Source organism: Gymnogyps californianus, chromosome 2 (genome assembly GCF_018139145.2).
Source record: "Gymnogyps californianus isolate 813 chromosome 2, ASM1813914v2, whole genome shotgun sequence".
NCBI classification, from domain to species: domain Eukaryota; kingdom Metazoa; phylum Chordata; class Aves; order Accipitriformes; family Cathartidae; genus Gymnogyps; species Gymnogyps californianus.
The window spans coordinates 64,696,356-64,984,713 of NC_059472.1; the positions used below are offsets into that span (position 1 = coordinate 64,696,356).

Sequence of the window (288,358 nt, forward strand, 5' to 3'; positions counted from 1 at the left end):
AGTCCCATATTGCCCGGTCCTACAAAGCTTTCTGCCATATCCACTTTTACATGCTGTGTAAATGGGAATCTTGTCTAAGAAAGATGACTTGGGCTGTGCATGCGAGTGATGCAGGGAGCACACAGCCTACCCAACTGCAGCAGCGCACTTTAACTTTATACACCTATTGTTAGTCTGTTCTGCAGCCTGAGAGGGCCTTCTGAACAGCAGTGCCCACCTCGCTGCTCAGAAACACTTTGAGAGCCACAGCTTTGCTGACCAAAAGCTTTCTGTTCCAGATCCACTGTGCTGATCACAACCAGCACCTAACTCTCGGCGCAGTTCTGCACTGAGGATGGGTGCTGCTAGCGCATGCTACTACACATGCCTCTGTGATCATTCTGCCTCTTCGTTCAGCCACAGTCATGCCTCCTGCTTGCCTTTCTGTGCCACCTTCCAGTTAGTGGCACTGTTTTAAACTTTGACTTTGAGCTTTGAATCCCTAAATAATTTGGATCTGGACATCTTTAGCAACCACCTCTTCCTAGGGATCTGTTCAGTGGAATTGTCTTGACTGACAGACGCCTGAATTACCTGGGAGCAAGCTCGGTCACAGGACACTTCACGTAAGGGGTTCTTGGTTCCAGTTTTTTTATTTCCCTCCTTGATTTAGCAGAGCCAAGATTTATTGACCTTCAAGCCATGCTGCAGAACCTTGCTGTTGTACTTGGCTTTTCCCAAGGAGGCTACAGAGGCAGACCGAAGCACTATGGAACTTTCTGCTGGAGTACTTTTTCAGATACTGAGCTATTAAAGTCTCTCTACTTTATAATGATTGCTCTTGTGCCTGAAGTTTCAGTAGACTGCCTTTATATAAACCAAAAATAATCAATCAATATATTGTTCTTTGTGGACAATGATAAAATCCCATTATTTGTTGGTGGCTCATCTTTTTTACTTCAGCTTCCACTGTTTTACAGGAACATGAAGGAAATTAAGACAAATTTAAAAGAAAAAATTTACCTTTTGCTTCTTATTTGGCAGACTAGTCAGGGCCAAAACATTGCACGTAGGAGGTTCTAATCAACTTTCTCTTTTCCTATCCTCTACTTTGCAACAATGAAGACAAAGTAAAATTTTCCACTGTGTTAATTAGGAAGAAAGCAACTTTGTCGCAGAATGAAAACAAGGCCCTCCCCTCCCCACCAGCACTGTGGAGTCCTTTCAGCTGACTCACACAACAAACAGGCCTGGAAGAGCATGATCTCCCTTTGAAGAAGGTCCTAACAGCTGACATGTGGTGGATTGAAGTGTGTCAACACTAAGGCATTATTATTTAGGGTAGGAACAAAGTTACAGTCATGAGGCTGGGATGAGGATACAGAACTCTAGGTATGGTAATGCGTTATTTCACTTTAAGAAGAAACAAAAATGTAGACTGATTCCCTGAAAAGTTTTCCTAGGAGTAAAGTCTGTTAGACTGTGAAATTGTTTTAATACAGAGTCTGTAGTAGAGGGAAAAATAAAATGTAGTCCAAAAAACCATGAAGCCCATTGAAGACTTCTGTTGTATTTATTAATTCTAGGCAAAAAGCAAACTGGGCTGTATTCACAAAAGGGATTAGATTTGGCACTGTAAACTTTAGCTTTGTCATTTTTGCCATTAGCCTTGGCACCTAATGGAAATGCCAACTATGGGTCAGGTGCCAACAGTCAACTACAGATGGAATTCAAAGAAGACGGTGTGTTCCACAAAAAGCCTAAGACAGCTCAGGTGAATTTTGCTCATGAGCAAAAGAAGTGGCATAAGACCTGCTCTTGAAACAAATTTAAGGGCTTGACTCTAGGCTGAAGCTTGGCGTTTCTCTCCCCTTGGGATCTGGAGGCATGTAGCATTCCCTGGATGTCCAAGAAACGAGTAAGAAATCAAGCCTCAAATCCTTCCTTCACCAGAGTGGAGTTTGACTCTCCCACACCCTAGCTGGCTGCTCTAAACAGCCTATATTAATTAAGGTATAAGAAGAATAATTACCTCTATATTATGTTTTCTGAGCAGTATAATGTATTCAAAGCATGCCTACCATATTAAATCCTAGCTGCAGATACAGTATGTGAGTCCTACTAGGACTTAAGCACAGGATAAGCTCAAAGTGCCTTCACATTATAAAACCAGCTGATTTTGCATACAGTACAGAAATAATAGCCAAGAATCTACATAACAAATCTGAGGGTGTCTCTAGCATCAAAAAAGAGCCCTGAGATTTAACATGTTAGACATGAGCATCTAAAGAGACATTTAGTCACACAGCTTCTCCCTCTCCCCAAGTTATGATGGTAGCAAATGAAAGTGTAAAACCCTGAAACAGAATTACTTTCCTGGCTTGTACTTTCAACTTCAACATTTGACCTTGGATTATCTGTACTAGGAAATTTTCCTTTGCTAAAAAGCTCTCTACAACCATGAGTCACCCATGACCCTCTGTCCCTCTGAACACCAAACTCTCTGACCATGCCAAACATCATGACTGTGAGCATGGTTTGAACTTCAGTTTCTCCAGCTCAGTACTTTCAGCTCCAAAGGAGAAGCAAACTACCAGGAACAAAGAAACCAGTTTTCCCATATCTGATTCACTGATCAACACAGGACTTTTCTAAAATACATTGCTTCTTAGAATTGGTTTCAGACCTGGAGCAGAAGCACATTACAGGGCATTAAATATGAAGCGGACTAAGAGGACAACAAGCATACGACCAATGAAAACCTTGACGGTCTTAATATATGATACTACATCATTATGATTTCAGGTAGCCAGTTCAATTAAATACAGTTAAGTGCTTTAGTAACAAAACACCAGAAAAGTTAGTCAAAGTTGTCATCGACTTCGATGTCTATTTTTAACACACTCAGTCCCTCGGTGCCACTAAGTTGTTGGAGGTTAATTAATGACTGCATAAATGTAAAGAGCTTTGCATTTCCTTTCATTTAGGGAACACAGACTACGTTTCAAGGAAAAACACAAAGCTCATCAACCTGAGTTATCCAAAATGATTCAGAGCAAAATATAGACACTAAGACAAAGCGCATCATTAATATAGTAGGGCAAGGACATTGAGTATGACTTTGTTCGGAAAGGGAGGCATACCATTCCCAGTGAATAAAGTTAATCATTTCTCTAGGCCTTTTTTCTCTCCATGAGTTACCTGTTAAGTCCCAGTTGCTTCAAGTTTGCTTAATGTAGCCCTTGGATTCTTCATAAACATATGGCACAAATATTAATGAGTCACTGTTGCCCCAATGTAATTGGTCATCTAACCAAATGGCTCTGTTTGCATTCCTTGATTAGATTACCTCATTTTCTTTACAGAAGTGTCTAAAAATTGATTGTAGCTTGGTTTCTTTCATGAGGTTTTTTCATTACCATCCCCACCTTCGCCCAAAATACCTACCCCAACTCCTCATCCTTAAAATGATTTCTTAACCCTTAAGTTCCTGTGCAACAAGGTCATTCTCTGTCTCCAGTTTTAATTCTCAACCTATGATAATGAGCATGGCTATGGTAGCTTTAGCCTAAATGACTCTTGTGAATGTTATTCACACACTTGCAAATAACACTTTTTCCTTCCATAACTTCAGTTGCTCAGCTAAATATTCACAAATAAGAGACTGGAAGAGATTGTATATTCCAGTAAAACAAGTTTGTTGGGGGGGGGGTTTTGGTATATTCATCCTGCTGGAGGCAAAAGAAACCCCTAGCATCTATAAAGATCTGAACCACACATGACAACAACCATTCCTCCTAGAGTTAAATGCTAATACTTTTAGATAAACAGAACTTATTTATAATAACACCATCTGTGGGATTCTGATAATGTTGGGGGAGGAGATTAATTTATCTTGCATTTTAAATAGAGATGGCCGCTGGCATCAAAATCCAGATCTAGCTTTTAGCCACCCAGTTATCAGGGAATTTCACATTCAAGGTACTGCATCCCTCACCAGAATGTCTCCATAATACCAATGGACAAGTGCTATGAGGTGACATAATGGTAGCATGGATCAGTTCCTCCTTCTCCCCAAAGCAGGCAGCATGCCCAGATGGAGCACAATGCAGAATTCCCCCAGGAATGAAAAGATCTAAGAGTTAGGACTGGATTTGATTTCTAGGTTTTTAATTAGCACACCTTATGACATAAGGTTGTCACCATTTTTTATGATCAATTGAGATTATTACTGTACTTTGTTGTCCCAGGAAAACAGTATGCAGCTTCACTTCTGGACAGAGGCTTGCAGATCCAGCAGATCTCCAGTAAAAAGACTACATAATACATACATAATATATCCCACTCCAAACCTGTTGCCATGCCCTTTCCCTTTCCTCACTTCATTCAGGGTCACTTGTACAGGACTAGCAAAGGAGGTGCACCTAGGACAGGAGCCCACACGAGCCACTGTACTGCATTATCCCTTGCTCGATATTATACTTGATAAGCTGCAAACTTCTAATATCCAAAGTACTGGTTCTTGTAAACTCTATGGCTACCACAACTGTAGCCTCTGAAACAAAAGTGGATGGTATGGATGAGTACTAAAGGAAGCCCTCTATCTTCAAACAAGGCAAGGTGATCTGGGAATTAAGTGTCCCACATAACACTGTGGAGACACCGGTTCTGTGACACCCTACAGGCTTCACAGCAGCACCCTATGGGGAAAGGAAAGGACTTTAGATGCTAAGTCCTGCTCTCTTTTGTCTACCTACTCCTTTACCCACCTGAACAGTGACTGTAGATGGTATATCTGACTAAAGAAAAGAAACCTGAAATGCCACAAAAATACATGAAGCAGATAAAATCAATATTAGATTCCATCTACAACAGTTTTTAATTCAAAGTTACTTGATCGTTTCCTAATGGACATCAAGAAAATAAAAGAAAGAAAACACAGGGTGATCCCCCCTATGAAAACCAAAATCGGTCTTGCTAAGATAAGTCTAAACAAAAGTCAGTTATCATATACAGGCATTTCCTTCCCGTGACCTTTTAACTCATTCACTACATCCCTACCACAGCCCTTTTGATTAGAGAACTCAGATTCAACCTGTAAAAAGGCAAGCAAAAAATGGCACGCCTCAGTAATGAATGACTGCATACGCACAAAGCCATCAAATGAGCAAAGAGGCATCAACAACCCAAATTCTGGCATTTGCTAACTTTTGAGTATTTAAGTAAAGTTGTAAACCAATATTCTTTTAATGTTTTTTCACTTAGTGCCTAGGGTTTGCAGGTGCAAAAAAAATGGATCTATAAATAAGTTGCATACAACTCTTTACATTCATCTCTTAGTTGAACAAGAGGGTTGCAGAGGAAAAATGGCTGCTGTTCTTGCCAGACAGGACACTGTACACTTGTATATATAATGCACGCTTTGAAAACATAGCCAAGCTAATTTATGTACTGGAAACAACATAACAGTGTTAGTGCCGCCAGCACCATCAAGGTGAATTTGCTCCCAGGTGTCTGAACCTCGCTCAGGTATCTCCCCACAAACATACTGCACAAACAGACACACACATCTTCTGCGGCATGCTGCAAGGTGTCTGAGGAGCAAAGCTGGTAAATAGATGCGATGCTGCAAGAGGAGAGATTGAAAGACACTGGAGAAAGGCTCCGATACATGTGAGGCAATATCACGTACATGTGAGCATTATGTGTGAACCTGATACATGTCAGGCAGCATCATGTAAGAAGCAGTGGGTGTGTGCCTAAGGATTTTTCAATAAATAGCCAAATATATCCACGTCTCCTGGCCACCCCATGTCAGGCTCCCACTCCAGGCCTCAGAAACAGCAGCAGTCCAGGAAGGCAGGGGCCAGCACTGCCGATGCTGCTACAGAGTAAAGGAAAAAGATCTGAGAGAGCAGCAGCGCTCGCGAGGGCAACGAGGACCAGAGGCAAGGGAAGATGCCTGTATTTGTGCTTGGTTTTCTAAGAGCTACGAACTGTTGTGGCTTTACCTCCCTTGAAAGCGTGGATCGGAAAGGGGTGACCGCCCTCGGCTGATCCCCGCAGGAGAGGGGAGCAGGGCGCTGCGAAAGGCGGCCCCGCTGGAGCCGCTCGCTCCCTCAGCCCAGGCAGAAATCCACAGGAGGCTGCAGGGAGGTGAGAAATCACCCCGACAACACATTTCACCTGGCAGTCCGACATTGTTTATCAGCATAATAAAAAGTGCCAATACTTACTACCTGTCTAAAATATGCAGTAATAATAAACACAGTTACAGGGCATATTATGGTCAATGATGAGATATTAATTTATACCCCTGGAAAATGGGAAGGAAGGCAGAGGCTGCAGTGCCTTACAGGGGGCAAAGCTTGCTGTGGATGAGGCCAAGGCCTTTTCCTCTCCGATGAGAACGAATGGAAAACTGCATTGATTATTTTTTTGTGTGTGGTTTTTTTTGTTTAGTTTTAAAATAATATCCGTATTTATATGATCAAGTTACAGAAATGAACGGCCAGGATATTACCTTTCTGTTCCTATGTCAGCTGGTAATATCTGTGTGAGAGTGCGTGTTGATTTTGTACAGAATTAAAGATAAATTAATTCAGGCGTGTGTATGGGGGGGTCCACCAATGTCAGGGCTCCCTGGGGGCCAGGAGTGGTGGGGGGTCCCCATGGGGGTCTGTCAGGGCAGGGCCTGGCAGCCGGGGCCTGTCCCACCCCCCAGCCAGGAGCCAGGCAGCTGGGGGGCTCCAGGGCAGCCCCAGCCCCGGGCATCGGGCACGTCCCTGGGGACTGGGACAAGGTGGACGTGGGCCTCTGGGTGGACCTGGCTCGGAGGCCCACAGCCGGGCAGGGTCAGGCTGTGGGGAGCTGGAGACAGGCCCTGCTGTGGCATCACTGGGGCAGGGGCTGATGGCCCTGGGCGGCTGAGATGGGGTCCTGGGCCGTGGGCAGGGTGGGGGAGACGCCAGGCGGCTGGACAGAGACAGGCAGGGCTGTGGATGCCCTCAGAGCCGTGGCAGCCAAAACAAATGCCAACTTGCAGTGCTCTCTCACCAGCCCCTGCCTCATTGACTAAGCTTTTGCCTTCTCCCCCCCACTCCAGCTCCGAACTAGAGCTTTTATGGGGTGTTTTTTTCTTCTCGCTTTGGGCTGTTTTCTCTGAGGAGAGTGAGGAGCCATCCACGAGCTGCCATCGCCACCGGCACCGTCCTGCCAGCAAAGGAGGGGAGGTCGCAGGATGTGCAGGGCTCTCCCTGTGCCACCTAAAACCCAAGTAAAACTTGGTTACTTCTAGTGCAAATTTGGATGCGTGGGCTCGCTGCCAAGTAAAAATATATAAATTTTCTCTGCATAGAAGCATTTTTACCTACAAAGGCCAGAGAGTCACCTTCCACCCATGAATAAGAGCTTTGTGAGTACCTCTGTGTGATAGCAACTGCAGGTGGTTGTTATAAGTGATGTATTTTAATAGATTTATTCTATTTTTTAATTTGGAAAGGCAACAACTATCTTTCAGGGCAGGGTTTCACCTTTTTTTTTTCTGCAGTTTATACAGAAACTTGCAGTGGTCAATCAGGCCACCCATGTTGAACATAATCTCACAAATATCGGTGATGATCTGCATAATACAGAGAACTTATGCTGTGTTTTGCCTTTGGGTTAACATCAGCTGTAAAAACACTGTCATTTAAAAAGGCCAGACTATGCATAGAGTGGTAAGGGCTGGCACCGAGTCACTCAACAACTGCATGTTTTTCTATATTATGGTACTGGTTAAGAACATAGTTGGCTGGGAATTTTTCAACAAAAGACTTATTTTTGGCCATGAAATTTCAATTAGCTCAAACTTAATTTAATGTCATGGCCATCAATGTGGTTCACTATTTTCCAGAAAATATACGACTCAAGAGCACATCATAGGAAATAACTATAAGCTTAACTGTAGTGAAAGAGGTGGATGTCTTCCTACCATGTCTATAGCTTCCTACAGATAGCCTTCTGCCTATAACTTTAGACCTACGATGAAAGGGGGAGGTAGCCCTATAGTTAGAAACATGGTTATGTACAGCAGCAACCGAGGACTCGATGCTTATGTGTGGGCCATCTAGGATAAGACTGGGGTTTCACTTCACTGGGGTTTCACTTGCCTCATCTTGCAGCACAGCTGGGAGGGGAAGGCAGATGGAGGAGCACACCTTCCCCTGACTTGCTGCCCTCCTGCTGGACGGCAAAGACGGAGTCCAAGTGCTCATGCATGGGAAGGAGGAAGAAAACCAGCAAAAGGGAAAGGTCCTGCTGGGTGAAAAGCAGACCTCCTTGGGCCACCTGCAGGGTGAGCAGAGGGGGCAGCTACAGCATCTAAAGAAGTGGGGGTGCACTAAAGGCTGGCTCAAGCTCTTTGCCACATGCTCCCAGGGACACACAGATTAATGGCCAGGTTTCTAGCCATGTTTTGGCTAACTCTAACAACTCAGTCGTGTAGATTTTAGCAGAACAAACAACTCTAAGTGGTCATGTTAAATACGACTTATATTCAAATATCTGTGGCCAGATAAAAATCTTCCTGCAGTGTCTGGTTCAAGAATGTTAATTAGGACATTAAAGCACAACTGAAAGTCCCAGGAGATAAAAACCCTGGGATGTTGCTATTTAAAAGTAAACTCAAATTTTACTGATGACCTTGCAGAAAGATTGGGAGCTTTCTGTTTGCTTTCAGCTTTTGGGGCAGAAGTACTTTTACTACAAGGAACACTAGAGAGCAAAGATGCAGGAAAACAATTGTTTTCCTGTCTGAATATTTGGGGCAGGGATTAGACCCATTCATCACTTGCCTGTACATTTGTACCATCTTTCTGTGGCATAATATATGGAGTCACCCCTAGAAATGAAATGAAGTCTCACAGGTTGATGAATTTGAGGGCAAATGAGTTCTAGAAATCCCACTCAGAAATTTTCTTGGCATGCCACGTGAAGTCAAATGCAAGATTTCCACCTCACTCCCCCCTGCCCTTTAGTTGTCTCAAGAATTATTTAGAACCGGCCTCGTTGCCTACCAAACATCTATGCTCTTTCTCTCTCCCACACGTACACACACGCACCCCCACGCTGCCGCACTGGTGTGTGCATACATCTCTCCAGCTGTGTCCTGGAGGTTCCCAGGAGCCTGAGGGGAATGCTCATGAAACATGACTTTCACAGATTCTCCGTCCATCTGGAACACTAGGGCAGCATATGGCAGGGCAGCACAGTAACTGTTTGCGGACATGTCAGACTATTTTTGCCTTGTGTATTACCTGATTAAGGTAAGAGAAGACATGCCGATATAAGCCTCTTTCTCCCACATTAACCCTCTCTAATTTTATCTTTCAATTTAAAAAGAAAGGATGTTTTGGCCAGCCCTGCAGGGTTCGTATTCCCTGAAAGGTACAAGAATGCTCACATAAACACACCGTTGCTGATACAATTATACCAGCTTAGCATAGACAGAGATAAAAAAAGAAAGGTGTGCAAGGGAAGAATGTTTTTTAATATAAATTGTAGGGTTATCCCTGGGGCTGGAGAAAAAGGTACAGTTAAAAAAAAATAAAAAAAATATATTAGGAAATAATAACTAAAGCTGCATGCTTTATTACTTCAGGTAAAAATATCTTATGAATAATATAATCATTGTCTCTGGTTATTGGGTATGAAAAAGATAAGTGTAATCAGTGTACTGTGATACAGGAACATTAACACTTTCACATTGACTGGATACAGACTTAGAAATGAGTTAAGAATCACTGGGTCATCTAAGTGGAGGATTATTCTACACACAGGCCCCTAGGTCAATTTAAATTATTTAATTTATCTCAGTGACCGCGGGGGCCTAACCATCCCTGTGCCTGCGTTTTTATCTTGCAGTCCTGTTAGCATAGGTTTAATTCTGGGGGATCAGAAAGGCTAGACTAACAAGGCAGTGTACCAAAATGCAGGCACTGGCTCTTGTAGGGTTAACAATAGAACCACAAAGAGAAATGACTCAAATTATACCAAGGACGTTTTATTACCCAGCAGCCTTAATCAGTTTTTTTTTTTTTACACATTATTATACCAAGGGTCCTTTCAGTGCTCATTGGCTTGTTACAAGCATTAAAAGAGGGGACGATGCATTGCAATTAATTCCATGTCTTACCCCGAGTCTCACTACTTCCTTTGAGTAGAGTTGGGAGGAAGCAGACAGATGCAGTCTACCCCGCTGCTGAAAGCTGTCCAAAAGTTACCGGGAAAGAAGGTGAAATAAGTTTACTGGCATGCTACGTTTTCATTCATTTCTTTCATGGACAGTTGGGACCACTGTAGTCATTTACCCACAGACCATATTCAGTGCCAAGGCATGCAGGGTTTTTGTAACCCAGCCCGACTGCCTGTGAACACCAGGCTGGTTTCACTAAGGGGTCAGTATGTGTAATACTCCCACTGATGTGTTTTGGAGCTGTGAAAGTTTAGCACTTTGGCTCTTTCTCCTCAAGTGAAAGATTTTAAGATAACTGCTAGTTAGTAGCATTTCTCTAGGAGTTTCAGCTCTGGTGGCTTTCTAGCAAAGAGAAAGAAAGAAGAGAGTACAGTAGAGCCAAAAGAAAGACACCAAAGCACTGATGAGACAAATCAGGGAAGAGTTAGTGGCTAGAGTCTATATTGAATTATCGACAAATACAGTCATGCTTCAATTTGAATCTAAATTAAGAAATCAGCTACACAACCAACTGTAAGATCATCTTGACCCTGCAGACAGAAAAGAAGAAAAGGCTGCTCTCAAATAAGGTACAACCCTGTTGAAGAAAACAAATCAACAACATCCATGGGCTGATACAATATGCAGCCAGGCTGTGAAATTCCCAAAGGCCTTGTGCTCTTATTTTCTGGGAAGTTAGGACATTCATGTTATCCATTTAGTCATACTCTACAGTGGATCAATAGGTTTAAGCTTCTCATTGGTTTCACTTTTGACATGAAGCTGATATTCTCATAGATATTAAGGTATTTCCCATTGCGTGGTGCTCTTTGAGCAAGCAGATGGTAGGTTGTTACCACGTCTCTGTTATGTTTTCAGTTGTGAAAAGCTTCAGCTGAAGTAATCACAGTTTAGTGACCAAAAATAAATTTTTAAAAAAGGAGAAATCGCCTGCACTGAGCATCTTCCTAGGAGGATATTTAAGGATGAAACAAGTAATGGAGAGCTGATAGATACCAGGCCTCCTTATATGAAGCATTATACACCCAGTTTGGACCTCAGCAGCAGCTAAGCAAGCACCATCCAAGGCAATGTTAAACACGCCGTGGAAGGTTGCCTATCAGGTAGGATTCAAAACTTGGTACATCATTGTTTTGCAGCTCCAAAAAGGAAACTATGCCCGGTGAGGCAAGTTGCTTCTCTAATGTTTTGCTTTTCCTTTATCCAACTTTCATTATTTCAGTTCACTTTAAATTCTAAGCATAATAATACCCCAAACCTGAAAGAGGATTTACCTCAAACAATCAACTTTTGCCTATTTGCTGCCTGCAAATCTGCACTAGCTCAAAGTTGTGTGTTGAGTGAATCGCAGCCTTGGCTTGCTCGAAGCAAATTCACAGAAGGTTTCCTTTCAGGGAGTTTGTATTAAGTTTAAGCCAAAACCTGATGCAAAGAAGGAGTTAAATCTGGGGTTTTTTTCCCAAAAGTAGAACAGAAATCTCAGACACCTCTGCAGTGCCAAAGAAATTTGGATCTGGATAAAGCTTCTGCAACTTTAAGTCATGGCAGGGTTTCAGAATTGGTTACAAATATCTCACGCAAAAAAGCAATAAAATCACTGACTTGGTTCTGGAGTAAGAAAATAAAGGGTTTTTTTGTTTTATTGGGGTTTTTTTATAATTAACCACCGAGAAATCAGTCTTGACAGTATTCCCAAAGCTAGTACTTCCCCCTCTCACAGATTAGCCTAGGCTATTCTCAGTGGTTTCATACAGCATGTTCTTTTCAGTAAGCCAACCTTTTCCACCAATGTCAGAAGAAAGACCATTCTAGTCTCCCTGTAAAAACCCGTTTACATGCAGATTTATGCAGTCTATAGGTAATGTTTCAGGGGAAACTCAAGGTGGAAGTTGTTGACTCTATATATATTGTTCAATGTGAACCTGAAATAATGGTTGTTCAATGCTGTTCAATGCAAGTTAATGAGCTATTTATTTAGTGCTTATTTTTTCCTTTTAATTGGAGATTCACAGCATCAATGATATTTCAAAATAAAAACACCTTCATTTTAAAAGGTTACTTTTTCAGAATGTATTTAAATTTAGATGCTCTAAGAAGGGTCCTACAAGATACTATACTTCGGTCAACCAGATAGAAGAAAACAGATACTCCTGAAATGAAATCAGAGTTGCTAGACACCAGAAGAAAATCAGAGGAATCTGGAGGAAACAGTAGTTTCAGTAGAGAGTTGTGAAAGTCTTGAAACAAGAAGCCATAGGCCAGCTGCAGAGTATGTCAGCTGAAAAACTTTAGGGCACCTACTGAAAATTATTTTGAAAGCATCGGTAGGTCAAATATTCTTCTATTGCTTCTCCAAGATGCTCAAAAGAATCAATTTTTTTATTTGCTGTCTTCTTTGAATTGGCCAACAGGCCTAGCTGTCCACAAGTGTAAAACTGCCTCTTCTAAAACATTACAGAAGTGTTGGTTATTACCCCAATGCAGCAATGCTCCTTGCCTCAATCTGTATTTCCTTTTTATTGAGGAAATACTTTGTTTTCCTTCACTGAATAAGTAGCATACAACCAACATCTCCAGTGAAGCTTCAGCTTTACTCCCCTTATCCCTCAAATTAATGGAGGAAAGTGAAGTTTATAAACACACTGGAGCTTGTAACATTAGAAACACTTGCCTGTGTTTGCAGCTCCCCAAATGCACAGCCTCATTTGCTGCCCAATCAAACTCAGTAGCTGTAACAGTTACCTATGCAGGTCTTACTCTAGAGTTTAAAATTCCCCACCTACAATATATATAGTTAGTCTTAATAAATAAATGACTTGGACCATGCATTATATATCATTCAAATCCATGAGGACACAAATTATGTATAATACATTGGCTGTGTAATTTATTTATTAAGCAAAACGTGAATTTTCCATGGTTGTGTTTTGAGGCACAGTTTGTCACACACAGCTAAATGATGTATTCTTATTAGTCCCACTCAATTACCAAGTCATCCCTCTGTGCACTGTATATTTGTTAATGATAGTGCCACAACGCTGCATCTACAATACCTGTGATTTTAGTGATTCATAACCACTCACTAAAACTGTGAAAATGATAAATTGACTGCTGTTGATTAAATGCCGCCAACAGTATGTTTCGTATGTGTTTGTCGCAGTTAGGAGTTAAAGAAACAGCATTGCTCCAATCATTTAAATATCTAATTAAGCAGAACCCTGGCTACATAGAAAGAGCTTGTTGGAATGAAATATCATTAAAAGAAAAAAAAAATTATAGCACTGATTTTTGCATGTGTGTACATAAAGACTTTTCATCTCAACCCCACTGATCGTAAATATGTCATGAACAAAACAAGACCAAAAGATAAAAATTAAAAAGGCTGAAGAACTTGGAGTGGAGTCCTCCCAGACTCACTGCACAGCTGCACATGGTTGATTTGATGGCTTTAGCTGATATCCGAGATTAGCTTGAAACAACAGTGAACTCCAGTAACATATAAGGCAGTCCTTGATGACAGCCCTTAAGACTGGGGCAAATAGAGTGGAGAGGAGATGATGGGGGGAAGCTATATGCCAGTAAAGCAAATAGCACCTCTCAGCCTCCCATTGTAGGGAAAAATGTTTGCACATTTGTAGCAAAGGTATGGCAGAAGAAGAGGAAAATATCTCTTTCAAACTTAGATTAATTATTTTTATTGCTTTGCTTAATGCTTTTTTTCTCCCTTTAGATTAATCCTGTATAGAGTCCTCAAGCTAATACTGGAAGCAGAGTGGAAGAAGACCAAGAAAAGTGGATGTTTCTGTGCCAGCAATTTGACTCCTATCTGAGGATGCCGGAGTAGATAGAGTAATAAAAATAAGACTTGCCAACTTATGGTCATCTTATTAAGATGAATTGGAAGGGTTTTTTTCCCCTCCCTCATTTTGAATTTGGAGCTAAGTAGATAGACACCAGAGTACATTAGGGGTTTCTGCCTTTTTTTTTCCTAACCGTTCTTCACACAAGCAATGTTTCCATATTTCTGTACCTGAATAGTGACTTTCGCTTCAAATCACTTTGCACACTCTGTGGCCAGAAAACTGCCTGCTTAACAGGAGAAGCAGAGGGGGAAAATCTCTGGTGCAAAGTCTGTATCTTCTATAGTCCATTGTAGGTTTTTTCTTTTAAACACAAAAACCATGCCATGTCCAAAAACGCTTCACATTTTAAATCTGCAGTTTATTGCAACTCAGGAGCGGAGGTCTAAGCCAATTCTGCCTAAATTTTAACTTGTGTCCACAAGGACAGTAAATATTTTAGACATGATGCTTACACCACAAAATCGCCTCCTGCAGCAGAGTCTTGCTAATATGGCATGTATGGTCTTTTTCATTTTGTTTTCAATAGGTATTCTACAGAAAATATGTCCCCAGCATTGCACATGACTTCCTGCTCCTGTACCCCTGGACTCCCAGTCAGAGTTTTGCAGAAGCCAGTCAATTAGGAGAAAAGGAAAGATATTTGTCTTTCCTATGAACTGCTTTCTACAAGGCGAACAAATATTAATTGTGATAAAGAAAGCAGCTCCAGGCTATGCAGTGCTGCCACAGAGAAAATAATCTTTGAGGTGGCTAACACTATGGTTAAAGTGACATGCCTAAATTAACAAAGAAAATAAGGGCAAAAATTGTAACTTGCACTGAGTACCTCTGAAATTTAGACTAACGCCTTTTTTCCAGAGCAACAAACCATCCAATCCTCTTGTCAGTTAATGGGTCTGTTAAAGATACTTTGCCCTTAAAACATTTTTTTATCTGTAGAATTGAAAGTGCATATTCCTCTTTACCCTGTACACTTATACGCCACATTCCTAAGACCACAAACAGTAGAATATTAAATATTGTTCTGTTACAGAAATCGAGCTTTCCCCTCCAGTCCACTAAGCAGTGATATTGGATAAATCATTTACCTGAACCATAGAAGTCAGAAATGAGACTTCTTTATGCAGGGTCCACCTTTACACCTACATTGGTAGGAGTGGCTTTACCCAAAGACAGCAGAGTGGAATTTGTTGCTCCATGCTAAACTTCACATAGCAGCAAAGAAGTTACAACAGGATAAACTAGCTAGAAAGCGCAGCAAAACAGCAAGGCCTTCATTCACTGGGATCCAGGTAACTATGCAGTCACACCTGCCTAAAACAAGTAGTCCTCCAGCTGACTGCGGGTTAGAAGGACCAAAGGACCAGTCTGGCCTTTTAGTTTATCATTTGGCTACATGCAGTAATGCAGACAGAGCAGCACTGAGCTTAGCACTTATTAATTCACCCTCTCCAGGAAAAAGAACCCTCTGACAAAATCCCTTGCTTTTTTTAGAAAAGGCTCCGTTGGTGAGTAAATATTTTAAAGAAATAAAACCCCAGATTCAAAAAAGAGCTAAAAGACTTGAATGGGGTAGAAGGAAAGAAGGAGAACCCTTCTAGTCCATACTAGAGCGGTCAGACACTTTTCTCGGCACAGCATTTCCACTACAACCTCCACCTGAAGCTCTGAGCAGCTTGGAAAATCTTCATGAATAATTTCTTAGGCAGAACTCAATTCCTTCAGTACTCCAGAGGATAAGTCATCCCTGAGGACAGGTACAGTACCAGTAAGGAGCTGGCTACCCAGTAGAGACCTTCAGAAGCCCTTGAAAAAGGCCATCTCATGTCAAACGACCAAATAACAAAACCAAGTTCAACAGAACAACTCAAGGACATCAGCTCATAACCGCCAAAGAGCCCCACTGTTAACTTATTCAGTGACCTGCCACAAACACAAAGAGAAACTTGCTGGAAAGCACAGAGGTAGAAGGAAAAGGCAAATAAGTATCCAACAAAAAAAAAGACATTTCTGGGCTAGAACAAGCTGGGGAGAACATGCGTGTGGGGGTGGGTGGGCGGCTGTTCATGTACGCTTGTATGTACATATGCATCAGCCAACTGCCCATGGAGAGGGCGGGGAGAAGAGAAAGCCCGAGGGTGCCGGAAAAGCTGCTGCTAGAGTTAATTTGTTCTTCCAAGTGAGGTTTGTGCAAGGAAGTATCTGAAGCACATCCCCCAACTGTACTTCAGCAGTTACTATGAAGCACATATAGGAAGAAAAGGCAAAGTTTTCCCCCAGGCCAGAGACCAGAGAGATCAGGAATTAATGTCTTTTCATTGTTTTTTTTCCATGCTTACCCCAACCAGACCCTAAATGTGAACCCTGCATCTTGCCACAATACAGATAATAAACCTATTATGCACCAAGGGAGAGGAGATCTGGAAGCATGGTTGTATGTCTAAACTGGGAAGAAAACAGTGTCTGGAGCCAAAATAATAAAAGTGTCCTGATTTTTCATGACAGATTCACCATCCCAGCAATTAAATACTTTAAAAAGGCCAAATCTCATGTTATTTTGCATCTGAAAGCCCACAGGAAAAGAATAAATAAAAAGCTTTGCAAAGAAGTGCCACACGTTAATGCTTCAAACACAAAATTCTACACTATAACAGAATCCTATTGAAACTTACCTTTCAGACAAAGTGCCTAACGAGATCTTAACTATAAATAATTGGAGGAGAAGGGAGTAAAACAACAATTTTGTTAAAATAAAGGCCCAAAGTATTAGGTGTCATAGAAAATGCACATGTCATTCTTCCATAAATAAAGTTGCTAAGCAGATTTACTGTGAAACAATTTATGCTGTGTTATGTAAATGGCAAAATTCTTAAGCCTGCTTTGTTGTAAAGAACAAACCTGTGAAAAGAATCCATTTTTACCATCAGTCACACCATACATTTAGCAGGTGTCTATTTTACCCACAAGCCTTGCAGATACATAAATAAATACATAAAATGCCAAATGTATCAGCTATTCTAATAACGTTTTTCTCCTCATTTTTTTCCTAAAAGAAATGAACAATCACTTTATTAGACCTGGATGGATGTCCCTTTCCAATTTCTTTATAATCAAACAGAAACTTGGCAGTGAACCAAAGCATTTACTCTTCAGAGAACACCATGTTTTAGCTACTACTTAACTACTCCTACTGTAAAAGACTCCTATCAAAGACTCTATCAAGTATACAATGAAGTATACTCATTATAGAGAATAAGCATCTCAGCTGGCCTTTTGCTTACTCACTGCACAAGCAACACTGAAAGACAGGTTAGAAAACCACAGATATTGCTGGTTAGAATCAAAGAATCAAGATAAAATACCTAGAATTTAACCAGGACAAAACTGTGAGTGAACTAGAAGGTATAAAACAAAAATCTAAACTGAGGAGGTTGGAAGGAACATGGAATATAAAAAGAGGTGACAGGATGATGGAGAGGGAATAGGATGATGGGGAGGAGAATAGGATGTGAGAGAAAAAGATTCAAAAAAGCAAGAGCAAAAGAACTAAAAACTGATTTCAAGGAGCTGAAAGCGTAAAACTGAAGCATTAGAAACCAGAAGGTCCATTCACTTTCCACCGAGCATTAGGGAATGAATTGGGGAATGAAAGTTAACAAACTGGGTGAACTGAACCCTGCTTTTGTTAACGGGTATGAAAGCAGATGACAAGGGTTAATTGAGCAGGGTGACTACAAGTTACCCCTTGCATGGCATGTCGGTGAGTCACATTATAGCTTTCAATGTCTATGATTAGCCATTACTGCTAAATGGGTGCTTCCCTACATTTTCTGATACTAGCTCTGCTCCCTCAATTAAAAGGAAAAATCTCAATTAAAGCCTTCCATCCCCCCCAAATTTCCAAGAGTTGTAGCAGGAAAATCAATCCATCTTTCAGTTCATTCCTGCTACAGGCTCAGTATTTATTTTCTGTGCACATCCACAGGAACAAAAATGTCAAGTGTTCAAATGTCTCTGAAAAGGGTGACTGCAGTCATAACTGGACTGTTTTGAAGCCAATGAAAGGATAGGAAATAATTCTTCCATACTTGCTTGGTCTATACAAGGGTGTCAAGAAAAAGAACGGGTTGAAGGCAGGCAGAAGATGCATTGCTGACACAATGAGAAAAAAAATGCCTACAGTTTAATTGGTCACACTGTCATCACACATCTTTGGTACTAATATTTGAATTCAGAACTAGCACATGTTCTTCCACCTACCCAGACCATGCAAATAAAGAAACCAGGCAGCACGGAGGCACAGGCATAAGGTGCTCCTCTGACTGCCCATCGACATCTGACTGGGGCACACCTACAGAGCCACCCGGTTTGCAATGCATCTGGGAAATCAGCGCACCTGCTAAGCACAGACAAACAACATCCAAACGGTAAAAGCAATCCACGTTGGTTTTGCTTTGAAGTTTCATGACTAAAACAGCCAGAAGAGATTTCTTTCCACCAGGAGTGTTTTTCTTCCATTCTCGTAGCTGTCCTCTACCATTCACCATTATTGCTCAGCCTCTGTGATCTGATCTCTGAATGAATTTTCCCCTCGCAAAACTGAAGCAAATGATTATGCAAGGTACTGCCATAAAATTCAGTCTTTCAATCAAGACATTGCACAGTTGCTAATGCAAGATTGTTTATTTAAGAGTATTGGGTTTTTAAGTTAGGCAGTTCCTGAAACTGTTATGGATGTTAGCTTTCTAATCTTTTTAGTTATTTCCCACTGATCACTACGGATGATTGGCTGGCAGACGGTATCAATCAGCCTGACTGCAAGGATTTGCACAGCACTGTATTTCCAAAAAATGTGCAGTGAATATTCAAGGCTCTATTCTGACTAGGTACCCTAATTAGTCTGTCTGATTGGATCTTGTCTCCTGTTTTCAAGCTGTTCACTAGCAGCAAAGGTGTCACTCAGTTCCAGACTCACTTCAAGTAAAAAAAAAACTTCAACATGTATGAGAAAGAACAGTACCAATAGAAAGTGGAACATACAAATTAATAAAGATGAAAATTCTTAATAAATAAAAATAAGCTTCCTGATTTATTTCTATCTTGTTTGCCCCCGTTTACTCTCTGCATGCAAGTAAAGTTACTGTCTCCGTTTTTCCACCAATAATTCATTTATGTTTATGGAGCCAAGAGGCTCCATTTCAAATTCTAAAATACAACAGAAGTGAAAACTTATTGTAATTATTGCAGAAGAGGCATGAACAGATATTATAAAGGAAGAGGACTGTGAAGTGGAAACCATGAAAGAAGAATCAATACAAATTAGAAACTGATTTAGCCCTCAAAAGTTTGTTGGGCTGCTTGGGGAGGTGGATGGGGTGGTATTTTAATTTAAAATTTATTTAAGGGTATTTTCGGTTAACATGGCATGCCTACTTAAACAATGTGTTCACTTTTTGTATTGGAAAGTATTTGTTATAATTTCTCTAAATTTAAATAAAATACTGTACCCATTCAGTGCTTGAGCCTACATAAAGTCTTAACGGAAACAAAGTAGAACCTTTTATTGGCATTAATGCCTTTAAGGCATTCCTGATAACAGAGACACTAACTTTTCTATTTACTGATACCTTCAGGTCTCATCAGATTTTTCTCATCAGAAAAACCTTGAAATCATCAAATAGGTATTTGGCCTTCCAATTTGCTCAGTTTAAAGTACAGTTAATACCTCATTAAAAACAAAAACATAAAACTAAACAAACAAAACCCCCATACGTTTCTAGTTTGACTGCTTCCAATACATGCAAAGTTATAAAAGGAGTCTGTCATTTATAAAAGGGAGTAGGCTTCACTTTTAATGCAAGAAGTAAACTTCGATTTCAGGGGAAATTTACCCTGAGACAACTGTATTAGTCAATACATAAAATAATGACAGTTCCTAGGGAGTAAGGGAATTAGAGATTAGTGATGTATCACAGGCTGCCAGAATTAGAAACACAGGGGCTAGGAGAAATTTTATTCTGCGCAATAAGTTCAACTAACCTGGAAATTCTCTCTCTCCCCCTCTTAAAAAAAAAAAAAGAGAGAAAGAAAAAGAAAAAGAAAAAAAGCAGCAGGAATGAGTTTACTTGAGCAGCATGGAGCAGACTTAGCCAAATGAGGACACGGAAGAACTAGAGAAACCTCAGGAATGTTCATTGCAGGTCTCCATTAAATGAAAAAATGAAAAGAGTAACTAGTACTTTATTTTCTTTTCAAGGTAGTTTGGGAGAGATGATGTTTTCTTCCTGGTTTCTGAGCCTTTGCAATGCACTTTTTGACCATTTTCCCAATGCAAGAACTAAAAGTTTTTTCTTCAAAAGCTAAAAGCTGAGAGGATCACTCATAACCTGATTCCAGAAGCTGTAGATTTAAAGGTCACAGAAAGGCTCCTACTTTTCCCTCCAGAAGACTACAGGATGCATAAAAAACCAAATATTGAGAGCTCCATGAGTCCCATGACGTGGTCTTTCCCAACCCAAACAGGCGCAGGTGCTAAACAGTACAGCAGCTGCTGTATATTCAAATAACTTTCGATATCCCAAGTGAACAAAAGGTACTGGGACACAAAATCTCCAACCATCATCCGCCAATATATGTTGAACCCGAGCAAAACAAGGCTGTCTGAGAATCTCAAATCACAGTTACATTTCAGTGCTTTTGTCCTTATTTTTCCACAGTTCTGTATGTAAGTTCTTACCATGCTTCCAGAATAGACCTATGATATAATGCAATATAAAGTTATGCTTTGAATCTATTTTTGGCGCTGTTCCATGCAGTTCTTGCTCTGTTTCCTTAAATAAGAAGCATGTTAATTACTAGGATGCATTTTAAGTGAACACACTATTTTGAGTACTGCTGCCTTCTTGATAGCAGATTTCAGTCTACATTTCAGTTGCAATCTACAGAAACACACCACAAATCTGAAATTTCAGAAAATCCCGAGTAAGGTCTACCAAATCCAGTTTCAGCTACATGGGATATGAAACCGAAGTATTTCCACTGTTCAAGCTATTATAAATTTCTGTCCTTTGTAGCTAAAAACAGGATTTGGACCACTGAATTTATTTTCCCCGTTTGTCTCCTGTGAAAACCAGTTCTGTGTAGGTGTCCACAGCAGAGACTGATCTGTTCAGATTCAGTTGTTTGAGTACTTTGCATCAGTTTTAGTAAATAGCAGCATGCCTTTTCTTCCTCAGACATTTTCTTTCTTCTTAGAGAAAGCTTTAAAAAAAAAAAAAGTAAGTGCTTTCTTCGTGAGTCTTCGGCCTTACGTAGTGGCCTGTCCTCCCAGTGTCCTTCCCCAGGCCCCGAGTCATGCATCACTCATCTTGTCACATTGAACTCCAGATGCTCCTACCCTAGAGAATGCTCTGACTCTGGCAATTTTTCTTCATTCTCACTAACAATTTGGTAATGAAATATTGATTTTTAGTTAGATTCATATTGATGCTATTAGGTTTGCATTGATAAATCATGCTGGCCTCCTGTCTGAGAGGCTAGAAAGTGCTACACTGAACCCTGGAGATTACAATCAACTCATTGATGTGTTAATTTGATGGATTTTTTCGTTCTCTTAGAAGGAGTAGGAGGGGTAGGGGAAGATTTTTCAGTACGGCTGTTGTAAAGTTTTCACAGCAAAATCAGGGACAGTAATTGTGGGTTTTTCTATGCGCATTTGCTTTAAAAGTATCTTTCTGCCTATTTGTCCAGAACATAAAAAGAAAGGAGGGGGAGAAGGACTCTGGGGTTGAGAGGATATGACACACCTTGTAAACAGAGCTCCAGACTCCCACATGGAGTGGAAAAAATAGGAACGGTTAAATCCCAATTAAACCCTTCAGAGGTCGTAGTCAAAAAGCATTTCCTTCTGCTAAACAGGTCTTCATGTAGAGCTAAATCCCAGGTGAAGTGAAAATATTGTGGAAATGGGAACCCCCTCTGCTGGCCCTATTCTACCTGGAGCCGCCGCGGTGGGATAGCTCCCCCCTCCTCTCTCCAGCAAAGTGCCACTTAGAGAGCCAACGTCCACATGCATCTGCAGCCTATTTAAAACAGCCTCCAGCTTTGATTTATGGTACTGTGCAAATGTAATGCCTGTCATTAAGGGACAATACGTGCCGAACCAAAGGATTACATTGTGATTTCCTTCAAAGGCGCAGGGTTTCAAGGGGGTATAGCAGCCACTACAGCACAGGGGAAAAAGGCTTTTAGAGAACACTTAAGTCACTTTGCTGTATCATTATTTTGTAAAGAAAAACCATTTCACATTTAGGTGTTGCTTTACTTATTTTCCCTGAAAGATTGTCATCGTCCCCTTCATCTGCATCCCCCACCGTGCCCCGCAGCATCAAGGGACAGTAGCAAAGTCTGTTCGACAAGGGACCAGTCCTGTAAGCTTTATTAATAAAACCATCTCCCCCACTGAAATAATTTCTCAAGTCCTTAAGCCAGGTGCATTTTGGATTTGTTTTTTTTTAGTATTCTCATCCTTTATTTTCCTGCCCTTTTAAGAACACTGCCAGGTCCATGACATCTTAACCGAGTCTGAACCTCGTACAGCCTACCTTGGACCAAGGGAGTTACCAAAAGAGCCTCAGTGAAAGACATTCCAGCTACCTTTGATTAATAATTATTGTATGGAGTTGGGGGAGGGGGCAGGGTGTGTGTGGAAGAAGCTCCATTATCAACTCTTCCTGCCCTTCCAAGAGACTTCGTTACTCCATTCAAGGTTGAACCATTAAAAATAATAATGCCACTGCACATAGGACAGTTTATTATTACCTTAGCTGTTTTGTTTTGGTGCCAGTTGAAAGAAAGAAGGGGGACTTGGAGGAAAAGAAAAAATAAGGCTTTTTGTGCCATGTGCAAATGGGCACCTTTTTGCTGGAACTTGCTTAAATAAACCACTTACGTACCAGGACATTTTCTAATTAGCTTCACTTCAAGGCTCCCTCCCCACCTCCCTCTCCTTCTTCTCTCTCCTGGACGAAAGCGTACAAGAGTCCTGTCCTAGAGAAATATGTCCCAGTACATAAGGAGGCAATCATCTGTACCTTCAAAAGATGATGTCAATGATGAAACTGTTAGTTAAATTCTGTTGTACTATTGACATCTTAATGCCACAAACCCAGCTGGTACGAGATCAGTAACGTAAACAGCCGAGTTCAAATTAATCTCTTTGAACCTCACTGCTGAGCTGAAACCTCTGTTTGACAGTCTAAACTGCCAACTTCATCTTCTTCTCCCAGTTATACAGTAGGCTAAACGTGAAAAAAAGCACCCTGCTAATGCGAAAAGGTTTCGCATGTAGCAAGGAAATTTAAGCTCTAGCAACCATTTCGAGCACAGCTCTTCCTCTTTGCACACATGTAGTAGTTTGCATTACCACATATGCTGTTAACTAATTTACTCATTTATTTAGATTTTTACAGCACTTATCCCATGCTCCAAGTGCTTTTAGAATTATTTAAACATTTAGTGCAACACTTAACATTTAAATTTACAATTCAGTTAAGAATACTTAGGTTATGGTAGAACAACCAAATTTAAAACTAATTTACTCTACAAAAGCACCCTCACAGAAAACCCACAGGGAGTTAAAGCTATCAGCCCAGCTCTATCCCAAATGTCTGCCTGAAAAAACCTGAGGAAGAAAGGAAAGGCAAGCAAGCCTCTGTGCTGCTGGAGCTCAAAGCAATACAGGCTCTGAAGACCGGGGAAGGGAACTACGTTCCAGGATCAGAAACCCATTTAGAAAGTGCCCTGCCAGCTACTCTATTCCTTTAAAAGCCAATTCCAGCCATTCCGTCAATGGCTTACCACATCCCAAACTACTTCATCGGGAGTTATAAATCTGCGTCCGCTGAAGTTCACGTCAGCTCTCTCCTATGAGCGCAAGGTGGCTCAGGGTTTGTACCCACAGTCAAGCTACCATGGCTAAGCAAGTTACCAGAGATCAGTTGAACCCAGATAACTCTCTTTGAGTGCCCTTATAGCCCATCATAAATATGAGGTAATTCAATTTAGCCTGCAATGAAAATAGATTAAGCTAAGTCAAATCACCTTACATTTGTCAAAGGCGAGGAGGACACACGCGGACTGTTTCTGCAGCTTAGCTGATGCATGGTAACCCGTTAAACTGCAGTAACTCAATTGCAGGTCTGATCCCTAACCTGCAGTCACTCAGAGGGGCTGAACTTCTTGACATGAAGCATGTCACTTTTCAGTAGATTTTTTTTCACTAACCTTAACAATTACAAGTGACCATAGTAAGAGCGAAAGTCCTGCCCCATGGTTTCACTGAAGGCTGACTTACTTAACCAGGTGTGCAAATGCCCGCACCAGATTGCACGTTTGAATTAGACTTGAAGTTTTTAGGTCTTCTCCCCTTACTATTGAAATGCTCCCACTGCCAATTTAAGAAACTTTCATGGGCAACAGGGCTCCAAGAACTAAATGCAAAGCTCTTGAGAGAGTGCAGAATTTATTTAAAGCTGCACTGCAATCGCAGTATTACAAGGACAAGAATTACAGGAATGGTGGGAAGAAAGGAGGAAATAAGATTAAGGGCTAAGGTCTGGAAATTGGGTCTTTTCTGGCTGATTATATAATATTTGCTGATATTTTCGGGGACTGGATGACTAGGAATAACATAGGTATCTAGAGATCTGTATTTTCTACATGACAAAGCGCAGGAGGAAGAAGGTATGTACTGCATATAAACATTAAATAATTTTCTGATTATTATCCATTTTCCTAATTATTTCCACATCAGATTTCCTCAAAATTTCTTAAATACTTTTGATCCAATTGACTGAGGTTTTTATGTCACCCCTCATGCTGTAGTATGGGATTGCTTCCATACAGTTCAGAGATAAAATACATCATAAAACGGCCCTTAGAAATCTCGGGATATTTCACACTTGATCTTAGCAATTTCCACACTTTGGACCTTCTGCGCACATCTCCTCTTCTTTGAGCCTCTCCTGCTTTCACCTTGCAAAGCTCCAGCTAACATCACTTTCCATTTTGCTTTTAGGTTAAGTCATGTCATCCCCTGCCCGAGACCCTGGCCACCAGGAGAAGTACTCCAGCCTTCTTGTTGTACGGATGGCAGCCATGTCCGTGGTGGCTTTTCAGTGGCATGCAGATGCTCACTTTGCTCAGGAATGGAAATCTCACAAACTGTGGCAAATCATAGCAGCACTGTAGGATGTGTATTTAATTAACAAAGCCTGAAGGACCCTTTGGGGAGAGAAAGGAAACGAAACCATCTATACCAGGAAGTTTTTAGTGAGTTTAGCCTGGGCGGAGGATGAGATCCAAACCTCTCTCCAGAGTGCAGCAGGGAGCAATGTTTTTCCACCAGCTCAGCTCCCACCTCCTTCCCCGAGGCCACCTTGTCCCCGAGGTGAGACCCGGGGACCGAGGGTGCCAACGGGGTGACCAGGGTCGGCTCTTTCCGGGAGATGTCTTGCGGCTCGCCGTGGAGGCTTATGCGGCTGGCCTTCCCCTGACCCTTCCCCTCCCCGACCACACGCCACAATTAGATTTCACTAAAAGACAAAACCTCTCTTCCTGCCTCTCACCGTAGGGGTCCTGGGGAGGGGGAAGGGATAGAAACATCATCTACATGGAAAATAATTTCCTGCTTGCCAGCGTATCTTAAATTAATGCAGCCAACAACATTCCTTGTGAATGCTAAATTAATTTGGAAAGTCCTCATGTATTGTTCCTTACCATGAAAAGCACTCATCACTTCTCGCTGGCTATCTGCCCTGCCTAGGAACAGGGAGGGAACTTTAACAGGCCACGGCAAAAACGTTCATGAGGCTGCAGCCTGTGGCTTAGCATGAGAGCTGGGAAATTCCTACCGCCCAAAATATTGGGCAGCAATGACAGCTTTGTCTCGAATGCAGAGAATTCAGAATTTATTAATGCTGCTGCACCAACTGTGAAAGGAAGATTGAATTGTCCTTAAAGGAAAATAAAGGTAAATAATGATGTTCTTTTGGCTTCAGACTTACTTAAAGCCTGCTTAAAGGTTTGGAATCTAAGAGGTCTCTGGACTAACAATTGTATAGGTATGGAAAACAATGTTATCAAAATGTCAAAAGAACCTAGAAATATTTTAAAACCTAATAAATCATCTTCTGATTAGTTTGAACTGTGCATGCAAAATTATACGGAGTTTGCTTAAATGTTATAAGGAAGCAAGAATGATTCAAATTAAATTCTGTAGAGCAGGTTTCTGTCTTTGTTCTTTTAAAAACCACTGTATTGTCAAAATTTGATTCTATATTATATTTAATTTTCCATTGCTGTTTTACCTCACTGTAGATGCCTCCAAGTGTAGCCAGTCTCTCTTCCAGTGCCTCTCAACTATTAGCTCTATTTATTTTTTTTAAGTTATTGAACTCACTCACACTTTACCTCTGCCTTATATTTTAGAAGATGCTGTTACATACTAAGCCATTCTGTCTTTTACCTATCTAGTAATTTTGTTTTTTTTCTTTCCTCTTCAAATGGATTTTTTTGTTATTAAATCCACGTTCCGCATCAGCCTGCTAAGTTGAAGATTGACCTTTAATTTCATTTTGCTTTTAGGCTTCCATTTCCTTCCTTAAAAACTATTTTTGGTATTTCATTTCTAATTAGAAGTGGGTCTGAGTTTCAAAAAATCTCTAACCTTTTAACCTCCTGAGCATTTGGATCCAGAGGTTTGGGCAGCCGCAGCCAGGCTGGCCAGCTGTGGAGGCTGGATCTGGACCCAGGCTGTGATTCCTGTTGCCTGAAGGTCGCAACTTCAGGAACCAGCATTTCCATGAAAGTCATGATTTAGAGAGGGCCCAGCTACTTTATTCTAAAAAGCTTACAGTACACTAACAAGAGGAGCACGACCCTGTTTTTCCCAGTGATTACCCAATTCCCATATAAGAGAGAAAGGTCTCCTGGTTCACCCACTCAGGAACTAGAGTATTGCCTCATAAAACAGACCAAAACTCCCCTGTTATCGCTCAACTCATTTGCTGAAGTTTAATTATGAGACATTGTGAAAAGAAGCATTTTAAAAGCCCATTTTTAAAACTGACCTCAATAACACTTATAAGAGACCAGATTAGGAGACAAAACAAAATGGCCAAAACAGCGTTATCTCCTTTATTTTGTAGGATGGGGAAGTCTCCTTCCAGGTGAGGGCCTGTGTTAGAAAGCCACAGAATTGGAAGAGCTGCATTATTGTTTGTCTCATCACTCCAGACAACATTTGCTGTCTAACCAATTCTAAAATACTAATTAGAGTAGGAGGTGACTCCTCCTTCCTGACCTCAAAATTTTCACCACATCTGCTGAAAAGGTACAGCACATATTAAACATATGTTCAACATCCTAAACAATCTTTCCCACTCTTCCCTCCCCCACGTTGCACCGCCACATGCAGATGTCTCCTCCAGAGGTATTACTGGGCTTGTTGGCTTTTCTGACCTGTGTTTCAGGTCATAATGTGGCTAGCTGTCTTTTCCAAACAGGGATTTTTCAATTCCTGCCTTGCAAACAGAGCTTGTGCCCATCCCAGGCCAAGGAACAAAGATGGAAAGATCACTCTCCAGTCTTTCCATTTAAGACTTTTTAAGAATAGTCCAGTCTTAAAGACAAATTAGTAACGACAGCCACAAAGGAGGCATGCTCTCCTGCTTTCCTTTTCCAATGGCACAGCAAGGACTTCCAAATTGGGCTTACCTCATTTGAGGTGACCAGGAAAGCCAGGAAACATGGATTTTAATAGCACACACTATCAGGTATATAGATCAATCACATGGACAAAGAGAGACATATTCATGGCTTTGTAGATTAATTAACTGAAGGTTACTTGCCATTAGAGGTGGGGGAAAGGCTACTTAAGCAGCCTGCTTAAGCAAAGACACTTTAGCAACCATATTGATTTCCTGCATACACCTAAGCGGCAGTAACAATTCTGTTTCACTAGCAAGGGCCTGACCTTCAGCCCTATGTTTGCTTTCCCAGAGCGTCCTATATAACAGCAAATGATGATACATGATAACCAAAGAAACAAGGAAGATCTTAGGAGGCCCCACGTGCTTGATGGTTTTCAGGAAATGACTTCTCAAATGTAGGTTGCCAGCCTCTGCTTAAAACCAACAATTTAATATTCCGGATTGGCATCAGCATGCAAAGGCCCAGGTAAATCTCAGAGAAGCTAATCTATCTCAGGGCTCTCAAATATTACTCAAATCTCTGGAAAAATCAGTAGAGCAAGCAATGAACATCTCTATCCTTTCTTTCATAATTAAATTGCAGGAAAAAAGGGTTTTTTTCTGCAAAATCATTAGTTAAAGGGGAAAACATTCACCATTTTCTCTGTGTCCCAAGGTATATATATCACTAGAGAATTAACCCTGATTTTTTTTTTAATACAACATCAATTTCGAAGCTTGCCTGCTTCCCTTTTCTAGCCTGTCTATTCTCAAAACTTTATTCTTAACCAACTTCTGGCATAAACTTAAGCTAACGAGTTTTGTTGGGTGTATCACATGTTAGGTGAAAGACTAGACAGATGACTGTATTAAGTACATCTGATCAAGTTTAAGAGTACAGCAAGGTGGAGGTGGAAAAGACATGTACCTGTGACTATCAATCATGTGCAAAATCTACCCCCAGCCACTCCTTCCCACTGGTAGCCCTGGTCATGGAGAAGACCACGCTCACAAATAATCTGAGAGGACATTTGCCATGATAGCTGATTGCTGAATAAAAGGAAATGCAAACTAAACAGAAACACTGAAGATTCTGTCCAATTGACCTATTTCACAAAGGTGAAGTGGATATTTTTGAAGGTAATATTTTAAAGCATTTGGAAGGGGAAAAGTTGATCATTGCCATGTATATTTTCCATCCGTGTATTTCTTGTATCAGATCATCTCGCCTGGGTAGATTCATTAACCAGAGTGTTTACCGCAGAGCTAAGCTAGAGGTGGAAAGATTTCTTTGTACCCAAGTCACAGCCCTTTAAACAAGATTTGAGCATGGCCTCCTGAACATGCAATGACTGTGTGTCTCCTTTGTATGTGAATCAGGTAGAGGTTCACAGGCCACATTAACTGGATTGCAATCTTCTGGTAATTACCAATAGGCAGCCTGTCCCTTTGTGCATACCTGCAGGGAAAAATGGTATTTATCTGTATAACCTCTATCCCACATTTTAACATCTTGCTACTTATTCAGATTAAATCTTACTGTCATTGTTTCTAGAAGCTATCAGGCCTTGTTGGGAAAGTAGTTATCTTGCTTCTCCAGTCTATTCTTTGTGCTAGAGATACGGTTTTGTGGAGTTGCAAATCAGAATTTAAAAAAAATTAAATTCATCAATCCATCAGGATTTTACGAAACCAGCTAATAGGTGTCACAAATAAGATGCATTGCTTTAGTAAATGAATAGAAAACAAACAAAGGAAATGCTAATCTTCCTGTTTTAATACGTTACTTCACTTTTTTCTAATATTTAAAATCTGACCACCTGCAAAAGATTATCAAGAGCCTCTGTGGATTTGCAGGAATGCTTGCAGTACTTGGAGCAAATGAGATACTCTCACTAGCACACACTACTCCCTGTCATTCAGCGTGCTAACAGCGAGAGACAGGGCCATCAGCAATGCAATTGTTATTATTTGGTAAAGGCTGGTGGTGACTTATGAGTTTCAGAATGCAGCTTCCTCATTTGTTTAATGTCGAGAGATTACAGTTTCCATTTACTATGGTTTTATAACATGCAGGTGGGAAAAATCTCTTTTCCAAAAGCCTGTCAGTAACTGGTGCCAATGCTGAAATATTCCTGCTCAATTCTTGCAAATGAACCTATGCCGTATTTGGGTACAGCACAAGGTCCAGATCCTGTAACCGATGCCCGCTGCCAGCTGCTGCCAGGGGCTCGGACGCGGCGCCCATGGACAGGGCGCACTGGCCACGTGCCGCAGCCGGTCGGACAAGAGCCAGGCTGAGATGAGCCACCGGTGAGCTGCTGGGGCGCAGCCGGCATCGGGTGGAGGCGGCTGGGTGAGCGGTGGGACTGCCGCACTCTCGCAGCCCTCCAGCACGACTCCTGGCCCTGCTGTCTTCCTGTCTCGGCTTCCCCACTGCTGAGGGGGATAAATAGAGTATTTCCTGATATTAGAGGGGTCCTGCACCGAGGAACTCCGATGTCCTTGAGAAGAGATCCATCTGTACGCTAAAGTTTTAAAACGCTGGGGAGGATTTTATGGACTGCAGAACGCTAGGTCTGAAATGCAAGATATTTGAGGCATGGGCCCTTCCAGCCTCTTTCCCCTGGATAACCCCAGCCTGACAGTGCAGCAGCGGGGATGGCTTCACGTGGGTGCCCCCGCCAGTGCTACGCCTGTGTTCCACTCACCCATGTGGTGCCAGCCTCCTGGCAGCCAAAACCAAGGCTTTGGTTTGGGGCTTCAGGCTGAGCTGTGTCTTCAGTACCTCTGATCTATATTGCTTCAGATCAAAACCAGTCTGTTAATCGGGTTGACAACCCCAAAACAGTTTACCAGAGGCTAAGGGTGGGCAGGTGGCTATGGGGCTCTGCCGGGGAGGATGTCACCCCACACTGCTTGACTGTCTGCACTCCATTTACTCTCTCAAGAAGCAGAGTTGGCAGCATCTGTGATGCAGCATGGAGGTGGGAAATAGGATGGGGCACTAACAGCATTGCTGTTAGTGGAGCCTAAACAGAACAAGTTAGTAAGACAGGACAAGTTTTAGGCAGGAAAAAATCCACAGTTCTCCACCAAGGGAGGTTCTTTCCTTCTTTATGGGAGGAGAGAAATCAGACACTCCCACCAGCAGTAAAAGCTCAGCACAGGCAGGTAAGGAAAATTTCCACGTTGAATGGGTCCCCACAAACATTTGCCGAGTATGGGTACACGATGATAAAGACACATAACACATGTACTGGCACGTCACGTGGCAAGGACGACGAGGGAACTTGCAGTCTGACACTGCCCTGCGGACCCTGATGGGTAAAAATGGACTTTGTGCTGAACGGGCCCCAGCTAAGGGATGACTGGTTGTGTTTGAATTGTTACTGTGAACCAACAATAGGATATGGGGAGAGTGAGTTTGGAGTTAAATTCAAAAGGTTTCAAAATAATGCTCCAAGTTGAATTCAGGCTCAAGAAGAGGAAAACTGAGGTGGGCGGGTTAATAACAGGGTTGTGTGCTCGGTGCCCCTCCCTTTTTCCTCACTTATATTTGCTGTTAATAATAATGGTACCAATGTGAAATATATGTTCTTAGCACTGCTTTGAAAAATTGACTGCTGTGAGTTCCTGATATACCATGAATGTGAGTATGTAGGCATAAGCATGACTTAGTTAAGGGACTTTGAATCTTTCTTTTCAGATCTGCTTGTATTGTCCAGCTTTCCACTATCACAACATCAGCCGTGGCATGAAATCGGAGTGACAGAGGGGCCAGCCTGGAAGACCCTGGGTCAGCTTAGTGAAAAAGTCTCCATGCTAGAGTAGGGGGCCCAAGCCAAAGCAGTCCAATTCCCCTAAGCCCTGAACTCCAGTGAAACTATGATCCAGGTGTTGCAGCTGTAGCTGATCTCAACTAAAATCCTCAGACGAAATCTGAGGTTAATCTCAGTCACATTAGCATTAACATTCTAAATATGGGCTTTCATTTGTCCCTCCTCATCAGAGTCTAAAGGCGCAGTGTATTTAGTGTGGTTTTCCTCACCTCTATAGACGAGGGAGAGGCTATTCCATCCCTTTCTTCCAAGCGGGGAGCTAGTGCATGCTTCCATAGGGAATTTACCCAGCGTAACACAGGTAGTTTGTAAAAGAGCAAGGAGCTCTCCTGGGTCCCGTGCTTATTCACCAGGCCATTTCTCCTCTGTAGTTATGAGAAGGGTCAAAAACCATATTCAGATTTCGTAGCCTTGGCTCAGTCCCAGACAAGCCTGCAGAACACAGTAGTTTCACCCAACGAGAACTGGCATATTTGCCGTTACTTTTTAATACTAAAGCTTCTTCCCCATTGCTGTTTGTAAAGGCTGTGGGAAGCGTGGACACACACGCTGATCTAAGCTGCAGGTAAAAGATGAGAGCGAAGTTTGGAGGTTGGTGTGGGACTTAATGCTCTGCCTTGCAGACCTTGTTAGCAGGTCTCACTCTGGCACATGTGATGCCCTTCATTTAGTCATGAATTGCATGTTCAGGGAAACTGGAGCCTGTCACAGTTAGCCCTGAGATAGGGAGGACAGCAAAACAATTTTATTTGCATGCCAGGAGATGAAGAGATCTTCCTACTAATTTTAAGACCTGCTGAGGCAGGGGTAGTTTACTTGTGCCTTAGAAAAATAATCTTTTTCATTTGAAAAATAGTTACACATACAAAGGAAGAAAGAAAATATGGCTTAATATACTTCCTTTGTAAGTTAGTTTGAAACAGACTGGTTGTCTATCCCTTCCCCCGTATACAAAATTCTGCACTGTGTGTTTAATTATATCTTACATTTATTTTAGGCTTTGTGTCCAAAGATATCCTAAGTCAAAGCAGAAAAATCACTTCACCCATCACTGAAATTCAGTCACCTCTGGGATGAAGAATGGCAGTCAAGGGGACAGCTAGTATACAGTAACCTTGGCCAAAAACCCAGGTGCAGAAATCTGCTACCACCAAAAGTGCCATGGGACCTAGCTTTTAAAGACTTTCCCACAGTAAATTAAATGAAAGTGTATTTATCTGCTTCAGCAAAATGAAACGTTGAGTTGACTCAGCCAAGCCTCAATCTCTCGTTTTAGAGACTCTGGGCATTTCAAGCATAATGCAGAAAACACCATGCTCTTGCACTTCCAGCTTACAGCAATGACAGAAAAAAGATGTAACGAATCAGTGACCAGGTAAGACTTTGAATTTCCCCAGAACTTGGGCTCTCCAAAACCACAAGGTGATAGGAAATTCAGAGCTTATATTCCCCCTATTACATTTGCTCATCCACACCCTATTACCAGTTCAAAAAAAGGAAGATCACTTTTGTCAGCATGGGGACTGAGACTCACATTTATCTGGCGCAAGATACCAATACACATAACAAACATGTTAATTCATTGCTAGTTCAGTGCAATATCATTCACCACACCAAAGGATCCATTTACAAAGTTACTTAGACACTTATGCATATAAGAATCTTCTGAATAAAAGGTTTTCTTGTTTCAATAAGTTTGTGGTGGGGAAGAAATATGATACTGGCCTTTTGAGCATATTTAGCAGAAGTACAGATAATGGGCACTGCGACATTACTGTTTTTTCTTACAAACACCAGATTTTTTCCTTCCATTTTTTTAGGCCCTGGAAAGACAAAATTTCATTGGAAAAGCAGATTTAATAAGTGATTAGAGGGTAATCACTATTCTCTTGTAATATGCAAAGGGCAGTTTTGGGTTGTGAGGTAGTCTGTGGGTCATGTGAATTTAATTGTCATATCCAGAGACTTATACCACATTAAGTGTATCCCTAGTGAAACAGCAGAGTTGTAAATCTGTGAGAGAGAGAGAGAGAGAGAGATGCGTACTATTTTATAACAGAGCTATGGGAATAGTCCATTACCTATAAAATAAAGAAACAATGTTAAATATTCCAAATCAATTTCCTCATTAAACCAGCAACATATACTTAGCTAGTTACTACAAGAGACTCCAACATTCAGCTCAGGTTCCACGCACTGTCCCCCTTTCCACCATTTTAGCTAGTGCTTGCAATGCCTATATAGAAAGTGTCAGGTTAAACAAAGCATCTTGGAAGGCATGTGAGGAAAAAATCATCTGTTAAGTTTCTTTTCCATATTTCTTTGAAAAAAAACTTTACCGTAAGGGGAGCTAAAATAAGCAGAGAGGGACCACAAGGTTGCCTGTAGATGAAAGCCACGTTGACCATCTTGTTTGTGAACGTGGGGATCTGAAGCTGAAACCCTGACCCACTTGAAGTCAATGGGGATTCTGCCATAGATCTAAATGGGATCCAGGATTATTCTGAATCGTCTGCAGCCTACACCTCGGCTATTCTGCTGCTCACCCAGTACTGACTCTCTACTCCTTTACTCTATCCCACTACCGAGAGCAGACGAGTCTCCTATTTTCCACCACCTGCAACTCAGCTTTCTCTCTGAAAACTTTTTTTCTCTGCTGCCTTCTGGAACTCTTAGATGATCTCCTCCTTTCTGAGTTATGGTTTAAGTAGAAGGAGCTCAACTAGACAACGTGAAAAAGTAGTTTTCAGATACAACGGCACACCAGTTTTTCAATACAAGTCCTGAGATAGGAATCTTAAGGGTCTTTTAGTGGGCATTGCTGAAAAGACAACATTTGCCATTTCACGGTGATTACATTACTGTGATATCACCACTTCTACCTACGGAAAGGTATCAGTTACCTCAGCTATCTGAAGCAGAGTGTTTGAGAAGTGTTTGCTGTAATGAAAGAGAGTAAAAAAAGCGACTGAAGAGAAGGGTGCTGTAAAGAAAAAAGGCCATAGTGGAGTCTGAAATCTAGTATGCCACTGCAGCCTCAATGCTAAATTTTTTGCATTGTTACTATTTTGGCATAAGGCCTTGTGCCGAGACCAGAGCTGCAGCCAGGATTTTCAGCCTTAACCCTGAATTTCCTGGCTTTTATGTGTTTAAAGCCAACCTTTAATGTTATTCAAACATAGCCCTACGTAGCTGAATTGATTTAACAGTGTGCTTTAGCTAAATGGAGAATCTCCATAGCAGTTACTTCAAGGGGCTCAGAAGCAGCTCACCTCCACTCGCAGAACTCCAAGGCACCCTTTCAAATGTGCCTCCCAATAATGTGCTAATTCCTGGACTCCAGGGGCAGCCACTTTCACAGGAGGCCTACGCTAAATATTATTCTTATAATAGCAAAACAACCTCCTGGTTATTGTTTTACACAAAGTGAAAGTTGTTTGGGACCCATTGTTTTGCACAAGAGGACAGCAACGCCTGCCTCACATTTTGCATCCGTTCAGTCTTTAACGAGCAGATCTAATGTTTCCAAGCCAAACTTTTCCAAGCCGAAGCTACTTGAAAAATAACACCAGTTTACCAAGACTGCATGTGGGTACATGGGGTGGTCTCACAGCATTGAATGAAGCATCAGGTTATATACATTGCACAGGACGCAGTGAATACATTACAGACATGCAGCTTTAGGTAAAGGGGAACTGTTTTAATATTTCTATTTGGAAACTTCCATGCTCAAATAACCTTAATTATTAGAGACTGACCTACATCAAAGTTTTCTTCCTTGTTTTAAGAAACATTCTGCAGACAGAGATAACTGTTCAAAAATGACTCCACAGTAAATAAATGGCTTGAGCTATGGTGCTACAGATATTAAGGATTAAAAATGAGCAGCTGGCTACGTTTTTCTTTCGACAAACCTCTTGTTTCTTTTTCTACTGGGTTTTGTTTTGTTCTAGCATCTAGTTATGTATTTTGTGAGCATAAAGCAATCTCACATGCTGTAAGGCCGAGTGTGTTTAAAACACAAATCATGATTCAGAACTGTAGTGTGGAGATTTGAAGCTGATCTTGAAGCTGATAATTATTGGCTTTGGCTTCTCACCGTTTATATCTGAAAACATAAGCCTCACTTAAAAAGGGAAGGTTGTCCTCTGTAGAAACAAAACAACTAATTCAGAAGTGGCTTAATGCTTTAACTGAGCTAAAGGTACTCTACACGGTATGTACACATGAACAGAGTACACATGATCAAATGGGAGCACTTCTAGGTCTATACACCAGATTAGCTAAATCCCGTAAGAGTGTTCTGCTCTGTTGTGGAGCCCCAGGATAGAAAGGCTTGGTTGCTTTTGTAAGTAATGAGAAAGGAGGAGGGAGGGTACCTTGTCCTCCAGAAAGATGGAAGGAATAAAGGGTATTCTTGTAAAATGTTATAAATGTTGCATTTAAATAGAAAAGTCTTAAATTGCGGAGCTGGTCCATGTAATAGAAGGATCAGTAATTTTAAAAGAGTGCCAGAAATGAGCCAATTTCACAAGCTATTTGAGGGATATTTTCATGTAACTTTTGGCCAAAGCAATGTTCCAAAAAGTCTGAAAATTGAATCCTAATTAGTTACAAGGATCCCTCTGGCTCACAAGTTGACTATTATATTGTGCTCCATGCTCCCGAAGCAGATGAGAGCCATCACACCTTGCCAACATATGACAAGGAGAAAGGTAAACTCACCATGCCATTGCTTTCAGAAGAGTTTAAATCAAGAAAAGAGAGAAAATTACACAAATCTTGAAGGAGAATTGCCATTCTTTCCACATAATAACAGTCATCTGGGATAATATGCCTGTATTTCACTTGTCAAAGCATGCTGTTTACTATTTGTTCTTTTAATAGTGAATTTAGTGAACATTAAGAGACATTAAGGCAAAGCAAGCATTTTTATGTTATATCAGCTCATTCCCCTGCCCCTCAATACACAGGTCTTTACATTCCTTTGTGTCTTCTGAAGAGACCTTATGCATCTTTCCATATAGGTTAAGCTGACACTGCAGAAATGAACACGACCAATTTAAATCTTTATTAAAAATATAAATGTCTCAAATACTAAAACTGCCTATTCATAAAACAGGGACTTTTGCTCTTGCACACGCTGAATAGGTTTGGGGGTTGCTCTGGGGACAGGAGCATTCTTTGGGTTTTTGGTTAGTGTTCTCCCCCCTCCCTTGTGAATTTATTTCTTGTTGTTCTACAAGAAATGAAATGCTAATCTCAGCTCCACCTCTATTGGGTCATCTCCAGGTCAGCAGATTAGAGAAATCAGCAGAAGAATGAAGACAGTCTACTCCAACTGCAGGGCAGGATGACCCAGTTATTAATCAATCTGATGGCAGCATTTGAACAATGACAGTCATCTGTCAGAAAGCAGGAGGTGGCTCCTCATTAACACACCACTCACCTGCCCTGAGCTACAACTCTTTTATAATAATATCTATCATTCACCTCCAAGGTGTTGCTTCTTTCTCTGGCAACATGAAATAACAGACACTATTTTCTGCCCCCTCCCTGGTACTTCATTTTCTTGGCGCTTACTCAACCTGCATTGCCTTACAAAAAAAAGGAAAACTAAACAAGCAAAAATACCCAAGCAGAACCAAAGACCAAAATGACTTCTGAGTTTCTAAGACTTTCAAGCCTTCAGATTAAAATAAGTAAGCTAAGTGAGTTAAAAATACCATTTTAACACACTAACATAGCACAGTTATAAATTGGCCTCTTTCTTCCAACTAACAGGTCAACCCTTATTTCTGCCAATCTGATTTCACCACGACTGTCCCAGCAGGTTCCCTAACACCAGCTTTATACTGTCGTATACCTTTTAGAATTACTCTGTTTTGCTCTGCCAGTTTTCAATCCACATGCAGATGTTAAGCCAAAATAATATTTTAAGCAAATAATTCTTTCATAAAATACTGCTTATCAACACACATTTTTGTTATTAGATGCACACAGGCATGGAGGTCAGACACAGGGCTGATGACTAACCAGACGCAGCCCTGGTTCTGCCATTAGCTATGCCTAGGAACAGGCTCACAGCAATTTCCATCAGCCTCCTCGAAAATCTGACCACAAGAGATATCATTAAAGGGAAGGGAATATACAGGTAATGTAAACCAAAACCCACCCCACCAGTTATGTTCAGTGTTATACACTGGACCAACAAGCTGCAAGGCACCTACAGATTTCTTGCTCCTCTGCCTTTGATTCCAGTGCTTCAATTACTGTTCACCCTTTAAAATCTCCTCAAACAAAAAACTGTGGACCTATATAGCCTGAGGATTTTCATTAAAGAAAATCCCCATAGTGTTGGTTATAAGCACAGTGGGTACTATAATTTTAACCCAAAGGTCCTACCCGCCATATAGCTCCACATAACCTGCTGCTTCTTCTCAGCAGCTACCTGGACCCCTCAGCCCATAATCTTCAATTCCCTATTCCCGTAACCCCCCTGCTTCTGATTTTGTGCAGGTTGTTTGAGGACGAGTTTACACACAGTAGGGGTCCTAAAGGGCTGTGGATTATTTGCAGTGGAACTTGTAGCACCTCTCTCGAACCTAGAACTGGTGTGAAGCAGAAGTTCCTGAAGTGACACCAAACCCCATAGCAGTCAAGGGAGGGGTTCAAGTTTCTCAGCAATATTAGGCTATTACAAATCGTATAAAGTATGGCAATGCCTCAGCACCAAGCAAGATCAGAAGCCTTGGTACTGGGAACAAGCTGGCCAGGACCGACTATGCATCCTGAAAAGCCTGCAGTGAAAATGGACAAGAGAAACAAATGATGCAGCAAACTTCCAAGCACAGAAAGCAATGTGTTTGCTGCCAACGTTACACAAGAGCTACCATGTCCTTTCACTGGATGTGCTCGTAAAAGGGAGATCTGTCCCCAGCTGTTACGGGTCTCCTGTACTAAACCCAGATGTGGACAAAGCACCTTCCTCACACAAGCCAGCCCCCGGTGAACAGACTAAGAAATGAAAGGCAGCAGCTGCTTAGCAGTCATTAGTAACAGGTAGCGCCATGTCCACGTGTTTCTGGAGGAGGACTGCAATATGGCAGTTGGAGAGGAGGGAGAAATCACTGACTCCGAGTGCCCCGAAAACGCTGAGCCAAACCCCATCCAAATGACGTCTATCTGCTCAAATGGGCTGGAAATGTAGCAGAGTTACAGAAGCGTATTTCTGGCCTTTTTTCCACTCCTACCGCAAGGACAGCATCTCACAGGCAGTCTAAGCCGCTTCCAGTTCCAGTTGGGCATTACTAGCGCATACTAAAATGGGGAAAAAGCTAGCTCCACAAATGCTTTCAATACTCAGAAAAAAGACTCATTTCAAATTTGGGAGTCTAGATCATTTTTTCTTCTCACCTTGTTAGCAGGCGTGCATTATAATTTTACTAAAAGGTGCAAATTTATATTTTAATTTTGGCAACAAATCAAGGGAGCATTCTCTGTATTACACTGTTTCTTAGCATTAGAGACAAGCAAAACAACAACCAAAAAAAACCAAACCAAAACTTACCAAAAATATGCAACAAAACAGACAAAAAAAGCCAATCAAACAAAAAAAAAGTGGCAAACACAACCACATTTTAGATATGCTAGGATCACAGTCTTTCTATCTAAACTCTGTTTGTTTAGGCAATTACATTGCCTGTTACTTACCCATAATGTTCTTCTTTTAGTTAGAGTGCTCTGCCGATGATTTGATGCTGCTAATGTCTAGTTTTCTGGGAGGAGAGAGGAGAAAGGAAATGTTACTCCTGAACTCTGACCTCCGTGGATGGCTTTCGGGGGAATGCACTCGACTAATTGTCCTCTTTTTGAGCTGCAGTGGATGTAATTGCATATATAAAGCCTGTGTTTTGCTTGCGTTACTTTTTTACAGTACAGAACGGTGTGTCCACAATGGTGCATTAAAGTAATAATAATGAAAATAGTATCCATCAAGTAATTTCAGTGCTGTTACCATGCTGGGATGTAACCACGCTGCAAGTCCTGTGTGGTTACACCCGGGATCCGTCCACCTCTGTGCCATTAGCCCTCCGCCCTGGACGGCGGGGCAAGCGGCACCCACCTTGCAATTCCTAGGTTTGCAGCTTTCTTTCCATCTAAAAGAGTATTTGGCAGTGTAGTTAGTCCTCCCTCCTCTGCTATAAGCACATGTGCGTTTTGGTGTGTGTGCATCTTCAGTGCTAGAACAGGAGCTCGTCAGGGAGAAGCATGCAAGCCCTCAGCTTCACCCTCCTATGAAGGAGGAAAATATTATCATCGTGTTACAGGTGAACAATCTGATATATTTAAGTAATACACCAAGCACTAGCACGTGAATTAGTTTAAAACTAACGAAGGTAGCCACGCTCTTATTGAATCTTCCTCTCTGCAGATGCACCTGCAAATCCTTCGTGGCTGGCTGTTTGTGCAGAAAGGCCCTGAAGCACATGCTGGGGCTAGTTTCTCCCCTCATAGCTTTTTCCTCCAAGTAATTCTTTTTTCCCCAGGAAAGGAAAAAAGCTTAATTTTATTCTTCCTCTTACTCTCATTTCCTCCTTCTCTTGAACAGGGCTACTGTCAACATTAGTTCCAGACTAAAGTGATGTGTCTCATATTTTGGTTTTTTCCCCCAGTGGAAAACCCTATAAATAAAATATTCATAAGAGAATATCCACCTATCTTTCCCAGTATTATATTCCTGACTAAAGTTTTCTCTTTATTTGATCAGGAAATTTGTATTAAAATCCTACTTTCTCTTATTAATTTTGTACCAGCGTATATGTGAATTTTTGTACAAGTATGCATGGACTTTTGTACTGAGTATCCCTTTTATAGGGCATATATACACGTCTAGTCTCTCTCTATATACAAACAATATAATAATACATCTCCCTCTCATGTTCTTTGTGTTTGTATACATATATATATGTATGTATGTGTTTGTATGTGTATATATATTCCCCTGTATGTATATATGTAGGTATATATGTATGTATATATGAATAATATATACACAATTGCCCGGGCTTTACAAACGGTTGCCAGCAAGCGAATACCTGTCTATTGCTCTGTCAAATGTGACTCGCTGGGAAAGCTATTGGGTTTATAGAAGAGACAAACATTTCAGGCACGCCATTCTGGGGTAATGAAGCATGGCAACAAAATATACCTGTGCAACATTTGATAAAGATGAGCTGACACACCAGTCCAAATAGGTTCTTTTGTGTGTCTGCACGTGTCTACCATCATTGCTTTCATCTTAAAACAGGAAGGTAGCAATAGCAGCAGCAGCTGGCAGGAACCACAAGAGGAAGAGCAGCTCACACAATTAAACGTCGTTTACCTCTGGCCTTTATTTCACTCCTCTCTCCCCCTAATTTATTATGTGTTTTCTCCATCTCTATGCAAAAAACACAGGCTCAATTTTTCTTTCTTTCTCATGCTATCTAGCTCTTTTTACAGGGGGACTAAACAAGACAATAGGCAAAATCCCATGGCATTTAGCTTTGGATCTTAACTTGAAATGCTTCTTAGTGGGGTTTTTATGGCCTTTGTTGTTCTTTGATTAATGTAAAGTAAAATTAAACCCTACAGTTACACATTAGTACATCAACTAGAGAGAAGGCAAAACGGCGTTGCGTACCTCGCTTTACAGAAAACATCTTTTGTTGTGTTTAATCTTCAGAGCAAAGGAAGGGAAAAAGCCTCACCTGCTGCGAGGACCTTTGAAGGGAAGGGAAAAGTAGACTTCAGCTGCGGTGCTGAGCACTGCGAGCGACCCAAGTTACACCGCTCTGCTCATTAGGGGCTGGGTAATAGCCCTTATTTAGGCACAGCTTCCATTAAAGTCAACAGGAATTGTTCTGGTTCATGGGGCCCAGCAAAGAGGTCTCACAGGCTCTCCCTGAACCCCAAAGATTTTGCTTGCAAGGGGCGTGGTAACTAGAGATAACCAAATTTTATGGTAGTTGTTATGTGGATCTGCACCAGTTTTTACCAGAGAGCTGGCTGCATAAATCTTTCTTCCAGGTTAAATTTAAAACCATGTTTTCATTGTGTAGAGATGCTATACATATGTGTATGCTTGCAAATGTTTGTATTCAACTCAAATGAAAGCTTAATTACGTATAGTATTCTGGCTAACATCTTCTACTGAACAGGCTGAAGTCCTTCTTTTATATATATTATATATGGCACATATGCGGCATTTATTTTTTTTATTAGATATGCCCTGCTCTCATCTCTTCTCCTTGCACAAAATCTCCTTGGTATGTGTGATTTTTCACTCTGCCAGCTGGTAAATTCATTTTTACTCTGAGTTTCCAGTGGTTCTTTTCTTCTTCTTTTTCCACAGACGTTTCTAGGCAGAATGCATAACAGTTCAGCTGAAGTAAAACTTTCAGCATTATGGTTTTTGAGTGGGGTTTGAAACCAGACAGAATGAGCTTGGCCCCTTGTAATCTCTATGCTGAAGCAACACGTAACTGAAATGGATCTTTTCTTTTCCCCCTAGTAAAACTCCTGCTAAATCTGAAAGATGGGTCATAGATTTGGCGTTGTGTTTTCCTCAGAGCAGCAGTATTTTTGTTATTTACTACTAGTCACGGTGGCTGATAATAAATGCCTCTTAACATGCTTATTCTTTTCAATTTTCATCAGTAGTCAGAGCATGGGAACTTCAGTTTCAACCTCTGGTTGTCCCCCACATTGCACCCATTTCATGAAATCTATTGTATCTTTAGCCAAGTTCACAAGCTAAATGACACATATGTGGCCTTTCTGTTCATTTTATCTGACACTAAGACAATTCAATTGACGCTCAGCATAAAAAAAAAAACCAAAATTACAGAGCATCCCTGCCAAGGGTAAGAATAGGTCAAGAGCCGAAGGAATTTAAGCAAACTGTCTTTTATACACAGGAAGCAGTTAACATACAGAATAAAAGAACAGGGATAGCAATTGATGAAACATTTGGGAGAAACTTAGATAAACAATCATAAAAAAGATTTAGACAAGTCCTTGGAGTAGCCAAAAAAATAAGTAAAGCTAGCATAGAGTGTGCAAGTCACTTCATCGTCCTTCCATTCTGAAACAGCTGAAATAAAATGGCAATGAGCAGATAAACTGCAAAATATCATTATGATTTAGTAGCCATTTCTTTCCATCAGAGCCACTGTTTTAATTTTCATTCTTCCAAATTACAAAGTAACAATAAAATATCCTTTTTGATGTATGGCAATGAGACCCTTTTAATTGAATTTCAGAAATGAGTTGATTTGACTGATGGGTAGGTAATGGGGATATACTATTTACAGTGGGAAATGCATTTCCAGTGGAAGGTTTTGAAAAAGCACAGCTAAGTAGATATTTGTAAGCAGGATTTTGGATGGCTTACATATACACACACACACACACACACACACACACACACACACGTTCACCCTGAGGTACAACAAACAATATTTCTGTTTAATCCTAAAAGCCTCTACCAAAGAAAAAAAGTTCATGAGCACTTAGACCATTTATTCCAGTAACAGCCAAATGTACAATCACTATGACCTCATTATAACTCTTTCTTTTTCTCACTGTGTATAGAGACATGGGATTGAGGGTGTTTTTTTCCTGAATGTTAAGCCAAATCTGGAAATATTGGTGACTTATAGGCCATCTCACTCTGCCCAAGAGTTAATGTAGAGTAGCCTATATCAGCCATCACTTTTTGCATTGCAGTGGCAAAATTCCAGCTGACTTTCATGGAGCCAGAATTTCACCCCAGGTGCACTATTACAATTGACTAGGGCCTGATAGATTGATTCCTGAGATGCTCTGGATTCCAGATGTGGATCTCATAAAATTGTAGTGTAGTGTGTGCAAAGCTTTTTTTTTTCTTTGCCTATTAAATAAATAATAATAATAAAACACAGTCCTTATAAGTAGTGCAATGGAGAATATGTGCTGTTTTTTTTCCTCTGTCTTCCAAGAAACAGCTCCTTCTTCTTTCTCTGCTACTTATGATCTCACATTTATATAGCAAAGGGGGGGGCGAAAAAAACCAGCCAGTGAGCTGCATCTGGTTTAAAATATATGTAGAGCTGAGTCCATGTGCGCCTGCTGAAATTTTATCATCAGCAACACCTACAATAGAAAGTCTAATCAGAAGCCAACTGTGTTAAGTAACAGAGACTGAAAAATACCCTCAAAAGCCAGGCAGCCCATAGGACTGTAACAGAAATAGAGCAAAAGAAGCCTTCACCTGCGGGAGGACATGGTGTAATAAAAAAAAGGAGAGGAAAGGAGGAGAGATCTCCCACTCTAAAATAAGCCCTGAGAGACCTGGAAACCACACGGTGCCATCGGCAGGGCAGGAGTTTCCCATCCTGGCCCTGTCTTGCCTTGGGGAAGGGAGGGCTCCTGCTCTCTCGTAACCAGGTATCTGCTCTGGCTCCTCCAGTTGTCCTTCCTCTTCTCTTTTGCCCTTATAAATATTTGAGATAAGTCCATCTACATCCATCTCCATGTCTATCAGGAGTCTAGGGAGAGGAAAAAAATATCTCTACTTCCCAGGAGCCAAGTAACAGCGGGACAGTTTCTGCTCAGTAAGGATATAAGGACAAAATTTGAGGTTTTTTTCCCTACTACACTCAGTAGTACCAGGGAGGAATATGCCTCACACCCCACAAGACAGAGACGGAGAGACAGGGACAACAGAAAAGCATGAAAGAGGAAGATGCACATAGTTACCCTGCTGCTGCCTTTGGCTTCCCAGGGGTTGGGAAGCTGAGGCAGAGCAGAAGTGAAGGAGCACAGGTAGGGACATGATGCTCGGTGATGCAGCGAGGGCTGGTCTTGTCATGTTTTCCCACAACCTAGTGGAGCACATATGTGCTGCACCTAAGTTAAAAACAGAGTCGGGAGGAACATGGTCCATTTGTGTGAGCAATGGGAAAGATGCTATGTAGGATAAGCTTACAAATATTTCCTAGCAAGGATGTAGTGTCAAAAGCAGAGGACTGCAAAGGAAAACAAGCAAGGCAACCAAAAAGAAAAAACAGTCAAAAAGAGGGTGCCTGATTTGGGGGTAATGTTACCCAGGGCTGTAGAGCCTACCCCCACTCAAGTCACTGAGTGCCGTAGCAGCAAAAGCAGGCTGCACATCATCAAGTGAAATCCCAGAAATTGTTGCAGGTGTGTTAGATGTGGTTGAAAGACAGAATGACAAAGAGGGAAGAGGTTTCATGAAGTTACATGGAGCACAGATTAAAAACACCGTACTATATTAAAAAAACAACATACCTACTATATACGCTATAGAGGCATGCCAAAAATAACTGTAACTATCCCTCTGTTTGTGAGCAATATAGTGCTATTTTAAAACTCTCTGAAAAACACTCTGTAGCCACTGTATTAAAAGACATGTCTGGTCTTGTATTTCTCAACAAATGCCCCTGTTTACAATTCCTAGTGTGGACACAAAAATATTTTTTGTGAATCTGTGTTTGTGTGGAATTATCAGATGCATCTGCCCATGGAAGGACAAACATGGACAAGGTCAAAGGAAAATATTCTTTAGAATAGCCCTTAAGCAGGCAGAGGAATTAGGCCTGATTTATGAATGTATTTCCACAATTCACTTGAAAATTTGTAATGTCTGTGCAGCCTGGCAAGAAAAAAAGGTGAGGGTAATGTGAAGGAATGCTTCTATTCCACTTTATTGTAAAATTATCCCATGTTACCTGCTCTAATCCCCTGAAAACAAATTAAATCCTCACTAAGCTGACTTTAAATCAATAGTTTCATTTAAGAATAGTGTGACTTAATAAAAATAAAAAACTAACTGGTCCGGCCAATTTAAGAGGGAAATAAATCATTGCCCAAGGAAAAAAGCAGATTTGACTTGTATATGGGCCACGGTTTTGTTGAGGGGACTAACCTGCTGTCTAAATTAACTTGGGGTATATTACAAATCTCATCAGCTTCATTCAGAAATCTGCTCTACTGTACTAGGAAAGAAGATTGCCAAAAAAAAAACCCCTGGAGATGTTATGAAATGAAACAATATTTCTGAGAACACTTAGTAAATCATATAAGAAAACACGTCTTTGAATTGCCCTGAAAGATCACCTCACACTCCAGCATCTCCCTTGTCTAACTTGTTTGGAGAGGATGTTTGTGAAGTAAAAAGGATGCCATATTTGCAGCTAGGGCAAGAGCAAAAATAGCTGTGTTGGAAACGGGAGAGAAAGGAGCAGAGCAATGAACAGACAGGCAAGCTGCCAGCTGTTTAATTCATTCATACAGCAAAACTAGTTAAAATAATAACTGAATAAATTATTTGTAAATCTATAGATTGAATTATCCATGCAATCTTTGCAGCTTCGTGAAGATATTACTTCAACGTTATTAAGTGTGGATATATTTATCATTAATTTGCTTTTTAAATGTTATGAAACTTGCCTAATAAAAGTCTTAAAGGTTCGGAAGACCAGAATATAAACAGAGGCCACAACGAAGTGGCTCACTCAAATCAGTGCAAGTTATGCATTGCAAGTCACTGACAGGAGGAGAATTTAATAATCCTGACTCCAGTTGACTTATTCTAAGCGTTCCCGGATGAATACCTTTCTCTGTCACTTACCACATTTCCAGGCAAGCCTTTGAAAACTGTCTTTTAAATAACCTATATAAGGGCACCCCACAAGTTGACAATAAAGGACAGGACCGGCTTCTCCAGAAGCTCGGGAAATGCTTTAACTATGCACCCATCTTGTAGCCCACTGTGATAATCTGTAGGAGCTGACAAGGTTTCTGGATTTGCCTCAAATACCCTGGATTCAAGGAAGGGATTGCAGTCAATCTATGAGCTTACAGACCTGGCTTAGAAGAAAGGACTTCTCATGTGGCGTTCCTTTACACTTGTCTGATTCCCCCAACATCATCCCAAAAGATGTTAATATCTTCATCTCATTTTCCTCCCTTACAACATTCATGGACCATTAGGAATAAACACTAAAGATTTTGGTGATAAGAACCCTAAGAAGTCATGTGATGACTGGGGAAGAAAAATTAGAGGCATGTGAAGGAACAATGACAGGCTATAGACTTTAACCTTGGCATTCTCTGTGCTGTATCATCAGCGCAGGCTTGCCAACATTGGCAGGTCCAACATAAAACTACCTGACAGAAATGTTTCAGTGGAGGAGGAAAACAAACAGTAAAATGTCCAAGTTTATAAAACTGGGGAAGCCGTTCTTCTTCAGTTAGTTTTATTCCTAAGCACAGACGTTACCATAAAAAGTAAGGATATTTTAAAAAAAATAAAAATGCTCAAGAGTGCCCAAGTTTGCAAGGAACTTGAAAGAGATGGACTTGGAGGACTCCAGAGGAAATGGAGTATATTGCAGAGCGAAACGCTCCAAACTGCCCTGAACCTGCCTGACAGAATACTATATGACTGTGTGTTTAACAGGTAGTTTCAGTTGCAGTTATCCATATTTGTATTCCCCAGTAAGTGCTCCTAGGCTCTGCTATCCCACTGTGATTTTGAGATATGAGGTCTTAAGAAGAGTTGGATCAAGTAGTGTCTCACAAGATCATCTGCACTGGGCCTTTTTTTCTTTTTTTCTTTTGGTTATCATTTTTCTTATCCTTTCTTGATTCTGAGCCTGCCTATTTATTTGTTGTAGGGATAACCATCTGTGTTAGAGCTAGAATGAAGGATCGTCATACATGTTACAGTTGTATTTGATGGACTCCTTGCTAGATAAAAATATAGTATGCTGTTGTACACTGTATCAGACTAAAAATACAGAAGTTAGTTTTCTTTCTGGCTCTGAATTATTTAATGAGCTTCATATGCATAATGAGATGAGCTTCATATTCACAAAGAAGACTTATGGCTGCATTCTTCCAAGTGCAAAGGCCTTCACTATCCTCTGAACTTTTCATTTCTTTTTTCCAAATTCCTTAGAAATGAGTGGTTTCCTTCATGGTAGTCAGAATTCTCCAGGAATCTGTGAAGAGAACATCTCAAGTTGTCCAAATCATCAGGCCCACATCATAATAATATTTTCAAAGCATACTCTCCTTTTGGGCTCCTCAACATCTTTTTGAAATTCAGGATCTCCAAGCCACAATTAGGGCACCTGAAAACCTACAATATCAGAAATTAGTGGTGGTTTTTTCAAAACTTTTCCTGGAGCCATGGGTCATGACATTTCTGTTTGCAAACCCTTTCTGTCTTATCGGTCCTCCTCTTGTTTTAAAGCTGAACATTCAGCAAAAGATGTCTATTTTGCATCTGCAAGGTACCTTCAAATCAACTGTTGCTTGCAGTAACTTGTAACTTACACATGCAAACTCAAAGCTGTTAAAGAGAGAAATGTGAGGAATGCAAATCAGGTCAGAATCATACTGACAAAATGATAACACTCAGAAAGCACTTGTAAGGTTGTACAAAAGGTCCAAACCTTGAAGCTGAATTTTGAGTATTTGCCCTTTAAATTCTGTTATAAGTTTAAGGTAAACCTTAGGGCTTCTCAAAATTCAGTTTTGACAAGTGAATAAATTACTAAGAGAATATAATTCATTGGTTTAACATAAAGGGAGAATAAGATAGCATGCAAAGACAGTAGTAAATCATTGTGGTATTATGGACAATATTGTCCTGGGGTGTAAGATTATTTATTTATTTTTACCTAGTACAGAGCCAAGCACAGCTTCACTGGTTAAAAAGGACTAAATAAGTAATAATAATGAACTAATGTAGTGAATGTACCATATGCCCATATGGCATATACACTGCCTATGGAAAATAAGCAAATAATTGCATTTTAAAACCAAACCGTTGCCAGAACCCCTGCCTTGTCTAAGGGTCTCCTTGTTACTCGTGCTTAAAAATTTTTCTGTTTCAAAATTCCAGGGTCCCATTATTTGTAAAAAACATTTGCAACCCAATGGAAAATTGTGTGCTTTGTTATTTAACAAAGTTTACATGTCCTAAGGACCCTGGAATCACCCCATCTACCTGGATTCACCATAGTGGTCAGACTTTCAGGATACACTTGGGTGTAACCATGAGTACACTGATGAATCAGTTGATGACACTACTTATTAAGCTGGGACAGCTTCATAAATTAGATTTTGTAATCTGTTTGCTTTTGCATTTTAATGTCCTTGGCATCTAATGCACCATAATATTAGTATTTAATCTGGATAACATAAACTACTGTCATGGTTTAACCCCAGCTGGCAACTAAGCCCCACACAGCCGCTCGCTCACTCCCCCCCGCTGGGATGGGGGAGAGAATCGGCAGGGTAAAAGTAAGAAAACTCATGGGTTGAGATAAAGACAGTTTAATAAGTAAAGCAAAAGCCATGCACACAAAGCAAAACAAGGAATTCATTCACCACTTCCCATCGGCAGGCAGGTGTTCAGCCATCTCCAGGAAATCAGGGCTCCATCACATGTAACAGTTACTTGGGAAGACAAACGCCATCACTCCGAACATCCCCCCATTCCTTCTTCCCGCAGCTTTATATGCTGAGCATGACATCATATGGTATGGAATATCCCTTTGGTCACTTGGGGTCAGCTGTCCCAGCTGTGTCCCCTCCCAACTTCTTGTGCACCCCCAGCCTCCTCGCTGGAGGGGTGGTGTGAGAAGCAGAAAAGGCCTTGACTCTGTGTAAGCGCTGCTCAGGAATAGTGAAAACATCCCTGAATTATCAACACTGTTTCCAGCACAAATCCAAAACCTAGCCCCGTATAGCTACTATGAAGAAAATTAACTCTATCCCAGCCAAAACCAGCACATTCTCCACCCCTTATTCCGTACCATTGACATCATGCTTAGGTCCCACACTAGCCAATACATCCTCATTAACCGCCACCACCCTTCCCATCCTTTGATAAAATACACAGATATCATTCCCTTAGTCTATGGCCCACCCCTGTAAAATGTCTGTAATATGTCCATAAATGTCCACAAAGGTCCACAAAATGTCCATTGAGTTCATTTAGTCCATGACTTTGGGCTCCATCTGTTATGGTGGTCACTCAGGACAGGAGAGGTGGTGTATTGCGTGGAGGTTTTGGGCAGCAAAACCAGCTCAGGTTGAGTTGCTGCTGCACTTGCACTGCTTCTTGTAAGGCTTGTCCTCCATTGGTTAAGGTGGTTCCTGCTATAGTAATTCCTATAACATGCAACTCAAATCATGGGTTACAACAATTTAAAGGTATATTCATTACAATGTCCACCCTATTCCCTTTGGGCCAGGTTATAGCGTTTAACATTGCAATGAGTTCCTCTCCTTGCTCTTAGCCTGACTAGCAACAAAGGGTTCCTGCTGCAGTAATTCCCATAACAGGCAACTCAGATCCCGGGTTACAACAATTTAAAGGTATTTCCATTACAATCTCCACCCCTGGTCCCTTAGGACCAGACCATCGGGTTTAACATTGCAACGAACTCCTCCCCTTGCCCCTGTTCCGGCTTGGACTTATCCACAGACTGCAGTCCCTTAGGGTTGTACCTGCTCCAAGTGGAGCCTTACCTATGAGCCACAGTCTCTCCAGGGGTATACCTGCTGCGGCATAGACTTATCCACAGCCACAGTCGCTTTGAGGTGGACCTGTTTCAGCATGGCCTTATCCACCATCCACAATGCCTTCAGAGATATACCTGCTCCAGCATGGCCTTACCCATAGCCACAGTCCCTTCAGAAGTAAACCTACTCCAACATGGCCTTACCCCTGGCTGCAGTCCCTCCAGGGGTATACCTGCTCTGTCATGGGCTTATCCACACCACATGCTTTGAGGTGCTCCAGTATGACCTCGTGCACAGCCACTGATGCTTCAAGGTGTACCTGCTGCAGCATGGACTTATCCACAGCCACAAATGCTTCGAGGTGTACCTTCTCCAGCGTGGACTTATCCATGGCCACAGGCGCTTCAGGGTGTCCTGCTCCCACGTGGACTCATCCACAGGACACAGTCCCTTCGACTCGAGTTCACACTGGAGTTCCAGCCTGTCCAGTACAGCAGCACAGAAACAGCAGCGATGCCCTGGCCATCTGCCAGCCCAGGCGCATCGCCATTGCTGTTATCAAAATGTTCCCAGGCACAGCAGAGTAAGATGATCAGCAGTGCAGCAGTACAGCAAGCAGCGAAAGCAAAAAGCAGCCACTAACGAGCACAAGACTCTAATTTACAGTAAGGCAAGCAAGCCCCACGGCAAGCACAGGAGCCTGCCAATTAATAGCTAAACAGCAATAACAGCTATAAATTCTCGCATGTTCCTCATCACCTGGATGATGAGAGAATAGAAATACTCATTCAAAGTTTTGGAGATGAAACTGCAAGAGTTGTTACAAATTTCTGAAGGGCTCTGGTACAATCTGTGGATGTGTTCAGCCAGTGCAGTGCACGGAGGGATGTTCTCTCTGCAGGTGGTCAGCGCAGGGGAAGGTTGTGTAGTGATTATAGAAACCCAAACACCCATTCCCATGACAGAGAGTTTCTTGTGTTATGTTCACATGCCTAATTCAATTCGAGCTATATTTGCAGCGTGCAAATAGCTTCTCCTAAGAAAGCTAGATTTTGGGGGCTATGCTAAATTTTTTCTTAGTAAGGGTGTTTATTGTTAGATTGAAATAAACAGATGCTCTGAATCTTTAAATACCTCCTTCTTTTCATGTTTGTTTATGGAATCACAATAAATATTTGGGGTTCTGGATTTCTTTTGCCCACCATTTTCCCTTGTCGTTGCCCATCATATAACTGACTATATGTGGAAAGTTACCAAGAGACCAAACAAAGAACTATAAATCTCTCTAGTTCTTGGTAATCTCATGCATTCCTGGCTCCCAGCTGATCTATCAAGAGGTCATTTGGTTGAAAGCCAACTTGCCAGACCTCCCTCCCTTGTCACTGTTTTAATTTCCTCTTTTGCTTGCTTTATTCTCTGTACTGGTACATTTTAAAAGAAATAGCATTTGCATCTTTACAAGGAATGCCATTTTAAACAAGACATTCTTGGGCAACAACAAAAAAGAACCTCTGTCTCTGAGGATGTGTCTTGACAACTTGTTTTTAGTGTTTGGGAACACATACCACTTTGTTCAGTTCTGCACAAGCAGATAGTTTCAGACAACTATTTCATAGTACCCCAAGGAAAAAAAAAAAAAAAAAAAAAAAAGGCAACAAATCACTGGCTACTTATCCCAAGCCTTGATACTTATTGTAGACAGCAGTCTTCTCCCTGTCTGATGGCAGAAGTATTTTAAACATACACGCAATATCTTCTCTTGCAGATTTGTATATAGTCTGACTCACAGGCAGTCAGACACAGGATGGGGGGCAGCAGTCTTCCAGCACTGGAAAGGACAAACTTCTTGCCTGGCCAGTTTTCTTTTAGCTTTTGTAAGTGAGAAGCACGTCTTAGCCTTGATTGATCTAACAGTCTGGTTTTGGCTCTCTAGTCTTTGGTCTCTTTCCCAAGCTGGCTGTTGACAGGCTATGGAGTATTACACACGGATTTTAATCTTCAGGAAACATAAAGCATACGTAGCTGGCTCCAAATCACCAGCTCTTCCATACCACAGAAGAGGAAAGATGGGGTTTAGGGGAAGGGCTAGAGTACAGAGGGGTGGGAGTAGCAGGAGATTGCAGAGTATTGCATGTAACCCCAGCCACTGCCATGCTCCCACTGAGACTGAGACATCTAAAATTACTTGACAGCCTCAGCTATTTGAAGCTAGGCCAGGAGCTGTTTGGTCTCTACAAATACCTGAAAAGATATCAAAAAGGCAGCATAGCATTGTCTCTTCCTCTGCTCAACTGCAAGTATTTCCATTTACAAGCGGTTGGCGCATTCAATCCAATATCATGTTTCATGCTTACCTGAGATGCAGCTGGAAATCAAAACAGTCCTTCAGGCAGAAAAAGGTAAACTTTTCTGTAGATGATGTCACTTGTCTCTCTCCTCCCAGCTTTTGTTGCTGCTGTTGTTCTTTGTGGTGAAGGGAAAAAGCCCAGAGAACCCATTTGATTTGCTGCCAGTTAGAGGATGGCAACGCTTTAATTTACTCACATTCAATCCCAAATTCAGGTGATATGAGTTTTATCCTGTCCTAAATTCTGCAGCTCAGGCCTGTTTCTAGAGTACGTCCCTCTCCAGCCAACAGTGCCAGAGCCCAGGGTCGGTAGCACCACCAGCCCAGCAAAGACCACTGTCGCCTCCTTTGACAAGTTCACAAAACGGGAGCTCTTTAGTAAGTTACTTAGGAAATTCCCTGTATCTAGGCCAGCCTTTGACAGAAGAAATGCCTGTGGATATTTGCATCATCACAACACACTCCGCAGCATAACCCAGCAACTGGCCCAGCCTTTCTGCAATTAGACCAGAGTAATCCCGGCTCCCCCAGAACCCATGCCCTTTCTCCTTCAGCAACTCAACAGGTGAGTAGCAACCTCACGGATTGAGTTATGCCTCTGTCCTACTGTTATCTGATCGCTTTGGGGGGGAGAGGGGGTGTCAGTGGTTTATAAGAGCAGTCCTGGAAGAAGGAGCTGGGAAAGAAGAGGTTTGTGGGAGAGGCACAGAGCTGTCAGATCAGCTACACGAAGGACAGGATTTCCTACCTCCAGCCAGCAAACACACTTTCAGATTTTTTACCCTCGCGCCTTTATATTATAGTACTATTACTCTTTCTAGTTTAATGTTTCCCCATTGTTGTGACATGTGACAGCAGCACCTGTGTTGGTGGATGAAGCAAAGTGGGAACAATGCCTTGTTGTCTGTAACAAATACCTGTCAATTCCAGATTGACAATTTCTACTTAAGCTAATTTACAAAAGGAAAGGTAAAACACCCTCTCCTGGGGTATTATGAAAAGAAATAACAAAACATTTGATATATGCTTTTACAATTAGAACAAAACCTAAAGCTTTAGCTTAACAGCATAAAAGAAAATAATAGAATGAAAAAAAATTAACATATGACCTGATTGACAGTTGCTACAAAAAAAAAAAAAGTTATACATCTGTGTATATATTCTTATCTGTAAAACAAATGTATTCATCTGGAAACTGGGTGAAAATCTTCCTCCTTCTCTTCCTGACTGACCTAGATGTGCCACGAACCACTCCAAAGGCCGTGATCTGCAGGTGACGAGAGTGGCTTTGGCCTCCAGGACCAAGCCATCACTCGATTCACTCTCTCAGTGAACACAAGGCCATGTGGTTTTTATCAGTGCAGCCGGTATGTTTATAGCATTTAACGGAGCAGAGCGCGAGCTCTCCTAGAAAGGGCTGGGTGTGCTTCAGAAAGGGAGTTCTTTACCAGTTCCCTCCTCCTTTTCTCCTCTTTTAGGGATTTAATGATGGAGTTTGGCTTTCTCGCTATGCTGACCATCCTCGACTGAATCCAAACAGGGTGGAAATGTAGTGGAAAAAACATTACGTGTCTTCCTTCAAATTCTCTGTACCGGCATGGACAGTGGCATGCAGAAGGGTGCCCTGAAAGGGACCATGAGCCCCCTCCCCTGCTGCCATACACGCTCCACCAGCACGTGAACCACGGCAGCCCCAGACCCTGCAGGAGCGCGCTGCGTCTAATGGACACGTTAGCGAGAGGCCGTGTTTGCTGGGATACAGGCAGACAGACGGCATGTTTCAAGAACGCATTCTCTTAAACACATCACTTCCCTATTTTCTACCTTCAGCAACTAAGAAAATGGGACTTCATTAATGTTATTCTAGACAAAGAGCGGCAGAGAAATGTAACTTTAAAAAAAGCCTATATTTTTAAATTGAGAGAGACCAATTACAAAAGCTATAAACACTTTAATCATTTCTTTGAACATGTGGAAATACATACATTGTGAACCTTTTTCATAGAAAATGCTGAAATCCTTTCCTTAATGGCACATTTTCTTAATGGCTTTACAGTTTCTCAGTTCATTTCAAAGGGCTGTTATTTGTTATGTGGACATAAGTTTAGATTATGGTTTAGAATGCTGAGAGATGTTTGAAAGAATTATCTGGTGGATGGTGGCAGCTACTTTTGCGTTGCCTTCTGTTCTTGCTTTGAAATATATGGGAGTGGGGATACAAGGGGGTGGAATGCCTGTGGGCTAAATATTCCCCATAAAAATGTGGGGTGAAATCCTGTCCCCGGTCAAATCAGGAACATATCTCGCATTTCTTCAACTGCCAGATTTTATCCAGGTATTTGACTTTATTAAGTACTAAAGTAAAAATAACGTTTATAAAAAAGGATGTCTTTATTCTTTGCAATGAGATATTTTTACCTTATGCTATGATTCTTTGATCTTTGGGGGCATAACGACAGTATGTGCGAGACTGAAAGAAAAAAAAAGAACAAAAATGTGTTGTATAAAAAGAAGTCATGACAGGGGCGTTGCAGATGATGAAGTCAGAAAATTAGAAAACATTGATAATTTCTGGAAACAGAATATTCTTTGTAAAAGATGAAATGTGGGCTACATAAGTGTCTTAGAATGATGTGGAGGTCTTGGATGAAATCCCAGCCCTGTTGAACGCAATGGGAATTTTTCCTTTCACTGTAACAAAATCAAGTTTTCACTTGCCCCTTGCTTTAAAGGCATGTGGAGGCACAGTGGAATTTCTTCTTTAGAAACAAATCTTGTCTGGTTTAGACATTCACACTCTTTTCCTGCCCTGCACTCTTTTCCCGTGTCTTCCAGAGCTCTAAGCTTGAGCTGCTTCACTGCCCAAGTATCTCACAGAAGGGAATTCCCCCCCTAAGTCAGAGACTGCACTCATTCACCAAATGCCTAATTTATACCATTTGCATTGAATACCTATCGACACCCCTCTACCATTGGTAAGAAGCCTCTTCCGCTGACTCTGAGAGCATTTATACAGACTTGGGAAAGCCTGAATGAAATTTTTGGAGGTCCAGCAAACCACCCCCCATTACAATCCTCTTGTCCAAATTCAAGTCTTGCTGGAAACAGTAGAGTCTTTAGGGGTCTTCTGAAAGGAACAATGTGAAAAATAAAGTATTGATGGCACGTTTTATGGTTAAGCCAGCTTTAGTGGCTGGATTTGCCATTACTTCAAAGCAAGTAGAGATAGCTAACATATTGCCACACAGGTGAGAGCTGAAGCTTCCTCGGCAGCTCAGCCTCTGATCTAAAGTGGGTGCCAGCTTGCCTCGAGCCATTCCCTCTTCAGGGGGTACTTCACCATCCCCTATTCTGGTTTCCATTCCACTGTAAGGAGGAGGGATGCAATTGCCTGTGAATCCTAAATGTTTGGAGTCCTCAGCAGTTTAAACATAATCTCTAAGAGGTTACTCCACTGTTATATGCTCTGTTACAGATATTTTGCTTGTGTTTGTTGATGGAAGGGCATACTCTGGGTCATTGCTCTGTTCTCTTCTATTACAAATCCAGATATTACACTAACACGTCTTCTGAAATGACAAGGCAAATTTGACATGACCTGTGGGATTTCTCCTGTGAGGACTCACCGCTCAGTCCAAACCACAGAGAGTAGAGTTCAGCTGATGTGGACACAAATCAGTTAAAAGCTTCTTTTTTCCCTCCTGTGGCTGATTTCACAAGGAAGGAAGACTTTTTTTTGCTGAAACAGTTAAGCCTGTAGCTTTCATTTTTTCCCCCCACCACCACACACACACTGCATGTTCACCTGGTATTTGGGAGAGGGCTACAGACCCCTCCATATTAGGCAGTAATGTGGAAGACTATAGCGCACTGCTTTTTTTGTTTTGATGAAAGTCTCACATTACCTATTCTGCTTGCAGACTGCAGTCCTTGCAGTCCTTACTAAATAGAGGTAGATGCAGATCGCCTCTCCATCTGCATCATGGACTGTCGCTTGCCACATGCAGGCTTTCCACATGCCCAGTCAGCTCAATTACAGTGTTGACATGGCAAACATTACCCAAAAGTTTTAGAATAATTTATATAATTTGTGCAATTAATCTGTGGTTTACACATTGCATAAAATTGTTGGAATGTTCTCGTTTATTGGAGAAGAGCAGATAAATTCCCCAAATGTCAACCTCTAAAGAACATATTCAAACAATGATGTTGTTCTATGCCTGTGGGGGAGAAGACTGAGCCTGGCAACCAGATGTCCACCATGCTTTACGCCCAGAGAAAGAAAAGGCATGTGCTTGTGTGTGTGTGTACATGTATGTTTGTGTGCATGTGTGTGCGAGAGAGAGACAATCCTGGAAAGGAAGATTTCTTGCTGTCTTTTAACAATAAAATTTAGTTTTGAGAATCTTACTCACATTGAATAAAACACACTTAAAATACCTTGAATTTGCCTTCTTCATCTAGCATAAATGATTCCTATATTTTAATCCCTGGCTGTATAGCAGGGTATTCCATTAAAATTTCAATCCAATGACTTGTCTTAGCTGTTTGCAACAAGCTGGGAGGTCTGCAATATTTCACATTCTAGTTCTTCTCTGTACATTTGAAGTTGGATTGCACATTTCAGCTGTGGGTTGCACATCTTAACAACTATAACTATTGCAACATGAACTACTTCAAAACAACATGCAAATGGTGCCCGAAGAGCCAAAAGATTCCTCCTAGGCATTCAGATAGCCGGGGAATCTCTGTGAAGAGCTATGGCTGGAGCAGCATGCATGTGGCTCATGGAGAAGTTACAGAGATCTCTCAACAGTGATTTGATGGATATCACTTGGAGAGAGAAGGGGGTCCAAGAGATGTGTGGGGGGGGAAGATCCTTGTGCCTTCCTCTCCTGGGGCAGCAATACCAGTCATATACTTTGGTGCATGAAAGCCTGTGCAAGGCAATTGGGGGTTAAACGTTCACGTGAACACTAATGCCTATGCTCATTCTGCCTGCCAAAGCTGAGAAGAGCACCCAGCATCTTCCAGGAAATGGCCAGCATGACCACATCCACCCGATTCAACAAATGCACGCTTCCTACCTGAGGAAGGAAGAAAGGCGGAAGGAGCTTTATGCAAAAAAGAAATGTGCACCACTCACAAAGTAAGAGAGAAGCAGTAACGGGACTCTCAGGAGGACCTTTAGCTCTGGAACTTCAGTGGATATCTAGAAATGCTGTGCACAGCCCAGAGACATTTTTACCAATATACAACAGGATAACACAGCGCTCCTCATGTCCAAGAAATCTACGTAGCCATCAATAAGATTGGATAGCTTTATTGTTTTCATTAACCAGTGTCAGATTTTAATGCCAGCTGAGGCATATGTAAAGAAAGGATTGGCTTGCTTAAGATATACTGCTCATGTGATTAGCCTTTCCACCCACCCCAGTTCATGATGCCATATGTACTGACATGACCATCTTATAGTACTGCCCAGACACCACAAAACCTGTAATTTATTTCTTCCTCTAATGTCTATAAGAGGCAGAGAAGTGCCATTACATCCATTTCACAAATAAGGAAAAAAAAAAAGTGAGAAACTCAGCAGACAGAATCACCCCGGAAATTCACCCAGGATGAAAGAGGGTGCTACAGTCCCTCCTAACAGACTGGCGAAGCTTTTTTCTTCTTGACATCTGTATGCGATTTGCTAATATTCCAGAAGTGCAAATGTTACAACAGCCTTCCCTCCCACCAGTTTGCGAGCATGCTGGGAGGCCCTTCCACTTTGAAGGTTTCAGGTCACATTTAGCCTAAATCCGTCTCTTTGCAATCAAATACAGAAACACCTGTCAGTTTCAGGGAGCGCACTTCGGCTTTAGGAGGTGAGGGACACTGAATATGGAAAGAAGAACAAAAGAACATCTGCTGGTGCTCGCCCCAGGGCAGGAGATCAAAGATCACCCTTTTTCAAAGGTGGTCATACTGTCCGGGAACATAAAACAAAATAAAAGACAAACTGTGATTGATAAGTAGACTCTATCACTCCATAGACCCCTAACAACAGAGAAAATATTTATTTATATTTTTCTATATCCCGTTATATATTGCTTCTTCCTTCCCTCAGCGCTTGTCTTTTGATTTCAGCTTGCTTATTATTCTTTTTCATTCTTGTATTCCCTACACTTTGGATTCAGGTTTATGTTCAAGTTCTTGTTTTACTAGAAATGCTACATCCTGGTGGAATTAAAATCCAAATTGGATTTAGAGCACTGCTTAATTTGAGCTCCAGTGTCCCAGATGTTGGTTAGGTGCTGTGAACACTGCAAAATCTAATAATGTTTCTCACCTAAAAAAGACCCATTAATATAATGCTAGGAATGAGATGTGCTGAGAGCCAATGGAAGCCAAAAGAAATCTAAGTAAAGGTTGCCAAAGTGCTTTTTCTCCCCTCGATTTCCACCCTCTCCCTGGGCTTTAGGTGTTGCAGCACATGTGCAAGGCCCCTATAACACTAGGAAATGCTATACAGTTGTGATTTCGTAGAACAAAACAAATAGTCTTACCTCCTCTAATATTTAATCCAGATTTGTAGTTTCCCAGTGCGCCACTGTAAAATCACCCCGTGTGGCGGGGTCCTTCGATAGCGCAGCAGCGCCAAGTCTCAAGGTGGCTGAGCTGAGGGTTATGTTTCAATTTGGCAGTGTAACACCGTTTCCATAGACAAATTAACATTGTTTCATTTCATTTTGACACCATAATGTCTTTTCCATAGACCTGCACTGACATTGTCGTGAAATCATTGCATCCCAATCAAGTGAATGGGAAATTAGCACCATGACACAAAACATACTGAGAAAGTAACCACAGCTTAGTTTATTTGTCAAACTGAAATACCTCAGCCACCTTCAAACGCATTTTCTGAAGCACAAGAAGAGCCAAGTACAGGAATCAACACTAACAAAACATACGCTGTAAAATATGTTCCTTCTATTCAAGATTTAGGAAAGCTGCTAAAAATGAATGGTCCTCACTACAGGCTTTGCAGGTTAGGACTCATGCCCTCCCTCCCTTCCTCTCTCCCTCTCTCAGCATTTCTCTTTGGTGCTTGCATCTGAGCTGAGAGTTTGTAATTCCAGGGAATCGGTGCGACCTCTGCGTCCCCCGGCTGCTCAGCGCGCTCAGTGCAGCGGGTGCTGGGGAACGTTGCTGTTAGTGCTTTGATCGGACCGAAATGGAAACCATCTTGGGGTTTCCAGGGTTTGAGCTCAAGAGCCTCGGTAAAAGTGCTACCATGACAGCTAAATTTGAAACCACAAAAATCTCTGTTTATAGGAGAAATGTCCTGTTTACTTTAACATAGAGAACAAGCAGAAAAAAAACAGTAGCCCAAATCACGGATTCCTTAAACTTTTTGCTCTCAGACCCCATGCGAACAACAGAAAATGCATTCATCTCCCAGCCTAACTGTATTAAAGGGGCCACATACACAATATTCCCTTATGCCAGTGATATGTTAAATGCTAGAATACCAACCTACATAACAATTTTCATTTCTCTTCATCCCATCCATACACATATACAAATATTAAAAGAAGTCGAGGTTGCACAGCCACCACTCAAAAAAGTCCAAATTTGCCTCTCTCACATATATCACACACTATTACTCCACCCCTGGTATCTGTCACCTTTTTCTTTTGTGCCAGTCCACTAGCAGACCTCTCCCCACTCCCAGAATCTGCTGTCTCCTCATTGCACCCCCCAGCCCTCTCTGCCCTCCCCAGTGCCTCAGTCCTTCCCCTGCCTCTCTCTTCCTGCAGCTTCTTCTGCACGTCTTGTCCCTGCATCCCACATCCCTCCTGCCTCCTCTCACCTCACTCCTCAGCTTTTCAGGCAGCTGCACTGAGGCAACAAGGGACAACTCTTCTCATTCTCTATCCTCTGACTGAAGCATACCTATAGCAACCACAGGTTATAACCACAGGTATGTTACTACACCTATAGTAGCCACAAGCAACTTAAGGAAAGTCCTGCTCTGCCAGTGCTAGGCCAGATTCTGCTGCCAAACTTGACTGTACCTCTGCTAAATGTGGGTAAGTATAAGATTTTTATGGAGGATTACAGCCCAAAGAAACATGGGCAGATTTTCACATGGGTTTTAAACTCTAAGAGTCCACTTCATCTGTACCTGAACCATTTTTTCATGTTTCTTTCCTAAAAAATCCAGTCTGAGACGAAGACCTGTTTTAGAAATGTTCAGTCCCGAATGTTAAAGCTTAGCAACTGAAAACACATTAAAATAATGTGAACATATTCAGCAGCCTTAACCATAGCCTTATAACTGACCCACAACTGTAATAGCCTTACAGATCTTGTTTCTACAGGGTAACAGTATACATGTCCATGGACATGCCTCACCTAGAAATCAGATGATTACTCTAGTCAGTAATGGGACAGCAAACTACAAGTCCCACTAGAGGAAAAGTGTGTTCAGGGGCGCTACAAATATATGGACTAAAACCAAAAAGGGCTGATGACAACATAAGGTTTAGAGCCAGGAGAGTAAAACCAGTTTGAATACAGAGATGAAAGTAGCTGGGCTTAAACATAGAGAATATGTTTCACACGTACGTGTCACATATTAAGACTAAACCATAAAATGAAGCTAAGCAGTTCAAGTCAGCACAAGCACACCCAGATTCTCCTTGCAGATCTGGACCCTTTCCCCAGTTTCCCCAGCCTGCAGGTATTTCTGGAGAAAGAGACTTCAGATCTGTGATCTGGACCTTGCTGAGCTTCCACGTGAGCCTCAGAGATCTCCGTTTGGGACATGGACAACCCATCCATCCCATCCGACGGAGGAAGTATCCCTGCTGCCCTGGGCTCTACTTCTGTGACATTGTCAGGTGAGAGCACCAAGTGATAAAGAATGGGTTTTACTTTGCTACAATCACATATTTGGGGCTTTTTGAACCCAAAACCTCTGCACCACTTCCCAGACTTTGTGATTACAATGGGTGCCTGCAGGACTTCAGTTCAGTAAGGAGAAGCTCTCAGGTAAGGAGAAGGTAGTACTTCTAAAAGTGATGGTAATTTACATCTTGTGTATCAGCTCAAACCTTGTGCTCCCTTTTGAGCTGAAGGGACCACAGGGATCAGTTGAGCTATCAGCTTATTTAACACTCATTCACCCCATCCATGGACCCCTGCCAACAAGATACTCCTGAATAGGGTTCAGCAAAGCTGATGCCTAAGTGGGACTGTGCCATAATCCTCTCCCTGCAGCCAGGCCCCAGGCACTTTTGCTTGCTTGTACTCACGGAAAGGGAATGAAGAAGCACAGTGTGGGCAAAAGAGAAAAAAAAAGAATAATTCATTTCCACATTCAACAACAAAACAATTGTGTTTCACTTCTACCACCTCAATCTACTCTCCACTTCACATATGTAGGAAGTGAATTAGATTGAGCCAAATTCACTGTTTTAAAAATCATCTAGGCACTGCCTTTTAATTTTCAGTGTCTTTTCCTCTTTGATGTGTTCATATAGTTTCCACTTACACTATGCAAGAATCTCAGATATTCATGAAGAAGCAGCTGGGCCAACTCGCCTGTCACTTCACTTTCTTTCGCGCTGCCCTGACAGCACGAAGCAGATGAACTCTAGTGGGTATCACCCTCTGGAAGATTTCTCTTGCCTGATGGGAACCCTCTGTTGTCATCAGGCTGTTGGCCAAAGCACTGACTTGGGAGGTGTTTGCCTCTTCCCAGCTGGCATCAAATTACTGTAACAGCCTCTCGGGTCTTCTAGAATAAGTAGGAGTTCAGGATTAAACTCCCGTCCTGTTCGTAACAACTGTATCCAGAATCACATTTCTCTTATCCATCCCACCCCTAAGGTGAGTGCTCGGATGAAGCCAGGCCGTGTCACACTGCGGAGATTCATCTGTCCTGAATGCTGGCCCCAGGCTCACGGTGCTGCCTGGGGCCCTGGGAGCACCTCGTTGAGCAGCCCCATCCCCAAAAAATGTGCACGTGCTCCCTCTTCCCTCCGAGCAGGGAGTCCTCAAAAGGCAACCTCTGACCCTCTGGTAGCATACTTGCACCCTCAATTGCTTTTTCAGCCTGAACCATGGTCTATAATGGTCCGTGGACCATTTTACCTCTCCACAGTCTTTTTATACAGCTCTAAATGGCCAGAATAGGGGCACAAATCTTGCTCCCGGAACTTGCCCCGACTGCTGTACACCAGTTTGTTCAAAGTATTTGGTGGTGAGAGACTAATTAGGACCCTTAAACTATAATTCCCAATTCCTCCATTCCTTTACCTTAGCAGAATCACTTTTAGTTATATTATATTCTAACTCTTTTGCATGGACAATGCACCACAAAAATCTAATCTGGCTTTTGCGATTATTTTGAATTGCTTTTCCAGCATTTTTTAGTCTCAAGTTTATGCTTATTCAAATTCTAGTTAGTCTGTTTATCAAAATCCTATGCGGAAAATATGCTAATTGGCAGAGAAGCCCTTTTTTTCAGTGTCAGCCTGCACGCTCTGGATTCCTTACAAATGGAGCCGTAGTTTATTTTACAGGATACCTCCCAGCCCACAACTTCCTCAGGTATCCGATGCAAACCGAGAAGCGCGCCCAGCTGACATCCTCCCGGGCTCGAGCTGATTCGTGGCCTGAAACCACAACTGTGATAAGTGCACTGAAAAGATTACTAATGAGGAAGCTGCTTAGAACAAGGCTGTAAGCAGTCACCACGTTGCTTTCGTTTTAAAAAATAAGCTAACAATACAAGGTTGCCGCGTCGATAGAACTCTTCCGAAAACTGACACTTGTCTGTTATTCAGGACCTGCGTTGTTGTTGTTGTTGTTGTTGTTTGGCTGGTAGCCTGGCTGGGGAGGGAAAGGGAAAGGGAGACAGAGAAAAGCAAAAAACGAACTTGGGAATCATTTCAAGGCCGCAGATGCGGACAGGTTTGCGGAGAGATATCTTGGAACTGTACAAGGTAAACACGGTCTAAATCACCTGCTTTGGGAAGATAAGTACTGCGAGTTCTCTAAGCTAAAGGTACACCGCTGAAATTTGATTGAAAACTTTGCGATGTCAAGACTGAAAATCACAAGAAGGAGGCAGGCAGCGTTTAATCTCCTGTTGGATGACAATTCAAGATAGACTGATAGAGATACCTGCTGCCTGATAAACCAGTCAATATTGTAGATGGTAGATACTTGCAGGAAACAGACACTGTGAAGGGGGAAAAAATCCTCGGTATTTTTATATTTTCATCCTGTTCTCAGCTCCCTGCTAAGCAGGACGAGACTTGTATTTCCTCTGTTAAGTTATCACACTTCAGATGCTGCGAGCACCCAAATTTCTTTTAAAGGGCATGTTGTTTAAGGTAGTAGTAACATGTATGCAAAATGTATAAATGAAATCCAGGGAATTCTAAGTGCCTGGAAACCACAGCACGACAGAAACCAAAGGTGACAGATCCTGCCACAATTCCTTATTAATTTTTTTTTCTTGTCTATTATAGAAGAATTATTTGCCCACTAACCTACTGCAAACTGAATGGTGGTGTTTTGTATGAGCAGCGGGTCTTTTGAACAAGTGTACCTGGCTGCGAGACCGGGAAGAAAAAAGCATGAAGTTTGAAAAAGCATGAGGAAATCACAGACAAGCAGAAAGCGCTATTTACACTTCTCTTTGAAAGGACTTGGATAAGTCGGTGTATACATATTCTCACCGCAACACTTCACTTTTTGCGTGCACCTATCCTTCGTGTTGTGTTTATTACGAGAGCTAAGACAGCAGGCTTTCTAACAGCTCTCTGCTGCTGCTGTCTTACTATGATTTTCCTATCTTTTAATTAAAAGTATATTTCACAGCCAAGCCAAATGTTTTATAATAACAAGAAGGAAACGCAGAGAAACAGCGAGGAAAACTTTTGACCTGCCGTGGACCGAACATACTTCTTCTTGCCATGCAACGAGACTAAATCATCGCATGTGTTGCTGACGGACATTCATCATTATTTCTTCCCAAACTGAAGGCATATTTCATTTTCCTGAAGCCTGGATTTTCTCCAAGTTTTGCAGGAAAATGTTGCTGCCATTGGAGCTTGTTGCTGTATGTCACCACCTGCTGGCAAACATCGGTTGAGGGTTTCTGTCTTGATTGCGCAGCTGAAACAGTGTAGACAAGGACTTTTATCTTCCTTGATAGAGACAGATAGGTGGCCGCAAACAGAACATATGTTATTTAAACAGATTTTTGGTCTTGAATGCATATATTCAGACCAAGCCTGTTTGTATAACATGCAATCTGGATCCTGCAAACCATTACTCAGGCAACTAGTTCTTAATAAAGGAGAAAAGATGCAATTGCATAGAAAAGGTTACCAATGTGGGAAAATGTTCACGGACTCTCCTGATTCACAGTCTTGAGTTTGCTAGAAAGACAAAAAAAAGTTTAAAAATACATAGTATAGGCTGATGCAATATTTAATTAAAAATAATGTAGAGTGAAAACTCACAATAACCTCCTAGAGATAGTCTCAGATTTAAATTTCCTGACCTATGCTATTTATTTCATAGGTTTAATGATGGGAGTTTGGGCTTTTCTCTTCTGGGTTTTTTTTCCGAGATATTTTTAGAAATCAGCCTTTTGAATATGAAAGCGTATTTTGAAGCACCTAATATTTATTCTATCCACTCTAATAGGTAAGCGTGCATTGCAGTGTGGGCACTAATGCTGATAATTCATATCATTTATCTGATAGATCAGGAGCCATTACGGCCTGTTGTGTAAATTCATATTTTGGCACTCTTTAAAAAGTGGATTATTATTGACCCAATAGACCGTAACAGCTCCAAAGAAGCCATTACTGTCTATTGTGCAAGTTCTTCATGGCGCATGTTTTATTGACCCTTTGGAGCCATCATGGTCTGTCTTGTCAATCCGGATGCCATACAAGCATATTAAGGCTGCCTGCGTAATATCCATACGGAGTGGTGGTTGCATTATTGATGCATGCCCCTACGAAATTACATTTTGAGCCATGTCGGCCAGCTGGTTTTTCCTCAGCTTCCAAAACACCTATTGTTCTGGTTCGCAACCTGAACTAGAGACGAGGGGTACAAAAATCGCCTGAAGATAATGAAGCCATTACTCTTTTTTTCTTTAAAAAAAAAGAGTGAAAATCAGGCTCCCCTTCACCAGGAAGAAAAGAGAAATGGCTGTGGGTGGTCAGACCACCACAGCTCTTCTGCGTGACCCCATCTCCTCTCCAAGCTGCACACATATAGGACAGCGCTGTGTAAAGGAAATGTCCTCTCCTCCCTTCATGGTCCACAAAAGCCACCTTGCCGGACAGCAGGGTGGCCAGTTTGCCTGCGCAGGGGGAAGGCTGAGCAGAGTTTGCCCTCTGCAATAACATGGCCAACCTGCACAAGGAGCAAGCAGGCTTGCACACAACACTAGCCGAAAGGGCTCATATGTGCCGTGTGTGCTGAAGTGCCTGGATTTGAGGGCTTTAATGAGAAACAGAAGGGGAAAAAACAAGGCCCCAGTGGAAAGCCTGTCCTGAGGGAGTGCCTACCGCTGCTACCAGGCTGGAAATGTTCGCCTGGCCAACCCTGCAAACCAAACTCCTGCAAATCCTTCTTGTCTGGCTAACCCCTCCGCAGGGGAGCAGTGAAGTCCACCCTGAGCATCGCTCTGCCCGGCGCGCGTCCGTCAAGGCAAACACAGCTCGTTGTCAGGAGCCCGTTACCTGCAGACTGTCTCACTCCTTTTCTTCAATGAGTCCCAAACAAAAACCACACAGAAACCACATAACCTGAGCCGCCTCCAAAGCAAAGTCTTCCTGAGGCCAGATCGAATTCAGCTGAACAGCCAGTGGGGCTAAGTTCAACCTGCCGCTGCCTAAATGCTTGAATTATTCCTATGCCTGGCATAATAAAGATCTAGTGTTGGCAGTGGTTGCTTGTCTTATACATTCATAAATATTTATCCAAATATTAATGAGCAGAAAAACAATTTATTTCTTTTTTTCCTAATTGTAACATCAATTCTAATATGTTTTGTTACTTAGTCACCTCACAAGTAAATTGATTTTCTTATCCACCAATAAGTAGTTAAATGCTTTACAAGTCCATGCCAGGATCCTGAAATGAGAACCGTGTTTGGAACTTGTAGCAGGGCTGGTACTTTTAGATTTATTAAATTTTTTTTGCTAACACAATAGGAGTTATGTAATAAAAATTCAGCATAAAGGATGGGTAGTGGTTTCATGCAGTGTACATCTCTGAAGGCTTCTTCAGACAGTACACAAATACAAGTATGCTTGCAAAATGCATGGCGTGCTGCAGAAGAGCATTTGCTCCTACTGTTTGTCTACACACTTTTTTTTTCTCTTTTCACACACACAGACACACACCACTCTTGTGCATAATATTGGCATAATTTATGATTTCCAGTTGCAAGTGTGGGTATCTAATTTCCAAGACGGCATTCGAGAACTCTTCTTGAAATTTAGTTTCCAATTCAGCAGCCTGCTAAAGCACACGGCTGGTTTAATGCACACACAGAGTCCCAGCAAAGTCAGCTACCTGCTTAGCCACCTTGCTAAATTGAGGCCTCGCTTTTGATAGATCTCAACAACTTTTCATCACCCACCTAGATAATGAAAGATGCAGGTAATCTGACCTTGCATAGTAACTGAAAACTTTTTCAGCGATATTACTTGTGACAGCTGTATATTTCCTCGGAGCGGAAGATAAAGCCTTTGGTCTATGCAATTCACTAAAAGAACACTTTGTTAGTCCAGCATTTCCTTGTGTGTGGCTGGAAATTTTATCGGGTGCTCACCGACACCCTGCTGTGCAATAATGCCAGAGGATCACAGCAAATAACCTCTGGTGCTGATAAGAATTATGCATGAGACCCTCTTCTTCCTGCATAGGTACCCATAAGCTCACTAGGTGGTATGTATGGGAGATGGAGCTTCTCTGACATTACTGGAATTACGTCAGTGAACCAGGAGGCTCATCTATTTCGGGCAGTCCAGAAATGACTCTCAGTGCCCTCCCAAATGAGGAAAGTGGGAGTTTTTGCGTGTGTTTTGCATGGGTATACTTTGTCATTTGTGTTTTATCCTGATAGTGGTTTATTTGCCATTGTTCCAACAAAAAGAGAATAAAAAGGTCTCCTGATTTAGTAAAAGTATGCAAAAACCTTTTGCCTTTTCCCTAATAAGATTAAGAAGAATTTAGGTAGACCTGATATCGATGCAGTTCATACACAGGATACAATGTTTACCAAATAAACACATTTATTTTATAAATGGTAGCTTTACCTCTTCTCTAATTCACTTATTTTTAGAGCTAGGAATTGATTTGTTCAGAGGTAAGAATAGCAGCTTCACCACCAGCTTCAGGGGAGTTATACCCGATACACACTGGTGTAAACACAAGCAAAATTTCGACAGAGTATCCTGGCTTGAGGGCTGCTTTCCTTCCCCTCCCTGGTTTCTGACACAAGGGACAATTCGTTATGTTGCCAAACGAACCCCCTACAAGGAGAGAGCAAGGGGGTCCAGCAAAGCTCAAAGTCTGTGACAGCCAGGTCTCACTTTAACTCAGGAATAAGGGCTGCACCTTCTGGGCATATTATGTACGTCTTACGGGTCCCCATGTTAGCTACAGGAAAGGGAGACTAGACCAGGCGGCTTCATCTCAGCACTGTAAAAAATTGCACTCATATATGTCCCCACTGCTACAGTTCAGATCAGAAAAATCCCCGAAAAACCTGCACTAACCATTGTCGCAGTTTTTCAGGGTTATAGTAGAAACTCCCAGTGTCTGATACCTTTCTGGTTCAGTGAATAGCCTTGTATATGCAAAAAATAAATGCTCACGGTCTGGATTTTTCTATTTGTATCGCAAGTGTTCCACTTCTGTTCACAATACCATGGACAAGCGAGCCTTTGCCTGGCTCTCTCAGGGCACACAGCCAATGGGCTGCCTGAAACAGCAGGGCCGCTGAGAAAAAATACAATCAAAATTTTCAGCATCAGGATCACCTCACTCATAAACTCCTCACAGACTGAACACACCGGAGCTGGAATTACTGGAAAGATGATGATTTACCTTCAGACTTCCCAACTGCAGCCGACTCTGAATCCTGCCACAAAAAGCAAACAAAAAACAAGAAAATATTTGATGACTTCGTGTTTTTCTATGACAACCAACATCATTTATGACCCATTATGTAATGACACGAGCATTATACATTGAAAAGCTGTCTCGAAAGACATTGTAAATAAACATTTCTGGTTTGCAAACAGGAAGCCAGAGATATTACTGTGGAAGCTGAGAGGATGGGGTTAGATTCTTGAAACATGAGTGATTTGTTTTTTCCTTCCATCTCTCCCAAACTCGTGGTGCAGTCATATTGTTATTAGCTAATGCATGTCATTTTCTCTCCACCCTTATAGCTAAAATATAACTTAAAAAAAAAAGAACAGCAATAGAAAGACAGACTAGATAGATACAAGATGAGAAGGAAAAGTGGCAAAAAGATAAAATAGGAGGTATAAAGTATTTGAGGCTGCAGGGATTCAAACCAAGTGCTGGAAGAGTCTAACCTCCAACAGTGGCCCATTGCAGTGACTTCAGCAGAAGGCACAAAATCGCCACGCATAAATATTCCCATGGGGAAGCATCTTCAAATTCCACATATTGCATATGCAGGTATGTTCAGCACCGTGTAGGGGGAGAATTTTCAGATACGTGTAGTCATCCTGGCAAGCAGAAGTGTACAAAGAGAGGTAATAGTTTATATTAGCCTAAGTATTTCTGGAAAAAACAGGGTTTGGGGCTCAAAATTCTTCTTCAGGACTGAGATGAGCAACAAACTTCAAGCTAGGCTTTGCTGCTTCTTTTTCAGACCTGAAGAAGTGCCCGTATACTCAAAAACCTGTCTGTTTTTGAGCCATGTTTCTCAGTCCAGTAACTGTCTCCTTACAAACCCTGCTCGGCTCCTACCCTTAAGCCATTACAAGTACTACAGCGCTACTAACTACCTGCCCTTGGCTTGAGTGAAGCAAATTCCTGACAGCAATAGGTTTTAACGGGCCGAACTGCACTCTTTTCTCACCGCAGCCCGCGCAGGGGGTCACGCCGCTGACTCCGGCGCAGCCCCCCCCAGGTCTGGTGAAGCATGGCGTGCCAGCTGACACAGGAGTCGGAAGAGGGCTCACCACCAGCTTCCACCAGAGCAGGATCAGGCCCTTTCTCCTTTTGATAGATTTCAAAACATCCCCTTTTTTCTATGCTAACTGCTCATAACAGTTGCCCGGTCCAGGCATCAAATAAACACTGGCTTTTATATCCCCGCACTAGTGTTATTGTGAAGGAAGTGTTCAGTCAAACAATACCACGGAACAAAATCTTTTCTCCTACTGATGTCGTGTGACAAATTTTTTTTTTTTTTTGCTTTAACCTGAATTTCTAACCCATTTTAAACCTGCCATTTTTTCACACATTAATGGGAAGATTTTTTTTTTTCCCCTCCTTTCTCTGCCTTTTTCCCCCCCTTCAGTAGATGAACTTTAAATGCAATAGTGTGCTCATCCTGAGTGACCCTGCCTGCTGGGAGTAATTGTCTAGAGGAGAATAGAAGAATCTAAGAGCTTTTGTGCAAGGGAATAGAGAAGACAGACTTTATTATGATTCTGAATCGTAAGCGCTCTCTCTTTTTTTTTTTTTCTTTCTCTCTCTCCCTTTCTTTTTTTTTTTCGGGTTCTAACAGCTGTTTCCCATCACAACCGGTGTTTGAAAGACACAGCAAAATTGAGTGTATCAGTATCACAATTAGTTTCACAGGCGGCTAATAACTTACTTGCCAGCCATGCCTGATTTAATCAGGACAGTCCTGATTTATGGTTGTTTGTCCCAGTGTCCGATTTTCTCTGCCAGCTCCATCACAAGGAGATGCATGCAGCCTGCTTCTGTGCTCCGTCAGGGCCACCGGTTCACTACGGTGGGCTCACTGCACCGGAGGGGAAGAAGGAGGAGACAGCTTAAATGAGAAGTCTGGAGTCCTCTAACACGACTCAGGAAACATGTTCTTCTTACTGTGATAAACAGAGCAGCTCACGCTGGTGCAGGCGTGCCAGGCTGACTTGTAGGGGCTTGTACATTTATCAAGGTATCTCACAGTGGCCTGCTACCCCCCTCTTCCCTTGTGACCTGGAGGAACCTCCTGGGTTAGGGTCAAGAGGTGATTTTAGCAGCACATTATCTCAAGCCTGCAAGGCCCCGAGCTGCTGAGAGTGAGTCTTCTGTCAATGGTGCCAAATTACGCGTGGCTCATTTTTGCAAAGTGATCTACTGCTGCTGCTCATTGGGGACAGAGCTGAGACCATCCAACTCATTTTTCTTAAGAGTGCAAGCTGGTCTGGAGGAAGTCCCAGCAGCGAGAGCCCGGCTCATGCCTTTCTCACTCAGCAACTCTACTCCTTGGAGTTGAAAAAAACGTCCATGAGAAGCTATTTAATGGATTGGTTGTAGCACTTAAAAGATGAGATCTGAGATAGTCTTGCCTATGGATGCAAAAGGGCAGGAAAAAGAAAAGGAGAAAACAGGTTTGTAGGAGGCTTTTGGCTAGGCTGGTTATGCCACTGTTCCTCCCACTTAAAGGAAATAGGTAAATCTTTTCCTTGAAGAACACAGAAAAGTAAGCAAAGCTGTGTTATAAACAGGCATCTTAATTAACACTTGCACAGCCCTTCAGGGTGGGTTTCCCCACAGCCGCCTGCAGATCGCTCCAGCGCTCTCCTTCACATCTCTCTGCAAGGCTCTCTCTGCTGGGGTGGTTACAAGACCAGGGCAGTGACCAAGCCACTGCTGAGCTGAGCCCACTGCCTATTCCTGTCTCACTTTTACCTTGAGCTCCCCAAGGTAAGGCAAGGGAAAAGGTTTCTCTGTATTCACTGTTTCTCTCTCATCTTTTGGTTCGGTTTGGTTTTGCCTGTATTTCTGAAGTGGAAAGGAGGTCAAGGTCCAAATCCATGGCTGCGGTTTCTAGGTACCACTACGGTAACAATAACCCTCAGGGATGTCTTATTAGTAGAACTGCAGCACGTTCATGTCAGAGGGAGCTTGTGCATCGTGATTAAGAGTGTTTTCAACCTGGGAACAGAGGTTTTCTGCTTTAGTTTGAGAGGTTGTCATGGAAAACCCCTTGTGTCACCTTCTTTTAAAGATGTGCGTTACACTCCTATAGTTAGCTCTGAAACGTGAAAGACAAGATGGGCCTTGTCATCACCTTCTTAAGTCAGGGATCCAGAAATCTCAGGCCCCCCAGCTTGAAAGGGGAGATGCAAGCAGACACTTTGTACCTTCCTTACATGCGCTGGGGGATCACGCTGCAAGGGCATTGCTTAGGGCTGCCACACGGTCCTGGTCCTTACCCTGAGGAGCTTACAGTTTCGGTAGAAAGGCAACAAACTCACTGGGAGGCTTGAAAGAAGGAGGGTTTTTTTTTTCTTGTTTTCCTCTTTTCTTACCTTATATATAGCGTTTGGTAACGCATGACAGAGAACACACAGTTATTCGAAGCATAACAACTAACCAAGATACCAGAGAGGGTCCTGACTAGCTCCCTAGATGACAAAACACGAGCAGAGGCCACAGCACACATTTTTCTCCAGCTGGAAGAGTCAAATCTACATTTGCAAGCCCCTGCCTCCCTAAGGAGCAAGAATGGGAGCATCTCAGTTGCTGATTTCACTTAATTTTAAATAGATTCAAAAAGTAAATTTGTGTTTTCCAGCTGAACAAAAGACGGCTTGCACAATACCTTTTACAGGAGGTATTCACACTGCTTCAGCTGGAACATTTCCCTCCACCTCTCGGGTTTCCTATCAGCCGTTTCAAGTTGGCCCTCCCTTCAGTATGGAGACATGCTGACTTGCCCTACAGCAGGGACCAGTGTCTCTATATGGTCCCTAATGGGGGACTTAAGCTTTTCCCAGAGGCCTTTGGAGGGGCCTCATGCTCTTCTTTGTTTCAAGCTAAAGGGGACTGAGGCAGTCTGGAAACCTTAGCTGAGGCAGCAGCCTCATTTTTAGGTTTTACAGTACTCAGCTTAGGTCCTACAGCAGAACCTGGGTCTAACATGTCCATACAAGCAGGTATCCAAGCACATGGATTTGAGCGCTAACGTTTCCATCTTCTTTCAGAAGGACACGTCATCGTTTTCTCATCAAAGGGGGCAGAAAGTGGGACTGAAGCTGCAGTGACTCCAGTAAGAAATCTGCACTTGGGATTACTTCTTGCTGTTCTCTTTTCTTCCTCTGTTTACACAAAAGAGAGACCACGTTCAATGGTATCAGCGCAACCCAACCATGATACTCATTGAGCAGTTAACACACACACACATACAAAGAGAAAAAGAAAAAGAAAAAGTGACAGTCTATCCATCTCACTTGGCATGTTTATATGTCCTTCTTAACCATAAAAAAGAAGCCTGTTTACAAAGCGGAGTGTCGGTAACATTGTGTAAAGGAACACTTATCTGAGAAACTTTGATCTCCTTCTGAAGCACCATTACTCTGAGACCGAAGGGCTAATGGCTCTTTGGGTGGGAGAGAAAGTTTTTCAACAGGAAAAGAAGGAAGTTTATTGTGCTATCTAGTGGACACATTTAGAAAATCCTGCTCCTTGGAAATAAGTCGTGGCTGTGTCACCGGCAGCCTTATCCCACATCGCACAGGCTGCTGAATGGGGGGGAAATAACAAGAGGTTGAGGCCTCCTGTAATGGGATAGTGGGGAAGCTGTTACTCTAGGGCAGGCCTGCTATCTCACTCATTTAAGTAATGGACATATTAATGGAGCTGAGAGCTAAACCAGACACATAGCCTGCCTACTGGAGCTAACGTTTTCCATTTACAGACTCCGGGACGCATTTTACAATACTGATTCACGTATCTAGGTCCTACTTGAGTGAGTAATCGTATTGGCTTCGAGACCACAAGCAGAACATTGGCCTCAACAACAGGAGTAAAAGCCACTGCCAGGAGAGTGATGGGATCAGATCCTAAAACATCTAGTGATGAGTTATCATTAAAAATAAAAATATGAATGCTTTTTTCGAAAAGGATTGTGAATTTCTGGGATCCAAAAAGTGGGCTGAAAAACACACATAAGACTCAGGTAGATTCGGTTTCAGATAGGTCAGAAATTCCACAAGAACAACATCATTTACTCCACCGCCTTTGCAAAAACAGCACAAAATCTTGCCCAATCCTTTTTTTCTTCCTAATTTCAAGTTCGCCAGATCTCCCTAAGACGCTGAAGTTCACTTGATGCTTCACTGCAGTCAAAGGTTTGGGTATCTCTGATCCTTCCTGCGAACATATTTCTCTAAAATGTTTGTTAAAATGCACTGTCAAATTGAAACTTAATAGCACAGACCTTCCTCACAAACATAAACAGCACCTCCGGAGGCTCACACATCACTGCTCTTCGCTTGCATCTGTCCTGCCGCTCTCCATTTTATTTCTCTGTGCTGCTGCTTGCACTTTTCAACTTCTTATATCTTTCTCTGAGTCCTTCATTCAAAGGCCACTGAAATCCTTGGGAGCCCATCCAATACCTGCCGCCAGCTTCGGGCCCCGCCACAGCAATTCTGCCCTGCAAGCACTGAACGCTTCCTTTGAGGCACTGAACAACCCCATAAACTAATCTCGTTAAAAATATTCCTTCACTAGCCGGCCTTTGAACAGTCGCTTCTATTGTATAAATGTATATTTCTCTTATAAACATTCCTGGGGAGACAATATAGAGATAGGCTGGAGCTGTCTTTTGCAAGTTGCTTGGCCTGTTGAAACAATTAGCTTGAAAGCCAGACTTTAAAAGATGAGGGGTTTGTGCCCGCAAAAGAAAAGCAGCAGCTTCAAAAGAGTGTGATTTATACGAAAGGGAGAAAAAAATAAAAGGAAGCAGAATAGTTAGCCTCATTGAGTTTCCATCCTGTAGTTTCCTTATTTTGCTAGACTGTGAAAGACCGCGGCCAGGCTCTATAGAAAGTGCACATTTGAACCCAGATTTACTAATGACTGATACAGCAGTCATGAAAGTTCAATTTATGTCTGTCTTCTTCCAAAAAACCAAAGCTTTCGTAAGCCACTGTATTTTTTGGTGGGAGACAAATAAGGCAACTGTTATTGCAGGGTGTTTAAAATAGATAATGCCCCGTTTGGAAGCCAAGATGAAGTACCCTTCTATCTGGCATAGCCTTGAAACATCCACAGAAAGCCTTTTAATGGAGATTTAGTGCATGTATAATAATAACACAGAATTTGATACCCTCTAGGAAAAAACTGCCCGGTGCTCCCTTAACAACCACAATTACTGCACAACTTGTTATACCTAAAGTTAATAAACCAGAATTAAGGTTATGAATAAACTTTATTAACCAGCAGGAGCCCGTGTCTTCTCCCCCTTGTGACCATCGCACAAGCACCGATGCCCCTACGTTTATCCCTCGGTTTACCTTTCCTGGGGCACGCAGCCAGGCCTGAAAGCTCTGGCAGTGACTGAGATATACTGGGGCCGAGCTAAAAAAATATGAAGTCAAATAAAATTAAGAAAAAAACCCAAAATATAATAAAATAAAATAAAATAAAACAAAACAAAGGGATTTTTTTCTTGCCTTCCATGTTCATTAGCATTATTTCCGCGCCCCCTGAAGAAAAGAGGCCGGGGCGGCGGGGGGGGCGGAGGGCAGGCCGGCAGGGCGCGGGAGCGGCGCGCAGCCGAGCGGCGCGGGCGACACCGTGTGGCCGCAGGCGGCAGCACCGCCCCCCGCCGCCGCCGCCGCCGCCGCCGCCGCCGCCGGCCCGCTCCGCTCCGCCCCGCTCCGCCCCGCTCCGCTCCGCTCCTCTCCGCCCGTACTCGCGGGGCGGCCGCGGGGGTTTCGGTGGCGGCGTCCCGGGTGGGCGCCTGCGGCCGCCTCTCGGCCGCCCCCTCTTGGCGCAGCCTCTCGCGGGCTCTCCGAATGGCCGGGGACAGGAGGCCGCGTCTTTCCTTTGCAAGCCGGAGGTACCGGTTAAATGAGTGTTGAAGAAAGAACATGCCTTAAAATAACTTTCGGTGCAGCCGAGGGAGACATTTGCCTTTACGCTCCATTTTAGGCAGCTGCGGGCAGGGGAGCCGGGAGGGCGATCTGCGGGAATGCGGCTCTTCCCTTCTGTCAGCGGGCCGGCCGGCAAGGTGGGCAAGTCAGGGAGAGGGGAAGAAGTTCACCTTCCTCACCCCTAGTTCCTCACAGAAGCCTATTTTTGAACCAAACTGCTTAAGAAAGCGGGAGGAGAATAACGTAGCACGCTCCAGTCTGTGCCTGTGCAGTTTCTGGGTCAGATGTCCTCGTGGGGAGATGGCTTTATTTAGACAGAGTAGGTGATGATGAGATATCATTTGTTGGGCCAACAGAATTACAATGCATGTGGTTGGGGCCTCTACAAGTCTGTCCTCAATTATTTTTGTTTATTTTGGTGCTCCCCCAAGTCTTTCAGATAGAGTGTCTTCACTCATGTTTTTGTTCTTTCAGAACAGGCACGAGAATCCAAAATCCAGGCCTCGTCTGACAGCACATCCCTGTGCCAAAAAGGCCAAAGCAGTTGTAATTGCTGTCAGAAATGAGCTTTCAACAGGCCCCTGCGAGCAGAGACAGCGAAGAAAAACCCAATCCTTCCCTTCCTTGCCCCCCAAAATGCCCGTAAACTTTGATCTGCCGACAGAGAAAGGCCAGCGGTGGAAAGGGCGTGCTGTGGAGTCACGACCTCCGCTAATGGACCTCCTGCTTATGAAGCTGTTCAGTACTGCCACCTGCTCTCCCCAGAGATATTAAATAAGCAAAAACAAAATATTAAAAAGCTTTGTAACGTAGCTGCTCTCACAGGTAGAAAAGGGGGCTAGATGCTTCGTGCTCTTCAGGATATGTTAAATTTGAAGTATATAAACATCTCGTGCATATGGTGAGTCTCCCATTAGCCTTTCCCCCTGCTAAACACCATAGGAGAATTTCAGGTTCCTGAACATAGATTTCTAGCTCTATCTTAGATGCTGTGGGCTTTCCAAAATATCTGCATGACCTGAAAGAGATGACATACGAGCTGCAGAAGACCCACATCTTTCCAGAGAAGCGGCTGATTGCCAGGTGGGATAGTCAAGAGCATCTAAAATGGCACTGGAAACAGATATTTAGGCAACTTTATCCCACCCATGTATCCAACTTTTTTGCCTCGTGCCTCTGTTACGTACAGACACTCAAGAAGTCGGGAGCCTTTTAAACCTCCTCGGTACACAGCTGAAAAGAATACAGGTGGAAGATCACCAAGGATCAGGTAGTATTTGAATTAGGACAAGTGCAGGCTAGGAAGTCTCTAGAGTTACAGTAGTGGTTGCTGCACCTCTGTGCTCATGCTCCAAGACTTCAGCACAGATTTTGCCTGCAATGGGAAAGTCTTCACCCCAGGTTTACAACCTGTTGCCATTAACCCTGAACTGACCTTACTAGTTCGGTGGAAGGAGCGTACCCAGTTCCTGGCCGTTCAAACCTCATTTCAAGCGGCGGACACCAGAAGATCATCCACCTCCAGCTGTAACCAGGTCAAACAAAGCACCCGGTGTCCACCCAAACCCTCTTATTACCTCTCTGTTGTTAGATGAATTTTAAGGACAGAAAGGAAGTCACTTTCACTCCAGCAAAATGTATGTTGAGATGACTGATCACAAAATTGGAAACAAGGTCACAAAATAGAAAAATAATGAAGAATATTTATAGGTATGGCCTTTCAGAACAGAGTTCTGCTCTTAAGATGCAACATCTAGGTGTATAATGGGAAAGCCATCTCATCTTTGGATCAGTGTGTAGAAACTATTAAGGTATATCTTCTTAAGAAACATGGCTTTCTTCCTGGCTCATCCCTCAATCTAAGGAAATACCTTCAATGAGAACTTAAATCAACAGATATACAGAAAAGAGACCATTCTTAAGCCTACTAGGAGCCATTGCACCTTTCTTCTCCTCCTCCCTGTGGTGCTGTTTAAAGCGAGAAATGTCTGGTGCCAGGAATAATGCAACTACAGCTTTATTTCTGTCACCTGGAGGAAAGAGGCTTCTTTCTTACTGTGGTAGTTCAGCTTCACCTGAGATCTGGTTCACTCCTCCTGCAACATAAATGGAGCAAGAAGATTCTCAGACCTCCCTCACAGATTTGATTTAGGTAACACTTTTTCTGCTAGTTGCAATATTTCATAATCATGTATCTTAAAAATTAATGATTATATCAAACCTATACATATATAATTTAACAAAAAATGATAACACTGTAGTTAGCAGGTTGCCTCCAGCATAAAAAAGAAGCCAAGCATGACACAAAAATATTCTGAATGCCCAGTAGGGGAATAGATGCGTTTGTGTTAAACATAGCTTATTTTGGGGGACTCTTAAAATACCCTTGCTGTACATATGTTAAATGCACATTTATCATTAATCTCTGAAAACGGGTGCCTACTGTCCTGTGCTACAGCTCTAACTCTGCACTCTGGAAGCAGCCACTGGAGATGTATGATATGTTTTGTCTAAGGCTATACATAACGTGGCAGTTTTTGCCTTGCATTGTGTCCCTTGGACATAATATAATATGATGCAATATAATAAAATATTATAATAAGAAAGACTAATATAACAACTTATATTATTATAGCTGAATTTAAACTGCCTTCCCTGACTCGTGACTGTTCTATTGATTGGCACGCCAGCAAATTCCTCCAGTTTATGCCATGATATGAAAGGAGAAGCAAGTGTCAGCACCTAAAAATACCACAGAGCCATTGATTTTGCATCAGGGTGTGTGGATCCATCAGGAGCAAACCAGTCTATTCTGTGTGGTGTTTTGCAGCACTCTGGTAACTCAGGTGTTGGGATTCTTGCAGGAGGACTTCACTTCTGCTGGACAAGCACCTGGAGGTGGTGCTGGTGGCCTGGGGAAGTGGTGGTACCCCTGCCACGGGACTTCTTCCCTCCCTTTCTTGAGCCCGCTGGCGCTGACCCCATGCTAGACTGGGCTCCTGGGTAGAGAGAGGAGTGTTGCCAACTGGAAGACGATAACGTTGTCCATTCCTTTTTCTCACCTCTGCCAAAGCAGAAAGGTCATAGAGATATGATTGCCCCAGCTCTGTGGAAAGAGATTGGTGAAGGCCAGGGAAAAAGACTAGTACTACAAATGCCAATGTAGTATCAGCACTCAATAGCTTTGATATTGCAGACAGAATCACGATGTTACTGTGATATCAGTACCTCACCTCCTCCATGTTACTCTCCATTTCAACGGCTAGTGTCGGAAGAAGGGCCACTGAATGCTCTCCTCTATGCAGGGTTTGCAAAAGTGTTTTTTTCAGCTCACCTGGAAGGTCTCAGAGGAATTGGTTGAGGGCCTGGAGGTCAGTGCTCAGAGGGCTGGAGCAACCCTTTCATTTCAGTAACTGGTCTTCTCCTCACTCATAGCCAGCCTGAATTTATGTTCTGGGCTTGAAACAATGTCATTGTGCACGGGAGTTTTCAGGCAGTCTGAATGATGAAATCAGCTCCCTGTTGATAGATTTGTGGTGAAGGAACGCCTTGATATTTGCTCTTTACCTCTCTCTGTGTCTCAAAGCAGACAATAGTGTCCAAAGTTATCACAATGCAGCTACATCACTAAATGGCTTACACTGGTCTTTCAATCCCATTGCTAAGAAACATCTAGATACCCATCAAAGCAGAGGGCTGCCTATCTAAGTGTGGGAAGAGAGTTTCAGGAGGCTAGTAAAGTCAGAGTTAGTAAACCAAAGTGGAGAAAATGTTACAGAGCAAGGACCCTTCCAGGAGCCTGGCGAGCCTGGCAAATCTGGAGTTGTCTCCCATTCCTAAAGAAGGAATCTCAGCTGTGGCACTTCCACTGTCAACCCTGAACGTACACCATAGACATCTTCACATAAGGAAGACCTTACTCCTTATTAAGGACCTGACTCAGCTAAGTAAGTCCCTCAACTACTGAGAACTGCATCAGTGAAAGCCAGCATGCTGACTCTAACTGAAGACTTACTGGATCCCAGTTCAGACCACATGACTACCAACAGGCAGCTTAATACCCCTCGTACTCTGCACTGACTTGAGCTTCCTTTGCAAATTCAAATATCATGTATTCCAAAAGCGTCAAAACCATGAACAATCGTGCCATCTCAGGAAGGAAAAGTTATACACCGTGTCTTGCCAGGTACAAATGAAACCAGCATTCTTCACCACAGCCATTACCTTGTAAGTAGGTACAGCCTGGAATTTAGCAGGATATAAAGGCAGTCCTAGTTCTATGGTTGAGAAAAGTTTTACCAGTTCTTCTCACTCATCTGAGCATTTGGTTCCATGTAATTAAATGTGCCAACAGAAAGAAAAAAATAGTCCTTTGTCAGATTGACAGTTAAGCCCTCAGTTAAAACCATAACCTCAAGTGTGTTCAAAGCTGAAAATCCAATCGGGCTGACATTTTGTCTTTTAACATATGCCTTGGTAACCCCAAATTAAAGGCAGCACTTACATTGCACCAAGCTAAATCACACACACTTCAGAAACTTTGGCATGTAAAGGAAGAACAGGGCAACGTAAAGATGGTGTCAGACTGAATTTTCAGTCTTCTTTTCTTGGTGTTTTGAATTTTACTCAGACCTTCAAGGTTATATACATTTCATGGTTTAATTTCTGTTATTCCCTAAGGCACTGGTGCATATTTACCCACTAACTATAATAATTCCTTTGAAATAAAATAATTTATAATAGGCATATTATGATCCTTTCAGATTTATTGTGATCTAATCGCTAGGCACATATTTAGGAAATCTAAAATCCTTTCAAGACTTTTACCTTGAGACAGGCTAAGAATGCACAATGCATAAACACTCATTCATAACAGTTCACATTTTGGTAAGGTGATCCATTCTCCAAAGCCAGCAAATATATATAATAAAGTTAATTAAACGTTAGCCACCTTTCAAACCTTAATCGCACTGCTCGCTTGAAAAAGGAGAGTTTGCAGAAATGTTTTTGTAAATCAAACTGCAGACACAGAGAGAAAAGGGAAAAGTCAGGTTTGGCTGGATTGTCACTTAGGCATGATTTTGAGTTTACAGATTTAAGTCAGAATCTAAATGCGACTTAAATAAGGGGTGTTTTCTCCCTGTTGATGGCCAAACTTCAGGAGTTTGTCACGTCAAAATCAGAAGACTGCCTTATCACTGTATCATGTATCAAACCCTCTTTTTGATAGTTTGATCAATTTTCCTGTGAGTTGGGTGAACTCTCAAGCAGCTCCCACCCCTGTCCAGTGGACCTGTATCAGCATAACAAAGTCATGGCACGAGTCAACACACCGCACCATTTCTGCTCAGAAGTGACTTTCTATAGTAGTGCTATACCAGCCTGAATGTACCCTGTTCCTGCTAAGAGATTAATGATGATAAATAGGTAACTACAGTAGGGCAAGCAGGTGACAAGAATTGGAAAATTTGGTAAAGTGATGATATGGCAGTTTGATATGATGAGGCTGTATTCACTTCTTTCATGTCATGGGATACAGACTTCATACTTCAGTGGATGAACCTGAGCTGTGACTAGTGTGAGGCAGAGAAACTTTGTGACTGCAGCGAGAGTGCTTATTACTGCTAACAAAATATGTTCTCCCAATGTTTCCTAGTGAAAGAAGTCTTTTCCACCAACATCTCATAATTAAACAATACTCATCTTGTGTCGCTACCTTTTCTTAAACCTCCACTTGCAAATATCTGCTAGTCTGGCAGCCATGTTATTTTTTGAACATAAATTTCTAATTGTAATGACTGCAAGCTAAAGCTTGAAAACATGAACACTGAAGATTATGATGCCAGCAGATAAGTAAAATAAATCCAAGTCTTTGCAATTTTAAAACCATTTCTGTAATCTTTTGCATGTCTTCCTCCTTACCATCTTAATAGAAATCATTCTTTTAAAACTATTCTTCTCTAAACACAAACCTACACAGCACATGATTTTTTATTCTTCTTTAGAAGGACAAGAGTTCGATACTCACCAGAAAAAAAAAAAAAATTAAAAAAAGGCAGGCTAGAAAGTAGGCATTTCTGATGAAACTAGCCAAGTTCTTTGCTGATATTTCCCTTGTGTAGTGAAGCTTAAACCACAGGGGTGGGTAAAGGTGATTCTTTAAAATTAACTGAAAAACATATCCTATCCAGTGGTTTGATTTGCCAGACATTTGTATATTTTGCCTATTAAATCCATACTCCATAGCACAGAAGAAAAACCTGAAGCAAAATTCCTTTTTGAAAGCATCCCACCAGTCTCACCATCCCACACTTCCTTATGCACTGAGCTGCCCCTGGGTGGTTCATCCCTGACATGCCATGCTCAGCAAGGAGAAGAAAGCAGCTTAGAGAGGGACTTTATAGGTTTTGGTGCTATGGAAAGTTCTATGGTACTCTTTGGGGCCATACTAACACCTAAGTGTTGGGGGGTAGGAAGGCTGTGAAGAAAACAGGGGAAGAAGAAGAGGCAGAGGACAACAAGCCACTGGATTAGGGGGAAAAATTTGGAGAAAGAAGGACTGCTCCATGACCTTCACCCATGACTCCACTCCGGTTACCTAGATTTCAGATGTAGACATGGTTATGGGTGCCTCAGCTTGTGGATGTCCATCTTGAGGTATTTCCTAGTATCCTAAATAAATAAACTGTGTGTCAGGTAAAGGGTCTTTCTATAGTGGTATCAGATGGTCAGCCTAAAGCAAAGGACCTTACTCTTCTTGACACCAGTGAGAGTTTTTCCTGTTTTTTTCAGTAGACAGTAATAGGGACTTCATTAAACTCTAATCAAAGTCCCTTGAAATTTAGATGGACTTTGGGTAAACCCTTCAGAGACAAAATTAAATACAGATAGATAGATAGATAGACAGATATAGACAAAACAGCAAGTTTTTGGCTGGGATTTGAACTTTCATTACAGATAGGTACTTCCAGGTTAAACACATAAGCAAATGTCCTCCCCTCCTCCTCCTTCTGTGCAGCCCTGTGGGATAGGGCATAGCCTAACCTTACTCCAATTTCTCTGTTTTTGACTGCTGAGGGACAGTGAACAGATCAGGAAGCCTGTTATTCCAAATCTGAAATTCCAAGTGCATTACTTGTTCAAATTAAGCCATGTGATACTGTTTTGGTTCATTGATTTGACAACTGTGACATTTTAAACAATGTTTCTGATACAGAAACTGCTGGAAAAGCAAATGAAAAATGTCCCAAAAGCAAACCATTGTGGAAAGTAAGCACAGCTGGACCCTAGTTCTTTAATAAATTGGAATGAATATTCCCAGAACAGATTTTTAGTATTTAGCCGTGTTTTTAAATTGCAAGACTTCTGAACTTGCATGACACCTGGAAAACATACCATCCTCACTCTCTCCCCAAACTGAGTATTGCAAGAACTTTTCTTGTCTGTACAAAAGAAAAGCCTCTAAGTTCAAGCATGATTATCCCTATTTTTTAAGCATAAAGTTTAAAGCTACAATACACAGAACTTGGAAATAATTTAAGCATCTAATGGTACAAATATTTGTTTACTGAGATTTTCAAAACTACCAAAGCAGCTTAAGACACCCCAAAGGTGCCTTTTAAAATGTTATTATCTACTTGCATCTCTACTTTCTGCCTTCTCATCTCCTGCCTTCTCTTGTCCCATTGTCTCCACTGCCAGCCTTTCTTCCTTTACTTTCCTCCAAATGCCAGACTAAAAACCACTTCAATTCTGCTTTCCCCACCTATATCTCAGCACGTTGACCGTACCTTTGCCTGACTTTCCAAGACCATTAAAATACACGCAGTCAGTGAGGGATATTGTTGTACGGCTTGATCACGTAAGCAACAACGGTCTAGTGTACCTGTGAGATGCAAAGGCACCATAAAAATAGAGCAAAACAAAAAAAATTTGTGGTGTTTTCACTCCTCCTAGGTGAAGGAAGAGATTGGCATGGAAGCTCAGTTTTCACACTCTCTCCCTGCACAATTTGTTGGCCAGTCTGCTCTTCCTTCCCCACTCATCCGTAAGGAGTTGAAAAGGGCAGAGCCCAAGCAGCACGAAATGGGAGTGAGACTTGTAAAGACAATGAAACAAAATGAATAGACATAGGTAAAATAATCCTAAAACAATGACAGCTCTCTTTATTGTAAAAACCGAGATGATAAAACGGATAGTAAAACTTTTAATCGCCTCTTTACCGCGCTGTGCAAGACTGCTGCTGTCAGGGTCCTGCAGTCAAGCCGTGGCCAGGCTGAGCAGGTTTTTTAGAGTTTCATTCTTCATCTGCAGATTTCAAGAACGAAAGGATTTTTCCTAGGAGAGGAAGTTAAAATTTAAATTGCCCAATTTCTTCCTTAGGCTGGCATAAATCAAAAGTATCAATTGAGTTAGGCTGGTTGGAAAGAGCTGAAAATCTGGTCTGTAATCTTTAAAAGAAAATGCATTTCTATTGTACATTACTAGAAAATTAATTTTTGTTGCCTCCATAAGAAATGAAGAGAAAATAAAAAGTTCAAAGTACTGTACTGGGTCCCATGGTCTCTTTTTGGAGCACCAGTCAGTCATCAGTCCTAAAATAAGGGCCTCCAAGGCTGCAAAGGACTCCAGCTTTAAAGGAATACCAAAATTGTGGCCAGAAACCCAGGATCCCAACAGCCGACCAGGAAAAAAGGGCAGACTTCCACTACAAACCTGTCAAACTTGAATCATTTCCATGAAGCATTTCAAGTTAAACTAATCGTCCCTTTTTGAGTTTTTTCCCGGCTCTACTTAGCTGGCCTGTAGTTGTGCCAGAAGATTTCTGTAAGTGAAGAACAGGAAAGCCCGAATCAAAACCTTCCCATTTTAGATAGAGATGATCCGCGAAACCCTGTCAGAGTCTGGCCTGAGGGGGGTTTCAGCTCTTCATTTGCCATTTATAATTTTTTCCCTTACATTTATTTCAAAACCACAATCTTTCTCCTCTTTTAGTCTTGGATACATTTCATGAACTGAATGCCAGCTGCCACTCCTGCTGACTGACTGATGAAGCCTGCATCTATTTCTAAATTAAAGCTGAGAGGAGACTACAGCATGTCTGAGCCAGGCTGGGATGAGAGGGATGCTTGAATGAGGGAGAGGGATGGTTGCGGTAGAGAAGGGACAAGTCAGAGATTTAGGCTCTATGCTTGTTCCTGGGCTGGTGATTTGGGGCAGACCCCCCTGCCCTTTACCAATAGAAGAGGAACAAAATTACCCCTCTCCCTGCTGCTCTGCTGCTCCATGGCACAGGAACAGGGGAAGGAGAAGGTGGTATTTGTTTGGAGGCTCCATCTACCCTATAGATCCTGGAGCCCACACCCCAGTGTTATGCCCAGGCCATGCTGCTACATCCCAGTAGCAGCTCTCCTGGGAGCACAGGGGGCTCCAGGCTGCTGCTGTATGTCTGACAGAGCTGGTAGGCAAACTAAGATGGATTTGAAACTTCTCCTCCTAACATGGGAGGAAAAAAGATTAAAACAAATGGGCAACAGGATGGCTAACAGCGCTGGTACAATCACTGGCGATAGCAGCTGTAATAGAGTCAGCCTTGGAGCGAGCTGCAGAGTGGTGATGTTACTTTATTCTTAGTAATGATCAGTGTTAACTAATATTTGTCTGCTGAATGCCTACAGGTCCTTGTCAAGGATCAGGCCCCCACTATGGCTGGCCCTGAATACAACCTAATAAAAAGCCGTCATCCTCCAGAGCCTGAAATTGAAGCACAAGTCAAAAGACAATAACTGAATTCTGCAAAGAAACAGGTGGACCCCAGGGTAAGAATGAGACAAATGTGTGATGACATGGCCTGAAAGTGGCCAAACAGTTACATGCAAGAGCATGAGAAATGCAGCTATTTCTGTTAATTTGAAGAGTCCCTTGGACAGTCTATCCAAGTTAAAGTTGCCAGGTCTTTTGATGCTTTTTCAGAGTTGAAGTCCCCCTCCTGGTAAGCAGCTGTCAGGGAGGCAGGGAAGAGGTAGCCTCTCTCTCGAGGTGACATGAAGTGAATGTGGGAGCAGCAATGTTGATACCTAAGGCTAACTCTCTGCACATAGTCCATTTGAACTGCATCTTCCAGAAGCCAAACCAGACTTCCCAGGCAGCTAATAAAAGGGATTTGTCTTCTGTACAAACTGGCTGCTGCCAAATGGCCACTGCAGACTGAGCAACCCGTCCTTCTGCAGGCTCATGCTCTTCAGAAAATAATGATGGCTTTGCTGTCTCTGCTGACCAGCTCTGTACTGAAATGGGAAAGGCTCCATACCTGTAATAGGAGCTCAGAGACCATGGTAATGAGCATGGTATAAAAAATGATAGATAGGTGGATGGACAGATATCTCTTTATCATTACTCTGAGCCATCCAATTTCCCCAGGCACAGAATACACCCTGGAGATTTGGGTTTAAGGCAGAGAAAGCTTTACACGATGGATTGAGTGTTGTGTAAATATGTAAATAAAGAATAGCTCTTTAATTTTTTATGAGGAGTGCATTTTAAAGCCCTGCTTTGGCCTCCTTACTCAGGCAAAATTGCCACCTAACAAAATGGCAGTCATACCTGAACAAACATAACTATGATCTGCACATAAAACATCTGTATTAAAAATTAACTAATGAAAAAATATTTGGATAATATTAAGAAAAGCAAAAAACTTGTGCTGAACATCAGGCAAAAGATTCCCGGGGTATGAAGTACATTAGGCTACATAAGATTCTCTTCATAGGCCACATGCTGCATGCTCACATGCTTGAATCCCAAATAAACAGGCTTTGCACAGGGAAGCTAACAGGGTTCGGGGGCAAGCAGAATGTCAGAACCACCCTACTGCTGTGTGTGACGTGTCTCGAGGCAGTCTGTGCACAGTGGCATGTAGTGGTGGCACCGTACAGGGCAGAGCTTTTCAGCAGCAAGAATGGCACCTAAGCATCCTGAAGATGCTGGGCCCTCGATACGCCTGCTAGGCAGGACTGTCAAGAAAGCCTGAGATGGGGTTTAAGCACACAAGCTCCCAAGTGGAAGCTGCAGTGCCACCACACTGGCAGAGGGAAGCGGAGGGCTAATCCCCCCCATCCGGCACTGCCTGAGCTGGCCGTGTGGTGCTGGGTCCCAGGCAGGCACATCTGCACCCTGCGTCTCAAGCATACGGCCTGCGCCTCGGCACACTAGCTCAGGGATCTTTGACGTGACCCTAGTTTTTGTGGTCAAGTATACCCTGTACAACTGGTTTCCTCTGCAATGACAGTGTCCCCACACAATCCCTCTGCCGGCATCGTGGTAAGGGGACCTGCACGGCTCAGTTCCCAGCTGCGCAGAGGAGCCAGCATGCTCCTGCCAGCCTGTCTTCCCCCATTCTGGTCTGCCCTGACACACTGAAATCGGGAAGGGAAGGGAGCCCCCAAAGCAATAAAAGACACATTGCAAGTGATCTACATGGAGGGTGGCTAAGGCAAAGCAATGTACATGACTGGGAACAATCCTGAGCTGGTAGGAGTGCAGACAAGACAGTCTGCTCATAATCGCTCTATTCCCCCTCCAGGATCTCCAGCAAGATGTGAAAAGTTTCACTACTTGATCACCATCATTCAAAGCAAATCCTTTTCTTTTTTTCAGAGCTCTGGTTTTGCTTGCATTTAAGAAAAAAATCTTGGAGCTGTTTTCCTGCAAGAAGTCCAAGTGTAAATATCATCCACAAGGAGAGACTCTCTGCCATTAAAAACATCCTTGTTTTGTTCATACCACCAAAGACACAGTGTTCTGCCTAACTAAAGGTCACAAAACAGCAGCAATTGGAATGCTTCTATCAGCAATCCAAGAGATTTCACATAACGCCTGTAACCCATCCAGTAAACATATATACATACATACATTCATATATACAGATATTTATATACACACACACACACATAAAATGAAGGAGGAAATGTTTCCTTTAATAATGTGACCTTGTTGTTTGGTACCACTGTTTAAGAAAGGGGTTGTTAATGAAGTCAGCAGAAGTGCAGCAGTGTTTGTTAAGGCAGCGAAAACACCCTTTCCTCCTTTTTTCAGCCGAACTGAAACCCTCACAAACGATCCAGGCTCTTGCAGTGTTTAGGTGTAAATAACACCCAGTGTGTACAAAGCTCCCCCTTTCATATTCATTACTGTCATAGCTTTGAAAGGAAAAAAGCAGAGGTCATTTATTAGAGGTTACTTTTCATGCAAAACACCCTGTGGTTGCTGTCATTCAGAACTACTTAGTCTACGCCCTCAGTCATCTATTAGCAGGGCTTCAGGTCATAACCTTTAGTGGCATTTGGAATCCCAGAACCTCTGATTAGTGCAGGATTTACATATTCTTCAGTAAAAAATGCTCAGCTATAGAAATGCATGAAGTGTTGTAAATTTGTTTGGCCTTTTGTCTGGAATACATATGAACTCTGCATTCAAAGTAGGGTGCGTTAAACTATATTTGTTTGTTATATTATAGCTCCTCTATTAACGTGGCATCAGTTAACCCATTAAAGACGAACTGCCCTTTCAAAAAGGACTCATAATTGAGCACAAGAAGAAGGTGGATGCTGGTGCAATTAATAGGTTCAGATTACATGAGCCAACCGTTAGTGCTTCTTTAGGCCTGTTGTATTTTTCTCAGAGAAGTAGCCTTGCCTGTACCAAGTTTGATTTAATGGTCTCTGCTGGGATCCGTATCATGAAATTTTACTGGAAGGTGCGAGAACACTACTGAGTCGTTGCCTCGGCAGATGGTAGCAAGGTGTAACCAATCATGCACTTTTTGAGTTTCAGTAGCAGAGAAACATCATTCATTTGCAATACAGGATCAATACATGTTATTTTTTTGTTGCTGGAATTTGGAAATAAAGCCAAATTACACTGTTCTTCTAACAGAAATGTCATTAACAAGCATTAGCATGACTAATTGGTTGATTTAGCTCAGCAGGGTGGATTTGTCAAACAATACTAAGCTGGTTTCCCATATATTCGAGTACTCGGGGTGCTCTTCTACATTCTCATGTATTTCAAGGAAAACATTTTTAAAGGGTATAACATTCACGGTGCATGACTAGAATCAGTCATGTGTGTGTCTGAGAGGACCTCAACTGAACTGAAGTTCTCTAAGTCATACACAGTGAGAGACCATCTGTGTTTTATTCAGGTTGGTAATGACTCTCTTACCTGGACGTGAATTCTAATAGCGATAACACAAGTGGTAGCCTGGTGCAGTGGGGGCTTCTCTCTACCATCACAGAGCTTCACCAGGATGTCCCGACCTTTGAGTCGAATGAAATTCCAGCCGGAAGATCATTTAGCCTGTGGTCTTCCTGCTGAGGTAGTTAATTTGGATGTCAGTAAGTGCCAGTGAGTACACAGCAGCCGGAATACTTGACAGGGGTATTTTCCACACACACATTTTGACTTCGAGTGGTTATATGTCCCCTCTAGCTAAAGCTGGAGCCCTTTGCACCGTAAATTTTCCAGAATAAGTATTTAGGGTCTACCTCCTTACACTAAATGAATACATGGCCATGCATATAGGCTGGTGGACATCTTTGGCCCCCAGTTCAAGTTACAATTCAACTGAGAGGTGACACTTAGAAGTCAGTCTCAAAATCCTTTGTGCAAACAGCAACCTCAGCCACCTCCCTGCCAAATCCGGCATTATTTCTGGATGTCTCAGTGTTTCATAAACTCAGATGTGAGAGGAACTCCTTGATGTCCTGCAAATATCAATGAGAGACACAGTCTGGAGGGATGCTCCCTGCATGGACAGAGCTTTGGCAGACTGATCTGTGGTCAACAAAGAGGACATCACCTCTGCAGGTCTATGACATGTCTTCTTAACATCCAAACAATTGTCCAGTGCTGTAGGTACTCTTTAACCTGCCTGCAGCAAGTTGAGAATGTCTGAATGGCCTGGCCTCCTGAGTATAAAACTTGACTTTTGATGTCATGGCTGTGCATTGTTTCATCCGGAGGCTGCAGTTCTGGAGGAAGGAGGTCAAGCATTTAAATGTATCTCCTTGTTTAAATTAAACTCAGCCATAAAGGGCAGAGAGACTCAACATTTGGGTGATTTGCTGCAATGGCTTGGAACAAACCCACCCTCCAGGGGAGCAGAAGGACACAATCTCACCTTTAAATTGGCAGTGATGGGGAAAGACTGCCAACACATGAACTGTATCTCAGGTCATAGTAAACTTGACTTTGTCAATTCAAAAAAGTATTTCAAGGCATTAGGGGCTGAAATTAAGAGCACAGATCTAGTCATACCCCAAGAAGAAAACCTGACCCTTTAGCTCTATCTTTCTTACCACAGAGAAGCAATACCTTTTCAATCAGAAGAGACGTCAACAAGCGTATCTGTGACAGGCAGAAGGCTGAAATGCCTACCTAGGAAATGTCATTTTCCTGCACCATCAGGTTCTGGCATGGGTACCTTCATTGATCAGGCTTCATAAGCCCCTGGGGTTACCAAACTCAGCAGGGTGGAATCACATGTGCCCCTTCTTATTTTACCTTTCACATATCCCAGTGCACAGCAGAACCAGAGGAAAGGCAGATAGCAATCTTCCATTCTGCAGGATCAGAAAAGGGTATGACACAGAGCCAACAATCACGTGAACTCAGGAGCAAAGCTGAGGACGTTTCCTATGGGAATCTGAGGTGGAGAATGATCAACCACAGGACATACTGAAAATAGTATCAAGGGTCTAGCCATGTCTCCCATTCATGTTTTGAAAGCTTGAAATGCTACCGATTCTCCAACATTGTACTCAGAAGTTGTAGGAGGCAGGACACTGCCAGGTGAACATGGTATCTGGCACACGTGACCCACAGAGAGAGAGCCTCAAGCGCACAAGAAAGGATCTCTGCCACTCTCATCCAGATGTGGCACTGCCCCAGTGCACATTAATACCTAGAGTAAACAACACATAAAAAGTGCATCGGTAGGTGTCAAGGTTGCTCTACAGGGACACAGATGAGAGCTGGTTTTCTGAGCTTTCATGGGATTTCAGAAAAAACTCATCAGTCATCCCCTGATGACAAAAGAATCTTCATGCATGGGACAGTGCTCACCACCCGCAGAATAAGAGCCCTGGGGGACATATCAAGGGTAAGGAAGGATTAATAATGGGAAACAATGAAAAGTAATAGAGAATAGAAAGTAAGAAGCACTAAAAGACATGGAGGAATGGGATCAAAGCAGTAAAACCACTTTGAAAGCAAACTTTCTCACATGGTTGGTTGAAAAGAACAGATGGCATACGGACACCCCTTAACTTATATAGCTGTTTGTCAGCACAAGTGTTGTGGTTTAGGCCCAGCCGGCAACAAAGCACCACGCAGCCGCTCGCTCAACCCTCCCCCCCTCCCCGGTGGGATGGGGAGGAGAAAATACAACGAAAGGCTCGTGAGTCGAGACAAGGACAGGGAGGGATCACTCACCAATTATGGTCACAGGCAAAACAGACTCAACTTGGGGAAAAAGAAACCAACTTAATTTGTTACCAATCAAATCAGAGTAGGATGATGAGAAATAGAACCATATCTTAAAAACACACCTTCCCCCCACCCCTCCCTTCTTCCCAGGCTCAGCTTTGCTCCCGATTCCTCTACCTCCTCCCCTCCCAGCAGCGCAGGGGGACGGGGAATGGGAGTTGGGGTCAGTTCATCACACGCTGTCTCTGCCGCTCCCTCCTCAAGGGGAGGACTCCTCACACTCTTCCTGTGCTCCAGCGTGGGGTCCCTCTCACGGGGGTCAGCCCTCCACGAACTTCTCGAACGCGAGTCCTTTCCACAGGCTGCAGTCCTCCACGAACTGCTCCAGCGTGGGCTTTCCCACGGAGTCACGGCCTTCTCCGGGCCCAGCCACCTGCTCCGGCGTGGGGTCCTCCATGGGCTGCAGGGGAATCTCTGCTCCGCCATTAACCTCCATGGGCTGCAGGGGGACAGCCTGCCCTCTCACGACGGGCTGCAGGGGAATCTCTGCTCCGGCGCACCTCCTCCCTCTCCTTCCTCACTGACCTTGCTGTCTGCATGGTTGTTTCTCTCACATCCCACTCCTCTCTTCGCTGCAGCTCTTTTTTTTTCAGCAGTCTTTTTCCCCTTCTTAAATATGCTATCACAGAGGCGCTACCACTGTCGCTGATGGGCTCGGCCTTGGCCAGTGGCGGGTCCAGCTCGGAGCTGGGGAAGCTTCTAGCAGCTTCTCACAGGAGCCACCCCTGTAGCCCCTACCCCACGACACAAGCCCCCACCACACAAACCCAACACAGCAAATGAGAAGGCTAGCCTACAGATACCTCTGAGCCTGACGACTTCTGGCTGCCTGTGGCATGCACATTTATTCAAATTTCAAATGGACAAAGGGAGCAGCACTCCAAAACAGACATTTTTTTGGTAATATGAAGAAAGAGAACTGGACTGACACCACAAACTCTGTTCACTTCTACTAGTTAAGCAGTTAATCCTCATTCATCAAAGCTTTTACACCAACTTTAGACTGTTGGACACCAACAGGTCTCTAGACAACCTTTAGTTAAGCTGGAACACAAATGTTTTGCTGTAATGCGACCCAAGGAAACCATCTGTTTACATAGAAGTCAGGGAATGCTTTGTGACCAGCTTCAGCGAGAGAAGACTGAATCCCATATTGCATGGTTACAAATTGTATTAAAAAAATGAATTGAATTTAGAAATCATTTTATTAAGATAAATATCGTATTTGTTATCTTTTCCTCAAGTAAATCCTCTACCTTTTAACTACTTGCCTCAAAACCTAGTTATATAAAAGTACAATGTTCAGGAGATTATTTGATATATTGTTCATGTTTAAACTGAAGATGATAAATAAATTCAAGCACTGATCAGTCCCTGCTGCTGAACAGGAGGAGCCACTGCTGAGGTCAGAACTGAGAAGAGTTGCCACCAGATCCCTACCCTGTCCCATCAGTTACTCACGCAGTTTTGATGTACCAGACACCCACTGTGATTTAGTTAGGTGAGATGTTTTTAGCTTCTGTTGGAACTTGAATGTGAATTACATATTCTCAACTAAATAAGGAAATAAAATTAAATACAATTTTGGTCAACTTTCTACTGTAAGTGAAAGTTTTGTGTTTGTATATACAGACATATATATCTCCATATATGCATATGGTTTTTAGTGGATTATTCTGACTGTCTGCATTGCAGCTGCAGCACATTCCCTGTGTTTAAGAACGCTGCGACCTTCCCCTGTATAGGAGACTGTGACTGCAAGAGCAGAAGACACGTCCATATGTTCTCCCCTGTGCTTTTCCCTCCTCTGCTTCAGTACTCCCCCACATCCTGACACTTGCTCAGACAAGAAGGTCTGATATTTTTCCCACTTTACAGGTTAACTCAGTTTATTACACCACCATTCTTCAAAATTCGCCACCCCTGTCCATGTTTGCAGTGCCTGTGCACTATGGCGTCTTCTAATATAACTCTCTTCTGTCTTAGGTGCTTGTGCATTGACCTTATCAACTTCCCTTGGAACGATAACCATAAACAGCACTTTGAACACCAGATTTATTTAAAAATGAAGTGATCAAGTGAGCACAGCACGGCCAGGGCTCGGGGAACATGTTTTTTATCCCTGGCTCTCCCACTGACTGGCTATTAAGACTTCAGGCAAGTTACTGAGCTTCTCTCTGCTTACGTTCAGCGTTCTGTTTTTAAACTTCACAGTCTCAGAGACAAGGACTGTTTTTTACTCCAGATTTGTAAAATGAGTGGCACAGTAAGGCCTTGTTAGTAGCTGGGATCTGTAGCTATTATGGCAATACTGCAAATGCTGTTAACATTTTATAATCAAATACTGTACTGCAAATGTATTTAGCGCCCGACAGTCAAATAACCTAATAGGTCCCTGCCACATAATCAAGGTTAGATTTCACTTAAAACAGTAACACTAAAGAAGCCATTTGAGTGTGGAAACTGGAGCAGACTCGAGATACAGCCTCCATGATATTTGCCTGGCTTACACAGGCATTTCCTGCCTTCCATCTGAGCTGCCACGTCTTGACTTGCTTGCCCTCCCAACAGGCCAGCGTGCAAGTGGGTTTATCAGTGCCACGCCGAGCAGCGGCTAACCAGCCTGCAAGGATGATGAGCGCAGGCTCATGGTAGCCACAGGGCTTTTGGTCAGCCCAGCGCGTGGGCAGCGTGGGTGCTTCTGCCTGAAAAAGGCGTTGTGTAGAAATACCCTTACTCAGCAGACGGCTGAGACTGAAGCTGCTCAACAGAGCAGGCTGTAGCGTAGGTGAACAAATGGAGACGGGGGAGAGGAAATCACCGTCTCCTAAACTGCCTGCAGTAGTGTCCAGCTAGGACTCTGCTGTCCCCTCCTGCAAAGAGGAGGTTGCAGTAGCTACGCTAGCATCTACTGACCTCACTTCAAGACAGAAACCTGCAGCAGAGATAAAGTAGGTGACAAACACCAAAGGCATGATTTCTCAGATAGGTGCATTTATAATTTGTAGGCATACACACATATTGTAGAGCAGAACTGGGACCTAAACAATTTGTGTGCATTGATTTTTGCACTAGACTCAAGCTGTTCAGTTCACCTCTGACATCTCTCAGCAGAGTTTTTTTAAAACTATCATGTGACACGAAGTGAAAAATCCCTGTTAAGCTGTCTCTATCACAAGTGTCTCCACCTCTTTTAACTTTCCCAGTAAAGCATCCATGAAAAACACAATAATGCCACTTTTAGTCATTGTGTCATTTTCCAGCTGTTGGTAACGGACACACTGTGCCTCAGCCTGTAATGATAAAACTGAAACCACACTCTCTGTGTTTATAGGCCTCTGCTCTTTCGAAGTGGTGACATCTACATAGGTCTTTTTTGGCTACAGCTGGAAAAAATACATCAGTAAGACACTTAGCTGAAACATATTTATCTCAAAGAGGTGAGAAGGATTATTTTTAAAAAATCCCTTAAACAGAATGGTGTCTTTTTATGATTTTTAAATACTAAAGATTTATAAGGAAAAGCAAAAAACCAGTTCTATACTGGGTTTGGTCTTTCTATATCATAGAGTGAAAATCCCTTAAATCATTTTAGTTGTAGGTGCTGCTCAGTGAAGTATCTTCTGAAGTGATTGGGTTGAGGTGTTTTTTGGAGCGGAGAGGTGTGAACCCAGCAAATCCAGCCAGAACAGTGTATTTACATACTGTGTACGAGCAAACCAGTGCTGCTGGGACTGAGACTGCCTGGTGAAGACTTAAGGAAAAGGCTGTAGCCTGCAGGAGGGATGGTACCTCTCTTCTGTTCCTGCAGGTCTCACACATTGCCATAAATGACCATCTGAAGGCTTTTCCAGAAGGACAATCCTCAATTAACAGACAGCTGAGATACTGGGTGGCATTTCAAAACCAGGAGATGGCATGGTCCCAGCTTGATGGACTCCAGCAACACGTGGCTAATGGGAGGACCCCCCCGAGTTACTGGGTCGCACGTGTGACTGCCCTAAATTATACCAGTAATGAACCCTCTCTCTCAGTGAGCCAAGATTTGGGAGACCTCAAAAGATATAATGAAGTCGGTTTTGCTGTGTCCCCCACTGCCCCAGGCTGCATGTCAAATGGTCCTTGGCTAGAAGCCCCCTACCAACCAGAATAATTTTGAAGGTGTGTCACCCACCGGAGTTACCCCCCATAAACACTGTGCTATGTTTATGCCTCCTTGTTTCACTACCCACAACAGCAAGTGTAAAGCATGCAAAGAAAAACTTCCAACTGCTATTCAAAAGCAAACAATGATAATACCCAGGAATTACCCCTTTTGTTCTCCCATTATTATACTCGTCACAATCTGGGTGACTGGGAGGTGGGGATGGGAGAAGAGAGAGCAGCAGATGTTTCCAAACCTCCCGGCCAAGCTGTCTGGAAGATGTTTCACATCTGGGAGGGAAACCATTCATGTATGAACTGCAGTAGTTACTTAATCCCTACACCCACAGAAAATTGGAGAAGAGCGTAAAGGCTGAGGCAGTTCTGTTTGTCCCTATTGAAAGCCCCTGTTTTGGCAACCCAACACTGAGCCTAGGCTGAGATGTACCGTTTCCTTCTTACCTTGCCCCTCTCTCCACTCCCTCACCCCTAATTTAAACTGGAACCCAGGCAAATGTTTTTCTTAGGCCAGCAAGTCTAATTCTTTGTAGGTTTGGGTTGTTGGGTTTTTTTCAAATGAAAATGCCTAGTTAGTGTAACATATGGATTTTATAAAGGCGGTTATGTATTAAAGGCAAAACAGAAAAAGAAAGAATGAAGTTTATTATTTTACACAGTGGAGTGGACACCCTATATGGCTAATTCTTGAGTTAAATGAGTTTTCCAAGAAAATGTTTAGTCTTTCATTGAATAATTATTTTAAATACTTTGCCACCAAGAAAGTAAGGCGGTGTAAGTTTTATGAACATGTATTTTTTTCCTTTCACGGAAACATTTGCTTGACTGATCCCTTATAGTTCCAGAAACAAATACGAGTGCATTTGCTTAAAATAACAAAACCACACACAATACTTAACTCATTAGGATGATTTAGCGGTTGTTCAGTATTTCTTTTGGCTGAGTGCTCTGGATGAAATCCCATGTATACAGTCTTGTATTTTACACCAATACTTTTACTTCAGGTTATACAGTAATCTCTGTCAGACACTGTGCCCCAAGTACAGTATAAAAAGATATCTGCTTGTGGAATGTCTCTGTCAAAAGGGCATGTGCAAAATAGATTTTAAAAATTAAACTTGTTTAGTGCATTACACTTTATGGGTGTTAGAGCGGAGAATTAGCTGAGATAGTAAACCCATACTCCCCACCACTTAAAAGATAAACACAGTCACAGAGCAAAGGATATATTTGCAGCTATGAGGAAAAAATTTGCCTCAATTCTAGAAAAAGTATATCTCAGACTGTTGTCTTTCCTCTTCATGCCTAACACATGTAGAAATAAAATCTGTTAAACTGTAAATCTAATTAAAAGAATCCTCATAAAATATATTAGTACAATCTCTATGAGTACTCCTCTGTACCAAACTTTTATTGGCTTCCCTTTTTATATGCCAGAATAATCCTTTGTGAAATTTCTCCTTAAATATCTTTAATTTGTATCTCTCTGGCTGGTGACACTCACACTTAACATCCCTGCAGCACGGAGGCAGTTGACTGTAGCCTAAGCGCTGTGTATCGAGTGTTGCGGCACAAGCTTTGCCAGCTGAAACTCGCCAAATGCCATACTGCCTGCTGCTCGTGACCATTTAGGTACCAAAATGTTAATTTGCCTGAGGAAGGGTGACAGAATCCTGCCCTAAAGAGGAGCATGTATTTACAGGTCCCATTCTGCCATCCTTCCCCAGATATTTTTCCTTCTGGCTTAATTAGAGCTTCAGGGGAGCTTCTAATTTTTCTGGTCACACTTTATTATCCTCTGATTACTAGCCATTAGTCTTCATCTTTCTCTAGGTTTTTTTTTTTCTGCTATTTTAAAAAATAAAATTTAAAAAACAGCCAGGAATGAGATATATGTTGAAAATCAATTTATCCTTTTGTCAAAGTAATTGCTAGCTGGGGATGATAATTTCTTTGTTCGGAGCAGATACAGAACTATTGTCTTGGCCTTCTAAATTGGTACGCCATACCCCATGCTGTCTGCAAGTATCAGTATGGAGCCATGCACAGTAGATGCTGAATATACTATATAACGGAGGTGTCCCTGTCTAACAAAAACTAACTCTTTTTTTTTTTTTAATGGAAGAGAAATAATGAGACAACCGCACAGCATTTTAGTCCACATTTCTCTATTTCCTTCCCATAAAAGGTCTCAAAGAAATGCAAAGCACCATTGAAGAGTTCAAAGACATACCTCAGAATGTGACTGCACATTCAAGGCACACTGACATATTCAAGACTGGATAGCTCTATTGGAGCGGGGGCGGGGGGGGGGGGATAGAGAAAGAAAGAGAGAGAAAAGAAAGAAAAAGGCTCAGCATACAAAATACAATACACAATATCTAGTTCTACTATGTGAAACTCACTGCATTCATTTTGCTCACTGAGCAAACTAGGTCCCAGAGTATAACACATACAATAAATCTAGCCATTTTTTTCCATAGGAGCTGATTTCTAGAGAAGCTAAAAATTACTTGGTGTAAATGATGCAGAGGCTGATGCAGCTGAATTTATAAATTGGGTTGAAAAGTTTGACATGCTGAATTAGATTATACCCTATAATGCATCACTAAGTAATTGATATGTACATTACGTGCAAAGAAAGCCCCACTAACTCAAGTGTAACTTTTTTTTTTTTTTGCATTATTGTGCAACTTGGCCATCAGCTCATTGTCAGTTGAACAAATTTTCAAAAGGAGATTTAGTCCTTTATGAGCTGAATAAAAATACAGTTTTGTTACATTCTGGTATTCTAAAAATAAAATACAGGAAGAAGATATTAAAAAAAGTAGAAAATAAGTAGAAATGCATCAGAGCATTTAAAGCCCTTTTTGGGGGCTTTTTTCATTTTTAGGGAAGTTTTCCCTACATTTGTTCAAGAAATGTAAAAGTCCAGATGAAAGATGTGCAATACCAGCACCAACTGGGGAGGTGACGGGGAATGGAAGGGAATGGGGAATATACAGTTTCCTCAGTTAAAAGCAAACAATGTTAACACAGATTTCTGTGTTCTGGGAGCACAATAGAAATTTTAAAAAATCCCACCAGAAAGAAATCTCAGTTTTATACTAGCTGTTCAATATATTTCCAGTCTTCCACTGATGATCTGCATTTATTTCAAGGAGATGAGAGCATTTCCCTCTGCAATTACTAGCGTATCTGCCCTGGTCCAATGCTGATTACAGCACAGGGTCTTAAATCTCTGTAATCTGTCTGAAATGTTATTAAATATTAGATTTCAGTATGATTTGTTTTCTTATCACTTTACTTGTAACTTTACTGCCATTCACCGCCAAGAGACCTTGAACTGGAAGCTGCAGCTTTAATCTCAATTTGTTATACTAAAATGCAAAATTAAAGAAAAATGAAGAAAGTTGAATATTACCAAGGAATGTGATTGATAACGTTGTGCCATTTTTGAGTTTTAATATTATAAACTGAATTTTATGATACTCTACCCTAATAGTGACATATTTAACATTTTAAGACGGGATATAATAATTTTATGGGACAAAATGGGTATTGTTAGAAGATTATACAGTAGTACTTTGTCAAATCCTTGTATATTAAATACCAAAACACTATGATAAAATAATGGTAAGAGTCTCACTTCTTCTCAGAGAAGTAAATCCGTCCTTACGTCTCATCTCTGGTTCAAGACCTCCTGGAGGTCTCTGGTCAGTGAGAACTGCAATGTGCCGCACGTTCCACCACACCTCTGTGCGTGGGGGTAATGGACAGCTAGCATTTACAACGTACTGGCAGTTTTAGTTTGAAAATGCAAAATAGGGGCATTTTTATATCCCGACAACTTCTGCTTTGCTTCCAGGCAATTCCAGTTCAGTAGATGCCCAGAGGACGTATACCAAAGAGAACAGGCACGAGTGTGATTTCAAACAGCACAGGAGCAGCCAGGAGTGGATCACTTTGTTTTTCGTCCTGTGTTTGACCACTTCCCAAAGAAGAACCCTCTCTTCCATATCACTAGCCAGGCTCAGACTTCCTTACATCCAAGTCCCTCTAATGCTTTTCTGGCACGCTGCTGATAATGATGCTTCTTGATTTGCATTGCATCTTCCTTCCAGTGTTCTCTTTCCCTGACCTCCATCTACCTCCCTCTCAGCCCATCCTTAAACTGTGGAGAACTTGGGATACAAAGGAATAAAAAGCACGCAGAAATCCAAATCCATGTTCAGAGCAAGCTGCCTCGCTGGACTGTGGTAGGACGTCACCACCGATTGTAACGTTGGTACACGTGTGTCATGGTAAAGGATGGTGACCTTCTGGACTGAGAAGAGGGAATCATTCCCTGCTGTCAGAAGTCTGAAACTCAGACAATGTCCAAACCCAAAATACAACCAAAGGAAAATAATATCTTGATAGCAATATTAGACGTTATGACTGCAGTATGCAATATACAAATGGCAGTAACTCTGGAAACAAGATATAATTGTATGTGCAGGGTACAGATGTACAGAGAGGGAGGATAGCACAGGACTTGCAGCCATGGAAATCTGCAGATCAGGATACGAACCGAGCAATTCCATTGTGCTTTATCTGCCTGAATCGCTATTCACCATCATCCAAGCAATGTTCCTCCTTAACAGTCTATCCTTAAAGTGTGTATAATAAAATGAGGCCACTGAGACTTGTACATGGCTGGCGCCCTCCACTGATTTTAATTCACTAAGTAGAAATGCTGCACAAGGTCAGTTTATGTGGAAAAATCCGTATCAGCAGAGGCACATGTTGACCCTCCTTTCAGGAGGAAATTATAGGATTTCAGATTGGGTTTTCGGTATAGATGAGTAGGGTCCCACAATGAGAAAGGTGTCTACAGAAAATAATGGCGACTGAGATTTTTATACTTATATCTATAAAGGCTTTGAATAGCTATGCCATGTTTTTGTTAGTTATATAGGTCTCTCTGGGGATCTCTAAAGATTGTGGATTCACAAAAATTAAACATTTCAGAGCTGTCAAACGAAAAGTGTCAAATAAATGAGGTCTGGGGGAGTTTTCAAGTCCATTCTAACTGGGGGAAAAGAAAGAAAGAAAAAAAAGAAAAAAAAGGCTTATACTTTGGAAATCCCTAAATATGAAAAGACAATCTAGCTACATTTGACGTTCACAAAGGGGTTAATGTTAGAGTTGACTGCTCTAGAAAGTTCTGTCCAACAAGCTCTGGTGCCCCTGATGTAGAGCCCCAAGCATGATACTTTATTGCTTAGATTTGTCATCTCTTACTGGTGAGATTTAGGGGCAGAGTTCTTTCCCTAAATCCTCCCCACCAAATGCAGGTCAACAGAGGTCTTACTAGCTGGTGTATTTTCCTGGCTTGCTTTTGGATTCACATCCCAGATGAATATCCTAACACCTTGTCGTGGTTTAACCCCAGCCGGCAACTAAGCACCACGCAGCCGCTTGCTCACTCCCCCCACCCAGTGGGATGGGGGAAAGAATCGAAAAAAAAAAACCTCGTGGGTTGAGATAAAGACAGTTTAATAGGACAGAAAGGAAGGAAAAATAATGATAATAATAATAATAATAATATGACAATAATAATACTAAAAGAATTAGACTATACAAAACAAGTGATGCACAATGCAATTGCTCACCACTCGCCAACCAATGCCCAATTAGTTCCCGAGCAGCAATCCAGTTCTCCCAGCCAGCTCCCCTGTTTATATACTGGGCATGACGTCATATGGTATGGAATATCCCTTTGGCCAGTTTGGGTCAGCTGTCCTGGCTGCGTCCCCTCCCAGCTTCTTGTGCCCCTCCAGCCTTCTTGCTGGCTGGGCATGAGAAGCTGAAAAATCCTTGAGTTAGTATAAACACTACTTAGCAACAACTAAAAACCTCAGTGTCTTGCCAACATTATTTTCCTACTAAATCCAAAACGCAGCACTGTACCAGCTATTAGGAAGAAAATTAACTCTACCCCAGCTGAAACCAGGACACGCCTCCACTGTCTTTGTCCCACTCCCTCCCTGGTTTTTGTGCGCTTACTTACACACAAAGTGAAACACTCTTCATTTTAGTCTGTCAGAGATGTGGATTTTTTTAAATTGTATTTTTTAATTCTAGAGTATCCCAGGATAGGAAAACTTTGGAGTAAAATTTAAGGAAACTTAGGGATGCCTATCTATAGCAAGAGATTAGTTCCTCTGTTGTATTCAGTTTAAACCTGCTAGAAACCTTCACAAATATTAAGGACAAACTTCATCCAAAACAGAATCCAAATAGACTCTCCCTCCATCCATGGACAGTCCTGGAAAGAAAGGTCATGATCATCTTCCAAGGCGAAGACGATCACAAAATAATTTCTGAGACGTTAGTTTCAAATAAACATCAATTACCCTGCCTGCAACATTATCCCAGGGCTCAGTACAGAAGAGAAACATTTATTTAAACATGTCAGCTTTATTCAAAGTGAAAGAGAATTCCCTGCAAAATACTTTCAAAACAGAAATTAACATCAACTTAAAAAAAAAAATAAAAACCAGCCCACATTTATGGAACGAGAAGAGAAATAAAACCTGATCACACTGAAAAAGTACGTGCACATTTTGTAGTACACAGCAAGGAAGTGAAGCTGGCTAATTCCGAGTTTTGCTTTTTCTCTGAGTTTTGCTTTTTTTCTTCTCAGAAAACAAAGACCAAAAAAAAGAAACAAAAACCGGAGGCGGAAACGTGAAGGGAGAAGGAAACACTCGCCCGCAAGAAGACTCTCTCTAATTCCACCCTCGGAGATGTCAGCAAACATAAAAAGCTGCGCTGGCAGCGGGACAAATCGTTACAAGTATTAGGAGCCACATATTTTGCATCAGGCTGAAGTGCCAGGGGAGCCGTAACGCCTAACGAGGAGCAGCCGGCGGCACCGCCAAGGTTTTACTGCCCCGGCCCGGGAGGGCAGAGCGGGCGCTGGAAGGGGCCGGGGATGGCACCAGGCTGGATTACCCATCTCAGCGTAAGGGCGCTGCAGCGAAAGGAAGAGGACTCTGTGTACTTGCACGCTGTGGGGTGCTGTTCTAAAAATGACTCTTCCTGACACATGATTGCTGTGACTTGGCTCGCTGCTCAATCAGAAAAAAAAAAAACCAAACCAACGACCCAAAACCAGTCTTCTAGAAAAATTCTCGTTACATTCAACCTGGAGACATAAAAGCCCAAACACCTAAGAAGAGGTCCATCCCACAGCCGTAGCACCCCAGCAATAATTAAAGGGAACATTTTTATATTATGGCACAATACAGTCATGGTGTTTGGACTTGTCAAAACAAACAAACCATATTCAGTGAAATCTGTGGCACAGAAGAGCTAAACAAATTATGGGGTAGAGGCAGTGGCCACACCATCAGCATTCAAGACCTGAAGAAAAGAGTGGAAACTTTCAGGGTCTGAATGCAGGAGTGGAAAAGCTAATTGAGCACAAATGAAAGGATCTATTACGACTGAAAGAATAAGTGAGAGTACAGGCAGGACAATACTCTCATTTATGATTCAAATATCCATGGATAGAGCAGTACAGCTTTAAATACAATTTACAGCCTTGATTACAAATGACTATGTGCATCAACTTGGAAGGAATGCGAAGACTGTGAGCGAGAGAAAGAGCCTGCCTTGTCTGAAAGGAAGGAGAAGGGGATAAGTGAAGGCAGAGCTGGGCTGGCCGCTCAGATGCAATGGGAATGTGCAGAATTCTGAAATAGCGCTTTTAAAAACCTGAAGATGAACTGATTAGTGGGCAAGAAGGCTCACATTTAAAATAACCGAATTGCCTGGTGATAAGATTATAAAGGGAGATTTATGCTAGATAATCACAGCGAGATCAGGGGGAAGGGAGTATCATTCTGTCCCTGTGTCTTCCAAAAGCAAAATATAAAAATATGAATGTGGTAAAAATAATAAGTACTGGAAATGAAGAGCAAGGACAGGCTTCTGCTTTTATGGAAAGCAGCAGCAGCTTTTTTCCTCAGCCTACGGGAGACCCAACACTGGTCTGAAACCACCCAAATTATGAATTACTTTCTATCCAGAAACTGTCTGTACCCTCACTGTCCATTTTTTTTTAAGCTGTGTTATGTTTTTTGGACCAAACATTATTTCTGTTAAATTGACAATTAAGTTTTCCAAGAGTTTGAAAATTCTAAGAATCTTATGAAAATTGTAACATGATTCAGGCTGTGTAGCAAGAAAATTAGCACCAGCCTCTCATGGATGGGCACTGACACCAAAGACAGTGCACCCTGAGGTTGCACAGGCTGTATGTTCTCATGCTTTCTATTCTACATCCATTCCAAGCTCCAGAGGACACTGCATACCACAGCAGCTAGCAATAGTCAGGAAAAAGCCATCAACCCTCCACAGGTCACAATCTCCCAATTCTCCCAGAGCCTGCCTGAAACCAGAAACTCACTAAAAACCAACTGGTGGGAGCTATACCTCAGCAACAAGGAGATAGGCACAAGCAGAAGCAAACAGCTGGATGAAGTTGTGACCTTCACACCTGCAGGACATCAGTACCTGAGAACTCAGCCCTGCTATGCTCTTTACTGGTATTGGCTATACAATAAGGGTAAGGATGCATTTACCTCTTTCCCTAGGTGGCCCTGAGATGTTGTTTCTTCCAAGTGGAAATTGCTTACTCAAAGTGATCTGTGCATCCATGACTGTCAGGCTTAATTACTGGCAGTCCGCCATATGCTTAGGAGTGAAACCTGAATTTAAAAAGCCTCCATGCCTAGTGCAATATGCAGCAGTCCCTCGACTAAATAAAATTAAGGAACTGTATGTATATCCCTGCAACATCCCAACCAGCTCCCACCGCACACTCTTCAGAATCAGTTTCCAAAATTTGCAGGAAGTGAGAACGATCAAATGTCAGGAATTACCTCTCCTCTCGTAACCAAGAGCCGCAATCTTCATGATTATGGGCACGGGAGTCTATAACTGTGTAAAGAGGAAGCAAATGAGAGGCTTCTTGATGACTAATTCAAGACCATGGAGCCCTCATCTATGAGCCTGAAAAGTAACCTCACAAAGGACAAAACCGAAGTCTCCTCTGTTTTCCTCATCATAACCACCCATTGCAGAGCACAATAATGCTGGGGCAAGTGTGTGTATTTTTACTTCTTTTGTAAGGGTTCAGCTGGCACCTTTCTTAAGCAAGGCAGTTAGCGTGAGTAGCCAAACATAGTACCGTTTCCCCGCAATTATTCATTTTTTTAAGGACATTGTTTTTGAAACGAAAAGAGAATGAAACTATATGGTATGTGCTCTCAGTCTCAGATTGGGTGTGGAAGAAAATAATGGCCACACACTGCTATACAATTAGGTCTGTCTTGGAAAGGAATTATACTGATGTTTTTCTAAGCAATGCCAGGTGGTTTATTCACCAAATAATGAGACACTAAATGGATCTAAAGATTCTTGGCAACTGGTAAATGCTTACCTTGGACTCCCTAGTCCTCTCTTCAAGAAATGGTTTGCTTTTCCCAAGAGTTTTCTTAAGCAGCTCCTCAGCTGTGATTAAAAGCAAATAACAGTGGACTGAAGGTTGGTTAACTTATACTTGTTTAATGATACTGCTCAGGGAACTGCGAGTGCACATCAGGTGTCTCTCATTGATTTAGTAAACAGCTTCAGCCATCGGAAGACCTTGTTTTCAAAGTCTGTAATTCTCTTTAAAAAAAAAAACAAAAACCCCAACAACCAAAATCTGTTGTGGTTAACTTTTCTCTACCTGATCTCTGCCCAAAATCCTATTAAGAAAAAAAAAAAAATTTTAGCCACATTTTTAGCAAGAGCAACAAAAACCAGTCATGTTTCCCTACGCTGCAGGAGGAGGGCAGACAACCTCAGCAGCAGAGCACTTCTGGGAGCAGGAGGTGGCCCTGCCTGTACCTGCGGGCAGCGACGCAGCGAGGACTGGCAGTGGCTGTAGCCCAGCATGGAGGACTGAGGGAGCTGGGCTCCAAACTGCCTCCAAAGCTGAACAAGAAAGGGAAAGGCCATACCTCAACAGGCTTACGGCAGCCTCCCTGCTCCACATTGACTACAAAGCGAATCTGGTCCATGCGGGTAAGAAGAAGGACTTGAGTGGACCCAGCTCCAGCATCTGCCCAAGCCCAAGCGTCACTCATGGTGGGGTAGCCGATGGCCTCAAAGCCGACGCCGCAGAAACTCTCAGGGTCATCCCGTGCTCCTCAGCCCAGAGAAGCACCAGGACACGCGATGTTTCGATGGCAGCTCTCTGTCCTCCTGTACATCCCCTGCCCCGTGCCGCTCCATCTTCGGGAACTGGAAAGAAAGTGCTCTAGCTCCAAACAAAACTGACCTGGGAATGGTGCACCTCGTGTATATATGCAAAGCAACATAACGAATAAACCTGGGGCTGCTGAGGTCAGGCTGCTGAGGTCAGGCTTAAGTGTGGGCTTCTCTGTTTCCCCCGCTGCTGCAGACGAGTAGCCTGCAGAGGCTGGGGTGGACGAGGCCTCCTGGGCTGGGGTGGACGCCAAGGTCGGGAGAAGCACCAGCACCCGGCGGGTAACAGCGGCTGGACGTCACTCAGGGGAAAGGCTTTGCAGAAATGCGCCATTTCGTAACTACCAGCAGATAGCAAATTGATTAGCCGACAGATTTTGCTTCCCTTTCTCTTTGTCAATTTAGGGAGCGAAGCACATTATAAAAAAATTAATGATGTAAAAAAACCTGCTGTGAATAATTCTTCGCTTATGGTTTCTCCTCCAAATATTTGGTATTTAGAATTAGTATTGCTTTGGCCATCTCTGTCCAAAGATCGCTCCCATTTCAAGAGATGACTATTCACAGCCAGCAATTCAACATCTCATTTATGTGAATACAAATTGATATCTATGTAAAATCTTACATCTCAAGTACATCTACTTAAGAGTCATTTTCTAGAATATTCCACAAAACTGTAAACATACTGAACATTGCAAGGCTTCCCAAGAAGAACTAATTACAATGCCCAAATTAATAGTTGAAGAAAATCTTGAAGCAATGGCTCTGTTCTCATTTAAATCTGTGACTACTCTCTTTATAATGTGCAAAGCATTATAACCATTTATATATGTTCCAAGTGATATATTACTGAGTTGAACCTAGTTTCCCCTTCTTTTGTTCTGGGTTCATAACCTTGCTGTATTATCTTCCATAACTCTATAGCTTGCTAATGCATAATTCAAGCCTCTCTTATTGACAAAAGGCGGCAGAAAGAAAGAATATTTCAATGCCACTTTCCCACGTAGATAGTATTGCTTTCACTTCAACTGGTATCATTTCCATACTAAAGCTAAATCTTTTAAAGTATATTAAGTATCATTTTCTTTGCTTTTTCGCAATTGATTCACTGGGACAACTACACCTGTTTACCTCCATCTTCTGAGACTACTTTATTCCAAGTTTTTTGTTGGTTTTTGTTGGTTTGGTTTTTTTTAAAAAAGATGGGTTTCTTGCCAAAAGAAGAAACTTCAGTTAAAACATTATGAGCTAATGTATGACATCAGCTTCACACTAATCTCTTGATTTAACTAGAGCTTGGCTTTAGGACTGGTGTCACAGTTTCCCCAGATGTGTGTAGGGAGCAGGACCATTTTGTGATCATCCTGCAATCCCTGTTCTAACCCCTTCCCTTCACAAAATAGCTATGCAAATAGGCACGTATCGAGTTTCCGTGCATCATTGACTGGAGGTCAAATTTGTCCTCACATCAGCCATGCAACTATGCAAAAATCCCACTGATGTTAATGCAGTTGCTTCAAATACACGCAGGTGGGGAGGAGAAGATAGTTTGCCCTTTTTCCATGCTGGTGAAGGATAGAGAGAACTCCAAAGGCTTTCAGTCTCTTCTCAGAAACAGCTTGCATCCTTCCAACGGTACAAAAGTGACATGGACTCACGGATAGACAGAATAATTAAAAACGACAATTAAAGGCTCTATAGATAAACAGCAAAGTATCAAACTTTCCACATCGTTACCTGGGCAGGTTAAGACTGTCAAGTTCTTGTGCCTCCACAGACCCTGAGCTCAACGTCCTCCCATTAGAGCATCTTTTGGAAGCATAAAAAGGACACAACATCTTTCTTTACAGATGGCTGTTGGGCAGTGAGCAGCTACTCTTCCTCTGTACCGGCCCAGCGGAGAGACTGTCATCATGTCCTTTACGCACTCCCCGCTGTCTGTGGCTCAGCATACCACACTATGCAAGGAGCTGTGCGGGGTGAGGCTCCTCCATAGCTTTCCTACATGCCTATGCATTTACCCGAGCTGTGAAATCCTGGTCTCTCACATCTAACTTGCCCTGGTAGGCAGCCTGAGCTCAGTCTGAAGGCAGACTGACTACACATTCCACTTGCCCTTGTGGCAAGCAATGTCCACCACCCAGCCAGCATTATTTGTTTCATATCTTGGTTGCAATAAGAGCAGAAGTTCTGGGCAGATTGAGTGAAACCAAGAGTGCCAGGGCCCATTCCCATGGCAGGTAATGCCTTTAGAGCACTGCGTGTGTCCCCTATGCGTTGCACCTCGCTTCTCAAAGCAGCAACTAGTTTGCCTCACAGGCAGCTTAAAGGCATTCAAGCAGGTAAGTGAGGTGGGCAGAGGGTGAATTTGCCCTCAAGCCCAGCTCAGAGTCACTTCTGCATGGCAACCCACATGCAGCTTTCGCATCAGGAAACGTCTCTTACCATACTGTGCCCAGCACAGACAGACACCTACCTAAGAGGCCCTTTATATAATAAAGGAAACTGTAATCTTACAATTATTCTGCCAAAAGTAGTATGAAAAATGATCAGAGGAGGCCCTACAAGGCACCTGTACTTCCTGGAGTCACATTTACCAAACCAGCCTCAGTAATAATGTGGCCACATCAACATCTAGCTAGGTTTACAGCCTTGGTGCGTCTTCCCATGCCACCTCAGCGCTCACCTGTTTCTTGCAAGTTCAAATATCTGAAGCACTGTAATTCTGGCTACAGTCAAAATAATTTCTCTAAACTTAGGAGCTTGTTTTTCTTTTTCTAAAAACTCTCAAAGACTCATTTTCTGCAAAATACTCAGAAAACACAAGTTGAGAAGCAAAATTCAGGTGGGTTTAATGGTGCCTCCAGCTGTGCCTCATTTTAAAGTCACTGTTTATTTAACAAAACCAATGCAAAGGAGAAGGAACTCAGTTACCAAATAATTTAATGTCATGCTCTGAAAAAGTAGCAGTTTAGGACAGCAGCACTGCTGCCCCTTGGACTATTCCCCTTCTACTTGCCTCACCTTAAAAGCCACGTAATTTCTCACATTGCTTGCTGTTGGAGAGGACAAAATGAAAGTAAGTAACTTTGCAGGGAATTCCTTAGATGTTTCTAACCCTGAAAGCGCTAAAACTTCCAGGGGCGGTGTAGGAAATGGAGTAGCCCATCAACAGTGTGCTGTGAAGTAAATCATCAGCCTCTCCAGCAGCAAGTGAAAAGCCTATGTCATTTTTGACACTTGCTCACTACCTGTCCTTCCCCCTACCCTCAACACTGCAAGTGGCAAATTGCTTTGTCAAACACCATGTACAATGCTGAGCAAAGAACTAGATCTGTAAAATCACCCATCAGATTATCTTCAGCAATAACAAATGGTGAATTCACTGGAATTTCGCTTGGGTCTGCTTGGATTTAACCCTAGCACTGCACTCAACCTAGCTCAGAAAGTTCCCACAGTCTTCTTGCAGGTCACTTCTGCCCATAAATGACACCTGGCCAAATGCTAGGGAGCCCTTACTTACAAAGGGTGAACACAGAGTTGGAGCGAGCCTTTCCAGTAATCACTGCCCAGAGTCTCAGTCACTCACTACGCGCAGGGTCCTCCACGGAGGACTAGAACATCTCCCCAGCTAAAGCACCTCTGGGCTGCTGGCTCCTGGGCTGCTCCCATTGCGTGGTTGGTGCAAAACAAAAAAACCCAGAATACAGCAGTGCCAAAGCAGACACCCCCTCCCCGATGGCAGGGCTCAGACCAGTCCCGATTCCCTTCATGGCTCTGTCCTGGTGGATGCAGCTCATGGGATGTGAGCGAGCAGAGCTTCCCCTTGCTTGCTGGCTGTGAGCTGGGGAAGCGAGCAGGTCAGGGAAGGGAGCGCAAGGAAGAGCCATGCACATGTCACTGCCGGGGATGCAGCAAATGCATGTCCCCCCTCACCACCGCAGTGCCAGCCCAGGGCCAGTGGCAGCAGGCTGCCTTGCCCTCTCTAGGCAGGGATGGTGACCAACCAGAGACCGAGCACCTGGGCAAATTTCCACATAATTCCACCTTCTAGTTAGCAGATTTCCACAAACCCACCACTGCAAAGAGCTCCTAGAGCCTGCCAGTACACCTACCATTCCTACAGATATAAAATGCACTTCTTATTGCATCTGTACTAGGCTTCCTCCAGACTGCCTCTCTAACAATGCAGTCCAGGGATGCTCTCTACTCTGTCAATATTTGAAAAGAAAAAAAACTTGGGGGAAAAAACAGTAATTCCCATATCCACAGCAGGCGTTTGCACGTTATTGGGAGCACGGCGACACGACAACTGATTTGCCATTTGACAGGAGAGGCGGGGAGCAAAACCCCAGCAGAGGGGACGGGACTCTCGGCAAGCCCCTGATGTGGACTCCTCGCCGACAGAAACTCTTCCCAGCTGCCTGTTCCCACCACTGCTCTGGAGATGTTACCTCCTCCATGGTGCAAGCAACCACCTGCTCTCTGAGGGAGAAGGAGAGGAACACATGAAGAAAAGTCTGGGAAAGCAGTAGCCAGCAAACCGGTTACCATTTAAGTCCATGGTCCTCTGTGGGCAGGCTGACTGCAGCGACCTCCCACCGCTGGCTCCCATCTGGAAGAACAGACCCAGTGTCCCTGCAGCATCAGCATGACTCTTGTGAAAGCTTGTGGTAAAAGCAAGAAATGGTTCAGTTCACGACCCACCTTCACCAAGGGACATCCCTAGCAGAAGTGTGTTTATCAGAGCACCACTCCAGCGCTCTGTGGCAAGCCGTAGGTCTCAGAAACCACTAGTGGCTCATTAATTGTCCCAGGCAAGGCACAACAGTGCCCCGTCCCAGAAAAGTAAGTTGAATTCTGGGAGTAAGATGAACTGGAGGGCCAGTATCCCTTTTATTTTATATCATACCAGAACAACGAATATTTAGAAGATAAATAAATCATTCTTCTCTGTTTAGAAAAATATTCTAAGATTCCTGTGGTACTTGGGTTGATGACGATGAAATATAACATGCAGAGATTTTCACTTACAGAAAGGGAACATGGGTACCTCACATCTTCTAAACCCTTGACAAGTAACTCACCTTTGTAGATAACACTGACGACACAGGAACAAACAAATCAAGCCATCTGTACCCATCTTATATGAACCACAACTTAATTTGAGATACAAAGGATTTCACAAAGGAGAGCGCCAAGTGTCTGAAGCCATTTTAATATCGGACATTTTTTCTTAACAGCTTTGAGCATCCCCAGCTCTTTTATCCAACATACTACGAGGCATCTTAAAATATTCTGTATTAGAGAACGCTATCTGAATGTACCCTCTAGCATCCTCAAAGGATTGCTCCGGTTCAGCATCTGCTTAAAACACTATGCCTTCCTGCCTGCCTTGTGTTTTTTTTTTCCCTCCTGCTTGGGGCTAATCAGAGTCTGCGTGTTGCTCATAAAGAGCCGTATGCTTTTCAAAACCCCTTGGGTGTTGGAGAGACCCTTCAGTCCAGCCTCAACTACTCATAATTATAGTCCTAACTCTGGTTCACCCATCAATCAAGAGAGTAAAGATCCAAAAAAGCATTCCCTTATTTTCTGTCAGAACATCATTCAGGCTCATACCACAAAAGAACATTTTTGCAGAGTAAGACGATTCACTGAGCTTAAATTATGTGCTCATTTTCTCAAGTTTCCAACCCATCTCCCCAGAAGCTGCCTGCATATACCTCCTCCCTTTCATCCGAATGGAAGCCCTTTGCAATGGGCACAGACCTCTTCCGGTTAGGTTTCAGAGTTTCTGCTCCATCTCCATATCATTTTGATCTCTCTTACTGTTGACTTTGCCCTTTTTGGCAACTTTTCCACTCTTCGGTGACTCTCCTCTAAACCCCTCACTCCACTCCCGGCTTCTCCTTGGTCCTGTCCTCAGCTTTGGCCTCTCTCAAGACACTGCCTTCCATCTACTTACTTGAATTTCAAAGGGTCAAAACTTAGCCCCTTACTGATCTTTCACATGCTTTCTCCATCTCTTTCTCTTAGGCCCTACGGGCAACATCCACCTCAGTATTCAAACCCATAGAGCTGGGTCATGTTAATGCTCTTGATCCCTTTACCCAAGCCACAACAAAACAATCCCCTGTTCTGTGCCTGCTTCCTACTCCCAACACGACATCCTTTTCTCTCTCAATAGCAAAAGTGTCCCTCATTTTGACTAGTAACAGGTGATCAGTTTGGAAATACTTGTTTATACCCAACACATATGGATTTTTTTTTTTTCCATCTATGATTTGCCCTTTGTCCACCAGCCTCGAACGAAAGCCAATTTTTTCTGGGGTTTAGGGTTGGTTGGTTTTTTTTTTTCTTTCTCCCAAAAGCAGCACTAATGAACTGAAGAAAAAAAATAGAGGCATAAATAAATTTGTAACAGCTACTGTCTACCCTGAGACAGCTAAGGATGTCAACACATGGTTATAGTCCCCCTCAAGAACGCCAGCATACACGCAGCCCCACAGAAAGCAGTTAATATGGGAGTATGTCTATGCTTTCACTGATCTTCAACTCTTATACCCCTAACTGCTCCAGAAACAATTATTTCATAATTTATAATGAAAAACTAAAGTGGAAGGAATTTTTATGTATATTAACGTACTCTATTTCATTTGAGTTACTCTCTAAATATTGGGATCAAGCAGGCACTCCTTACCTACAAGCTCCCAGTGAATCCACATGAGCTTTGCCTCCAAACATTGGATTGCCCTAAAGTATGGGGCTGTCAGACACAGCAAAAGAGAAAGGTGAGAGCACAAGGGAAGAGGACTCTCTGCAATTCCGTGCTTTCCACAGAACTGCTGGCTTAAAAACACTGGCTTGCAGGGGGAGCGGGAAATTTGACTTGACATAAAATGCAACCTTTCCTACTTTTAACCTAACACATTTTATGTAGCAAGAACCTAATAAAGAAGTTACCTCTTGCTTTGTTCCAGGTCTTCTCATGACAGATTGGTTTTTCAAGAAGTCCCCAAATGTGTCAATGAATTCTAGCACTCCTGTTGGAGCTGCTGAGATACGCTTTAAGTAGCCCAGCACGGGAATACAGCAAGGAAGTAGAACAAAACCAAACACAGGCCTGGTCACGAACCCTTTGAGCATGAAAACGCACAAACAGGGGGATGCACTCCCACTAGAATGACACAATTTTGTAAAACGGCTCAAAACGTCATGCACGCTCGGACGCGTCGAGCACGACAAACGTACACGTGCGCTCCATGACACGTAGCACCCCAAAGTACTAGAAGGCAGCAACACGGTTACAGGGATTACCACAAAATGTGCATTGTGTCAATGCCTGGAAATCCCTCCAGTGACAGATTTTTATCTGACAGTCAGTTAATAGCAGAACACTTTTTTGCACCAACAAGATGATGCTATTTTCCAAAGGATAATTTTCTTAACTAGTTGTTTTCATATAAGCAGAGTCTTCCATAGGATGGGGGCAGCAATTTACGGTACGGCTTTCCACTAAGGACTTTAAGGGGTTTTCAAATACAAAACTAAAAACTGTTTTGGCTTTCTAATTTGCTTTCCATTTTGCAGTATGTACCAATTTATTCATAGCATTTCTGACAGAAGGAATTTCAAGAATGCAAACAGCATGATGGCAATGTAGTAGCAGATTAGCTCCGTGGAAAAAGTTTCTCCAAGTTCGACTTTCGGTCAGTGCACAACATTCAGGACACAAAAATACTCTGGCAAGGAAGGTCTTTCTTTCATTTTAGCTATAATAAAAAAGATCTTCTACACTTTAGCCATAATAAACCGCACAAAAACCAGAAAGAGGGAGGGAGGAAGAGAGAGAGATGGCAGATACACTGAGAATCTGCAGCGTAGATAATCAAACCCTTTATTGTCTAAGTTACATTAGACTTGCAACACCATAAAAACCTGTTAAGAAGAAGAAACAGTAGATTGGTAGAGGTAGTAGAAAGTCCCTGTAACAGTCATAAAAGGGCTTTACAGGAGCACGTCATGCCAAAAAAAGTTACCACGTTGCTTAAAAGAGCTGATCAAAGCCCATTGACTAAATAAATAAGGAACACAACTCATTTTAAATACTATGGCCTAACTAAAATAACAAATCAATACAATACAATGATAAAGAAGAAAATAGAAATCGTGGGATTCGCTTCTGAAAACAGATGGTCTTTAAGGTTGGCTTTCCCCCACCCACTCTTATTTCTTGTTTAATTAAGTGAAAATCTCATTTCTGTGCTATACACAGCATATAATTATTTAAACTGATTTCCCCTACTGTTGTTCTTCATGGAGCTAAATTATGATTGTAAACTTTGCTGATTAGTACCCTGGTAATGGCAGTGACAGCACTAGCTTCTCTGTCAGAGATTCTGGAAGAAAAGCTCCAGGAAGAAGCTTCTGGCTCTAAATATTAACTCAGATTTTCTAGATCAGCTTGCCAAAAAAATACAATTAAAAAAAAGAGAGAAATTACAAATGTACACTACACTTTTGTGCCATTTTGGGTACAGAAGAGTTTTTAATAACTAAAACACAAACAAATAGGCTAAGCAACTAGCTTTTGTGCATTCCTGAACTGTCACCATTACTTTCACTCATGGAAAATATGACTCAGAAAAGCAACAAAACAAAAGTGAAAAAAACAAAACAAAAAAACCAAACCAAAACAAAACAAACCGAGAAAGCTAGTGCAAACCCAAAATGATAATCATTAAGCAACACAGCAAAATATTTCGTTTTTTCTTTTTTTTTCTCTTTTTCTTCTTTTTTTGGTGTACAATGGAATGTGTCTATGCGACCTCCCTCAAAATAACTTCACAGAACAGTTAATTACAGTCACTTGTAAGTATTTGCACAGACATTCCTAACTACACCGAGACTTACAGAGAATTCTGGTATACATCTGGTGTAATAGCATAAGGAAAAACTAGTTTAAAAAAAATACATAAGAAAGTTAATTTGCATTGTTGCAAGTGTTGCGAAGTAACAAAAACTGTCAAGTAATTTAAAACAAGTAACAAGTAGTATCCAGAACCAATTACTGACTAGAATTTTTTAAAAAAGCAACCCCCCGCCCACCAAAACTGTTAGAACAGAAAGATCACGCTTTAAGGTTTTTTCTGCTTTTTGTTTTTTTTAAACAAATCTTTGTGTCAGAAGCCCATTTCTACAAAAACAGCACTATTTCATTACTGTATTAAGTAAACTGTTGCTCTCACCTGTATTAAAGGTTAGCATCATTTCTGTACATGTAAAATTATTGCTTTTTTGAAAAATATATTTAGCATGCTAGGGTTTTTTTTAATCCATTTCCTGCCTTTACAAAATGTTACAATTTAAAAAAAAACTAGTAAAGCTTTTGCAAAAATTTTCACAGAACTTTTTTTTTTCAAGGCAGCAGTAACTTTTGATAATGCATAAAATTATATGTGCAAAATCTGAAACTCTCAGAAATATTACCATCACACATAGTGTCACAGCAATAAGAAAAGAAAATATTTATATCTGTGGAATACATTTTTAATTGCTTACACTGCATGGTTTAACAACCTGTTATGTGCCACAACCCCACCTTGAAAACTTGCAGTTAAAGAGTTACTGTAGAAGAGGTATATAAAGCTTTTTTTTTTTTCTTTTTTTCCTAACACCACCAGTGATCACCAAGTACAAGACATGACACATTTATATGAACATTAACCTGCCACCACAAAAGAAGTTCCTCGTCTTTCCAAAACGTCACCGGGCCCAAGGAGGAGTGGTAGCTGGCCTGCTGAACCAAACGCAGGAGCAGAGAGTACCTTACAGGCCCAGGGCTGCCTGAACTTGTTCAGTGACACGTTTTCTCTTCTAAACATACCGATCAGCGGCGTTAGACAGCTGAGCGTTTTATTCTTTTTTTTTTAAACGTGAAGACTTCCTTTGTGATCAGGTCGAAGAAAGTAGCCCTGTTACAAAAGAAGGTCCTGAGAGTAAAACACAGAAGCCTGTTTTTTTTCTTAGTGTTCAACTAGCTTTTCTTTTCCAAAGCAGAATAGAAGCTTTTCTCTGGAAGTGTTTCAATTTCCATATTCACATACTATTAATGGTGCGCAGTCAAGAGCAAGAGCACTAGAAATGCAAGTGGTCCCCAAACTGTAATGAAACAAACCATTGCAGAATGACGGTCTTTCTCTTTAGTCCCTTTAATCCTTCATCAAGCATTGCTTTCTCAGCACCGAATGCCACCTTTTCCCCGCACCCCCCCCCTTCTTCTTCTGTTTTTTTTTTTTTTTTTTAATTTGCTTTTCAGCATGACAGGCAGTGGCAGTTTCATTAATTAATACTTCTCCAGCCCTCGAATCCACTGCTGTTTTTCAAATGTATCAGATAGTCATTGTGAGCATCAGGGAGGTTTTTGTTACAGTGCTTAACTTCTTCATGCTGTCCAAATCACATAAAGTTTAATTTTTCCAGTGTCTCAAACTTCTCTTGATTAATATAGATGCCTTGTGCTGCCACAGTGCTTGCCAACTCCACTGTTTATTATAAAGGAAATAAGGAACCATGGGACTGATTAGTACGTCAATTTATATATATCTTGTGTAGCATCTTCATTTATTTTAAAATGATTAACAGCGCAGAGGCACCCCCCTCCTCGCAGAGCGCTGGTTTCAGTCTCGCGCAGCGGCTCCGGGCGAGGCGATGGCTGGCAGGGAAGCTGCTCCGCAGCCGCCGGGGCGCAGGGCGGCCGTGCGGGGGGCTGCCGGCACTGCCCGCCGGGGTGGGGGCCGCTGGCACGGGGGCTCCTCCACCGGGGCTCTAGGTTCCCTTCCGGAGAGGCAGCGTGTGGGCGACCTCCGCACTGCCGTGGTCTCTCCCCTGCAAGAAGGACGACACAGGGAAAAAGCTCATTCTCGCCTCTGCTCCCACGCACAACCCTCCAGCCAGCCCCGCTGGCGTTCGTTACCCTTTAGTAGCATCACGTACATTCATTTTGGCCCACCACATCAGAAGCTTTCTGGGTTTTTTTTAAGCATCTCCAAGCAAGAGCAAAGTGTGTCGGGCCCATATAAAGTCCCTGACGGACTAGAAGAGCAAGTAATAGCATCTGATGGAGCAGTTCAGAAAAGGTTGAGAACAAGGAGGGGCAGAAGAGGCCTCCAAAAAGCAGAATTTTGTGTTAGCCAAAAGGGATCCATAACTAGATCGGTGTTTTAAAAAGGCTGAAGTTTGAGGTCACAGAGGCAGCTAAAAGAAGAAAAACTGAATTCTTGTGCAGGTCTGTCAAATGCTAAGGCAGCTTTTTTCCCCCCCCTTGTCATCTTCCTTTTATTTTTTGAGCCAATTTTCATGAATAATTACCATGATGAAAAAAATAGCAGGGATATTCTAAAATCAAGTGAAATTAAAGATAACATCATGAATAAGTGGGAGCCTGCAGCTCCCAAGAAAAGCTTTAAAATGACATTTAGAACATCACTGTCGGAACAATGCAGTTTACAATCCTGATCCTAAAACAACATGGCAAGATTAATCTTACATAAATGCATTATCCTTAAGCTAAAGTCTTGATGAAGTGAAACAGACCATTTAAAATTAATGCAACATAAAATACGGCACCCATGTAAAATCCAAGCAAGTTTCAAGCTGTGCCTATGGCAGCCCTCGAAATAGCTGAAGAAAGCCCAGCTCTGGTTGACATAACGTATTAAGTGCATCTCTTTTGTTAATAGATTTAGAAAATTCCTAATTAAACCTGGCCCGAGATTCATGACATTTACCAGTCAAAGTTTGGTTTAAGTCGGAAAGATTTGCAACAAAATTAAAGAAAAAAAAAGCTGCTGTACAGACTGCAGTATATTTGAAATGTAGGAAACAGTAACTGAATGAGAGATGTGATAAAACTTCCTTAGTTGGATGCTGAATTTCCTGCAGTAAACCAAGAAAGATGCTTTACATTTTTGCGCGGCTGCATCATGCCTGAGAGACAGACCACAATTCCAGGAGGAGGCATTCATCATTAAAACGTCTCGTATCGAACCGGCTCTACGTACACGGGGGAGCGCAGCAGGGTTTCGCCGAGCCAGGGGAGGAGGGAGGGAGGGAGGGGAGAGGACAGCAGGCACCTTGCCCCAGTTTCCCTGGGTAAGAACTGAAAAAAGGGGTGCAATTAGGGGTGCTTTTTGGGGATGGATAGCCTGCAGGGTGCTGGGTGGCGGAGGCATGCCCTGCAGCTCTGGGCACCACCCGCTCATGGACCACACAGCACCAGGCCCGTGAAAAGGATAGATTAGCATCCATCCTCCTCCCAGCTGGCAGGGAGGTGCAGAGGGGCTGGGGGCGGCGGGTGGGTGGGTGGCTGGACCCCTGTGATACACAGCTGTGCTCCCAGTTTCACTGGGAAACAGCACCTGAGCTTCACGCCTGCCAAAACCCACCCAGTGGCTCACCCCCTTGTAGTCGCACCGGCCCGAGGGGGCAGTCAGATTTTGAACCAGCTGATACATAGCTGGATTGAATTCTTCCTGAAGTGAAACGCTTACCATTTTAAAAGGTAGGCTTTCTTCACTTTCAGCATTTTAAAGGGGAAAAACAGTAGATCTTTTTTTAAGTGAAACCTATAGCTTCCATGCCAAAAGCTGCTTTCATACCAACTTCTAGGGCTTTTCACCAGTTAACAGGAAAAAATCAGTTTGTGTGCATGTTAATATATTGGAGGCAGATTATCGCTTGACATCGAAATAAATTGCAATGATCGGTTTGGAGCCCAGATACCACTCCAGTTTGCTGGCAAGGGGAAAGTGTTGGGACAAGAATCACAGCTGCTAATCCTGTCTATAATGCTCATAAACTAACGGACATACAGTACATGCACATTAGTCAGATGCCGGTACAGCAGCCTCCATGATTCCTTGATTGTTTGCATTATAATCTCCATATGTATGAACGAGACAAATTAGGTTGCCATTTATTTGTTCATTATCTATTATTTTGATTAATGGAATTCTTGTTCTCAGAATAACTATTTAAAAATAACATTTGCAATAATGAGGACTGAACTATTAATCATGATCTTTAGAAGAAACTCTGCAAGGAACTGGGGCAAGACATTTCATATGAACAAATGTCATAAATAGGACTTCTAACAGACAGTGCTAAAATTTCAAATGCAAAAAAAAACCCCAACCCAATCAAACTCAGAAACCAATGGTTTAAATAACTTTTTATCTTTTTTTTTTTTTTTGCTCCTCCCCTTCTCTCCAAAGTTGCTTTAGGACAAGCAGGGCGGTAGTGTCGCTGGACTGTAAAAGCATTAGAGGTAACAGCTGCCCCCAGCCTTTCCACCAAGCTCCTTTACAATATACCTGTGTGTGTATATATATTTATATATGTAGTGTTTTCTTGACGGTTCTTTCCAATCTGTCTATCCCCCAAATTCTGACTATTCACATTTATGCTAGCTATCTCAAGTATTGAACACTGCAAGAAGTATTTTAAAATACTTATAGTGGAGAAGATTAAGGCTTATGGACTCCCTAATGAAGGTGGCTTACCCCTGTCACACAGGACCTACTGCGCACCTCTCTTTTCAGTGAACGAGGCCCAAGAACTGTGGTGTCCACAGCTCTTTCACAGAGAAGGACCATCAGTGCCTTCTGGCATGGGGAAAGCTTCAGTCAGAGATATCCATGGCACCAACAGTTCATTTTTTTTCTGGGCTGTAGCTTTTAATTGATTTTCTGTAAGTAAAAGGGTGTTTTTCCAGAAAAGGCAAAGGTTGGCGTTTTGGGGGCTTTGCTTGTTTCACTTGCACAAAAGGCAGAGAACTTAGTGTCTCTGGCTCCAGCACTGCAAATATGCTTCACGTATATAAACTCTCAATTAGACAGAACTCTTCCTCATTGCTAACCAGTAAATCATGCCTTTTGAATACCCAATTACTTGTCCCTTAAAATTTTTAGAGCATATTGTTTGACACAGCACTGGTAGAGGATAAGCTATATTCCTAAAGCGGGCCAAGTTTTTATGTTTTTAAAAACGCAGCAGCAGAAGTTAAACGCAAGGCATATGTAGTAGAAATTGCTACCAGTGCTGTCACCATTTTGCAAAAGCAGGCTAGAGACTGACTCCTGTGCCACTGAATGCACTTGGCAGCTGGGCTTCTGGCTGCAATGCTACAGCATCAGGCAGAGTCTCTGAAATGACCCCATGCTTTAGTAGAGCTTTGCTTTGAGAGCTGCAGTGGCTTCAAGATACACGCGGTCGCAGGGACCCTTCCGAAGGGGAGCCAGCTTTTGTCTTGCCATGTATAAGCAATTGGAGTGCGCTCCCCGAATTCATGCCTACTAAATCAGGTCTTTGGATGCTGCTTAGTGTATTCCAAATGAAGATACATATTCATTGTGGATAAGCAAGCTTAATTATGGATATATTGGGATATTTAACATTTATAAAAATATTCAGAATATTCAGTATGTTTAATATGGCAGCATTTCAAGAGAATCTACACGACTTTGCACAGATTGTATTGACTCCGGGTATGTAATGAGCATTTTTTGTCCTTTAGACAAAGAAGAGTAGGAAATATTCCAGAGTTCACGGGAAATTCATTTGATGTTAAAATGTCCTTTTTTTTTTTTTTTTAAAGCATCCAGGTAAAAATAAGAAACCACAGTAAATAATGTTATGAAGGGAATGAACATCTTACTTCCTACATTTTGTTTATATTTCATTGGTGCTGATAACAAAGCACGAAACACAGCCCAGTGCTTATATTATCAAAACTGGGTGTGTATGATCTTCTTTACACGCCCCTATAGGTGGCCTGCTTTTCAGTGATGCTGAACACCTGCATCTCCTGTTGGTGGTTCACTAGCCTAAAGTAGGTTTCCTGTTTAGACACCTAAATATAGATTTAGCTGGCTCGTTTTTGAAAAAGCCTGTCTGTAGACCCTATTTTTAACATGCGGAATTAGAATTATTCTGTGAGAAAACTCCTATATAATGTAGCGCTGCTGTAAGCTACTATGCTGCGGGATTTTAAAAGCCCTACCTAACATTCTTTCATAAAGGAAACCTTTGGAGATGATCTTCTGGTTGACTACTGAAGGGAATGGGGGAACTGTGAAATACTAACGTTAATATTTTTACTCTTTAGCAGACTACTCAGGGGAAGACATTTTACCTGTGAGGAGGAAACATTATGTAAAGTGAATCATTTCCACTTAACATTAAAAAAAGCCCCTTTCATTCTCAAGCTATCGTACGTGGTAACTACTGTTTCTTGCTCGGAGCATGTGCATGGCACTTCTGTAACTTGAACTGACTTTACACTGTAAACTCTCATGAACAGATCTGTCCCCAATTAAGAAATGAAATGAAGACACGGAGTGACAATATTTAAAGTGGGAAATCGTAATGTTACCAGAATGCTGCAGGCATCGTTCTCAGTGCGAGCTCGTTTCTGCGCTTCTAAAGGCCGCTACAGCTGCAGGTAGAAATGAGCATATTCCCTCCCTAACGCCCAGGGACTGTGCAGGTGGAGTCTTCTCGGGGAGCGCAAAGCCTGCTCGCGATGAGAACAAGCAAAACGGCAGACAACTGAATAATCCTCACTGACACAGATGCTGACAAACTGAGACAAAGGCTGATACTGAGGAGCAAAAAAGACACAAGAAAGGGAACTATCTCCTGGAGAAGTGATCATACTGCAGCTTCTGTGGAAGAACTACTGACTGGCAAGAGACGAAGCGATTCATGAAGCTAACCCCTACCCAGTATTCTGCTGTCTTGAGAGATGCTGTAATTTAATCAAATACTTTGAAGACAGATGACATGGACTGAGACTGCAAGAGCAAGCTACATTTGACGTGGAAGAAGTTAGTCAATAAATTCTGGGATGGCCGTAGTTTACAAAGACAAGATTACGAGTAAATTTATTGTGCAGTAATATAACCCGAATTACAAAAAGAGTCCAGATGTGGACTGAGCTGCCACATCTCTTTTTTGATAGATACGGTGTGTTGGGTTTGTGTAGCGGGGGTTTGTGTCACGGGGTAGGGGCTACAGGGGTGGCTCCTGTGAGAAGCTGCTAGAAGCTTCCCCAGCTCCGAGCTGGACCCGCCACTGGCCAAGGCCGAGCCCATCAGCGACAGTGGTAGAGCCTCTGTGATAGCATATTTAAGAAGGGGAAAGACTGCTGAAAAAAAAAGAGCTGCAGCGAAGAGAGGAGTGGGATGTGAGAGAAACAACCATGCAGACACCGAGGTCAGTGAAGAAGGAGAGGGAGGAGGTGCGCCGGAGCAGAGATTCCCCTGCAGCCCGTCGTGAGAGGGCAGGCTGTCCCCCTGCAGCCCATGGAGGTTAATGGCGGAGCAGAGATTCCCCTGCAGCCCATGGAGGACCCCACGCCGGAGCAGGTGGCCGGGCCCAGAGAAGGCCGTGACTCCGTGGGAAAGCCCACGCTGGAGCAGTTCGTGGAGGACTGCAGCCTGTGGAAAGGACTCGCGTTCGAGAAGTTCGTGGAGGGCTGACCCCCGTGAGAGGGACCCCACGCTGGAGCAGGGGAAGAGTGTGAGGAGTTCTCCCCTCGAGGAGGAGGGAGCGGCAGAGACAACGTGTGATGAACTGACCCCAACTCCCATTCCCCGTCCCCCTGCGCTGCTGGGAGGGGAGGAGGTAGAGGAATCGGGAGCAAAGCTGAGCCTGGGAAGAAGGGAGGGGTGGGGGGAAGGTGTGTTTTTAAGATATGGTTCTATTTCTCATCATCCTACTCTGATTTGATTGGTAACAAATTAAGTTGGTTTCTTTTTCCCCAAGTTGAGTGTTTTGCCTGTGACCATAATTGGTGAGTGATCCCTCCCTGTCCTTGTCTTGACTCACGAGCCTTTCATATTTTCTCCTCCCCATCCCACCAAGGAGGAGGGGGAAGGAGTGAGCGAGTGGTTGCGTGGTGCTTTGTTGCCAGCTGGGCCTAAACCACAACATACAGCCATTTCAGAATTTTTTGGAAATGTATTGTATTGGGTCTGGCTGAGATGGAGTTAATCTTCCCCATAGCAGCCCTTATAGTGCTGTGCTCTGTACTGGCAGCTAGAAAGGCGTTGATAACACACCAGTGTTTTGGCTGCTGCTGAGCAGTGCTTGCTCAGCATCAAGGCTGCCTCTCCAACATTCCCCCCTCACCAGCAGGCTGGAGGTGGGCAAGATCTTGGGAGGGGACACAGCCAGGACAGCTGACCCAAACTGACCAAAGGGATATCCCATACCATATGATGTCTGCTCAGCAATAAAAGCTAAGAGAAAGGAGGAGGGGAGGGGGCATTCGCTATTATGACATTTGTCTTCCGGAGCAACTGCCACGCGTACTGAAGCCCTATTTCCCAGGAAGTGGCTGGACATTGCCTGCTGATGGGAAGTAGAGAATAAATCTTTTGTTTTCCTTTGCTTCTGTGTGCGGCCTTTGCTTTTGCTTTATTAAACTGCCTTTATCTTGACCCATGAGATTTTTTTCCATCTTATTTTTTCCCCCTCCTGTCCCGCTGAGAAGGGGAGTGATAGAGTGGCTTGGTGGGCACCTGGCATCCAGCCAGGGTCAACCCACCACATGTATTTCCAACTTTGACCTTACATTGTCTTTTAGAGGAAAAAAGCCCAGATGCCTTCAGAATCCGATCTCAACTACACATGAGATAAAACCATGAGCATGAAAAGATAAAAGAGCATTTTAAAGATGCTTAGGTTTACTAAATCTACATTACTAAACCAATGAGAACCAAAGACTAGTTGAGCTAGTTTGGAGAGCTGCAGTGTTTCACTCTGTCACATACTTCTACTGAGAGGTATGTCCTTGCAGTTTTATTAGATAAGCATCACAAGGAGAGCACTTTCATCTAGTTCTAAAACTATAGCATAACTTTGCTGCTGCTGTCCCACAAAAGCAAAGCAAACATTGCCTACAACAACAACTACTGAAGTGCTATGCCATCTTGAAAACTTTATGAGAAGAGTTGTTGGCCACTCCTACAGCCTGATGGCAACTCAGATACTCCTGTGGCAGTGGCTGGGTTCCCCATGTAGCCTTTGGTCCAGAAAGATGCAAGTGCAACAGAGAAGGTGCTAAGAGTCTCCATGAAGGGTGCAGCATATGGACTATGCGATGTGGTGATGCCCGGTGAGGACGTTTACTGAGCAAGTAGAAACCAACTCCTAAACTTCAGGAAGGTGGGACCAGCATGGAGATGCATTCTCTAAGCATGGCCGAAACCATCTGCAATCATTTAGTAAGAGACAGGAGGACAGGAAAAGTGCTGTAGTCAAAATTAAACTAAAAACATGGATGAAAGGAAAAGCGAGCGATGCTGGAGGCAGTTTCACAATGAAAGAAAACTGCCCATTGAGAAGGTGTACCCTGAAACCCACCTGCCAAGCTGGAAGATGGAGTGGGAAGGTCCAGGTTATGACACTGGTCTCCAAAGATGTAAGATACACAAAACAAATTCAGTTTAATGGTTTTCTATGTAACAGCTCCATTATGTGTAATTCAGAGCGCTGAGAAGTGTTTGTTCAGACAGGAAACTATACTAGAAACAGGAAAGCACACTGCCACACAGAGTCCACAGGCACTGGAAGATGAGAGCCTTTTGAAGGCCAGATACTGTATATCAGGGTACAAATACTCTTCAGAAAGATACGGACTAAGCATTAATTCTATTGTTGCAGCAGAAAACTTATTAGTTGTAAAAACAAATTATTTCTAGGAATTCTTTATGTACTATCTCACTATTACAGATCACTGCGCATTACAGTTACCTATCCCACCCAGTCCCCAGTAAGCCAGTAACATTTTTATTTAAACACTAACTACCTGCTTTACAATTAACTCTCTATATAACAGACTTTGATAAAAAGCTTAAAAAATTTAAGAGCTAAAAATCAAGCAACATCATTATTATTTATACATGTTATAAAACAGTCAGTGTTTTAGTGGTGAGTATCACCGTGCAACTTTTTCCCAGCTACCACATTAAAAACCAAACGTCCACTTAATTGTAAAACATACTTGTTTTGGGGCATCTGCGGAGGTGGTGTGAACTTCAGTACCTCGGAGTCCATTAGACTCAAATACCACTGTGGGAACAAGGGGGCTTGTTAACAGATGAACGTTCAAGCTTCGTTAGTGTGTGTACATTATTTGAGACCATTACAGATTAACCACGTTCAAAAAAAGACACCAGCTACTAGCCTGTGGCCGGAAAATACCAATTTACCGTAACACTTACTGTAAGAGAGTGTGCTAATGGCAGCCTAGGGCCACTGCCCTTTTTAATTCAGGCTTCGGCGCTGAAGAAAGCAATCACTGACAACATTAATTATCAGTGTATGTGTAAAGGGACCCTCTTCTTGCATTACTTACCATTTGGCCTCTGTCATTTTGCATCAGATTGGCTTACGTATGCATCATTCACACTTTTCAGGAGGAACCCGCTAGTCTCACTGTCTCGTGCAATGGTCAGGGGGTCTCTCGACACCGGTGGCTTTAGCCTCCTACAGCCTCAACCACAGACCGCACCAGGTTAAAAACGGCTGGTAGGGATTTCCCATTTTAGAGCTGGCCCGTCTGCGGAAAAATCTCGTTTCCCGCAAAAATGTTCCTGTCAACAGCAATGATGAGGCAAAACAAAGCCTTATGTTGTGCTGAAAGGGGTACTTTGATTTCAATTTGTGCTGGTGGCAACAGAATTCATTAGCATATTCATTTCTGGGTACCCTACTCTCTAATTAAAATAAAACATTTGCAAACAGACTTATCTTAAATGCATTGCAATTTTATGGAGTTCGGGTGGGGATCAGGTCAGCAATATCGGGAGAACAAGAGCAATAGTTGTAAAAATAAAAAACCTGTCTATTAGATCTAGGTACTGGAATTACTTAGGTTAACATGGTACGTGAAATGTAATTCTTGGCATTTTGTTAGCTGGATCCGAAAGCAGGCAAGTGGGAAAGGGAGAAAGCAAGAGCGAGTGTGAAAAGGTACCTGCATGGGACCTCTGATGAGTCCTGAGGTGACTGGGTTGCGTAAAGCATTTTCCACATTCTCTGCAGACGCAGTCTCCTTGGCGTGTTTGTGTCCTGAGCATCCCTGTAGTCGGGAGGGGGGGGGGGGGGGGGGGGGGGGGGGGGGGGGGGGGGGGGGAGAGGAGAGAGGAAAGTTGAGAAGAAAACATTATGCCAGAAGAAAACATCATTAGTATGTCTAATGTGTCATTATGTGAGGCTACCTTCAGGCCCTGGATGACAACTGTCAGCCTTCATCTAGGCACTGGCTGACAGGCCAGGCACACACAGGACTGCAAGAATGCATAAATTACATTGAATTAAAAAATGCTCCCCATGATGTGCCCGCACCAGGACTGGCATGTCAGGTGTGCGCTTTTCAGAGCAGCTGGATCCACTTCTCAGCCATCACCCAGCTTTGTCAAGCAGTACATCAGGCAAATCAAAGTGACTCCAGCGTGGCGGAGACAAGTCACATGGATAATAGGAAGTGAGTAGGACCAGAGCCCGACTGTCCCCCCCGGGCGGCAATACCTCAGAGACAAATGCAGAGCGAGCGGAGCCATCACAGACTGATCAAACCTTTCGCCCCTGCCTACCTGCCTGCCGGTGCTGCTTTGACCCCGGACCTCTGAGGCACAGACGAAAGACATCTGTGAATGAAAGTGTCATTCCGGACATTTTGAGCTGGTAGCAGCACAGCAGCCTTCCCCCAGCCCTGGGTAAACATGTTTTCTAGGCCATTAGCATTTGTGGAAAACCACTCAAACCTCTCCTTTTTCTCCAAAGGTCAGTTTACAGCATCTGACTTAAAGGGCTGGTCTTTGTCTTTTTGCTGCTGATCAAAAAAGACACATTTGACTTTTATTAGGCTTTTTTATTATTTAAAAAAAAAAAAAGTTTGAACATCATCTTTTCTATTTTGGTAAAATGCTCTCCTTGGAAGGAAAGAGTTGATGTTTCCATTTGCCACTGGAATACTTTGGCTTTTAAAGAAATTCTCAGGGGTTGTCAGTGGAAGTGAAGTTTCAGCTTTTCTTCCCCCCCCCCCCCCCCCCCGTTACAGCATTTAAAAAGAATAAAGTTGTGAACAAAAAAGTGCAATAAAAAACCTCCCACAATTGAAAAATCAACGGCAGAATGCCAGAGGGCTCATCCAAAATCCAGATGCTGTACCTGAAAATGAATGGAAAAGAAGACAGGCTGCCATTTACTCTGCTGGTATGGCACCAAGTGTCCTGCGATGGTTTTCACCACAGCATGTATTGAAAAGAAATGTCTGGCTGCAAAAAAAAACCAAAAAAAAAACAACAAAAAAACCCCACTCACAAATTGTTTTCTCTTTTTATAATAGCACCTCCTGCAGATGGCAGCACAGTCTGTAAAATGTAGCTGAACACACTTGCTCCCAACAATTAAGTTCCTGGCAGTCAAATACAAGATCATGATTTAGGGGCAAATCCAGATCACGTATACCTCCCCCCCCCAAAAAAACCAAACCCAACAAAAAACACCCAAAAATCACATAAATTTCAATGAGAGCTTCACCGTGCTATAATGAGATGGATTTGCCTTCTAAGGCAGTCAAGATTAAAGCACATTTTCCGGTCTGTTACTAGCATTTTCCCCACACTGGCCAGAACTACAGCTGCAGGCTTGAAAGCAAAGCTGAGCGAGGTGTGTTGAGGGACCAGACGTGGCCTTTGCCAGACTGCCATGTCAACTGCCGGACAGGCAGGGACAGGCAGAGCAGGGCTCTGCTACCGGCAGAGCAGCTCCCGTGGAGCCCAGGAGACCTGGGTTCCAGAGGTGGTTTTTCTGCCACCTCTGGAAAGACATTTAATCTCTCTATACCCCAGGTCTCCCTCTGTGGAAGGTGAATACACTTGTCTCAGCAGTCATCACGGGCCCGATTCGACAGCCTTCATGGAAGCACTGCTTGATGGAAGCACTTGAGTCATGCATGAGGGAAGGCTGAGGATGCTGTTGTAAGCCAACGTACCCTGTACAAACGCTGAAGGTGAGTGGGTTAAGACTTTCATCTAATCCCTCCCTAGCACTCACTTTATGGTAGTTATTTAAAAAGCAGGTGGAAAAAATGGATTGCTTCCAGGTATATTTGCCATTGTTGCATTTCCTAAGGAGCACGATAAGGCTTTTGATAGTTCAGAGCTTGGAGCGATGGGCATCATTGCCGCAAGGCAATACCCCTATGAGTCATCACTCAGGTTATCCTATATGTGAACAAAAGAGGGTGGATGACTACAGGTGTTAGCAAATGAAGGTAAATGAACGTGACTGTCTGAATGGGAGCTCCTGCAAAATCAATGCTCAAAGCCGGTCTCAAAGGAGCCCCAGGGAAAAAGTGCATCTGCTGCCATAACCCATCCTTTCCTAATATGGCGATTCATGTAAATATCGTTCATAAAATAAATAACCACTATTAAATATAACAATAAGATTCTCTCTACAAGCATTTGGCAAGATTGGGCAGTGTGAAACAAACCTAGCCTAAGTGCAGCAAGCTTTGTGTTTGCAGCTGTATCACAACAGTATGTACAACAACTCTCTTTTCCAAGGACACACTGGAATAAACACAAATGTAAAAGACAGTATCCCAGAAATAAATCCAGTCACTCTAAAGGAAGTTGAACGCTGCACTACCACACACTAAAATATTCTAGTGTGATCCAAGATGAGGTCGTATACCAAACACTCAAGTGAAGTCTATTGGGAACATTCAATTGGGAAAAAAACTGTGACAAATAGCATACCTAAGTGGGATTTTTGGTTGTCCTTTATGTCATGATTGCCATATTCACATTGCCATATTAAGACTAAATTGTATGATGCATACTGACTCAGAGGGCTCAGTCTAGGGCTGTGTGTTATTTCAGATGAAGTTCATTTACCCTCCTTTATTCACCATTGGTAGGATCTTGTTCCTTTTGCCTGCAGCAGCTTTTTATTTTAGTGCTATGAAAAACAGCCATCATGCCAATTGGTTTGGAGAACCATCAACAACCTGGAAGTTGTATATAAAATGAAGACAAGCTACATAAAAAAAGAGGTTTCAAATTCTGAAAACTTGATTGCTATAAAACACTTGCAATGAAAGAAGAGATTTCAAAGCAGAGATGGGCACTAAATAACTTCCAGTTAGTGTCTCTGGAAATCACTACCCAGCAAAAACGTTTTGGCAATAAAATCCCTCTTTTAAAAAGCAGGTAAATAGAGACCTCCTTGGAAACCCTGCCCCAACGGTCCTCATGGTTTTTCTGGTGCCTGCATTCACCAAGCCAGCTTCCAGTTCCTGGCTTTAACTGTTTCTCTCCATCCCTCTTAACACAGCTGGGAGCTCACTGGATCAATATGATTTCTCTGAGCAGTTTAACACAACGTAGTATTAAATAACATCAAGGAGGACACCCATGTGAAGGTACCCCAAGTTGACAGTGGAACAATTAACTGGTATTTAGAGCAAGAAGTGGGCAGGGAGAAACTTTAGTCAACATTCCTAGGCACTGGGATAGCAAAAGCAAAGTCGGTTGAACAAAAACAAGAATGCTGACCCTGCAGTTTTACAAACTGAGCATGTCCTCCTCTGCCTCCTTAACAAAAACCAGGAGCCTGATGTTAGTTACAATCATCACACAGCCTCTAGCCACCTGCGAAATGATCGACTCAATAAATAAGTCGGCTCCTACGCAGCATTACTTTTTAAATGACTGAGCAAAACTGACAATGGAGTGGCTGAAAGGTGCACCTCATAGACTATTTCAGACAGATTCTGCCTTCCTGTCTTCTCCAAAAGGCCCTCCACCAAGACCTGACCAGACACTATGGCTCCTTCCTTGCCTCACAGCTGCCAGAGCAGTCATCTTGCACACACCACCTGGGCACTAGACCACAGCTGTCCTTAGACTACCAGCTTCCAAATGTCCTGGGTTTCGTCCCACTTGCAAAATGGGGTCACAAGCTCCATTTCACAGATGCTTTTGACAAAACAGAGAGCATTATGTCAGGTGAGGACACTGGAACAGCAGTCTGGAACACGTGCTCTTTCCATGTGGAGTTCAGTTCTTGCACAACTTCTACAAAGAAAAGAAGCGTATAAAAAAAATGGGATGGTTTATAAATGGTGAGAGCTGGGACTACGGCTCCCATTCTCCTCCCCTACACACACAGGCCCACCTCGAGTAATAAATCAGTGTGATTTTCAGTTTCCACTGAGACAAACTAATTCTGGCAGATCATCAGAAGAGTATGGTTTCAAATGCAAATACATTGGTTTCTTTTTCTTTTGTTTTCTTCTTTTTACATGGCAGTTGACTGGCAAGCGACAGAAGGAGAGCTCTGATACTTTTTTAGTCCCTGAACTTTTAAACTGGCTATTTGCACAACTGCCTTTCCTGCTTATGTGAATTAGCAGGCACATATTTGGCCCTACCTCTTTTTAATTATAAGCAGGCTGTCCTGGTTTAACCCCAGCCAGCAACTAAGCACCACCACATACAAACAGATCAAAATAATCATTTGAAAAATACGATAGCAGTCTTTGATACGGACAAGGAAGATCTTAAGACTTTTGTCAAGAAAGACAAAGGACACTGACAAGTGATTATCTCTCTCTGTTGTTGGAAGACTTGTTTGCAGACAAAATTGAACAAAACCTCCAAAATAACATCACAGATAAGCCCCAGAGGATGTTTATTTTGCCCGAAGCAAAAAGATGATGAAGTGTGCCAGCACCAGCATATCAGGGGGATCTTCGTGTGACAGCACATCTGTGTAACTTTAGCCTGCTTGAAATGAGGGGACAAAGGAACAGTAATACTCCAGGTGGAACCAGATACATTTAACCTGTGACAGAAATGTCATACAGTGCACGAGGGGGGATGCCGCAATGTTAGAGATCGGTAAACAAACCTATTCAAGCCTATCCAGAAATGATAAAAACAATGAACTTGTGATCCCATCCGTTAAAGGGAGAGAAGGAAGAAACTGTGAAACAGCGTGTCATGGCTCCGAACAAAGCACGAACAAGCAAGCCGCGTCCTCAGCTATGGAAGGGCTTGTGAAAATCTTACCTGCGTGATCCAGGACAGGGCTGTTGGCACCGCAGGTTTGGTACAACGAAGCAAGGTCCTTTGGAATGTATGTTTTAAAGATATTTAAAACGTCCAAACGTTTCTCATGCCCTTCTGATCCCAGATCCTGTTTGCTGGAGTGTAAAGCTGGAGAAACTCCCGCGGCGCTAGGCTGGGGCTGCAGCAACGGACTCGCTCGTGCTACCGCTGTGCAGTTTGCCAATGTCCTCATCTCATTCCCAGCCTTCACATGAGACTCCCTCTGAGGCACCGATGGCTCTTCGTGTTTAGTGTACTGCTCGCTTTTACACAGAGGGTGATACTGTGGCGGTGGGCTGAATTTGGCCTTCATGGAGTCGGATGCACAGTGCTTACCTGGAGGGGCAAAACTAGTACTTCCTTGGGGAACCATGTACTTTTCCACTTGCTTACTGTTGGTGGGCTGTGTGCTAGGCCTGGATATGACTGTTTGAGTGGGTGTTACGCTTCTGCTATAGGCTCCCATTTGCATAAGTTTGGAATTTGCTTCGTATTTATTTTTTTGTTGTGCTGCTATGCTGTATTGCTCCTGGGAATGGTTTAACTTGGACTGTTTGTACCCATCCAGACCTGATAAGCGTGGACCACAGTGGCCGAAGGCATGACCGTCCTTTGACTGATGCATACTCCCGGACTTCGCAGTCATCCCGACAGAAAGAGAGCTGCTTTTGGACCCTGGCAATGCACTTGGCACTTGAGTGCGCGTAAATCTGGCAATGGGCAAAGGCTGGCATTCCTTACCACCAAGAACAGGAGGGGGGCCGGTACGCCCACTCCTTGCCAGAAAGACCAGGTTGTTTTTAATACTCTTGAATCCATTCTGTTGAACCCAAGGGGGGACCATCGAGTTACAGCTGATTTTGTGCAAAATTCTTTTGTGCATCCACAGGACTTCAGGGTAGTAGGTCTTGTGACTGCAGAAAGGACATGGATAGACAATTAAAGCAGCCTGCAAGGATGTATTCAGATTTTTATTGCATGAATTATCCCTTGTTGATTTTTCACTCAAATCGAGTGGAGCTACCTCTTGAGCTTCAGCACCTTTTTCTATCAGAGGATGCTCCCTGTGCAAGTCTAGCAAATTTTCTCTAGCGCGACTAGCCTGCACTTCAAGTGACGTTTTCAAGTCCATGACCATGTTTGAAGACGTCTGGCCCACACTCGAAGCGAAACTAGCAATGCGACTGGAGCAAGGAAGCCCTTGGCTGTGGTGAAATGCTGGCATCTTTATGTCTGCAGAACCTTTTAGATCTTGGTATTTCGAAAAGGGCTCCTTGATGACACTCTCCAGTGTTGACACCAGGGCAGGAATCTCTGGTTTAGACTCCCTGGCCTCGTTTTCTCTGGCGTTGCGGCTTCCCAGCTTCGGGAGTTCATCCAACTGAGATGTTACCATTGGGGTTTCCTCTTCAGAAAAGTTGCAGTGGTATGGCTTTTCATCTAAATGGGACAAACAAAAAACCATCATTGCTATTTTATGCAGAAAGGTGCCCAAAAGACAGAGCAGAATTCAAGATTAGAATAAGAGAGCAGGAGAAAAAGCAAACTTTGGCATTAGTATCATAATGACATGCTACAGACTAAATGTACTGTATAAGCAAGAAAATCTTGAAATAAGACACAACAGTTCAATTTACTTTTAAAGATGACTGCGAAGTCTGGATAAACTCTCTAATGCTGCATGTTCATGACATTTTGAAGAAAGAACAATTCAATAATATACCCATGTTAAAATTCTGGGACTGCGAGAAAAATAAACAAATATGCAACCATTTAATGCTTTAACAAAAGCAAAGATAATGGAGCCAGATAAGACTGACCTAGTTAAAGGTCTGTCAGCGCTTCCATTACAAGCCCCTATTTTCAAAGGGTTTATAACTCAGCAATAAAAATTGGCTCCACATGGAAACCAAGCATATAAGCAGGTACAGCATACAGAATAAATTGCTCACTTAAGTGGGACTTTTGCAGTGGCCAAGTATAAAAGATGAGTTATGGAGGATGTAAATTTTGAATTTTCCATCCATTAGTTTAAAGCAGATACTTTTTTTTTTTAACATACGTTTACATTTTAGTCAAACTTTAGGAAAATTTTATGACCACTCAATCCGCTGAGAGATAAGGAATTCAACATTTTCAGTCATTCAGATTACAGAATTCAAACCAGACTTCCGATTCTTCTCATTTTCTTCTTCGCTTCTCAGCTCTCCAGAGTAAATTTATCTACCTAACACATGTCCTAGAAAGGGAACACACTGGGCAGTAATTAAAGCTGTTTAGGGTGAAAGAGAAGAGTAAGATTTGTTTTGCTGGGAGCATGGCTACCTCTGCCCGCTCTCCCAATGCCGATCTCTCAGAACCACTGATGAAGCCGTTGAATCCCTCCAAATCAGTTCACAAATCAATTCCACAGAGATTTTCATCACAGCAGTAATGCTTACTGCACTGAATCCATTTAACATGTAACTGAATTGAATCATGTGAAAAACTTTCAGTTTCAATTAACATGCAGTTAATGAGCCACTGCCAGGCAAGTGTAAGGAGACCATGCTCCATCTAATGTCACCAGTCCAAAGTGATCACCGCATCCCTAGGAGGGGTGAGAATGGGAAAGGAGTGAACTGCTCTAGAGCTGCATATCCTCTCGTATCAACTCATAAAAGCCAGCGCTTCAGAAAATCAAGCACTGTTCGTTAGCACAGCGCAGTGCCACAGGCATTATTCTGCACAGTGCAATGGAAGAAGCATGTCTTCGGCTGGAGTTTCACTGCAAATAAAGTCTACTTAGCCTCGCCTTCAATTCAAGCAAAAAATTCTTAAGCTTTTGTTTAATTTGAGGTAAATAGGTTAAAAATAACCCATAGATTTGCAGCCTTGCAGGGCTGAGTGCTCACTCTGCTAAGATCATTTTCCTTTCAAACTCTCTGAGGGGGTAAATTCAGGTGGGGGAAAAAACCCACAACCCAGCAACTTGTTTTTCCTGTGTTGCAGGGGGCAAAGTTTTGGGAAAGCACATGCCCAGCACTACTAGCCAAATTTACAGTTTGAAACAAAGACACTGCATGCAGTGATGAAATCTGACACTACACATCTGTGTTATTTTCAAAGCACATCTGTCAAAGCCCAAAATATTTGTGCTCTTAAATAAGATTTTAAGGCTTCTCTTTATGATCACAAGGAGTGGCTCCTTTGATCATCGTAGTAAGTAATAAAGCAAAGCAAAACCAAATCATTCGGTCGTAGCAGTACTCGGCAGAGACTGTACTGACCTACTGGCTACGCTGAGCAGAGCGGGCAGAGGAGGGAGGTGGGGGACCACTGCCAGCCCTGCTCTCGGGGCCTGCGGAGCTGGGAGGCTCCAGCCACTCCTTGGTCCCCCTGTGCAGCCATGATGAAAGGGGTGCATCGGCAGACGCCCGCGACTCCCAGGTTGCTCTGCGTACCTCAGACACTCCTGGATACTTTCTGACTTGGTCAAAATCTACGTACCACACTGTTTCAGTAAAGAGGACAAAGTTGAACAGACTGAGGTGGCACAGGTTAGGTCTGGGCTTGGTCTTTAGGTCTAGACTGTTCAGTTTAGGTCTGTGCTCAGGGAGCGGGGGAGGAGGAAAAAGCAGAGAGACAGTCCACAGTCCTGTGTGCCCCAATAACTACGGGTATAAAGCCTGGGACTGCAAACCTTGAGGTGGCTACAGTCCTTTTAGCCCTATTGCTTTAGTGCAGCCATCAAGGAGAAAGGGATTTTCCAGGTGGAAAATGTAGCACAGAGTAGGACAACGACGAAGGCATTTCTGAGGTGTATCTAGGCCTGCAGTTGCCACAATGGTGAAGGCATATGCTGTCAGTACAATATATGAAAATGTGTAAGGTTATTACAAAACATAGCTTCTAACATCTCTTCGTAGCGTCTCGCTAGATTCAATTCCTCTGATGTCTCACACGAACAGTACTGAACATACTAGGAATAATTTTAAAAGCTTAGATCAGGAGCCTCAATAGCAATATTTGTGTTAATTGCTGAAGCTGCACTTATAGCAAAAAAAACCCAAACCAAACCAAACCAAACCACACCCGTACCCCCCTTCCCCAAGATTTGGACAGACAGGCGTTTCACCTGCAGGCCAACTCATATTTCTTCACTAGCACAAAGCACAGCCTAAGCTTTTCCCTAGCCCCTTCCTGCTCTCCACCAGGGAATCAACACTCCAGATATCAACACCCAGGCCGCAATGCTGCCATGTGCCATCCTCCCCGTCACAGGTGGTGGTCCAGGCTGGGCTGCGAGCAGGCAGCAAAAGCCAGGGGGGAAGAGGGGATGCAGGCAAGAGCAAGAGGAGATGGTTTGCAACCCAATAATATAGGCAGAGCCTTTTTAGAAAAATAGATTAAATTTATTTCTGCCTGCTCCCAGCCGCTTGCCCCAGCTGAAAAGGGGTACTAACAATCCTTTTAAATCACTGGTATAAAATATTGCTCTAACCAGCGCAGTGCAGGCATTACTGTCACCAGAAACTTTCAAGATTTTATTATGGCCAGGTCAAAGCAAAAAGCCATGAATGGGATGCCTTTTGCATAATCTCCAGGGACTATAACTCACATTCCCCATTGAAAGAGTTCTTGGCTAAGCACGCTCTCACTTTTTATCCCACAGCCCCTGTCATCTCCTCACGTTTGTCTCAATTCCTTTGTTTCTTACCCAAAACAGCCGTTTACCTGTTGTACTTAAGAGTGAGAAAGGTCCTTTTACTGCGTCCCTGAAGAGTTACAGTTTCTCTGTGCCACAGATACCCAGCCAACAGCTGAAGCAGACGAATTTTACAAGGTGCCCACCTAAGAGGTGGCTGCTGATGCCATCTCGTGCCTTCAGTTTGGCCATAGCTTCAAATATCGATGGCATTGCAGGCCACAGGAGAGCAAAGCAAGACAGCACGAAACACTTAACTATATGGTCTAGAAACACAGGTACATTCAGGGATTCGACTAGTTCTGCAGAAATATATCTAATTGCCATCACTTAGTTACTTGTCTTACACAGGCAGATAAAAGTGACTCCCCTTCTCCCCACACACACATATCCCTCTTTTCTCTTTCTCCCCCTCACATGCATGAACTCCACTTGTTTCCTCCCCAGCTCTGTTTCTCCACAAAACCAAACTTCAGAACAGGCTGCACAGCTGTTTTAATTCATGAGGCTTCCTATAAAGTAAACCAGGCTACAAGCCTGAGGACAATGAAACCGTGATTTCTATTCAGAAGAGCAGAACTGGCTAGAAATTGGCCCCTTTTCTGGCTAGCATTACAGCACTAGGAGTCGAAGGGAAAGAAGCAGATGTGATGTGTTTGATTTTTAGTAAACATTTGATAGTGATTTGCACTTTGAGATGAATGCTATGGCTTGATTTGAAAACTGGCTGCAAATAAATCATGATAAAAGCAAAGGATAACATTGGAAGAAGGTGCAATATTGCAAAGACCCGTATTAGGTCCTATTTCACTTGGTATTTTCTTTGAAGATCCAGAAGAGACTCTAGACAGCATGCTAACTTAAATCTCCAGGAAATATCGCATTTGGAGAAGCTGCAAAAGTAACGAGGACAAGGAAATAATGCACAGGGAGTTAGAGAGAATAGAAATGCAGTCTGAAAATAATCAAATGAGATTCATTCTGGAAAAAAAGCAGGCTAAGACAAGTGAAGGGAAACAATCCAGAAAAACCCATGCAGTGGGAGGGTGAAATCTGGGAAGCAGCAATGGTGAAAATAACAGATGTTACAATAGACGGCAAGTTAAATATGAGTGTACTAGGTGAGGTTCTTCAGCTTAGCTTTCACAAATAAAAGTATGCATTATAAAAATAAAAATAAAACTATCCCTCTGAAGAAGACACTTACAGGATGGCCACGCTGATTGCATTATTTTTATATATATATATATATATATATGTAAACCAAAATATAGATACCATAGTAATGGGCACTACGTAAAAGCCCACAGTAAGCACAATACAATGGGACACAGCGGGGGAAAAAAGGCAAAAAGTAAGTTTGCAGCAGAAAATCAAGGTCTTTTATCCCGTGAAAGGAAGGTCCAACAAAAATACTCCATGCCCCCAGAACACCTGTGCAGATCTGCAAATACAGACAAGTCAGAACGAGTTCAGAGAACTGCAAAAGAAAAAAAAAAAACGACCAGAAAATAAAGATGAAGAGTGAAGTGTCCCTCACATGGCTGAGGGAAGATGAGAGGGTGACAGACCAATGCCTGCAGCCTCCCCAGGAGCGCCAAGCTCCAAAAGAGAGAATTATGTCATCCTGAGCACTGCAGTCTATCACAACAATCACATGTAATTGCACGCAGGAAAACACACGATCAGAAAAAAAAAAAACAACCACGTGTATTTGCAGCTTGTGGAATAAATGTCAAGGGAAGAGGTGGAACACCGCTTGGACTGTAAAACCTGTATGGACAAAACACATCAACGCATGATAAAAATCCGTCCTTTTCACAGGAGGCAGAAAACATGACTTACTCCTTCCCTTCGCTCTACCAGCACAGCAAACCAAAACCCCTTGTAAGCTAATATCCACACACTACAACTGCATTGTAGACATATGCCAAAACCAGCCCTTCTTTCATACTAATTCCTTACGTGGTTAGCTAAGGAAAGGACTCCTGGAGCATTCAATGGTGAGCCCGTGACCCTCTTTAGCAGCAGGTTTATCATCTGAGCATAGGTCAGGCTGTTCAAAGAGACCCACTATCTGTTTTGCAGAGGATGATTTGTCTTACACCAGCCATGCCCCCTGTTCTAGCTGCCTGCATGTCTAGCTTTTATACTCCACACGCTATCCGCCATCTCCGCTGCTTTCTGCTCCGGCTGCATCAGTCGGCAGATCCCCAACGTGGTGGCAAAGCAGGCGCGAGGTGAGAGACAACTCCTACAAACCCTCTTAGGTTTTCTTACAGCACGAGGCCACGTGCCGCAACGAGAACTGGGAAGAAAAAGTTACGCTGTTTTGATACGAGATCCAGCTTCTCATCTGCAAAGCTCACCTTGCTTTACACATTGTTACATGTTTTCAGATGCAGCTACACCAGCTCCCCAATAATTCAGAAAAAGAGATGACCAAGGATTAGACTGGAGTACTCAGTACTGCAGGATAGGGCAGGCTAGCAGGTAAGAGGGTGATACTGAAGGGTAGAGAGCACACAATCAACTAATACCCCTGCTTCCTCTCCGACTAATTTTAGAATTGACAGTGAGTGTTTTTGGCTGAGGTTTGAGGTTTTTAACAGGGCAGAAACCCAACACAGCTCTTGAGATGCTGGCTCATACAGACAGTTTATCAGTCAGCCAGCTCACCCTGCCCGCAGAGGTTTCACTTCAGCTATGCAAGGAGGAAAGGGGAGTAACGCCGTCCTGTGCTGCAGCCCGGGAGCACAGAGAAAACAAGTCCCAGGCGCCCCAAGAAGTCCTGCCTTCGTCTGGTCACGAGTGAGGTGTTTCTGGTTTATACCAGACTGCTTTTCCTTACTGCTCTTCAGCACTTCCCCCCCCCCCCCCCCCCCCCCCATTTTTGTTGTGGCTAGATGTTGGGGAGTTACCTTTTCACTTCCACACGATCAGCTATACATTTCTAACAACACTATACTTCCATCCTTAGCAAATAAACCCAGATCATGGGTTTACCAATCAGAACTAGCAGCCCTTTGGTATAGTTTGCATTCACGGTCTCCATTCTCCTTTTCTACATCTAAACCTTATAGTTCCTAAAATGACTTCTCATTGACTTTTTAATCTCACGGCCGATAATTTCAGGACAAGGATGCACGATGGCAACTGTCAGCTTTCCAACCAAGTATTTCTTGGGAAGGGATGCTGACACGAAAAAGCATTATCTCACAAGTAGAGAGAGAAGAACTGCAGTTTTGTATCCCTGTTTTTTGGGAGTGGGCCCAGGGAGGGGAAATTATTATCTGACCAAAGCAATTTTAATTCTTTTAGGCACCTTAGAGTAATGAAATTTAGCTTTTTTTCCTTCCATTCTTTTCTTCCCAAACGGTACTACCATTGCCATGATGATTAAATGACTAATGCTTGGAGCCCTAAATTCAACTTTTTTTATGACCGTGCTATTTTTCAGCTGTTTTTCTTGCATTTGTTTTCAGGCTTCCCTCTATTCCTGGAACAACAACATACGGATTTATTCCAAAGTCCTGTTTGCTTCATTTCACTAACTTTACCCTCCGCAATTTCTAACTTTACCTGGAAGTTACTTTTAACCCTCGCTGTCGAATGCTTAAAACACTGTACCACCATGCCCCAAGTATGCAAACAGCTGAAGGACCCCATTATATTGTTCGTCTCCTTCCCTCTGCAGAACTGGGGGACAAAGCAGGACAGGTCAGCCGAGCCCCCCACTCCTATCCCTCCCCAGTCTCCATTTGACTAATCTCTCTGACACTGTCCAGGAGGACACCTGCTGCTTGTGAAAACAAAACCCACTGAGCTCTTACAATCCAGGCAGCAAAACACATGAATAGGCAACCATCAAACTAATTCAATAAAGTTTGTTCAGTTCTGGACTGCGCATGTTGAGGTTTTTGAATTATGTTAGATTATTATTGTTATTATCATCAGAGATACTGATTGCATTAGTTTTGCATTTTGGAAAGAATCTGAAAGGTCACTGAAGTGATTGGAAAAAAAGCACAAAAATTTTAGTTGATTAAATTTGAAACTTAACCTTTTAAGATGAGTGAAATCTGAATCTGAGAACAGTTACGGTATAGCACACAAAAGACCTCTTTCTACAAGGTATTCCCTAACTCAGTAAAATTACAAATTCCTTTGCACAGCAGAAATGCTTTAGTTATGTCACACTTCAAGGATCACTTTTTAAAAAAAAAAAGGGGGGGGGGGGGGGAGGCCTGAAACCATCCCCCATCCGCACAGCCACAGATGCAAACGCCAGCAAGGTTATTGGAATTTCAAGCACAATCAGAGAACGGGCACCTAAAAAGTAACTGGGGAACTAGTTGGGAAAGGGCATCAGGTCCAAGATCTGTCAGGCTGAAGTGCACGTTGTTAGGTACTGGAGGCACGATGAAAAGCAAGCCTGAAAGTTCACAGTGAACTTTTTCTCTCCAGCTACTTGCATACAATTTTTCCTTGAAGAATATTTGGCTCTGTTATCTAGGGTACTGATGCTACAAGCCTCCCAAAGGCCAAGTGGCTGCAAGAGCAGCTCCATGTGCAAATTACTCCACTCTCCCCTCGCGTAGTATCTTTTCATCACCCTCAGCTTTGCACAGGTGCACATCAAGTGCAAAAAGCTTTGTGCTGAAGCCCGAACACAAACTCTCTTCTAGCACGGGGTACTTTGGGATCTGTCATCTCCCAGGTATCAGCCCTTCCAGAGTCAACACAGACTTTATTTGAAGGTGAGGGAAGGAAAGCATCCACGACAGAGCACGTAATGAAGTGAAAGTGCATGTGTGGGTAAAATGGCTGCTGCTGGCAGCATGCCACAGACATTGTATTTCCAGTGTTCATCACATCTCACTGCATCTCCTCAGTGGGATTTTTTTGTAAGTCTTTATATACATGGTGTATAGGAATTCCGGGCAGCGGCAGAGCTAGCAATGACTTACCAATCCTTTCACTTCTGTATTTCTCAGAGGTCCGTGAGGGTAATCTCTGCCCTGCAGCAGGGGAAAAGCCTCACAAAATAATGTGTACTTATCTGCAGGCTAAGCTGTAGCTCCTGTTATCAGAGTATTTCCAAGTGACTTTTTCACCCTTCATCCACACTAGGTTGACCCAAGGGTAGTTAAGACTTCAGTGGAGCTTTTGCTGGTTGAGAAGAAAACTTGTCCTTTAAATAAAGAGCTGAGGGGAGGTGACACCGGCCTGTCCAGCCTCATACAGCAAGGCTGCAACTAACGCATCCAATCCCCATGCTGTTGCCACATCCTGCTCGCATCCCTAGCATGGCCCCTTCTGGGACTGGGGATCGGACTTCCCCATCATGTCCCACAGTCCCTCTTTGCCCTGTGAGCTTCAAGAGCATCCCCGATGTCTTCCCATCTCACACAGGGTTGCTCCAGCTACAGCTGGGCAAAGCAGGGCGCTGACAAACCGAAGTGAGTTGTCCACGTTACACATGGCTTTTGCAAGTCTGTCCCCAGCTCACAAAACTTCAAACCTGCTGTTCTTCCTTTAGGAAACGTAACGCCAAAGTGCATAAGTGGATGCAAAAGAAAGGGTCCATCACTCCACTCACGGACTGAACCAGAGCAAAGGCACTACATTGGCTTAAAACATACAGCCACCTTCACAGTTCCACATCAGTGCCTGGATCCTGGAAAGTAGTCATCTATAAATTATGGGTAAAATAGAGGGAGAGATGAATACGTACACAGGACCAGTACAAAAACACTTGCAGGGATTGCTTGCCAAAATGAAAACTGTACAATTTGGCATTGCCTTAAATGTTGCTGCTCATAATATACTTAAAGAAAATTATGGGATATAAAACCCCTGGAATGCTCTGCAAAATTAGGAAGTGATTAGGCCAGATGATACCAATTTGACTAACACAGCTCTGTCGTAATTCCAGAGTTAATAGCAATACAGTATGAACTGGTCCAAAACCTAAGCAGAGTACTTCCAGTACGCTCTGTAGCTGCTAGGCATTTCTCTGTGTGTGGCCCTGCCTGTGAAGTTTGGTGCAGGTAGAAGGAGGAAAAAGAAGGGGCATAAGACCATTAACACAGCAGGATACATAATTAAATTTGAGAGGGTTGGATTTGGGTAGGGGCTGTTGTGTTTTTTGGTTTTTTGGTTCTTTTGTTTTTAGTTTAAGGCACAGAAAGAGAAGTGCAATTGGTTTTGATGCATCAAAACTACTTGCAGAGGATGGAAAATTATGACTCAGATTTTTTAATTTTTTTTTTAAGCAAGTGGCAGCCTGCCTGTACAGCCACTCCAAACATAGACCCAAACAATTGTAAATCTTCCTGGAGATTTTCCCTTTCGTTCCAACAGTCAGACTTGCCACAACGTCTGCTCCAGAGCGTCTTCTTGACTACCACCTGTTCCTCTTCCTTCAAGTGCATTAAGGAGAAAGGCTTTCCAGGCCAGGACTGTGCACTGGCAGCCACCCCATAAAGCTTAACATTCCTCGTCCAATATTTCATTTCTCCTATCATTTGTTAAGCATGGGTAGTGTATTGCCATACATCATAAAGCCCTTTACTAGAGCTGCTCAGTCTAAACACAGAGGGTACAGCTGTGCTGTAGGCTAGCATTCTGCAGAAATACCTAAGCTACAGTCAGCAAGCTCAGCGTGGTAACAGAGGTAGCACAGTTACGGAAATAAGGAGCTCTGCATGACCTAATTTACCTTTTTTCTCCTGCCGAAGGCCACGCTACCATGGCTGGTGGCTCTGTTCACAGACTTAAAGCACTCAAGGATCTCTACTGTGCATGTCAGTCACATCAAATACAGTGGCACATCACAGAAAGGTGAACTTAGATTATGAGTATTACAAGTATTTAAAGATTCACTAGCTATACAGTACTTGGACAGAAAATCTGTTTCCTTGTGTTAATTTTTTTCAGGCTTTCAGAGGAAAGAGGACTTTGGAAAGAGAATGGAAGAAAATAGGGCTGGAACGGGAAAAGAAGCAAGTCAGATCAAATCCAAGACACAGGCTGGACAGACTGAACTATCATCACTGGAAACTGGATGCCCCTGGTGAGGGGTGACATTGCTGGATCATAATTATCATTGTTACATGGTGCCGCAAAGATGTGGCAGGACAGACGAGGGACTGAGCCCAGCACAGTGTGGGATGTGCAGAGTTTCCTTAAGGTACAGGAAGGCTGTGAACTACTGATACATCAAAAGTTGATTTGAACAGCTCTGCGCCAGATGGACCAAAGGGAACCGGAGCTCCCAGGGAGGATGTGGCTGCAGGTACGAGGGCAGCCTCTGGCCAGTTGGCCAAGGCCACCAACTCAGTACCAACTGCAGCTGAACTGCACCAAAGGCGCTGTGCATGTGCCACACAACCTGCAGCCCTGAGCCAAAGGCCTCAAGAGAAGAGGCTCAAGGTCCTGCCTGCCAGACTGAGCTCCCCTCCACCCAGCCGCTGGCTCGCCACTGGCAGCGTTTGCTCCTATTGACCATGCAGGGCAGGTGTATTTGCAGGTTGGCTAATTGCTAGGTAAGTAGCCTTTCCTTTCCCCTTCCCTTTCTTTCCAGTGTCCTCCCTTGCTCCTTTGTGTAGGAACAGAGGAAACGGTAACAATAACTATGGGAGGCACTTCCAGCAAAGTAAATGGCCTTTCAGACCTCGCTTGAAACAACTCTGTGACAGCCTTACGCAGATCACTAAAGACATCAGCCGTTTACTGGCAACTTCCATAATCGCCTTGAAGAGCTAATAGACAAAGCAGGCTGGAACCTACCGCCACCAGCACAGCAGCAGAAAGGGCAGCTGCCTGCAGGCGAAATGCACTCTAAAAGGGATCTGGAGTTTTAGCATTTTTCCTGACATTTTTCCTTTTATACTGAGAGGTAAATTTGAGAGCTCACAAGAGCACCAAAGTTCTGGGCTCGCTTAAATTCTTACTTTTTGAAGTCTTACTAATCTGCAAAATGAGTAAGGGAAAAAAGTAACTTTTAAGATGTAATTTAAAAGATAAAATAAATAAATTCCAGCATCTATTCATCTCTGGTGTATAGGCTTCCCATTTCAAAAAAGAGGAAGCGTTCTGTTTGGGAAGGAAGTCAGATGAGAATCATCCCATGGTGCATGATGTAGCTCAGAAAGGTCAGGAAACAAGGGGATGTCTCAAAGATGTATTGAAAAAAGAAGAACCAGCTGTAAACGTGTTTTAACGAATCTTTCAAATAATAGAAACACTGTTATGCTAAAGGAGGATGGGGGAGAAATCAAATCCATTTGAAAAATGGCAATAGCTACACATCACTTTTAAAATAAGCTTCATAGATAACAAAATAGTAATTCTGCACCTGTGAGTCATGATTATTTATATCACACACTCATTTTAATAAGTAAAGAGCTGTGTTAAAATGCTAAAATGTTACTGAATACGGAAACTAACTATTGCATGTAGCGCATAGGAAGCTTCCCAGCTTTTCCAATTAGCACCAAGGCTTAAGCTTTAAATGCAGCAGAAGCAAAAGAAATGCTGAAAAACACTGCCACAGGCTGGCTTAATTTGGAATTTCTCCTTTTCAAAAGGATTAAAAAAAAAAAACAAAACAAAAAAACAAACCAAATACACACATCCAGAAGGACTGGAAAGTACTTCAGATTTTTTTCCTTTCCCCAGTCCTCATTCTGTTTACGTACCTTACAAGCAAGCAGGAAAGTATGTTTAAGGGCAACTTACAAACTTGGTTTGATAGAAAAGAGCTTCTACACATGTACCTGCAGCAGCCTGCAAAGACCATATTGAGTAAGAAGCTCAGTTAACCTCACTGACACCTCTTGCCTCCATATTGAGAGCAAGCCCCTAGAAAGTAGCATGAAAAATCCCTGCGCCTGCTGTGAGATTAAGAAAGGAAGTTTTTAAAACGTCAATGATCAGCTATCTATATGAGGTGTCCTTAAACAGAAAGATGCCTGCCACTTCAGTGCAAAGCTTTTCTCCTCCTGGTGGGATGGAGGAGCACCCCACTGGGAACAACGAACAAGCTGCATCCTGATTCTTGGGCGAGGGCTGTGGCCTGGTGTATTTTTGCGAGAAGCGGTACTGACACCTCTTCTCCTGAGGAGCTTAAGTGTTAATTATTCCCCAGCGTTCAGGTCTTACGGGGACCTGATTTTTTGGAAACTCAGGAAGGCCATCTGCTTTCCCAGCAGTGCACGACGGGTCTGGTCAGAGCAACTCCAGCAGGGTTAAACAATGCACTAGGGAGGGACGAGTGGAACTGAGGTAACCACCTCCCCACCCCACCGCCCCAACCGTGTTGTATCAGTTGCAGGGTCTGTTGTTATGCACATAAAACGCCGCAGGGAAAAAAAAAAAAATAATGAAGGATTAAGTTACCAATAAAGACAGAACTCCTCAGATCACCTACATCACTTACTTGCCATTTATCCACACCCTCCTTTTACAAAAGGCAGGACTCCCCCCATCCCAACCGCAGCTGACTCCTTAAGACTGCTTCCAGACAGAAATAAAACTTGCCTAAAGAAGAACGGGCTTAAGAAATTAATCTGATTAATCCAAATTCTTAAATAGCAGAAAATAATACAGAAAAACAGATGTTTGCCCAGATATTTACAAAGAGAGAGAAGTAAACAATTGCACGGCATGTATGTGTGTGTCCCCAGTAGCATCACACAAAGAAGTACTTACTACCACAGCTACTCTGGCAAAGATATCAATTAGGCTAACGTCAGGAAAAGAAAGCGTTTTGAAAATCCTCCTCAAAGTCAGAGTCATTTTAAAACTATTCACTAAGATGCATTTAATCCGTGACTTAATCCACCCGCACACGTCACTACACACAAGGTCCAGGTGGTAACTAGTCTTTACAGCACAGACATTGCATCAAGCCGATTTCAGTTTTAGTTCTTTAATCAAAAGAAACACATAGCTTTCAAAGTGACTCAAAGCAGTTATGAGAGAAGCTATGTAGCTAACGGAGTTACCTGTCCCCATGAATTAAGTAATACACTCAGCAGTACTAAGGTGTACTTCACTTTGGCACCTTCATCTGCATACAGGTAATGCTCTCAGTTGAAATCCCACCCTATGAATTTCTCGTGATGTGCAGCACACTTGACCCTTCAGTGCCACGAACACACCATCATAGCTCTGTGTCCCAAAGACCACAGTAAAATCAGATTTTTACAGTACACTGCCTACAATAAAACTGTGGTATTTTCATGGTCACTAAAGGCGCTGTTATTTTCCCTGCATGCCGATGTCAGTCCCTGGCTCAGCAGCAAGCAGGCACCGGGCAGCTGCGGACTGCAGAGCTGGCGAGCAGGCCGGCAGAGGAGGGTGGAGAGGGGGGAGGAGGAGGAGGAGGAGGAGGAGGAAGGGGAAGGGGGAGGACTCGGCGTCGGCCGCTCCGCCCGCCGCCGCCAGGTGGCGCCGCCGCCCAGCGGATGAGCCCCCCGCCGCCGCCGCCGCCGCCGCCGCCCGCTCCGCCCGGAACTGCTGCTGCAAGGGCCGGGCCGCCGCGGCCTGGAGCCGGTTTCCAAGCTCATCCCTCCCCCAGCCACCCGTTGCAAAAGCGCCTTGTCTTTGCGTTGGGCTAGTCCGGGTACTGCCCGGGCCTCCTGCTCCAAAACCCTACCCGCAGCGCAAAAACACCCCCGAACAAACAAAAACCAAACCAAACAACAAAAAATCCCCGCCAAAAAAACCCCACAGGTGACAGTGCTCCCACAGCTGCTGCTCAGGACCACCACCCCTAAAGCATGGCTAACTCAGCAGGGTCGGAAACCTCCCCTCCATGCGCATCCACCCCTCCAGTTGCCATCAGCACCCATCACCTCAGTTGGGTCCTCTGCACCAGGGAATGCCACCAAGTTGGGGCGGGGGGGGGAGATAAAAATTAAAAAACAAAACAAAACTCCACCAAACAAATAAAACAAACAAAACAAGAAAAAGGGCTTACCCGCAGAAGCATCCCCAGGCGACAGCAGAGCCACGTGTGACACTGCTCCCAGGAGAGGCAGTCCTCACTGTGATTCCTCCCTGCTTCACCACCCGCTCTGGGCAGCCCCATTCCTGCACTGAATGTGAGCCCATTAGATGGACCATGCCGATCAAGTCACTGGCATATGTCTGAGCGCCTACCACCACGCTTACGAAGGACAGAGCCGGAACCACCTCGCAGCGCCGAAAGAGAACTAGCCACGGAACCGGGAAGGGGCAGCCAGCATCCCACAGGTCTTCCCATTACACCTTTCACCAGCTGTGAATTTGGGAAACCTGGTCCCCACTCCGGGGAAGTCGCTGAACTGAGCTCCCCTGCCATCCATAACCAAAACCATACATGCGATTATGCCTCTGTGTGATGGGGACGCAAGTCATTCAGTGACCAAGTGCAGGGTGCTTGCCAGCGCTGTGGGGCAGAGCGGGGCTCCAGCCTCTCGAACAACGAACGCTTGCCCACAGGACTGAGGGGTGCTGACATGTTTGACGACGACGAGCAACTCACCCTAGGTCAAAGTGTTTGCGACCACCAAGAAAATAAAGAGAATAAGAACCTTCTCACCGCTGAAGCTGCGTCTGGTCCAGTGATTTGGGGTGTAATTACAGAAACACCAGGAACAGAAACAAAGTACAGTATTTTGATGGGGTTTTCTACATAATGTGCTGTATTATACCTTTTTTCTTTTTTTTTTTCCCAAACCAAAACTCCCTTGAAATAAATAGCCCCCAGTAGGCTAGTACAGGTTACTTTACAGGAAGCCCCATGTTTGCAGATGGTAGAAAAGCATCCATTTTAGGGGAAACAAAACCTCCAACACAGAGGTTTTGACTTTTGTTCACTGCTCCTGCTGTGTAGAAAGATCTCCGTCAAAACAGGCCAGAGTTTGGGCAGTCAGCAGTAGGATGAGGTAATGCCAATCTCTATCTTTCTTTTCAGAGAGTCCTTCTTGATGCATGGTAATCAGTTAGCCCACATGCATCTCTGCAGGAAAGGATCGCTTGAACTTTCCTAGCGCAGCCACTGGGGAAAATACTGAAACGTGGGAGAAGAAAATACAAAGACCTCACAAATGCAAAAACCTTTGCCTGCTGAGTGCTAATTGAGAGAACATTCTTGCAGATTAAAAAAGTGCTGTAGGAGTGGGAGAAGCTTCACTTACATACAACTAACAGGAAAGTAAACCAATAAGCAGTAACGTGCACAAGAAAACAGGCATCTATGGAGATGGTATCCAACATCTGCAATCAGGTCAATTTTAAACTACCCCGGACTGCCGGTTTATGGTCAGAGGAGGACAAGCCAAGATGCTGCAGCAACACATTATTAAATTTAAAATATTCGGAGAGGGCATGTGAACAAAAAACTTCAGACTTTGCCAAATGTAGTGAGGAAAAGAAAAAAGTACGGTTTTATATTCTGAATTCAACTTCAAGCCTAAGACAAAGACCAGGAGTAGGATAAATGGAGCCAACTCTTTATTCTCAGCAAAAAAATCAAGGATTTAGGGGGAGGAGTCTCTGATACAAAGGCCTAGGTTTGTTAAAGCCATAAAGGATTTTGGGTGCTCCTATTTTTTAGCATTAAAACATGCTTCATATGCTTTCATTCACAGGGCATAGCTTTCAGAAGACAAGTATGTTTCATCATGTTCTGCAAAACACAGAAACGCTACCTGTCACTAGGCACCCAAGTGCACTTGGTACTCTGACTGGCATCTATTTTCCATTTCAGCCTGTCGAGGAATGAGAGCAAACCAACAACTCTTCCCTGATGCTGCACTATTCCATTTGATTACTTGGGAATGGAAAGGAACAGTAGCAAAGTCAGAACATGCACCTTAAGAATGTTTTATGAAAGTTTAACAAAAAGCGGCACTTTCGAAGTAAATTCTCAGAAAATTGCCTGGTTTAAAGATTTAGGTTTAATTCACATAATTCTTCCATTATTTCAGAATGAAAGTTCCCTGCAAAATATCAGAGCATAAACGAGCACAGAGCTTACCAGGGACTTTCCAAGGCTCTGTCTTGTATTTTGTATATTTGTTGATGAAATACTGGCTTTCCCAAGCTCACTGTTGACAATTTCCCTTCCCCCCCCCCTTTTTTTTATTTAAAAAGAGCCTTTAAAGTTTTCCTTTGTCTATAATTAAGAAATTCTACGCTATGAGGTACCTCTTTTCATCTTGTTTGGGGTCTGCAAGCAGGCTTCCCATAAGAAGGGAATCCTTAGCACAGTTTCTAGCTTGCAGTGGTCTGTGTTTAAGGTCACAGGTGTGAAGGCCACCCTCCACGGCAGCATGCAGAATTCAGCAGCAAGCACCTTCCACCAACTACGAAGCTGAGTCAACCTTTCAATCTCCACGGAGTTCCCACAAAAGGACTTTACCCTAATGCTCTTCTCCTTTGCAATTCCTGTTTGAATCTTCCTGTCTATCTTTCTGTATCATCTAGCCTGTGGAAAAGCTCGTTACACCTAGTTTTGCCTTAGTCACAACAATAAAGATGCTTTCTGGAGCCCTTTCCCCCACACCCTTCCAGTATCTCGAGAACACATCCTTCTTGCTACTCACCAGTAGTCTTTCTCTGTCCTTTTGTCTTGCTCCATTCTCTGCTTCACAAGAAAAAAAAAAAAAAAAAAAAAAAATGTATCTCAGAGGGTGGATGGTTTTGTAGTTAAAGGCATCCAAAGACATTCCAAGTTACAGTTTTAGGTTTTACCACATAGTTTAGTCCCATAAATGACCATGAGAAAGTTGTTCAGTCCCTCTGAGATTAAAGTTGTCTATCCTCTGGAAGAGGAGCACTGTTACTCAGAAGTGAGAGTCTCTTAGCTCCAACTAACTGAGAAGATTTGCCCTCTACCCGACTCAACTCTCCACGTAAAAGTCTCTGCCTTAAGTTCAGTTGTTCCTTTACGACCTGCCCTGGCCAGGATAGGGAACTTAGTAAGTTGGTGCACCGCCAGTTTTTGAAGATACAACACGTTGAGAACAGCCATACTGATCGTAACTCCTCGTCATATCCAGTCTTCATCATTTACTAAAACTGTGTATTTAGATCAGAGTTTGTAGCCTGGTTATTCCTTCTTTCCACTCAAGTTAACTAGTTGCAGTGAAGCTCTAAGTAATTATGTAAGGCAAAAAAAGTCCCAGTCATTATGAAAAAAAAAAGGTAAATTTAAAATAAATAAATAGCACTTTACATTCTCTTTACCCTTCTCCTTCCCCCAACATCTCTGAACCCCACTCCAGTTTTTCTCAACTTTCTTTATACTTGCAGTGCATTGTATTTGTGCTTATGGAAAGTCAAAAAACCTCTTTTAGGCAGTAACTCTTGCCCAAGAAATTCATGCTCCCTCAACCTAAACATAAAATTCAGACTTCAATTAAACTACCAGGAATTTCATATGGCTGAGTATTACTGCCACTTGCATTTTGCTAGATGTCTTCTTGCTGCTTAGTGTTGGACTTCAAAGTGAAGTAGAGTTTTACCCTGGAAAACTTCTCAACAGAAACAACTTAAAACATTTAAGACTACGGAGTACTTTTAATATTGTGATAAAATACAATCCTTGTTTTCAAACAAATCAAAAGTGCAAGTACCATAGCAGCTCTTCTAAAAACCTCTTCATTCTGTTTACCTCAAAAATGCATTGTTACTGCAGTGTTGTACTCCTGTAAATACAAGAAGAAGTGCCTTTAAAATGGAGCTGAATTTTTTATGCATACCTTATTTTGGTTCAAAATTGATCCACTACTATTGGTAGCAAATTTAAGCTGCAATGTTAAGAACATAAAACTAAATTTTTAATAGCAATTGTTTCTATGTAACCTAATTATCCAGGTTACCATCTGAGTCATCTTGTTACTAGGCTGAAAAAAAAACTGCAAAAAACAAAGCAATACTTTGTCTAACAACATTACTGAATCACAAGAAATGAATTATTTTCTGTGGAAAGCAGTGATTTAAACATTATAATATCAACTGCTACAAACAGTACTTTCAAAATACGCACATTTGGATCTTAAGACTCATTTTAAGTAGCTTTCATGAAATTTTTCTAGCCTTCATTTTAAAATTAAGTATGAGAAATTTAATATGTCAGCATAAGCTCAGTTAAAATTGCTTTCAAATTCTAGGCTAACAGATTCTATAATGCAAGTTGAAAGGTGCCAGGAGGGGTTGTGAAGAGTTTCTCTATCCCTCTGCCAGTCTTCTCAAACCCAAATCCTTGCAGATTTAGTTTTCTCCACCCTGCAGACTCTCTCTGCAAGAGATGGCTACACCCTCAAAATGGAGATCCACCGCTGAACAAGTCTCTCCTCTCTTTGAAACACCCTCTGAGGAGGTTTTCCATTCCCCCAAGCCAGAAATGCACTATCAACAGCTGCTTTTACTGTGATTGTCTTGTTGAGGGTGGGTGCCAACCTACCTTTTCTACCAGGCTCCTTCCTGCATCTAAGAGGATCTAAGAAATCCCTTATTTGGTGTGGCCTGTCCTCTAAGACATGAAGACTCAGGGTGATAACGGGTCAATACAGTCTAAAGATAGATCAGCCTGCCCTAACAGCTTAATAGCTTGTTACAGGGAGCTGTAGGGCTTAATAAGGCAAAGAACAACAACTCAGCCCCTGCGAGGTGCTGCTCCCAGCTGCTGGGAGTGGCACTTCCCAGCTTGGCCAAAAAATAAATTTAAAAAAACAAGCAAAAAACTAGAAAGAGAGAGACACACACAACTTGTGTTCATCATTTTACTACTCATCACTAAGTCAATCTCAGAGCTGATGACAGTATCTGTGTATCTCAGATGCAAAGCCCATGCTTACCAGGTGATGCTGGGCAGAGATAGAAAGGATAACTCACCTCTGCCTACTCACTCACTGAACTGATACCAGGACAGGCTCTCCAGCAAATTGCTGGAAATGGATGCCATCTCCACCACATCTCCTGATCATCAGTTTACAGGGAAAACAGGAAAGCTGTTGGACTGGCAGCTCTTCCCCTTTCCCTTGCTGAACTCCAGCACCGGATCACCAGCTCGGCAGACGGTTACAGGTCTTCACCCAGTGTTAACCTACGTGTCTATCAAGCACTGCCAAGGAAGAGCCCTGACACCACACTGCAGCCTCAGGATACACGGTTTGGAAGAACGCAGAAGCTCGACCTTCTTAATTAGTTAATTCCCCAGAAGGAGTTCATTCCACGAACATCTGCTCTTCCAGGGAATGTCAAGTTTCGTTGGAAGCAGCAAAAACAGTAACCAATCCACAGTATCCATAGGACTGACATTTTTAAATAAAACTTGCATGACAGTTACAATAAGGGACTTTTTCTTTAAGGAACCTTGTCACAGCCCATCACTTTAAGACCCCAGAGGAGGCCCACCTCTCCTATTCAAGGTTGCTAAATCCTTGATGCATGCCATTTTCAGGTTCAAAAAATCTGCGGGTTTATATTTTGCAGGGAAAAAGTAATAAAGGACAGGCTATTGCAGGCATAGCTTAAAAAAAAATTGAGAAGAAAAATGCTAATACTGCTAGATCACTGCAGAGGTTGAGTTCCAACTTCTTTCCATATTAAAAAATATTATGATATTTTGGACCTGATAGGAAATAACCAAAATTGCTACAGTGCTTCCCCTGTGAGCAAAACAAGTCAGGAATAGAAATGTATGAGCCACTACCCCAGTTGGTCCAATGGTACTTTGAGGCGCATCAGACTGTGCTGAGCAGCGAAGCATCCCTGAAGCGCTATAACTTCGGTTAGAAATTGTAATTCAGAAATCTCCCAGTGACCCCATTATCAGCATAGCATAGAGAAAACAGAGCTGGTCTCGGTATATGAAGGCAATGACTATTCAGGGAGCTTTAATCAGAAGGAATTTAACTGCACAAACAGCCGTGGCTCCCAGAGAAGGGCTGAGTACTTTTAAAAATTGGAAGTAGCTGACCGTATGCTTTAGAACAATAAGATAAAATTATTACACTAAAACCCTTTAATTAATGCATGCGACAGAAGCTGTGATTTTTAAACCCTAATCTCCCTGTCATTTCAGTTTTTAAGAAATAGTAAGAAGCACCCATCTGCTCAAGCTGCCACACGAGGCCCAAAGTTCTGTTCTCACACCAGTTTTGCGCCGGATGTCTCAATAAATTTACTGCTTATTTACATCAGCCAAAATGGAGAATAAAGCTGCTGATCTCCTAAGTTTGCCCTCCTGCAAAAACGGCCAAAATACATTTTGCTGTTAGACACACCATTTTTCCCCCTAAAAGCAGGGGCTTGTTCCCGCCCTCCCCCCAAAAGAAAACCCATAGGGCATTTTGAAAAGCCTGACAGATGTTTAATTACAGAGGCACTAGCAGGCATTATTTTGAGAAGGTCAAACACAGAACGACTGTAGCTGACAACCAAATGGCTAAAGTGTCTGCTGTACCACTAGTGAAGCAAAAACTTTGCTAATCCACATTTTGCTAATTCAAACACCTAATAATTCACATGCAAGCAAGAAGCTGCTGCTAGCGCAACATGTCTGAATAACCATTTAATAGCAGGAATCTGTGGTGCGATCTCATGTTACTAGGGCTGTATTACAAAATACAGCAAACAGCAGTCAGCGCTATGTTATGAAATATCAAACCAAACTCTGACTCTCAACATCTAAGAACAAAGTACCTTTTGTAATGCAGGTTTCTTCCCCCCCCGCACTTATTAATTCATGAAGTTCATTCATTTAAATGGGTCCTTTAGTCACTGATGTAAATGAACAGGGATCTACAGTACGTCTGTGGGCTGTGTGGCAGGAAGAGAATAGAGATGGCACTGCCTTCTCCGCTGTTATTTCCAGCTGTTTCTTACAGATTTGTCACTGATTCCCTGGAAGTTCTCACACTAGGTTCCAATTAAAAAACTTTCTTCTATTCAGAAAGTTAGAAAATCCTATTTTGACCTATTAAAAACCAAAACAAACAAAACAAGCAAAACCTAAAAATACAGACACCCGGACCTGTGACTAAAATTTCTTGGATGTGCCTCTGAATGGAGCAGGATCTGCCCCTTCTTTGCTGAGTCAAATTCAGTAGCGATGAGTCTTCATTGCTTATCCACCCTCACAGCTGAGAGCAAGGCGGACGCGCTTTGCCGTGTTGTTGAACTGCATACTGAGCATGCACCAACACGAAATATTGTCCTAACAGATTTAAGCATGCCTCAAAGCGCATTGTTCTGACAGCGCCTGGGTCTCCGTCATCACTCTCGTAACTATCAATGATTCTGGTTAATTTTACAATCACAAGAGGTACAACCCTCCATCTGGTTAGTCTACATATTATTGCAGAGTTGGAATCACACTGATCAACAAAATATGTTGGCCACTAACGCTCTGTTAAGGTGGACTGGTGAGTGGAGAACAGCCCTACTTTCAGCTACACCAAAGACCCACCGCTAATACAAGGGAGCAGAGCACAAGGACCGGTGTTCCCTGGAGAGAGGTGCCTGGCGCTCCAGGGCTGCCGGGGGAGGCACGGCAGCCAGATCAGGATTCAGGTGTGCCAGCAGGACTGCTTGGTAACCTAACACATCGGGTTCAGTCTCCTGAACGCCTGCAGCACATACAGCAAAAGCCTGCCACAGCTCTTTAACTGGAATGAAGCTGAAGGGAAGAGATGTCCCGGTTTAATGCCTGCGATCGAAGCGACCTTGTGAGCACAGGTGGTAGAGTTTCCACTTTTTGTTCCCTGCTTGTGCAACCACCAATTGCAACAGCACCCTCACCCACAACGGAGTCGTGGCATAGCTGTTACTACAATGCAAGCCACTGCCATCCCTGTCATCCCTCACCAAGAAGCCCTGCCTCACAGGTCTGATGGGGAGAGCAACTGTGGTGTCACTGCGAGGATCCTCACGCCAAGAGTCCCAAGGCTACATCCGTGCCAGGACCCAAAACCGGACACCCACAGGACTGTCAGCATGGATGTAGATATCCCAGCAAGGCTGCTTTTGTGTTGTTACAGCCAAAATCCCCTTCCTCTACACAAAACCCAGTTAAAAGTGCCACTTGGCTGACCTCGTTGGATCTGCATTAGGGGTCCCTTCCACCAGACCTATACTGATCAGCGGGTGACATCGCTATAAAGCCTAACACAGACAATTCTGCTGGCAGAGCCTGCAACAGAGTGCATCTAGGTCTCCTGCAAAAGACATGTTTCTTGCTTGTCTTCCAATTGTGGGTTACTTTTGGCTATTGTCATGGACTAGGACTCCCTCCCATCCCCTTCTGTCTTCCAGTATAGGGGCCAATCTTGATTTCTCCTGTCTGGCTGAATTTTATTCTTATCTTCTAAATATGCCCTTCGTGTAAACTCCTGGTAAGCAGCATGTTCAAATGCAGAACTACGTTTCTGTAGATCTGTACCTACAGCAGATTCTCAAACAAATTAGCAAAAACCCAAATTACTGTGCTTATAAGCAGTGTACTCCATAAGCAAAACAAATGCAAAATTAAAGAGCCTTTTCTCATTTTAGACTTCAGAGAACACTTCTCCAGTAGGACACTGAGCAAAACGATTTAAATGCTCTTAAAACTTCAGCTTATTCTGTAACGCTAAATTTGCATCTGAGGCTCTTCACAGCACAGTATATGTAATGTATGATTATACAATGGAACTCCCTTATGCATACAGTTAGGAAGCAAAACACCTCAACCCTTGTATTGTTTCAATCTGTTTTTTTGTATTAACCTACCAAGCAAACAGAAACAGGCCATAAGCAAAGGGCAGACATCCCTTCTTTTCTCTGCTTTTGTTGAGGAGAACTCCCCATAGCTCTGCTACTCACGTCTACTCACCATCAGCCACAGTACAGAATCCCCCAACCACACTTTATTTCATTCACCTAATATTATTCTAAATATGTACAAGAAGCCTGTTATGATCCTGCTGAAGTCACTGATGATACAACTATTAACCTCAAAGGAAGGAGAACTGGTCCAAAGAACATAAATAGATAATAACCAGTAAATTCAGAGCCTCTCCCTGCTCTGGACAGCTGAGTTTTTAAAAACCCAGTGGCTCCATGGCATAAGCAATGAAAAACAGGTTACAGAACTCAGCAGCAGGAATTAATAAAAATGACCAAAGGTCGTCTGTAGTCTATCAATCACTGTATCGTTTACAGTTCATATTACAGTAGAAAGGTATGAATGTTGTCAGTGTTGTACACTGGCTACTCTGAGACCTATCATGAACAATTGATAGAGGTTATCCATTTGAGTCCCAGCCTATTATTCAAAACTCTAAACCTGCCGTTCACCAACAGCAAAGAGCACTGCAGATGAAGGATGGAAGGGCACTAAAGGGAACTATTTTCAATGATGCCAGCAGTGATGAGGGAATGCAGATTATCGGAAAACAAAAGCTGAATTTTTTTGAAATCCAAGGCTCAGAAAAGACCCAAGACTACCCTTTGCAAAGCAGCAAAAGAGCATTGCACGTCTACCTATTTTGCACAATTTACTGTCAAGAATAAAATACACTAGCTAAATCTGAACTTGAGGTTTCAGTTTAAAATCTCTTAAAAACTTGGTTGTTTGAGTTGAAGGCTGAAAAGTGCATTTGCTCACATTCCCTTACATACTTTGCATTGAGCATCCAGTATGCGTCTTGCTGATAAACTGACTTTGACCTACAATCAAAGAATAAAGAGCCTTACCATTATGGACCAAGGTTTTGATGTTACTTTTAAAATAAGTAAATAATAAACCAGGAATAGCTATATTTACAAACTACACTGGATGCCTGAGGAACTAAGACTTGCAATAGGACCTACACTGTATTAATCCTGACACAGCCGTTACCCAAATAACTTACTCCACCAATGGCATTAATTCCAACGGTAGTAAAGGGCAGCACACCTTTGAAATTCAGAGCAAAGTAAGAATCTGTTAACTACTAACAGTCCTATTAACTACCACCTTGTAAGATCGGGCAATTTATTTACAGTTCACCATGACTGAACTGAAGAATCACCATCTTGGGCTCTGTAAGTCCATACTGCAGGGTGCAAAACAGATCGTAATTTCATGTTAGATTTAAGAAGGTCAGGCTCACTGAGCTGCCTTTGTATGGTTTATAATGTCAGAATAATCCTTTACTACAATGACAGCCCAAGACATTGAAAGGGATTGTCTAAGAACAGCAGCCCCACTGTTTACTCCTTACAGCAGCAGCTCAGCAGCAGCATCTGAACAAGCCATGATACAGTACATCCTTTGACAAGCAACACCTGAAACACCTTCCTTATTCTTCACACATCCCAGGACGAAACAGAGATGTAACATTTTTTACATTACCTGTGAGAGGCAGGCAGTTGAAAGAAAGATATCTCTGCAAATTTAGGGACATCATAGCCTGCCTTTAATTTCCTTTGCTGAAACGCAAGGCCTTGTCTAGACACCAGCCTTAAGGCACTCTCTTTGCATATAAGGCAGGCCAGGGTATACTGGAAGTGTAAGGATTGTCAAAAAACCTGTTTGGGCTTTGGCAAATTAGTATTATATATTCTGCAGACAGCCCAGTTCTTAGGCTTATGTCTGACAGAAGCAAAAAAACGCTACAGTCTTTTTGACAAACTCAAACTTTCCTTGCCAAAAGCTGTCCTCTCTCCGACTCAGCCTGTTAGGAAACTGGCCTGAAGAAGGCTTTGTTCAAATCTCCACTTTTTCCTACCAGGAGATAAATGTTGTCTATTTTGACTGAGTTTTGCAGCCTGCATACTTCGGTCTTGTGGACTCCAAGGTCAGTAATACTGGTTTTGTACTCGACTTCTTACAACCTCCCACTCATCATTTCCACCAACTCCATGGTGCCACTTTTTGACCAGAAACTAATTAACATTCTACCTGAAGAAAACGGCAGCACCCCTTCTCTCACGCTTCATGTAAATAGCAAAACCCAATCCCACTCCCATCTTCACTTTAAAATATTTTTCTCACACCAAGCTCTTTTACAACAGCTTGCGTGTAGCCGTCAGGCTGTAGACACCTTGCACACGTACAGTCGGTGGTTGCTTTTGATGGGTCAGATTCTCAGCTATTCCACTCCTGAGGCTTACAGATACAGACTTCCAGGCAAGTGGATGAACCGGGTTTGAAAGACCATTCTGGTGACAGGACAGTTGAATAGACTGAACAGTTTTTACTAAGAAATTTACAGCTGAATTGGCTGAGCCCTTGGTATGGTGGCAGGGTGGGGAGAAGGGAAGACAGAGAGGGAAACAGATTTGATTGCACACAAATAATTTATCACTAACCTAACTCTGTCGTTTCCACATAATTCCTCAGCTAGTTACAAAGTCAAAAGGCCCGTACAATATTTGACATGGACAGGCAAATACAAACAGCAACATTTAGTAAATCAATTATGAAGATTAGCTTTGCCTTATAACATCTGAGCGAAATACAAGATCTAAAGCTCAAATGAACTTCATAATGTAGGAAAAAACTAATTGCACTTTAAAGAAAGCCTAGTAAAATTACTGCACAATGAGAAAGGCAGTCATTTAGTAATATGTGATGATCATATATTTCTGTTCTTTTTAGTTAGGCTTAGATCTGAAATATGAGCCTTATATGCAAAGAAGCTTTGATGACAGTCATTTATTTGGGAAAGCTTTTCCAGCCTTTTTGTTTCACACAAATAATTTGAATGTTTAAAGCATTTAAACAATTTCATATCTAGGTATTAATAAAGAGATGTTGTCTTTTCCATCTTTTATATTTTTATTAAGCTTTTAGTGAAAATGCAGCTGCTGACTTATAAGCGATTCAAAAATAATATATATACAAGCAGGCAGCCTTTTTCACAGTCTGGCAAGTAACACATTTCCATAAATAACAAAGAATACAGGGTCATGGTATCAGCTGTTCAGAAATTTTAAAAAGTCACAATGCCTCTAATTTTGCAGTAACTATTTGCCGGATTGTTTTTATTTATGGCTTGAAACTGAATTTAGAAATGCTTTCCCGGAACTTTAAACACTACGCTCCCAACTGACTGGCTTTCTCTCTGCTCTCTTCTCACTCGACTTCCACGTATCTGTGTCCACACTGAGTGCAGTGGATGATATTGGCCCACAAGCTGGGCTTGCAAAGATTTGTGAATATCTCAATCTGCTCCTCATGCATTTGTATGCACACATTGCACACACATTGGGTTATTTGTTCACATACATGGTCAGCTGCCCTGTTACCTGGCTCTTCAGATGTGTAACGTTAATTGCATTGTACATCAGCTTTAGATAATTAGACACAGATGTATGTTTGAAAATAGTAACACACAGTGGGAAACCCTGCTGGAAGATTTTGGTCATAAACACTTTCGTAGTTCTCAGATATACCATTATCTACTCCTTAACTCTCTGTTTTGATCCCAGTTTAAAGTTTTCTTTTACTTTTCCCTTGGGGGACTTTGCCAAGCATTCCACTTGGAAATGATTCTGTGACATTGTCACTAAGCTTCTTTCTAATAGAAAAAATCATATATATAATTCTGTGAAAATGGAAGCAGTTTCCTTAAAAGAACCAAGGAAAAAGAAAAAAAAAATAGTATTTTTAACCAACAGAGCTGACAGACAAGAAGGGGTGGTGAATTCTTTCTTTTAAATGGCATGAGAAATAACGTATTTCACATATTTCTCCCTCCCCAAAAAAGCTGACAATTTTTTCAGAAAGAAACCGGAAGCTCCACTTCCGGGAAGTAAAAAAAAAAAAACAAACCAAAACACCAAACACCAAAATTGTCTCAGATCTGCTCAATTAATCTTCTTCCACAAACATAAGCTGCAAGCCATGTTAGCTTAGAAGCTGATTTTGACCGTCTCATTACCTCAAGATTCAGGTGACTAAAAAAAAATTCCATGTTACATTTGTTCATAAAAATTGTGAGACTATTCTTGCTATTTCTCATCTGAAAATATAAACAAGTCAGGTCTCAGACATCTTGAAAGAATGGCTTGTTTCACTTTTTTGTATTGGAGGGGGTGTTTAAAAATAAAGGGGGAAAAAGATCATACTGGCAATTGTGAAAGCATGAAAAGTCAATGGGCACAAAGGCATACATAGAAATAAATACAGCAAAATAAAAATAAACATGCTTATCCAATATGACTGCATCTCTGGCATCCCAGAACCAGAGTACAGTATTAGTTTAAGAGCGTAATCAAGCAATTTCTTCATTGGTTTCAGGAGTCCAGATACAGAAGACAGAAGACTGTAGAAGAGCTGTGATAACACGTTTTCCCCAGAAATTAGAGCAGAGAATATCCCTTTAATTTTGATTCATGAGCTAAGAATTTTTTTCTTCCTTTTTTCTAACTGCTGCTAACTGTATTTCTGGTCTTCCGCTTCAAGCGAGCACCAAGCTACTAGGGGATTTCCTAAGTGGGATTACCCGCGTTTCTTCAGTTCCTGCTAGCTGCTTACAGTTGCACCTGTGACAATTTAACCGAGCTGGCTGTCAACGACCTGCAACCAAACGTGAGGAAATAGCAGAGAGATTTAAGCTCTCTCAGAAGCAGAGCGCGTGGATGAAATGTAACCTCAGGGTGGGATTTCTTCTTTTGGCTGAAATTGGTAAGGACTTCTAATTCCTAAAAAAGAACAGAAAATCTAAGCTAGCCTAAAAACTTCCGCCTTTTTGTCAAAAGAGTCTTGTTTTTCCATTCAGCTTTTGCTGAGGTACAGTCACAGTGCAGAATATAATTAACCCCTGAGTAAGGGAAGAATGGGAACATGGTTTCCCTTCTCTTCTCAAGAAAAGGCTTTTGGGGTGGGGGTGGGGGTCAAAACAGAACAGCACCACAGCTTCAAGTAAAGAGAGGCGTAATTAGGCTTTCATACAACATCTGTATCACATTTGCACATGCACTCACTTCCAGGGAAGAGACAGACATCAAAACTAATGGAGAACATCCCGACTCTCCGAATGCAGGAAGAATGCTGTAGCCTTCCCAGCTGTGCTCTCGGGACTGTAAAACAAGAGATCGGCAAAGGAGCCTATTTTCTCCCATATTGCTTTTACTGTTGTTTTTGGCCAGGTAGTGTTACAAAGTTCTTAAACAGATTTATCCTACTGCTCCATGTACTACGAAAGACTTACATACACCAAGACTACTGGAAAACAACGGCTACAGAATAAGCCTCATCATCTTCTAGTTGTTATGCACAATAATTGGTTCCAGGGTCAACACTGTGATGCTGCAACAAAGAGCTATAGCTTAAGGGTAAAGAATAAACAGCACGAGTTAATGGAAGTTCTGTTACTATATAAATGCCCCCAAAATGAAAGAAAGGCAGAAAATAAAATATTCTGCATATGCAAAACTGATTATGAATCCAATGTGCAACCTTAGCTCTCAACAAGCTGTTAATTTCATTAAAGGAAAGAAACATACCAACTACCTTCAAGTACCTGTAACAAGAAAACAACACAAAGATTTTGAAGCTGGTTTGACACACACAGTGCTTGCCATGGGTGCCAATTTATTTGTGTGAAAATACAGGTAAAGAAAGGTGTCTGGTATTACAGTATTATTCATAAAATATCCATTACCAGGGTGTAGGCAACTTTGTTCAAGACACCATGTGTGATTGCTCCACTGAATTTAAACATCTGGGGCAAGTTATGAATCTGGCTTTAGTGCCTTTGAAATGACATGCTACATTTAAGCCAAGAGGGTCCAGCCACACAAGTTAATAACACTCATGTTTTCAAAGTCCAGCGCTTTATCATTTTGAATCTTCCCATTCAATGATGCTTTTGATAAAAACATTTATTCCTTTTTCCCCGCACACCAGGAAAGTGAAACAGATGCAGAAGAATTGCAAATGTCTTCTTTCAAAGTATTTCTCCAAACGTAACAATTATCTCCTGACACTCAAGCACTCCGATGAAAAGGTACAAAGGAATATAATCATCCTTGTGATTTAACAGGTGAAACGCTAAGACACACAATGTATCAAAACGGAATCCCTCATTTGTACGCTTCGCTGTTATCACTTCTCCTTCCCCTTTCAGTCTCCTCTGTTCTCGGGACCTGAAAGAAACGTCTACCTATTTTTTCTTTCACCTGCTCTGCCGCCGTGCACGGCTTCGAGCGCTGGGACGGCTCACGCAGGGTTGTGGCAGGGGCACTGTGTAACCTCCTGCCCCAATGCACTCCCACACCCTAACGTGAACAGGATGACGCTCAGCTACGGCGCCTCCTTCCTTGGTGCTCCACTTTCTCTCCACGTGCACTCCGCGGTCACTCATTTCCTTCCTTTGAGCAACACTCGTTTTTCAAGCGCCAACTGTGCCTGCACAGGCTGATTCCCTGCAGCGTGCCAACCTCCCTGGCATGTGCTGCTCCAGGCCTCAGCCGTCCTCATGGCCCTTCTCCCGCTAGCAAGCTAACGCCATGACACCACTTATGCAAACATAGCACGCTTACCTCCAGCTTACTTCCTTATGCCATTGATGCAGCTTTTTTCCAAGACTGATCCTAAGGCTCCCATTTGCTACCATTCCTACATAAACCACCTATGGTTTGCAGCTGACAAGAGCCTGAATCCAGACAAACCCCTTCAAGACAAACTCTTCTACCACTTCCCTTGGTTCACAACTGTGTGATCATCACAACGAGCTGGATGAAAGGGAAATGCCCCCAGCCAAGTCCCATCCACCGCCCCATGGCACCCAGCTCTCGGCAGCACCAGCCCGAGTGCCACAGCACCACTGAGATACGTCGGGAAATGGCACTTTGTCTCACTCTAAATTCAGACCCTCAACAAAAGAAATGTAGATTGGTTATCTTACAAGGTATATGCTATACGATACTTTAGATACTGTGCATCAGACCAAACATATTCACACTAGAAAGCAAATTCACAGATAGAGCAGTTATTGCAGAAGACCACATTTCTGGCTTGCGCTTTTGCATGCCCTCCACTCCCTGCTACAACAGGGATCTCTGGAGGGCTGTCAGCATCAGAGGTCTGCTTGGAAGTATCAATGAGCTTCCAGAAGAAGTTGTTTACATCATTTGGATGCAGCTCTAATAGTAACACGTTGGCCCTTTCCCATTTATATATATTAATCTCTACTTGTTACATACACTCACACACTTTCTGAATTTTTGCCTTGCCTTTCTCAAACCTTTTTCAGCTTGATGGAGTTTTTAATTACATTACATTTTTGGCCCATTCCAACCTTCACCTCCCTAGGTATCATGTTTCTTTCCTTTTGGCTTCTGAAGGCCTCAAAGAAAGTTGCAAAACTGGAATTTGAGTAAATATTGTATGAAGAGTGCTTTCCATGATGCCTTGGTTGAGTGAACTCAGTATTTCAACTTACTGAATATATCCTAAGAGATTTTTTAAAAAAATATTCTTGCTCTAATATAACTGACCAAGAAAGGTCAGTCTAGCAGAAAATTTTACTAGCACATAAAAATTTCATTATGCATTAATAACACTTCATTTCCATTACAAGCCTCAATATTTGGCACTTGCATGCTGATAACACCAGAGATAAAAAACCCTAACAACTTCACTTGCAAAATAAAGTGATTATGTTTGAGTTATAACTAATATATCATGTCTGTGTGTATAAACTAATGAAAAAAACAACACTCCATATTTCCACACAAATAACAGCATTGAGGCTTCCTTGTGAAACATATTTAGCACTACAGTAGCAAATAAGTGATCCTCACTTACATGCACCCATTTTGTTGTCCCAGAAAAATCCAAGTAAAGATTAATTTTTTCCTGTTACAACTTTACTTGCCATTCTGTGTTTGACTGCGTTTTTTTAAGGCTTCGCCAGGCTTCAACAGTACTTAAGGTTAAGACGTTTCTGGGAAATTGCTGTGCATGTGGATACAGGCATATGCAAGGACAAGAAACTTCTGCAAAGTATTATAAGGGGTTTAGGATTAATGTGTTCCATGTGCAGTGTAAGCTGTACTTCCTGAATTCTCTTTTAAGGGAAGAGAAGGATCTATTTGCTCCATTATCTACTAAAAAAGGCTTTACTACCTACTGAATAAAGGCTAAATCACAGAAAACTGAACACACCTTTGGTTCAGTGGTGCTACACACCTAGAAAAACATGCAAAAGGCCAAGCCCAAATGCAGCATCTGCTCCACCACCTTGGGGTACAGTGGGGATGGGAAGAGATGAAGTCTTTTACATCCCATTATCATCCTGATTCATTGCACTCAGTCTTTCACCATGACACTGGCGTGCAACCTCTATTGTTAAAACATACAGAAAATGTTTCACGGGGTGGGGGGGGAAGCCGTTTAGACCTGAGATTCACATTTCTGAAAGAACCCATATATTTCCCTTGTGGTTGTGCTTCTCCGCTCCCCCCCCCCCCAAATATTTAGTTTTTGCTGACAGCAGCTTGCCTCAAATGCTATTTAAGCAGTAAGACATCATAAGACACATGCTATCCTGAGATAACACACACCTCTGAAGTGCTGTTAGGTGTAGCTGATGCCTTCAACTGCCTGATGAATTTGTTATCTCAAAGAAACACAAGGTTTGGGAGTGTCTTATATTACAAACTAAACCCAAATTTAGTCTTAAAAAAAATAAATAAAATAAATCAGTGATTTTGTATCCTTTCAGAGAAGGGGGGGGGGGGGGGGGGGGGGGGGGGGGGGAGAGATCTGACTTGGAGTAACTACTCCTAACTTATGGCTCCCAAACAAGACTAAAATTACAGCTGTGATGAGACAAAAAAAATCATTTTAATGGCTATTTATTTTTCTGTTATTTGAAATAACAGAGATAATGAAGTAATATCTGAGGTTTGAGATTACCAACCTGGAAAATAAAGTTCTAAAAAGTAGGAGGGCAAATCTTCCCCCATGGGTCCTGTACGACCAGGAGTATCTCATGCTCTAAATCCACGTTAAGTAAGCACCCATATCCAAGTTACAGTAAGCATCGAGAGAGTACTTTTGTCTTTCACATTTCTTATTTCTCAATAAGAAATTCTGCACTTTAAAAGGACGAAGTGTTGGATTTTTGCCCTTAGCATCACTAAAGCGTAACCGAATCCATTAACAGACTATCCACAAAAGACAATTCTGAGACTTGCTCCTCCCCTAGTCTTATCCTGGGTAAAGTTTCTATGCTACAGCACATTTCAGGATATGCAATTTACACTGGCATCGATTACAGAAAAGAAAGATTTCTCTATTCTTCTCTAACCTCAAGCCACTAGGTGCCAAGTGGTTCAACAAACCAGTTAACAATGATTCCAACCTGACTGCTCATATGCTTAAAATCAAGCCAGCAGTTATGAGTTTTGCTGGATCAGGGCCAAAGCATTCAGCAATTTGCCAGTTCAAACCCATGCTGTCTATAAACAAGGAAAACAAATTCACCATGAAAGTAAGTTCCCTGCACATTTACAAATCCATTCCAGGCACTGAAAATAATGTCCAGAAATCGGTCACAAAATATGGCACAGTAGCAGCCACACACCAAGTGCAACAAGGATCCAAAAGTCTCATTCAAGGACTAGGGCACTGACAATTACAATGAAAAACTCAAAGTTTTCCTCCACAGTTTCCATAAAATTCACTATATGCTTTTTATCTCCCTAAAAATCCACGTTTGCTGCTGATAAATCTTGTAGGCAATCAAAAGAAAAATGAGAATAAAAAAAGTTATTGATGCTCCCACTGTAAGGGGTTCCCTTGACTGCAGCTAAGTTGCTCTTGACTTTTACTGGTATGACTGGTACCACAGTCAGGCCCATTCAAGTTAAAGCAATCCAGTGCTTGAATGAGACTACCGGGTTAAAAAGTAATAAAGTGAAGTCAAGTGAGACCTAGTAAAACTTGTATTTGTAAAATGCACCTGCACAAAACAAATTATCTACCAACACTAGGCCAAACCACGCATTACTTTTATACCCTGTGGAGCCCTGGGACTCCCTCAGGTTTCAGCTCCCGCAGAATTTAGCCCACCATATCCACTGAGAGCATCTACTGCCAAACCTAACGCGTTAACAAAGAAAACCTGACTCTCGGTTTAAGATGGATGAAGGGCAAACCGTGAACCATAATGTTAAGAGCAGCAAAAAGATTTAACATCAAAGACATTTACACAAGTCCCTCATTAGCAGTCACTTACAGATCAGTAGAATCCCACTAAACACAGCTGAAGTGCTACCGAAATATTTGGAAATCAGATTAAAAACACTACCATTGCAATTCTCATTGCCTGAATCTTGTTTTACTAGCTGGGGGGAAGGGAGTCCTCGCTCACTAATCAGAAACTGCTACAAAATAAAAGCACTACACAATGTGATCTTATGACTATAAATGTCACAAAGCAGTATTTCACATGCTATAGCTTGATGTAATAGAAACAGCCAGTACTAAGAAATACCAGAATTGCTAAACTGGCTTTTACAAGGCAGCAAGGCCTGGGTAGGTGTCAAGAAGTGAGGGTTTTGAGAAAGCTGAGTTACTGTGCAGCTTGATTCCCAAATGCACATCCCTATATGCAGATGTTTATAATACTTGCTGAAGAAGAGCTAAAAGCCTACTATGAAAACTGGAACCCCTGTGCAACTGACTTAAACATAAAGGGGTATTTTTGAATGCACAAACTGAAACCAAGGTGGCTAATAGTTTTCCACATCCTTGGAAATATTTTTTTTTTAAATGCTAGTGTTTGGTAAGCATGGAATGGAGACTGGCAATTCAGGAAGGACTAAACAAGCAATCCGTAGAAGCAGCTCTTGTGACATTTCCAAAAGCTGTGAAAGAAGTATGAAGAACTAATCTTGCTTTGGGCATCTTACATAAGCTTCAGGGCAAAGCTTATCCTACTATCACCTACCTTTAAGAAACCACACTCACTTCCTTGCTTTCCAACAGATAAAAAAAAAGGCTGGGTAAACCTACTTCTCCCTTAGCATCTTGCTATAAATTTTCTTCCAAGATGAGCTATGCTTTGGTCACTCATATCACAGACCTACAGCTACAATAAACCGTCTAAACAATACTCCTGTCTAATTGCATCTCTTTTTATTGCATATGGTAACCTGCAAAAAACGAACACTAACAATTAAAGCTAAATACAGTAGAAGTATCTTTGACATGCTGCATCAAAATACCCTGCATAAAATTCTTCAGTACTTAAACAAGACCCCCACTGAAACGTTTCCAAGGAATAAAAGCAGTGCAACAGTTGGATTAATAACTTCAAAATGCTGCAGAAGAAGTTCTCTCTGAACAACAACAAAGGCAATCTCTGTCATGAGGAGTCATTCATCTACTAAACTATCTCAAGCTCAGCCAGCAAGCCTTAGTTATGACTTGAGCTGACTGTGATGAAGTTCCTCATCACCCTGCCCCATTGTGAGAGGAACTTGAATTACTGTTTAACACTCTTGCTGGCCACCCACATTACATGAGACTGAGTAAAACAGGACCTAGTAACGCAGAGCATGGTAATCAGGAACACAGTGGAAATTACTCAACATGCCTACAGGGCAATCGTTAAACGTTCCTTAGTTGGTATGATGTCAGGGTAATGTATAGCATTAAAGGGTACAGATTGCATTATCCCAAAGCACTGCTGCCCTGTTCCAGTCAAACACTTTTTGCATGAGGTTATTGAAGCACAGCTCCCACCATCAGCCTAAAATAAAGAAGGGCCAAGCAACTTCACGTGTGTGAGGTACACATGCCAAGGAAGGTTTTAACCCCACCTCTAGATGTCCTATGACTCTTCTCTCTTCCTCTTCCCTCGATACACACTTCAGTGATTCTGGCTGCCAGAATTTTTCTTGTTATCCATTTCCTTGGGAGGATCAGCATAATTTCTATTTTGTTCTGTTCCCTCAGTTGTTCTTCCCATTCATGTCAACCCACAGTTAAAAATAAACGAAAGCAAAAAGCTATTGCTGATGGCAGCACCCCAGGAATATATATACTCACACATAGGAGATATCCTCTGCAGTCCTGAGGAGTGTACAAGAGTCCAAAGGGGAGAAAAGAACTAACAAAGTGCTGCTGTGGAGATACACACAGGCCTGTACTGGTCAGAAATGATGCTTCAATCTGCAGTGCTTTGCAGAGAAACTTCAGATCATGAGAAAATACCACACCATGTGCGGCTTTGCTACATGCATCAGGATTGGGCTATGTGCATTACAGCAAGGCAGATATAAAAGAGAAATTTCTCAATGGTATTATTAGACATGTTCACACTAGGTAACTGATCTAGTCCTGATCCACCGAATTTGCTTTAAGGAACAGCCTGAACTTTGCAAAGTCCCAAACAACGCCAAATGGATGTTACTTCTGCAAGCATAGGGTCCTTGCCTCTGCCCAGCTTCCCCTATGATTTGAATCAACTTGCTGTATTCGAAAGTCCTGGCATTAATCCCACTGGCGCTAACAACCAAAACAATTACTTTGGGTTGTAAAGTTGAGGGGGTTTTATATTCCAACAACCACTCCTCAGCAATGCCAAAATTAACTGGTGAAGCGCATAATCACAGTGTAACATTTTTATCTTCATGGTAGGGATCTAACAGAAGCCACCAAGACACTGTTCTTCCTTGAAACTACCTCATTTCTTGGAAGCCTGGGGCAGTAGTTACCAATTGTCCAGCACTGAGACATTCTCCAATTTGTTGTATGCTTATTCTGCAAAATAAATATGCTAAATAACTTCAACATACTTAAGATTGTACATACAGAACAAGATCCTCATTTGGTGTAAAATGCCCCAACAGCACTGCCTTCAGTGGCATGATACTGTGGGATTTACAGTAAGTGAGTCTGGCATGAGAAGTATCTACAGTGTAATTATTTGATTAAGATATATAGCAAAAATGTTTGATTTTTAAATAATGGAGAGGACTTCCCTTGCACACAGAGGAACATTTTTTCATATAAGCAGAACAATGAAGTCCTGGTACTGGATACTGGTAGCTGTTTCATACACTCACTTTGGCAACAGAAAACATTTACTAGGACTATGTATCTCTATTCTTTGGAGTTACTACACATTTTTATTTTTCTATTTTCACTTGCTTAGCTCTTTTATTCTTACTGTTCCTCTCCTCCCCCAAATTACAGCCTCGCCATTTTACTGGAAAATTAAAGCAACTCTGGACAATTTTTACTTTTGATTTATTTTAAATCAAAAGCCTTATGAAATTAGGCAGTTTTCGTTGAAGTTCCAGCTCTTGGATTTACTATAATTTATGTCTGAGCAAAACAAAGTCCAAATTTATGCTTCATAAATCTCTCCTACTCTTCTTCTTTCACAAAACTCACTAATGTCGTTATGTTTCTATTCAAGCATTCCAATTTACATATACGATTTTCTTGTAACATGCATGAGATAAATGGTATGTGTTACATCTGCCAGTTTGTATAACCTGTAAGCAATTCACAGGCAGCTGTCTCTTCTCCTTCAATTTACTAATAAAGATACTAAATCAATGTCTGGCCATGGATTTCTAAAAGTTTTTAAAATGTAACAAACACAAACAAAGAAACTCCAAAACCAGGCACTGCTGCCTTTTTTTGTTTTTTGTTTTTTGTTTTTTTTTTGCTTAATCTAAAACCAAGGAAGGAGCTGAGAGTTCACACTTTTTAGCAGATTGATAACAACAAGCCGGTGGGTCCACTGGCAGGTGTGGAAAAGGTGAGCTCCTGCTGCCGTCTCCCATTCGTGTGACTGCTCCAGACCTTCTGGTTTTCACATGGAAATCCTGCTGGAGTTATCCACCTCTGAGTGCGGGGTGTCACGAGCCCTCACGGCTTCAGTGCAAGACACCCAGCACCCTGGCACTGCCTCGGAGGGTCTGAACCCCAACGCCATCCCACACCTCTTTTCAGCCACCCCTCCTCTTCGAAACCTCATCGCACAGCACAGCCCCCTTCACCAAGGTCCTGCTCCTCTCTGCCTTCCCCCATTCCCCTTTCTCTCCTCCCTGCACCCTACTCCCATCTATTGTCTTGCCCCTTCACGGAGCTCATTTTCTCCTGAGCAAGTCCCACCATACCACCGGTAATTCCCAACACAAACCAAATGCAGCCACGCACCACTGTTTTGTATTCATTGTTTGGGTTGGATTTTTTTTTATATTCTGTGCAGTTTAGCAACTTGTGTCTACCTCATCTAGTCAGACTATGAGCTCCTTGGGCCTAAAGCTGTGTTCATACAGGGCCTAGGGCAACAGTTCTCACTCGCAATCAGCCCCTTCCTGCATCAGCCAGCATAACAAAACCAGCATGTGTTGAATAAGAGTGAATCAGTCTCTCCTTAAAGCATTTCAAAAATCTGGAGGAGTCTGACAGAAGGAAAAAAAGAAAAGGGAGAGAAGAGACAGGAGATAAAGGAAACAAAATGGACAAGATGGTTTTCACTCTGTGCTGGTTTTGGCTGGGATAGAGTTAATTTTCTTCACAGTAGCTAGTATGGGGCTATGTTTTGGATTTGTGCTGGAAACAGTGTTGATAATTCAGGGATGTTTTCACTATGGCTGAGCAGTGCTTACACAGAGTCAAGGCCTTTTCTGCTTCTCACACCACCCCACCACTGAGTAGGCTGGGGGTGCACAAGAAGTTGGGAGGGGACACAGCCAGGACAGCTGACCCCAACTGACCAGAGGGATATTCCATACCATATGACATCATGCTCAGCATATAAAGCTGGGGGAAGAAGGAAGGTGGGGAAGTTCAGAGTGATGGCGTTTGTCTTCCCAAGTAACTGTTACGCGTGATGGAGCCCTGCTTTCCCGGAGATGGCTGAACACCTTCCTGCCGATGGGAAGTGGTGAATGAATTCCTTGTTTTGCTTTGCTTGCATGCACGGCTTTTGCTTTCCCTATTAAACTGTCTTTATCTCAACCCACGAGTCTTCTCACTTTTACTCTTCTGATTCTCTCCCCCATCCCGCCAGGGGGGGGCTGAGTGAGCGGCCGTGTGGGGCTTAGCTGCCGGCTGGGGTTAAACCATGACACACTGGAAGCAGCATTCTGAGGTGCAACACCCTCTCCTTTCCCTACCGTCCTTCCCTGACAAGGCCAGGCTAGAAGCAGCATTCCTCTCCTTTATTCCTATATAACACTCCTTTTCTTTTTATCCCCCCCCCCCCCCTCACTTTTAACATTTTCTTCCTGCCCAGTCTGGCGCTTACATGCAATAAGAAGTACCTTTATGGCACTCCCTTACTGACTGGGGTGTCACAGGCCTTGTGCTTTTACTACATGTTTGCCAAACACCAAGTGGTATTTAAATCGTTTTCACTTCTTTTCTTTGTCTTCCCACCTGCCAGCAGCAGTCACAGCCTCAAAAATTATACTTCCTTCTTCCTTTCAGGACTGAAATAGTTCATAGTGCCTAATGTAACAAACTGTAACACTTTCACTGCTAAACATACCATGACAATGAGGGGGCCCATGTTGAGCCTTAAAAATACTAACCACCGAATGCACACAGACTGAATTATTTCTTTGGCATACCTAAAACTACATTTTAGCTGAGAAGCTGAAAGATTTAAAAAGTATTTTCCCTTCCACTTTTATCAACACATGCATAATCCTCCTCTACTCTCTCAGTCACAGCTCTGGGTTCTTTCTAGTTAAAAATGAAAATCACAAAGAACAAAAAAGCCTCAAGTTGGGGAAGTGCTGAGCAACAACTCAGAGGTGGTTCAAACAGCTCTGGATGCAACTCAGTGGAAATTCAGGTACAGTTTGCTAGTGGCTTGAATGACAAATAAAAACGAAGACTCATCTGGGGCAGGAAGACCTCAAAAATATTCGAAGTCTGCTCTTACCACAGCGAATGTGCTCTAGGCTACCTCTTCCCACATGGCTGTCACACAAAGCACATATGCTTCATGCATATATCTTTGTATGCCAGGTATCACACAGTACACAGTGTGTCACTCTAGAAAACTAATTTTTACCCTCCTTTCAACAAGATGGAAAGCACTTTGTAACCAGCTAGCTTACCCCCTGGCAGCTGATAAGCGGGGTCTGCAAACACTACCCCCGTGCCTGAGAAATCATTATGTTACTCTGCATAGACAGCAGAGACAAATTACTGATGTGTTAAGAGCAAAGAACTGCCTACCCTGGAGGCTCTCAACCCCATTTCACATGCAAGGTGCAATTCTTGCTCTTCTCCCAATAAGCTCTATCAGTACTTCCCAGCCCCTGTCACCCTCAGCCCCAACATCTGTTGGTTCTAAGTGACCACAGAGGGGCATTGCCAGCTTCCCTGCTGCAAGACACTGTGTATCAACAGGACTACTCAGATTATTAAGAATTAAACACACAAAGAAGTACTTTCAGCTGAGTCAAGGCCACAACATTCAATACTTGGCAGTCTCAAGGCCCTTTTCTGACCCTGGATAACATAGTAATGTGCCAAAGGGGAAAAAAAAAGTAAAGATATGATAGTAATAAAAAATACAGATACTATATAAAATAACGTTATGAGTAGCAGAAGATTTTCCTGACTACAGCCTGAGTGAAAATAACACTGTAGAAGGCATGTCAGGAACAGGAACCGAGAGCACTGCTTGCCCGCCTCCACTGGGGAAGGATGCTGTCCACGGGGCTGGAGCGTGGCTCTTGACGGAAAAGCTTCACCTGCAAGAATAACTACAAAAAGCCGCAGCAGAGGACAGCAAACCGCAGCACTTCTAGGACAAAAGGTGCTTCAAGGCCACACCAGAACATCTGATTTCAGCAGGAGCGTACATGAGGGCGGAATCTGGCCTATATTCTGTACACCTTAAGTTTCTGTTCATAGAGGAGGGAAAGAAAGCCTCTTGAGTTAGAGCAGCAATCTGCAGAAGAGTAAAACTAATCCTACAGCCTGCTGGACAGAAGGACCCCAGTCCCTAAGAAAACAATGTAAGGGCAGTGTCAGTAAATCTGCATACCAAAAAGAGAAAACTGAGAAACTTAAGTCTTGAACATTGACCTATGAAAACTCCTTAAAAAACAAACAAACAAACAAACACCCAAAACCAAGAAACAACTTCCTTTTGAATCCAAAAAATCTTTGTCACTTGTAAAAAAGGTTCACTTCATTGACACAGTGATTTTATTTAAATAAACTCTATTAAGAAGGGTAACATTTCTCTTGGTCATAAGATTAAAATGTTTCTTATTAGCCAATTAAATACCTGATTAGCTCTTCAGCTGTGACGTTAGCAAATATAAGATGCAGCAGCTACCCTCCTGGTCCATCAATACAAACACATCCCTTTTCCAAGATGCGCCTTTATTTAGGCTCATCAGTTTGCTGCTTCTTTACAGTTAAAGAAGGACCAATTTGGCACCCAAAGAATCGAGTTTCCAGGTGTTGACTAGCGACATCGGTTAAGCCAGTCACCTTAATTCCTGTGAGAGAAACTGCTGTGTGACTTTAACTCTCACCTTTCACTCCTGCAAAAAGGGCTCAAAGCTTGAGTTGAGGCAAGAAGTGAGCAGGCAAAGAGATGAGGAGGCTCCTCTTGTTAGAAATAAAGTGCTTAATACGGAGAGCACATAAGAACAGCTTTCCTATTTGAACAGCATGTGAAAAAGTGCTCCGGTGTTTTCAGCCCATCTCCAGAGAGATGGTTTTCCATCACAGCAGTTTCGATAAGGGCACTGTACATTACACTGGTAAAACACAGCAGCCCCATTTAACTCCAGACAAAGCTGCAGTTTTATCACTGCACCTTGTGTCAGCTGTACCGAGGTGTTTCAGGCAGCAGCTGATGGATTTTCACACAAAGTAAGTATGTATGCTCCCATAAGGAACTTAAGTTCCAAAATCCAACAGCAGATGGGAAAGCCAATTTTGAGTCTTTTCAATGGGCAAGTAATCATACTGAAAATGCTTAAGTCAGCTCGTCGCTAGGACTTTTTGGAGTTGTAGTTTATGGAAAGGGCAAGAAAGCACAAAAAGAAAGTGGAGTTCTTGGTTTAATTTACATTTCTGTTCTAGTGTGCACCCAATTTTTCCATCGGGGACTTGATCCAAGTTGCAGCAAAATCAAGTTTAGGACCATTCTTGTAAGTTTAAGGACACGCAGATGGGTTTAATTTTTTACAATTTCAGCCCTTTGGAGCTCTCTTCCCTCTACGCCTTACATTTTGAAAGTTACGTTGCCAAGCAGCGTCAGCCCCAACTTTAGCTGTCCTAATACCATAGGACTTTCATGGAAGAAGCTTAATGACAAAAAAAAAAAAAAACACCATCCAATATTGCTTCAAAACTTTATGAAAAACAGGTAACTATTAATACACAATTCCGGAAAGAATTTGTTGCTTTGCTGCTGCGAGGTCTGTAGTCAGCAGAAAGCACAACATTATATAAAATCCTGAAAGAACAAGCTAATTGAATAAACCCACCCTCTTCCACAATGGTGCAGATTACTTCATCCATGATGCTCTTGAAAATTACTTTAACTCTACAGATAACTATGTTCTTCACAACAAAAGGAATGAAAATGAGAGGAAAACGTTATTGTTCGCCAAACAGCAAACAAACAAAAAAACAGCGCAAGGCTAGTAAGGAAAGAAAGGTTAATCTCACATTTCTAAAAGGGTATTATAAACAAAGAATGGTGAACAACAAAAATAAAATATAAAAAAAAAAAAGATATGAAAGTGCTTAATGGTGTTCTCTTAAATATTTACTTTGCTGCTATGTGGAGAATAATTTGTTCCATTTAGTAGTGTTGGGCTCAAAGGACCGCTTTAATCCAGAGAGATTAATTATAGCCTTTGGAGTTATAAACACAATTTGGGAAGCGAAGCAGAGAAGAGGAGAGAGACGCCTCTCATGCTGGCGATTAACAAGTTTACGCGCTTCAGGGCTACACCACACAGGCTGTGCCCCTGCTACGCCTGCACACTACAGGCAGAACAGTGCAGAGGACGCCCATAAATCAGGGAAAAACAGCCCCCGAGATGCCCAGGGAAGACACTACCCTACCCTACAGCGTTGCTCTAGGCAACTAAGATACTTCTCAGGTGTCCTTCACCGAAATACAAGTTCACCTGCACCTTATGAAGATGTCCTCTGATCTCGCTGTTATTTACCTGCGCCAGAAACAACGAGTCGCCAAGACAAGCAGCAGCGCTCAGTGGGCATGGGACCCCATCCACACTGCCTTTAAATCTCTCACGGGCTTTCATGCATCTCTCCCTCTCATCGCCATGTCCTGCACCAGGAGATGCAGGGACCGGTGACAGCGAGCAGGGCAAGGCTGGGAGCGATCTTACCTAGCGAGGGGTTGGCTGCTCCCTCCTCCGAGCTCTCCTCGGCCCCCTCCTCCCCCAGGCCAGAGGTGGCCGAGTCCTCCGGGGCGGACGCGGAGCCGGGGGTGCTGGGCCCGCTGACGGACCCCGAGTCTCCTTCCTCGCTGCTAGAGCCGTAGCGGTCGGGCTGGGCAGTTGTCCCGCCCTCACCGCAGCTCCTCCGCTCCTTGCGGTGCACCCGGGAGTGCAGCACCATTTGGTGGTAGGTGCGGAAGATCTTCCCGCACTCAAAGCACTCGGTGGACTTGTTCTGGGCGGCCCGCCGGCTCTGCCGCGAAGCAGGGCGATAGTCCAGGTCCCCTTGGGCGAGTGGGCAGCTCTCCCCCGGCGGGGCGCCGCCAGTTTTCTCCGGGCGCCCGCTGGTGCAGCTCTTCTTCTTGGGGTTGCTGGAAGAGCTGGGTGAGTCTTGGTCTCGCTTGCGCTTCTCCTGGTTGACGAGGATATACTCTCTCTTATCCTTGTCGTAAGTCACGTCCGCATCCACCAGGGCCTCGTCCCATCCCACATACTTCACATACTCTGAGGGCTCTACTACTTTTCCTTTGGTGGCCAGCTGCCAAGCTTGGTAGCTACTGACTGGATCCAGCTCAGCTACTCTTTTCCCAGGCTGCCCTCTTGTAACTCTATCCAGCCCTACAGATGGCCTTAGATTAAGACACTGCAAGAAAAACTGCTTCGTTACCGAGGAGCTTAGGCTCCCATCAATTAAGCCCTCGGCTTTATCCCCGGTGCTGCCCCGCTGCACCCGGTAGTGAACAGCATTATGCTCTTTCAGGCTTTCCATATTTGTAAACAGATTTCCACACTTGGTGCAAACTTCGTACAGAGACAGGCCCGTCACAATCGTCTCCTCTTGTATCACGTCATTGATAGTGGCTATGAGCTCCAAATCATTTTTTGGTTTGTTTTTGCTCCCGGTCTTGGGGCCGTGCGACTTCATGTGGTTTTTGAGAAACCAGGGCTCTTTGAATCTCCTGCCACAAATGTGGCACCCATGATCAAATGACCCCCTGTGCTTTTTCATGTGAGCTTTCAGGAACCAGGTTTGACTAAAGGCCTGACCGCAGACTTCGCATGGAAACTCGCCCGCACTGAGCTCGCTCTTGCAGTTCTCGGCATAGGCCTCCCTATTTGGGACCTGAGCTGTTATATGGTCCTTCTCTATGTGGTTTAACAGCGTCTCCTCCCTCAGGGTCATGTAGCTACACAACCTGCACTTGAATGGTTTGTGGACCTGGTGCAGATGCTGCTCCAGGTCCTTCTTCCTTTCAAATTTGTTTTTGCAGAAGGTGCACTGGTAAGAGGTCAGCTTGCCATCCTCCTCGGCTGGCGCCACCTCCATGACCTCCTTCTTGCTGCTTCTCAACAAGATCTTGCTATCTACCTGAGCGGTACCGTTCAAGATCCTGTTGCAGGCGGACGTACTTTTAGTGGGGCTGGTGCACCCGCCGAGGCCCTCCGAAACGCCCATCTCCCCCAGCTGCGCCTCTCCCATCTCTGCTTCGTGCCCCTGACTTAAAGTGCCTGTTCTGTGACTACGGATGTGGATCTTCAGGTTGCCCTTTTGAGAAGCTCTGTGATCACAGTAAGGGCATTTGTAGGGCTTCTCGCCCGTGTGCTTCCTCATGTGCTGCGACAAGGAGCTCTGAAAAGGGAAACTTTTACCGCAGATGCAGCAGCTGTGGCACATGGTCTTGTCAGCATCCATGTCATTCTTGCTTAGCTTGCCTGGGCTGGAGGATCTCCGTAACTCCATTTCTGCCTCTCTACTACGATCCATCTGTATTACTGCAACATCGGGTGAGCGGGGCAGGAGGACAAAAGCATGTCCGGCAGCAGAGGAGGGCTCGACCGCGTTTTCAATCATACGGTTCTGCAGAGAGATGTTTTATTGCTTCATTCTCGGGGTAACGTTTCTCCTTTCAGCTGCTTGAGAGAGTCCGAAGCGCCGATTTATTTCCGTGTGCTCTGTAAGCAGATGGCATAGATCACCTGAAACAAGAACAAAAATCACACAAATGTACAGAAATTGTGTAAGTAGATTCTTAAATATATTTAAACCTATTCCTATTTTTAATTCAACAGTTTTCATCACCTGCCCCGCATTCAGAAGCATACTATACTACAATTTATTGCACCAAAAAGCAGCAGCTTCTCCTTTTGCTGATATTCTAGACTCAATGGCAAGCATCATTAACAAACGAGTAAAATCCAAAGAAGAGCAAACATTCATTTCCATACACTGACATCACAGTGCAAACTTTAAAAATATTTTTTGTTTTAAAACCAGGCAGAAGTGGCTAAAAATACACCTTAAATGAGGAAAACATTTCTTGAGGGGGTTATTACACTTTAAATGTGTGGCTTTACCATCATGTGTAATTTCATGTAAAATACTTACTTGCCAAAGATAAAAGGCTTTCCTAGAGACTTTAGCAAGTATCATATTCCTGCTGGCAACTGCATTACTTTGCGTCTCAGACAGCTCTGCTGTGCTTGATGTGGCATGCACAGAGCAGGCGCAGAAGCTGAGGACGCTCAGTACTTTGATTAGAGAGAAAACAAGAATCCAGAGCCTGACAAAGCATTCAGGAAAACTAAAAGTTATTTCCTGGTGGACAATGAAGAAAAAAAAACCCTCAAAGTGTAATATTTAGTCTCAATCTAACAAAGTAAACTGATAATGTGCATAGGTATCAAATAATCTTAGAAGTGAGTGATTTATGTCAACAAGACATACAGGAAACCACAGCACCACCCACCTCAATGAAACAGAATCTTAACCGTAAACAAACAAACAAACACACAAAACAAGAAATAACTCTGATTAACAAAACAGATTAATAAAGTTTAAAAGCTTTCATATCTTGTCATGATTAAATGCAAGGGTCAATATCTGCCTCAGCAATGCAAGATGCAACCCACCAGCAGTTCTCTACCTTGTATACAGCAAAAACCAATGGTTAAGATCTCCACAGATTGTTTCGTTTCCAATTACCACACTGTAAAACAAAAATCTTCCCCCTTCCTATCCTCATTAAGTACTACAAACACCACAACTAAGATCAAAGAATACTGTATTCTCTAATAAAAACAACCAATCTATTACTACATTAAGAAAACATTAGCTTCTTAAAACGTAGCTAGAAAAGAGCAGAGCAGTAACAAGACTATATATTCATATATCCATCACTTGACATCTATGACTCAATAAATAAAGAGCTACAGATCTATAGTTGCAGATTTTAAGGTTTCTCATTGTATTCACCTCTGAGACTCTTCAATATGTAAATAAATAAATAGTCTAACCACATCACCAGCATGAGCCTAACAAAAAGCAAGGTAAAACTGATGCAATGCTCATCTCAGTTACACACTATAGAATAACTTCATTATGTTTAAGTTAATCTAGCCCTCTTATTTGCTACAAGACCATTCATTTCTGGGTTTGATTTTCTGCATATCTAGTATCCATTCAGCATGTTAAGAGTTATCATCAATGACATCTACCCAAACTACCTTCTCCTCAGAGAGCTGACAGTAATATCTAAGGGACGTCTTACAAATGCAATTTCATTTCTTGAATGAACCATTTTTTATATTATGACTAATTTATTATGACAAAAAAAAAATCATATCAGATCACAAATTCAGAAGTCTATATGAGCAGGAAGTCTACAAACAAGAGTATCTGAATTAATCTCTGAAATTAGCCATTTAAAACCAAATCGAGGGGCAGCCTCAGAAGAAACTCCCTGGGTACATAAAGGATGGCAGCCACTGGAAGTTGTGGCTGTACCAGAAGGTATGAACATGCCAAACAGCAAATACAAATGCAGCTTACACTGCTTATTGATGGATGAAACAATTCAGAGTAACATCTCATTTATTTGTCCCATAATTTAAATCTGCCAAGTAACAACCCATATTGTCTTATAATCAAAGACTTAACCTAAAACTCATTAAATCATAAAAAGAAACACCAGGGTAATTTCTTGCATTTAACACGATAGTATACTTGAACAAGCAACAGCTTCTTCTGAAATGTTCTGCACCATTGTAGGAAAAAAAGATAGCAAGCTTTGGGGACAGATTTTTCCAGGTATTTTATACAATGTTCTCTACATTTTGCATTTTCTACAGTTTACACCGCTGAGAACACTGCTTATTGGCAGGCTGACTTTTAGACTAGCGACTTTTTTTTTTTTTTTAATGTAGGTCCCATTTTAACTCAACTTTCTACAGTGTTTCCTGTCTGAAAGTTCAAAAGAGCTTTAAGACCCAAACTTAGACAAGAATGCTGTATGCAGCACTTCAGGCACATACAAATCCAAAGCTTCAGAGTCCCTTTGTTTACTTGGCTATAGCTTCCACGTGCTGTGAAATGTGTCCATTTCACTTTATTTATAGCATTTTCATTAATGAAACTTAGTTATGAAAATATGAAGAAAGCATTACTTACAAGAGGGATATTAGCCACTCGCAGGAGATCCCCCTAGCCCTATATTAAATTAGGCCTGAGGGAGGAAAAAGTCAGAGTTAAAAAATTACCAAATTATTTTATTAGTCTAAAATACTTAATGGAAGCGTTATCGTCTTCACCAAAATATTCTGAGAAAATTGTTTCATCTTTATTACTTTAGCTTGGCCTACGCACTGCAATTTATAACTTTAAAAGTTGAAATAAAGTATTCCTAGATTTGAATTATCTGAATTCATGCACATTTAAGACTCACAAAATTTCAAGTCTGATCTTCCACAGACAGAAATTCCAGAGGGAGGAAGGGTCTTCACCCAATCTGAGTTTGCTTTGCACAGTATGTGGAGGTCTCCCTTAGGCTGTGGTAAACTGACTGACACAAACATATACGAACAACTTACAACTCCGTCCTCACATCATTTGAGTGCCACTTAAAAGCAAGTCTTTTAGAGGGGCTCCTTGCAGAACAGCAAAGCCATTGGAAAGAAGCAGCAGAAACGAAATAAAAATGACAACTTTGAAAAAAGCTTCAATTTGGAAGACTGAACGTACAAAATAAGGAAAACAACACTTGTAAAGAATCCTACCAACAGAAAATAACATTTTGGCTTAATAATTTCCACCTTAGTATAAATTATTAAACAATTATTTCAACATCAAAGACAGCACAAGGGATGGAAGACGTCAACTGGTAAATCAAACCACACTGATTACTCTTCCACTGTGAGTAAAATTTTGCCACACCTATTTTTGTTTCTTTTTGGCTGACTGTGATGATAAAAATATTTGTGTTTTGAAATAATTACGAATTTGAAAGTATTCTGAAATAATTCTCTTTCAGCACACATGGAACGTGGCCACCTCCAGCTACCCTAAGGCTACTAAAAAATATTTCAACTCCCAGTAATTTCAGGTGGTAACCTTTCATCGTGTTGGTCCAAGTTCACCCTGCAGTTCCTTAGCACCGGCTTGACACACAGAATCCACAGCAGAATCATATCTAGCCTGCAGATTTCTCCCAGACTGTCACAGCACGGAGATCCCCACTAGCACAGAGGCAAGCCGTAAGGAAATGTAAGTGAATGTAAATTGTAAATTCGTATGTAGTCTTTAAAAATATTTTGTGTGTTTTAATGGCATTTCAGCCTATGCTAAATGCCATACAACATCTTGAGGGGCATTTGATATTCTATTGTAAGGGGTATATGAACTAGATTCACTTCATTTTGTTGGAACTAGGGATCGACAGTTCAGTAAGAAGTCACTGGCCAGTGTCTGGGAGGCATTTTCAGCTCCTTTAAAGTACAATGAGGCACTTATCACCACTGTTTACATGCAGGTTTGGTATATAAAGCAAGGTGGAAGAGAAACGTGAACAAAGACCCAAAAACAGGAGGGTGGTGTGCCAAGAAATACCTTTGCTCAGCCAAATATTTTAGTTATAAGGCTTGTTCCTGCACCCATTGCCTCTCAGACAGTCTTTGCCTTGACCCACATGGGAACAAATACAAATAAACTTTTTTTATCCTCCCCCCAGCAGGAAAAACAAGCTTTCCTGCAAGCTTAAACCAAGTATTTGTCAGAATCAACTCTATTTCAAACATCTAGGCATCAAAACTTGTCTGGTTTTAAAAACTAACTTGGACAGAGTTCTTGGCTTGAGAGAAAACACATTTGACCAAAGCGACCTGCTCTCACCACGGAGCCCCCGCACCTTTCCCAGCATCAGCCGTGGCTTCCCCAGTGAGGCCGTGGCAGCCCATCCCTGCCAGAGGTGAGGCAGATACACTGGTGCACGGCTGCATCATCCTTGCAACTTCTGCAAGACCCTCACATAGTCTTGAAGTGAAGCATGCGTAAAAGTACAGGGGAACAGCACTTTAAATAAAACAGGAGCACTCTGAAATACCTATTACTCTTCTCTTCATGCCACCTGCATGTTCTGGAAGAGGACCAGGTATGCTATGAGGACTCCCCACAGGGCGAGACAGACCCTCTTAAGGACCTTTTGTGCCTCTTGGAAAACAATTAATAAAAAAAGAAATTGAAAATAAACCACACAAGAAAATTGAAAAATAGAATGCAAGAGATACCACACTGAAAAAGTAACTGCAAATTCATTTCTTACGTATAAATATCCTGTGCAGTGCAGACTGAGAGGAAAACATACAACAAAATTATTCCTGTTCCAACATACAGAAGACTATATGTTCTTTTTTAATTTCTCTTCAATTAAACCTGACTTTAAAAATCATATTGCATGGGCTGTAGTGGCAAGAAGGGAAAACTCTTTGGTAAGTCATAAACAAGAACATACAATCTGGGAAGCTACACAGACCTATTCAAATAGCACAGTGTATATTTTAAAATAAACGGCTTTCAGTTTGGGTGTGATTGTTTCAAGTCCCATCTGAAAGATAAATGCACTGGAGAAATATCACTCTTCTAATCTCCAAGAGGTTTGAATATACACTGCAATCACTCCACTGTGTTCCTCTGCCAAAAACAACGACTTTAAAAAAAAAAAATCCCACTGTGAGGCATGATCTTGTGGGAAAAAAAGTCTTACTGAAATTCCTTCTAGATGATGAAATGATAGGACATACCACGTAAACATCTAGGTGAATTTGAGAAAGCTGTATCTTTCAAAGAACGGCAACCTGGAGAGCTGATCTCTCCTGATCTGAGAAGGCTCAGGTTGCCCCAGAGCCAAACAGACTTTGCTGTTCAGAGTAAAGAGGCCAGAAGAGAGCGAAGTGCAGGAATGGAGTGGATGAAACACAGAGAACGTTTTACAACTGCCTTGCCAGCCTTCGTGCTCACTGAACCCCAGAGACCTTTCTCCCCCTCCGTGTCTTCTCCCCAGGCTGCAGACACACCATCCTCCACACACACCAGCCTCGCTCTACCTGCACACCCTCCTCCTCACTCTGTGAGGGGACATGGCTTCTTCTGAACACCCGGATCCCATGGGGGTCCACCACCCTGATTAAAGGCTCAGTCCTGCTGTCCTCATTTAGGCACCAGTCCTACCGAAATGCCTCTTATGGACCATGTCACTAGCCTATAGACCCTTTACTGCCTCAAGCTGATAGCATCCTTCAGACTACACCAGAGGGTAGAAGAGCGAGCATATCCTTAAATAGTAAGCCCATACTTAAATTTGCAGGAAATCCTGGCATTCTGCAACCTACAGACTAAACTTGCCATTACGTAAAGGCAGCATAGCTCCGAATTGATTTTCTGAGAGCAATCCAAACTATCCCAGTAAAAACCTATCCAAAAATCCCAAGCCAGTTGTCGAACACTGTCAAATTTTCAAATGTATTCAGTTATTAAAAGCGGTAATCTTGACAACAGACCTCCTGAAGTTTGTTTAAGCCTGCCAAAACTGACACAGAACCGGAAAGGAAAAATAAAAAACTCCTGGAAAAACAAACAAGGAATTTCTATTAGTCTGTTTCCGCTTAGGCTTTATAAAATCCTTCGGCAGCATTTTGCAATACTTCTTTGTTTAATTATTTTAAACCAGCCTTCCCCTGCAGCTGGGGAAGCTCTTCCCATTTGAAAAGTTTGCTGTCTGAACTCTGAGATATTATTTTGAGCTTCTCCAAATACATCACGTGTTTTTGTGCCTTTCTCCCTCCATGAGCTAATGACATTCTGCAGCAGGCTTCAGAGCGGCAGCCAGAGCTGCGAAAGCAGACTCGGGCCTTTCTCAACCGATGCCACACCCTTAAGCAGGGGAAAGAATACACTGAAATAAAGATAAAAACACTAATGCTGAAAAAGCTGGAGGTAGGCATTTGCAGCAAGGTGATCTCTCTCAAAACAAAGTCAGCAAAACCTCTGTAACCCAGATTTTTTTGTGGCTCCTCAAGAAGCAGTTCAGGAGCAAGGGGGGGGAGTTTGCTTTTGCGCTGCTATGGGGTATGTTGAGAAACACAGAGCTGTCACCCACTCAGTACATATTTTGTGTTTTAGTATACTGTGCGTGTTTGTCTTCTGGGAGACAAAGAAATGTACTTTACTAGTTACACTGTAGTATTCTAAGCAATGAATTGAAATATATCATTAACATCCAGGACAAGCTTTATCTTGCTACCAAAACAAAGGGACTATTCTTTGAACAAATTGAGGGGGAAAATCCCATAATGACAATGAAGAGTTCCTCTCCCTAAAAACTGCGCTGCACAAGAGTAACAATTACGGGCTTATATTCTACAGACTGGGGTTGCGAATAGCTGCATGAAGCGATGCATTCACTATTGGGAGAGTAAGTACCATTGATGACAAGGCCTTGGGGCTTCTGCTATTCGCAGACCAATCAATAATCCATTATGAACAAACTACATTTCCCCTCTAATATGAAGAAATGAATAAAAGGGAACCAGTATCACTAGTACTTTCATGGAAAAAAACAACAATGCAGAAATCACAAAATGCCACCACAAGACTTAAAACTAGAGGTGATGTCTAACGCTGACAGAACTACCCACAATAACCCTTTATTTTACAGCAGTTGCTGGAGACCACTACATGATACTCCAAAATAAAAAAAATGAAAAAAGCTTATTTTAAAAGCAAGATTCTTTCAAGACTACTTATTCTGGCTGCAGGACAAAACAAAAAAGCAACATTAATCTTTCAAGGCAAGGAGAAGAAAATGAACTAACTTCATCCAAGTACCTACCAGTTTGCTTCAAACTATTTTCTAATACAACGTAAGTAAGAACTTCTAATTAGAAATAACTGTCCAAATGTGACTGGTCAACCATAACAAGACTTTATTGCAGCAGCTATGTTACTATCCAGACACGAGGCCCTGAAATTGTTGTTCTCCCACTGTCACTGTCACATGCTACAATACAATCAAGAGAGGATCCACTTAAATAGCAAAACCATAGCAAACCTCAGCATCCTCAGTCCAGTCCTACCTAGACCTCTCAACACAGCACCAGAAGGCAGAAGAGGAGAAAAGCTCTCCTGAAAAATTACAGATAAAGTATTTAAATTTAAAAAAAGAAAAAAAAAGTTACTGATTTTTTGATAGGTAACAGTAAATTAGATCCAAAGGAAACACTGAGATCAATATTATTAATGCATAAGGCAGTCTATGTCCTTCTTCTGAAATATAAAGACTAGTAGTTAAAGTTGACCTCGCGGGGTGGGGGGCTGGGGGAATGAATACACAATGTGATTATTGATCAGCCCTAGAAAAGCCAAGAACCGTACTAGTGCAGATGTGATTTTTTTTTTTTTCCTAGGGTCATTAATGATATATGTTGAAAAGTCAAAAGCTCTTATCTTGACATGCTGTAATAGTATCGCTAATTCTGAATATAAGCATCATCTTAGGTTCAAAAAAATCTTTAAAAAAACAAACAAAAAAAAGCCCTCCATTTTACTTCAATTTAACAATAATGTTTTCCTATTTGGCCACACCCACCAAGTGAGTTACTTCAGTGTCTTAGTATTCTCAAGCACAAAAAATTAAAAGAAAAGTTGAAGAAACATCCACAATTCTGATAGTATCAAATCAAAAATAAGCCAATTACAAATACAAACAAAGTCACCTCAATATTGTATATTACCTCCTTATTCAAATCGATGGCATTGACGCTGTCTATTCATGCACGTCTATGGAGATGCACATATACATGCGCAGCACAGTATTTTCCCAGCATCCAACAGTGCTTTTATATTTAATGATCTTGTTAGGGTTTCCACTGCAAACCAATTTACACGGAGTTGTAACATGGCCATTTTAAATCTGCAGCGTGGGGGCTGATTTCAAACTGTATGGGCAGGGTATTTTCCTGCTAATATGCTCTGTTATGTTCTGCTCAATGTGCATCTTAAAAAGGGGAAAAAATGTCTGGTTTTATTTGCAGTGTCATGAGAAGAAAATACTTAGTTTTATTATTTTTACATTATCTGCAGAAGAATAAGGACTGGATCATCAGCTGGTATAAAATACTGGAGTGTAGTACATCGCACACGTATACACCCACCCCTTCTTGCTGCCTCTTTCATCCGCCCCATCAATGCAAGCTACACAAATACCACATCCTCAGCTGCCGTAAGTGCACACAGTGCCATGAGATCAATTTGTATCAAATGAGAAGCTATACCGCCAGCTAAAATCAGAATGCCTTTGTGCTGTGTAAATCATGACCTGAATGCAAGAAAAACATGAGCATAATTAAAAGTAAATATTTTGAATTGTTGATTTCCTACCCCAGCAAAAGTTACATGAAGCAACATTGTCCTAAGTGCCCAAATTCCTCCGCGTTACAACCAACAATTACACCAGTGAAGAATGAACTTCAGTGCTTTAGTACATACATACAGCGCTGTAATGACGTGCCCATAGCAGACCTCAAATGCAAAAAGTTTTATGTTTAATACCAAGCAAATTTACTAGCTACAGCTATGTGTTCAGCAGGTCAATGGAAGGTAAAGATTATTTCTACAGTATGTTGCTATGAAATAAGCTGTGTGGAGAATTAAGAAATTCAAGGTAATAAATTCACTTCTCTTATACCTAATATATCCTACTGCTCAAATTGCTACAGTAAAATCATTACCTTATAAATACAAGTGTTGCCAAGCGTTAACCTGTTAACAGATGTAGAATTACAGCACTGTTGTTTGATTAACTATTAAAGCCTTACCATAATAAAAAATTATTTCTAAAGTAACACCAGCAAGTCATTTGCTTACTCCACCCCCCCAGTATTATAAAGGAATGGCAAAGCACTGACACAAGCTTTTGGGCTATACTTCCTTCTCTCTTTTCAAAATCCCATTTTAAGAGAGTAAAAAGATTGCATTGGGGGGAGGGGGGGGACACACGACACACACACAGAAAGGGCAGAGGGGAAAGGGAGAGGAACTGTGCCCTGAAATACAAGGAGGGATAATGATATGCAATAAGCCATAAAAGCATTCTGTTAAACATTACCTTCTGAGGTAGCACTGTTTAGCACTGAGAAGCAACACAAAACTCATGAAACACATACCACCAAAACCTCGTTTTCAGTTGTTGGGTTACTATCTATATATATGTATGTATATATATGTGTGTATATAAGTATTTCACCGGAAACTTTTGCAAAGCACAAAACAACATGGAGGAGCTCTATTTTAGGAAGCTTTCTTAAACGTTTAAGAACTTAAGCAGGTAATTAAGACTTTCAATCGCAGTTTTTCCATTCTCCGCAACATTTCTGAATGTCAAGCATGCAGACTATGCCTAGGCCCAAGCACAGACGCTCTGCACTTCAGAGATCCCAAACCAGCTAAGCTGAAGCTCGCTCTGCACCAGCTGAGACTCAGGACTCACTGCACTGCTTAAACTGTGCACAGCTTTGGCTCAGTGACACCAGCCCCAAACCAGCAGAGGACAGTGCTGAAGGCCAATCTGTGGATAGCCAGTGTCTCAGAAATACCTTCATTGCACTTTCTTTCACTAAGGTACACAGTACCCCTGAAGATCACTTTATCCAGAAGCGTAATTTGTGATGATGTGCTTATCTTACACTTGGTAACGGGATAGGTGATTGCTAGTAGTTTAAAAGAGGGGTTCACAAGTTTCTAAGTTCACCAGCAGTTTTAAAGACAAGACGTCTGCTGTTGCTTCATTACTCCATTAATTCATTTTAGAGTTTTCTGTCATTCTCATCATTAAAAGCTACTTCCGCTATGTATGTGATAAATCCAGCTGTGAAATATACTCTATCTTGCACTGGCCCATCACTGTCAGCATAGAAAAGCAAACAGGTATAGTCAATACAACAAAAGTGACGTTACCTTTAAGCATGAGTTGACTTACACAGTACGGTAACTACTTTTCTCCTCTTTTATTTACTTTTTTAAACACAAAGGAAAGAAAGCAATAGTCCTGTATATCAAATGAATACAAAGCACAAGATGACTTTTTCTGGATTTCAAAGCTCCCAGTCAAGAGAAAAGAAACTAAACTCAAAATCAAATCTTTCAGCTGTCAGTTGGTCCGGCTTATTTTGGTATGAAGTGCTGAACTATCTCTGTGGAACATCACTGCAATGTATCACGCAAAGAGACAAACAGATTCCATCCGCTGCTTATAAATACGATTTCAAGGCACATTTTACCAACACTGTTAACTTTGCTCTCATTACTGCACAATGCATGTTTCAGATTTTGGCAGGTCAGGACATTGTGGATATCACAAGATAAACACTGACAACTCTGTTCAGAACTACTCCACTTCCCTTACATAAACAGGTACATGTACATATCCCCCCCCCCTTGCCATTTAACCAAAGACTTTGAATCTTCGGGCCAATCCCTCACCTACAGCGTACAAGTCGTTTCCCCAGAAATCCAAAGACAGAAATTTACCCAAGTGCAGAAAATTATTCTGTGTTACATCCCCCATGAAAGAGAAGGGCCTGGATGGACATCCATCCCACAAATCATTCCTGAGCTCATTGCTGGTCTTGGGAACAGGAAGGCAGAGCTAAGAGCTGGAAAAAAGCAAAGGAACAAAACCCACCCCCTACTTAAACTCTTCTACAGCCTCAGCACACAAATGCTGAGCAACTACTTAAAAACAAAACGACCCCCCTGAAATTATCACTCATAGGACAGCAAGCAAACAAGCCTGCAAGGAAGAAAACTCTGCTGCACAGGCTATTGCCGGTTTATTTTTCCATATACTACAACTTGGAAGACAGATCTATCAATGGGTAAGACAAACATGAATTATACACACCAAGAACATAAATCTGTTTGCATCACCAAATTGTACAGTTAGACTTTACTTCTTTCAAAGAGATGTGGCTATGTACCATATACGCACCCAACACCCTCCCCTCTCACACGCTCCTCACGACAGAGAACTCAACACGCCGTCATTACTATATACGTGTCACTTCATCTTCCGCCGCAGCGCACGTCCCTGTCCACCCCACGCGCGGCCACACCACTCCTGCAGTGCTGACCTCCTTACTTCCACTCTCCTACCCGGCTCCACCCTGCCTCCATCATCCACCATGCCTCCAAGCCCCAGCTACCCACGCGCACCGCCTGCTGCCTGTCAGATCCCTTCTGGATCACCTGCAGGCAGCTGCCAGGCGCTCGGGCCCTTTCCCTGGCCATCGCCATCCCGCGGTCGCAGTTTAAAGGCCACTTCGTTTCCCCGCTCCTCCCCTTCTGTCTGCTCGCTCTTCAGCCCTGCTTTCTCAGTTCTCCCCAACGCTTCTGCTTCTTCCAGAAGCGCCTTCGCCGCCTCCTCTCTCTCAAACCTGTTTGGGCCCTTTGTGACTAATTCTTCCATTTGGGCTCTCCCTCGCTTGCAGGGCTTTGGTCCCTGCTTATTGGCTCCTTGTTTGCCAGGACATTTCAGCACGAGCTGAAGTGCCTCCTCCTTGCCCCTTCTGTCCTCTTCCCTAGATGATGTCCATTCTTCAGGCTTTTCTATCTTCAGTTACTAGAGAGTCATCTCTGGCCACCAAGCTCGTAACTTGTTCCCCCCCTGGTCTATTCAAGTAACTGCTGTTAACAGCATAGCGCTCTCCCAAAAATCAAAGGATGTCAACACCCAGGTCAAATGCCTCGTCTGTTAGGTTCAAGTGCCATTCTTCTCCTTCAAGGATCTCCACAGTTCCACCCTACTCTCTTTTGTGTGGGCAACGATTCACTCTCCCTAATGCATCTTTTGTATCGGTTTCCCACTTACGACCTTGTGTTTCAACACTGTATTTAGAACTGTTTTTTCATTATTTTTTTACTCATTCTTAAAAGCATATTTTCCACATATGACGCAAAATTATTTTCCAAAATTAAATCCATCACTCAGTTTTCTTGGGCTTTTTCCCCCTAATGCATAATATGTGTAGTACATATTGCTGTGTTCTAATTGGTATGTATATTCCTCAAGGCAGGGACTTGAGATCTTTTACACGTGCTCTTTTATATACTTTTAGAGAGTGCCAAATGTTCCGACTTCAAATAATTTCTAAGAGCAAATTATCATTATAAAGTCAAGCTTCACCTTATCAAAGAGTCAAAGTCCTTCTTTTCATCAGAGGCACAGCCAGAAGTTGAGAAACCGAGATTCTCTCCCATGAGCCCCAAAAGCAAACTAATCCCCTCTTCTGCCTACTCAGAGTTCATCTCTTAGTGAGCCAAAAGGACCATCAGATAGTAAAGAAACGAACAAAGCATAAATCACATGCCACTAACCTCTTGTCTCTCTGCCTTTCTGAAACACAGGTTTCCAGCCAATTTTATCCATTTACAGGATATTAATGATAACAAGCAAGAAACATAACAACGAATACATTTCAAGTGCCACATGCCACCAAAGGAAACACTTCTCTCTCCATTTCTTCAATTCACAAGCAACTGGAAAAAAGTTGGCTATGCGGAACATCAAATTAAAGTCTAAGATCCCTTGTGGTGAGTTTCACTTAAGTGAGATATTCTTCTTACAGGGGTTAGTCTCTTTCTACACCTGGGACTATAAGTCTGATTTAAAAGCTCTCCAAACTCACTTTCCTCCAGCACATGCCTGCTGCTTTATATCACACATTCTACCATTGTGCAAATAGAAATATACTCCTTTACTCTTCAGGGCAATGCTGAAGCGAGTAGATTTTCCACCAGAGAAGCACAACGTAACTGTGACTCTCTAACTCTGAGAGCAGAATTTGAGCCACACTGCTAAGTCCTTAAACCTGTTACACAACAAATAAGCATGGATTACGGCATGGCTGGTTCATTATGGGACGTTTTGTGATGCTATTCCTAACACACAAACGCCGTTTGTCTTAGCCCCATACATAAAGACCATTCTCCTATTTTTCGTTACACATCTTTTTTATCGCTTTCACTTTTCTGCATCTCACCCATTTATTACTCACCTACTCCCTATTTAATATACTTCTACACTGTAGAGAGTGCTAAATAATCATGATATAACAGCACAGCATTACACTTGCTCTGTATATAAACGACTGCTCACACTGAAGTTACTTGACACTTCTTACTATCAAAACAAACCATTTATAACTATATATTATCTTTAGTACTCCATGGCTACTCCACTTGCTGCGCCAAACACAGAGCGTACAAATAAAAAGAAGCAATCTATGCTGAAGAGGTTTTTATTTCAGTAGAAATATCAAGCAAAACTAATCGAAAATGCCTGACTAAAAGCACATTTTCAGGCAGGTGTAATCTAATTTTGGCAGGTTTACAATAGTCAGCTACAATGTTTGCTAGTACTTTAGAGGATTTGGGATTTTACTTTTTTAAAAACAAGTTTAGATAAGCACACCCGTATTTACGTCCTTAGGTAATGGGTACGTTTATCAAAGTCACTGTTTATAATCTGAAGAGAAGATTTCCTCACAAGAAAAAACTTGCCATATAAAAAAAAAATCCCAGCCTCAACTTGACTAACAGTAAAAAACACATTCTTGAAAGAAAAACACACATAGCATTATTACTACTGTGCATGGGGTCACAAGTACAGCACCTTATCTATAATCATATGTTTTCTAAACATAAGGAAACTTTTTTCATAAAACCCATGTATCAGGCTTGTAATCAAGTAGGACAACTCCTTTCAACATCACAACTCTTAAAATACAGCTTTACTACTAAATGCTAAGCACCATTCCTCCTCCTATCGCACTTCTCTACTGACAGGCTTTCAAGTACCTCCTCAACTTCCCACACGTGATTAATTCAATTAACATATAAAGACAAGGTGTTACTTAAAAACACTATCCAAAACCAGGTATGGTTAAAACCTGCACAGAAAGCACAATAAAAATGATGACTATAGTACTATCAACTCAGAACACTAAACCTCATGGGTCAAGCACTCAAATATCATGATACATCCAAAGACTTAGGAGAGGCTGTTGAACATAACTTAGCTGTGGATTCTCTTATTTGCCTTTTGAGCTTTTACAGTACACTCAGTCATGTCTCAAGCTTCTTCCAACAACCGCAAAGCCAAGGAACTTTCTGTTTTCAGAGGCTTACCTCTTCTGTTTTGCAACCACCGGACTGCAGAAACAGGGGCTTCAGGAAATGATCCCTATCTTCTCCACTGACAAAATCATAAGAAGTGGGAACACCATAACTGAAGCAAACAGATGTGGTATTCCTTTCCTCCCCCGCTTCACCCATAAAACACTCCTCCGAAGGCTATGGCAGCTTACCTATAAACATCTAATGCAGGGGGACAGAATAATCCCTCCACATACTCATTCGGTGGATGGTCAGATGTACAGAGCATGCGTAGCCTCCACTTACTCCATGGGATTTACATGTAATCAAAAAATTAGGCAAAAGAAAACAAACTATTTTATTTGGCTTGGAAAAAAATAATATTTGGTTTAGGTATATAACATTTGAGATCTAGGTTCATAAATATTTTCCTTAATGCTTTCAACTAGACTTAACAAAACTAAGAACGCTGAAGATAAAACACAGTGTTAAAAACCATCTTAATTTGATGAGCCTGTATAACCATAAAAAAAATCAAGGTACCCGCTGACAGACATCCAGTGCCATATACTCCTTGGCCCCAGCTACTTCTCCTGCAGGACATAAGTCCTTTGTTACATCTGCCAGGAGCCTTGTGGTGCAAACGTGCCACAAACATTGCAAAACCTTGAATGGTACTAAAAATACCTTGATCTTCTGCCAGAATGTTTCTAGTAAACCATAACCCTGAATATAAGTAGAATAGATGGCGACAATACTATTGTAAGACAAGACAGCTCTGAGGGAGCAGACAAACCCCACTGTGTCTCACTGGGTTTGTTGTTTGCAAAACTAGGTCTGTCTTGGGTACAACTAAAGGCAGCTGCAACACCTGCTAACATCGAAATCAGTGAGAGGAAAGGACTGGGTTGTTTTGACCCAAATTATTAGGTATCCTGTAAAAGAGAAGTCAACAGGCCAACCCTCTGAGACACACCAATAATGCTGGAAAATAAAGGTCCAGATTAGCATCTGTTTTCACCATCTTATTCTCTAGCATATTATTACCTTCAAACTTGTGAGGACGATGTTCCTCCTAGGTGCTTCCTCATGGTGCCTTCTAGATGACTGGGCCAACCGAGGCTGGTCCAGCCTCTGAAGCAGTGTTTGGCCACCATGGGGCTCCACCATGGGGCAACATGGTACCTCTTGCACGAGACAACTGCTCCTTGGGAAACCCATTACAGCAGTTTTATATAGCTCTTTTATTTCATGAGGATCTCCCATCTCAGGACTAGCGGAGAGACTGCTGGCTCACAGGAGGCTGAGGCACACTCAAGGCTTTTTTGGTTACAAACTGTGAGTCAAATACTAACCTGAGTCAGACAGGCATCCATCCCGACTTACCGCACCGACTTTAGTGGACTCACTGCACACTTACACCCGCACGAGAAGGGAGACACCAGCCCTTCAGTTTTCGTTTTTAAGTGAAAGGCTGCCATTTATCTTCCTTAAACATTTGGAATTATTTCCTTTTGCACCAGACTGCTTTTTAAACCCTGCCTGAGCCTACAAGGTGTAGATCAGCTGGAAATCAAGGCACACAAAATTGTAAGAAAGTTCCCAATTTGCCCAGCGCCTCATTGCTACCTAACTGATTCAAATGAGGCTCAACATTTGCATATGGACAAACTCATGAAAGAAAAGCCCATCCAGGGATAGGAAACCAAAAAGACAGAGACATGACCTCTAGCTTAGGAAGTCACTGAGCTGTGAACTGGTCAAACTGGGAGAGTACCCCAGGAGGAGTTACCACCAAAGGCTTGTCCCACTTCTCTTGCTCCTTCCCCAAGCAGCCGCCACCAAGTGCTGTCAGAGGGAGGATGCTGGAGCACACGAACCTTCAGCCTGACCCAGTTCAGACCCTCTTATGTTCCCATGACTATTAATAACAAATCTCAAGCCATCTGCTGCTGTACAAGAAAAGGCTGAAGGCCTCCTCGCGTTCAGATGTTACAGCCCAGCCTCCTCCAGCTGAAGAATGGGGAGTCGCTTTTATGTGACCACAGAATTTCAGGGCAAGCCTTATCTTTCACGGCGAGTTGCAAAACAGCCGGCGCTGCAGCCGCCCAGTGCGCAGCCAGCATCTCCGGCAGAGCGGTGGGAACACACCTCGCCAAGGTAAAGCCGACTTCCTTCCCTGCCTTTTTATGAACATATGCGAGAGGTCAACAGTCTCCAGAAAAGCTGACAACACAACTTTCAGGCTGGGAAGGCAAATAGTGCTGGTTCCCTGGGACAAAAAAAAAAAAAAAAAAAAAAGAAAAAAAGAAAAAAAAAGGCTCTAAAGACACACATATCTCCTCCCACTCTGCTACCTTCTCTGTTTCTGTGTCACAACTTCCCACTGCACAGACTGTGAGGAACATGGACACCTTCCTTACTGCAAACCAGACACCGCCGTGGCTGCCGACAAGGAGCTTCAGAGACATCCTCCTTATGCCTCCATCAAATGGACTCGAGTGACTAACTCAAGCCAAGTGTCTTGCACCCGAAGGGAAGGAACAGAAATCAAGGATAAAAACATACCTAATTAACCGCAGGGATTTTGTTTTCTAAAGCAATGACATTTTAAAAGATGTCGTAAGATTTAAAGGGCCTTCAGTACCCAAACACCATTAGATTTCTTGAGTGAATGGCATGCTACTATGAAGAAAGAGAGGACATTATCAGTGTATTTGCACACACACCCACCAGCCTTCACAGCTTTCACTGTACGACTAATAGTTACTCTGTTTGAAACAGTGAAACTCATCTGTAGAGATTTTGCGGCTAACAAGCATTTGATTTCACTTTCCAGCAACAATACAGCCATCGTATTACAAATACCATCAAATGAAATTTTAATTATTTTCTAAGAGTCACTTGGTAGCTGTTAATGAAGGCAAACTGTTAGGGAAATCCTGCCAAAAGAAAGTAATGACCAGATGTGTATCAGTGCAGCAAGGTCTAATTTAACTGAATAACAACTTTAAATCATTACAAAGAGTCGGACCCATCTATTATCAACATTCATCCCAACAGTCATTTTAAAGTATTTCTCCTAACCCAGAATCTACATAAGCCCTCGAAAAAGTAGTTCAGAAACCATGAAATATATGTAAATATCTGAATAAGAGAAAGAGCAATAATTTTAAAGGCTTTCCCCTTTAAATCTCAAATTGTTTTCAGTAACTTCTACTAACCTCTCTTTACAGCTTTTTCAGAGTTCATAATGCTTCCTGCAACCTAAAACAAAACAAACTGCAGAGATGTCAGAAAGTTATAGATGCGCACTTTAATTACCCTACGTTAATAATGTTTGTCACCTACATTAACATTGTAAATGAAAACAACACATGCAAATTCGGGGATTTGCTTGCAATACTTTGTACCCTTTGCTGCCACGCCTGTGCCGTAGCAGCCAATCAAGGCAGTGAGCTACACCGATACGGAGCTGTTGCTAGGCTGTGAGATACTACATTATAACTACTCGTACTGCAAAAACAATGATTTATAGTCCAGCTTAGTTTTAACGGCACAGTGTGGGGCTTTGAGAAAAGACTCACATTTCATACCGATATTATTAGACTGATATTTTTCACAAAGCTGAAGTGAACTATTTTCTGTATACATTAAATAACTGGAAAGCGCAATTGAATGAACAGCTTGTATCACCTTACATTTCCTTATAAGGGATTTGCAACCCAAAAATATTTAAACTACTCCGATAGCCCTTTGACACAAACATACTAAACTCCAAGGCATAAAACCACAACATATCTTCAGCACAGTGCAGAAACACTGAATTTAAAAGCCATTTCATTTGTAAATGCTTCTTTATTACATGAATGCTTATTGCTTCACTGGTTCATATTCCCATGTCTCCGGCCTATTGAGCAAATAAGTGAAACAACATCTATGCATTTTTTAATTAAGTTATCTCCATGTTATTGTTCTTGTTCTTCACTGGTGAAAGCCCTAAAGGAAGAAACGCAGCTGCCGAGCACTGAAGGCGCTCCTCATTTAAAGTATCTTACAGAACAAAGGCTGAAGCCAAAAGTTGGTCTCATTCACTCAGCACAATAAAATCTTTCCAGGGAGAGTCTCCACAATGATCAATCATCAAACATGCACAAAATCACAGTTCTTCACCCATCAATTCCAGCACCCACAGGAAGATTCCCTGGGAGTGTAACGATTATTTTTATTTATAATTATTTGAATCACTTATCTAAAGAAATGCAACCACCAACAACTGAAAAACTACATGTAAGGTTTTAATTATTCTCTTAGTGTCTTGCCATGAAGTTTGTTCTAACATTTTTTCAGCTGGCCAAGAAAAGCAAACACGTGTCAAGGTCAAAGAGAAATAGTTGGTTCTTGCTTCATCTGAATTCCAGTTCTGGGCAACAAAAAAACACAGCAATTTAAACAGGAAACTGGCTTGATAGTTCTGAATTCATCTTTTCCATGAATGGAGAAGCAACATGCAGCAAGTCTGCCTGCTTCTGTTTGTCTCATCATTGAGGGGAAAAAAAACCAAACAAACATTTAAAAAAAAGCCTCAGATTTGGTCTTGCTGGAGAAGATCTGCAAGCAGTGGCTGGTTTAATAAAGCTATTCTTCCATGAAGCACCAGACATAAATTGCAGAGCAAAGTAGTATGTTGCTTTCCTAATATTACAGTGTTTGTTTCTAAGATGAACTGGAGTCTCTTGTACAAAAAATTTCTGAAGATAATCAAGTGCAAGTGCCACCAGGTCACCACTCATTGTCATACAAGCTAGTGCAGTTTCAGTGACATTGCAAGCACTGTGGCTTAACTGCTGCAGTAGGTTTTTAAAAATCTATTTTATTGGAGTAAAAAGTCATTTTATGATGTACACTGTTCATATTTGGTACCATGATAACAGAGCATGCACAATCATGAGGACATTTCCTTAAAATTTGAGCCACTATAGCAGTGATTCATAGAAAAAAAAAAAAAACCTTTTTCTATAACCAGCGCCATCAGTTCATCATAAGAACAGCCATAAGAGACAAGACCAATGCCCCCAACTTTAGAAGGTGCAAAGTAATTCTGAGGTAGGCAACAGCATCCTTGTTCAAAAAGGTGTCTTCTTGACTTCATGCTTTGAGCAGCGCTCTCATGCCATAAACCGTATGTCATAACCTGTCCGTTAGTTAGCCTGAGCTGTAATGTTTTACTTCGATACCTTGGTATAGTGAGTTTCACAGATGAAATGTCTGTGAGAGGTCAGCTCATTCTTGCACCCAGCCACATGACGACATCTCTTTTCACTCAAGCATCGCTCCAACTCCACACACTGTCACAGGCAGTATTGGTTTTGAATGTAAGTTCAGTGTTGAATATTGGTAAAATAACCTGAGCCTAAAGCAACTTTTCCTCAATGCCTACACTTAACTTGAAAGAGATGTTAAGCCAGTTTTACAATACAGTAAATTTTATATACTTGCATGTGCACAGACATGCAGCAGTTAAATAGACAGACACAGACAGAGGAGTAAATTGAAATTTTCAAAGTAGCCAAAGAGACTTCGGCATCTTATTTTGGAGGTTCCTTTGAAAACTTCAGCTGTGCTTTTTGCAAGTCTCCTCATTTGCTTTTTTGTATAAGGGTTAATCAGATAATTTAGTGATAAGTACTCAAGAATGCATACCCAGAAGGGGGGGGGGAGGCCGAATCTCTTGCACAGAGGAGGAGAGAAAAAATAAAAGGGGAAAAAAAGATAGAGGGAGTGAGGGAGAGAGGTTACAGAGTGAGTTTTTGAAGGAAGTACTTTCTGGTCTACCCTTTAGTGCACGGGGGTTCAGTATGCTTTAATTGCTACTTTGAAAATGCCCTATTTTGTCTGCAGAGCAAGCCAAAAAGTGTCTGAAACCATTAAACTTCCAGGTATTACCCAGAATGGCTATGTAAAAGGACACATAGTGAATCCTGTTTAAAATTTAAAAACAAGACGTATTTTATATTGTCTGAGGAAATCTATGATGTTCTGAGCCTCACAGCTTGTCCAAACTGTATGGCAGTATTACAGGATGTATTTAAAACTGCTGTTTTATAAATATACTTTCCTAAAAGATGTAGTCTTAGCATTTTCACGTTTTGTTGTATACTGCCTGAATAAAAATATCTGCTGCATGTAAATTACAGTGTCCTAAAGTAGCCTGCATTAGAGAAAGCCTCATCTGTCTCCTCATTCCACATAAAACCATTAAACTGCTCCGAATGGTAAAGTCAGCATTTCATAATTATAACTCTAAATTAAGGCTTTTGTGTTGTTATTCTCCAGGAAAACTTGCACCTACACTTTACAATGAGAGGAAAAATATCAAAATACATCTTAGTAAAGGTTTATGAATTAATCCATTGTATCACTGACAAAACATGCATAAAGCCAAAATCCATTCTATTTCCACATTACTTTTTTTCCTTCTACACGAACAAAAGTTGGCCTAAAATGATTTTCCTTTCTGAAACCAAATGCACAGGGTGGGCTGTGCTGCAAATACAGGCTTTTCAGACATCTTAAAAAAAAAAGTTATTAAGAATAGAACAAAAAGAAACTTAAGTCATTAACCAAAACTTTACACAAGCCCCAATTCTGCAAACACTTACGCAATCGAGTAACTTCACACACATAAATAATCTGATTAAGTCCAGTGGGGCTACTCATATTTTCAAAGCTACTCATATCTATTAAGTGTGAGTAGAATCACGTCACAGTAGATTTAACAAAAAGTTAAATCAGAGATTTCGGTGTGAAACTTCAAAATTTCTTCCAAAAAGGTAATACTTAAAACACTTGATCAAATTCTACTCATCTGTTCCAACCAAAAAACCCCGCAATATTTAAAATTATGTAAAATTAAACCTGAAATTTCCCAAATGATGTGCAAGTATTTTTCAAACCTTTTTCAAACAGTTAATTGGCTCTGGAGATTATTAACTAGGTTACTAATTTAGGCAAACACTTTTCAAGGCTCAGGTATCTCTATAAACCATCATGTTTGAGTGCTTAACAAGGAGAGCTTGCTTTTCAAAGTGCTTATTACTGCAATTCCCATTGACTGCAATGGGATTTCTAAGTACTCAGCTCTTCTGAGTAAGGGAATACTTAATGCCAGGACACAGGAGTGCAAATTTAGAAATCTATAATTAGCTCATCCAGATTTTACAGTTTTTGTCTGAATAACTAATTTGTGCATTGTTCTAGAGGTGATATACTATCACACACCAAAAAAAAAACCCAAACGCAAAACCCTAGAAATTATGACACAGTAAAATAAAAAGCACACTCCCTTTCAAAGAATTGTATGAGAGGATGCCAATAGAAGACTGGAGCTTTGATCTTTTTAACAATCACTCATACAGTGGCAGAAATATTCTTAACCCTCCAAAATATATTCAACCAACACTACAAGATGCCAGTGCTTTCTCAACAAGTATTAAATAGAGGATGACTTCACCTGAGAAGTCCTTTAATCCTTCCTGTATTACTTTGTTGTCTAAGCACATAGCAAAAACCTCCCTGTTGTACCTCTCCCTGTATCTGACTTGGATGCAATAAGCTGCAGTTCATTTTTCAAATGTAGAATCAATACTATTAAGTGGGAATCTGGGGGTTTTCTTCCCCCTTGTATGAATGCTTGTAACCATTATTGAATCATTTCTCATCTGCTATCTTGCATAATGTCGGCATTTGCTCTTTCAACCTTTGCCTTTGTTTCTGCTGCATCTCCACTTTCAGAACCTGCTTCCAGACTTGCTTTGGAGGCATTTAGTCATAGCAGGGTGGTAAAATCACTTCCTTGGGATGCTCACTTTGTGCTATGTTAAACAAACAAACAAAAAAAGCACACCAAACATTTTTAAAAAAAAAAAAAGGTCACTTCCTGATACTTTCATTGATTTTTCTTCTCCTCAATTTTAGGGTGTTAGTGAGTCAGCTCCCAAACGAAACTGATGCCTGAAAGCTGTCAGGAAACTATTTATATCTTGCAAGTTATTAAGTGTTGCGAATGTTTATGTTTTAATTTAGAAAAATTATCTTTTACCAACACTTCAACCCTCTCAATCACCTATTTCCTAATATAACACACCCATAACCGAAAGACAAATCAATACGCATTTGATAATCACCAAACATAAATTGCCCACTTATCGTATTGATCAGTACCTTATTTTTTTTTAACATGTGCAATAGTTCGAGGGAATAACAGGCACTTGGCAGTATCAACACCACGCTGACAGAAAGAGAAACTGGCTGGCGCTCGTGCAACATCATGTCAGTAGATACCACGTCCATCAAACGCTGACAGTTTGGCAGATCAGGCGCTCTCTGCCACAATGTCATAATGACTTCAATTTACTTCTCCGCAGCACCCAAGGGCTGCGATTTCATCAGCCATCTAAGTCTTTTCTCTTCAAGAACAAGACTCTCTTGCTTTTACATCCTTGACAGCTCCATATATTTCCTTAAAGTTTTCTAGCAGGCATAACCAGAACAGTAAGAAACACGAAGCTGTTACTGCTTCCCTCATAATTTATACGAATAACTGAAGTTTTATTTAGCAACTAATATTTCATGCTTAAAATTCAAACAGCGGCAAGTTTCAAGTGCTGAAGAACAAACAGAAACAGAAGAAGGGAATCCAATAAAACCCGCTGGGGTAGCGATTTTTACAAGCCCAAGGTAGGTAGGGCTGCCTACGCTTCTAACTGAAGACTGAGACACTAGTGTTCAATGTCCAGAGGTGTACTTCCATCCACCGAGAGGAGGCAGTAACAGTTTTAATCGAGGATGGGCAGCAGCACAGAGATGAAGCCCAGCGCTCGCTCCTCTCCACCTGTGGATGGAGGAAAGCACAGGCAGCTGCATGCGTTTGGGCCCCACTGGGAGAAAAGAGGGACATCACTGCATGAAGTCACCAAGACGTCGTCAGCAATCAGGAGATACTCGGGTATTTCCTCACAGTTAGTCAGATGCTGCAACAGGGGCAACGATCGTGTCAATCAACAGTGGAAATGAAATTGCCGTCTGAGTTTTGGCATAAAAATGCTAAAGGGTCTTTAACTTCACTGCACCACTGCTTTTAACTAGACAGGTATCTTGTCTCCTCTTCCTTTCCACCTCCCAACTCCCTCAGGTCTCCTCTGCTGGCCAAGATGACAAGTTAAATATTTTACATGGTCTTGAATAGTACAATTTGAATCTTTTCCTTTAAAACTTAACAAGTGGAACAAAAACAAGTGCATCAAACCTCTTCTTCTGAAAGAACAGAGAGACTCAGAATTGAGAAATCAAACACGGGTTTCTGTATGCAATTTCTGTTTGCCACAGGAAACATTTTCTTCTTGTAAAGTACAGCAGCTAAACCTACACTTCTGGTAAAGTGTAGGTAGAAAAACCTACCCACCTGAAAGCGAAGACTAGGGGCGAGGAGGCAGTCTTTCCACCAGAGGACTTCAAAGCACTCCCCAACTCAAACAAAAACGTCTCAACACTTCCAGTGGAGGTGAGCCACCACCTCCACGCCATATCCCTGCCCTTCCCTGCCTCCTCACAGCTACATCATCTCTACCTCTCCCTCCTCTGTCCCTCCGCCCGGGCTCTGTCTTCTACTGCACCACTGCTGCGACAAACCAGGACGCCACACCACGAGGGACAGGCTCTTTTTTAAGGGATTAGGTTGCTCAAGAAGCCTAGCCCGTTGGGCTTGAAAGGATGAATAAGAGACCCACACAGCACAAGGCACTCCAGCAACAGACACAACTTCGATGTTGTTGGGTCAGCATAAAGCAAACGATGCTTTCATTTCAGTTTGCGCCACTGCAATGGTCACATCCTATGCACAGAGGAAAGAAATAGCTTGATCTTATCTTCAAATTTTATTTAAAAAAATAAAACCAACTTCTCAGCCACCTAATAGCTTTTAAAAACGAAGTAACAAGAAACAATCCTAAAGAAAAGCTTATATAAGCTACCTAGCATACACAAGTGATTGTTATATAAATACAGAATAATTACATCTTAATCCCCTGCTTTGAGAGACAGATCTTGTTAATCTGAAGAAGTATGCAAACTCTTTTTGTTATGCTGTAGAACCTCTCCAGATTATTAAATCAGTAAGATCAAGTACCATATGACCTAGCTCAAACATGCGGACACCTGCTACACTACAGGATGCCTCACCTGTCAGCAACCACAGGAAGAGTAACTAAGCACAGGACAACCGAATTTGACTGCACCCTGGTGATTGCATTGACTTGGCCTTACAACATTTGAGCATACCTGCCAATTGCTACATCCCAACCAAACCCCTTCCTCCTCACCCTTGCAAAGTTGCATAGGACATCCAGCGTGTTAACGATGTCTCTCAGCAGACCTGGTCTTCACAGGTATGAGTGTCACAACCACAAAAGAAACAATACACATGGATTTTAAAACAAACAAAAAAAAAACAAACAAAAAAACCCCCACACAACCAAAACCCACACCTTTCTTAATATCAACTCAGGCATTTTATAGCAACCCTTTCCTGAAAGAAGGGGTACACCAGGCTGAGGAACCGATCCGGCCCAGGACCTCTGTTAAGGTCACCTCTCCACCAACAGTCACGGTGAAGTGCCCAAGTGGAGATACCGTTGTGCTTAAACAAAGAACAAAAAAAAAACCCCACACCTCTACTTTTGGCTGGGCAAGAGGGTCTATTGTTTGCTCTCTGAAGATGACCTTGGAGTTTGAACTTTGCTTTCAAAGCCTGAAAGTTTTTCTACTTTCACACAACAGGGAAGACTCCATGTCCATATGTGTCTCCAGATACTGACAACAGGATCTAGTGAATACATCAGTCTTGCTTACAAGCTTAATATTTGCACATTCCTACTGAGACCACACAACTAAGTAAAACTGCTCATCTATGAAGAAGTAGTGACTTTTGGGAAAAATGGGTGTACCTGACACCACAGCAAGCACTTCCTTGAAAATGTTAAAATACCATGTTGGATTAGCCTAAACTTTTTAAACTTGCTAATATGATGTCCTTCCCTTGGAACTTTCTAAAACAAAACAGTCATATTAAAACAAATCCCCTCTCCCCAGACAAACTCAATGTTGATACATCATTTCCTAACATTTATGCTGTTTTCAGGAGGATGAGTTAGTTACTTTTTTAAGAACAAGTAATTCTGACTTCTTTGCCTTGGAGTCTTCCAACCACACACCAAAAAAGAGTGGTCTTTGCAGTGACACGTACAGTGACTTCGTCTAAGCACATATGCAAACAGGAAATGTCAAAACATGCTTCCTAAAGAGACGTCAGAGAGACATTTTTGGCCAAAAGACATCCGTATAGGGGTTGCAGCATGAAAACTTGGGGAGGAGAGTAGCGACGCGCTTCCCCGCTCAACCACTCCTGCTGTCATGATGGGGCATGTGGAGCAATGGGGCAAGAAGACCTCACCTATGCTACATCAGCAGTGCATTTATTAAATTGCTTCATTTACCCAAGTCGGCATTTTAGCTTTCCTAAACCTTCTTTCACCTTCTCCTCATCGCTTTTAGAAAAATCCACAGGAACAAACACTCCCGGCTGCTCCTTCAGTTCCCGGCTCTGCACCTGCAGCAGACACACTCTGCAGTCCTGCAGATATCGAGGTGGATGCATCAGCCGGGACCCGAGCCCCCAGCCTGCAGCAGCAGCAGGGCTAGCCTGCACACTGATATTGCATTGTATACCCAACTAGGCTTTTAAGTCATCTTGAAGATGACAGCGTCCCTTAGGATAACTGCAATGCTATCACTTGGGCTGCCTGAGACTCCTCTGATTGAGCATAAATTACAGCTGACTTGGGAAGGATACTGAGCGCCCGAACGTCTTGAAAAACACAGCCAGCGGGGAGCTGTAAGGATCCAGACACTTTACAGAGCTGAAGACTACATCTGAGTGTTAAGTGCTAAATCTAGCGCTCGGGGGCACTGTGAATTTGTGACACTTCCAGGAAGACTCTGAATCCATAAACTAATGGATGGATTATGCCGATACATAAACATAGGGGTTTCATGCAGTAGACAAACCATTTCTGCTGCCATTTAATGTGAATTACCTGTTTTTACACCCTAGTTAGGAACGTTTCAAAGGGAAGCACTGTTTCTTCTCTTGAATAAGCAAAGCAATTATTTGAGTTCTAAAATGAGGTAATAGTGAATCGTTAATTGCCTCTGAAACTAAACCCCCGGTTGTACAGACTGACCCACATGAGCAAATCTTTGCTGTCAGTTCAATAGGTCTCCAAGTGGCCACTAGCATCTGCCTACATGGATCAGCTTGCCAGACCAAGGACGAGTGTTAAATTACAAGCTTTGTATTCATGGCAAGTATGTTGAATAAATAAATAAATAAATACAGATCCATTTTATTAGTGGCAGCATGGCAACCCCATGCAAAAACTTCAAAATCTATTTAATTTTGAGCTCACTCTAATATTAGTTTAAAAATATCAAATCAATAACATCCTTTAATGTTTAACCAAACAGCTACATTTGTCCCTGGTTAAACTCTGCCAACACTGGAAATGAACCAGAGATTAATTTGGTTCAATGAATTTGGCTTTTAACCTAGACAATAAAATTTACTTGTATAAAAGCTCAAATCCCAACTGGCAAGGTAAGGATGCCTTAGGGTACACTCTGGTTCTTGCCAACACCACATATCCACCTTTATAGTTTTAAAATAAACCTGTGACTTTTGTTTCCACATGTATAGGCATATACTATGCTTACATTACCAAAAAATCAACACTGACTTGCAAGGGTTAATAATACGATGCTTGCTAATGTATAACCTCAAAACTATAGAGGACTACAAACAACCTACTTCTGCAAAGCTGGAAGTAGGGGAAGGAAAAAAAAAAAAAGGAAATCTTTTGCTCTTTACCAAGGTAAGAGAAGCAGAAATACTGAACGACTACAGGATTCTGGAGTCACTATATTAAATTGCATTCTTACCTTTGGCATTATCATACATTTACTGCTATTCTAGCGAGCGAGTACGTTTTTTAACAATACTTAGCTAGGTGTCTTCTGTCATATTTGAGGAACTACAGAAAACAAACTCTGTTTCTAAAGTTGTCATCACGACAATATTGCCTTCGTTTTCCCACTACCTAACAAGTCATGTACCATTTTCTCTTAACAACTGACCTGTTCTTTAAACAAATATATTCACACAGCGTGCAGGTGTATGTCCTGTATACACAGAGGACCAACTTGGCCTGAGCTGCACCCCTGAAATCTCCACGTCAGCGGGTACTGATGGCAAAGAGTCGAGGAGAATCCAGCCCGCGATGCCAAGGGGTAGGCAAGGGGACAGAAGCACATCACAGCGCGCTGTCATAAACACAAAGTGTTCTACGTCATCACGTGCAGCCAAGGAGGCACTTGTACCTACAAGGTTGCAGGTATTCTGTTTGCCTGGTTTTAAACAGATGGCCAGCATCAATAACAGAAGTGAAATCAACAATTTCACATTTTTCAAGTCCTGGCCTAATAATACCAACACTTTTTTTGTGTGTGTGCACCCAGGCAATGCCAAGCTTAGGATGACTGACTCGTAACACCACCCTATGGGGCCAGGCTGGGTAACCATTGCTAACACTGACAAACTCTTACTCACTAGAAAGTGCCTCTGAAGTCAGCGAGACTCCTCAGATGAGTAAGAAGTGCTCACTGATGTCAGTAAAGATTATTCGGTGAGGGCTTTGAAGGTTTTATTTTGTAGTAGTGTGTGTGTGTGTGTGTGTACATGCACAGGAGCAGACATGACTACCTAAAAGCCATGAATTCATCATCAACCTACAAGGTAGTATGGGCTACAGAGAAAAGCAGTCAGAAAGTGAGATAAACGAACCTATGCCATGACCTCGAGGTAGGAATAACCTCAGCATAGGCTGTACCTATCTATACCAGGACTAAACATGACTCAGGGAGTACAGGGTTGAAGTACACAGAGGCACAAGATATATGCCATTAGCATCTCTCCTTCTGCTGGCTCAGTCCCCTATCATCCTGCTACACTTTCTATGCCACAGTGCATATTTAGCACACCGAATGCTAACCTCTAGTCTCACGCATGCTGATGTAAATTTAAGTTAACATGACTAAAGTCAGTGGAGAAACACCAATGAAATGCAGAGTAACGGAGCAACACTTAGTCTCTGGGGTCAAGTTGATACAAGGTCCTAAAGCAATGGAATTTGTATCGTTTTCTGACCAGTGTCTAGAAGAAATTACAAAGCCATTTACATGTCCATGGGATACAGCACCACTTTACTCCCAGCTGCACTGCTCAGAAAATACATAAAAGTGAGCTTTGTATCTGTGCATATTTACTATGCCACGCAGCCCTTACAAATAAGCTGAATTACCAAAACCAAGAAGTTGCTACTGCTGTTTGCAGAAGCAGAGTATCTTTGCAGTGAAGGAAAATTACGTAAACAATACTCTACCCCACAGGCAAGCGCCGCACTCATATGAATACACCCATGCTACATGGCATGCCAAACTTTTTCCTCCTTGGTTGCTCTCATCTCTTGTGTGACTTTTCACTGTCATCTTTTCACTATTACCCCTCCGTAAAAGATACGGAGAGGGCTAACATACAGATGAACCACCCTCATTTTTCCAGGTAGCTGGCAGGTTAATTTCTGGGATGACCCAGGTACACTGGCATTGACCACATTTCTAGGCACCCACGGAGCGATGTAGAACCGGAGCCCCACAGTGCTGTTTTCCTGCAAGCCTGGGGCAGGACTGGTCCCCGCACAGAAACCACTCGAGTTTGGAGGAGAGCAGAAAGCTCTTCCACAGCATCAACACACAGGCAGCCTTCAGTACCAGTAAGACTGTCACCAAATTTTTGCCTCGTATTGTGGTTACACGTTCAAACGCCAGCTGAGGATCAAACGCTGAAGTTGGCTTCCCCCCTACTCTAGTAAAATGCACAGTAAATTCAATTCTAATAACTTATTATTGTGAAGAGGGCTGTGATAATTAACAGACATTTACTAGCATTTAATTTGACAGCAGATATGCTTTGAAGAATTTTAATGACCCATTAATGGATCCATACAACCACATGTACACAGAGAGGATACAATCAAGTCCTGGGACTGATTCTTACTATGTGTTTGTACACATCCCGGAACAACAGCAACAGATCATCATTGCTACTGGGTGCCACCGTATGACAACAGCTATAATTATACTGTCCTGATAAATCATAATCTTCTGTAAGCCTAAACCGCTGATTTTGTGTCAGACAAAAACAGATGCCTGCTGTGTTCCCGCACACCTTTACCTGATAATCATGTTGTGGTTTCATTTAGAGGATGACTGTTAGCAAAAGGAACTGATCAAAACTACAGAAGCCTGGAAAAAGAAACTGCTGCATGTCCTCATTTTATCTCCTTTATAATGCTTAAAACATTATTACTTCTTTTTAAGAGACCAGAAACATTATACCCAGCACATTCTTTGTAAAAGTAATCAGAGTTAAGGTCATAGCAGTAAAAGTCACGTCTAGAAAATGTGCTTTTAGGACAGATTCATGAGTATTCACAGAAAAGACGGGGGATGAACAACAGACTTCCCAAGTGCTTTTTTTTAATGGCTGGTTTTGCTGACACGCATCTTTCACAAACCTAGCTAGTCCTAACAAATTCTATTCATTCACAGCAATTTCTTTTTTAAGGAAGTTTGCTGCCAGTGCTAAAAGTTAATCAGCCTTAGGTGGCTGTCAGCATCCCGCCTCCCATCCTCCCAGCTCTTCTGTGCCAACAGCCCAGTTTCTCAGCATAGCCCCATCCTTCTCACAGGCCCCTTGCAACACTCAGATCGCTCCCATTTTCATCGTGAACTCAAACCTGCTCCGCTTCATATTACTCCTCCAAAAACTCTCATGCTCAACATGCCACATCCACCCACTCATCCCAAGTCTCCACCACCTTCAGGTTTTGAATGTTGACACCGGCTCAAGTTCAGAAGTGCGCAGCAGCCGGGAAACAGGGACTGCAGAGCAAAGCGGATCTGGGGGACAAGGGGTAGGAAGAGAGTCTACGATAAACAGTGATTTGTGCAGTGGGAACCAACTCTTAAGTCCCTTAAAGTAACTACACAGAAGAAAAATTCAGTTACTTTACGCGCATGCAGACACATGTGCTTGGCCAACCTCCTCCTCTCCTTCTGCTTAATATCTCCTCTCCATAACCCCCACCACCATAATTATTTGCACTGTAATTTTTCCCAGGACCGCTGGTGATGGAGCAGGACTGCACATGCTAGGCACCAGACAAACACCAGGTATCTCCATATCCTGCTCCTACACAGCTCGGCACACTCCCTGTCTCCTTCTTGTGCTGCTGCGGGATGGCAGAGACCACCCAGCAGGCCGGTGCCATGGGAAACAAAACAAGTAAGATCTCAGTTAGACCATGTTAACCCATCCCAGACAGCGACATCCCGCAATTCTGTATGGGGACACAATGACTCAGGCAGCTCCAGCCGCCACCTCAGCCTCGCCGCTCATGAAGAAAAGCATCACCAAGGGGCAACGATCCTTTTACTACCTTAACACAGATAACCACAGATTCCTGCCATGGTAATTTCTGATGAAGCAAAGAACAAAGACACCCACCTACAGAAAACCAGCATCCCTAGGTACAGGGGAAACTGGTTCTCTGCCTTCAACAGTCTTCCTGGACATCCACGGCTCCTCCAAACACCCATTTTCTCCCCTCTTATTTCTGTATGGTTTTGTTACATTCTCCTTTCCTTTAAGGCTCCTCACGCCCTGCGTTTTCCTCTCCTCCAGCTTTTGCCACGGCTGCTGCTTGCACCACTGCCTCTGCAGAGACCCAATGCTGATGCCAGCCGTGACACAGCTGAGAGATCTTTACCTGTCAACCAGCTGATCTTGGCACAGCTCCACTACCCCAAATGCAAGGTGTAACCTTGTGGGTGGAATTACACAAAGTAATTCTGGGTATCTGGTCTTCAGTAAACTTTGCAGAGCTGCTCTAAGACTCCACAAGAAAACTCTGAGTTACACTAGTCAAAATCTACTAGACCCTAACAGCATGGAAGTAAAGTAGGCATGACTGTGTGAAGAGCATTTTTATTGCTCCTCCACAAAATTATTTTTCATATATTTTTTCCACATTCACATAACCCTGTACCCATATAGATATTTTCTTTTTAAAAGATTACTGAGAAAATTCAAACTGAAAACTTCATTTTGCATGTTAGAATGAGAAACTGAGATTTCAGCCCTTCAAATACTGTTCTCTTCTCCAAAGTGTAAAATACACTGAACAAAGCAGAATAAACCAGGTTTGTAAGAACAACAAAAATCTGTTTCATGTCTAGCATCTTCTTAGCTGTCAGACTCCCACTTCTGATCATCTTGTCCTTTTTCTTAAATGTTGAAGATAGTTTAGTTTAAGAGAGAGTGTGTCCTCTTCCATGGGGACAACAGAGGACAGAGACTCTTCTGAGTGATGTTTTTTTTTTCCTGTGCAGGGGAAGCACCAGCTCGGAGGGCAGTGTTCCCGACCCTACTGAGCCAGCAAGACTGCTGAAGGGTCCCTACATGCTGCAGAGTAATCTGCGCTGGTCAGCACAACAACCTGCAAGGGAGAGGACTCGAACCAAACTTCAGACAAACTTCTTGATCCTGCCACTGCCCTGGGCTGCCCATCCTTCACCATGTCTATTACGTGCCCTCTCCCATCTCCCATCCTCTGGGAGCACAAAACTCAGGCACAGAAGAGCCATGTTAAGGGGATAACCATCTGTCTGCCTCTCCAGTCTGGTGATACAAGCCTTGACCCCTGGACCCCAGTCCCAGAGCCTGCAGGAGGCTTGGCCAAGCTTTTTGCAAGGGGAGAAGAGGACCTAGGCTTTAGAAGGGTAAGGAATTAGACTGATTTCTTACATCTCAAGGACCCCATTTCCTTCCCTTTCCTCAGCCTGCCAGACTGGCCAGTCCCCAGTGGATTCCTCTTTAGCTAGTATCTTCCACTCCTCTATCAAACCAGGTCGGCACTTCTCTTCTTAAACTTCTTGTTCTCCCCCTTATTTTCTGTCAGAGCCAAGGAAGCGAAAACTGTCACAAGTCTCTCCACCAATCTTCTCCAGTGCTCCAAATCTAGCTAAAAATTTGCAGAAATCTTCACCTGCCATTTCATTGCATTTCACTTGGCAAGTACTGAAAAAGCCAATAAATGTCACTAGGTTATCTCAAGCTGTACACCAGGACAAGGTAGCAAAGAGTGTGAAAGCCACAGCGTCTCCTCAGCTAGATAGCAGAAGATAAGAGTAATATCTAAAAGACTCCATCGTGGCTCTCATCTTTTTATGAAGACTCAGAGGGGACGCCCTGGTTTGCAATTCTATGCCTAGCTCAGAGACGAATGCGTGACCGGCAATACACAAGTGGCAGTTAAAAGACTTTGTTATGCAGGGGTACACATGAAGACAGTTTGTTTGCAGGTTAGAACAGGACTGTATTGGGTTTGCTTGGCAAGGTTTTGGTAGCAGGGGGGGCTACAGGGGTGGCTTCCGTGAGAAGCTGCTAGAAGCTTCCCCTATGTCTGATAAAATTAATGCCCGCGGGTTCCAAGACGGACCCGCCGCTGGCCAAGGCCGAGCCCATCAGCAACAGTGGTAGCACCTCTGGGATAACATATTTAAGAAAGGGAAAAGAAGTTACAGGGGAGTAGCAGTTGCAGCGAGAGAGAGGAGTGAGAATATGTGAGAGGAACAACTCTGCAGACACCAAGGTCAGGGAAGAAGGAGGGGGAGGAGGTGCTCCAGGCGCCGGAGCAGAGATTCCCCTGCAGCCCGTGGTGAAGACCATGGTGAGGCAGGCTGTACCCCTGCAGCCCATGGAGGTCCATGGTGGAGCAGAGATCCACCTGCAGCCCGTGGAGGACCCCACACCAGAGCAGGTGGATGTGCCCGAAGGACGCTGTGACCCCGTGGGAAGCCCACGCTGGAGCAGGCTCCTGGCAGGACCTGTGGATCCGTGGCCCTGTGGAGAGAGGAGCCCACGCTGGAACAGGTTTGCTGGCAGGACTTGTGACACCAGGGGGGGACCCACGCTGGAGCAGTCTGTTCCTGAAGGACTGCACCCCATGGAAGGGACCCATGCTGGTGCAGTTTGTGAAGAACTGTAGCCCGTGGGAAGGACTCACGTTGGAGAAGTTTGTGGAGGACTGTCTCCCATGGGAGGGACCCCACGCTGGAGCAGGGGAAGAGTGTGAGGAGTCCTCCCCCTGAGGAGGAAGGAGCGGCAGAGACAACGTGTGATGAACTGACCCAAACCCCCTTCCCCATCCCCCTGCGCCACTCGGGGGGGGAGGAGGTAGAGAAAATCAGGAGTAAAGTTAAGCCCAGGAAGAAGGGAGGGGTGGGGGGAAGGTGTTTTAAGATTTGGTTTTATTCCTCATTATCCTGCTCTGATTTGACTAGTAATAAATTAAACTAATTTTTCCCCAAGTCAAGACTGTTTTGCCCGTGACGGTAACTGGTGAGTGATCTCCCTGTCCTTATCTCGACCCACGAGCCTTTCATTTTATTTCTTCTCCCCTGTCCAGTTGAGGAGGGGGAGTGATAGAGTGGCTTTGGTGGGCACCTGGCATCCAGCCAGGGTCAACCCACTAGAAGGACACACAGAAGTCATCAGTCTATTGCACAGACTGCGCATCATATACATTATCATGACTAAAAAATGCCCTAAGTTCTGCACTGAAACAGTAGGAGACATAACAGCAGACAATTCAGCAACAGGCATTTACAATTTCGTGCTTAGTGGCCTGCATGAATCTCACAGATTACCTTACTGCTTTCGCTCTGTTTTTCAGACTTCTAACAAGCCAAGCCACCTCTTTACAATACCCAGGCTCCTTAGACATCCACTTCAGAGCATCAAAATCTGGGGGAAAAGGCTACCCACAGTCTAGAAGACACTTTTGAGCTCCAGACACCCTCCTTTTAAGTGCACGAAACCTTGAAGTGAAATATTAGCAATCCTTGCCTTTTGCACTGCTTACTTTTGTGATACAAATACATGGCAACCTATAATCCCTAATCAACCTAGAAAATAAATGACTGATAAACCAATCTGCTTGTAACCCCATTAACAGATTCTGGCTTCAGTATCAACCGGGTAATTTTCTGAGACTATTTTTAATCCCAACTGCTAAACCATTAATCCCACAATTTCCACATAGTATTCCATCCCACCCACCTCCCTAAATTTACCCAAGGTTACCAACAATTTTGCAACTCATTAAAGAGCAGATAAATAAATAACATTTGCAAATATACACCTCCTGGCACTGGAGAACTGAGAGACTCCGATTACTCGGCTGATCCCGTTAAAGCCATTACTTTCTAATTGGAAGGAGTCATTCAGAAACAAAGCTGTGTGTCTGGCATGTCACTTGACACCTGGTACGTACCGTTCGTGATAAGATGAACTCTCCAATATGCTTGCCACAACGAGAAGAAGCGGGTTATTTCATCATACCACCGACAGTCACGGCGCGCTCTACTAAAATCTGTTCAAATTTAATGGGACTGGGGTTAACAGCATAAATCGTCGTGTTTTCTCAAACCGGCATTAAAACATTCTCCAAGTATCATTATTAATGTCAATATAAATTATGCATTGAAGATCACAGCATTCATTACAGAGGTAAAATTTATCTGGGGGGAAACGGAAAAAAGAGACAAACAGCAAATCTAATTAAACTAAGTATTTATAGATTTCATACAGCTTTTCTCAGTAGCGATGAAAACGCTTCTCTAAAAATGGTCTTAAAATAAGCATTAGCAGAGTCATTAAAAACAGTACCAAGAAAGTATTGTATTAATCAGCTAAAGGTACAGTTATACACAGGATGTTGTGAAGGGGCTGACGTGGTAATACACGAGACTGGTAGTTTCTCCAAGGATGTATGAACGTGCTAGCACAACAATCTGGACAACAGACCCTTGGTTTCATGTAAGCAGCTACACACAGGAGGAAAAGCTGTATTTAGTGTTGGAAGGGTGGTGTTTAATGCTGCTTTCAACTTCCATAAATTACAATGATGTTAGCCGTTCCTAATTGGTATACATTAGTATTCAAACACCACGTTGAAATTAGAAGCTTAGCAGTTTTTCGGTATGCTTATAGATACTTCACACAAACATGTGAATAACCTCGTTGAAATATTTTTGTATTCCAAGGTTAAAAGAAACGACTTTAAGCGACAGCTGGTGAGCAACTGGTATCTCACCGAGGAGTGTCACGGACTTTTGGAAGTTCTCATGTGACGCACCGTACGGGGCTAACTCCTGTTTACTGCACGCCTTGGCACTTCTGAGTAGAGCCCCATCTCCTGAAGCCTTGAAGACATGCACAGCTAGGACAGCATGGGGGAAAACAAGCCTAAAAATACAAGTCCCAGGGGCTCCAAATCCAAAAGGAAAATAAGAGACCTTATTTCCCTAATTGCATAGTTTAAGTCAATCCTTAAGCTGCCTGATTCATGGTTTTATCATACTTGTGGCTGCCAGTACTGGTACCAGCTCACCAATACAGGTGCCTCACAGTCTACCGCAAGGGAAGCCAGAATGCATCCATTAAAACAGACAACTAAGCACCCTCTGTGTAAAGACTGGAGCCGGCGAGGGGGGGGGGGGGGGGGGAGAAAGTCTTTCCAAGCACATCCTCAACCATCAAAAGAGCAGCTCTAGTTTCAGCCAGCAGAGACCGTAACACCTCACCCCGCGATCCTTTTACAACACACTGTGTCACTGGCTATTGTTCATAACTCTTCCCGCAAATCATTTCAACATTCAGAGCCTGACTATTTCTTAAGGAAATTATTTCAGAAGGGAAAAACCTGCTTACTCATGAACCTGGTATCATTATAACAATGAGGCAAAACAGCTAAAGACACAGTTACATTGCACAATCCTAAATGCATCATTTATTGTACTAGATTTCAGAAAAAGAACATTCTGAAACACTAAAATAAATCAGAGCATAAATGTGACTTGTTGTCAGCTCATACAATATGGGTTAAATGCTACCATATGGTGAGTGCACACACGTTACCCTTTTAAAAACAAAGAACATGGCTAATTTCTTTCCCAAATCTATTTTTAAATAAACAAACGTGATTATTTTAAAACGAGGCTACAATTGTGACTAAAACCTCAATTTCCACCAGTCTCTCTCTCTTTTTACTCAGAACTAATGCCACTTCACTGCTCACCATCTTTTTAAAAAAGACAAGGAAAAATTACTATTAAGTCAGCTTTATCCCTGTAATAAGCCAACATGAGCATTTCCATGCAGTGTAAAAACAGTGACAAGCCAACTCACCGTTCTTCCTTTATTTTACCTGCCGGAAAAGCCAAGCATGCATGTGTGTGTGCAGTACATTAAAACTTGCTGACATACGATCCGATTTTCAGCAAACACTCCCAACAGGACCTGCCTGATACACAGAGTTCTCATCCTCTCTGCACCCCCCCAGTCATGTACTGAAACATACAGTTTTGGTACACTCCCAACCAAAAAGAACAGGGGAAAAACAAAAAAGGACCAAAGCAAACACTTATGAAATACACGCAGGGTAGCTGGAGCGGATGCTGTTGGTTTGAAAATTGTCCGTCTAGCCTCTGTGCTGAGTATTTGTTTTTATCATTATACTATAAATGAAACATGTCAGGAGCCTAAAAATAGCTACAAATTGTAATTACATATTCTTTGTTGTTTCTGTTTTACTTTGAAAAGAAGATTAAAAGCTAGATCATTTTAGAAACTGGCCTTAAAGATTTGGGGAGCCACAAAATTATTCTACTTTGCAATTTGGAGTACACTGCTGGAAAACATTTCCTTTGGGACATAAACATGACGGCCCCAACACGGAGAAGCAAGCTCCCAACACCATACAGCAAGATGGCAAGAAAGAAAAGGGAGAAGAGTAGACAAAGAAAAAAGTAATTTCTTAGAGATTCTAAGAGTGCCCTGATTACGGATGTAATACTATAAGCTTTAATTAGGAGCTAAGTGCTGTGTGCTAAATTCATCCCCACACATAGCCCTGTAAATTCAGAGTCACTATACTAAAGTTACCGTGGGTTTATGAGGACTGTACAACAGCAACGTCTGGCCTTTGACTTCTGCAACAGCCCGTAATGAAACACGGATTTTGCTGAACATGCGTTAACCTACGCTGATACAAATTAGATTCTTTTCCATAGGCAATCACTTTAATGAAAGGTTAGCAAAAATGGATTTTAAGCAGTCATCAGAACGTAAGCGGTTCTGAATCCAGAGTAAAAACCCTCTGTTCCTCACAACATAAGACTTAAAACAGTTTAGACCAGTGTCTTCATTAACACGTGACTTCGTCACCATGTAAACAGCCACTGTCCCAGTGTTCCTGCAACAGGCACTATTTGCCATGTTAGCTCATGACTCAGGAGCGGTAAACAAACGAACTGTCTTACAGCAGCCCAGTGCTACTGCTGTAAAATACCTGCTAGAAATTATTAGGCAATAAATAGTTTGGCAGCAACTTAAGAGATGCAAGCGTTGTCCATCCGCACACTAATTTAATCTCAGAACACATGCTTAATGCCCTGAGTCCATTTGCATAAGCACTGTTGCCGTAATACAGTTTCAGGAACGCAAGGAGAAACTGCTAACATGAAGTGTGTAACAATGCTGATGGGCCTCTACAGATAACCAAGATGTAAACAACATCAAAAAACGAATAACCGACGTTGAGTAATCATCGCATCAAAAAAACAGAGCTCATTGGCTTCAAATAGCAAAGCAGGTTCAGCAGATCAAGAGACCCAACTTTTGCTGACTAACAGTTAGGTAATGAAAGTAAATATTTGCAATGAAGTCATCATCCTAATGAAAGCCATGGCAATGTCAACTACCTGGACCATAATCCACCAGCATGTTTTAACGCGGGCTCACTAACATAATATTTACTAGAATCGCTCCTGCTGGAAAAGGAAAGGAAGTCTCATTTACTTTTAACATAGAAGTGACAATCAAGAAATACTGCTATTTGTTAAGTCTTTCTAACTCCCAAGTACTGGACTGATGACGCCCAGAGAGTTACTGTGCAGTTACAGTGGGTAACTGAAAAACAGAATTTTGCCTTCAGAGACTGAGTCAGAACAGCTTTATCCTAGCACTGAAGTGTATAAACATTTGCAGCATGTAAGATGTCTGCTTTGAAAAAGCAATGTTGCTCCAACGTTCAAATATTTATATTGCAGATATCTAATCAAATAAATGTGACCTTTTTTTTTTTCCCCCTGTTTTTTTTTGCCATGCAGTGATTCATTATCTGGATTAAGTTTATGGCTACAGTAAAAAAAGAAAGAAAAAAATAATCTCTGTTGTAAGTTTTAGCTGATTTAACTGCCAATATTGTTAAGAATTTCAGACTCACATACAGAAACTGTAATTCCACCCAGAGACACCCTCATGCAACTCCCAGTAGTCAATGGGAGTGGCAAGCATGCTTATCAGGGGACGGCACTGGGCTCACAAGCAACAAGTCAATTTGTAGGATGGTTGTACACGCTCTTATCCAACTGAGGAACATCACACAGCTATGAAAAACAGTAGTAGCCCATTTCCCCTTTCTGTGCAGAAATCTAATGCCCATTCAGGCTTAAAAGGTATGTATCTACAAATTCATACTTGTGTCTCAGAAACTTACACAGGCACATTTTACTTGTAAAATTTGCAAGTTTGGACAAGTTGCTTCCTGCAAAATGCAATCACTTTGTATTTCAGCTTTCTATTTTGATGACTTTAAGAAACAATATAGTCAAACCCAGCTTTCCAGTTTGAGTACACATATACAGACTTCATCACGGTCTCACAAAAGCTTATGCACTGGCTCATTTTGCATACTGTATGTAACCCCAGAGAAGTCCTAGAAGTCCTTGGCATGAATTTAAGTCTTCACAGAAGCGAGGCCTTTCAAAGTTGACAGGTTTTGGATCATACTAAATATAGATGCCCTCCATTAGATGGGACCTCAGCATAAAATTCACCAGTTAAGATCACAGATAACTATAGATAACTGTTGAAGCCACCTGCACATAAAGACTTTAAAAAAAAAAATCCGAATAAATAGACTGCCCAAAGTTTGCAAGAGTTGGTGACTAGATCATTCATCCGATGATACTCTTCCAGGCTGCCCCCTCTGGTACCAGCTACACAAGCACCCACAGCAAGGTGGATTTTAAAGGCTACTCATTTTTCAGTCAATTGAAGCCAATGTCCCTGCTTCTGAAGCAGATCTGTAAAGTGGTAGGTAAGGCATAAACATCTTCCTTTGCTAAAATGAGGGACGGCTGCACTTACGGGCAGTTCAACAGGCAGAGATTCAGAACGATGGCACAATCATTTTCACCCCTTCAACGAGTACTTCTGTACTGGTAATTGCTATTATTAAATCTTGGTGACAGCACGATACTATGACCAACTATAACAACATACAATGAACCCAATTTTTAAAGCAAAGACATTAGTCACTGTCACAGGAAAACTTTAATCTACAAAAGTTGAATGTCACTGCTGTTGCTCCATTCCAACCAGCTGCACTGTTACCGAGGTCACTTGCAAATAACAATAGGCAGCGTTCACCTTAGTGAAGTAAACTGTTTTCTTTTCTATGATGCACAGAGAAGTAGTCGTTCATATTCACGGAGGGACCGTATGCAGTTCTCGATGCATACTGTTTTAGTCGCCTACAGCAATTTAGAAGGTCGCGCTGAGCTGAGATAGGAGCCATGCTAACAAATACCACTCCTCTCAAAACGTGTTTTGGATCATTCCTTAAGACAATGTTATTCTCACTGATGTTTAATTTCTCCCTTTTTTCCTTTTGTAAGCATTATCTTTGCATATTAAACTAACAGTTTAGAGTGGGGTTACAATGTCCTATTGTTCACACAGACCACATAGTACTTATCACTAACTAGATCTCACTTCAACATCACTCAGTTTTATAGGAACTAAAGGCTTGAAAACAAATCCCAGGTAAGAATTTTGAGACCTATCTAAAAAATATTTTACACCAGGAGCTAGTAAAGGTGCGCACCATGCCAGTAACACAACGCTCTACACAAATCACTTTATTGTACAGAGCTCATTCAAGATGGCTATGGCAGCTACTCTTGTGAAACTAAAGATGTCTCCTGGAATAACTGCACGGCAATACTAACTACACCACAGGTGATCCTACGCAACTTCAGCTTCCAGTTTTACCAGGGGGAAAGCTCCAAAACCCACCGCGGCCCACCCCTCCTCACTGCCCGGCGGGACAAGATGGGGTGCGCAGAGCGGCGCACGACCAGGCTGGCCGGCCAGGGGTTTGCTGTGACAGAGCTGAAGGACACGCTGGCGGGAAACAAAGCAGCAGTGCTCACCGAGAGACGACTCGTCCCGGCCAGCTGCTGCGGACAAAACTACAGGAGCAAAACTCCCAAAATACTCCCTGCCTCAATGAAACCTTTGCTCCCATCACCACCACCCCTCCCCGGCACTGCTCTCCCCCCAAAACACCCACCACCTCTTGCAATACAGTTATTTTTGGTCCGCTAGCAGCAGCCAGCCTGGAGGGCAAGAGCGGGGGGCCCTCCCGGAGGAGCAGGAGTGCCGCTGCCCCCAGCACCCACTACCACCCACACGCGTCCGTGGGGCACATCCCCAGCGCCACACACACATGCACGAGTACACACATGCACCTGCCTCAATGCAGCACCTCCCCATCCCTGCACGCGTGCACACACACACCTGCACCCATGTGACTCCCATCCCGGCGTGCACACATATACCCAGCCCCCCCATACCAGGCACGACCTGCAGGCACACACATCTGGCCCACGTGCAGCAATGCAACATACCCCATCCCCGGCCCTGCATGCATGCACACACACACCCATCCCGCTTGCAGCAACACCCCTCCCGGCCCCACGTGCACCTGCCCTGCATGCAATAGCTTGCCCCCCAGCACGTACATACACACACACACACACCCCCCCTGGGGCTGAGAGGGAGGGAGATAAAGGGGAAGCGGCTGCAGGTCGCTGCCCTCCCTCAGGGTCAGCATCCTCCTGCTTGGCCCCCTCCAGGACACGTGGGGCCTTCATGCACTGCAGGAAAGCAACAGTCAAAAATCAAGACATGCACACCCCGCAAAATGAAACTCTCAGCTATCAACCCACCCATACACCATGCACGGGGAGAGGGGCACAAAGGAAATCTGACGGAAGATCTTGAGAAACAGACTCCCCCCCAAATCAACCCACGTTATGCCATTCAGCTTCTGCTTAAAATTACGCTTTTCTCTTTTTTTTTGCTGGGGGGGGGGGGGGGGGGGAAGCCAACGAAGTACACGGTTGCCAAGTCGAGTTAATGAAAAACCCTTTGGCTGTTAACTCATTTAGTGCAGCAAGCATGAAATAAAGTCCGTGGCATGGGGCCAAAGCGCAGCAGCCCTTTGCCGGGCAGGCTTCTGGGACCTCTCCCTGACCGCCGAGGAGCCAGCCCAGAGCAGAGCAGCCAGCCTACAATTCCGAAGAGCTGCGATCTTCCTCTAGAAGAGTGAATCACTCTAGAAGAGTGAATCCGCCTCCAAAAAAAAAAAAAAAAAAAATTTTTTTTTTTTTTTAAATAAAAATACCGATGGCACCGCCAGGCCCGAGGAGATTTTTCGTAAGGGCACTTTTGCATCCACTTCCAAAAAAAGCCCAACCCATCCAACCCCGCCACTGAGAGGGAAACTGCGAAGGGATATACATAAGGAGGCTGGGCGGAGGATGCGCACAGCGCCGGGGCAAGGTGAAGGCAGCGGCCCGGCCCCTCCTCGTCCCACCTCGCCGCGCCCCGACACCCCGGGGCCGAGCGGAGCGGGGCCGGGCGGTGGCGGGGGGCGGGTCCACGGGCTGGGGCCGCCCCGGTGGGGCGGGGACCGCGGGCGGAGGGGCGGAGGCTACGCGGTGCGTCCGTCCGTCCGTCCGTCCCCCGTTCCACCCCCCACCCCCCCCAACCCGCGGCAGCACCCCTCCGCCCCCCTCCCCGCCGAGGAAACTTCTCCGCTCGCAGGGGAAAGAGTTCGGCTCCCGGGGCGGGGAGACGCTGCCGGCGGCCTGGGTGCGAGCGGGGAGCGCCTGGCGATGGGGAGCGGGGCGGGGGAGGAGGAGGAGGAGGAGGAGGAGGCGAGAGAGTTGCGCCTCTCCCCAAAAAGGGACTTTGACCTCGCACCGCTCTCCAGCGGACCCCGAATTACATATTTTTGTCACAGGTCGGATCCTAACGCACGTCGGCACAGCGTCTAATTTATGAACTCATCAGCCTAATTTCATTATTTAATCATGCGCCCAGCAATCGTGTTTCCTTAAGAAAGGACTGACCTATTTTTGGCTGGAGATAAACGATCATGTTAACAGATGTTAATCTTGTAATCTGTTTTTCCTGTAAGCACTTCGCATACCCGCGTTTCAGACATTAAAAATAAATAAATAAATAAAATCTTTCCCAAACGACTTGACGTCACGATTCAGTTCTTATTTAAAAAAAAAAAAATCTCGCAATGGTTTCAAAGACATTAAATCTTTTTCACTTTATAAATGCTGATTTGTTCTGCCTCAACTCCCACAGGCTTTTATTTGCATTTCAAATTCCACAGGTTACACCAGTCGCCTTTTCAGAAAATGTAAACCAACAATAAGGCAGCAAATGGGGGGGGGGGAGGGGGAACCCTGCATCTGGATTAAATAAAGACCAGAATTAATGTTTAGAAAGTAGTCCGAGCAAAATTATATTTGCACGCCCAGTGCCCGAGCGCCTCCGTATCTATAGGGGTAATGTAAAGGATAAGCTGTGGGCACACACAATGCGCATTCCCCAGAAGATCCCTGTCTGCTGCTGGGAGCTTATTAACGCTCCTAATAAATGGTGCCGACTCCAAACCGACACTTTTCGGCTTAAAACACAGGGTTTGTCTCCAGCAGTTAATTGCAGAGGTTAGCTGGTTTGAGGGGAAAAACAACGGCCGGCTGTCATGCTCCACACGCCTCCCCACACGTACTGCCTATTTTAACACCCCACCTTGTTCCCTTATAGCAAAGTTTACCCATCCAAACTTTCCTCAACTTGCCCAAGTACTTAATTCGCATTAGGATCGCGACTAGGCGCTATGCTAATTATCACCGAAGATAGTAGCGGGGGGAGGGAGGGAGGGACGAGGAGGAGGAAATCTTTTATAGCACAAAATGTCTGGAACTGCATTATTTCTATTCTTCTTTTCTCTCTCTCTCTTTTCCCCCCTCCGATTCCCCCCCCCCCCTTTTTTTAACATACACATTAAACTCCCTGCCTCTCTCCCCACCCCACCCGCATTCAATGGGCTATTTTCCTCTTCTGGAAATAATCGCTACGGAGACATTGTCCTTCGAGCCCTTCTCGCTGTCTATATGTGAATAATTGTTTTCTCTGCCCGCCCACCCCCAACTTCCTTTGATAAACTGTGTACTTCTGTAACGGGGATCACGCAGCTATGGACTCGCAACGGAGCGGAGAGTAGCTAAAAAACAAGGTGGGGGGGGGGGGAACAACACAACCACACATCGGGCATTTCACGCACACGCTGAATCAATACTATCGGGCGAGGGGAGGGGGGAAAAAACCCCACTTAATAATTTAAGTGGCTACTCGGGGCTCGAAGACCCATCACCCACCTTCACTAGCCGAAGCATTTTACTTTAAAGTGAGGCAATTTGTTCTTTGTTTCTTAATGGATTAATATCGCTAGTTCGCCCCCCCCCCCCGCCCCTGACGGAGCGTACAAAGCCAAAAAGGCTCCCAGAGCCCGCAAGCCCCCCCCCCCCAGCACCACCACTGCAGTAAAACCGACCTCCTCCTCCTCCTCCTCCTCCTCCTCTTCCTCGCGAAACAGCGCAAAGTTACCATTTTGAAGCTGCTCCGATGACCGGGGGACACACACACACACTCCCCGTTCTCGGGGGGGGGGGGGGGGGGGCACGAAGTTGTTGTGTTTTTGGTTTTTTTTTTTTTTTCCCCGGGGCGCAGCCCGAGGACCCCCGCCCCCCGGGCCAGCCCCCCGCCCCGCCGCCCCTCACCTCCTCCGCTGCCGGCGGCAACGTTTGGGGAAGGGCGCGCCGAGCCGCCCGCCGCCCTGAAGGTGAAACCATGCGCCGCATGCGAGCGGCAGCGCGCTGCACATGATCCGCCGAGCGGCTCCACTGGCGCGGGCGGGGGCGGCCCGCCGGCCCCCGCCGCGCCCCGCGCCCGCGCGCCGCCCCCGCCCGCCGCGCCCGCGCGCCGCGCCCGCGCCCGCCGCGCCCCGCCCGCCCCGCCGCCGCCGCCCGCCGCCCGCCCCGCCGCGCGTCCCCCGGCGGCCGCAATGGTCTGGCCGGTGCGGAGCGCACACGCCGGCGACTATTGTCTCCGCGGCGCAAAGTTGGGGAGCGGGGTGCCGCCGCCGCGGGGCCCGGGAGCGGGCGGAGGGGGGGCTGGGGGGGGGGGGGAAGCCGGGCGCGGCGCCCCTCCGCCGGGCGCCGCGTTGTGCGGGTGCGGAGTCGCGCTTCTGCCCGCCGCCACCGCCGCCCCGGTTCCCACGTACCTCCGCTGCGAAAGGTGCGGGCTGGAGTTGCCCCAGATGCATTTCTATTAGAAACTTTTTTTTTCCCTTTTTTTTTTTTTTTTTGGGCGAATTCCACTGGTAAAATATTTATGGATCTATTGAAATGCGCAGAAACAACAACATTAAAGTCCTCAATCAAGATCAAAGAGGAATACTGTTCAACAGCCACGCTGGGGAAGTTGAAAGACCTCCGAACAAATCAATCTGCCATATGGCTTTTTAAAAAAAAAAAAACCAACAAAAAAGCACCACCACTCCTATGTCTGAAAAGTTCCAATTCTTGTTTTCCTGCGTGTTTGCGAAGCTCAGTTTAATCACGCCAAACGTGTGCCATAGGCGAGGGGAGTATGTTTAGTCTATGGCTGGAAAGCCTAATTTAATCTGCTAAAGCTTGGTACTAGACATCAAGGGTGTGGAGGCTTTTTTTTCTCTTTCTTTCTTTGTCTCGTAATGTGCGATGACGTAGAATTGACACGGAGGACTTTTGACGGAGGGTCGGTGTTATCTCGACGCCCCGGAGCGCCCTGGGCCGCCGCCCCGGGCCGGCAGAGTCCGTCCCGTCCCGTCCCGTCCCCCCCCCGTCCCCCCCGCCAATCCCGGGCACCCCGGCTCCGCGCCCCCCGCCGGAGCTGCCCCCCGGCCCCGGCCCTGCCCGGGCGCACCGGCTCCGCGCCTGCCTCCCTCCAGCTCCGTCTTGCACTTGGGACGCGAACTGCCCCGGCACCGCTAGCGAAGAGAAGCAAACAAAATTGGGGCGGGGGGAGGCTTTAAATCCTGCCCTTTCCAGTGCTTATTACCAGCACCCTCGGAATAAAGGAAAGGGGCGGGGGTGGGGGGGCAGCGAGCGAGAGGGAAAGTTGGTAATGAAGGATACACGAATCATAAAATGTAAGCTATGTGTGATTAATGATCTGCACTAATTTGAATAGCAGGCGTGTTAAAGGTCATTGACAATTGTTGCTGCTTTCAGCATGAATGCCTGAGTGGGATGTATTTGGGACAATCAAATTTAATTCTAATTCGCAGAAAAAAACCAAACTGTTGGACGTGCAGAGCAGCTGGTCAAAATATAGAGAGGATGTGCTTTAAAAAATGCACTTTGCCTGTCCTTCAAAGGCAGCTTCGTTGTTACATTAAGGTAGTGTTTTTAAATCCCTCAATAGTAAATAATGTATCATCTGGAATGTCTGGATTTTGTTCCTTATGCATCAGCATCTTTCCTGCACACTTTTTCAATCGCAGGCCAAATTGTGTTCCCAGTTACTCCAGACTTGGGGCGTTTTGTGGGAATTCTGAGTTCACTGATGCCGGATTTACCTGCGAGGGGACTGGGGCAGATGTCACCTGTCTGAGCTTGAAGAATTCACCCCAGGCACACACGCGCCTATACACAAGAGTGTAGATTCTCTAATCACAGTTTATATAGTAGTTTAGCATTTCTTTACACAAAGAGTAAGAAATCCATTATAAATCAGCATTCCTCGGCAGTATTTAGAACTACAGTATTAAGCTAATAATTTCCATATGGCGAAAATTGACAAGTCAGAGCAATGAAAGGTGCACGAGACTTCCCAACTCCTCTACCTAAAAATGTGATTTTTACGACCTACTCCTTTTCTCTCATAGTCTGTATAGAGTCTTTTCCTTAGACGGTAAAGCATGAGAATACACAACACAGTGCTTGCTCTATTACTTGATAGAGTAATGCTTGAAATGCTTAATATTTTCCATATTTGCTTCCATAGGGCCCAGTCTAGCACTCCTTGCTCCCATAAAAAAATAGGATACTGCGGCTACGGGGGTGAAAGGACTGGAGAACCCATCTCAGCCTTAGTAAGTGAGGGGTATTCCACTTTAATGGAAAGGCAATTAAAAATTCAGAAGATGCAGAGAGTTTAAAAACAATCAAGCGGTATATTAATTTCACGGAAAGTCACTAGCGGAGTTCCTCTGTCCATGTAATTTTAAGTAGGAGATTTTCTCACATTTCTTCTGCTGAGTCCAGCACTTCTGGGTTTTAAAAGCAAAAGTGGAACAGTATAAGAATTTATAGACTTAAAAGATATGCAAAATGTGTTTGCATAACATCGTCGATGTCATTAGAAATTTCAGGTAGAGAAGATATTCTTAATTTTCAAATTGTTAGTAATGTACCATTACCATGGGTGATTAATCTGTTTGCAGACACTGTTTACCCATTTTATCTTTGCCAGAAATCTTCCAGGAGATGTCCTCCCGTTTCAAATTCTTTAAATTACAGTATTTCGTATGAGAATGTCAGCGATATTAATGGCTCAATACGTGTTTTGCTATTTATAGACTCGCATGTATAATAATTCTGGCTAATGAAATACTTGGAGCAGGAAAACATTTATTTACTTTTGCTGTGGTCTAATAAATTATTTGTTCAGCATTTGGGACCAGGCTTTCTCAAGTTAAGGAAAATGTCATTTTGATGAAAATCTGTGTGATGACTTGTCTGCATAACTTAGCCTTAGGAATGATTGGTGGAAGTTTAGATAAGAAAAGGTTCCCGAGAAACACCATGGTAGAACAGCAAGGAAAAAAGGCCGTCTCTCAAAAAGCAAAGCTGAAAGCATATATAAATACTTCAAGGCAGGCAAACAAGCCAAGTTTGGATTACATTTTATATATGTGTGTGTGCATGTGTGCGTGCGTGTGTGTACACATGTCACATACACATTCAGTGAAATGTAATCTAGAGGAGTCAGTTGCTTTAGCTTTCGCTGTATGCTTGCTCAGAGTTACTCAGGTTTTGTGCCGATGAATATTTTTCGTTGTTACAAATCTATCTGAAATTTAGAGAATGTATCTAAGTAATGCTAATCCAGGATGGTTTAAGGCTCTTGATTTTTTTAAGGAATCTGTCTCTCCATCTCAAGACTCGGACTAGCATTTTCCTTGGGGTCTCCCGTCCTATCTGTCTCTCAACGACGCTTTCTAAACACAGCCCTTAGCTTTACAGTTAGTTCTCCAGTTCTGCCGATAAAACTATATATATATATCTCTATTTTAATCTAAACCAGAGATTTTGCTTTCAAAGTGTGCTTGGGTCAGAAAAAAAGAGCATGCAAAGTCTGACGACAAATAATCATGTATTAGTCTTTACGTTCTGAACCAGACCTTTTCTTGGTATATTTGGAAATACAAAGAGCGTGTGCAGGAGTTACAAACTGGAAGGCGCAGGCGGCTCTAATACCCATGTACGTCTGCAGATCACTGCACAGAAACATTCCCAGTGATGCTTTTTAACAAGAAGCTAATATTTCTGACTCCAATTAAAATGGGCCATTCTAACACTGGTGTGCTTTCAGAGTTTATGTGGGTGGCACAAATTTCACTCTGAAACAAAATGGTTTCAATCAATAACAAGCGTATGCTCTTGGATAAAATACATCGCCTTCTCATGTGCACCACAAAAATCTTTCTCTCTTCTTTAATCGTGCCTCAGTAGCTGTGCGATGTCAGGCTGCTTCCAAAGTTTGTACTATGAAAACACACCATGACCCAGCAAAGTTTTGCACGCCGGTGTACTCCGGGTCTGCCTGGATTGAGGTCAAGCTCTTGCGCCCCGTTCATTTAGTCAGGCATAAATCTAGCAAACAACGGATTTGAAAATAATTTTCCACTCGGAGAGCTGCACATATTTTGGGATCTGAACAATCTATTAACATGTAACCACAATAAGCGACTTGGGCATATCTGATGACAAATTGTATGGGGTGTCAGGATGTGGTCATATCCTCTTTACCTTCTACTCATGCAAGTTGTCCCCTTGCTATTAATGGAATTGCTTTAATGATAAAAGATGATCAGTGTTTGTCTCCATCATCTCATTTATGGCATGTAATGAGCTTTTCCTTATGGCAGAAATAATCCGGAGACCTTTCTTGAAGAATCAACATTTTTAACTCTAATGTCTTTCATATTTGCCCCTACCGTCAACACAGTTGCTAGGATATAGCCTGATTTTGATTTTTGTGCTTTGATCCTCTCAAACCCACATTTTTTTACATCAAGTTACTCAGCATCGCTTTTACAATGACACTGAGGAAGAGAGCAGAAAAAGTTAATATTGCAAAGTAAGTACAGCCTCAATGTACATGGTTATTTTAGGTTCATGCTAAGTGCTGTATATAGTACCAACTTTTCCAGCCCTGGCAGTCAGATTTTCTCACCCATATGTAATTTTATAAACTACATCACGGCTTCACAGCAGGTAGGGAGCCCACAAACCTGTTCTTAATTTCAGCTTAACTGAAAGAATCTCAGCAGCAGCTGGTTTCAGAATAGCTGATACAGACTTCCACAGATGTGGCCCATAGTAGGTTCAGAAATAAAAAAGAACTAGGCCACAACATAGAATTAATTTCAAGGAAGACAAATTCAATAAGGATGCCACTATTAAGAGTTTTGGGGTTTTTTTTAAGAGATCTTTGAGAGGGCATATTTCTGTGGCCTGGGTTTTTTCATGCTGTCTACGGATCATCATACTGCAGTACACCGACTTTCTGGCAGGCTGGACCTGGCTGTTAGCGGGCTGCGCTCTCCCGAAGCACAGAAACGGGCTATTTCTGAGTTTGTGTCGCCTCCCCTCCCCTCCCCCTCGCCCTTCTTATGTTCCTCCAAGCATAACTGATAGTACTGGAGTGCTTGCGCGCTTTTCTAACTGGACCAGACAAAGAGGTACAATAGCTAAAAATGACCTCTGATGATACAGCGAATGCGCCGCTTGATAAAACTGGGGAAGCCGGTTGCTAGCTCTAAAACAACGTGTTATTTGGTGATGTTTCACAAACTTGAAATGAAGGAATACAGAACAAGTAGTTTCACAAATGCTGATTTCTGGAGTTTAGTAAGGGGAAGGCCCTAAATGATTTTTTTAATGGCATGGCAAATACATCGATGTATTTACTATCTTCTGCTGAGTAAAAAATACCTCAAAAGTAAAAGTGGAACAAAACAGTCGCTTGTTCTTGCTAACAAAATTTCCCTTGACATTCTGTGCAGTGGTCTAAGTGTTTGAATAATCTTGGTTTATATGGTCTTTCAGCTCAGGCATGCGAGGAAAAAGGAACTTCAAAAAGAGAATATTTTACCTGACGTGTACTATTTTAAGGCTTCAGTAATTAGAGAACAGCAAAGGTCAAAATAGCCATCAATATCACGAGCAACAGAGTAGAAGTAACATGTTTAAGAGGAAGTTAGTTGGTTGGCTGTAACATAATATGCCGTAAGCACTAGGATGTGGATCTGTAATGACGAGCAGCAGAAGAAACAGAAAAACTTAACCAGCGTCAGATATTTATTTTGCTGAAAGCACATGAGAACTTGCAAATAAGAAATAGAGATGCTTTCAAGTCTAAATCCCAGATTTTATTACCTCACTGCAGAGATGCTGCAACCTATACTGAAGTCTATCCACACAGATCCATTCACAGGCTGGAGAAAGTTTGCCAGTGCTTTCTAACCTTTCAGTTAGCCAGATAAAAACTCGGGATTCAGAAGCTCCCAAATCTTTTTTCCACCTTCTGGATCTCATTCGAATCAGAAACGTGTGGCATTAGCCTATTTTTAGCATACTACTGCCCACCTCTTAAAGTCAAATCATGAAATACTAGGTCAGGGTGGGTAGCTAAGATGCTGCTGTGTATCTGCTACTCCTAAAACTGTGCGTTCCAGCCTGTATTTCTGAACTAGCGTAAATTAAAAATGAGTAAAAGTACAATGATTATGTCTGAGGATGCAGTAGTTTGCAACAGTATAAGTCATAATAAAGATGTACAATTCTGGGGAAAATTATTTTGAGAATGGGAACTCTTCCAAAAACTTCCCACTATTTCTTTCATTGCTGATAGACCATTTTTCTTCCCTGTATGATTTTATGCCAAATTGGCTACTTTTCTAATTTCCCCATAAATCACGCAGAATTCATGACTCCTTTTTCCACATTTGGATCCATAACTCAACCAAGTGAATTCATTCTACTGAGAGAAAGAGGCTGAAACAAACACCCAGGATCATTAGCATAAAATTATCGGCATAAAATCATCCTAAGTTTTAAGAAAAAATTGCAGAAGGCTTCTAGTTTGTTGCTTCCATTGGGTTTGAAAGACAGAAGTGAGTTAGGGAAGTCGGTCCGCTACAGACTTTGCGAGGCATTTGCCTTTTTCCTCTGTTAAACTCCAAAGCTAATAAACCCGGAGCATTCAGTAACAAGTGAGGCACTCATGTCAACAAAGGCCTTACTTAGAGACGGCGAGGTTTTGAGAAACTTCTGTGGTGAGGATTTGAAGATATTTTAGTCATATGCAGCGTACTTTGAACGTGCACTTTTGCTTCTCTGTTTCCTACAGTATAATCCCCTTTGCCTTCCCCCCCCTGTGTTTTAAAACAAGCACAGAAAAGGCCGAGTGTTAAACTACACTGTTCAATTGTCCGGTAAGTACACAAATTCTGTTCAAATCAGAACAAACTTTCAAGTAGACAGAAAGGGGGTATTTGGATTTCTGTTTTATCCCAGAAACCCTGCTGAACACCAGCGTGGCGGGGAATATAGCCATATCAGACCAACAAAAGGCTCCTAATGTAGTGAAGACCTCCTCCCCCCTCCTCTCCGAGGAAGCCGGCTGGCATAGCTTTTGCTATCGGAATTGTTTGCAGAATAACCAAACTAAAGCAGCTCCCTATGTGGGTGCCTTGTTCAGGAATAAGCAGCACTTCTACTTTAAAACACTTATCTCGCTTCCTAAATGGATGAACAGGCTATTTGGGAGATATTTCTTCGTTTTGAATGTTCTTGTGGAGCAATGCCTCGTCTGATTTTTTTCCTTCTATTTACGTTTTCATTTGCTTCTCTGACAAAAGCAGAGATGTACTCACTCAATAAAGCAGTTATCACATATGCGAGCAACTCTTAGATTCCTTCTGCTGTGCAAAAGATTCCCAAGTACTGTTTTTATTGCAAAGGATCACATTAATATCAATGGTGCAAGCATCCTGTTCGCTCCTAGGGGCTTTATATAATAAAAGGGTTATGCTTAATAAAGTCAAATGCGGTAGATCTGCTCTTCACATCACTAGTACGACAATGTTCTCGTAATACAAGATGTACCACTAGTCATACTTTTATTGCTATGAAGTATGTTGCCGTGTAATATCCCACATTTTTTTCCCTAAGACATTAGATCATTTCATGCCAAATCCCTCTATCATCTAAGGAGTCCAGGATCCTATCTATTTGGGTGGAACATGGTGTCATAAAAATAATACATTGCAAAATAAGTGTGGTAACAACGCTGCCAAAAATGCTCACAGGATGATGCTGTCAGTACTGTCCAAGCCAATGTTTTGTCTCTCCAGAGAAGAAGGATGCATACGAGTGTGTACTGGCAACTCCATTTGGTGTGCCTGCGTAGTCACTAAAGCTAAAGTTTCTGTTTGTTTTCTTGTTTGTATTACAGAATTAAAGAGAGTTGGGTGCACCATTTGGTGCTTAACTCCCTGAAGGCTCTGCTAGGAAGAACTGACCTAATACATGCGTCTGTACTTCTGTAGTCCATAGGAGAGACGGCATAAGGCATAAATGGGAAGAAGGGGTCAAGGGACTGTGGAGAGAGGCCAGGAGCCCTCTGGCAGCGCTTTCTCGCCATGTAACCCCAGCCACCGTTATGATGGTCCCAGTGCCAAGTCCGTGCGAGGTCAGCGACTGGAAGCTGGTGTGAACAGCTGAACATGAACCCATGCTCCCCCCCGCTGCCTTCAGCTGTAAGAACCCGAGACGGGTGGCTGGTGAGATCTCAGCCAGGAGGTGGGGAGTTGCTCTGCTGCGGGACCCGGGACAAAGCTGGCTGGTTTTGCAGACCCCTGCCCGCCACCCAGCTCAACGTCTGCTCCTGAAGCCTGCTCTGTTCCCACCTCTGCCTCTTGGAGGAGGCAACGTGGCAGAGCACTAACAGTACCTCAGCACACTCCTCATTTCATTCACAAGTGCTTCTGCAAGGAGTATATAACTACATTAGCTTTACTTACTTTCAAGAGTTTTCTACTCAGAGTCTACACCACTCTGCTTGTAGGGCAGGCATAGTGGCCATAATCTGGTTATAAAAAAAGTGCCAGTGAATGGGATGTTTGCATGAATGACCTCATTTTTCACTTGCTCACTAGAACATTTTTAAAAGGAAGTATTATTTGCTTGGTTGGTAGCCAAGTGTTTTCTCTTTGACTACCAAATGTGTTTAGTCCATATTAAGGGTAAAATTCTCTCCAAAGTTCACTGGTGATTTCCAGACCCTGTAAGATTTGCACGCAAGAGACTGACAGCAACATTCTTATTTAATCATTTCCCACCATATTTCAAAAAAATGTGGTTTTCCAGATCCTCCTGAGTTCCAAATGCAAAGTGGAAAATGTCCAAAAAAGGCATTACTTCATCTAATGCCGTTTATTTAGCACATGTACAATCCTACTGGCCTTCTGCTTTATCAAAAGCAAGGGGATGTGTGACTAGTTTATATAACCTGAAGTTTCTGCTTATCTGGACTTGCATAAGTGCATTCAGCAGCTTCTTCAGATGTACAGTTAATGGGAAATTCCATGAGTTTTACACTTAAACTTAATCAGAGATATGAATGGAAGAATGTAACCATCAAAGCTATTGCAGAGTCTTCCACTCCCTGACCTTTGGGCCCATAAACCCATGAATGAGTTACATTCATCCACATACTAGTGCATTTTTTTCATCGGTAATGCAAAACGGGTTTAGAACTCCAGCTATTAATCTAAGTTGAATTTCACGCAAGCTGTTCATGAGTAGATACTCAGCCTTTACCAAGGGCTTGTAAGACTTGTCCTCTTTTCACCTCGCGCAGCCTGGGTCCCGGCGCAGGGGCAGGCCCGGTCGAAGAACCCGCTGCCGAGCAGATGAACGAGGAGAGAGGAAGGACCGCGCCACCCGGCAGAGCTGACGTGGCTGATCTGGATCCCAGGCGGTTGCTGGCTGGCTGCAGCTGCATCTGCGCCTACTTGCCCGCGGTACGGCCTGCGCCACGTTCCCCTCTCCCGGGGCATCGCCTGCAGCCTGCTGCAGCATGGGATGCAGGAATAGCGCATCTCTCCCCTGCTCACAAGGTGCTGTGCTGGGTCTGACCCCTTTTGCAGCCGTATATACTGGGGTTGGGGGGGTACACTCCACTCACTTGCTGCATAAGCCAATTTTTCTCTCTGAGCCTCATTTTTTGTACCTGCAAAATGGGTCAGTACTTTCAGAGAGCTGCACTCACTACTGCTGTAATGAAATACTCTGAGACCTTTTCTGACCCCGGCAGAGCAAACTATGGCACAAGTCATGCATGATACCTGTGCTTGGAATTGTGTTCTGGCATTTTTACCTAGCACAGTGCATAGCAAGGTTTATATCCATTCAGCAATCTCTGCCGAAGCGTTTTTGCACCTTCCTTGAGTTGGCTGTGCAATCAGAGAGAGGCGTCACACAGCTAGAAGAGAATAAATATACTTTGAATAGAACAGAAAGTCTGTCCCAAAGACAAGCCAGAGAAAAAAACAAGGTCTAATGGCAATCCAGTATGGGTTAATTCGGTTTCTCTCAGTACTCCAAGGTGGTAGATCAGGAAAGCTAAGCTGAGAAGTGCCCACTCAGATAAAGACCTCTAGGATAAAAATAGCCTCATCAATACAAACTGTACAGGAACCAAAAGATTCAATGGACTGATTGCATTATACTTAGGGGCTCTCTCAGTGAAAAGTTAAACTTCTGTTTGTGTTCAGATTTGGGAAGTGAATAAACAGTGCCTGAAAGTATAGGGGGGGAAAAAAAAAAGATATTCCTCAGCCCTGATTGATACAATTTAGTTTTGTTGTTTAAAAAAAAAAAAGACTACCATCCAGACACACCTGTGTGCCAAGTTTCAACCTGATGCAATTTGATACAGGTGAGATATTAAACCCCGAAGACCAAGTTAACAATGGAAACAGTGACAGACTGTTAACAGTAGTAAGGGGTAGTGGCTGCCATTATAAAAGTAAGTTATACGTTTTTCACAGCATAGTGGGACAGCTGATAAACCCTGAACCTGCCTGCTGGCTGCCTTTAATTTGCCTGTAGTTTGTTTAGGCAGCGCAACTCTAGGAGTGACCTTGTGTTTTCTCATTAATTCTGCGAGTCACTTCATGGGGAATTAGAGCAGTAAAGCAACTAGAATATTTTTAATATCAAGCGCATTTTGCCTCGTTTCTTCATTGTCTTTGTAATTTAAATATCCTGTTGTGTAAGCCTAAAGGCAGGAAGTGAGCTATACAAACCCTTACAATAACAGTATTAGGTTGCAGATAAGCCCATGTGCTCAGTGGTGTGGGGTATTTTTTTTTTTCCTGGGGTAACAGAATTTTTGCAAATGCTAGAAGAGATTATGTTTTCTCTTAGGAGTGCATTTAAAATCTTTCAAAATAAGCTTTGTCTGTTATGCACAAAAAATACTCTCCTGATAACAAGAAATTACTTTGGCCCGTAATGCCAGCCTTTAATTATTTAGCTTCATGCTGTATTTGTGTTTCTGCCGTGAAACCCAAACCTTTTCATCAGGCGGAGACGGGGTGGTGGGGTAGGTGCCTACCTATCCTCTCTTTCATTCTTTTCCCTCCAACTCAGCACTGTTTTAATGCAAATCAAACCCTTGGTGCATACATAGCTAGCACAGATATCCTTACACTTCACGCACCTGGCAGTCAGCTTTCCTGCTGAGGCTGCTGCTGAACTGGATCGTTTCCTCTCCTGGCGATTACACTTGGCTCTCTGCAACAAAAGACAACAAGAACTTCTTTACAGGTGATAAACACAAGGGGTTTTTTATATACCTGGATTTATAGGCCTAAGGAAGAAAGTTCTGTTAATGGTAATATCTAGAATTTCTCAAGTGAATCAAATAATTTTTGCAAGCCAGATACATAACTAGCGTTTCAAACCATAAGCAATCCATGTAACTACCAGTGCTGCATTTAACAAAAGTAGGACGTGATTTCTGAATCTATTCTCCTTTAATAAGATTATAATCCTGACTGTCCTGTTCTTACTGTAGTCAGAGGTAGCGTTGTTGCCGAGTGGCTCATGAGCAGTAGGCTTGTGTGCTTGCATAACTGATTCGGCATGACACATGGTGACTATCTATAGGTGATAATCTTGAACATGACAAAACATTTGATCTTTGCGTATATTTGCACAAGCACGTTTGCACCCACATGGCACATACATGTTTGTATCACGTGCATGGCATTACGTGTAATGAGATTATTACATTTGTGTATATGCACAGTGTGAAAAGGAAAAATTGCCTGACACTTTGCCTTTGTAAGCCTGTCTTCACAGACAGCTAAATTTTATCAGAGTTTAGCCATTTCTGCTGTCATTTTCATGCAGTGTCTGATTCAGGCTCAAATTCTAATGAAAATTTCAGCCAAAACTGTTCAGCTGTTTCTGAGACTGAGGTTAACAGAAACCAGGTTGTTTTGCCCATCACTAAACATTCTGGATATTCTCTGAGAATTGTTCTAGCGCCTCCACAATTTGAAGCCAGAGTCTGAAAAATCTGAAGAGGCTCGCTGTGCTAGGGCTTTGCCTTTTGCTATTCTCGTTATACATTTGGCTGTGTTATAAGTCTGTGAAAAATCACAGTTTGCACATGCTCCATCACTACCTCTTCAACTGGAGTCGCTAAATTCTAAGAAGATTCTGCTGTAACTGAGGATGCTCAGGTTTCTCACAGCTGGTAGCGCCGACTGAACCACATATGCCACGTCCTCGGTTACAGACTAGTGTCCTCACTATTCCATGCTCGAATATATTATTCTAGGATAGATTACAGGGGCAAAGCCAAAATTTTGCTATACTAAGAACTTGGAGCAGTAAGGTTGGGATGAGTTCCAACAGCAACTGCTAAGGGGGAGGTAAATTAATTTATGTTCATGAAGCGTTCAAATATTGCAGAACTGGTCACCACAGAAAATCTCACGAGGAATTTAACTATTCCTTTTTGAGAGAAGCGATTGAATAGCATACGGTAAATAAGGCATAGGATAACAAACTGCTTTGAAGGTAACAAAATATGGAATTGCTGCTAATTCCTGAGACTTAAATGATACCTTGCAATAAAATTAGTATGTGGCTGTGCAATTAAAGATGATACCATAAAGCACACATACAAGGGGCTGAGTGAACAGACATCCTCAGTATTGGCACTTTCTATATTACTTTGTCTAGACGACTTAAGAACATAGTAAAGAGCCTAGTTCCTTTAATGTATGTTTATACATTCACACATGCACATGCCTATAGACAGCTTGCCTCCAGTTCAAAATAATCAAATATTGGTGGACCATGCAGTGGTTAATAGTTAATTGCATTTGACAATATAAAAAAGGCAGGAATAGCTAGTATGAAGTTATCAGAGACAATGATTTACTAGACATTATGGTCAACCCACAGCATAGAGCTTTCAGCTGTTCCCCCCCCAGAATATTAAAAACTGTGATAACCAGTGAAGTACAAAGTGAGGGGCTTTCTGGAGTTTCCATTCATGTCTCAGCTAGCTCTAAACAGAACAACCAGAGGGAACTGTCTACAATAAACTTCTCTTTGTCTTCACCTCTTCCAGCTGCAGTAAGCGAGGAGCTCCATTTTCAGCTATGGAAATGAACTGTGATTTCATTTTTATGAGATCTTATTTCAGTAGCCTACTTTGAATAATAAACAACTATTAACTTTCAGAGCGCAGAGGAAGACGTATAATTTTTAAGGCACATCCTGTTTTGAGGACTCTGGGATATAAACTACTTAAGAGAAAGAAATTGTAGAAATAAATGCAAGATAACAAAATTGTTCCCGGTACAGTGAGGTTGTCAGTCTTTCTGCACTCCTGCCCTTGTAATTATATATGTTGGGCCTGATTCACTGACTTCATTTGAGATCCCTTAGGGGAAAACAGAAGTAACATACTGGAGAATCATGTTCTTTTCCTGACATTTATTTTTTGGAGGGCCAGTCCAGTGTGGTGCTTAAAAGCCTCACAAGAACTGCACAGAGCTTACAAGATTTCTTTTGGCTTGCTGAAGGGGTGAGTATGGTACCGCTTGTGCAGCGTTGTTTCCTGATAGCCCATTTAAGCAGGTTTTAGTGTTAACTTCAACTTCTTAACAAGCTTAAGTACAGCATCACATTTGATTTGGTTTTGTAAATGTCTGGAACTTTTCATGTGGAATTAGCAGATCTCAGTCTTCAGGCATAATGAACTCAGATAAAACTCAGCAGGATGTCCTGTTAGAAACTAATTTTTTTGTACAAGGACAGCTCTTTGGTCCTCTTTTCTTGCATTGCATTTGTTGACTTGTCTCAGAGGCTCGTAAGCTATCAGCTCTCTTATTGATCTGCTCTAGAGTCACTTGAAAACATAATTTTGAAAGCAGCATTTCAGCACCTCTCCTTGTTTGATCTCTTTGCTGTGGCAAACTGTGGCACAGTTTTCCAAGCACTAGGCTGCAAATCAATGGGAGGTTTTTTATGCTTAATAATACATATTTTTTTAAATCTTTACATCTGTCTAATTGTATTTAAAATGCCTCTCTATATGTTACATTTTCTGCTTTATTAAAATCTGTCCTAGGATTCACATCCCTTCACTTTAATTTAGCTACAAATTGATTCTTAAAGTATCACATTTAATAGCCTTTGGGGTTTGATGCGCAAACTATTCTGACGTCTATTCATAGACCTTTATAATGGGACCCACTCCAGTTTATCCCTTGAACTGTCAGGCTCTCTGGGAAATAATAGCTCCTGACAGTTGTAGAGTTAAAATATAGGATTAATGATCAGCTTTTAATGTGCAAATGGGGTATTCAGCTTTCTTCTTACCCATCTTATTTAATGCAAATTCACTGTTGAAACAGGTAGCATGAGTTGCTTCTCTCACTAAACACATTAATCTATCAGGGTAAATTCCTGAATCAAAATAGAAATTTAGATACACACCACAAAGTAAATACAGAGCACTACATTCGTGCTGACTTATAACCAAGTATTTTTTCCTCTGCCAAGTCCATCATTCATTTTTAAGGTTTCAAAACCTCACTTTCACACAAAAATAAAAATAGCTGTGCATCGCAGCAACCAATTTAACCAGCAGGAAGGAGTCTGCCCTTCTCTATTAAATACAGCTGTAGAAAGCCCCACGGACTTTGATTTAATTGTTTCCAATAGGCCAAAACAATCTGCTACCTGCACTTAGTAAAAAGTAAAAAAGAAAAAAGAAAGGGATTTCTACAGTGAAGCACGGCACAGTTCACATGTTTTCATTAGGAGATTAATAACATGTTTGCAATACTGGGCCTTAAGAATTGTACGGTAATTTTCAATTGCGGCATCCTATTAAAAAGCTGCCTACATATACAAAAGTAGACTATTTGTTTAGAAAATGTTATATACTCGTGTAATTGGAAAATGCATTTTAAACTATGGTATAATAAGAAGCATTTGTCCATTGTGTTCTGCAGTGATAGGCAGCGCTTTGTCCGAGGAGCGGAGCACGGGGAGGAAACGTTGGATTAAGGTGACATTTAGAGAACCTTGAACCTTTCTTAGAGTATCTGGAAGAGGGACAACACAGCAGGGCATAAGCAATCCAGGAGGTTCCTGGAATGCATTGATGACAACTTCCTTCTCCAAGTGATGGAGGAGCCAACGAGGAGAGGTGCTGTGCTGGACCTTGTTCTCACCAACAAGGAGGGGCTGGTGGGGAATGTGAAGCTCAAGGGCAGCCTTGGCTGCAGTGACCATGAAACGGTGGAGTTCAAGATCCTTAGGGCAGCGAGGAGGGCGCACGGCAAGCTCGCTACCCTGGACTTCAGGAGAGCAGACTTTGGCCTCTTCAGGGATCTGCTTGGTAGAGTACCATGGGATAAAGCCCTGGAGGGAAGAGGGGCCCAAGAAAGCTGGTTAGTATTCAAGGATCACCTCCTCCAAGCTCAGGAGCAATGCATCCCAACAAAGAGGAAGTCAGGCAAAAATGCCAGGAGGCCTGCGTGGATCAACAAGGAGCTCCTGGACAAACTCAGACACAAACAGGAAGCCTACAGAGGGTGGAAGAAAGGACAGGTAGCCTGGGAGGAATACAGACAAATTGTCCGAGCAGCCAGGGATCAGGCTAACACCCTGATAGAATTAAATCTGGCCAGGGACGTCAAGGGCGACAAGAAAAGCTTCTATAGGTATGTCGGTGATAAAAGGAAGACCAGAGAAAATATGGGCCCTCTCCGGAAGGAAACGGGAGACCTGGTTACCTGGGACATGGAGAAGGCTGAGGTACCAAACGACTTTTTTACCTCAGTCTTCACCAGCAAGTGCTCCAGCCACATCGCACAAGACACAGAAGGCAAAGGTGGATAAGGGAAGAGCAACGGACATCATCTACCCGGACTTGTGCAAAGCATTTGACACTGTCCTGCATGACATCCTTGTCTCTAAATTGGAGAGACATGGATTTGATGGATGGACCACTTGGTGGATAAGGAATTGGCTGGATGGTCACACTCAAAGAGTTGCAGTCAAAGGCTTGATATCCGAGTGGAGAGCAGTGACAAGTGGTGTTCCTCAGGGGTTGGTATTGGGACTGGCACTGTTTAACATCTTTGTCAGCAACATAGACAGTGGGATTGAGTGCAGTCTCGGCAAGTTTGCCAATGACACCAAGCTGTGTGGTGCGGTCGACACACTGGAGGGAAGGGATGCCATCCAGAGGGACCTTGACAGGCTTGAGAGGTGGGCCTGTGCGAACCTCATGAAGTTCAACAAGGCCAAGAGCAAGGTCCTGCACGTGGGTTGGGGCAATCCCAAGCACAAACACAGGCTGGGCAATGAGTGGATTGAGAGCAACCCTGCAGAGAAGGACTTGGGGGTGTTGGTTGACAAGAAGCTCAACATGACCCGGCAATGTGTGTTTGCAGCCCAGAAAGCCAACCTTATCCTGGGCTGCATCAAAAGAAGCGTGGCCAGCAGGCTGAGGGAGGTGATTCTCCCCCTCTACTCTGCTCTCGTGAGACTCCACCTGGAGTACTGTGTTCAGCTCTGGGGCCCCCAACATAAGAAGGACATGGACTTGTTGGAGAAAGTCCAGAGGAGGCCCACAAAGATGATCAGAGGGCTGGAGCACCTCTCCTATGAAGATGGGCTGAGAGAGCTGCGGTTGTTCAGCCTGGAGAAGAGAAGGCTCCAGGGAGACCTTATAGCAGCCTTCCAGTACCTAAAGGGGGCCGACAGGAAAGATGGAGAGGGACTTTTTACAAGTGCATGTAGTGATAGGACAAGGGGTAATGGCTTTAAACTGAAAGAGGGTAGATTTAGATTAGATATAAGGAAGAAATTCTTTACTGTGAGGGTGGTGAGGCACTGGAACAGGTTGCCCAGAGAGACTGTGGATGCCCCATCCCTGGAAGTGTTCAAGGCCAGGTTGGATGGGGCTTTGAGCAACCTGCTCTAGTGGAAGGTGTCCCAGCCCATGGCAGGGGGGGTTGGAACTGGATGATCTTTAAGGTCCCTTCCAACCCAAACCATTCTATGATTCTATGAAAAAGGATTTGAGGGTAAGTTAAATGAAAGTCAAAACATATAAAAATAAAATAAACACTGAGTCATTCAGAAAAATCTTTCATATTTAAGCCAGTCACACACCTGCCCATACATCTCTAATAACCACTAGCTTTTCCAAGAACATGAAACAGAAAGGTGTCCCTCAAGATACAAGACTTAATCCTTGCAGTGCTTGAGTGCCTTAAGCTGCCAATAAACCAAAGAGTGAAGTCTGTTTTCTGCAATTATTCCTTCAAAAGGGGTAACATCAGAGCAGCAGGCAGATATAAGTACCCTGAACGGTGAAGGAAGAGGAAGAAGAGCAGGAAGAATATGCAGCACATCACATACATGCGGCTGTGTGTCTTCTCTTATTATTGCTTATAACTTTGCATACATGCTTTAACACACAGAAGAATACAATTAACATTATTTGGGAAACCTGGTTCCAACAGCTTCTAAACGTCCTCCAGGGATTTCTTTTATTGATTTGATAACAGTGTCAATTTACTTGGATACCCCCCCATTTCTAAGAATGCAAAACAATGTATCATTAACGGCTCTTGAGAAACATAAGCTAAATTTAAATTAACCTCACAGACATTGTTTATTACATCCTTAGCTCTTCTGTTCCTGATTTTCCACTGCCTTCTACCTTGTATTCACAGCTGTGCAAAGCAAGTCAAAACAGCAGTCAGGCAGCAGCGTTGTGCAGACATGCTGCATTCGCATTGCTTTGGTGTAAATTAGGGACAGTTCAGCAGAGAATTGGTGGTTGCAGACATGCTGATAAATATATATATAATAACCATAGCAGGCAGCGGGTCACCAAATGGACTAAAGCTGTGATCTGGCACTCGATGGGCTGGAGGATGCTTTAGCTGCCCTGTGCAATTTCTGGCCCTTGCCAGCAACTTGCTCCTTCTGTGTCCCTCCTGCAGTATCATCCTGGTTGTGCAGTAGGCTGGATGGCGGACTTGATCCCCTGGAAAAAAAAAAAACCCACCCAGAAAAGATAAAATAGAAAAATAAATAGGAAATATAAGAATAAATGGTGATATTCCCAGGCATTCAGCTCCCTCACCCATTTCACCGCATGGCGGGATGAACCAGTACAAGGCCAAGGCCAACATGAAGCAGTGGCAGGGGAAGCAGGAGAGGAGGTTGCTGGCAGCCTTCCTGAAAAGATGTTCATCAAATTACGCCAGGAGAAACCGGAGTATTGTAAATCCTGGCCAGGGACCTGCCTTCCATGAGAGGCAGGGAGTAACGACAGAGCTATGGCTCAGACTCCACCCTTTTCATGTCTTGCTGCTGCTGTGTCTTCCAGGCTTCCCTGGACAGATATGTTGGACCTTTCCCAACACAAGGTATTGTTTGTGCTGCAGTACGTACACAGGGAGGCAGTTTGTACTCGGGCTTGGAGCTTTAATTTTCAACATCCTGGTGTTTTTGGTTTACACTGGCTCCAGAATGCCTTCAGCTTGCAAAATGGTTGTCATGCTCAGTGGAAGTTAAACCCACAGGTTCTAAATTATTTGACTGTTTTCTGTATTTTGAGATAATTTTCTCTGGAGATATGTTTTTAGATAGAGAGACGGGGTTTTTTAGACTTTCTGCAAAACCCTTTCAGAATTCACTTACATGAAAAAATTAAATGAAAATTAGACCTTGTATTTATCAAGTTTCATTGCTAAAACTTTAAGTCACTCGTGGCTGATTTGATTTTACAGTCATAGCCAGTAAACCTTAATCTTTCCTTTCCAACTTGCTTGTTGGGAATTTAAAAATACAGATCACAAAAAGTGCAGCTCACAAGAAGACAAAAAAGCTTTTACTTTAATCCAGTGAGCAGAGATTAACTGAGTTTAGAATTCAACTAACGAAGGGGAAAATCACTGAAAACCAGGAACTGCAATATATGTCAGAGGGCCAGTTTGGGGACTGGGGTGAGGAAAGGGGGGCTCCAAGGAAGGAGGAGCTGCTGACGGCTCTGGAAACTCATCCATTTGAAGTATCCCAGAAAATAGATCCAGCAAAGCTAGGAATCACGACCATCTCCCAGCCACCCCGATAATTCATCAGTGCACCAAACTCCAAAAAAAGCACCTATGACTCAGAGGACGCTTAATATTTCACTTCGTCCTCGACGCAGTTATTGTGGCTAGTGTTTGGGGAAAAAAAGGGATGGGCCTTTGATATTGGGACACCTGTCTGCTAGCGCAGGCAGCAGCATGAACTAATGCGAGCACTGAATCCCAGCCAGCCATGGGTTTGAAACCTCACCTGCCCCCCCCTTTTCCCCAGAGCTTGCTCTTGCTGTAGCAGGAAAAAAAGGACCATTTCACATACCCACCCGGTTCAATGAAGCATTTTTTTTTTTTAACCCCAGCTATTAGCCTAAAATGAAGCCAGGATGGAAAAGGCTTAGAAAACTGGAATCTAAACTTCTGTGGTTTGGGGGGAGGATGACCCCCACCTCAGCACTGTGCAACTCACGGCTGCCCTGATTTCATGTCGCTCAGTGTGCATGATTGAAGGAAAGGTCTCTCCTAGCTCACAGTTTTGTCCTGCGGCCATTCAATCGCCCAGCTTTTTTTTTGTTTTGTTTTGTTTTGTTTGTATTTTCTGACCTTGCATAACTTTAAAATGGCCATGCATAATTTTTTGGACAGTTTCCATTTGGGGCAGAAACCGTTCTTGACAGGTTCAGCAAAGGCTGCAATTTAATAGATGCATTTCAAATTCTCTAAAACCAGGGTTCGAAGTGCTCAGACACCATTTTCAGCATTACTGGGATCACAACGCAGCAGAGTATGTGCAAGCATGTGTTATTTATGTTTGTCTGCAGTTTTACTGCTGGTTTATGTGCTATTTGAATATAAATAGGGGGTCAGATTCAATCCCAGTCAGTGCTATCTTATGATGATATAAACCCCCGAAGGGGACCCCTGAGGTGGGAAGTCTGTTGGTAGAGGAATTTGCCACGACCAAAACCAACCGTAACCCCTCTGTGGCTGAGGGGGACCTCCTGGGGATGGCAGCAGCCCCCGACGTTGTTTCTGCTGGCCGGAGGAGTTACAGGACGTGCTGACCCAGCACGTCCCCCACAGTCTCTGTTAATGGTCATAAACTAAAGCAAATGCCTGCACTCACGCCAGTGGAAAGTCTGAAGGGGGAGGAGGACCCGGTGGGAACTTTATCTCTTTAGGGAGTGAATCCCACTGTGGCGCAGAGGGCTTGGTAATGCAGGAGGGGAGATTGTATGCCGGGTGCTGCCCACCCCTGCTCCCCTGCATGTGGCTTGCAGGCTAATAAAAGCCTATTTGTTGCTCTAGCTGACAGCAAAAATATAACATAAAGGCAGATATGTATAAAAATTATGATAAACAACACCACAGGGGAAAACAAATCTAATAAAATCAGATGGGACAGTTCACAGGGCAATTGGATGTTTGCGTTGTCCCAGGAAAGTGCGGTCCTGTGGAGCTGGAGGGAATCGATTGGCTTGTATTCTCACTTTTACTAAAAAGTCATGGTATAACCCCAGCAACCTACAAGGAGACTGGGAAAAAAACAAACAAACAAACCCCCCTGAGGCTTCTCTCTCCCCCCATCCCCTCTCTTGTTATTTTTTAAAACAGGGAAAGGGGCAAAGGGGCAAAAGAGCAATCCTTGTAATTGCCAGCCAGTAAATCTAACTCCAGTCCCCAGTGAAACAATGGGACAACTAGTTAAGGGGCGGGGGGACAGGGGGACAGAAAATAATAGGGTCATGAGCAATTAAAAGATTTGGCCAAATGTGAGCTTTGTTTTAATGTAATTTTAAATCAGCAGAATTATATCTGGGTTAAATTTAACTGCCTAGTTTTCTGAATTTTCTTAAAAAGAAATAATGCCAAAGAAACTCAGTTCGTCTGGTGGAATCAAAAGATGTAGTGGGAAAAATATGTTTTATTCTTGCTTGCAACAGCTGTTAAACTTCAGCATGCAAAATCATACAGGAGAAAAAAACCCCTTTCTTAAAATTCTAGTATCCCTCTCAGTTCATCTAAACTGTGAAAAAGCTCATAATAAAATCCCAGTCCCTCCCTCAAAAGCCTCCAACCTCCTCATTCCCAAGCAGGGGAAAACCAGGCTTGGCATTCTTGATATTACCAAGACTAAAAGAGATATTGTGTAGTTTTCCTCTCCCCTCTGCTCCCCCCACTTTACAAATCAACACATTTTCCAGATGAATTTATACTGTGTGTGTGCATGCGTATTTATAAAAGAAAGGGTCACAAATCCCATTTTTTAAAGAAAGGAAGCCCTTTTACATTACATTTTAAAATTAGCCAGGACTAAACATTGCAATGCAGAAACTGCTCCTTTTGCTATTACGCAGCCCCTGGCAAGACATTCAGGGAGCAGTTTCAAGACAGTTTACGCTGATTGAGCTAGTGAGGGTCCTCCCTCTTCCCTGGGCCATGCCACATGTTGCTGATGCACAGAAGTGTATGAGCACCGCTGCTTATCTGACCCCTTATTGAGCCAATTTAAACAAATAGCTTTTTTTTTTTTGCTGGGTTACTTTTCAGCTGGTTTGAGACTTTAAACTGAGTCACAGAGAGGTCAGGGGAGCACCAGGGCCAGCAAAAGGGCAGGGTCTGGGAATACGTCACCAAGTCCAAGGTGAGGATGGCACGCTAGCACTCACTGAGACAGGGTCATCGCTCCCCATCAGTGAGCAGCGTTTCTTACACCAGCCAGCTTCAGTTTCTCCCGCTCTCACAGTTCATTTCAAACAATTTCACCTGGATCAGGAAATTAATCCAGCTAAAGATTATCCAAAACAGGCTGTTTTTCAGCCAGATCTGTTCCCCAGTCCAGCTCACTGGGCATCCTTGCCAGCGTAGCAGAGGCTTTTGAAGAGCGGAAGCAAGAGTGGGCAACCAGGGACAGGGACACGCTGCTCCCTAAAAAATACACTGCTTGGAAACTGGGGCTGTTTTGTGAGGAAACAGTATCACTGCTTGGGCATTTTCTGTTGAAAATGGTCTGTATTGAAAAAAAAAGTCAATTTTAAAATCTGGTCTGTTTGTTGCAGACATTTCTGTTAATGAACTTCTGACCAAAAAGCTACGTTTCAGCTCACTCTGTTTCCTCTCCCACCCTTCACTGCTGCATATTCTCAGCAGACAGTAATTATCAACCCTAAAGCCAACAAGAATGATGTCATTTTTAATTCATCAAATACCAGGTATCCCAGGGGTATCCTTCACCAGAAATGTAGCAGTTCTGAAACCAATTTTGGATTTTGGCTTTGGTGGAGGGGTGGTAACTTCGGGACTAAAAGCTTTTGAAAACTCAAAAGTCGTCATGGAATAATGACTTTCTGACTGCCTCTGCAATAAAAGGCTACCACCATGAATAACAGCTGACATTTCAGACTCTGGGTGAGCCCTGGGTATTTTCTAGCTGTTTTTTTTTCCTAATCAATAAGTTCCTGAATAACTGTGAGATACGTAAGGTATGCTGAAGACGTCAGATTACCTATATGCCTGATGCTGTCATTTTAACCAAACCGTTTTGCATAAAGGCTGATTTTGTATGAGGATGCCATAAACACGTAACCTGTTGCGCAATGTTGTTCTTAAGTCAGACAGCAAAATAGATGAGCTCACAATATGATGCAGAGAGCACTTGTTAATTCTTGCATAGTCTTACTGGATTTATTCTGAGAAGTTACTGAGGCTTCCTGCAAAGATTGTTTAATAGCTTCAGTGGAAATAGACAGGCTTTTATAATAATACTGCTGAACAAATCATGTCTTTCCAATATCCAACAAAAGCCTGATTACACTCATTGAAATACTAATGTCAATATTTATTAACTAATATTAAAATTACTGCCATCTCATTTTTGCAGTTAGTCAGAAAATCATTACGTATCCCGTTTCAAAAATCATTGACTTTTCCTTAGCACAGAAAACTCTATTATCAGTCTTTATAAAATATTTATGGCTTTCCTTGACATTCTTATAATATCCCTAGGAGAACAATCAGCATTCCTTTCGCTGAAAATAAGACAAACCTTTTCTCCCTAAAAAATAATTAATGAACTAAATGTAAATGAAACCAAGCCAGCAAAGTAAAAAGCTACAGCTCGTTGACCTGCCGTTTCCTCTTACTTTAGGAAAAATCAAAGGGATCTCTGTTTTAACTGCTTTATTACTATTATTTGGGAAAAAAAGAAGCTGTCTTGAAGTGTCAGTGAAGGGCAAATTATTATTCATTTCACACCTAAGAATATGGAGAGTATTATTAGGCTAAATGGAGGGGCTTTTTACCAATTCATTGGTTTTTCTGTGCCCTTGATTGTTTGTGCCACCATTTCTTCATTAACAATACTCTCCCTCTCCAAGGTCCAGGGCAGCGTTATTTTCCGCAAAGAAGTGCTAAATCACCCATATTTTCATTAGAGGCTGCCAGAGCTCCATATGATCTGAAAGAAACGTCACACTTTCATGCTACCGTAGTCTCACTTGATGATGATTTCCCCGCCTATAACTGTTTTAGAAATCCTGATGTGTCGGCTTTCATCTCCGCATTTGGGTTTTCACCTGTCATCGCTTGGTAAGGAGAGAAGATAAAAAGGGACACCCCCCGCCCCCCAATATCCCTGCAGGAGCCATGTATCAGCAATGCCCCTTGTTTAAATAGCAATTCTGCCTTTGTGCAAACTTTTTACATGCAATTGCCTTGTTGCACTTCTCTGTGTACTTAGTTGTATTGCCATGGCAATAGGAAAAACATGATGATGCAGATTTGGAGAGAAAGGAAGGAAAAAAGAGATAAAACACCATTGTCATCTCAAGGCTAGATGAGGTCGGAATTGGCTAATTTATCCGTGAAGTTAAGAGACATGCAATTTGAAAGATCAGAGAGGTTAAAAGGAGTCCTGAAGTGGAAAATTTCCTATTCATAAACATACGAAGATGTTCAACATGAGGATCTGGATTTCCCTAAATTGGGTCAAATAAGTCAGCCTGCACTCAGATAGGACACCTGACAAAAATCCTTGACTAAGGAGTGGGGGATTTGGCTAGCACTTTTTAAAGCAGACATAGCATAGAAATTAAGATTCAGCTTTTGTCTTTGTATTTAAATAATGTAAAAATATATATTTATATACATAGATATATGATGCTACATTTTTCAAACATTATTTTCATTATTAGTTAAATAGCCTATTGCTATTTACATAAAAATGGTCATAAAATTAGATGTTTTTCCCAAATTTCCAACTATTTCTATCTTTTGCGTTTAACATTCTTTTGGCTTAAGTATCATTTCCCCCATTGTATTTACAATTCCAACATTGTGATGTGTTGCTATTTCAATTCAAGCATCTAGAGAGATGGTGAGGCAGCCCAAACGGACAGAACAGTACAAGAGTTTCACCAGAGAGTTCAAAGTCTAATCTTGCAATCATTTACTCATGTGAATAGTTTTAAGCTCAATAGCATTACTTTGGTGACAATGTTACCCTTGCAGAAATTGAATCTTTCAAATGCTTGCACACGTGAATAATTTTATGCATCTGAGTAGTCTTCTTCTGTGGAACTACTGCCTTGTGTCAAGTTAACCATGTGCGGATGTCTTTCCAAGGATGAGGAGGTTCCCAGGGTGATGATTCTGAGGGTTTATCAGAATAAGCCTTATTGACCACTGTATGAATAAAGCATCGTGCATGTGATCAGGCCATTAGCAACGTGCAAAAATTCCACAAGCAATATTGATGAAATGTAAATGTAAATTTTGAAGAAAATACAGAATTGATTTTTAACAGGGAATTTTAACATGAAAATATCTCTTTAAGAATTCACTGCAGCAAGATCAGTAAATATAAATAAAACATGTGAGGAATATTAATCTTAGTAAAATTGAAGAAGCAAGCTGTCAATGACTGTCAGACACAATATGAACTGACAGTTGCATGGCTTACAGTCTGACATCGGGATCGTTACCTGTCTGTTTCTCTATCAAAATACCTACAGGGAATAAGAGTTTGCAGATTGCTGGCATGGGTGGGAGTGGGGAAAGGGGAAGAGCGGTTAAAATGGAAGCTTAATGACAGCTGTGAAACATATGTATGCAACATATTCATTAGGATTAATCATCAGTCTTAAGGAATGGCTTACGTCATTCATTATCATCATTACTGGAGAAAAGCTTTAAAACAGCATCTATAGCTTTCAGATCCCACTCCTCCCTCAAATCAAACTCAAACCGACACCCCACCCTTTTCTGGCTGCCACATATACAAAACGTATAGATGAAGGTTTAATTGTGTTCGCGTATTAATACAATTTACAAGAAAGGGTGAGAGAGTAGCAGCAGATCCTCATGTGAAAGGATGCTGCAAGCTTTTCCACCTTCCTCTGTCAGCCAGGCTCCCCTGGCCAGCCATCCACCCTCCCGGGATAACTCAGAAACCCCCTAGGTCCACTCGGCATGACAGGCAGGAGAAATGACTCACGGGCAGGTACCTCTGTGACTTCGGTCTGCACTCCCAGGAGTCCATCCTGGGAACAGCCATCTTGGTGTAAGTTGATTTTTCATTGAAACTATAGTGTGAAAGGGTGACTGGGGTCACGGAGAGCACTGACCTTATTCCCTCTGGGCTCCCAGGATGGTTAAAGTTTGCGTGACCATTTATGTGATCAGGGAAGAACTGCTGGGGGGATTTCTTTTCTTGGCAGTCCCTTTCTACAAGTTTTACCACCAAACAACTTAACCCGCACCTGCAAGTCCTTGCTGAGGGTTAAGCACAATGGGCTAAGATTAATTACACAGAATCACTAGAAAAGCTTGAAGAAGCGTGGTTCCTGCTGCACAGGAACCAGCAGACAAGATGGGTCAGGCCCATATGCAGACATAGAATGGCTGACCCACCTTTTTACACTCATTTTGGATGATTGGGTGCACAAAGCCACTGATGTGCAAGCATCTCCTGTAACAGCAATTGGCTGGAGGGCCTGGGGTCAGGTTAGCACACAGGGAGGCTGCACGATGCCACCATACTGACTTCTTGAAGGACTACTTGATGCTTTAAAGAAAGCAGATAGGATTGCATGCAAGATATGCACCAGGGTTCATTTAACCCCTAGAGAACAACCACAACAAGGCTTTCAAGCACGTTGGGATCCTGTTAGCTTAAGACTTTGGAAAGCACGCCAGAGAAAAGTTAGGAAAATTCAGCTTTTTCCCCTTCAGATCTAAAACTGTACCTTCATATGCTCTGAGGAGCAGCATCTCACAGCCCCAGCACTCCCATCTTCCCAGGCTGGGTGGCTTGACCAAAGGCCACTGTGGGTCACAGGAACCTTGTCTGTGGGCTGTCTAAGGCTCCTGAGTAGCTTTTCCTGGATAAATGCTGACTAAAACAAAACACAGCTGGGTGAACAACACAAACTTTTTCTATTAAATTTTGCTCAGTATTAAAATATGTATCCATTTCATCCATGCTGAAAGTCTTCACATCCCCTTGTCATAAACATTCATGCAAGAATATAGTACTAGTACATATTTATGGAAAATTTTATGCACATACATACTGGCGACTTTCATTTTGAAATGTATTTCTTGTGAGGCTTCAGACAAGAAACCTGATGCATTCATCCACTCTAGGAGCAGAAATAATATCATGTGACAAATCACCATCAAAAATGCAGCTCTAGTGGCAAGTATTTAATATCAGCTAGAGAGTGAAAAACAGCTCACAGGTAGAATCTTTGCAACATTTATCAAGAATTTTAATAACAAATACATAAAAAAACAATGCAATCTCCTTCTAGCTGTAGCTTGTTAAAACTTGACTGAATCTCAGAATTTCAGCAGAACATTACATTAAAATTTCAACTGCCAAACAAAAATAAACCACATTGTTAATGATAATTTATGCGGCAGAATTTCATGCTTTTCAACCAGTTCCACCAACTTAAGTATTAGAAAAAAATCACACTTACAAAGCGCATTCCTAAGGACTCCCTCTGTTATATCACTGAAGGTGAAGAGAATGAATGGAGCAACAGGAAGAATCCTCACTGACCCCATGCAGCTTGTTTTGTGGGTTTTTTTAAAATAAATACAAAACTTGATCTGATAAGTCTCTCTCACTTGAGAATTTCCATAAAAATTCACTGAAAAGTAAAGAGGAAGAAACATGTATTTGCTTTGTCTGGTGACAAAGATATTATCCAGATATTTATATTTACTAAAAAATACATAGCTATTTAATATTAATGCAGTCTAGATCATAAAGTACTAATTTTCAGCTCTTCCTTGAGGACAATTCCCATTAATAATTATGTATAGTTATTTCTACTACGGCAGTATCTGCAATCGGCAGCTACAATCTCTAATCTCTTTATAGAAGACACTTTGCAAAATACAGAAGGAAACCTTGTCCCTGAGAGCTATAGTGCTGACTGCACAACTTCAAAGGGAGGAAACTATATCTTCCGATTTCATATTTGCTGAGGATACAATAGAGTCAACATTATGATTGGCATATTGTGTAACAAAGGTGATTTCCAAAGGCACATGAAAGCAAGAAATAGTAGAAATTACACAATCCATTATGTAGACACCTTTTCAGGCTGTGGACGAAGTGGATTCTAGTGTGAGTTAGCAGACAGGGACTGAGTACCCATCATGGTTCATAACATCATCACCCTGTCCTGAGCAGATGTTATAGGATCTGGACTTGCTATTGTTCTGTGTGCAGGTGGAATTCTAGCCCATAAAAATTGCCAATATTCCCACTTTCATGTCATTGCAGCGTATGCACTGAATTCTCAGGATATTGAAAAAGGCACGTGCTTAATTCCTATTTATTTAACAAAATACCAAATCCTTTGGGACAACAAAAGCAAAAGTTTCCCAGGGTTATGGCCATAATTTATGTGGAGATTTCTTCTGCAGTGACAGAGGCCCCAGGCAGTGACTATAGGTTTTCCTGTCTCTCTCTACCTCCTCTCTCCGGTGTCGGTCATGATGTACACCAGGAAAGTCTATCTGTCAGTGCCAAGGATTTGACCTGGGTACTGCAAACAGGTCTTAGTAAGGGTCACAGAAAGACATAGCTAGGAAATGGAAGACTTTTTTTTGGCTGTTTTTCTAGTACATTCTTCAAGCAGCTATAGATACAAGCTTGTTTTCACTTTCTGCCATGCTCTTTGGCTTGGGTTTTCAAATTAACCTGGGAGACTTCAAATCTCAAATCCTAGTCAGGCGTAATGATACCTCTCTCTTAACCATACTCCTTTCCCCATGCTTTGATAACCAACCACACTAGTCCTTCAACGTTAAGAGGAGACTAGATGTTCAAAAGTTCACGTGGAGGAAAAGCCTGCCCATTGCTGAAATGATGCGAAGCGTGATGCCTTTCAGTGAAGGGAAGCCCATGGGAGAAGGTGACCCTCAAAACGTCCCTCCTGCCTTCCCCGGCATTGCACTGTGTGTGGCAGGGAAGGGCGCTCGCGGTGCTCACCGAGTGCCTGTGAATGTCAGGAGATGGAAGGATAGGCTCTTGCAGGTATCTCAGTGCTTGACTCCTACTCTACCTAAGAGGCCTAAGCACCTTGTCCTTAAATTGAGTGTGGAGAGTAAGAAACAGGCGGGCAGTGGGCAGGCAACAAGCACCTCTAAGAACACATTATTTTGAATTAAATATTTAGGCAGATGAAGAGATTTCTGCCTTCTAAGAACCTGATTCACAAGGGAAAGACACCTGGATTTGTTAGCTTGGGATCAAGGCTTTATAACCTCTCTTGATAACCATGAAGGTATGCTCTCATTAAGGCAGAAATCATCCTTTTTACCCAGCAAAAATCTGCATTTGCACTAGGCTCATTACCTTCATCCTCGACACAGTAAAGTTCAGCCTCTACTACTGACACGCAGCCCTCCAATGTCTACTTGGTGCCATGGGCTGCTGCAGGGTGTGATGTACCAGTTTTCCCCTAAAGCTGTAACAGAAACCACAGTGCTCCTTAAATTGTCTTACAGGTCTTGCTAACACAACTGGGCCCAGGATGCTGAATGCTTACCTCCTAAATCGGAGGTTGGGCATCCAAATATCATTAGCCTAAGTCTCAGAAGAGCTCACTGTCTTGAATTAAACTAGCAGAAGACATAGGTCCTCAGCATTTTCTTTCAGGGCCAAAATATAGGTTTTGGCATCTAATCTAGGTTTAAAAATTCTCTCTGAGATCTGAAAAAGCCTTTCTTAGTGTGGCACATTCTAGACGTATAAGCTACGTTAAAAATACACCTGGTTCATGTTCCTTACTTCTAAATTAACGTATGTTATTCTAATGATTTGTCAATAAAAGTAATGCAGAGGCAAGCACTGACTTCAAACTTGTCTGAAACAAGGAAAACAAACTGTGACTAGATGGATAGGATACAAAAAATGTGTTTCTCAGATGTTCATGGATGTTTGACTTCAGGATAGAAAAAGAAGATTGAAAGGAAAGGGAGACTATGAGAAAAAAATGACTGAGGCCTTGTTTCTGCCACTGTTGTTTATCTGAAACCGTATCTTGACTTGTGTACAATTAAAGCCTGAGGAGCAATGGCATTCTCCCTCATCTGAGATTTTTGGAAATACTGAATATTAACTTATCCTTAATGTGTTCCTTAAATTGATAAAGAGGCAGAGCTGGCTGCTACATAGGCAACAGTAAGAAATAAGTAAATCATCAGGTTCCTAGGAAATGAATCTTAGGCATTATTTTACTTCACTAGGGCTGCATGCCCTATTCAACACCATAAACTTTCTGTATGGAACAAGGAAAGTTTGATAAAAACACATACGCACACATTCCTCTCTGCTCCCTTATTTACACATTTTATATGTGAACCAATAAACCACACATTTTTCATCCACACTATTCATATTGAGCAGAGTCATGACAGATTACTGCAGACTGGTAAGAGCTTTCAGTGGAAAATTTTAACCCATCTGGAGTGTTGAAGATCACCTGATTGTTGCAAGATATTTTTAGTAAGAATGATAGTTGGTCTTTAAATTAAAAATTAAAAATCTCTGTCCTCTGCCAGATGCTTTTACTACCTTGTCAAGAACTTCACATTTTTCCCTGTTGGTGATAATCGGATGGTTTGAGGCTTAAGTGTTTACTAGAAGACAGAATATGGTTTATTCTGTGCCTGATAGCCAGTTTACATATTGATGTATACTTCTCCATCTTAATGATAGCTCTAGAAACCTTATAATTTGGTGGATTAGGAAATAATAATCTGTTTTAGGCTGTAGCAAAGCATAACATTATTGTTTCACTCTGAAGAAAATTCTGGGGTCAGTCTATCAAAATTTTTATTTTTATATTCTAATCAATTATTGTTGGTCTTATCCACAAGGATAGTATCCTATTGGCAAGGACCTGAGCCTAATTGTACCAACAGCATGAACCAGTAGGCAAGTTTAAAACTATCCAAAAACGTACTGTGAAATCTGTATTTATTATTCCATTCTTAAAGAAGTCATAATTCAAACCTTTAGTGATCCACAGAAATAGGCCGTGCCAATGTGAACTTTTTCATATTGGTTGCCCACCGTTGTTCTAAGTGGGACTTCAACCCCATCAGTGTCTGACCTGAAGTGTCTCTCCTGCGTCTCACCTGCTGAAGCTAATGGCAAAGCATCAGCAAGATGATGAGGTGCTTGTGGTTTTCTTTGGGTAGGTGCCTACCATAAGGAACTACCTTATTTCCAACAGTGAATGTATGATAATAACTTAATGTATGGGTAACACTATCCTGCACCAGATCACACTTTGCAAGAATGAGATGTGTTTCTCATTTCCTGTTCCCATCTCCCCAGACTTATTTCCTATCTCCTGTCACCCTTTTTTTTAGTTCCTTTCCCCTGCCTCTTCTATGGTTTTCCTTCTTTGTCTCTACCTCAGTTTTAATCTAAATTTCTCCCTAATTCATCATATCTACTTGGTATTCACATTGTCCTATTCCTGACTTGCTCGCTAGCCCTGTTCTACCAGGAGCTCATTGAGCACTCTTTAGTGTTCAAGAAAATATGTGGCATTTAATAAACTGCACTTTAAATAAATCAGTGCTTCTGTCCTGAGACCTTGAGGTACCTCAAATATGTAGTTAAATATCAGCAATGCTCATTTAACAGTTAAGAAAAATATCTGAGGATGCAAAATGACTAATTTTGGGCCAGAAAGTGAATCAGAGGCAGAGCAGGGAGCAGAAGCCCAGACTTGTGTTACTTGCCCTCCATTCAATGAGTTTCGCTGCCCTATGTCTGCAGTGACTTTCATCTGGAGAGCTCAATATACATTCAAGTAAAGTCCATGCCTCTAAGAAGTAGAAAGCATTGTATTTATCTGTATCTCTGCTGCACATGTACAGAAAGATTTGTAACTTGTATACATTATAAGGGCATATTCAGAGTCAGTGGTAAGCAGATCCCTTGGTCAGAGATGTCACAACGTTTCAGGCTACCTTGGTTTGTTTCTTCACTATAACCTTGAAATTCAGACTAGATATATAAAAAGGTTCACCCAAATTCATCTGAGCCAATACATATTTACACTGAAATAACACATAATGTGTGATAATTTGCTTTTCACAGCAAAACTGAGACCATAACCCAACTACAACCAATATAAACTTTGTTTTGCTTTGATTTTTAGAGAAACATCCAAAGCTTCCAACACACCCACAACAGGTATTCAAAGTAAAAGCCAACAGCAACTGTTTGCACACATATTTGCAAAGTAAAACCGCAGTCATTATCCAGTTCCTTTTCTGTTTCTTGCATTATCCTTTAGAGTATATTGCCTCCTTAATTCCATGTTACCAGCTGCACACATTCTTTGAGATGCAAGTCTTCATACTTGATCCAGAGTGCATGAGTACTAAGTCTGTACCATCATACTGTCTGAAGTAATGATAATTAGAAATTAAGCAACTATTTTTAGCTTGATTTTATCTTTAGCATCAATATTAAAACACAAGATAAATTTAAAAAATAAGCTCTCAGAAAACAAGTCTTCTGCAGAAAATTACTGTAAAAAGCTAAAGGAAGCAATGAAAAATTAAACCCTTTCCCTAGTGTTTTAATCAATGTCTGGAAAAAAAACATAATTTGATTTGAAGTTCACTATTACATTTCCCAGTTAGTTTTAAAATGCTGTAGAAAGTCTACTATTTTCTATTATATCCTGCATAATGATATAATATCTCCTACAAAGTGAATTAGCAACATTTGCATATCAAAATGTATATCTGAATGGATTTTTATCCAATGTGCAGGTATCGCACAGATTCTGAAAACAGTAAGAAAGCAGGTAAATTTTTATTTCCGTAGTAGTAGATATTCTGCTGTCCCATATCTGCAAAGCTAAAAGGATATTCTTTATCTTTTCAGGCATTAAAGAAATGTTGAATAATTCATTTCCAGAAGTATTAACTCTACAAAAATTTATTAAAAAAAAAAGATAATTCCTTTTATTAGTTTCCCAGTTTGAAGACATTTCAAAATATTTGTGAGATACTAATTTTACAAATGTAATGTCCTTGGGAAATGAAACTTGATGCCTGCTTCCCTAACCAGACTTGACTCTTTGTTTGCTTTATGTATTATTCAGCTTCTGCCTACTCTGTCATTGAAATAAATAGATGAAATTCCTGAAATATCCAGAATGGATATTCTTAATTATTAGTGGTTATCATAAGATTTTAAATTACTACTGAATTCTTGGATTACTTTATAGTATGTTTAAGAAGTTTGGATAGGAGGGAGAGATGGGAGAGAGAGATAATAAGGCATTAAACTATTTTTTCTTCAGCCCTAAAAATGAAAAGCTATTTAAAAAATGAAAAAAAGGGGGGGGAATCTAGTTTTTGTAGCTTTTCCGGCTAGTCTGCATCTTGGCAGGTAGATTCATCACTAAGGAGACACTGAAAAGTTTTACCTTTGCTCTGTTTTTATGATGTATCACTTCAAAAGACTGAGTGACTTAGGAAATGAAAAATCATCTTTGTTGAACAGGATAACAATTACAATTTATTTCTCAGGTATTTTGAGCACCTTCTGTGACTTACTCGGCATGCTGGTCTTTGAGGTGAGATTATGGTACTTGCCACTAACCAGGCTTGAGACACCAACCTGGTGTGAGGTGAGTATACTTTCTTTATTCCAAAGCCCTGGGGGGGGGGGGGGGGGAAAGGCATCTCAAAATGTGTTAACCTTGGAAGAAGAATCACGTAAGGAATTTCAACAGATACAAGGCCAGTATTACTTAAAATAAACTACTGCAATGATCAGATTGAGCTCTTCATTCCTGTGGTGTTTTTCATGCAGATAGAAGCATTTCTCTCCCCTCTGCATGTTTTAGGCTTGCCACTTTAGACAGCAATGTCCCCAAGGCAGGGACTGGCTCCCAGTGGGGCTTGGTAGGGTGCCTACCCCAGTGAGGCCCCATCCCTGGCTGGTCTGCAGACACCACAGCACCCTCAGCGTCACCATCTCTGCCCACAGTCCTCCTGATGAAACCTAAAAGCCCTAAGTTCAAAAGGGGAAAAGGTGGCAGGATGAAGTGAAACAAAAAAGCATAGCGCACAAGACAAAATCTAGATCGTTTTAATGGCAGAAGCAGAGATGTTAATTCATACTCTCTATCCATACCTTTAATTAAACAGCACCTCAATAAACCAGGACAATATGGGGAAAAAGTTTTGAAAGACTGGGAAGAAATTAGAGGAAAAGGAAGGGAAGGGATATGTCAGTGCCCAGGAACCAGCTCTTACATTAGGAAGGGAGTAAATTATGCATCTTCATCAGAGGATGCTACAGTAGAAGATCTGTCAGTAAAAGATACTGAAGGGCAGTTAACTGAAAATAAATTCCTGTCTGACCAGAAAACGGGTGTAGCAAAGTCAGCAGTGCGGTGGAAGCTCTGTCCCATCTCCTCAGCTTGCTGTGGGTGGGAGATTGGGATTTAGTATTCTCTGTACCCAAAGCTTAGTGTCTCTGCTCACATAGCCCTGAGGTGCCACTTCAACTGGTTCTGGTACTACAAGAAATGGGACTGCAACCAACAGCCCTTTTTATAAAGGCCACTGGACATACATTGGATGGTACTACCGCGATTTTCAGTAGTTAACAACCTGAACTTGATTCAAGTCAGTAACCTGGAAGGAAAAGGTACCATATCCTATTACCAGTCCTCTGAGCCAGGTCCCCATCTGCTTTTATCTTAATGGCTGCTCTGCAGACTGGTAACTGGCATCCCTCTATCCCTCCTTTTTTTTTCTTCTTTAGAAACAAGAGGAGGTTCCCTGTCTATACTCATGTCCCATGGGAAGCTGCACATAAGAGGCTCATTTTACTGTTTACAGTAAATTACACCATGCAATTATTGCTCTATTTCTTTCCTTTCTGTATGTTCATCAATTTTATAAATTGAAAATGTATTGGCAGGGAATAATTGTAGTCTTGACATCTAACTTGTGCAGTGTGTCACCAAAGGAAGTCTGAATTGCTTTTCTTTTTGAAATAGCTATTCAAAATGCAACCCACAGGGCTCAGGACTACTTTCGGTATCAGAGTAGCACAGAAAAGACATATGTGATTATTATATTTTACTGTGATGTCAAATATGTATGTACAGATTGAAGGACAGTTAGCAGACAGCAATATGCAATTAGTTATTAGGAAACAACTATTATGAGAAATTTTTCTTTTTTATCATGATATCAAACAGCAGCAGTAATATAATTTTACTTTCCAATACCACTAAAAATATAATAAGCAACTGCAATATAGCTTCTTAATGGAGAGGGTCCTTGTCCTTGTGCATTTGAAAGGCATGCATCGTTAAAACACTAGAAAATATATACCTGCAGATCGATCCTGCTATATTTCTGTGAAGCTCTTTTGAAAATGGTACAGTCTTTACTACTCTTAAAGTATCTCAATCTAAAGCCCAGAAGACCAGGGAATAGTTTTAAACCACACTTCAGGTTAGAAGACTTGTCTTTAAACTGACTAATGAACTCTGATGTCTGATCCTGCTTGGCAGCAGCAACATGGTGGGGGCTGGATTGTGCTATTCTTAGAGCACTATCCACAAGAGCTGGGCTAAGGCCTGAATTCCTGCTCTATGTTTTTACCCCAAGGAATGGAAAATACTCACTACTCGTAGACTCCAGGTAAGTGGATGAGGCAATTATCTGCAAGTTTTAAATAGAAGACACCTACCCCACTTGCTACAATGCTGTGTGTTTGCGTAATGGTTGGCTGACAGACTCAGAGGGCTCCTCCTGCACTGCCCGTTCAGCATTACTGAAATGTAGTTACCTCTAGGGCAGCCATATGACAAAAGCCAAAATCGAATCCTAGAATCATTTAAGTTGGAAAAGACCTTTAAGATGTACACAGGCTGTTGCAGATGAGGGAAATTTTTTTGCACGGACACTAAAGCAATACTACTAAAACGCTGCTATGGAGTCTTTCCAAATCCGTGGAGAACAGGTCTTTAAGATTTCATCTATATTTCCACAGTTTTTTGCAGAGAGAAACAACCTTATTTACTTGTACCAGTTTCTGCCTAATTTTGTAACTGAAGAGCGATCACCCTGAGCCCATCGCTGCAATCTTTAAGCATTCCACAGATTAATGAATTCCTTTTTCTTGTTGTGAGAGAGAGAGAAGTTATAATCCTTCCTCTCAGAGGGGATGAACTGCTGCTAAAAGCTCAAGATTGAAATCCTCTGAGATGTCTGACTTGTGTTTTGGAAATCAATGGAGGTTAGGGGTACCAAAAGAGGAGTGAAATCCCTCAAAGGCTTTTGGACCATGTGGCTTTCTCTGGACTATGGCAAAGCAGAGAACTAAATCTAGATGCTCCCGTTCTGTGCCTTAACCAGTAGGCCATCATTTGTCTCTAACAGTAAAGGGTGATGAATTGGATCAAGGAGGATATAAAATGGTGGTACAACCTCAGGCTGAGTCACAGGTCAACTTTGCAATCAACTCAAGGCCAGGATTTTACTTGGTGCCTTCCCCATGTGTCTGGAAAACAGAATGGAAGATAAAAATATGAAGTTACACAGGATTTTTTTAAAAATCAATTCCATTAAAATTATTTAACTTGGTTTACCACTTCTAATGTTTGTGACTATACTGCTGAATTGCAAAAAAACCCCAAAAGATTTCTTGGAAATGAAACTTCCTAATAAGAGACTGGCTTAGTCAACTAAGTTCTGGGTTCAATTTTTATCCTCATTCTAATGAGCCCCATGGTGACTGGAGGCATATGGCATTTTGTGAAACCAAGGACAGTAGAAATACTGTAAACCCATTTTTTCTCCTGAAAGTACAAGATTTGGGTCACTTTGTCCATAGAATTTGCTAGAAGCAAAGTGATTCTGTCATTTTCTTATTATAAGGTACATCCAACCTACACACCTTCCTAAATGTGGCCTGGAGGATGATGCTTTCTCTTTAAGGGGGGATATTGCAAGGAACAGACAATGCCACTTACAAAAGAGGCATTTACAAAACTCATATACATCTGCATTATTGAAAAAAAATCACTCCCACTTACTTCTGTTAACTGTGCTAATTACCAGTCCAGCCACCTGACAAGCTGAACTTCATGAACTTCAACTGGTTTCCTTGTTACCTATTAGGTAAGCTTGGAGTCTCATTCTGAGGAGTGAAGTGCAATGAGGCCAAAGAGGATCCCGCCTCTCAGTCTCAGCCTTAAGTCCTAACCTATATATTTTCCACATTCTGAGGATAAGGCTGAGTGAGATACTGGCAGGAAACATTTCATGAACCACGTATGTCATTGCACTCACACTCTCAACCCAGACCCATCCTCTGGCTGGCTAGGAAAGAAATGGACAACCAGGTCTTCTGAACTGGTCATGTAGATCTTTTCATTTTCTCCCTGTCCTGGGAATGAGGGCCCCAGCCACAGGCTGCGCTTTGCTAGCTGCAGGAAAGCCACCAGCCTCATCCTCCCATCCACCCTCCAGAGATGAGCTCAGTGGATAGGCCCTCCTAGCCATAGGTGGCATTTTGTAGCGTTTTGACTTACTCAGGCCAAGGTGGTGTACACTGATGACTATTTCCAATAGTCATGAGATAGATAGTTACAAAACATTTCTACATAACTGTGTTTCTCCTAGCTTGACAAGACAGTGTGTAGTAAAACACATTGCCCAGGATTCCCTTTGTAGGTGGTGTAGTGAGTGGCGCAGTGTATTCTAAGGTGTCTTAGGGCTGTTCAACCAGAGGGCAGAAGGCATTTTGCCCCTGAAGAGTTTCACGCCATTTCCTCTTTACTCCTGACCCAAAGGAAGAGAATGTGAATACTCTGAGGCTGCTTTAAATTATGCAAGGATGAAAAAAGCTCCTGAGCAGCCTGAGAATGCAAAGGATAAGAGAAGATAACTTAAGCTATCTCGGTTCCATCCCCTCTCAGCTGCATTAAGAGTACCTTGGTGACAGCTAAGTTTGTGACTCTCGGTAATTATCTTGGCCATTTTCATGTGGTATCGGCTAATAATAACAGAGGTGTCACGAGAACAAGTTACCTTGTGACAGACACTGATTTTAAGGATCTGTATCCTCTGCAATATTAGATATGGACACTAGATACCAAAGTCCACCAAAGTCAGCATTACCTGACATGCTGTTTGATTGTGGTTTTTTACTATACCAGATGCTAAATCAACGGAGAGGTTTTGCTTATAGTCAAAAGCAAGCTAACAAAGATAATGTTTTATAAAACACTTACAATTGTATAGCTTGCCAAAAGTTTCAGTAATGGAAGATGACTGAGTCTGGTTTCTTTCTTTCACAGATTGCCAAGTGTCTCCTCACGCACATTCAGACTGGCCACATTATTTGAAAATATTTTTGAACAGGAGAAAGATAATTTTTTTCTTTCTTTTAATATCTTTATCAAATATTATCAAACAGTCCTCGCTTTGCTAACTCAATACAATGAGGGTTACTTTTTAAAGTGGATTATACAAAAGGATTAATTTCAAAATTTTAAGAAAGGCTGGCTGAGCAAGATAATTTATAGTGTCCAGAAAGGACTCCATTAGTATAAGACTATATTTTTTCCCTGTAGTGAATGAGCTGCTTGGTGGTAATTAGATAAAGAGAAAGAAACCAAGCCAATACGCAGGTATATCTGCCTACCCCTGGGAGGACCTAATGTATGTAGCAACCTGCAACGAGGAAGGAGACGAGGCTGCAGGAGTCCTTGCAGAGTCCCTCTGCCTGTGGCTTGAGTACTATCCACCAAAGCAACTCCAAGCGTTTCTCTTCACCCAGAGCCAGCTCAGGCGTGGAAACAGCCTCTCTCATTATGATCGCTGGGCACGCACTGCATGCAGCGTACGTCAGATGTGACGGGGGCCAGCCTGAGCCTGGCGTTTCTCTGTGTTCCTTTGGCGTAACTGAGATCAGGACCTTGTGGCGGGAGGGCTGACTAGGAGGTAAATGCATGAGGGGCCCAGGGAAGTTGCAGCTTACCAGAGTGGACATTGCTGACTGCTGAGGTGATGCTAATACGATGGCTACCTAGGACATTTCTGCTGTGACAATTATTGTGTAGTTATCAGTACACTGATAACAGTAACCCTCGTTTTTATTTCTGCAGGATAAATCCTCCTCAGGAACCCTGCTTTCCAGAGTGTAGGGAGGAGCAGGGTGAGTTGATGGAACTCTATGCATTTACCAAGTCACTAGAGAAATAATAAATTAATAAGTCTAATATTATCCATTTGGATGGGAAGATCCATGGGTACAGTTATTGACTATGCAGGTGGTGAAACTGCATCAAGTACTGGGCGATGGGACAAGGCCAAAGCACGTGCCAGGGATGACTAGACAGGGAGTCTCACTCCAGTTATCGGCCAAGTGGTTCATATATCCAAGATGACACGTAGGGGCCACACCTCTGCCCATGAAGCAAATATGAAGCAAATATGCCATGGCCTGGGGAGAACTAGGTTTCAATCCTAAATACTGAGTGAGGAGAAAAATCCAATCAAAATCATTTGTGCTTCCCAGCACCAGAGTCAATAGGAAAAGCAGATGCAAATCCAGCTGAGGTGACGAGAACAGAGTACCTGCCACTTCCATCAGTCCCCTGATGGCCAGGGACAGTGTGCTTGCCACTTTCCTCTCTGTCACCCACCTCTCCCCTGTTCTCTGCTTTGTTGTAGTTCCTTGCTGCAGTAGTTTCTTAACAGTTTCCCACTTTATCTAAATTCCTGGAAAAATGTTAGGGTTTAGTATTGCATGAGCTTTTCAGCCTGGTGTGCACCGCAGAGTATGTTAATTCTGATCAATCAAGGACGGAGGAGGAAGCAACAGTGGAGGACCTGCACGCCCTCCCCCATTAGCAATGCTGGGATTACGTGTAAGGTCTTGATAACACCATTCATTCTTAAAGGGCCACTTGTTGTCAGTCTGGTCACGGCAGCTGGCCATGAAAGCAAAGGATTTGGGTCTGGGAACCTCCGTACAGGGTCTTTGTCTATACCTTATAAACAATTTCCAACACTTTCTCCCTAGTGTGATTTTTCCATGACCTTTTCCCTTTGTGCCTGCCCTCGGCTATAGATTTGGACCCTGTGCTATGTCCATCTTTTCTTTGCCTCTTTGGCGTTTTAGGTAACCTTCCATTTGGGATCTCCTGCCAGCAGCCCTACCTATACCTTTTCTCTCACCTGCTTGTGCCTGAGGTTCTCCATTCACTTGCTGTGCTTTAGCCACAGACATAAACATAAAGAAGGGAGCAGGGATTTGCTTTCTTTAAGCTGCATTAAGGCAGCTGCTTACTGGAACTCACTATCTTTTGCTATCATTTTATGTCAATACAAACGTGGTGCACGTGGTAGGGTTTTACCCGCTTAAAAACAAGCACCTGAGATGCAGAACAAGAAAGATGAGGCCAAAGAACTTAATCCCTGCTTGTTTGCTGCTTAGGAGGGGCAAGCAAGGTGAATTTATTACAGGTGACAATTACAAGTCAGGGACTAGGTAGGCTTTCTCAGTGAAAACACTGGTGTTGCTTTGCATATCCAGCCTTAGGACAATTCCTTAGTCTGCTGATGCTCTATAGGCAAAGTTAGCATTCATAAAACTTTAAGTCTTCAGTACTTGATCATTGTTTAAATAAAGCACTTATAATAAAAGGAAGTAAAGGTTGATGTGTATAGAATAATTTCATCATGGTTTCTCATTCTTCCCTTCATTCTTCCTCTTTCCTCCCATTGTTTATTGTGATCTTTTTCTATGTTAAGCCTGGATTATGCTGTAAGATCCTTTAGTTGCTTAAAATGTTGTGCATGCTTATTATGGTATATAAATATATGGACCAGGCTTACACTGGTGAATAGTGGGTGCTGTCCCAGTGTGATGGAAAACAGTAATTCAGTGTGGAAGAACATCAGTTCAGAGAACTGTAGCCAGTAATGCTACCTTCCCAGGGACTGCTGTGCTTCTGACAGAGCTATCCACACCTCTGCAATGTTTGTCAAATATGCTACCCCTACAGCAAGTGAGAGCACAATAGAGTCAGGGAGAGTTTCTTTCTCCAGTTAGTATTTATCTTGCAGAGACAGTGGAAAATCTAGTTATCCAACTGATAATAACACTACAGCTCCAGGATCCTATTCTTCTCCACTGCACCAGACTAAATCTGGCTGTGTTCAGTGATGTTACTTTTATTTTCACAGTGCCAAGGCAGTACCACACTGTCTCTCTCCTTCTCATCAGCTCAGTACCCTCTGAATTATGGACTCACGCTTCACATCAAAGTCTAGCAAGAGTCTGGGTTTTTTTTAAAAGTATGTCCCATCTACTTAGCAGAGATTCCTAATCCTTTCATACAGCTAGTTGGAAGACCCAGACTCAAAAGGCTTCTGTGCTGTTATAAACCAATATTTTTAGAGACAGTTGTAACTTAATGTACCCATTTGGCTGCCTCTCACTGTTTCCCATGTTGAGACCATCTTGAGATCCACAAACCTCCTTCAGTGCTAAGGATGCTGGTGGATGGGAATAAAAGGAGTTTTGTTTTCTTTCTCTTTTCTCAAGTGTGTTAGCTAACAGGTTTTAGACTCCTGTTATTGACAGGACAAATTGTACTTTAATATGGTTTAGTTGGCTCACTCCTAGGGCTCATGTATACTACCTAACACATATTAAAACATTACTTGCTCAGCCTGCGCCGGAATATATAATATAGTAGTTAAAATGAGTTAGCTAACACACACATTTTGGAGAAAAATGCCACTTCTACTCAAGCCAAGACATTCTGTTAATGAGTTGAATATTCTTTCTAGCTCTTTCTCCTGCAAAGGAAAAACAGTTTTTACATTGTCCAGACCTCTGGCATGGGCTCACACGAGGCAAGAGGTGAGAAGGCTGGCCCATGGGATTGTGCGAGGAGGTGGAGCACACCCCTGCCCTGCAGGGCTGTGCGCTGGGCCACGGCCGAGCGCTCAACAGCAGGAGGATGGAAGTAGGGCCAGGTGCCTTTGGCTGGAGCCCTGCCACACGTGGGACCATGCTAGCTGCAGGGCCATAGCCTCTCCCGCCAGTCAGGCCGAGGGCTCTTGCTGGGACACGGGGAGAAGCTGAGCCACAGCACTGTAAAAGCATCTCAGAAAGAGGCCAGGGGATATTAGGATGGAGGCCAAATGAGTGAGTCCTCCATAAAATGAGTGAAACATGACAGGGCTGGTTGTCAAACCTGATGACAGTGCCTGATCCTATGGGCGCTGAAATTACTAGGAAGATGCCATGACCTGCCTTGGCAAAAGTGGCAGGTGGTGGTAAAGGACTCACTTTGGATGCCTCCTGTCAGGCCTGTTCCCCCATTACCCCCCCACCCATGAACCCTTGATTTTGGGAAAACCTGAGCTGTGAAACCAGACCTTGTTGCCTTCTGCCATTTCTGTTATTCACCACCATGCTGAGATCCACCCCATACCCATCAGTCCAAGCGACCTCTGGATTACTTGAGCCCCCCTAAAGTAAATGTGTTTGGTTGCAGGTTTTTGTATCTGGAGAACAGGCCTTTGGTATTTTGATCACTTTGTACTATTTTACTTCAGAGTTGGTTTGTTGTTGCTTTTTCGGCTATATTTACAAATTCCAGCAAGCTATCCTTAAGAGAAAGGTGCTTTTTACAAGTCTCCCATTCAGCATTCATGGCACAAATCATGGAAATTCCTTTAGGCTACGCTGGTGCCAGACTCTGTGCCTCCCACTTTTATGTACGCTTAATAAAATGCATCTATTTTCTTATGACCAAACTCTCTTGGTTTCAGTCATATCAGGGATGAAATACAATTGCATTAGTAATCACATATGTGTGGTGCCTGATCTCCTGTTTCTCCGTGTTTCTTTAGTACCTTTTCCTGCCTCGGCAAGGAACTTTTCTTTTTTCCCTTCAGCTGTTCTTTTCTCCCTTTTTAGCCTTTTTCCTGCTGCTTCTCCCTCCTTCTTTTCCCCTCCCCCGTTTACACTTAACCTTCTGTTTCTCCTCGTGTCCTGGCAGGAAGGATATAATGCAATCGCTGCTACACAGTGACAAAAGTAAATATGTAGCTGTGAGTAAGCGCAACAGGGTTGAACAGCCCTTTTGCAATATGATACCGCATAATCTGCTTCCCTTCTAGAGATAGTTGCTTGAATGCTAAAGAGTTGCAGCTCCACTGCTTTTGCAACTCAATAGTTTTTACTCTGCTTTTCTTTTGCTTTGCATAAAGCAGTTCTTTTACTGGGACTGGTTCTGGAGCTATCTTCCAGCCTAAATCTAAAACGGGAATAAAAGGCATGGGTTCACGTTTCAGATGATTCGCTTGTCTTTTGAATATCCGTGTATTTTTCCGCACGTAGGAGGAAAAAGGAAAGCTGGATAATTTATGTGTGGTAAAGCCACACACACACACACACAGACACAGGAAGACTTCTAATGCTAAATCCTTATGACTAAGCACCCAACACAGTAAGCGTTCTCTTTACACAACTGCTGGTGGCATGTGGGCTTTTTAACTTTCCCAAAGAAAATCATTAAGGGTAAAAATTTTCGAAAGAGCCTACATGACTTGGGGGTCTAAATTCCATTGAAAATCAATGGGACTTCTGCATCTGAAATTCCCTGTCGCTTGTGAAAAATTAGCAATACCAAGCGGTGCCACTGAAGTGAATTTTATGCGTCTCCTACAAAGGGGTGCCTTTAATGTGCAACCAGAAGTTTAAATTATGGGTTAGCTATTTTACGTAACCAGTTAAATATGACTAGTTTAATTAACTGCTTTACAGAAACAGATGCTTTTTAATACCGGTGAATTTCATACTTTAAAGGTACAGGACAACCACTGCAAATTCACCTGGGTCAGGAGACAGGATGTGGTTCTGGGTACATTTTCTTTGGCTGTAAAACTGCCTTACAAGATCCTCTCCTGTACGCTCTTGCATCCCCCACGCCGCGGTTCACTGTCACCCTGAATTGTGCTGATACAACTGTCTGGGAGGCTGCACTGTAAACTCATCATCAAAAATTAGCCTCCAAAAACCTCAGGTTCTCTCATTTCCTTGACCGTTTTATAGCGCAGTCTTACAGTTTTATTGGCACACATCAGAAAGGGATAAATTGCAATTCAAGAGCAGGAGCTTATGGGAAAACTGGGACTGGCAACATCTTTAGTCTCCTTCCCAATCAAATAAAATGTGCATGGAACCACGCTCTGAAGTCACGGCTGCATCGTTACTCTTCCAGCAGCAGTACCAAGTTAAAGAGCACCTACTCCCAGCTGTTAATTACTGCCTCTTTGCTGCCCTTTCAGTTTGCCAGGCTGCGTGGTCACTTAGATCAGCCAGCTGATCCAGGTTACAAATGTATAAATAAACAGATAAATATGGATGAATAAAATACAAGTAAATGATAGGTAAGTAAAATATAAATAAGTATATAGATTTTACCTACTTCTACATAGATTTTTTTTGCTGGGATTTAGCAAATGATATGGAAAGGGAAACAGGAGTGGCTAAGCTGGCATTACTGGTAAAACATAAATCTTCATAAAAGCCACCGACGACAATTCATATTGATTTCAGCGGTGCAGGCTGAATTCTTGCATTTTGCAACCTTTGCAATATATTCCTGGGAACAGTGGCAGGAGAGAGAGTTGTGGGGTAGGGGAGCTGGAATAGCTGAAAGGGAGGGAAGCAGAACCCTGAGATTTCATAAGAGGTTGCTTTGGGTTTTATCTTTAAAGGAAACATCCTTTCTGAAACATAAGCATCTAAACTACTTCTGCTATTCAGGAAGCATCTGAATTTACATGATCAGGAATGAGGTAATGTCTTAATGCAAAATAAATGCAAAGCAGCTGAGGCGTTTCAGCAGTTTCTTCCTCTGAAGATGACACCACACACTAAGGTGTCTCAAGTGCTGAGGAAGACAAACTTTTAGTCCATGCTGATTTGCACACATTTAACAGCTGAAACTGTGCACCACATCTACAGAGTGTCACACATACCACAGAATAAAGTAAAAATTTATAATCCCACCAGGAAACAAAAGAGAACCAAATTCTGCACTAAAGAAAGTAATCCTTCATGACACCAAATATCTCCCACCTAGTAAGATAAAGATGAAATCTTATAGCCAAGAACCTAATTTATGGGCTAAGAGTGTCTCCTCAAAGCTCATATTTCTGTGACACCGCTTTTGTGAAACACAAGGCCTGCATTGTATAAGTAGGATTAAACCTAGAGCCTTATTTCAGAAGACTTGTAGTTCTAGTTGTTATGGAGCTATTTCAAAGATCAGACCCATAAGAAGACCTACAAAGATGTAATCAGATGCAGATGCTAAAATTTTCAAAGTTAAATCCCTTGTTACCAACTCTGGGAGGAGCCTTAAATATTGCAAACAAGCACGATAAAATAATAAAAGCCACAGTTCTTGAATTCATATGGCACTGTCAAGCTCTCATTTGGCAATAAAGGCAATTGCTATCCCTCCCGGTTGTGAAGAAAAAAATCTTGAAAATAGAACTTTAAAGACTGCAGCATCAACAAACAAAACAAATCATGGAAAAACAGAACTAGCTTTTCTTCAAGTTGGTTTTAATCTCAAAATTCTTAAGCCAATCTCTAGATTTTGATGACTCGTGGATTTTGGACAGCTGGAGTTGGAAATGCCTAGTCTGGCACCAAAACCTTGTCAAAAAAAACACTACTAAGGTTTGATCTGAGCATGTTCTAGATACCCACAGAACTGTAGACATTGAGCTTCCTCCATGGTACACTGTTTACTTAGATGCTTAAATATACATTTCAAGAACCAATGTAAGGCAACTAAACTGAAAATACTGGCTACAGCTAGCATAACTCAGTAGGATGGGAAAGAATGGAAATTTTATACATTTTTTTAATATATGTTTTATTAATCTGAGGGGTATTTGATTTTTTTTTTTGACATATCCTCTTTCAAATACAGCCACAGAAGCCACAAGGTATGTTATGCAGTGAAACAGAGGTTGGAAAAAGAGAGATGAATACAATTATTTAGAGTGATAAAAGAAGAACTGGAAATAGGAATAATGTTACATGCTGGGTTCCCTGAGGCTGGGATTTTTTCTGTGTCACAAACCTAGCATGTTGTGGTTGCTGCCCAGAAACAAATGAAGGAAAAGCAGAAACAACCAAGTAAGGAGGAAAGACACTTCAGGGTTGTGAAGACTGTCACAGGACACTACAAATCAAAGCAATAGCGGGGAGTGCAGTACTGGAGAAGCGGAGTCAGGGACAGGGCTGAGGCCAGCCCCAGTGAGCAGAAACAGTGCTAGCAGCAATGGCACTGGAGAACTGGGAACGGTGACGTGTCCCAGCAGCAGCCGAAGAACCCCCTAAGTACAGAGGTAACTTAGGCAAAGTGAAAAATGGATGAGGAAAGACCGTGTTGGCACTTACTTACACAGAGAGTTACAAAGTTATAAAAGTAGTGTGAAGTGGTGCACAGAGAAAAAGCATAGGGGTGCTTTTACCCCTGTTTCTGGAATAACAGAGCTGTCTGGCTGCTGTGTTTTTAAAGTTTTCAAGCTTAGAAAAAAAGGATGTTGAAAAACAGAGAAAAAAAGAACTTTATTACAGATGAGAAGTGACATATATATATACACACACACACAGTGCTTGTGTATATATACTTTTGAAAAAAGGCCACCTTTGTTTCACAATACGCTTAAGCAATGAGTAAGAGAAGCACATATGAACAAGGCGGAAGAAATATCCCTTAGCACCACCTGCCAGCACACTACAGAGGGAAAGAGAAGAAGGGCAAAGAAAGATAAGTAGGAACCAGCATAAACAAATAAAAAGACTGACTGGTAAAATCAAGAGATGAAGAATGCTACTAAATAAATATATGTACTACTAGCAAGTCAATGCTACTCCTGAGGAGCTTTATTTACGTGGTTGGCCTTTACATGCCAGCTAATCCTTCTAGACACTGACCTTGTCAGCAGTGTTGTGTAATCTTTGAATAAGAATACGCACTGTTCTTTTAAATAATATCTCCAGGATGGCTAGATGAGAGTTTTGCATGAGCATTACACATGTAAAGGGCCCAAGGCATGTTCCTCTTCCCACAGTGAGGGTACCAGCCCCTTGTGCTCATGCTACGATACAAACAAGCACCTACTGACTTGGGAGGGCGACGTCACTGCAGCACAACGTTCGGCTCTTGGGTCATTGTGCCAGAGAGTATAGATACCAAAACATGCTGTACTGCAACAAACTTAGATCTCGGGCAGCTGGAGTAAAATTACATATGGGAGTGTGCTGAAGACATGTTTTCACACAGCATACTACAACTCAAATATTTCTGCATGTTGGAGACAGCCAGGCCAACTGCAGCACGAGCTCAAATCTGAACTCCCATGTGATGCAAGCTGAAGAATGCTGCATAATACTTTTTTCCTCCAGCCTGATCAAGAATAAAGCTTTGGGTTTGAGAAATCAATGTGAAAGACAAAGTCATGTAAAAAAACCAACCAAAAGAGCCATTTATAGCCAATTAAATGCTTTTCAAACTAACTCTGGAGCAGAGATCTAGGACGAAGACAGAAGGACCTTGAAGTCTGGAAATTTAAAGATGCTCTAGTGGCTAAGGAAGCACTGCACAAAATGCTTAATACAGAGATTAATAAATGTTAGTCAAAATTGTCGATAAATTGATTTTCAGGGCTCTTATAAGCTCACTCTGACAGAACAAAGTCAATCAACAGTGCATTATTTTAATAAAAGGTAATAAACAAGATGCATGTTGAAGATTTTAGGTGTGAATCTCTTTTAAGTGTTCATGGAATAATATACGAAAATCCATGTTGTGTGAGAGCGCAGCCTATCCACACACAGTCGGTGCTGCTACCTGACCCTAGTTTAATTTTATGTTTAAACCAGCTAAGACCAGTACAGGTTTAACATATCACAGGCAAGAGTGGAAAAGACAGTTATGATCTGCAACTTGTTTTCTGCAAATATCAAAATGTGCAAGGGGTAGTTTCAGATCAATTATTCCTTTTCCAGCAAATTACTTTCTCTGTGATAACATCCAGCAGTGGAAAGACTAATTTTAGCTGGAAAGTTCACAGAATCTTACAGAGTCACAGCCACAGTCACAGCTAATTTGAGGCAGAGAAAGTTAAAACACTGTCAAAATATAAATGCTTCCTTTGGCTGATTCATTAGTTTGCATATCATAACAAGGACTTTGTGTTCTTGGGTAAGGTTAGTGCCTTGAGGACATCCTGCAGATGTGTGCATTCCCAGTCTGAATTTCTTTAATTTGTTATGCAAACATCAATTCTTTTTAAATACTGTAAAAAGAGAGACTTCATTGCAGCTAACAACCATCAGCATTAACGATAGCTGTTCCTGTGACGCTGCTTTTTAGGATAAAGGAGGACACCATATTCTAAACAGATGTTTACCCGTTAATGAATGTTATATTTCTCATTAGAAGAGGTTTAATTGGCAGACGAACTCTGAAACAGCTAGCAAGTGAACTCAGTAATCCTGCTCGAAGTCCAGAGGCTTGGTATTTTTTGACACGTTAACTATTTTTCCCCTCAAGGAAACTGTGAGCTTTAAAAACCCTAAACAGCCTAATAGCAGGGAAGTCCGAGGCTGGCTTGTATTTTTACTTTTCCCTTTTTCCTTGTACGGGTGTAGTTTAAAGGTACAATACAAGGACAGAACTAGCAGTGGAGGGCTGGATTTTGGCAGACCTCAGAAAGGGCCGAAATTTGGGATTTTTTGACTCAGAAAGGTAGCTGTGGCAGCTTGCCTGCAAGCAAGGCAGTGCCCAGCTGTGCTTTGGATTAAGCAAACTGATTTTGGTGGTCCACTTGTCTGTGTTAATTTACCCAGGCTGTCCCAACGCTGGATTTTTGTTTCCCTGAGCCAGGGTGGGAGGGCGAGGGTAAGGAGACAGGCACCCGGGCGGCGGGAAGAAGCATCGCAGGAGGCTGCCGCCTCACAGGCCTGCCGCCCGAGCTGCCTGATGCCCTGACCTCTCTCCCTTAAAACCTAGCCACCGGCTTGCTGGGGGTCACTCACAGCTCCCCACCACCCCTCCGAGCCCCCCAGGCTCACCTCCACGCAGGCTGCAGGAAGGGAGGAGGAAAGAGGGGTGAGGACTTCTTTGGTGGCCTCTGGGGGGTTGTTTCAAGCCAAATGCTCATGCTTTGGGTCATGACTGCAGGGGCTTTTTTGGCTTTTTCTCGAGGCAGCTGAGATGTGGCCCCCACCTGGTATTTGGTTTCAAGGCAGCAGGATGGACCAGGAGAGAGAGTCCTCTCTGCCCAGTAGGGTTCCCAGGGCTTCCAGATCATCATGGGAGCACTAAGGGCCATTGGTCTATGGGGTCCCGTTCCATTTTCCCAGCCCATGTGAAGAGGAGAAGAAAGACAGTTTGGTTCTCTCAGGGATTAATATTGTGTCATTTGATGCTGCGCACTTCAACCTGCCTGAAGGACCCTGACCAAGTGCCCTGAGGGCAGGACCTTGTCCCCTAAGTGCTACCTTCAATGCACCTCCACCACGTGCTCATGCACCAGCGAAGAACAGAAAGACTCTCCCTGCCAGTTAGTGCCATACCTGGATGCTGTGAGCCATACTGGTCTTGTAGGCTTTGTCTAGAGGGTGTCTCCAGGCCTCCAGATAATTTGCCAGGGAAGTAAAAAGAACCCACAGGGACTGCCAGGGTTTCTGCTTTCAAGATAGCCAAGCCTGCGATACCAGATGCTTTCTGTCTTGCTCTATCAGTGCTGCCAGATACAAGCACAATCGATGAGGGAGCAATGGAGAAGGCAAACAGACCATACTCCCAATCTCAACCCGTGTAATTGCTTTCTCTTTCCCCTTTTATTCTGTGGCCTTGTGGATAACGGTGTAACATTCCCTTCTAGAGGAAAGTGGGATGCATATGAAACAGAGGCGCTGCAGTAAGCAGATGCTGGAAGGGTCCTGACAGGAGTTTGACAGGAGGAGCCCGTGGCGTTAATGGCAGATCTGAAGAAGGAGAATGGATGCAACTAGAACACTACGGAGATGCTTTAAGAGGCCACAGTATGCAGATGGACTGGGCATTCCTGCCTCGAGAGCCACAAGCAGGACAATCCCCTTATGGTACCAACCAGGTTCCCACATGAAAATGAAAGATTTCATTTCATACATGGTATTTTAAGGATAAATTCATTAAATATTGTGACATGCTCATATTTTGTAACAGGGACCTTCTACGCAGCAGAAGGGACAAGCAGATTCCACAGACAGCACCCTGCCACATTTATGGCATCTGATAATGAGTTCTTGATCAGTGAATGCTGTTCCAGTGAGGAGATCTATCTAGTGAACAGTGACAGGCAGAAGCATGCATGGATCCAACCGTGCACCAACAAGCCTAGCTAAATCCAATGTAAGTAATCTGTAGAGGACATTTTTATTTAAAGAACGATGTATTATTCACTATTATCTTTTTGTCTTCCCTCCTGTTTCCTGGAAGCGCAACTGCAGAAATACAGTGTTTGGCCCAAACTCTGTGCTGCTGTGGCTGCTGTGAGCCATGGTAGGCTGTCTGCCATCTGTGCTGTGCTCTGGGCTCTGGGTCTGACCTGGCACCAGGCTGGTCAGCAATACGTGCAGCTTGCACTGGCTGCAGTGGTCCTTCCAAAGCAACTTCTGCAGTTGTTAATAGCTGGAACATGAAGGCCACCTGGAAACAGTCTTATCACCTCAGCTTAGACCATTAAGTGGATGTAGTGATAGGTGTACCTATATATACGTATCTGTAGTGGTACTACTGCCACTGAACCTAGTCATGTTTAGCAATTGATTTTCACTTCCATTTTCATTAAAACTTTGCATAATTGCACTTCCTCTTATTAATTTTTCAGACAGCTTTGGTTAACACAGAAGACAAATTTTTCATTAAGTCAAATTTAAATCTCATTCACATGAGGGATTTGAAAACTGGAATAAAGAAAAGGGGTAGAAAGCAGGCTTAATATCACTAAATCTAGTGACTAAAGAAACTTCTACATGAGGCTGGTTAACTGGCTTTTTCAAAAAAGTCCTAATGACTAAGGACAGGCAGACAAAATGATATCCTTAACATAATAATTGACCAAAAGGCTGGTCTTCTAAAACTGTGTACCTAAATGCAAGAAAAGTAGAGGGTTCTGATAAACATGAACAAAAGGAAGACTTCCCATGTTTCTAAATCTAGCATGTACTCAAACAGCTATTCTTTTGCATTGTGAATAATCAGTCATATTCTTCCAGTGCTGGAAGAATCAAAATTTTAAGGACTCCTTGGTCATAGCACAGCAGATACAGTGCAGCCTTGCACCTCTTAAAAGACTGATCCTAAACTGATCAGGCGTAAATAGGAATTTGACCCTTACCGATGTCACCCAGCAGTACCCTTCCTCTGCAAACACATTTTCAGGACAGAAGGGAAAGAGGATGGCTGTCTTCCCATGAAGACTAAATGCTTTGAGGAGGAGCACGTTATAAAAGCTGTAGACATATTAGGTGTTTAATGGCAGACAGAGCCAGTTGCTTTTTCTGGGAGGTGTACTGCACAGAGGGATCAGGCAACCCTGGGACTTTGGGGTGTCTGTTTCCAAACCACATCTCAAAAAGAGATAAGAGTTGTTCCCCTCTGGTTGTTCTTGTCTTCACCCCTTCTCTCCCATTGCTTTCCCTCAAGATACAAACATCCCAGGAACACATTGTATGCTACTGGAAATGACTTTAAAATATCAGGACAAGCCAGCTGTGAGTCTGTGTATTCAATAGACAGGCTACAGTGATACATAGCTGATTTAGAAATAAAACCCAATGTACAAGTCAGCCAGCCACATACTAAGACAGATGCAGGGCTGTAAGGTAAACACAGCTCAGCACTTTTAGGTACAGGATGGAAAAAACCACTTCTTTCTGTCCATAAAAACTATGTTCCCAATTTGTTCCTTCCCATGGGAAGTGAGGGGTAAACTCTACTATATTGTAACAGGTTAGAGTTACAGGCAGGTAATGACAATGCAAAGGCAATTTTCCTCTAAGAAAATACCATCCACTGCATCTCTGTGAAACTACATTATCCAAGGGACACAAACTCTCATATTAATATACCGTCATTTCATTCAAGAAGGGTCTGATGGGCCTGATACAACCCCCACCATAGTCTTTCCTGTTAATGCAAGATCTTGCCTTTAGAAAAACACTTACTGCAGCATTTTGAACCCTGTCTTTATTATTATAAGGCAAGTCAGAGTATGATTGTCTTTCAGTTAATGATGTGGCAGGGGGTGGCTTTTTGCCCGGTTTAAGTTAGACTCCTTTTAAGTTGCAGCCTTTAAGATCCACCTGGACAAGCAATAATTAAAGGGAATAGCAAATTAAGTGTATTAGGAAGGGGAAATGATTTACTAACCAGGGGGAGAAATAATTTATTAGAAAAGAAAACTTTTCCTTTAAGCTGAGAGAGTCATATTACCTCTTTCACAAATCATTTGCTCTGTTGTTGGTAACTCACTTTCTAGCTTTTCCTCCTCCACGAAAAGCTGCCTGCCCCGCAAGTCTGCGGCTATTTCTTTCCCTGGGGCACCATTCCCTGGCATACGGGGCCCATCCTGACATGCGCTTTCTGTTCCTGCTCAAGAAGACTTTCATTTTCCCTGCAAAACTATTTTGGGACAGGGTGGAGGGATGGAGAAGAGAGCCGGAGGAAGCGTTCTCGGACAGACTCTACGTGCTCTCCAACGAGAGAAATAATGACGGACACCTAGATAGAGCAGTCTGACAGAGAGGACTCCCCCGAGGCTCCTGTTCACGAACCAAGCCAAAAATGTACAGCTTAAGCCAATTGACTGAAATTGAAATGCAAGAAGTCACAAATCAAATGGGAGGCAGGCTGCTGTACTTTCCTATCAGATGAGCAAGCAAGAGCAATAATCAAGTCATCCCAATGACTCTTTAAAAACATTTTTCTGGAATGTATTATTGGATCTCTGCACCTTAGTTACATGTGAGACCCTAGTGTCCATGGCAATTAAAAAAACCCATGTTTATTAAAATTCAGTCACAGTGGCACAACATAGCATGCAATTATAAACAAAAAACAGATGCAACACCATCTTCTCTATAGTCAGCAAAGATTGCAATCTGCAAAACCATGGAAATTTGTGTCCTTGATTTAATGGTTTAAAATGCAGGAAAGCTGTTTACATTCACTGTCAAAATGTTTGCATTACATATGCTCACTGCCCCTGTAGTGGAAATATTTTTCCACTAACATTGCAGAATAAGCACAAAATGAAGATGCACCACTCTTGCTAACAAAGTGCTGGCATAATGCAGTTTCACCTCTGCTAAAACATTTGTTAATGACTCATCACACTGCGCTGTTTGTTCCCTTTACCTTGGATCAGCTTCTTGAGAAATTTAGTATTATGCACATATTTTCAACTCTCCACTGATCAGATAGCCTTCTGTACAATACTACAGACACTGTTTTCATGTCCTAAAAGCATTAGCAATACAGATTTTTTTAAGTCCTTTACTGCAAACTTTAGACACAACTGAATTTGGAAAAGGTGCAAGCACCTTCCATGACACATGCTTAGGATCAAGTAGGTAAGCTGGATATTTTAAATTCTGTCTTCAGTTAAAAGGTACAGGGATGATTTTCAAGTGTCTGTACCCTGAAACCAGAAAGGATTTAGGAATGCAAGTCTCAAGGAGAGTCAGTGGCATTTTTTTAAATCTCCAGCTAAGACATCAGTGAACATACATTGCAGACATATAATATTCTGCTACCAGAAAGTCTTTAAAATGCATATCTAAATGCATAGACACAGTGTTGGTAATGCTTAAGTTAATTGCTATGAAAATCAGAGTTTCTCACAAGTCTGCAAAAATTCATTTAATTTACATTGGCATTGTACGGACTTGCCTATCTTTTCTCATGTTTTGTTTAGTTTCTATGGGACTATTCCCAAGATTAAGCACATGTGCAGACCCAAAATCAAGGTCATGGTGTTTTATACTGGCTGTAGAACACGATTCAGATACTCTTATTATTTGCCGATTGCAAATAATTTCTTTCTACAGATAAGCAACTGGTGTACCAGTACAACACAAGAGGCAGGTGTATTCCATCCAAAGTATACCAGGTTCATTTATTTTTGTTAACTATAGTTTACAGGAATTGCTGATATGTTTATTTCATCTTATGCAACTAAATCAAACGTATGAAATACATAGCCATGATGAAATGTTATGCAAGAGTTTTCTGCTGTTAAACCTTATCAAGAAAAGTACATTATTTAGTCAAATGCACACTGTGAAAGATTCTTGCAGTTTTGTTTGCTTAGCTTTATTACTGTGTGGTTTCTTTGCTTTTAAAGAAACAGAAGATGACTTACATCTGAGCACATCGAGTGAATTCTGCAGATATTTTGGCTGCACTAAAGGCTTCTCTTGACTATGTTAAAAAGTTTGTTGTCAAGAATATTTACTAACACATTCTCAAGCCACCATCCTACAGCCAGCCAGCATCTGTTAACAACAATTTGCCTTTGGTTAAATACAAAAAAATAAAGCAAACAGTAATTTTTCCCAGTTAAGGCAAATACTACTTGACTGGAAGAATCTCTCCCTACCTGGTTTGACTAGGACACTGCAAAACCAGGGTCTTCTGCCTGCAGCTTTGAAAATTTGCATATAAGTTTAGAGGCTTGACTATACCGCAACAACCTGGCATTACAACATGCTTAAAATGTATTATCCCCATCAGTCAAAGTACAAGATGGCTAGGATATGTGAATGGTTGCTATCCACACACGGACAGCAACATGGATTTCTTCCATAACTCTGTTTAATAGGAATGAATCAGGCTTTCTGTCTTTACAACTGGGCATCCACACTGTGTGTTTTCACTGTGAACAGATTCAGTTAACAACTCTAATCTGTTCCTCATGGGGTAGAACAGAATATTTTGGAGACTTTTATACTCCGTTTCTGAAGGTGTTTAAACAATATTCAAACACATACATATTCAAAAATGCATTTTTTGCCTGTCTGCTGATGCTCACATTACATGAAGATGGCATACATGTATTGAAACAAACGTGACTCATATTTGAATGGCACGTACACCCAGAGTAATGTATTTTAACATACTAAAAATGCAATCCCCAGAGACAAATATACTGAAATAGATCTTCAGCTGCTCGGACTACAAGTCTGTTCATCCAAGTGAGCTATTCTCTGTCCTGACTGCCTTGTGACGCTGCTGGTGGAACAGACCGGGGTGTTTGCAGAAAGCTTCTGTTTATTCTGTATTCAATCCTTCAAGACACTCTCTGAAAGAGAAAATACCATTTTCTGGAAAATTATTCACTTGTTTCTCATACTGAGATGTCATAAATTATAGTGCAAGCCCGGGATTACTATGTGAGAGTACTTTTAAGTTAATCATCTTCTGACAAATCACAAACAGCCCTTTTCATACAGCATATTCCTAATTTCTATTTGTGGCATTTGTTTTTTCAAAGTTTTTTCTCTTAAATATTGGAAGATGCAGGGAGACAGTAAAAGAGCATGGGTAACGTCTAAGGAGACCTGCACAAAATGTCTAAGATGAAAGCTACTTGGTTTGCCGTTTTGTCATGAATTCAAAACTTAGAGTAGGGTCACTAATTCTGTGACCTTTCAACTACTCTCAGGGTGATTTATGGGTTTGTGCTGAAATGCTATAGCAAACTTAATGGTTTTGCATGGTTGAAGCATGAAATAAGGTGGAACCTGAGTGTTTCCACTGGGTGTAGGTTTGAGTTTGGGAGAGTTTTGGAGTCCAAAATTTCAGCCAAATTGCTAAATTGTGAAGCATATACTTGCATAAGGGCTTGGCAAAAAAATTCTAGTTACTGCTTTTCTGCAAATGCTACAGACTCAGTAACATCAAAATACTTACAGATTCATACCACTTGTATTTAATTGGCCATTCTAAAAGGAATCCAAAAAAGTCAAGGGCGTTTTGTCTCACCAGTTTCTTAATGGAATGTTTTGCATTTTCTTGCTCAAAATGTCGTTTCTTTCTCAGAGGATTGAAATCAAATGCCTTTTTGCATTTCAAATTGAGCAAAACAGTTCACAAGGCCTAAACTTGTTTGTTTGCTAGTTATCTTGACCAAGGTTCAGGAGCCAGGATCCTCTCTCCTAAGGAAATTCCAGAAGTCCTAGGCACAAAGGTCAAGCTTACTCTTTCTGGATGGTGGAGTCCTGCATTCCTTGCATTATAGTGACATGGAAACTAGCTCAATCTTGTTGTTGTCTACCATTTGATGGTTAGGGGACATTCCTTATGGGGAGAGTTGTGAGTTCAAGCACTTTCTGACCTAAAACCCAGTTTCCTATTCCCTGAGTAAGTCCTGTAGTCCCTTACACTGAAGGCTGCCATGGTCTCCTTCTGGAGTTCAGGTGCATAAACCTTGGAGAGTTTCAAGTTTTGACTGCTACTCATACAGAAGTGTGAAGCTGTGGGCTGCAGACTGCATCCTAAATCCAAGAAAGAGGCAGGACTTGAGATTTCAGAGAGCTTCGGAATATAAAAACCTTTCCACTCCCTAGCTGGAGTTCATTCACAGCTGTGAACCCTAGGACTATCCTATGGAAGTACTCGCTGTGAGGTGCTGCAACACTTACTTACTGTAGTAATAACCAAGACCTTTTGTTAGTTTGGGCCTTGCCTTTCAGGTTATTCTCAGCCTTTACCTAAGCAAAAAGTCTTTTAGAGCCCTCATTTGCAGACTAGTAAGTCTCGTGCAGCTATACTCTCACCCACTTCGCATCCTTCCCTCCTTCCTATGATTCTCAAGGAGTACAAGACTTAGCAAGAAAAACAAATAAAAATATTGGGGCTACAGAACTCAACTGAATTTCCTTGGTAACTTCATATAAATGCATTTTCCTAATTGCAAAGTTCTATGATATTTACCTACTTGTATATCCCTGAAGGCTTTTTGTACAGACTGACCAAGGTCCAGCATGCAGGGTTTGAGAGCAATCTGTTTCCCTCTGTCATTGCGAGTAGAGATGAAAAAGGTTCCTTTCAGGTCTCCACCTCAACAGTCTCCTCAAAACTCCAACTGCAAAACTTTATAACAGAAACATCATAATTTTTCCTCCTCTGGCAGTCTAGTTTACATATGGTCAATATTGCATTTCTTAGCAAACCAAAACATGCAATACTTCTATACAATAATGAGGAAGAGAAATTTATGAATTTCATATGCTTAAGTACATTAATAAATAAAAATCCATTTGTAATGCCCAGCCAGATTTGTTGCTGAGTGGTTTTTATGCTGTAATGCAATTTTTAGTTAGCCTTGATAGTTAGAGCTTGTTAGAACCCTTAAAATTTACTGAGTCCAGACTATAATCAAACTCTAGCCATAGTCGTACCTCACTGATTCAATATATGAAGAAGCAAGTCCTCAAAATAAAAATTCCCTACCTTTTCTCACTTTAAAAAATGTTTAAATTGACATAAGCAGCCCAGCACTTTATAGGACAGAATCCAGGGATCATAAAAAGTAGTTCATGGATAGCCAGAAAAGATACAGGCTATATGTGTTTTAAAAAGTAAGAGCCAAAAAAAAGAAAAAACTTATGTTTAAAGCTGTAACTGTATTTACTTGATGGTTCTGCTGTAAATATCTTCCTTTACACTCTACATAGCAACAACCTGAGCATTCTCCCTTCCTTCAAGATGGTATCCAAGTGACAAGAGAAACTAGAGAATTAATAAAAATATAACAGGGATCTGATTTAAGTGTCTCACTTGTGTCAGCTAAAATCATTTCCTTCCACTGCACAGAGTGGTTGTGATGGGAGAGCTTTGCTCTAATGAAGGTGGAAACAATATCAGAAAGGGAATAAAGAAAAATTGACTACTGTGACATTTGAGCATAATATTTAAAAGCAGTGATGTGAATTATTGATCTCACCTGTTAATAGCAACCATAAATTTCTTCCAAAACAGCATTTCTCTTTCTTTCCAGTTATCTTGTTGAAATGTTCATTGCAAGGATAAATTGATCCCAACCTAAAACAACTTCATGGGTACAGAGGCATTTGAGAACCTCAAAGTAGCTGGCAGGATAGGGACCTTTGTTTGAACTTCGGAACAACTTTGCCTGGTGAGGTTTGTCTCTTAGTTTGACTACAGATTTTCAGGCTTGATGACAATAAACTGTCACTTAATGCTGCTTTATTTCTTTCACCACTTGTTAACAAGATCCAGGATTACCTTCAAGCACTGGGCGGGGGACACCACACACACACACACACGCATGCGCGCACGCGCGCACACACACGAGTATATTGGTGTGTTCTTTGAGAAGTGTAGGTAGAGATATGACAGTTTCTATGGTAACAACAAGACTTTTTATTACTAACAGAAAAATAGGTGTTGAGATAACCTCTTGTAAATTGTCAGTGCATAAGTTATTTCTAGTCTCAGACACTGCTTTCAATTAATACACATTTAATTTGTAAATAATAGGACAACCTTCTTGAGGAGTTATACACTTCTCAGGTGTGTAATGAGAGGTGTTGCATTTCAGGTAAGTGTTAGGAAAAAATGCTATAATGAGTCAGAGGAAAAACATTCTGCAAGGAAAGCTTTCTGCTTGCTGTGGGATTCTCATGGTATTATTTTTGTAACATGGTGATTAATTTATTGTTTGTAAAGAACTCACTGCTGAGTTGAAACATTAAGGAAAGTTCAAGTAAACATAATGAAACTACAGCTTGATTCCTGATGATGGTTTTGTTCTTAATATAACATTAAGAAATCCTGCTTTTGGCAGGTCAATAGCTATCATGACATCCAGACATGCTATTGTCATTATTTATAGTTAAGCATGCCATTTCATAGGCAAAATAATATGACTAGAGAAGGCTTCTATATGCTGCCTGAATGGGGTACAGGAGTTGCCCATAGAGGAAGATCCCAGCTGGGACAATTCTCCCAGTTAGAGGAAAAATCAAGAAATGGTTCACGTGCACACCTTTTTCACAGAAGCTCACATTTTCAGCCAGCTTTACACCTGATGTAGAAGCTCCTGCTTCAACAGCCCACAGCATCAGTAGGAATAGGGGCATGTTGAGACAGAAGAGGGAATGGTTGCAGTACTCTATATTCTCTACATTATGGGCTGCATATCCCTCATAAATTGGGTCAGTCATTCCTATCAACTCTAATTCATGTAAGCAGGGCATGCATGGGTTCAAAGCAGCCCAGGAACTACAGGTAGGAAGATGACTTAGTGGTTTTCCTGAGCTTTGAGGCTGTAATGTACTGTTTGATTAACAGAGCCCAAAATGTGACCAGACTTACAGTGATTTTACTCCTTTTTCAAGCCCATTGATTTGAGCAAGGCTTTGTGCAGGCAACCTTGTAAATGGCAAGAGTAAGGTCTGTAGCATCTCAAGGTTTGTAACCTGCCCCTTCTCACAATCTTGCAAATAATAATAATAGCCTGTCCATCCTCTTTTTCTTTACAGAACAATATGATGGCTCTTTGGCCTCATAAGAGAAAGAAGTCCTGCTCGCTATAATTGAAGCAATGCCAGCTGTTTGGAACTGCTGGAAACTCTAAACTGAGCAGCCATTACTTCTCAGTAGAAAAGTGTTTCTAAAAGTAAGTCTCTGTTTATGGATGGTACTTATCTGGCCCCATTAGAGTGCTCTCTGAACAAATCATAGCTTCCAATGTGATAATCTTCGAGACAGATAAACATCATTATTTTACAGACACATGATCTTGCAGACACAGAATTGAGACTTTTTTGTTTATACTACAAAATTTTATAGGTCATGCCTGCATCCACACTTAATTTTGAAGCCAGATAAAATCCTGAACTTGTGTTAGTCAGGTTAGACCAGTTCTTCCAGCAACACAAGGCCTGCATAGTACAGGTCCACTGCTATCACGCTTGTGTAGACACTCCTGTGTAGACATTACCTGTCTCTCTACAAGCAGTTTTTCATTAACAATCCCACAATTACGCTACTGCTTTTGCAGGATTTCACTAGTTGTACTTTTCAGCTTGAAGGTTTGGGACTACAGTTATGATCAGTTTGGCCTTTGAAAGCCCCAGTGCGGTTTAGACATGCTTTTTTCCCAGCTTTGTGAGTTCAGAGTAATCATCCACGCAAAGCAACTTGAACTTGAGTATTTGCCTAAACCAGTAAAATAAAAAATACACAAACCAATATCTAGACACTTAAAAAAAATACATTGGAAAGTGTCAAAGCAAACATGGAAGGAAAAGAGGAACAGACAGTGGAACTACCACTGCAGATGTATTTGATGGTGCTTTTCAAGCCACATGGTACTCAGGGTTTTCAAGAGAATTCATGAGATTTTAAGGGAAGAAAAGCAAATAAAGTGAATTGGAACATCAGTAAGTGAACTAAGATGTCATCCAGCTCCTCCAATAGCAAGCTGAACTCCTTCAAAATACTATGAATAAAAGTTTGCAAAGGATGACGTACAGTCATTATACTGTGTAGATAATTCCTTGTTCCTACTATCTTCCAGGTTTCAGCATCTTGTACTTTCTACTGAGAATGATGGCATGAACTGTAGAACTGTCCTTTCCGTGGATCACTAGTGAATGATAAGGAGTACTATGAGTACTTGCAATGATCTCTGATGCAGATCAAAACAACCAGAATTTTGCCATTTGTTTTTATTTTGTTTGTTTGTTGAACAATGGAGTCTCATTTTGGTATGTAGACAAGAATTTTTTCCCTTAAAATTGAGATATAATGAGTAAGGAAGAGATAAAATGAACAAGAAGAAGCAAATAAACAGCAGTTCCATGAATATGTAGCTCCTCAGCAAGATTCATAAAAGTTCTTAACAGTTATTATTGGCCACATACTGCACATTAGGGAAGCATCTCCTGCTGTCCAGCTCTTCTCATTGCCATCAGCCACAAAGAACTTGGAGAGGTTTTGGTAAGTGCCTTTGTGCTTAGATTTCCTAAATTCTTCTTCTTCTACCTGATGTAATTTCTCTGCTTTATAAACACTCATAACCATTTTGTTAAACAACAATCAGCAGTCATAAGATTAAGGTTTTGAGCTCACTAACATCTGACCTAATCCTAAGTCATTTCCACCATCTTTTTTGTCTGACCACCATACTTTCTTCTACTACCTCCCACCAGCACAGAGAATAGCCAAATCATTCTTCATTACTGTCCAGGTCCTTATGAATCAGAGGAGTGAAAAGAGTCCTTAAGAACCACAGTTAGCATTGCAACAGCATCTAAACATCTGTATACCCTGACTAGGATAAAATGTCTTTTTGTGGCTTTTCAATAAGTCACGCAGCTTCCCAGATTAATGAGCAAAATACCCTAATGATTCACCAGTGCCATTTCTGTGTAGGTGCTCAGAAGGTGGAAAGAAAAAGAAAAAAAATCAAAATGTCTCCTAAATTCTTACCTCAGGACAGTTCACTGAATCAGTCAGTGACTTTCAGTTCTTTCAGTTCCCTGAAGCAAAGCTGTCTTAAAGGTCTTGGGTACTTCTGCGACGTCAACTTTCTCTGTAGTTTTTCCTCAGACCAAACAGATTGACAGAGAGTAATGGAGAGGAGTTGCAACTTTCCTCCCTTCCTCACCCCACTGCCTCTGCACTGCTGCCTGAGTCTCGTCCTGCTGCCTTTAGGCGAGGAGGTTGGGCTGGGTCCTGTACCCAGCCCTGGGAATGCTGCTTTCCACAGCTCAAAATCCCACCCTTCGATGATGGTCCCGTACTGGCGCCACAGACTGCTTGGGGCTCTTTTCAGCAGCCCAGATGGGCTACTCACTCCCGTGCAGCTGGTCACTGGATACCTGTAGCAGCTGCTGACTGCCAGTTCCTGCCTGTATCACCCTCTTTTTGTCAGTGCCACGTGAGCAAGGGGACCTGGGTCTCTGTCTCCAAAACTGAAAAGGTTCCACCAATCCTTTCCCATCCAAGCTGCTGAGCAATGGTATAGTTTATGGTATGTAGAGTTTGAGATCTGGTTGAATTAGGAATCTGAATGAAAGGAATTGGAGGGCCTGACCCAAAGGCCCTGTAGTTCTTGGGAGGAACAAAGTTTCCTCACGGTGCAAAGCAACACTTCCCAGAGATAGCCCCATGACAGCTCCATGCAGAGACGGTGGGAGAGGGAAGGCTGGAGCACCTATCTGACATGTCAGAAGGATCACATGCACCCCAGAAAGGCAAAACCCAAGCAAACACAACTGCATAGTTAGCAACTGAAGAAACTTTTGAGAAGAGACACAGTCAGCAAAGCTATATATAAAGTCCAGCAGAGATCCAAGCTGACATTTTCAAGCTCTAGACACATCCTTGAACTACTGTAGCAATAGTGCTGCATCTCATAGGACTGTTGAATATAAAGACCATCCTATAAAGGATGAAAAACTAAGCAAAAAAACCAGGCATGAGGTGCACACGGCTGTGTTCATCATGAAAGACAAGTGATAGTGAGTAAATGGAACAAATTTTTACGCTGCAAAAGAATCTCCAAAATTTCTCTTGCGAGAATTTTTGTAGTGATTTGCAGACATAATTACCTTTCTTTCATGCTCCTTTTTTTTACCCCAAAGCACTTACATCCTGGAGTTACTTGGGATGGCATTCATATTATTTCCACCTTAGGAACGGGGGCAAACATTAGGTCCTGGTCCTAAAAATCCTTCTACACATGGCTAGCTTTATAAGCATGAGTAGTAGTTCTGTTGGCTTGCAGAAGGTTTGACTAAAGGTTGCATAAGCATATAGGTAATTTTATCCTTCTGTGAACTGAAATGATCTGCTGAATCTTTTGAGGTTAGCCTACCCGTAATAAAACTGGGTCATAGTCATCTCTTGATCAGCTATGCCATTTAACCTGCTGCATAGTGGTCTCATGATAGGATATGCAAAATCTTTATTTCTTAAATAGTCATTTGAACACTATATTCGTTAAAGGGAAGTTAGCATGTCATTTAGTCCTCCAGTTTTTCATGGGTCTTTTACCAGACTGAAAATTACACCTTGTTTTCCTCCATTGTCTGAATGCCAAGCTGAGCATGGGTAATGCTGGTATTGCTTTGAATTACATGCGTACTAATCATTACCATCAAAACTGGTAGCATTGTGGAAGCACACAAAGTGGTACACTGCAGGTAAAGATATCACCAGGCTGTCAATCATTGCTTAAATGATTTGCTGTGGTGGCATTTCTGTAAGATGGCCACAATTTCTCTCTGTGAACACAAGTAGTTTCACGTGGAGTAGGAAACCCAGGTTTTTCTGCCCCCTTCCAATTGCTTTTCACTTGCTCAAAACCCCCTCATGAGATCATGTAGAAACAGCAGTTGGGAAAAGGTTTTTTGGTGTTTTGGGTTTTTTTCTCTTACGCTACAAAATCTGTGGGCTTTTTCCAAGCAGGATTTCTGGTTTTATTGATTCAAAAACAAAGCTTAGAGGTTTTTAAGGATTTCTCAACATTCTGGTTTCCAAACCAGTGACGATCTTCCTCAATTGTCGTTTTCCAAAAACGTGCTTTCACAACTATCAGGTATCAGGAAACGTCAGTGTTCTGAACTTCGCTAAAACCTGCTTTTAAAATTCAAGCGCGAACACCGAGTGCATTACGACGGTTGCCCTCCGGAGGAACACGGTTTCGAGGCGCTTCATTTGCCGATCCCGCTCGGCGTTTCCCTTGACTCCTCACCCCGGCCTGTCCGCCTGCAAGAGCCGTCTCCTCAAAAACCTTTGGGTTTGAATTCCTTTTCCCCCTTCTCTGAGAAGCAGCCTCGGGCCATTGGTGCCTCCGGGAGCGCTCCCCGGGATGGCTGCAGTTCGGCGCGCCCCTTGCTGGTTAGCAGATGCACTGCTGGCAGCCAGCGGCGGGGGTGGTGGTGGGGGGGGGGCAAGGGTGCTGGGCTTGCTCCCTGGCAAGCATTAAGGAGTTAACCAACAGCAGCAGCAGCAGCAGCAATTTATTTGCATTATGCTGACCCAATAAATAGAACCGATCTTGGCTGCCTAATTTGGAGTCAATCAAAAGCAAGCGGAAAACCGTACGGGGAACGAAAGAAACCAAACAGCAAACAGATAGAGCTACGACAGCTATTTTCTTTCGTGATTTGTCAAAATAAGGGGGAGACCAAAGAAGTGGTAAATGCAGTGGTGATGAAAACTTCCTCAAAGGTATGACCATGGGGCATTTCTACAGCTCTTACTCAATCAGTTAAAACTTGTCTCAATATGAAATCTAAGGAGACCTCAGTTTTTATTTCTGAAATAGTTTTTCAAATTATCCTGGCAGTTTCAAAGAAAATTTTTTTCTGTCAGAATGCCAGAATGGTTTAAGACAGATTAAGAATAAACTGCCAGAAATGCACTGTTTTCTCTCTAAAATAAAACTAAACAAATAAATAAAAGAGTAAGGCTTTCTGGGTGCATGGAATTTGACACAAAAAGCATTTGAAAGCATGTCCCAGACCTCAGCATTAGCTCTTGGCTTCTCTGCACTGAACAAGAAAATGAACCGGTTTAAGAAATGCATATGAAATTTCCCATCTGGCTAACAACATGGATGTTTCTGCTTACTGTGACAATCTGAAAACGCTGCTGAGATGTTTTAAAGTCAGTGTTTACATCTAAAAAGCCAAATCTTCCACAGCTAAGGTGGCCCTCCCTGCTTCCCTAGGATATAAATTAAGACAATAAAGTACATCTGAAACTCATTTTTAAAGGTGCACAGCCATGTTATATGTGCTTTGATAAGTGCTCTTTAAAATCCATTTTCTTATGCTGACGCAAGTGTTTAATTTCAAAGTTGTTTTTTTCCTCCATCAAGGAACATTTAATAATTGGGTTTAAAGCACATAAATGTGTTGTTTATATTTACTCGCTAATCAGCTTAGCATTGCTAAATACGTGTGTCATGTGAAGGTATACTGCTACAATTCTTAACTTTCAAAGGCTTCAGGTACTTTGGAAAAACTGATGATGTTATGACAGACAGGTAAAGAGCACCATAAAGCTGTCTGCTAGATACAGTGTATGCAGAAGCAATTTGCCTTCTAAAACTCTGAACATGATATTCTCTAATATTTCCTGGCAGATCTTCAGTAGCTAGAAAATAAGCATTTCCATATGTAAGAAAATATTCCTTTGAAATGTAGATTTTTCTTTACAAGAAAAGAACACGGAGAGAATTGCATTTTTAAGCTAAGGGTTCATTATTATTTATTTTTCTGCTTTGAAAAATGTTGTGCATTTCCCATACAGCACTTAGGTGGTAATTGCAATTCTAGTATGAGCTAAATTACTCTTAACAAACCTCCTAGCTGTCTTTGTCCACTAAGAATAATCTCTCAATAAACAAATTTTGGCTAATACTTTAGCTCGTCACCAAATACTTGGATTATGTTAAATTTAATATACTGCAGCATACATTACTGCATTTATCTAAAATTTAAAATATGTTCACAACACTGTCTCTCTGTTCCACTGCTTTTATGGAGTGTTTTCCCCTTTAAGGAAAGCAGTTTAAAATGGTTGCTAGTCATCTCAGTTGCTGCAACCACATGATGCAATCTATTGTCAAATTAGTGGGTGGCAGCAAGTGGAAACAGATTTCACCAGCAATAAAGCCTGTCACATGATTTCATCTGTTCGCAGTCATACAATCTCTTAGTCCGTTCCTTCTGTTTGATCCGAAGGCCCTGTCCACATGGAAGCTGATCTTTGCTATCTTAAACGCGACTGCTAAATAACAAGGTTTGTCTTTGTGGTTGGTTTTCACTAAGTGGCATTTTGGAAGTGTACATGGAATCAAACCATTTAGCACAGAAAATTTTGCACAGTTTTTAAAAAGTGGGCCAAATGCACAAATGTTTTGCCAAGTCAGAACTAAAGTTAAACAAAACAGAAATAAAATATTAGTAAAAAAGACCAAATCTAATTAAAGTCTTATAAAAGGTTATATTTTTAAATGCTGAGCCTACTGTACATATTTATAACATGTAGACGAAAACTATATCTGCAGTACAAATAAAGTAATCTCTCTAGTATTAAGTTAGCGGTAATCACATATGAATCAGCAAAAAGATGGGAGGGAGCAAAGGTAGAGAACAACTTGGTATAAAAATAGCTACAAACTTGTCATGTAAATGGAAAATTAAAATATTTTTAACCAGAAGCATTTTGTTTTTCTTACAGAACAGTGTTATCAGACTTGACTTCTAATTTTAAGTGCCATTAAAGTCACCATCACAAAATATAAAGCTGATCAGGTGTTCTTGGTTCTTTCTAAGTTTACGAAATATCTTCAGCCCTGCCTGGTCCAGTGGAGCCAACAAATTCCAGGTCCCAGGGCCAAGGTCTTGGATTTCCACATTCATCTTGTAATGATAATACAAGGGAGACTGGGGAATGGGAAGCACAGACATAGCAGCGAAAAGCTTGGTAGAAAACCATAGTGAGGATGACAGAAGACAGAGGTTTGCCCTACCCCTCTGTATACCATACCTGAAAGCCAACTGAAGCAGTCACAGGGACCCAGGGACTCTCCCACCCTCGTACCACAGGCATTCTCTATTTCCCAAAAGACTTCTGGAAGAGAGCAATTGTCTTATGC

At 42.4% G+C, this 288,358-nt stretch overlaps 1 protein-coding gene and 1 long non-coding RNA gene across 3 annotated transcripts; one reads left to right on the plus strand and one right to left on the minus strand.

Moving 5' to 3' along the window:
* Positions 1–116,069: 116,069 nt before the first annotated feature.
* On the minus strand, positions 116,070–221,844 carry ZNF516 (zinc finger protein 516). Of its 2 annotated transcripts, XM_050891615.1 has the most exons (6): positions 221,814–221,844; positions 174,998–177,025; positions 130,918–132,396; positions 125,808–125,912; positions 124,833–124,900; positions 116,521–116,650 (listed from the first exon to the last, which is right to left on the minus strand). In XM_050891615.1, the coding sequence occupies exons 2-6, from the start codon at positions 176,898–176,900 to the stop codon at positions 116,591–116,593; spliced, it is 3,615 nt and encodes a 1,204-aa protein (XP_050747572.1). In that variant the 5' UTR covers positions 176,901–177,025; positions 221,814–221,844; the 3' UTR covers positions 116,521–116,590. The 2 variants fall into 2 exon arrangements, with proteins under 2 accessions (XP_050747571.1, XP_050747572.1); XM_050891614.1 differs by lacking the exon at positions 124,833–124,900 and having other exon boundaries at positions 116,070–116,650.
* Positions 221,845–285,828: 63,984 nt separating this feature from the next.
* Positions 285,829–288,145, plus strand: LOC127013720 (uncharacterized). Its single transcript, XR_007766109.1, has 3 exons — positions 285,829–285,921; positions 287,401–287,499; positions 287,941–288,145. It is a non-coding gene; the product is annotated as an uncharacterized LOC127013720 (long non-coding RNA).
* The last annotated feature ends 213 nt before the right edge of the window (positions 288,146–288,358 follow it).

What these genes read in the sequence shown, in the direction of transcription:
- ZNF516 (XM_050891614.1), bottom strand. Translation starts at nt 176,900, where the DNA reads ATGATTGAAAACGCGGTCGAGCCCTCCTCTGCTGCCGGACATGCTTTT. An exon ending in AGCAGCCAACCCCTCGCTAG is followed by an intron (nt 132,397 to 174,997) that starts GTAAGATCGCTC and finishes TGTCCCATTTAG; the next exon opens with ATGAAAAGCCATACCACTGC. An exon ending in CCCTGTCCTGGATCACGCAG is followed by an intron (nt 125,913 to 130,917) that starts GTAAGATTTTCA and finishes TCCCGACTACAG; the next exon opens with GGATGCTCAGGACACAAACA.